The sequence below is a fragment of the Equus przewalskii genome, chromosome 4 (genome assembly GCF_037783145.1).
Source record: "Equus przewalskii isolate Varuska chromosome 4, EquPr2, whole genome shotgun sequence".
Lineage (NCBI taxonomy): Eukaryota > Metazoa > Chordata > Mammalia > Perissodactyla > Equidae > Equus > Equus przewalskii.
The window spans coordinates 84,947,861-85,236,218 of NC_091834.1; the positions used below are offsets into that span (position 1 = coordinate 84,947,861).

Here is a 288,358-nt window from a genome sequence, read left to right on the forward strand (position 1 = left end):
TAGAGAAAGATCTGAAAAGACATTAATAGGGTACTAGCAATAGTGTGTATCTTTTTTTATTGAGATATAATTCACATACCATAAAATTAATCCTTTTAGAATATACAGTTCAGAGGATTTTAGTATATTCACAAGGTGTGTCACTATCATCACTATATAGTTCCCAAACATTTTTATGACCCCACAAAGAAGCCCCATACCCATTTTTAATTACTCCCCATATCCCTTTTTCCCTACCTCTGGCAAGCAATGATCTACCTTCTGTCTCTATGGATTTGCCTATTGTGAATATTGCATATGCATGGAATCACACAATATGTGGCCCTTTGTGTCTGGCTTCATTCACTTAGCATAATGTTTTCAATGTTCATCCATACTGTAGCATGTATTAATACTTCATTCCTTTTTATGGCTGAATAATATTCAATTGTATGGGTATATCACATTTTGCTTATCCATTCATCAGTTGATGGACACTTGGGTTGTTTTAACCTTCTGGCTATTATGAATAATGCTGCTATGAACAATTGTGTACAAGTTTCTGTGTGAACATATGTTTTCAATTCTTTTGGATATATACCTAGGAATAGAATTGTTGGTCATATGGTAACTTTATGTTTAACTTTTTGAGAAAATGCCAAATTGCTTTCCAAAAGGGCTGTACCATTTTACGTTCCTACCAGCAATGTACTGGGGTTCCAATTTCTCCACATCCTTGCCAACAGTAGTTAGTATCTATCTTTTTTATTGAAGCCATCCTACTGTGTGTGAAGTGGTATCTCATTGTGGTTTTGATTTTCATTTCCCTAATAGCTAATGCAGTTGAGCATCTTTTCACGTCTTTATTGGCCATTGTATATCTTGTTATCATTGTATATCTTCTTTGTAGAAATGTGTATTGAAGTTCTTTGTGGGTTTAAAAATCATGTTGTCTATTGTTGAGCTCTAAGTGTTCTTTTATATATTCTGGATATTAGGCTCTTGTCATACATGTGATTTTCAAATATTTTCTCCTGTTCTGTGAATTGTTTTCTCACGTTCTTTTTTAATTTTTTAATTTTTAGATTTTATTTTTCCTTTTTCTCCCCAAAGCCCCCCTGGTACATAGTTGTGTAGTTTTAGTTGTGGGTCCTTCTAGTTGTGGCATGTGACGCCTCCTCAGCATGGCCTCATGAGCAGTGCCATGTCCGCCCCCAGGATTTGAACCAGTGAAACCCTGGGTCGCTGAAGCGGAGCGCGTGAACTTAACCACTCGGCCACGGGGCCGGCCCCTTTTCATGTTCTTAATGGTATGCTTTGAAGCACAAAAGTTTTTAATTTTTATAAAGTTCAACTTAATCTATTTTCTGTTGTTACTTATGCCTTTGGTGTCATGTCTTAAAAACCATGCCTAATCCAGATTCATGAAGATTTACTCCTATATTTCCTCCTAAAAGAGTTTTATAGTTTTAGCTCTTACATTTAGGTCTTTGATTCATTTTGAGTTAATTTTTGTATATAGTATGAGGTAGGTGTCCAATTTCATTCTTTTGCACGTGAGTATCCAGTTGCCCCAGAAACTTTTGTTGAGAGGACAATTCTTTCCCACTGCATTGTCTTGGGGACGATTTGTCAAAAATCAGTGAACTCTCGATTCTATTCATCTATGTGTTTATTTATCTATGTGTCTATTCATTCTCTATGACATCATGAATACTATAACATTGTAGTGAGTTTTGAAATTGGGAAATGTGAGTCTCCCAAATTTGTTCTTTTTCAAGATTGTTTGGATTTTCTGAGTCTCTTGCATTTCCACTTGAATTTTAGGATGATTTTGTCAATTTGTGCAAAAAAGGCATTTGGGATTTTGGTAGGGATTGCATTGAATCTGTAGATCAATTTGGGGAGTATTGCCATCTTAACAAAAATAAATCTTTCAACCACGAGCACAGTATGCCTTTCCATTTATTTAGGTCTTCTTTAATTTATTTCAACAATGTTTTTGTAGTTTTCATTGTGCAACTCTTGCACTTCTTTTGTTAAATTCGTTGCCAAGTATTTTTTGATGTTATTGTAAATGGAATTATTTCCTTAATTTTATTTTTGAATTGTTCATTGCTAGTGTGTAGAAATACAACTAATTTTTAAATCATGTATCCTGTAATCTTGCTAAACTCGTTTATTAGTACTGATAGTTTGTGTGTGTGTGTGTGTATTCTTAAGGATTTGCTATATACAAGATCATGTTATCTACAGAGAGTATTTTTACTTTTTCCTTTCCAATCTGGATGTCTTTTATTTCTTTTCCTTGCTTATTTGCCCTACCTAGAACTTGCAGTACAATGTTGAATAGAGGTGTCAAGAGCAGACACCCTTGTCTTGTTCCTGATCTTAGGGAGAAAAGCCTTTAGTCTTTTACCATTAAGTGTGATGTCAGCTGCGCCTTTTTTGTTGATGCCCTTTTTCAGGTTGAGGAAATTCCTTCTATTTATGGCTTGTCGAGTGTTTTTATCATGAAAGGGTGTTGAAGTTTGTCAAATGCTTGTCTACATCTATTGATATGATTGTGTTGTATTGTGCTTTATTCTATTAGTATAATGTATTAAATTGATTTTCATATATTGAACCAAACTTACATTCTGTCATCCTTCTTATCTGCTGCTAGATTCAGTTTTCTGGTATCTTATTGAGGATTTTTGCATCTAAATTCATAAGGGATATTGGTCTTTAGTTTTCTTTTCTTGTAATATCTTTGTCTAGTTTTGATATCAGAGTAATAATGACCTCACAGAATGAGTTGGGAAGTGTGCCTTCCTCCCCTGTTTTTTGCAACAGTTTGTGAAGGATTGGCGTTAATTCTTCAAACATTTGTAGAATTCTGGTTTGGGGCTTTTCTTTGTGCGAAGTTTTTGATTACTAATTCAGTCTCTTTACTTGTTATAGGTCTATTCAAAATTTTTATTTCTTCTTGAGTCAGTTTTCATAGTTTGTGTCTTTCTAGGAATTTGTGCATTTCACCTAGGTTATCTAATTTGTTGGCATGCAACTGTTCATAGAATTTCCTTATAATCCTTTTTATTTCTGTAAGGTAACTAGTATTGTCCCCTCTTTCATTCTTGATTTTAGTAATTTGATCTTCTCTCTTTCCTTGATCAGCCTTGCTAACGTTTTGTCAATTTTGTTGATCTTTTCAAAGAACCAACTTTCAGTTTCATTGATTTTCTCTGTTGTTTTTCTAGTCTCTATTTCATTTATTTCATCTCTAATCTTTACTATTTCGGTCTTTCCATTTGCAGTGGGTTTAGATTGCTCTTTTTTGTTAGTTTCTTAGCATGGGAGGTTTGATTATTGACAGGAAAATGTTCTTCTTTTTGAGTATAGCTATTTACAGCTATATATGTCCATGTAAGCACTGCTTTCACTGCATCCCATAAGGTTTGGTATGTTCTGTTTTCATTTCATTCATCTCAAAGTATTTTCTAATTTCTCTCATGATATTTTCTTTGACCTGGTGGTTAATTCAGAGTGTGTTGTTTTTCCAAACATTTGTGAATCCCCCAAATTTTCTTCTTTTTTATTTCTAATTTCAGTCCATTTTGGTCAGGGAGCATACTTTGGATGATTTCAATGCTTTTAAATTTATTAAGACTTATTTTATAGTCTAACATATAGTCTAACCTGGTGAACGTTCCATGTGCGTTTGGGAAGGATGTGTATGCTGATGTTGGAGTGTTCTATAGATGTCTGTCAGATCTAGTTGGTTTAGAGCGTTGTTTAAGTCTTCTGTTTCCTTGCTAATCTGTCAAGTTGTTTTACCCATTATTGAAAGTGGGTTATTGAAATTTCCAACTTTTGTTGAATTGCTGATGGTGTCCCACAGATCTCTGAGATTCCTTTCATTTTTCTTTGTTCTTTTTTCTTTCTATTCCTTAGACTAGATAAACTCAACTGAACCATTTTCAAGTTTGCAAATTATTTCTTCTGCCTGTTCAGATCTGTTTTAGACCCCCTCTAGTGACTTTTTCATTGCCATTATAGTAGTTTTCAACTATAGAACTTTTATTTGGTTCGTTTGTTTTTTGATATAATGCCTACCTCTTTATCAATATTTTCTATTTGGTGAGACATTGTTCTCATAGTTTCCTTTAGTTTTTTTAGACATGATTTCTTTTCATTCTTTGAAAATATTTATAATAGTTTATTTAAATCTTTGTCCTTTCAATCCAACATCTGGTCTTCCTCTGGGAGTTTTTATTAGTTGCTTTTTCCCTCTGTGTATTGACCATATGTTCTTAGTTATTTTCATGTCTCATAATTTTTTACTGAAAATTGGATGTTTTAAATAATATAATATGGTAATCTGGAATTCAGATTGGCAATCTGGAATACAATCTGTAAATCAGATTCTCTACCCTCCCAGGTTTGTCATTGCTGTTGCTGTTTGTTATTGTTTGTTTGTTTAGTGGCTTTTTCTGAACACATTTTGTAAAGCCTGTTTTCTTTTTGTCTGTGACCACTTAAGTCTCGCCTTTGGTAACCAAGTGGTCAACTAGTAATAGAACAGAAATCTCCTTGGAGCCAATAAGTCTCCCAGTCTTTGCAGAGGAGCTCAATGTGTATACTGGGGCATGCCTTCAACACTCAGGCAGTTGAAAATTCTTCCTTAGCCTTCACTTCTTGCTTGCACAGAGCCTCAAGGTCAGTAAAAGTGAGCTCTTAAGGTCTTTGTTGATCATGTGCACAGCCCTGGCCATGAGCACAGCCCTGTGTTTGCATGTGGCCTTCTGGATTCCCAGGAATATGCAGATCTTTTTACAGCCCCTATAGATATTTCATTCTGGAAAATGAGATTTTGCACTGGATGAAACCTGAGTCAGTCAAATAAAGACAGCTTTGCAAATGGGATCCCCCACGGAACCATCAGATAGGTCAAATAATGACAATTCTTTATGAATAAGGCTTTGAAGGAGCTCCAACTGCATTCTGCCTCTCTGATGGCTGCCGTGCTGCTGGTTTTCACTGTAATGATGGGCTATTGGTTTTCAAGGCTCCTATGGCGCTTGAAAGAGGTGCATGGGATCAGAGCAAGTTAAATTATCACAAAACTCATAGTTCTTACTGAGATTCATCTGTTTTTCTTGAATAACGCTTTTTGAGTTGCCATAAGACTTTGTTTAAATTTCAGAGTTCTGGAAAAGTTGATTCTGATTATTTTGCTAGTTTTTTCAGTGCTTTTATAGAGGAGAGGATTTGGAGGTTCTTAGTCCTCTATTTTTTTTTTTTTTTTGAGGAAGATCAGCTCTGAGCTAACATCTACTGCCAATCCTCCTTTTTTGCTGAGGAAGACTGGCCCTGAGCTAACATCCGTGCCCATCTTCCTCTACTTTATATGTGGGACACCTGCCACAGCATGGCTTGCCAAGCGGTGCCATGTCCACACCCGGGATCCCAAATGGCAAACCCCGGGCCGCCGAAGCGGAACGTATGCACTTAACTGCTGTGCCACTGGGCCGGCCCCAGTCCTCTATTTTTGCTAACATCACTCAGTAGCAGTAATCTCTTGGTGATGGGCATGTAGCATTTTATTTTGTAGTTTTGGTTTGTCTATATTTTCTAGTGTTCCACAATACACATGTGACGTGTCTGCAATAAGTAGCCATTTACATAAAAAATAAAATCTAAAACTAATGTTCATGGAATTTTAGTTGCCATCTCAGTGAATTTTGCTCTTCAGACCAGGGACCATAAGTTAGGCACTTCTTTAATTTTCCCTTATTGTTTTTCTCAGTTATCATTGTCTATTTACCTCTTACAACTAGAAGTAAAGCCTTTAAAATAAAAAGTCTGTCTGCATTTTTGTGGGGGCAACAAAGAGAGTGCTGTGGTGACCATGAGTCTCTAGTTAGTTTTGAGAGAGAGAACTCCCTGGGGTGGGGAGGTTATTGTTAGAGTGACCATATGTCCTGATTTTCCTGGGACAATCTCAGTTTATATCTGTTGCCACAGTGTAATAATTAACAGCACCCACTTTACACTCTCAAAAGTGTTTCAGTTTGGATGATAAATTTTATGACCACCCTAGTTAATGACAGCCAGCCGTAGTGGTCTAGTGGTTAAGATTCAGCACTCTCACCACTGCATCCTGGGTTCATTTCCCAGTTGGGAACCACACCACCCGTCTGTCGGTTGTCATACTGTGGTGGCTGTGTGTTGTGATGATGCTGAAAGCTATGCACTGGTTTTTCAAATACCAGTAGGGTCACCCATGGTGGACAGGTTTCAGTGGAGCTTCCAGAATAAGACAGACTAGGAAGAAGGACCTGACCACCCACTTCTGAAAAAATTGACCATGAAAACCCTATGAATAGCAGCAGAGCATTGTCTGATATAGCACTGAAAGGTGAGAATGGGGCAAAGATGCTGGGCAGGGTTCAGCTCTGCTGTACACAGCATCGCTAGGAGTCAGAATCAACGGCACTAACAACAACAACAACAAAGTTATTGACAGCAGGAGGTGAGGAAGTCAGCAGATAACTCAGGGACTGCTGCAAGAACAGAAAACATGAGGAACCAGTCTAGTGGCAAGAATGGAGCTGGTGATGAACAGTTGAAAGGCTGAGCATGGCTCTCCAATAAAGGCATCAATGTTTCCACCACAGTTTCTCAAGTCTCTCTTGAACCCCCATCTTGAGTGAGTTCGTTCAAGCTGATTCCTCCCGACTTGCTACAAAGCCGTCACTAGATCCTTCTCCCACCTGCTTTGGCCAGCAGGGGAAATCAGGCCCGCCTCTAAACTCATGCAGATGTTTCCCATTTATTGCTGGTGAGAACAGCCACATGGTAATCTTTCTATGGGCTCCTTGAGCCAGGGTGTAGCTTGGGATTTGTGATGCTGAATTATCTAGTAAAGGAAATCCTGCTATAAATGGTCTTCCTGGTGTCAGTGGCTTGGCTGAAGTGCAGGGAGAGAGGCTCACGTTGGCTGCAAGGACCTAGGTAAGCAATCAGGTTTAGAAGCATGGAAGCTGCGTCCTGCTGCCTAGAGATTAGTGAGAACAGGTTCCCAGGATTCAGGATGGCTCTTAAATGCAAAATGGGGCCCTGGTGAAAAGCCTCCTTTGGATGCCTCTGGTTCGAGGGCAGGCAGCACCTTTCACTAGTTTCCTGTTTTTGGAGGAGGGGAATTCTCCTGGTCTGGGGCAAATATCTGGATGTTGCTCCCTGGGAAAATAAAATACAACAAATCCCAGAATCCACTGTGATTGCCACAGCAATGTAAACCCTTTCTACGAAAGAAATCTTTCAACAGAGTGGTCAGGAAGCAAGGGTGACATCATCATCTGAATGCCTGTTCTGACCCTCACATGCAATCATGCAGGCATGGACCTGGGGTGTTGAAAATGCAAGGCTCTTTCAAAAAGAGCTGGTGATTAAGTGTGGAGCAAATTGGCAGGTGAGTTGAAGTCACTCACATAATATTAACCCATATTTGACAAGATTCAGCTGGAGGGAGAATTGTTTAAAAGGTATTCTTTTTTTTTTTGAGGAAGATTAGCCCTGAGCAAACTACTGCCAATCCTCCTCTTTTTGCTGAGGAAGACTGGCCCTGAGCTAACATCCATGCCCATCTTCCTCTACTTTATACGTGGGATGCCTACCACAGCATGGTGTGCCAAGCAGTGCCACGTCCGCACCCGGGATCAGAACCAACAAACCCCAGCCGCTGAGAAGTGGAACGTGCGCACTTAACCACTGCACCACCGGCTGGCACCTAAAAGGTATTCTTAAAGTATCTACAAAATTGTCTGCCTTATTTATGTTTTTTTCTCTTTTATTCAGTTAATCTATTGAATTATATCAGTTGATTTTCAAATGTTAAGCCAGTCTTCCGTTCTTGGGATAAACTCCCCTTGGTCATGATGTATTATCATTTTTATATATTGCTGCATTTAATTTATTAATATTTTATCTATGTTTATGTAGATACATACAGATTATGTATCTATGTTCAGGAGGGATATTGGCCTGGATTTTATTTCCTTGTAATGTGTTAGGTTTCAGTATCAGGGTATTGCTGGTCTCATAAAATGAGTTGAAAAGTGTTCCCTCCTCTATTTTCTGAAAGCGTTTGTGTAAGACTGGTGTGCTTTCTTCCTTAAATGTTTAATAAAAACCAGTGAAACCACCTGGGCCTGGAGTTTTCCTTGTGGGGAGATATTTTACACTCACATTTATTGAGTTATAATTTACATGCAATAAAATGCACCGATTTTAAGCATACAATCCAGTGAATATTGACAAATGTATAGATCCATGTAACCACACCTGCAATCAATCCTATTACCCTTAAAAGTTCCCCAATGCCCCTGTCCAGGCAATACACGTTTCCCCTCTCCTATCCTACCGCTGATCTGCTTTCTGTCACTATAGATTAGATTTGCATTTTCCAGTATTTCATTTAGATGGAATCATATGGCATGATGCTTCTCATTGCTCATCATACTGTTTTTTGAGATGTTGCTGTAGGTTTTTGAGAGGTTGCTGTAGGTCCGCTATAGGGATACCACAATTTGTGTATCCATTCACCTGTTAATTGATATTTGGGTTGTTTTCAGATTTTAGCCATTATGAATAAAGCTGCTATGAATATTCATGTACAACCCTTTGTGTGGGCATATATTTTTATTTCTCTTGGGTAAAGAGGAGTAGAATTGCTGAATTGTATGGTAAGTGTATGTTTAAATTTATAAGGAATTACCACTGTTTTCTAAAGTGGTTGTACCATTTTGTATTCCCACCAACAATATATGAGAGTTCCAATTTCTCCACATCTTCTTCAACACTAAGAATGACCCCTTTTAAAATTATAATCGTTCTAGTGGGGTTAGTGGTAATTTATTGTAGTTTTAGTTTGCATTTCCCTGATGACTAATTATACTGGATTTTTTTATATGCTGATTAACTAATTATATACCTTATTTTGTGAAGACCTCTTCAAATCCTTTGCCCATTTTTAAATTGGGTAGTTTGTTTTCTTGTTAATGAGTTGTAAGAGATAAATATATATATTCTGGATACAGGTTCTTTGTCTGATATAGGTGTTGTGAATATTGCTTTTTTAGGTTATCAATTATTATTATAAATTGTATTTTTCAAGGTTTTTCTCCATTTCATCTAGGTTGTCAAATTTATTCAAAATATTATTTTGCTATTTTAATGTTTATAGGATTGTCGTGATAACACTTTTTTCTATCCCTAATATTGGTGATTTGTGTTCTTTATTCCTAGATCAGTCTAGCTAAGGGTTTGTTAGTTTTGTTGATCCTTTTAAAGAAGCACTTTTTTACTTTGTTAATTTTTCCATTAACTAAGTCTTTTCTCTTTTGTTAATTTCTGCTCTTATCTTTATTATTTCTTTCCTCTTATGGATTATGGGGTTACTTTGCTCTTCTTGTTCTAGTTTCTTAAGGTGGAAACTTAGGGCATTGATTTCAGATCTTTCTCTTTTTGATAAGGTTTAAGTTTCTCTATAAGCATTGCCTTAGCTGCATCCCAGAAATTTTAATATGTTGTATTTTCATTGTCATTCAGTTAAAAATATTTACTCATTTTCCTTGTGATTTCATCTTTGATCCAGAAATTATTATATTTATCATTTAATTTCCTTCTATTTGGGGTTATCTTGGCCATATGAAAGAAACTTAAACTCCCATTGACATTTGATTTACATCTAGACACCTTTAATTCTTATTGCCTACCTGTGTTTGTTGCCTCCTGTGGCATCTGCTAAAGCTTACCCACGCCCAGGCCCCACAAGCACATGTGCCCTGTTGTTGCCTCCTTGAAGGTTCAGGCTTGGTGGGAACTCTTTCAAATCTTACACTGGCAGCATTTTCCCTTATAAAATGTTGTGCATTCACTATTCACTCTATTCTGGACTTTCTCTCTGAGAGATCAATCCACTCCATCACCCACCTTGGGACTTCTACTTCTTTGAGTAATTAATGTTTATTTGATCATACTAAACAATGACTGTCATATTGACATCCAGACATAAAGTTGGGGCATCTCCATGTTACGGTAGAATTGCTATAACAGGGGTTTTATTGAGTTCTAATTTAATGACTTTGTGGTCAGAGAATATACTGTATGATTTCCCTCCTTTTACATTTGTTGAAACTTGTTTTATGGCCCAACATATAATTTATAGCGGTGACTGTACCATGTGAATTTGAAAAGGATGGCCATTCTAGAATCACAGGGAGTAGTACTCTACAAACGTCAATTAGGTCAATTTGGTTAATAGTGTTGTTCAAGTCTTCTATGTCTTAACTAATTTTCTGTCTATTTGTTCTGTTACTGAGAAGGGAAGGCTGAAATCTCCAACTATAATTGAGAATTTATATAATTCTTCTTTTAGTTCCATTGGTTTGCCTCATATATTTTAAAGCTCTGTTATTAGATGCAAACACATTTAGTTTTACTACATCTAAATGAATTGAGTATTTTATCATTATGAAATATCCTTATGGCAGGGAGAATTCTAAGATGACCCACAAAATTTCTTTCCCCTCTGGTATATGACCTGAATAATCTCTGGGACTGTTAGTGTGATGGATTTTACTCCTAGGATTAGATTATCTTATATTGGCACTATTGACTTTAAAATGGGGAGATTATCTTGGATAGGCCTGACCTAATCTCATGAAAGGAGAGAGTTTTCTCCAGATGGTCACAGAAGAGGAGTCAGATATTTGAAGCATGAGAAGGATTCAATGCCCTGTTGCTGGTTTGAAGATGGAAGGTACCATGTGTCAAGGAATGAGGGTAACCTCTAGGAACTGAGAGTGACCCCTGGCTGACAGCAAGCAAAGAAAGAGGGAACTCAGTTATACAATCACAAGGAATTGAATTCTTCCAAGAGTGGGCTTGAAAGCAGATTTTTTTCCCCAAAGCTTCCAGATGAAAACTCAACCTGACTGATGTCAGCCTTGTGATACTCTGACTTGAGAAAGTAGTTATGCCATGTCAGACTTCTAAGATACAGATGTGAACTAATACGTGGGTGTTTTAAGCAGCTATGGTTGTGGTAATGCATCATGCAGCAATAGAAAAACCAATGTAGTCCTTTCTCTGGCAATATGCCTTATTCTAAAGTTGCTTTCTCTGATTATTTTATGGTTCCTCTAGATTTCTTGTGATTAGTGTTTGTGTGTTATATGTCTTTCCGTCTTTTTATTTTAGTCTAAATGTTATTTTATATATCAAATGTGTTTCTTGTGGTCATCATATAGTTGGGTTTTGTTTTGTTATTCACTCTGACAATCTCTGCCTTTTAATTGAGTATTTTTACTTACTTCCACTTAATTTAATTACATATCTGATCTTTCTTATGTCTACCATCTTGCCGTTGCTTTTCTATTTGTTTCATCTGATTTTTGTTCTCTTTTTCTGCCTTGTTTTGCTGTAGTTATGTATTTTTTAGTGTTTCATTTTGTTTCCTCTCTTGCGTTAGTAATTATGGCTCTTTGTTTTATTTTTCTGTGGTTGTTCTATATCTTATAATATCCGTCTTTAATTTATTACACTGTACCTTCAAATAATGTTATATTTAATAGTAAGTATGCAACTGTAAACTTCTATATACCCTTCCTGTCATTTGTGTTCTTGTTGTTATACATTTTACTGCTACATATATAAATCTCACAGTACATTGTTAATATTTTAAACGGTCAAGTATACTTTAAAGAAATTATAAAAATGAGAAGATTTATTTATTTTAACCCACACACTGGCCATTTCTGATGACTTTGTGTCTGTGTAGATCTGAGGTTCCTTCCCTCAAGAAGGAATTATTTTCCTTCAGATTAAAACATTTCATCAACATTTTTTGTACTACAGCAGTGCTAGAGACAAGACTAGACTTACAGAATAGTTGAAAAGGTAACATAGAGAATTCTAATAAACTCCTATTTCCTCTATTATTAACATCTTGCTTTACCATGGTTCATTTGTCAAAACTAAGAACCCAACATTAGTACATTTCTATTAACTAAACTCCAGAGCTTTATTTAGATTTCAGGAGTTTTTCCACTAATGTCCTCTTTCTGTTCCAGGATCCTATCCAGGGTACCACATTACATTTAGTGATCACGTATCCTTAGACTCCTCTGGTCTGTGATAATTTCTGAGTCTTTCCTTGTTTTCATGACCTTGACAATTTTGAAGAGTACTGGTCAGGTATTTTACACAATGTTCTTCAATTTTCTGATGTTTTTCTCATTGATAGATTTAAGTCTGGGTTTTTGGAAGGAAGACCAAAGAGGTGAGGTGCCCTTCTCATCACTTCCTGTTTGGAGGTTCATGATGTCCACATCATACCACTGGTGATGTTAACCTTGATCACTTGGTTAAGGTGGTATTTGTTAGGTTTCTCCATGGTATAGTTAATATTTCTCCCGTTCCATACTTTATTCTTTAGAAATGAATTGCTAAGTCAAGGGAGGAAGTAACTAAATTTCACCTGCTGGAGTAGGAAAAAAATATATATATGAATTTGTATCTGGAGAAGATTTGTCTCTTCACTTTCATTTTATTTACTTATTTATTCATTCATCAATCACTTATTTATATCAGCGTGGAGTCATGTATATTTACTTTGTATTTTGAGCTATAATCCAATACTGTTATTTATTTTGTTGCTCAAATTGTTCCAAATTTTGGCAGTTGGGAACTCTTTCAGGTTGGTTATGTCCCTTTGACATGTCCCATCCTTTTGTTTTTTGAGCATTTTCTTGCTTTCTGGTGTTACAAGATGCTCCTTTCTTGTATTTTCCCCATCACAATCCTAGAATCAGCCATTTTTCTATTATGCCTGTTTTGTCATATTTTAATTTGAAAATGGTATATAGGAACCAATATATGGGCACTGGGTTGTTCATTACTACTGGGATGTTATTACTTTTAGTCCCTTTCAGCAGACAGAGCTAGGTAACATACGTGTGTATACTAACTCATAGACACAAGTATATCTATAATTATTTCTTCATGTATGTGTGTGTATGTGTATATAAAACACAGACATGATTTCATATGTAATACATATATGAGTTCATATTGATGCCTTTGATGCCAAATCAGTATTACAGGGTTAATTGTAGTCTTCTTTTCTGTTACTTCCCTCTCCAACAGTGAGAAACCTGGCTCCTGCCTTTCACTATCCATTTACTTAATTATCTGCCATATACATATGAAGCAATTTCAGAATTATGAACCTTTATTCCAAATGGCAAACAAATTTACCAACTAGAATATAGTTTTAATGTATAGTTTCTTTTGTCTTTAGCCTTAAAACTTCCAGTCAAAATGCAGTTTCTAAAGATACTAAGGTCAGCTCCTTTTCTCCCACACCCTTAAGTGTGGTTACATCATACATTTGTAATACAGTTAGATGTATTTTTCACAGTTTACATTCCATCCTGGGATTCCCCCAACCTCTGGTTAATCTACATCTATAAGCATTGTCATGATTACTGTAGTGTTACAGTAACAGTAAGTCTTGAAATCAGGTAATGTGTTCGTATCCAAAATTGTTTGGATATTCTAATTCCTTTCCCTTTCCATGTGAACCTTAGAATAAGCTTATAAAAATCTACAAAAAATGTTGGCTGGGATTTTGATTGGAACTACATTGAATCTATAGACCATATTTGGTAGAATTAACATCTTAACAATATTGAGTCTTCCAATCTATGAGCATGGTATATCTCTCCATTTATTTAGATCTTCTTTTATTTCTTTCATCAATGTTTTTTAGTTTTCCACATATAGATCTTGCACATATTTTGTTAGATTTATACCTAAGTCCTTTTTTGGGGTGGTGCTATTTTGAATGGTATTGTTTTTGTTTTGTTTTAATTCAGGTTCCAATTGTTCATTGCTTGTATATAGGAATACAATTAACTTCTGTATGTTAACCTTGTATTGCGTAACATTGCTAAGCTCACTTATGGGTTCTAGGAGATTATTTTGTGTAGATTCCATGGGATTTTTTACATGTACAATCATGTTGTCTGTGACTAAAGACAGTTTTATTTATTCCTTTCTAATCTGTATACTTTTTATTTCTTTTTCTCGCCTTATTGCACTATCTAGGAATTCAAGTACAATGTTGAATAGAAGTGATAAAGAGTACATCCTTGCCCTGTTCCAGATCTCAGAAGGAAAGCATTCAATTTCTTGCCAGTAACTATGTTAGCTGTAGGAGTTTTTGTAGATGCCGTTTACTAGGTTAAAGTTCATCTTTTATTCCTAGTTTCCTGAGCCCATGAACCCTGTGCTGCCAAAGAGGAGTATGTGAACTTAATCTCTACACCACCAGGCTGGCCCCAATTGACTTTTGAATGTTGATCCAGGCTTGCATTCCTATTGTGAACCCCAGTTAGTCATATGTATTATCCTTTTTATATACTGAAGGATTCAATTTGCTAATATTTTGTTAAGGATTCATGTGTAATTCATGACAGATATCAGTCTGTAGTTTTTTTTTTCTTGTAATATTTTTGTCTTATTTTTGTATTTGGGGCAATGCTGGCCTCATAAAATAAGTTGGGAAGTGTTCCTTCCCTTTGTTTTTTGAAGAAGAGAGTGTGCAGATTTAGTGTTATTTCTTCCTTAAATATTTAGTAGAATTCATGGTGAAAACATCTTGTCATGGAGTTTTTTGGGGGGTTTAACTACACATTTAATGTCTTTAATAGATATAGGGTTATCAGAACTTTCTTATCTATTCCTTCTGTCATGAGTTTTGGTAATTTGTGTCTTTCAAAGAATTGGTCTATTTTATCAAAACTTTTGAGTTTGGGAGCATAGAGTTGTTTGTAACATTGTCTTATTATCCTTTTAATATAGATGAGATCTCTCTTCTTTTATTCCTAATATTGGTAATTTTAATCTTCTCTTTTTTCTTAGTTAGCCATGCTGATCTTTGGTTCTTAACAGAGAGACTGGCATTCAGGGAGCACAAACATGCCTAGAAAATTATGGTATGCAGTGAACTCAAGCATTGGGCTAAGAAAACCTGTAGATTTTTTACTTTCAATGAAAAATTGGATTTCCTTGTATCAGGAAGGCTAGCCCTATTGGTCCTGCTGGGGACCCCTGTATCCAGACGGATGGTGAATTTATGTTCAAGCATAATTCCTTGGCAACCTGAGTTACTGTAATTGCACCAGTAGGTGAGTCCCTTTAGACACAGGTCTGGAATGCCCTCATAGTAAGGGGTTAATTAATGGTTCAAAGTCCTAGAAACTTGCATAAGAGCTCATTCTTTGACAGAGTTAAAAGCTGCTTCTTTGGGAATATCAATGAAGTAAATAAATCTGTAGCCATACTGATCAGGAAGAAAAGAGAGAAGACACAAATTATCAATATTAGAAATGAATGAGGAGATATCACTACAGCCCCTTAGACCTTAAAAGGATAACAGCTTTTCTGAAAAAATATACACCAATAAATTTGATGATGATACAACTACCAAAGCTCACTTAAGAAGAAATAGATAACCTGAATATTCCTATATCTACTAAAGAAATCAAATTTGTAGATTAAAAATCTCCATCTCCTGTAAAATAAACTAACCAATCAAAAAAACCTCCAGGCCAAGATAGCTTCACTAATGACTTCTGCCAGCAATTTAAGAGAAAGAAATACTTACTCTATACAAATTTTTCCAGAAAACAGAAGAGGAAGGAACATTTTCCAACTCATCTTGTTAGGCCAGCATTACCTGGATATCAGAACTAGACAAAGACATTACAAAAAAAGAAAACTGGATGCCAATATCTTTCATGAACATAGTCACAAAAAGTCTTAATAAAAGTTTAGCAAATGAAACCCAAATCAAATAATACATCATCAGCATTTACTTAAGGGAAATATGTCGACACAAAGCCTTGCATATAAATGTTCATAATAACTTTACTTTTAAAACCCCAAAATGGAAACAACCCAAATGTCCATCCACAGTTGACTAGATAAAGGAACAAATGAATAGATAGTTGATTTCACATAAAGGAATACTATCCATCAAGAAAAATGAACAAAGTGTCAATACACGCAATGACATGGATGAATCTTAAAATTTTTATGTTGAGTGAAAGACTTCCTCCAAAAAAGAGTATGGACTGCACAGTTCCATTTATATAAAATTCTAGAAAAGTTTAACTAAACTACAGTGACAGAAATTGGATCAGTGATTGCTTAGGAATTGGGGAGTGGTGGATAGGAGTTGGGGGAAGGGAAAGAAATGGATTACAAAGGGGAGGAGAAAATTTGGGGGTGATGGATATTTTCTTAATCATTATCTGGACTATGGTGATAATGTCAAGGATATATTTCAAATTCATGAAATTATATACTTTAAATATTTGTGGTTTATTGTACATCAGCTATATCTCACTAAAACTGTTAAAAACTCACTTTCTAGTCATCGCCGCCCCCCACCCCCCGCCTCCACCCAAAAAAACAGAAAAACAGGAGAGAGGGCTGAGGAAAGCTTTGAAATAGACTTGGTCTCCGGCAGTCCTGCATCTCTGGCTCACCCACTTGCCTAGTTTTCTCTCTTGGATTTCCTAGTGCCTTAATCCTCCCTCATTTTGGCTCTCTCTCAGCTTTGTTTTCTATTGCCGTGTCAGCAGTTTACCGGGTTAGAACTTGGAGAGGGCACTGGGTCTTTTCACTCTTTCCCTTAAGAGCCTGTTAGTTTGCCCCTAGTTTGCCTTCTGTCATTTCCAAAGCTAAGACCATTTCCAGAGCAATGGTTTTTGTTCTCTCTATACATCCTGTATATAGTTGCTGACCCCATAGGCTGAGGCCTTTCCACTGCCTCTCTGTTAAACCAAAAGTTTAATGGTAGCAAGAATTGGCAGTCTGTTTTTTTAGTACCCTTGAATTTTTAGCCGTAAAACCCCATCCTTGAATGGCAGAAACAGGAAGAGAGTTTCACCCCTGAAGATGGTCCAGGCCCCTATATCCAGGGCTTTGGGCCCCATCTCTTTTGAGGGGGTGGAAGAAAACCTCTTATCCTTCATATTCAATTTTCTGTTTTTCCGGGAAGCATTTTAACCAATTCCACAGCCTCCAGCTGCTTCATCTTGAGAGCAGAGAGTGCCACACTAATAGCAGGCGGTCCTCCCAGTGCAATTTATGGCTTCGCAGCTCTGAAAATTACAGTCATTTACCGTCCTCTCCATTAGTGCCCTGACCCCATCCAGTTATGTCTGCATGTTTTTGGTTCCCAATGTCTAAAGCTTCTTGTTTTACTACCTGATCCCTGCAAGCTGAAAATTTTCCTTTTCCATTTCCTGGGGGCCTTCTGATCTGTAGACCTGCTCAGTAGAAAGATCATAGGGTCACCTGTGTTTGTTTGTTTTCTGTATTGGGTTCACTAATTTTTCTATTACAAACTTGTAGTTTTCCAGCGTTAGTTCTCTGATAGGGAGAGATTATCAGTGAATTCTTATTCTTCCCAAAGTCCTGTTGCTTAAACTAGTCCTGTCTATCTCTCTTCTTTGAGCTGAGTAATTTTGCTTATAATCTCTCCCACCATCAGTCCAACGCCAATGTCAAACTCAGACGCGCCTTCTCGTGGCTCCTCTCTGGTGAGTCTCACCATTTGTCTGCCTGCCTAGGTTGACCTGGAGGTTTAAGGGACCCCCTGCTCCCTAGCAAGCTTGTACTCAGGAGCCATTAAAGACAAGTCAGGGATGCTTTTGTAGGGTTGTTCTCAAACTCTAGTGTGCATCCTTATCACTTGGAGGGTTTGTTGAAATGTAGATTGCTGGGCTCCAACTCCAGAGTTGCTGTTCAGGGGGACCAAGCATTTACATTTTGGCAAATCCCAGGTGATGCTGATGCCGCTGGTCAGGGGGCTATATTCTGAGAACCACTGCTTTCATCCATTCTCAGCAACTGCCCAGGTCCCTCCTTCATATAATATCCAATTGCCCCTATTCCTCTTTCTTTTGTTACTGGCTACTGTTTTGAGCTCCACATCTGTCCTTTGTGCTCATTCCAGGCTTGGTTCCCCAGTTGTCCCTTATTGTAAGCCCTTTGACCTATCTCACTGGCTCCGCCTGATTCAGGAAGCCCCTTCTCTAGCCCCAGCCTCTCAGGATTCCGAATTCAGTACCAAAACCCTTCGCCACCTTGCAGGTTATGTCCAACCACACTTTTACCAAGTCCTAATTCTGAAACCTCGTGGTCATAGTTGCCCAAACCATTTCTCGTCAATCATCTCCTTGCCTCGAAACTAGCCGATTAGTATCTGTGGATTTCATGCCAATAGCTCTGGTCTTCCCTCTCTCAAGAAGGCCACCTCAAGTTATCACGGGCACCAAGGCGGCTCCTTGAATTTATTTTTATTATTATTTCTCTATCAATGACTCTCCAAGAGCACATTTCCATAATACTCTCTGGGACAGAGGGAGACAGATGAGAGTATCCTAATTTCTGCTCCTGACAAATTTCCTGTTTCTTCTCTTAAATCTCTTGAATGTCTGATCAACCATCCTAACCTAGAAACAACTAAAATAGCTTCCTTTTTCCTATCTTCATTTTTCAAAGCAATTAAATCTGCATTTGTCCTTTTAAGTACATTTCTTTCATGTAGTCTAGTCTGGTTTCTAAGATTTCAGCCATCCTGTGTAGTGCCTTTTTTTGTTCTACTTCTCTTAAGCCTCTGTTATTTTCCTATTTGCCATTTCTAAGCTAAGACTGTCTCCAGGGCAACGATCCTCTGCTCGCTAGCGAGTCCTCAGCTTCTGCCCACCCTCAGCGAAGGCCCCTCCACTCTCTATGTGGAAATTGAATTTCCAGAACCTAATGCTCCAGGTGCAGGCTGATTGTTTTTCTTTCTTTCTTTCTTTTGGCCTTTAGGTTTGTAATTATTTAATTTCTTCATCCCCCTCAGTCTAAGAATCTATATTTCCAATTTAATTCTCCCCTTCCACTCCATCCCTCCTTGTTTCCTGGCCTCTAAAATCCACCGTGATAGTCAAGACTTATTAAGATTTCCAGAGGGCCTCCATCCAGGAGAGACAGAAACAAAGGTGTCCTTGGCTATCCTCTGGTCAGGCTGTAGTTGTCCAGCCGATTGCCATGAACTGGTCTTTCCCTTTTTTTAAATTGAGATATAATTGACAGATTGTGTAAGATTAAAGTGTAAAACATGTAGGTTTGATATATTTATATATTGTAATATGATAACTACTGTAACGTTAGCCAATCCCTCTGTCTTTTAATAAAGTCCTTCTGGGGGTAATTTTCATGTCATCCCAGAATGCATGAAAGGAAGGACTCATCCTGTCCTTCACTCGTTCCCAGTTCCTCAGCATGATGTGATCTCTGATAAACATTTTTTCTGCCTTGTGATAAAAGAAAAAAAAAATAGACTAGGTGCCAGCTAATGGTCCTGTTCTGGGGGAAGTTCTGTCATTTCCATTTTGTCCTTCTTACTGTTCTAGTGTTAAAACGACCCTTTGCTGATGTCTTATATTTTATTAAACCTGTGAACTCAAAACCTCTGGACTCTATCTCTCTCCTCCACCAATTCTGAAGCTAAAAGCTGGCTCACTGGTGCTCGTTGTTTGGAGATGAACTTCCCCTGACCCCAGAAATGAATCTGCCTCTCCAAGAACACTAGATTCCTATTCCTACCAAGAGACACTAATGCAGACTCCCAGCCAGGGCAGGACCCCATACTTTCCACATGAGATGTTACCAAGGAATGCAGCTGCTTTAGAGTTTGTTTGAGCAGCCCCGGACCTCAGTCCCCGATGCATATACTTACTTCAGTTCTGCCAACCCCTCCAGATGTTAGCCCTGTCCTCAAAATCCCAAATCGTTCAATTCTGAATCCTGGCCTGGTTTCCTCTTCTGGCAAGGTGTCTAGACATGGTAGAAACCTCAAGAACATCCCTAGCCCTAGCCCTTATTCCTTAAAGAAGTACTTCTCAAAATTTTCCACCAAAGCATGCTAACAGCAGAAAAGATTGAATTCACAGGAAGGAGAGAACGAGAGGCAGCCTGAAGGGCTTATTGCAAGCCAGAAATTCATATTTTATCTTAAAAATTCATGTAATTCTTGCATTCCGCCTCATAATGCATTCCTATTTGTATTACTATAAAAGTGGTTAAGATTATTTACCATCAGGCAAAATTGGCCTGATGCTGCTGAAGTGCAATGTCTTCAACCCGGAGCTCCAGGGCAGGTGGTGCACAGAAACGACCCCACGGGGGTTTCAGCCATCCCCATATCCCAGAAGGGTCACACGATGCAATCTAGCCTGCCCTCAGCTTGACTCAGAAATCCTTTTTTCATCCGTAGTCAATTTCCTATGCCATGTCCCCCGAGGGACTACGTCAATCCTCTCCAAACCCAATCTTACCTCTACCTCTTTCTACAAATTATCTTCTGGCTTTGGCAAGAAAAGGGTTCCCCTTGGATGGCATCTTCCTTCGCTCCAATCCAATCCACCCACATACCCACCCTGATGTGTGGGTGTCTTCGCCAGCTTAGAGTGCTACAACCAATACCATAGGCTGGGTGGCTTAAACAACAGACACTTATTTCTCACAGTTCTGGAGGCCAGGAAGTCTAAGATCAAGGTGCTGGCAGAGTCAGTGTCTGGTGAGTGCCCACTCCTTGGCTTGTAGATGGCCGCCTTCTCACTGTATCTTCACATGGTGGAGAGAGACAGAGCTCAAGTCTCTCCCTCTTCTTATAAGGAAACTAACCCCATCATGGAGGGTCTACCCTCATGACCTCATCTAAACCTAATTACCACCCAAAGGCCCTACCTCCTAATATCATCATATTGTGGATTAGGCTTTCAACATGTGAATTCGAGGGGAACACAAACATTCAGTTCCTAACAGTGGACCAAGGGATGTCTCTTTCCTCCTTTATGCTATGCTCTGTTAGAAGAGCACTGAAGGATATTGCCTTGGGCTCAATTATTCTAAAGATTAAAAACAAATAACTTTTTTTCTAGTTCCAAAAGCAGTACATTGTAGTGGTCATCTGCTGCTTTTGCCTCCCAAGCTGCCTTTATTCTGATATCAGACCTCTTTCTTTTTTTCTCCTTTTGGGAACCACCCTGCCCTGGCTCAGTTCTGTGCATGGTCCTATGACCCAGGCTTGGCCATCCCAGTCCCAGTGCTCAGGGAAGGACATGTGTCCCAAGATGGGTCATTAAGGGTTGGCCCAGGACTTTTCCTGGTGTGTCTTTTCCTCTGGAGTTGCTAAGATGGTAGGCTGTGTTGTCATCATCACAGGGAGATAGGCAGTCTGAGAAAGAAGACAACACAGAGGAAGGAAGAGCCAATAGTTGGGGAAAGCCTCATTCCCCACAAATTCATTGGAGCACCTGGGTTCAGCTATGCTTGAATCTACCCCCAGACTATACAGGCGTGTGAACTGATAAATTCCTCCTTTTAAGTTAGTTCGAGTTGGGTTTCTATCACTAACAATCACAAAAATCCTCACAAATCCTCTTTGTAAAAAGAGGAACATAGAAATATATAACAAAGTGAAATAGAAAGTAGAAGTCTTTTGTGATCTCATCCCCATTATTAAGAATTTAAGGTACATTCTTCCAGACTTTTTCTAAACTTATACTAAATTTTTTTTACATCATTTTAAAAATCAGCTTTATTGAGGTATAATTTACATACAATAAAATTTAATAGGTTGAAGTGTATATTGTACACAACCATTTTATCACCATCACAATCATGATATAGAATATTTCCACCATTGCCAAAAAGTTCCCTGGACCACCTCTGCAATTAATTCCCTCCCACCCCTGCCCGCTGGCCACCACTGATCTGCTTTCTATCTACAGATACTATAGTTTTCCCCGTTTTAGAATTTTATATAAATGGAATCATCTAGTTTGTAGTCTTTTGTTTCTGACTTCTTTCACTTAGCATAATCTTTTAAGAAACATCCACATTGTTGCATATACCAGTAATTTGTTCCTTTTTATTGCTGAGTATTATTCAATTGAATGGATATTCCATAATTTATCCATTTACAAGTTGAAGGATATTTGGGTTCCTTCTAGATTTGACTGTCACAAGTAAAACTACTCTGAATATTCAACAAGTCTTTGTGTGAACATACATTTCCATTTCTCTTGGGTGAATATCCAGGATCATATAGCAATTGAATCATATAGTAATTGTATCATACAGTAAGTACGTGTTTAACTTTACAAGAAACAGCCTGTTTCCCATAGTCGTTACATCATTTTGCATTTATGCATCAGCAATGTAGAAGAGTTTCAGTCATTGCACATCCTTGTCAACGCTTGATATTGTCAGTCTTTTTCATTTTAGTCACTTTACTGGGTCTGAGGTAGTATTTCATTGTGATTTTAGTTTGAGTTTCCCTAGTGATGAATGTTGTGAGGCATCTTTTCATGTGCTTATTTGTCATTCACATATCTTCTTTGGTGAAGTGTCTATTTAAATCTTTTGCTAATTTTAAAATTGGGTTGTTTGTCTTCTTATCGAGTTACGGGATTCTTTAGATACGTTAGGTAAAAGTCCTTTATAAGTTAAATGTATTGTGAATACTTTCAGTCTGTGGCTTTGCTTTTCATTTTTGTCACAGTGTCTTTTGAGAATAAAAGTGGGCCACCAAAGTGGAAAGTGCAAACTTAACTTCTGCGCCACCAGGCCGGCCCCAAGAACAAAAGTTTTTAATTTTGTTAAAGGCCAACTTATCATTTTTCCTGTTATATTTTATTTTTTATTTATTTATTTTTTTAAAGTTCTTCAACAGCTTTAGAGATTTTATTTTTCTTTTTTCTCCCCAAAGCCCCCTAGTACACAGTTGTATATTTTTAGTTGTGGGTCCTTCTAGCTGTGGCATGTGGGACACTGCCCAGCATGACCAGATGAGCAATGCCATATCCGCACCCAGGATCTGAACCGATGAAAACCCGGGCCACCAAAGCAGAGCGTGTGAACCGAACCACTCAGCCATGGGGCCAGGTGTATATATTTTATATTTTTATGTCCTAGTTAAGAAATATTTGCCCTGGGGTTTGGATTCTGGGTGCGGACATGGCATTGCTCATTGGCCCATGCTGGGGTGGTGTCCCACGTGCCATGGCTAGAAGGACCACAACCAAAAATATACAACTATGTACCAGGGGGCTTTGGGGAGAGAAAGGAAAAATAAAATCTTTTTTTTTTTTAAAAAAGAAAGAACTATTTGCCTAACCAAAGCCCACTAAGAGTTTTCTCCAATGTTTTCTTCTATAACTATTACAGTTCTTATAATATTTAAATCTGTGATCTATTTTGAACATATTAATGTAGACCACTTCATTTTGGATGAAATTTTATAAATGATGTGCGGTAAGCATCCAGATTTTTTTTCATTTGTATATATGTGCGTGTGTGCATGTGTGTGTGTTGATATGGATATCCAATAGCACTGTGTTCCAGTACTATTTTCTGAAAAATATTATCCTTTCATTACTGAATTGCCCTAGCAGTTTTGTTGAAAATCAGATGATCATACGTACGTGGGTCTATTTCTAGACTCTCTATTCTGCTACATTGCTGTATTTGTCTATTTTTACACCTACATCACTTTGTTTTGATTATTATAGCTTTATAGTTAAGTCTTGAAATAAGATGGTATAAATCCTCTAACTTGTTCTTTATTTTAGAAATTGTTGTAGGGGCCAGCCCCGTGGCCGAGTGGTTAGAGTTCTGCATGCTCTGCTTTGGCGGCCCAGGTTCACGGGTTTGGATCCTGGGCACAGACCTTCTCCACTCATCAGCCATGATGTGGAGGTGTCCCATATGCAAAGTGGAAGAGGACTGGTGCAGATGTTAGCTCAGGGCTGATTTTTCTCAAGCGAAAAAAAAAGAGAGAGAGAGAGGAGGATTGGCAATGGATGTTAGCTCAGGGCAAATCTTCCTCACCAGAAAAAAAAAAATTGTTTTGGCTATTCTAGGTCCTTTACATTTCCACATAAACTTTAAAATCAGCTTGTTATTTTCCACCAAAAAAGTGTGCTAGGATTTTTATTGTGATTATGTCAAATCTATAGGTCAATTTGGGGAGAATTGATATTTTAACAATGTTGAGTCTTCTAATCCATGAACCTGACGTAACTCTTCATTGATTTCGATCTTCCTTAATTTTCCCTGGTAATGTTTTCAGTGTACAGATCTTGTAATATTTTATTTAATTTATCTCCAAGTATTACTGTAAATGATATTGCTTAAAAATTCAATTTCTAATTGTTTGTTGATAGTAAATAGACACACAATTGAGTCTGTGTATTAATATTGTATTCTACAATCTTACTAAACTCACTTCTTGGTTCTCAGCTTTTTTGTAGGTTTTTTAAGATTTTCGACATACACGATCACATTGTATATAAAATAGAGACAGTTTTACTTATTCTTTTTCAACATGTATGATTTTACTTCTTTTTATTGCATCATTCCATGGGCTAAGGCCTCCAGTACACTGCTGAACAGTAATGTGGAGAGTAGACATCCTCACCTTGTTCTCTGTATTAGGAGGGAAGGCATTAAGAATGTTAGTTGTAGGGGCTGGCCCAGTGGCGCAGTAGTTGGGTTCGCACGTTTCGCTTCTCGGTGGCCCGGGGTTCGCCAGTTCAGATCCCAGGTGCGGACATGGCACCGCTTGGCAAAAGCCATACTGTGGTAGGCATCCCACGTATAAAGTAGAGGAAGATGGGCACGGATGTTAGCTCAGGGCCAGTCTTCCTCAACAAGAAGAGGAGGATTGGCAGTATTAGCTCAGTATAGATTAGCTCAGGGCTAATCTTCCTTAAAAAAACAAAAAACAAAAAACCCAAAACAAAACAAAACAGAATGTTAATTGTAGGTTTCTCATAGATCCTCTTTGTTCGAGTTGAGGAAGTTCCCTTCTATTCCTAGTTTGCTGAGAGTTTTTATCAAGAATGGGGTTTGAATTTTGTCCAATGTTTTCTGCATCTATTGAGATGGTTTTTCTTTTTGGTCTGTTAATGTGGTGAATTACACTGATTGATTTTTGAATGTTAAAGCAATTTCACGTTCCTGGGATAAACCCCACTTAGTCATGATATGTCATTCATTTTATATATAGCGGACTCAATTTGCCAAAAATTTGTCAAGAATTTCTGTATCTATGTTCATGAGGATATTGGTGTGTAGTTTTCTTTTCTTGTAATACCTCTGTCTGGTTTTGGCATAGAATAATGCTGGCCTCATAAAATGAATTGGAAGACGAGAAGACCATGTAAAATTGGGATTATTTCTTCCTGAAATGTTTCTTAGAATTCACCAATGAAGTCAACTAGGCTTGAAGGTTTCTAACCAAGAGTCTAATTTATTTGGTAGATACATGGATATTCAGTCTCTCCCTTTCTTCTTGAATGAGCTTTGGTAGTTTCTTCTTGAATGAGCTTTGGTAGTTTGTATTTTTCAAGGAAATTGTCTGTTTCATTGAAGTTGTTGGGTTTATTGGCATAAAGTTGTCCATAATATTCCTTTTTTATCCTTTTAATGTCTGAGGATCTGTATTCTCTCCTCTTTTATTTCTGATATTGGCAGTTTTGTCTCCTTTTTCTTTTCCCTGATTAGTCTGGCTAGCGTTTTATTAATTTTACTGATCTTTTCAAAGAATTAGCTCTTATTTTCATTGATTTTCTCTATTGTTTTTCTGTTTTCTATTTCATCGATCCTGCTCTTTATTATTTCCTTCTTTCTATTTACTGTGGGTTTACTTTGTTCTTTCTATAGTTCTTAAGGTGGAAGATTAGATTTTTGATTTGAAACATTTCTTCTTGTTGAATATAATCTTTCATTGCTATAAATTTCCTTCTTAGCACAGCTTTAGCTGGATCCCACAAATTTTCATATGTTGTGTTTTTATTTCTATTCATTTCAAATATTTAATCATTTCTCCTGTGATTTATTATTTGGCTCATGGATTATGTAGAATTCTATGATTTAATTTCCAAATATTTGGGGATTTCCATATATTTTTCTGTTATTGATTTATGCTTTAATTCCATTGTGGTTAGAAAACATATGTCATATGAATTCAATTCTTTTAAATTTATTGAGACTGTTTTATGATCCAGAATATGATCTATCTTGGTGAATATTCCATGTTCAGTTGAAAAGACTGTGTGTCCTACTTTTGCTGTGTGGAGTTTTCTTTAAATGGCAATTAGTTCAAGTTGATTAATAGTGCTGTTCAAGTGTTCTATATTCTCATTTTCTGTCTATTTCCTCTATAAATTATTGAGAGAGGAGTATTAAAATCCCCAGTTATAATTGTAGATTTGTTTACTTCTCCTCTAAGTTCATCAGGTTTTGCCTCAGTTATTTTGAAGCTCTATTATCATATGAATACACATTTAGGACTTTCTTTTTATGAATTGATCCCTTTTCATTGTGAAATCTTTCTTTATCTATGGTAATATTCCTTCTTCCAAAATCTTTTTGAAAACTATGATAAGCCACTCCAGCTTTTTAAATTAATGTTTTCTTGGTACACATCTTTTCTTCCTTTTATTTTTTACTAACAACTTTATTAAGGTATAATTTACATAACATATATATTGCCTACTTAAAATATACAATTCAATAGTTTTTAGTTCATTCAGAGTTGTGTAACCATTACCACTATTAATTTTAGAATATATTCACCACCTCTCAAAAAACCCTATACCCAATAGCAATCACTCCTCTTTTCCCATCCTCCCCCAGCCCTAGGCAACCACTAATCTACTTTTGGTCTCTATACATTTGCCTATTCTGGACGTGTTGTAGAAATGGAATCATACAATATGTGGTCTTTTGTGTCTGGCTTCTTTCACCTAACACCATGTTTTCAAAGTTCATCCATGTTGTAGCATGTATCAGTACTTCAATCTTTTTTATTGCTAAATAATACTCTATTGTATGCATATACCACATTTTATCTATCCCTCCATCACTTGGTGGACATCTCAGATACTTGTGTGAACTCAGTGGATTTGCATTGAAGAACTTGAGCTTCTCTGACAGGCATAATGCTGGGAGACGGAGATAGTGGGAAAGGGGTTAGAGTGGGTTGCTTACAGATGGGAAGTAATCCCTTCCATGGTTGTAGAACCTCTGTTTTTCTCTCTCTCTCTCTCTCTCCTTTTTTTTTTTTTTTTTTTTTGAGCAATTAACCAGCCAAAGAGATGAGTAAATCATGGATCTGACTTTATTCATGGCCCAGTCTTCCCAGTTTAATACTATATTGCATTCCCCACTGTCCAGACCACAGAAGAGAAAGTCTTTGAAATTCCAGCCTAAATTCAATGAAACATTTTCAAATAAATAATTTCATTCAACTGACGAATTTCCAGCAGATGAAAGAGCATAGTATGGCATCCAGGACTCTCACACCAGACTGTCTTTTAGCTGCTGCCAGAAACAAGGGCATGTTTTATTTGGAAGTTCTCCTTGTTCTTATTTTAAGGTAAAGCTTTACTCTTATTTGCAGACTGTACAGTTTCTAATATTATCTTGAACTTTAACTGTGGAAACCACTGATCCTACAAGGTAGACAACAAGGGCCAGACAGTACTACCTGGTAGACTGTGTCCAGGGACATCCGAGTTTGATTTCTGCTGTACGTTTGGTGCTTTCTATACAGCTGGTTGCCAACACAGTGAAGAGAAAGAAATTAACTCACAGGCACAAGAGAATGAGACTCTCCGGGAGCACTATGAGCAGAGATGGATTCCCACAGAGCACAACAGAGCCCTGCCCAGAGGCTCATGGGATAAACTATAGGCTGCAATTTTTCATGATGGGGATAGAAGGAAGAAGAAAGAAGAACCTGTGCATTCTTTTAACTGCAGTGGCTGATAAGGGATTTTTGAAAAGTTTCACATCTGGGTTTCACAATTTATCCTTGATATTACTGGCTAGTTCAGACTCTCCTTGCTCCTTATCTGGACTATTGCGGTAACTTCCAAATGCGTGCCTCTTCTTTCAGGATCCTTATTTTCCTCCAGTCCTTCTCTCCGACACATCAGTCCCTACCCCACCCTCCCTTAAGTCATAAAAGTCATGTTTGCTTATAGCATAGAAGTGGAAAGCAAAAACCAAAGCACCCCTCCAGTTATCCCCACACGTGGCCATTTGTCGCCTTACCTGCATTTAGGGGCCAGGCAGGTAACAACTGAGGGTGTAAGATACTAGAGTAAAGAGGACTGTATGAGAGCCCTTCCTAAAGGCATTCAAATTTAAATTTAAAACAATAAAAACCCATAAGAAACAAATCTCTCTGCAGACTACATTTGTCCCTAAACTGCCAATCTGCCACAAAGGGATCTTTCCAGGCATTTCTAATACATATACAAATACACCAATATTGTAATATAAATATAGAGATTTAGATATAGGATATATATATATATATATATGTTTTTACACAAGTAGGATTATAATATACATACTGTTTTAAAGCTTGCTTTTTCATGTATATTGTGAAGCTTTGCATGCTAGACAGCCTTATAACCAGAAGCCTATAGATGGAAATTTATGTTTATTTTCAGTTAAAATTTTTTTTTTCCAAATAATGCAGCATTGTTCATCCCTAGACATGTGTCAGGGAATATACACATAAGATAAATTTGGCAAAGTGGAATTGCCAGGTCAATTTTGATAGCTATTGCCAAAACGCCCTCCAAAAAAGTTGTATCTATTTAACTCTATCAACAGTGTTCCTCTGTTTAATGTTGAACTTTTTTTCTGTACGTCTCTCATTAGTTATTCCCATCAGAATAGCAGCCCTCATTTCACTGGTCCAGAGTGAACTACCCACAGAAAAGTTTCTTTACTCTGTTTATTGAAGAACAGGAGGAACATAAATATGTTTTGCCTACATGTAAAGTTAATGGCCTGTGGTAAAGAATGTAGACTTTTGAGCAGCCTTCCATCTTGTTTGGCTTGGGAAACACTGGGTTAGTGTGCTAGGCACCTGGCATGGGTTTGAAGGGAAAAGGTGGGCCTTCTTGGGCAGCGCTCGCCAAGTTGGATGACGGCCTCCGCTGCCTACCCCTTGCCTCTTGCTTGATGCGCATATCACCAGGGCTGTGCCCAACTGTTTCTCCTCTGCTAGGAAGGGCCTGGAGCCTGGGGGATGGGAAGGTGCTTTCTTCTCCTGGAGTCTTGATTATCCCAGTTTGGCTTCTGGTGGGTCTGGAACTTCCTGCAAGTCTGGGGCCATACCATCATAAGCTTTGGTCACCTCTTCTTCCCTCCTTCATATTCCTATGTCATCTTGGTGAAAGTCTTGCTCTTTTACCCAGTGGCCAAGGCCCCATCGCTGTGCCAGAGGCAAAAGAATGTTTGGAATAGTGAGGAAACTTTAAACATTAGAGGTATTAAGAAATAGAGCCTTCAGCAGTAAAGAGTTGCCAACAAATAAAATGTTTCTGCAGAAGATAGATGGTGTTGCTCTGGTTCTAGCAACTCCATCCTCAGTCACGTGACTTCTGGGTGCTGTCTTGTTCCCTGCCCCTCTCCCTATTCCCTGGCAGATATTTGCCCCTCCCTTTCTGGGAACTCCCATAGACCTTGGTTGATAGCTGTATTATTCATTCATCACATTGCCTTTTATTAGCTTATGTGTTTATCTCTACCCCTGGATTGGGAGCTATTGAAGTTTTTAACAACAATAACAATAATAATGGCAACAGCAATAATATAATGCTTCCTATGTGCCAGGCATTATTCTAAGTGCTTTACACATATTAACTCATCTAGACCTCACACATCCCGCCCAATATCTTGGTATCCCCATCTCTGGTAACTTCTTGAACATTCCTATGGTGAATCAGTGTAGATCTCTCTTCCCCCACTTACTCAGAAGGAGGTTTGAAAAAATCTACTTATTATCATCAGTCCCTTAGCAAAAATATTCATAACATTTATATACTACGAAGAGATTATACAGAGTAATAGCAGGATTGTTTTCTCATTTAGCCTGACATCAAGGGTATTTATCTGGCCTTCTATGCCATTAATTTAAATTAGAACACTCTATTTCCATCCACGACAATAGAAGAGCTATGAGTTTTCCCTTTAGAAATATATGAACCCTGTAAGCATTAGTACTTTTAAAAAATGATCTGTGATTTTTCAAATATCATTTTAATTCTACAAACCTTTTTGAAGAACAGATAAACACAAGCAGACACATCTGGGTTCAAATCCTGGCTCCACGACTTAGCAGCTCTGCAACCTTGGGCAAGCTCCTGCATCTTTCAAAGCCTCAGTTTTCTCACTGGTAAGATTAGGATAATAATAGTTCTTCTTTGATAGAGTGATCCTCACAATGAAATAATATAACCTAGACAAGGAGTTTAGTACAGAGTCTGGCGCGTAGTGATCAACAAATGTTGATCATTCTTATCATCATTATTCATTCTTATCATCATTATTGTAAAATGCTTGGTTGGCACAAGAGGCTCAGAAATCAATAAGATGTTGTCCCTGTTTTCCAGGAGCTCAGCAATGTAGTAGGAGAAACAAGACAAATATGCAAATATCATCACAATACAGTGTGGTCCATGCAACTGTTGAAGTGTGTACAAGGGACAGAGATAGCACAGAGGAGGGAGTGATTATTTCTGTAGGAAGATTGCAGGGAAGGCTTGTAAGAAGATGTGACAACTAAGTTGAGTTTTGAGGAATGAATTTTTTAGGTAGCCAAAGTGAAGAAGAATGTATTTGGTACAGGAAAAGAACATGTGTGTAAAGGCATGGAGAAAGGAAACCACACAGTATTTTGGAAGGAACTACAGTTAGTAACATTTGGTCAGATTATGAAGTTCTTGGGGGTGGGCAAGAGAGAAGATTCTAGAGAAAGGCATGGACCAGATTTTGAAGCATTTTGCATGCCAAGCTCAAGAGCTTGAATTCTGCATTGGAAACAGGGGTTAGTAAAGAGTTTTAAGAAGAAAAGAGATGTCATCTGATTTGCAGTTTAGAAAAATCACTTTGGCAGGTGTGTGAATGATGGATTAGAAAAGTGTGATGATGGAGACCTGGAAACCAATTAGGAGGCAGTAGTCCAGGTGAGAGATAATGAGGCCTGAACAAGGGCAAATGGTAGGGTGAATGGAGGGAAGCAAGACGAACTCAAGAGATCCTTGGGAGGTAAGATGAAAAGGAGGGGGAAGAAGGGAACTTGTTGGGATATGTACCCAAGGCTGCCTGGCACTTCAGCCTCATTTCATTATGTGAAAGATGTTGGTGATTGTGTGGGAGCCTGGAGTGGATAGTGATATCATTAACCAAGATAGAGACTATAGAAGGAAGCACAGACTCTGAAGAGGGGTCAGTTGGTAGTATGGGGAGGAGGAGAGAGAGAAAAGGTAGTGAGTTTAACTTAGCCTTTGTTGGGTATGAGATGTGTGCGGGCCATTCATGTGAAGACGAACAGAAGGCAGGCAAATACGTGGATGTAGAGCTTGGGGTAAGCCTGGATTCATAGATTTAGGAGTCTTAGGGTAACTATGAAGTTAGGGAATGGCTGAGATAGGGAAGGCTCACCAAAGATCTCTACATAGTTAATAACTACCAAAATCTCACTTCTTTGGCCTTCAGTTTTATCACGTAAAGGTACTCATATTAGACCATATAAAAATTTATTCTCGCTTATCCAATCCCTTAGATTCTTTACCAAGGCACGGCCTGCCATTTCATACCCTTTGCAATAGGTGGCGCTGACGCCTGGCAGGTAGAAGGCGGCAGCACATGTTGGGCTGGGGGGCGATGGGCCGGTGCGCGGAGTTGGCGACGCTCTAGCCCAGAGCCGCGTATTCGGTGGCCTGGCCGGGTCTTCCCTGGGGACTAGGGTAAGGCCGGGCACCTCTGACCGCAGGAAGCGCATGCGCAACCGGTTCCCCCAAACATGGAGTCTTGTAGCCCAAGTCTTACCTGAATCAGGTAAGAGACGGGCGGGGAAGGAGTGACCCTCCCCCATCCCCTCCCTGCCCACCCGAAGAGTAGGTATGGCCACACTTGGGGTATTTGGATAGTGTGCTTGCACCACACCAGTCCTGGGGACCAAGCTTGGAGTGAGAGTGGCCCAGGAGGGCGTCAGGATGTGTGGGGCTTGCAGGACTCCTCTGGGGTTCGTGGGTGGCTGCACGAGGTGTGCCGCGTGGGCGAGGTCCTCGGTGGTCATCTCCCAGAACCTCGGGGTCGGACGAGAACACAAAAATCCCTTAGCCCTCGCCGACGCTCGACTCCCCTACCACGTTTAGTCATTCTGTTAGTCGGCTTGACCGCCCCTCCAGGGAACCAGGACCCGAGTTCCCGGGGGCTGGGCCGGCCGGGGTAGTTAGGGCGGTGCAGCCCGGGCCTGGGCGGCCGGTGGGCGTGGTTCACCGCAAGGGAGAGCCGCGAGTGTGGCGGGAAGGGGACCCGGGAGAAGCCCGGGGTCGGAGCGGGGTGGGGGCCCGGAGGGCACGGTGGGTAGGGCCGCTGACGAGGGTGGGAGGTGATGATAGCTGTGGAGGAAAAGCGGAACACCTGCTTCTGGGTCGGTTCATCCAGGCTGGAAGATAATCTCATGTGAAAAGTAGTTTTCTCTTTTTTTTAAAAAAAAAAAAAAGAGAGAGAGAAAGAGAGTCGTATACTATAGCCCTTTCTTCCCCAGGCAGCTAGGAAATTGCTTGTCTGTCTGAAAGAAAGTAGCTGTTTTCCTTAGAGGACTGTGGTGAGCGTCAGATGAGATAATATATGTGAAAGGGTAGAAAGCTGTAAAAATGCAAGAGACTATTTTATTTTGCATCCTTCAACCTATTTATCTGTGTGAGTGTATAAGATATGCTTTAGCTGTGGGATTATGGGATGTGCCCAGTAATGCAGAGCATGTGTAAAGTTACTGTAGGGGTGCCCAGTAATACTGTAGTCTCTAGAAACTGCTGTTTCACTTAGATTCATGGGATCTGGTTCATGCAGTCTTCTGCTCCCTTGCTTTCTCTCCTCTACCGCTCATCTTATGAACGTTTTGCAGCCAAAGACTTTTACCCAAAAATGAGCCTGAAGGGGAAGGAAGACACTAGTCACTTTTGGGATATATTGGTTAAACTTGGTTGAGGGAGGTTGATGTGATTCTATTGATAATTTCTTCAGTTTGTCTTGCCCTCCGCATGAAACAGCATGTGGTACAAAGAGCTCTGGGCTGAGGGACCCCAGGGAAGACCTGTTGTGGATTTGAGAGGTCACCTTGGCCAAGTTCCAATACCTTTCTGAACCTTAAGTTTCTTTCAGATGGAAAAAGACTTTAAAGGTCATTCATGTATGCATACATCCAGAGCTTGCATGCGTGCCACAGGGTTACTCAGCCCCTAGTGACAGGGAAGTTGTCAGGTCTCAAAATGGCTGAGCCACTCAGTTTCTAGACAGCTCCGACTGTTGGAAAATTCTTTATGTTGAATCGACATCTGTTTCTCTACAATTTGCACTCATTGGAGCCATACAGAATGAAATGTCTAATGCTGCTTCCACAAATATTTGAGGACTGCTAACACATTTCCTTCTTCCACTCACTCCACAAGGCTTCTTTTCTTCCAACGAAACATGCCCAGTTATTTTAAACAGGGAGGCAGTGTGGGGTGGTGGAAAGAACGCCAGCTTTGGAGCCAGACACATTTACGTTCAGTTCCCAGTTCCTTCACATACTAACACTTAGTGCTCTGAGCTGCTCCATCTTCCTCTGAAAAAGGTGGATGAAAACACTCATCTAGCTGGGTTATTGTGAGGATTAGGGATAAACTGGGTGAAGATCCATGCTGTAGTAGGAGCTTAACATATGAGAGCTGTTATACCTTTAGTGACATAATTTGCAATGCATTTTAGTTGATCTTTGAACAAATTCCTGTTTGTCTATGTGTCTCTTAATATCTGCTCTGTAGAACAGAATAAAATACTTTCTGTGAGGTCTAACTATCAGAATAGAGTAGGATTAGCTTATTCTGGGTACTTCTGTAATTATAGCCTACAATCTACAATGGCTTTTTTGGAGTCATATCCCATGGACTCACTGTCAACTAAACTCTGAAGTCTCTTTGACTGGACTGCTGTTGAACCACTTTTCTCCCATCTTGAACTTTTTTAGTTTATTTGAATCAATAATGATGGCTCTTGAAAGTGGCAGTCCCAGTTCTGTCCTGTTGTCTCTGTAAATATCCTTGTGTTTGTCATATTACGGGTCTCAAACTGGGGTTAGAAAAATATGATTAGTGAAGCCATGGTACCAGCCCTGCTGATCTCATCCTGCTGTTGGACATCAGTGAGCTAATAAATGCTGAGCTTTCTACGCTAATTTTTGCACAAATCAGAGGTCTTCTTCTGAGGGACTGTCTTAGAATTGGACTGTGACAGGAATGCATGATAAGCTACTGGCTGAGGGACCCTGCTGCCTGTGGTGCCGGTTAGGTATGATGTCTATGTGCAAGACCTGAAGGGGTACACTGCCAGCAAGCCAGAGGCAGATTTTGGATTTATGTATGGTTACATGTTTTCTCAGGCGCTCCAAGTGTTTTATACCTTGGTCCAGATTCTCCCCCGGTGGAGGAAGCTCCTCTCTGGAAGTAAGTCAGGCACATTTAGAAAACTCATTAACTCCCTGGCTCCTGGGGCATTATCACAAGCGTTTCTGTCTTGACTTTCCAAAGCAAATTCCCGGCTTTAGCCAGGTTGATCTCTCATAGTATCCTCTGTGTTTTTCAGCCTCCTTGCCTCTGTGCTAGAGGTTGTTCCAAGCAGGAACGCCTTCTCCACCTAACCACATTCCAGGTTCGAGATCCTTCTTAACCTCGATGCCTCGTTCTCCAAGGAAATTTTCCCTAGTCACTCTGTTCAGGAGGGTTTCTTTTGAGTATCCAAGTTAGAATTTCTGTTTGTCTTCAAGAGCTTCCCTTGGTCCCCTCCCCAGTCCCCCAAAGGGTCTCTCCTCCTGTCTGCCCACTTGTTCGATGTGGGTGGACGTGTTCCATGGCTTTCAGAATAAGATCCTTTGTGTGCACTCAATCCATTAAATCCACAATTGCCTTCATCTTGTGGCTGATCCTTCTGGCTGTTGAGAAGGAAAGTTTGGAATTGTTTGTAGGACTAACAGGTTGCATTGACAATAGATAGGAAACAAAATATCATGCAAAGGCGATTATTGTCGTTAGTTGATATCAGAAAGCCCTTTAGTCTCTTGAAAGGAAGGATTTAAATTTTGCTAAGTAATTAATTCAGTATTTAAAGGATGGTGGTGGTTAGCTAAAATAGGTAATCTACTTGTAAAGGGACTAATTTAAATTTTGTTAAGTAACCAATTAAGGCCATAAGGGGTTTAAATCCGTCTGTGGCTTCTCATTTTCTTTAGGACAAAGTCCAAACTCCTTAGAATGAAATACTCTTTCTAGCCTAATTTTTCGCCTGTCGGCGCCTCAGCCCAGTGGGCTTGCAGTTTTCCCGGAAGGGCGCGCGGTCCTGCGCTGCTCCGGGGCTTCGCGAATGCCGACCCCTCTGGTTGGAATGCTCTTTGTCTGTCGGGCAAATATCTATTCATCATCCGAGACAACCCTTCCCCCTCCCCTTAATTACTTCCTCCCCTCTGCTCCCTCAAATTCTTGTCCTTATTCATGCAGTATTTATTAGGGGCCTGCTTTGTGGCCGGCGCTGTGGCGGGCTCTGGGATACAAAAGGGGAATAATACTCGGGCTTGCCCTTTGAGGGCCTTACCCGTTAGGAGGAGGGGGGCAGCCCGTCACAAAATGTTGCCAGGAAATTAAAGGGAACACTTAAGCCGGGTCACTTCTTATGTGTCTTCCCCATGGTGGTCAGCATCTCGCTCGGGGACAGGGGCCGTTTCTCGTTCATCTCTGTATCCCCGCTCTTAGCGCACCGTAGGTACCCCAAGTGTTTGTTTCACTACCCTCTTAATCGGACACCAGTAGAAGTGTACACTAGATTGCGCCACCCGTTTTGATGACATGCTCATGGAAGGTGGTTTGCCGTGTATCTGGTTGGTGGCCCTCGGCTCCGTGGCGCACAGTGAGGTGCTGTGGCCTCGGCGGGACCGGCTCCTGCGCCGCCGTTCGGAGTCGCGCTCTGGCGAAGCGGCCGGGCGGGCGCGGGGTGGAGAGGCCTGCAGCGCCCCCGCTGGAGGGAGCCGGCACTGCCCGGGCCGCCTGGCTCGCTCGCGGCCCGCGCGTTCGTCAGAATGTCTCGTCTACAGCCAGAAAATGAACACAGCCGTTTTGTGATTCTCTACACTTTTCAAAGGCGTAATAGATGCCTTTTAAAGGATTACAGATGAAGGAAAAAATCCTTCCCTCTTTCCTGTACCACTGGGGCCCTTGCATTGTGATTCAGCCTCACACGGATAAAGGGGAGCTTTCGGCTCCTGATGGCGAGGATCGTTCTCGCGGCGCGGACGGCCCTTTGTTGGGAGCGGGTGCGGGAGGGCTGCGGTGGGGCTCTGGCATGCGGACCACGTCGCGCTGCTGCAGAGCAAACGTGCCCCGCGCCGCGGTGCCGGCGGAGCAGTGAGAGAACCCAGGCCTCGCTCAGATTTTGCCCTTTTTGCTCCGTAGCGGTCGTCCCTTGAATCAGCCGATTAGCTCGGGGTAGGTCCAGCCTAGTTAGGGACCTAGAAGGTGTCGGTCGCCCGTGGTCTACTGCTTTAGGCCGGGCACTCGCGCAGTTCGGAACCCATGCCTCGAGCGGCTGCGGGGCGGGAGAAGGCGCCACAGCTGGCATCCTGAGCCCGCCGCGCCTGAGGTCGAGTGCCCACCTCTGGGGTTGGGGGGCTTGTGGGTGGTCTAAGGGGGGTGTTGGGGTCTCAGGGGTCTGTCGTCTGTTCCTGTGGCATTAGGTAGCTGGAGGAGGATTTCTGCGCAGGACCTGGAGCTCAGGGTTCGGGGCCCCGTGAGAGAGCAGCAGGGTGCTGGCGGGGGTCGACACCCCTGAAGGTGCCCCCCTCAGAGGAGCTGCTGTGAGGGGGGCACCCCATCCCTGCTGCAGCAGCGGGGCTAGGAGGAGGGGTGGCGGGGCGGCGGGAGGGGCACTGCGGCGCGGTGGGCGGGCCAGGGGCGGGGCGCGGGTGGGCTCTAAAAGTCGGCGCCCACTCGCTCGGTGCTGCCGCGGCAACCAGCACGTCCCGCGCCTCCCGGCGGGCGGCGCCTCCTCTGCGGCAGCCGCCTAGCGCAGTGCCGCAGCGCGCGCCCGCGTGGCTGCTCGCCGCTTGCCGCGGCCGCCGCTGCTCTTGCGGGCTGTGGGCTGCGCCTCGCTGCCGGCCGGCCCTGCGCGGCTGCGGGCGCCACGGCGCGCCCTGTGCTCCGGAGGGGTGTGCCGGACGGCATGGGATAAGACGCGGCCATGGTGCGCCGAGATCGCCTCCGCAGGTGGGTGTGCGCGGCAGGCGCCAGGGGGTGTGGCTGGCTTGGAGCCGCTGTCCCCGGCTGGGGTGCGGGCTAGCGCGTGGGGACTTTGTGTGTCCGAGCTGCCGGACCCCGACTTCCGCAGTGGAGGGAAAACCCCACCGGGGGCAGGGGGCGCGCATTCCGGTCCTCTGAGCCTGCTCAGCCTACCAAGGAGGGAATGTCACTCTTGCACGAACGCCGAATCTCCCTGACTTAGGATTTCTAGACCCTGGTATCACTCTGATGCGATTTAGGATTTTTAGACCCCGGTGTCGCCCTGGCGCGATTTAGAATTTTTAGACCCTGGTGTCACCCTGGCGTGATTTAGGATTTCTAGACTCCAGCATCGTCCTCGCGTGACTTAAGATTTCTAGACCCTAGTATTGCTCTGATGCGATTTAGGATTTTTAGACTCAGGCATCGCCCTCGCGCGATTTAGGATTTTTAGACCCTGGTTTCACCTTGGTGCGATTTAGGACTTTAACGCCCGGATATTACGCTGGCACGATTTAGGATTTCTAGACCTCTGCAAAGCCTTGGTGCGATTTAGAATTTCGAGACCCTGGTATTGCCGTGGTACAATTTAGGATTTCAAGACCCGAGAGTTGCTGTGGCGCAATTTAGGATTTCTAGATCTCGGCATCGCCCTGCAGGATATAGAATTTCGAGGCCCTGGTCTTGCCTTGGTGCATTTTAAGATTTCAAGACCCAGTATTGCTGTGGCGCAATTTAGGATTTCGAGACCCTGGTGTCGTGGTGAGAGTTACCGCATAGGTGTGACGAGAACTTTCACGGCCTTATCACGGAGACGTAAGTATTTTTGAGATTTCGGTAACAAGAAGCCAAGTGAGAATGGAGATGGGACCAAACTGTTATAATCTTACACGTGAATTGTTTGCATTGGTTTGCAAAGTACATAGGCTCACGGCGATGCTGTAAAGTGGGCAGGTTTGGTGGTACCAAATGAGTGTATTTTTCCTATTTACAAGATGAAGAAATAAAGACGTGGAAAGGTTGATAAATTTCCAGAAGGTTTGTTGGGGGGTTTGTTGAATTTATACTCTTGACTCATGGATCATCAAATAATGGAGATTTTGGTAAAAAAATGTTTAATTCATTTTTGCTATTGACTACCAGATTGCTTCCCTACGGAAAATTGTAAAATGTCGTTGGGGCATTTTTCCTGAGATAATTAAGACAGAAAACGGCTTCCTGAGGGATTGCCTCTTTGCTTTCTTGGAGTAAAAGAGAAGGAAAGTGTGGAGGGTGGGGTGTCCAGGAGCAGAGTGTGTGTGTGTGTGTCGTTCCCCTGCCCCCTCCCTGCGCCCGTGGGGGGGCTCCTTCCGCTTGCTTCTCTAGTAGCCCCTCCCTGGCTCTCTGCTGAGTCATTGCAGATATTCGGCTGCTGGCAGCCCTGAATGAGTGAGACGAGGAGCATGGGGATAAGGAGTGATGAAATGCGAACGTGAAAATGTGTGAGCTGAAGTATAGGACAGATAGCTCTGAGAAATGATCATCTAAACCTAATGCTTGTCATCTCATCTCAAGGAGATATTGGGATGTAGCCTGCTACTATGGTGGGGTGAAAATTATGATAGAATGGGCATGTTCTAGACATTTTTTGAATCATTTCTAATATTACCTTGAAAGGCAGAACCAAATCACTGGGTCTGCTTATGGACAGGTACTCTGGAAGGAAGAAAAGAAAAAAAGGACTGCCCTAGTGATGCCTAAAAATAAGCAAAGGAGCTGAGATTCTTTAATAACAGGTGTGATGATTTTACCACTGTCGAACCACAGGCTTATTTATTTATTTTAGAGTTAAAAAAAATTATTTTGTGAGTTGGATTAGTTTGTGATGGGCAGCAATTGTGGCCAGATTACAGGTAATATGTTGGGAGGGTGTGTGTACAGACACAAGGCCATTTCCCCCAGGGCTTTCGACAATTAATTTCCCTTATTGCCAGCTCTGTTTTCTTGACAACTCTTATTTTAGTTTTGAAAGATATTTCCATTCTGGCTGTTTTGAGGTAACTTCCATTCTACTGAAAGTTTTTTCCCTGGTGACCACCAGGAATCATAAGCTAGGAGCAGAGGAAGCTGTTTCTGATTCCTCTTTGGCACTCTTTGTCATTGTGGATAAACTGCCCTGGACCTTTGGAGTCCTGGGCATGGGAAGGTGGGGAGTGCAAACCAGTGCTCTCCTTCCATCGACAGAATCCACTCCCAGATATTAGGTATGAGCTCTGTCTTATTGTTATTATTATTATTTGGAGGTGGGGGGGGGGCGGCGGGGAGAGCCCTAAGAAATTAAATACATGGGAGCTTCCTCAAGAGTCTGCTAAGAAAAGCAGAAATATAATCTGCTTCCCTGACCTCTCAAGAGATCAGATATTAAGGGTCATGACAAAGCTGCTTATGTTGGAATAGACCAGGGACAGCTCTCCTTAACTTTCAGACTCTTTACCCTGGCAGTTTCTCAGCACAAATCCAGAAACTAGTACCAAAAGGGGCCTCACTAGGGTCAGAGGGTTGATAAATATTAAAAAATTAAGAGCAGCTCTCTGCTTAAGGACATATGATGTTACTACATATATATATTTTAAACATTAGTTAAAAAAAATTTTAGTTAACTAAAATTAGTTAAAAAATAAAAGTTTACTGGTGGGGGCTAGTAGGTAGGTGGTAGAGCTTTTAGAGTAAATATGAAGGATTTTATTACTTTTTTCCTGGGAAGCCTTGATAAAAGCCCATGAAAATATGTACAATACTTAAGTAACCTTCCTTTTACTTTACATAAATCCTCTTGAGCAGGTTTTGGGAAGAGCACAGGGGGAGGGGCTGAGCGATTAAAGAGGGCTGAAGGAGAGGGGGAAGATTACATATTACAATAATTTATTTTTTCCTTAAAATTAGAATGGGGAGCAAATATGGTGATTGCCGCAGCTGGCAGAGATGTGCTTACATTCTTCTTGGTAAACTTTCTGCTGTGTTCACGTGGAGGGCAAGGTAGTCACCGTGTAGTACAGAGATTTCCCATCCCATCTTACCAGTTGGGGCTTGCAGAAGTGTGGGCGATATCACCTGACTGCTTACCTGGGTCTCTGATTTTCCGACAGGATGAGGGAGTGGTGGGTCCAGGTGGGGCTGCTGGCTGTGCCCCTGCTTGCGGCCTATCTGCACATTCCGCCCCCCCAGCTCTCCCCTGCTCTTCACTCATGGAAGTCATCAGGCAAATTTTTCACCTACAAGGGGCTGCGCATCTTCTACCAAGGTAAGAACAGGACTGCTGGGACGCTTGGCCTGCATAGGTCCTGTAGGTCCCACTGAGGTACTTATTTTGTGTCCATTGGTCTCTGTTACCCCTCAGTGATCAAGGAGGGAAAAATCCTTTTTCTGTGTAGTGTGCTTTAAGGAATAGACTAATTCTTCCCGTTAACCTGATAGCAGGGAAACTCAAAGAAACTGCTTGCAGGGGTGGTGGGGGAGGTAGAATTGAAATTCTAATCTCTATAGAACTGACTTTTTAGTATAATTTTTCTTTGAAGCCTGACTTGTATTTATAAATACTGGTTTTCTCTTTTGAGCTCCCCCCGTGTCAGGTAATATAAACAGTATTCGTCGATATAGTTACCATTGGTTTTGTTCCTCCCCGAATTCCTGATTTGATTTTATTGTTTTCTATAAAGATTATTTGTTATATGCATAACTAAATGTGATTTAAGTCTTTTACATTTGTATGAATTAATATGCTAATGATAATTATTGTTATGACTGCTACTTATCAAGTAATTACCATATGCTAGGCATTGACTTATGTTTTCAACCTTCATTATTTCATCTAATCTTCACAACAGTACTTGGAGATAGATGCCATTCATCTCATCTCATAGGTTAAAGAAAATGAGAAGCGAGATTGGGAAAGATTTCTTTTGAGCGGGGGTCAAGAGCAATAACGAAAAATGTTTGTCATAAACCGTTTTTCATTATTGCTCCTGACCTCCTCTCATTTGCTATATCCAATTAAGTAAGTATATAATTTTCTTTATATTGGTAATTTAGGTTGTTTCCAGTTTTTCAGTGTTTTCAATTGTTAATGTTTATTTTTTCCTTATATTTTCAAACTATACTAGTGTAAATGGAATGACTTTATTTGCATAGATTCTCACGAATAAGACTCCTAGGCTAAAGTATATAAAATTTTTAATTGCTTCTAATTTATTTTTGCAAATCTTAATCAAATTTTCATGGCACTGGCAGTGTATGAATGTGTTGGTTTTAATCTCTTAGCAAGGTATTTTACTGTTTAAATGTTTGGCTGATTTGAAAGATGTCTGTGCTTTAAAAAATGAAAAAATGTTCATGTCTGTATTGACTAACCCTTTTTTAGAGTTGTTAGCATTTTGCAATAGTTTGAGGATTATGCTTTTGGTAGTGGATTGAGTCTCCTATGCGGGAAACAAAAGTGCAGGACAAGCAGCATACACTCAGGTGCTTGGCGGGCTGAGGAAGGGTTGCTATAATTTAGAGAATTTTTGTGAGACCATTAATGATAAGGTATGAAGAATTTGTAGTTTATGTATTGTGACTGTATACTTTTAACTATGAAAGTGTACTTTTTACTGTGAAAAACAATTTGCATATTAATAATACAGAATAAAGGGAGAAATGGGGAAATACTTTAAAAAAATCTAGGTGAAAGTAAGCAGACTGCCTTCAAGTGTTTTCATATAAAGCATGCGATTTACAACTTTTTAATGTACAGATTAAAAAAATCATCAAATGCCTGTTTTTTACCTTAAGCAATCAGCTTGCATTTTAAAAAGAAATCTGTTACTTTAGTTTCATTAATTTGGGCAGGTTTCTTGTCCATTATACCTGATTACTTAGATTTAATATCTTCAAGGTTATTTGTACAAGGAGTCAGCCTAACCGGTCTCTCCCCTTCTTCCTAGACTCTGTGGGTGTCGTTGGAAGTCCGGAGATAGTCGTGCTTTTACATGGCTTCCCAACATCCAGCTACGATTGGTACAAGGTAATGAAATCAGACTTCTAGGTCCTACTATGTCTCTGAATATCCAAAATCAAGGATTTCGTTGTCGGCACTGGAAGGCTCTTGCATATTTGAATTGCTTAATAAAACAGAATTAAATTAGAACTGTTTCTCATTTACTGTAAGGGAGTAAAACGCTCTGGCAATCTGGGAAGGATCATTGCCAAGTTAAAAATGCTAGAGTTCCTCCCTCAAGAGAGATTAATTGTTAGGAATAAAGCACTCTCCAAGAGGCTCATCTGTGGGCCTATGGTGGCTTCATGAGGTCTTCCCTTTATCCAAGTCTGCTTGCTGCACTGAGGTGGAGATGGAACTCCCATGCTGCTGTAGGTGGCAGAAGAGGAGGGGCAGGGGCAGAAAGTCCGAGTCATCTCTTTCTTTCTGACAGATTTGGGAAGGTCTGACCCTGAGGTTCCATCGAGTGATTGCCCTTGATTTCTTAGGCTTTGGCTTCAGTGACAAACCGGTGAGCAGCATCTCGACGGGACCAGAGTTGAGGGTGGGGGTAGGTGAGCACGGAGGGGTCAGGCTGGCAGACAGACCTGCATTCATGACTTTATCCTGTCTCTCTGGGCTCTCCCTTCCTTAGAGACCACACCACTACTCCATATTTGAGCAGGCCAGCATCGTGGAGGCGCTGTTGCGGCACCTGGGGCTCCAGAACCGCAGGATCAACCTTTTGTCTCATGATTATGGAGACACCGTTGCTCAGGAGCTGCTCTATAGGTCGGTGAAGCCATCGACTTCTGTACTATTCACAAGGTTCACTTGTTTAAGATGCTGGGGAAAGTAAATTGTTCCTGGATTCTTTCTAGCCCTTTTCCCTCTTGGGAGTTTGTCTTTAGGTGCTGCATTGGTCTAAGTCCACTCAGATGTGTGTTTCCTTCCCCTCTTTTAGGTTCAAGCAGAATCGATCTGGTCGGCTTACAATCAAGAGTCTCTGTCTGTCAAATGGAGGTAACTGCCTTGGTGGTCAGTGGAAAGTGAGGTGTAGCCTACAAGGGCCAGGGTTAGACCTCACAGTGATGTCTAAATGGTAATCCAATGATGTTGCAAGCAGACACAATTAAACTAGGAGATCTTTACCTTTTTTGTGCCATGAACTCCTTTGGTGGTCTGATGAGATTTATTGACCCTTTCTCAGAATAATGTTTTTAAATATAGGAAATAAAATTAATAGGATTACAAAGGAAACTGATTATATTGACATATAGTTAAGAAAAAGCTGTATTGTAGGAACATGCTTTTTTTTTAATGCATTACATAGCAAAATCTAGTGGTGGGTCTGGTAACCACTCTAATGAGAAGTAGTGAGATGTGTCAGTATTTCACCGTGTCTGCAGTGAAATATTTGAGATGGGGATGCAGTTATGCCGACATTTGAGATGAAGCCAGAGGTACTTCTAATACTACTGTGGTTTGTTTCAGAAACTCTAGTTGATGGCAGTGCTGACTTTCAGTTAGAAATTAGTTAACTCTTTTTTATATATATATATTTTTTTCTTTTTTTTGAAGATTGGCACCTGAGCTAACATCTGTTGCCAATCATCTTCTTTCTCTGCTGCTTCTCCCCAAAGCCCCCCAGTACATAGCTGTATATTCTAGTTGTGGGTCCTTCTGACTATGCTATGTGAGATGCCACCTCAGCATGGCTTAATGAGCAGTGCTAGGTCCACGCCCAGGATCTGTACCCGCAAAACAGGCCGCCGAAGCAGAGAGCATGAACTTAACCACTTGGCCATGGGCCCCAGAAATTAGTGAACTCTTGATTAGACCTTTTGGAGATGTTTCTTTTTCTTTGCACGCTATTGAGCCTGGCTTGTAAATCCATGAATATCCAGATATCCCCTGAATACCTTAAGGGCAGACTGGGAAAGGAGTCTGTCTGTCCCTTCATCACCTGGCTTTCTCCCACTGACTAGAGAAAAATGGAGAAGGAAAAAGTCTAGGTTTTTTTTTTTTTAAAGACCTACACTTCCTGAAAAATCTCTGGTTTCTTTTGCTGCCCAAACCATAAACAACACTCTGTGTTCTGAGGAATGGGAGGAAACACTGAGGGGAGTCAGAGCCTAGTCATCAGTAGTATGGTGACCAGGTATATTACTTTTCCCGTTTCTCTGGTTTTCCAATGGGGAACGTAATCCCAGTGGGGTACAGTTTTACCTGTTAAACACAGAATTCCCTGGAGAAGTAATTAGATGACAGTTCTGAGTTTTTATTTGTAATTCTGTTTTTGGCAGCAAAGGCCCCAAAGGTGACAGTAAATAGGGTGGATAGTCTCCAAAAATGGGCCTGTGTTTGGCCTGAAGTTGTTGGTAAATGACTTACATAAGTCTCTTTTCCTACAGGTATATTTCCTGAGACTCACCGTCCTCTCCTTCTCCAAAAGGTTGGCTACTCCACTGAATAGATCTTTAGTTTTTCAGACTTTCACTAAGTAAGGCTGGGACCTTTATAAGGGCCATAGTTAAAATCCTTCTCTTCATGAATTTACATTAATGAAGTTTGTTTTTACCTTAGGCAAATAAAGCAGTGGAAGTGGCCCCTACATAAAGCCTAAAACTATTTCTGAGAAGAAGAGATCAACAAATATTTGGAGAAATATGGCTATCTAAAGATTTGTGTTATCAGCATGATGTTTGAACAAATTGGGATCCTAGTCTAAAGTTGAATATATCAATTAAAAGTCTTAGGGATCTAGTGAAGTGTAGAAGTGTAATCTTACAGGGAATGAGAAATAAGTTTGTCTTCCGTGAGAGAAGAATGTGGGTAGGCAAAACAAAAAACTGAAAGCTAACGACCAAACTTTTCAGTAGAAGGAGATTTGGCTAAAGTCCTTTTTTAGTTCCTGCTATAAAACCTTTTGTTCTGGTTACTTGTCTTCTTCCTCTCGAGTCTTGATTTTTCACTTTTACTTATTTACCTCCAGCTTCTCAAAGATGGAGGTGTGCTGTCCCCTATCCTCACACGATTGATGAACTTCTTTGTGTTCTCTCGTGGGTAAGTCATTGTCAAAGACTGATTCACTACAGCCTAGGAACAATGTAGTGAAAAGTTGCTGCCATTAAAATTCTGGGCCAAATCCTGGGGTTTGATATTTTAAAGCAAAGGTGTTGGCCACTTGCCAGGGGAGCAGTAGAAGGAATTCGTAAATCAGTTAAGGGTCGGACTACATGACCCCTGAGGTTCCAGTCATATTTGACATTCTGGGTTCTTCTTACACTTAATTTTTCTGCTTTTTTGGACTCTTTTCAGTCTCACCCCAGTCTTTGGGCCATACACGCGACCCTCTGAGAGTGAGCTGTGGGACATGTGGGCAGGGATACGCAACAATGATGGCAACTTAGTTATCGACAGGTAAGAAATAACCTTTTGCTTTGGTTTCCAGAGAGGGTTTTTTTGGGAAAGTGGGGAAAGATGTGGGATTGCTTCTTCTGTTCCTTGCTGGCTCGTTCCCTCTCACAAAAAGGTTGGTTATGACCTACGAGGTGAACCAAAAAAAGTCATGCTCTGTACCTTCTAAGAAGAAAGAAATTGAGAATAGAGTGAGCTCTGAGCCTAAACCACGTGGCACAAAAAGTTTGGATAAACAGCTGCAAATTCTAATGCTAATTCAGTTTGTAACTGGCTGACTGACTTTGGCAAATCCTTTTTTGGACTTTTTGTTAATATTAAATGCTTCAAAGTGTCTAATCATAGTTGTGAAAGGCACTTAGTACCTCTCTTAAAGTACAAGTCTCTTCTTTTTTTCCTATCTTTTCTATAGCAACAGGGACTGAGAGGGTAGATTTCTCCATCTGAACAAAGGATTCCCATGCACTGGTTCAAATGAGAATGTAGCTGCTTTTGCAGGGGACCCTAGAGATGGTGATCTCCATAACTATGTGAGATAAGGCTCCATCCTTCTGCCAGCTTGGTCAGCGTCGCTTCCAGAGTTTTAACTGATGGCTTTGCTGGAAATTGTGAGGCAGAGGAAGCCATTCCTCCCTCCCTCTCCAACCTCCATGGGGTCCCTGAATTGTAATATAAAAAATTGAAAACAAAATCCTCCTTTAAAATTCTCTTATACTCTCCTTTCCAAAAAGTAAATACCATTTCTAAGAGGTAATATTTGCGTTCCTAACTCCTGGAGTTGCCAGGCAGAATAATTAGAATACATGAGTTTGAGTTCTAAAATGTGGCAATGATCCTAACACTGTAGGAAGGGAAATTCTCTTTCATTTTGTCTGTGGTCAGATGAAATGCAGAGAACGAAGCTTTGTGCTCGTGAACTTCCACACTTAGAATTTTAGAAGTAAATGTCAATTTAGAGATCATGTAGTTCAGTCCTCTTATTTTGAAGGCAAGGAAATGGAGGTTGAAAGGTATGTGTTACACCTTTGAGGCACAGAGCTAGTTAGTGGTAGAGCCACAATCGGAACCTTAGACCCAGGCTTTAGTCACATGTAACCCAAACTAACTTCCAGGCTTCCCAGATCTCATTCCCTGATTAATAAACACAAAGAAACCTTAATTCTTACATTGATAGTAGGCATTATCAGTGCCATGGCTACATGGTGGTTAACTCTAAAAGTTAACTGAAATGGGCATATTAAGTAGGCCATTCCCAGGAATGCCAAGTTGCTTCTGGATTAAGAAAACATATATTATGTTCCTTGTGGCTCATATCAGGCCTCTGGATTCCTGTAACAATAAAAGTTTCTTGTTCTACTCTTGCCGACTTACCTGTCCTATAGTCTCTTACAGTACATCAATCAGCGGAAAAAGTTTAGAAGACGCTGGGTGGGAGCACTTGCCTCTGTAACTATTCCCAGTGAGTATTTCTATATTTCATCTTGATAGGAAAACTGAGGGACAATGGGGTTAAAATAATTGCCATACTTTGCAAATAAAAATATAAGACACCCAGCTAAACTTGAATTTTAGATAAACAGCAAATACTTTTTTAGGATAAGTATGTGCTATGCAATACTTGGTACATATACCTAAAAAAAAAATCACTATATCTGAAATTCAAATTTAACTGGTCACCCTTTATGTGATCTGCCAACCCTACTCCCAACATCTGGAACACCAGTGACATGTGTTGTAGAGTGAAGTATATAAAACATTGAGATACTCTTGCAAAGGTAGTTGGTGTCACTGCCAGGAGTGGAGTTAGACTGGTTTCTGTGCTGTGCATTGTCAGTGGCTGCCACATTAAATACTGAATTGCTGAGATGGAAGTCTGTTTACATTACTAATCAAGAGGCTATAGGTAGTTTCTGCTCATTTGTCTCTTCATTCTTACAGGTTTAAAAAGAAAAAGTCGGTGCAGTGTCACACACATGGTAGTTAGCACTCAAGAAATTAATGGTTGATTTCAACTGTCAAGGGTCAATTATAACTGAAGAGAGAGACTTAAAGAATGACAGGATCCTGGATTTGTAGAAAGACCACGTTGAAAGTGGGACTTACTCCTTTTGGTCCAGGGTACAGAAGAAGGGACTAAATGGCTGTATACAGGAGACTGTGTCCCAAATGGATTAAGTTTTAGGCTTATTCCCAAAAGTTTCTTATAACCTACTTATCGAAAGAAGCTAGGTTTTCTATCATAAAGAAAAATTCATTTAAAGAAAATCTTTCTTTTGGAGGGATAATTTTAGTGTCGGGGTAGGAGAATGAATGTGAGAGCTATTAGTAATTCACTCCTCTTCTCTTTCCTAGTTCATTTTATCTATGGGCCTTTGGATCCTGTGAATCCCTATCCAGAGTTTTTGGAGCTGTACAGGTGAGTCTCCCTCAGGGGTCTTTGTTTGTCAGTTCCTCATCCTGACAGTGGTGAGCAGGATTGTCTGTTCAGGGTTGTTGCTCTAGCCACTGACCTCATTGGCTGTTCATCCAGGAAACATAGAATAAAAGGATGAGTTGGGGAAACTTACTCTCATATAAATGTAAAGATCAAGAAAGTCAGTTATATGTTCTCTTGATTTATTCAGCCTATTTTCACTGTCAGTGCTTCTACATATTCCTAGCTGTACAGGTAAGAAAAAGCTATCATGCGAACCAAGGAATGGAAGTGGGTAAAAGTGTATGAGAAATGTTTGCTTTAGTGTGATTGTAAAGCCAACTTACCGACCTCAGCTGAGCAGACTACAAGGCGAGATTAAGAGCTCACTGTGGAAAAGTGCCTTCTCACTGGTTGGTATTTTCACTAGGTGCTTAGTCAGAAGGTGTCGGAATATGAAATCTTGACTTTGTCACATAAGAATGTTCCATACCTTCATATGGCCTAGTAGAAACACCTAGTAGTAAACAGCCTGCATTTAATTTTAAACAAAATACCCTCTCTCATCTCCTTCCAGGGTTAAGGAAGGTCTTTTGTTACCTTTACTTGGATAATGAGTTGCTGAGTGGCCCACTTGTTTGATGCCTCATGCTTCTCTAAGGAGCTGGATGTTATCCTGCTTCTACATGTGTTAGAAAAGTATTATATTTTCTACTTGTCTGTTGGATTTTGAAAATATAAAAACTAGTCTGTATATGTCATAAATGGAACTGGCAAGTTTATCTGCCTAAGATAATTCCAAAGTAGAAGGTGAATAAGCTCTTTGTTGGTTCCTTCCAGTATGTTGTGTCCACAGGGGCATTTACTGGGGCTGCCCACTGGCTTACATCCCTCTCCCTCCCTCCAGCCTCAAGTTCACCTACATGCTGTTCTCTTCCACTAGGAAAACGCTGCCGCGGTCCACAGTGTCGATTCTGGATGACCACATTAGCCACTATCCACAGCTAGAGGATCCCATGGGCTTCTTGAATGCATATATGGGCTTCATCAACTCCTTCTGAGCTGGAAAGAGTAGCTTCCCTGTATTACCTCCCCTACTCCCTTATCTATTGTGTATTTCACTTAGGAAGAAATGCCCAAAAGAGGTCCTGGCCACCAAACCTATTCTCACAAAAGTCCACCTGACTCACATTGGTGAAGAGTATATAGTAAAAAGCCAGCAGAGGCTCTGACTAAGGGTGACCTGATAGTCCACCTTCCGTTCCTCTGACATCTGATCCAGTGTATGGACTTGCCTTTGTTTTTGTGTTATTAGGAAATTCTGATGAGCATGATTACTCACTGATGCAGAAAGACAAACAGACAGACATTCTTTTGCATAAAAGTCTAACATTTCTATGGACTTTTCTGAAATATTTAGAAATGCTAATTTCTGGCCCAACCCCAATTGGAATCATATAACAAAGAGTGAGGAAATGGTGTGTCCTCACCTCTCCTTTGAATGGCTTTAAGGGCACATGCTTTTTTAAGTTCTCTAAGCAGTAGACATTTTGTTAAAATAGGTTTTGGTTTAAATAATGCAGTATTCTAAGTTTACTTTAAGACTATGATTTAGCTACATGTATTATATATATTTTATAAGGAGACTAAACCAGCAGACACTTATTCTGGCAGAGTAGTGAACCTTATTAAACATGTTTAATTTCTGAATAAATTGAACTAAATCCAAACTATTTACAGAATTTCCTAAAATCACAGGACATTAAGGACCAATAACATCTGTGCCAGAGATTTACTGTTATTAGCTGGAAAGAGAAATTCAAACAGCAAATAACAGTCTAGCTCTTCATACTTCAGTGCTTAGAAGCGTGTCCCTCTTGAGATAAAGTGGAGGGGAGGGGATCGTTGTGCAGTCCAAGTGACCTGCCGAATGTACAGTGATTCCTTTTATGATGACTGCTTAACTTCTCATTGGTTGTCCCAGAGAGGCTTCCTCATGTAGCTTAGCAATTCCTGTACTTCACAGACAGGAAAGTTCCAGAAACTTTAAGAACAAATTCTGAAAGGCCTATGAGCAAATGGTGCTGAATACTTTTTTTTTAAGCCACAGTTTCATTGTTTTAGTCAAAACAGGATTAAGTGATTATTTTAAATTCTTTTTTTTTATTAGCAACTTCAAGTATAACTGAAACTGGAATAAGTGTTTATTTTCTATTAATAAAAATGAATTTTGACAAAAGTGGACTCTGGCTTCCCCTCCCCCACCACCCCTCTGGGATAAGAGCTTTCCAACATTGCCAGGAGCTTTCAGACACACATTAAATTAAAGAATATAATGAAGTTAAGCAGCTGGGGTATAGGATAGTATTTGATTTTCAAGATCACCCAAAGCTGTACTATCAGACCAAAGTTGACCAAGTGTAATAAAAAGAAAAAGGGGGGAAAAAAAAGACATGCACAACGACAGACATTTGCTTGATCTGTTGGCTCAGGGCCAAACAGCTAATTTGCTTCTCCAAAATCATTAATCTTTATGATTCTGGGAAATTCATGCCACTAGCCTAAAAGCCCACTGACAGTGAAGTGTACATCAATTTCATCTTGCCCAGTGAAAACTTATCCAACAGAAGCCAAGATAACATCTACAGGTGTTCCGTCTTTGCTTCTGACAGTCACCTGCATGGTCACTCCATCTGCCAAGGCCAGCCTGGACCTCACCAATAGATCATAGCCACCTCTGTATACACCTGAGAGGAAAGGTGAGGAGAACCAGATTAAAAACTCAAGAAAAGCTCTGAATAATGAAAGTTATCATGCTCTGCCTGCATTTCCTTTCTATTATTTTAGTTTTGCTTTTCTAGAGATTTGTGTTTATAGTAGGAATTGAATCCTACATACAAAATCTAAATAATCTTTTATATTCCCATAATACCAGGTACATAGAAGGTATTCAGTAATACTGATTTGGAGTACTCAAAGTGGGGGTCATGGTGGCACTGGTATCTCTGGGCGAGATTTAAGTAAGTGTTTTAGGCCAAATGTACATCTTAAAAAGAACAAGTTAAGAAGAACATGCAAAAATTAAACATCTAAAACAAATTATTCCTTTTGATGGGGCTTCAAATTGTAACTCATATAATGGGATAATGGGACAATAGCAGGGCATGAGGTGTCCATGCACATCCCTTGCTATTAAACTTTGCAACAAAATTCTGATGGAAGTTTCTTACCTGCCAGATAGAGGGAATGGGAATTCTTGTTCTCAGGAACTTTGTCTGACCTCTCACATGGCTGCATGCCCAGAAAAGTGATGATGTTGTTGACAGCTTCTGTGTTGAGAAGATTGATGCAACAGTATCAGGAAAGGTCAGCACAGGGATCTGCCTCTACATGAGTATGTGCTGGGAGCTGGGGGGTAAAAGGGGTGGGTAGTAGTGTGTGGAGGGAGGCTTCTGGACTAGAAACTGGTTGACTCAGATCATGCAGACAGGGTCCTGGCCTTATAAGTGAAATAGTTTATGAAGTATTTAAAGAAAAGTTAGTTCTTCTGAAATAACAAATATGCCTATCAGGTTTTATACTGCTGTTAGGCAATATATTGATAGCAAAATTATTCTCACCTTCAAGAGTTTTGGTGGAACTGAGGGCAAAGGTCTCCTCTTTCTCAAAGGTATCTCCCACCTCTTCCCAGGCAGCAGCAAAGTTAGGCTTCACTACCTTCTGAATGTGGTCAGACACGGTCACTTCAAGATCCTCCAGCTAGTGAGTGACAAGCAAGCAGGAGTAAGTAAATGAAAGTCCCCTCAGTAGAGAACAAAGATGGAAGGGACTATCATTCTGTGTCTTATCTTCTGAGGGAGCCTAGGGAAAACTTTACTACCAAACTAGTTTAAGTTCTATAGTCTGGGTAAATTTAATGATGTAGGTCTTAGCAAAGGAAAGCAAGAAAATAGGACCTCTGGCAAGAGCCATCTTCAGATCAACATCTGCAGGCCTGGGATACAAACCAGTCATGTTGTCACACCTTACCACTGAGTTCAGACCATGCAAGGCCTTCTGAACTCAGCAGTCACTAACAGGGGCATGCTTTTAAAACTTTTCCCTGCATTCTGTGAAGGCTTTCAGTCCATGATGTGGCTACAGTCTAAGCAAACTAAAAGCTGATTTAAAAAAAACCCCAATACTTTAAATAAAACCGATTTCAATGAAAATCATGTAATTATTTTCATCTCTTAATTATCTCTGTTATTAATAGACATAAAAAAGGTTGAGTTTGTTTCAATCAGTCATGAAGTGATAAATCTCAATTCTCTTAGGTATGATACACTCCCATTACAGAGGAGGATTAGTCTACATCCTCCTCAGTTGTAATCTGTTTGAGAAGAATAAAATTCCCTAAGTGCATGTCAGATGTTCCTAGAAAAATGTTCTCTCCAGGCTGAAGTCACTTAGTGGTGCAAGGGTGTCAAAGTGAGTCTGTGCAGGGGAGACTCACCACGTACTCATCATCATACCCCTCCTCAGCTGGAACCCCAGTGTCAGGGTCGCAGTCCCGGACAGTAAACTTCATGGTGCAGCTGAAGGTGCCTGCAACTGGAGGAGAAAGAGCAGGCAAGCCTGGGTTAGTGGATAGCACAAGCACGAAGTCTCCATCAGTGCTTAGGAAGCAGCATCTGCACTTGGCACTGGGTTCTATATTATGAAGTGAAACAAGCAGACTCTCTTTTCTAGGGTGGTAGTTCTCAAAAGCAGCCTGTAGGCTAGTCAAAAAGGAAGTCTCACGAAGTATGATTTTAAAAATCTGTCCCCCACTTTGGGTTAGAATAGTATGGGGAAAGATGACAAAGGCAAAATTCTATTTTTATTTTGGGATAAAGAAAGCAACAGGGGAGATGTTTTTAGGGGCTTTTTGCCGTTACTGTCAAAAGGGTCTACATGTTGAAAAGTCTAAGAGCACAACTACTTTAGGAGCTGACAAAGCATAAAATACCAGTGGTAAAAAGCACACAGATCATTAAATTAACACTGACTCAAGTACATCAGAGTCTCAATGTTATCTTTAGATTGTGGACTGACATTGAGTCCACAGATCACCAGAATGAACTTGGTTTATGTCAACTTTCAACCTGCAGTGAGTGGGTCAGTAATGAAGTTCTAGTATGGGTAAAGTCAGTGTCTCAAAATGGAAAAGCAAGTGGGCAATTAGATGATGTGAGATGACTGGTAGAAGTAATGAGAAATACAGGGGGGGCACATTTTTGGAAAGTGAAGTCTTCATGAAAAAGACAGGATTTTCTGAACCGTCTGAAGGAGGGGATTCATTAAGCATGGATGAAGAAAATGCATTGAGGCTCTAATCAATGGTCTGGAAAAGGCTTATAGGTAGAAAAAGTATTAGAAATTGGGGAGTTAGAAAGTTATTTGGGGAGTAGGCAAGGACGGGAAAAAAGACTCAGATATAAAGACCAGTTATGACAGGTTGGGTAGTAAGACTTTCATCTGCTCAGTCGTGTCTTTAAACTCCCTCCCTCCATTCCATCCAAACATGTAGTAACTATCAGTACATGTTGACATTACATGTAAAAGTGTAAACTAATGTGCTTAGACCCTTAGATAAAAAGATGGCTGAGACATGACCTCTTTCTCCAAGAGCTGACTGTTGAGGAGTTAAGAGTGTGTGTGTGTATGTGTGATCTATCTGTGTACCTATGACATTGCAACTCAATGCCATAGGTTCTTTAATAAAAGTTTTAATAGAGGGCTGTGTGTGAGTGCAGGATTAACAGCCTGGGAAAAATCTTAAAAAATTTGAAAGGATATAACTTTTTAATTGGATCTCAAAAGATGTCAAAGAGCTTTGGGAAGCAGAGGAAGGTATATGAGCAGAAGGAAAGAGGCCAGAAAGGCCATGGGGTAGTTGGAAACAATAAGAGATATGCTAATACACAGGTTCTGAGAAGAGAATTTGTTTAGGAATAAAATTGAAATACATACTTCAAATGAAGGGGACTAGATATTTTCCATCAGGGTCTGGTGAGCTGAGGCAGTCAAGAGATTGAAAGGTTAGAGATACTTAAAGCCAGTGCTGGGAATCCTATGAAGACTATGTTTGAATTCAGAGAGCAAATACATTGAATAGAGTCTGTTGAAAATAGAGCATGGTAGTGGGGCGACCCGTATAGGAAAGAGTATATCATCAAGACTACAGAATCTATTTCCAGTACATTAGGGGGTTGATGAAAGAATGATTGTGGTTAAATTAAGCTAGAGTTTTTGGCTGGAGGAAGGGAGAGGAAGAAAGAAAAAAAGCAGAAGTTAACACAAACTCAGAATGGGTCAGTTGAGGTATTAAAAAAAAAAAAGAAAAACACCAAGAGATAAGGGATTATAGTAGAGACAAGGTCATGATCAAATAAGAATGGAGAGACAGGATAGACACTAAGTTAAAGAAGATTATATGAACCCCAGCTTGGTTCTCATTAAGCAGGGAGGCTACAGGCAAATGAGGAAGAGGAGTAAGGAGAGATAGGAACAGTGGTAGAGCACAGATTGGGGCAAACTGGTTGAATTTTATGTATAAGTAAAGACAGAAGACACTTATTTACGTAGAAGTAAGTGATACAGAGAAATGGATTAAGGAAGCAAATAGCAAGGGTATTAGTAGAGACAATGTTCCTGAAATTTGGCAAATTTTAAATTAAATGGTTTCGTTGATACAGTGAGAGGTTACAAGGAATCCAAGGTGAACTCCAGTAAAAACCACTGGCAGCAGTCCGTGAGTGTTGCTAGAGTGGATGACTAAAACTGAGTGATGAGGAGAGGAGGTGAGAGGGGGCCTTTCCATGGCAAGAGAACAATACTGAATCCATTGCCATAATAAGAAGATGAGAGCTTCTTGAACAAAGCAAGGCAGATAACCAAAGGGAATAAGAGAAGAAGGCCTGTTCTCAGAAATGAGTCTCATCTTGTGAGGACTGACTGAAAATGAGAGAGAAAACACAAAATTAGAGAAAAGATGGATGTTGGAAGCTAAGTAAGGAGAGATGTTTGAGTTAGGTTAGGGTACAGGGCGTGCAGCATGGCTAACAGCGAGTGGGAAATTTGGTGGGGACTTGCCAGGTCCCAACCACTGGAGGGGAGACTGTGACTAAATAAGAAACGGGGAAGCTTTGTTGGAATAATAATTTTTAAAAAAGAATGTTAGTGGGGCAAAAGTTAGAAAGGAGGTAAAAGGGACCTGAAACAGGTTAATTGCAGCAACCCATCAGGTCTGGACTGAACTGAGAAGGAATGGATGAGGTATAGTGTGTAGGAAATCAAGGAAGATGAAAGTGAGTAGAGCAGTGAGTGCCTAAAATGAGGAGTATATACCAGGAAAGAATGTTGACTCCATGGGAATGCTGTACACATGGCAAGGAGGGATGCTGAAGGTAAGGTTTTTCCCTAGGACAAATAGGAGCAAAGAAGGAAAGGTACAGAAAAATGCAACATTAAGGTTGCCCTCAGATGCAAAAGAGTCACTAAGGAATGACAGACATCAACTGGAAGGATAAGACAGCATTCTTGGGCCAAAAGTCATGACACAACAAGAAAGAAAAGAAAGCCTGGAGGCAAAGAAAAGGAAATACTATATAGTGGAGGGCCTACAAGGCAGAGTAGGTGTGGAATAAAGATCCAGGATGGGGGATCCTGTGAGAGCTCAAAACAAGGTCCACTTGGTCACATTTGGGGTGCAAGACCACACTGCAATGAGAAGTGTAAAGAAAGTGTGAGGAGCAAGGACTTGAGTAGGAGGCAGTAGTAGACCAGCCCTTGAAGCACCAATTTGGAGGGAAATTGTTAATTAAAGGACTTGGGTGATAAGAAAGTTTATAAGGAAGCTGATTAAGATGAATGCTGATAAAAAGCTATTGCTGGCAACTTTAGAGATACTAGGCTTGACTTGGTAGGGGGTGTGAATAGGTGGTTTGTCCAGAGAATAGATTATTGTATTAGATGGGGAATGGGGAAAGATGATGAGGGAAGTACATATGAAGAGAAGTTTCTGCATTCATTCCTCCTGAAGAGAGATGGTAAGTGAAAGGATGACTGCTAGTTAAGACATCGTAGACTACTGCATAGTGTGCAGGAAAGTTGGCTGCCACGTACCTTGCCATGTGAGGATTGGTGATAGACATTTCCTAGGGAGATGTGTATGAAAATATCATGGAGGAGAGAGAGAAGATGGAGGGTAGAAGCTAAGAACACAGAGAAGACAGAGGATTTAAGCTGCGGTGCAGAATATAAGGTGAGTAGGGAAGGGCATTAAACAGGGCCAGAATACGGAACACTGGAAAATGGCAGAGTTGCATATTAAGTAGAGAAATGTGAATTAAGCTAGATTACAACCAAAGGAGAGAGAATGTGAAGAGTAAGTGGTTAAATAAGAATTGGTGTTATGAGGAAGTGCCCTCTGGGAGTCTTATTTGAAGCAACAAATATGACCATGAGAGTGAAAAGTTAAAGAGTCTGCATGGGGTGGATCTGAGTCATAGACAATGGCAGGAATCCTATGAAGGTCTGGATTGAACTTAGAGTGCAGTTGTACTTAGAATAGTGTGGAGGAAACAAGGAAGATGAAAGAAAAGACTACTGAATCCATGAGAAATAATGTAAAGATGGTAGCTAAAAAACAAGTGACTGTGTAGGTAACCCGGTGTTTATCTATGGTCAATCCAGGAAAAGAGTTGGAAGAGCCTGATGAAGAGATGGGGTTACTTGAAGATTGGCAGGTATTGACAGGAAAGATATGGCACCATACTTGTACCAAAGATCATGATTAAATAAGAAAGAAGATACTGGAAACTACGTAAAGGGAGTACTATATAAAGAATAGTTGAGAGTAGGTGGAGTGGCATGGGTGGAGAGGATGAGGAATAGTTTCCCAGAATGGGAAATCCTGTGAGATCTTATAATGGGTCTATCTGGCCAAATGTTGGGCCTTACTACCAGACTTTGAAAAGCAGTATATTTAAGGGGAGAAGAACAGGGTCTGAAAAGTAATGGGTAATTTTGGTGGGAAGTTTTAATTAGGAGGATTAGAAGGAGATGGATTAAGATGAACCCTGATATAAAGCCAGGGCAGCAACCTTAAAGATGCCAGAATAGATCTCTGAGTAGTTTGTCTGTAGCATGGATGACTAATACTGGGAGATGAGTGGCCAGAGATCATGTTGGGAACCCAACTCAAGAGTTAAACTTCATTTGTTATTTCCATGTGTAGATGGTAGATGAAAATTATACTATATGTAGTTGAGATATGGGAGGGCAAACCACCAAAGGGAGATACAAATGAATACCATGTAAGTACGACATTAAAGTTAGTCTTAGAATTTACTCCATCATGTGAAGATTTTCTGAGAGACAGCTATTGGGGAGAGAACCTAGCTAAGGAGAGCTGTTCAGGAGGAGACTGAGTCCATGTGAATGAAATATAGATGGTAGATAAACGAAGAAGGGAGGCTGGAGATAAGGTAGCATATTTCTTTAGGGCAAAATAGGTAATAAGAGGAGAAGGAATGGGAGAGCAATGTTACAGTTGCCCTAGACTGGAAGGTCATTTGAAGAATGGCAGGTACTGACTGAAGGAGAAGGCCCCATACTTGAGCCAAAAGGCACGAAAGGAGAGAGTTAAGGCCAAGAGGTGCACTGAATAGAGAGCGATTCTGAGTGGGTGGCATGGTGATAAGAAAACCCACATGCACCATAAAGGTGCCCAGAATGAGGAACCCTGTCAGATATGAGAATGGGCCTTATTGCTCAAATATTAGCCAGATTTCAATGACTAGTATATATAATGGGAGATAAATAAAGGCCTGAAAAGGAACGATAGTCAGTAGCAGACTCACTCTTGATGCCTTGAGGGGACATTTTTAATTAAAGGGCTTGGTTGAGGGGGAAGTTTAGAACAGTGCTTCATAAAATGTGTTCTATCACTGCTACCTAGGGATTAGTTAGAAATACAAATTCTTGGGCCCCACCAGACCTACTGAATCAGAAACTTGGGGCGGGCCCAGCAGTTTGTGTTTTAACAAGCTGAAGTTTTAGAACCACTGCTTTAGACAAAGGCAGATTAAGAGTAATTCTGATAAAAAGTCTTTGCTAGCAACCAGTCGTTTTGGGATTAGCTGAAAATTAGAGAAGCAACTGAGGAGACTTGTATGAGAGGAGAGCAGATAAGGAGAGACTGGAGGCTGAAAAGGAAAGGGGCATATGAATTAGGCCGGGGTGGGGACTTGTAGGACAGTAACATGGCCAAAGGGTAAAGGTGTTAAGGAGTGCTAGAATGAGGAAGACTGGACAGGGGAGAGTAAAACTTGGATAGAGTGAGTTTATGTTAATCCAGAGAGAAGAAGTAGGGAATGTGGCTAAATAAGAATTGAGGTTATAGGAGGGAACTGTTCAGGAAACTTCATGGAAGAGGGAGGGTGGAGAGAGGCTATGTGGGACCTATAATCCAGCCTGGAGAGTCTGAACAGTGCGTGCTGAATATGAGGTGTTTGTTTATCCAGAAGAGACCACTGAATTTATGGGAAGGATATGCACATAGTCTCTGAATGAAGGAGGGATGCTGAATATAAGGTAGAGTTTTTATAAGGCAAAATAAAGAAAAGAGTAAAATAGCAAAGTTAAATCTGCACCAGATGAGAAGGTATCACTTAATATTGATGTAGAAATTGTCCTTGATTCTATACTTGGGCCAAAGGTCATGATGGAAAAGGAAGAAGACAGGTTAGAAGCTATCTAAGGGAAAGTCTTGTCTAAAGAGTAGAAAATTGGTTTTGAGAGGCGAGAGTAGGGATCAGGAGTGGAGGAAACCTCAAAAAGAACATGCGTTCATCACTATGAAAGGTTAAGCTATATAGGGAAATCTCCAAAGGGGAATTGGAAAGAATGTCCTATAAGAGGGATGTTAAAGATATACTCAGAAATTACGGAAACATATTAGGATTTGCAGAAAGTGAGAGAAGCAACTGGGGAGACTTGTATGAAAAATAGCAAAGAAGGAGAGTGCAAAAGATGGAGGCTAGAAGCTAAATAAGGAGAGGGGATGTGAATTAGGCTAGGGTGCAGAACATGCAGTGTAGAAAAATAAATATGGAAGGGCATTTAAAGGGGGCTAAATGAGAACATAGGAAATGGGAGTTGGAAATTTGTCAGAGTTCTGTATTAATAAGGAGAGAGAGTGAGGTAAAAATGTAGCAAAGTAAGAATTGGAGTGTGAGTTTTTGCTGACCAGGATCCTTTGTTGGAAAAATACTGCAAGTAATGGGTATGGTCAATATGGTGAAGGTCAGAAATAGGCTAAGTGGGATGGGCATAAAAGGCAGGCCAGCGGAAGGAATCCTATTGAAGTTTATGCTGAACTGAGAGTACAAACGAATGCAGTAAGGAACACAGGACATGAGGGGAGATGGCGGTGGGTGGAGCAGTGAGTACCCAACATGAGGGGAATATCTATCCTGAAGAGACAACTGGATCTGTAAGAATGATGTGTATGTAGGTGGTAGCTGACAGAAGAAGGGACAAAGAAGATAGGCAGCATGTTTCTCTGGGGCAAAACAGGGAATAAGGAGGAAAGAAATGGAAGAGCAAAGGGAAGATTCCTGCAGATGTGAGGGGATGATTTTAAGAATGGCAGATATTGACTGGTGGGTTATGGCACCATACTTAGACCAACGTTATGATGGAATAAGAAGGAAGAGAGAGTCTGATGGTTGAGAGAAGAACCATGGTATGAATCAGAGAAGAGTTAAGAATAAATGGAGAGGCAACAGTGCAGAGCAAGTGTATAACAAAGACACCTACAGTGGAGATCTTGAAATGGGCCTAGTTGGTCAAAATGTTTGGGAAAGCCCAATGGTAACAAGTGATCTATCTAATAGAGTTTCAAGGACCTGGATAAGGAAGGGGAATGAGAAAGTAGACTAGCTGTTAAGGCTGTGGGTAGAAATTTTTAATTAAAAATTTGGTTAAGAGGAAAGTTTAAAGGAGTTTTATTAAGATAAATTCTTCTAAAAAGACATTGCTAGCAACCTTAAAATACATCAGGATTGACCAGTTAGGGAGCATGAGTAAGTGGTTTGTCTATAGAGAAGATTATTTGACTTTCTTGAGAAGTGGTTGGGAATCATGAGGGAAGTAAACTTCAGGAGAAGAATACTGTATCTATTGCCCTGATATAGTGATAGTAGCTGAAATGATATGGTATGAAAGCATAGAGCATAAAAGAATAAGAAAGAAGAAGAGGGTTTTAATCTAAGTGATGGGAGCATTGCATGAATTAGAGCGGGTATCTCAATAGTCACAGTGGCAAAAAGGCAAATAAGATGTGGATTAAAGTCACCCAGAATGTAGCAATCTGTAGATCTCAGAAGGGGTCTAAATGGTTACAGTGTTTGGTGTTGAAGAGTGGTGTATATAATGAGAGACATCAAGGCCTGCATATGAATAGGAGTCAGAAAGTAGATTAGCTCTTGAAGTCTTGATGGGAAAAAATTTAAAAAATATACACAATTTATATATATGTTTAAAACCCTCAAAGATAGCACTACATATTATTTATGGATATGTAAATATTTATTAAAATTATAAAAATATCTGTGAGGATAGGTATCAAATTATGTAGTGATTCTTCTTTTCAGGGTGAGGTAAATGATTCCGGAGTAGTACAGAGGAGGTGGTACAGAAGAAGACTCAATTATATGTGCAATATTTTATTTCTTTAAAAAAATCTCAAATACTACATAAAGTTAAGATATGAAGTGGGATAGTGCGTGTATGAATTTTGGGGGGATGGAACATTTTAATTAAAGGGCTTGGTTAAAAAGAAAGGTTAGGGTGGAAGATTAGGATGAATCAGATGAATTTTGATAAAAAGCCATTGATAGCAACCTGAAAGACAATGGTTTGACCAACTAGAGAGTGCGGGTGGGTGGTTTATCAGGGGAGAGGGTAATGTGTATTTTGTAAGAAGTGGGTGGGTATTGTTATGGGGGTATACCTCAAGAGGACATCTCAAGAGAAGAATAATGTATCTATCACTATTATAGAGATGGAAGCTGAAAATATTATAGATGTTAATGTATATGTAAGAGCAAATAAAAGAAATCAGGCAGAACTTGTATGATGTTAAAGTCTGCTCAGAAATTAAAGTATTATGTTAGAATTGGCTGTAAGTAAGAAAAACTATTGAGACATTTATTTAAAAAAAGAGAAGGAAAAAGGTAGAGAAAAATTGGGGCTGAACTCTAAGTAAGGAGAGGGAGTGTAGGACCTAGCTGTGGTGCAGACAATGCAGTTTTGTAAAATGTTAAACAAGAAGGGCATTATACAGGGCCAGGGTGAGGAACACTGAGAGATAGGAGAACTGGAAGTTCAGAGAAAAATTCTGTGTTAAGCCAGATACCTACCAGTGGAGGAAAGAGAGAGGTGAGAATGTGGCTGAATAAGAATTGGAGTATGATATGTTGCTGCCCAGAAAGCTTTATTGGAAAAAGATTTGAAGCCATCAGTATAGTCAATGGAATGGCAGATTAGAGAGCCGTTAAATGTGATGGACTTAAAATGGGCCAGAGCAGGAATCCTAGGAAAGTCCAGACTGAATGGATGGCAGAAAAAGACTCAGTAAAGAGTGTAGGAAATAAGGAAGATGGAAGAAGGTTGAATTGTGAGTGATGAATATCAAAAGTATACATATCCAGAAGAGATGATTAGATTCACTGAAATGGTAAAATGGAAAGAAGAAGGAATGTTGGAGGAAATGTAGGGAGTTTGGAGCAAAAAAATAGGAATAGAAGAGCAATATTCAAATTGCCTTCAGATGGAAAGATATTATTTGAATAGTCATAGACATTGATGGGAGAAATGGCTATTGCTACATACTTAGGCCAAAGGACATGATAGAAAACAGAGGATGGCAAGTAAATAAAGGGGCATTGTATGAATTTGAGAGCAATTTTGAGTAGATGTAATGGCAACAAGACACATCAGGTGTGAATGAAAGTAATACACAGCTGTCAGATCTCAGAACTGTGCATAAAACAGGAGAGGATCCAGGACCTGAAAGAGAAGAGGAATTGGGTAGGCTGGCTCTTGAAGTCTTAGTGGGAAATTTATGACTGGGGTGATAGTGCGCTAGGAAAGGTTAGAGGGAGATGGATTAAGATAAACCCCAATAAGAAGCCATTGGTGGAAACTTTAAAAACATCACCACTGATCTTTTAGAAGGTGTGGATTGGATGCTTTTGCTGTAGAACAAATGAATGCTATTGGTTGAAGAATGGTTGAGGATCATAATGAGGTAAACCTCAAGAGAATAATCGTGCATTCATTGATACGATATAGAGTCAGTGGGTAAAAGATATGTAGAATGTTTAAGATCTGGCAGGGCAAATACTCAAAAGGAGTATGGAAGACCTGCCTATTACTATGATGTTAAATTTATCAAGAAGTTAAGGAATTATACTAGGACTGGCTGAAAGTGTGAGAGAAGCAACTGAAAAGACTTGTATAAAATAAAAAAAAAAAAGAGGAAAGGGGAAAGGAGAGAGTATGCTGGTTGGAGAGGGGATGTATGAATCAGGCTGGGTTTGGAATATGCAAGATGCAAAATGGCAAATATTGCTGAGACCAGAATGAGGACTGCAGGTATCACCAGCTATCTACTCATTTAATCAAAATACTTGTTAACATGAAAAGTTTTTCTCCATATACCTCCATGTGTTTGGGAAGCTTGGTACAGTGAGTTAACATTCTTGTGCTAGCAAAAACTTTTACTTTCCAACAAGTCTGTTTGGGATTGTATATGTTTGCTGTGGTCATACTTCTTCTGCTGATAGGCTTCCTACCTAAGCTCAAGGTGTTTAAAAGTGTTGTGCGTTATTCCCACCACCTTCCCTGCAATGTGTGTGGAACGGCTCAAGCAATTCAACAATTGGTAAGTAAATGTTTCTAAAAAGTTTCTTATTTATATATTTCATTTAAAAAAATGTATATGCATTTGTTATTTATCTTGAAAACTTTTCATTATTCCTTGCAGTGTAGCGGGAGAATGCAGTTATAGTCTTATATCATAGTATGGGATCATTTTGTACTACGTATAAACATGTACACTAATGAATGAATTCTGTGTTAAATATATAGTTGTCCTTTAAAATGTTTATATAAAAGAAATGCTTCAAAGTTTTTATAATAGTATTTTTGTGATGGGTGAGAAAATATGTTGGATTTTTTTAAAGGGAGATGGTTGAAGGCCTTTTCAAATTTAAGATATTGTAGTATAAGTATTTACTAACAAAAATTGTTATTCAGCATATTTTAAACAAAGGATAATGAAAATTGCTTGTACTTATAAAGCAGTTGGGTCAGGAAGAGAACTGGGTGGTGAGGCATTTCTTAAAGGAAGACGGGGCAGGGAAGATAAAGAGATAAGTGAAAATAAGACATATGAGGGACAGTCTCCAGGAAAATGTGTTTGCATAAAAAGTGGGGTTGATAGAAAGGTTAGAGACAGGTTCAGTGAAGCGGACGTGAAGCAAGGCAAGTTTCAGGGATCCTATCAAGGAATAAATAGAAAACCAAAGCAGTTCAGCAAAATATGTGGGAAAGAAGAAATATGGAAATGGATTGAGCAATGAATGTAGAAGAAAAAGAGGAACCAAAGAGGAAGGTATTAGTGAGTGTAATGAGAATGATACATACTTGGTATATGGATGGTTAAAAAAAAGCAGAATAGGAAAAAAAGGGCAAACAAGAAGATGGGTGGAAAAGAAAAGTTTACCTTTAGATTGTAAAGGTCATGTAAGGAATGACATATTGAAAAACAAGATTGGGCAGTATAATTGTATCTAATGGAACAAGGAAGACTATGGATGACAGAAACAAAGAGAAAAGAGCCCTATGAGGATTAGACAACATTTCAGGGTAACTACAGTAAATATAAGGTAAAACAACTTCACAGTAAGGAGACCCAGAAACCTGAGGGCCACAGAAGTAGTGCATAAATCAAGGACATGGATATAGGATTAAAGACTGGCCAAAGGTATTGAACAAAGTGAAGGCAGGACAGAAATAAGTCAGAAAGCAACTATATGCATTAGAATGGAATATTAGATAAAGACAAAGTGGAAAAGATAGATTGAGTTCTATATTTAATCAAATTACAGACAAAGGAGTGGAAAAAGTTCAGAAATGGATAGAGGAATTGAGGTGACATGGGGCAATGGGTGACAAGGAATGGAAGTGAGAAGTGCACATCTGTAACTGGAAAAGATTTCTAACTTTGTCAGAAAAAATGTATTAGACAAATTATGAAATGGGGAAATGATGGGGCGAAGGGGCTTAAATATGGTAGAGAAGAAAAAGAGAGGTACAGAATAGATATGCAAAACTAGAGTTACACACAGGAATAAGAGAGTCCTTGAGAAAAAACAAAAATCAGACAAAAATGTCCTCAATAATAATGGAAATAACAGAGGGAAAGAGGACAGGAAAATTGCATGCATTGTACCATATACACAGACAATGAAAAATCAGAGTGCAGCAGGGCAATGCATGAGGGGGATGACAGCAAACAGTGTATAAATTAAGGTGGTGAGACAGAGGGTCTTGCCAAATTTGTCAGAGTATGTAAATGTGAAAGATAGAAAATATTAATGAGAAAATAGAAAATATTGAATGGGGATGAGAGGGAAATCAGATGATAAGATTAAGAGTATATGTACTTTTCCAGAGGTGAGTTCAGGAAGGTGCCAAGTTTTCGACAAGATCTACAAGCGATGACAATTAAGACTCTTGAACTGAAAGGAGTAGAGGAATAAGTGATGAGAGTAAAAGGTTAGAGTGTGTCCTGTGTAATATTGAATATGGAAAAGATTGAGTGCTTCAGTGAATAGATTTGAAAAATTCTAATCAAGCAAAGTAAACACTAAGAACGTGGGAAGGAAGTAAAATGAAACAGTGGAATGAGGGATGCATGGAAGAAACACATAACTAAAAAAAAAGAATATAACAGCAAGAGTACTGATTCGGGATAAAGAGGCAAGATAAAGAAAAGAAAGGAAAGTATACTCTAGAAGTAAACTGGGGATTCAGTCATGTGGGGTGTGAGTAAGTGATTATGGAAAGGCAGGTGGTGGTGCCAAGAGGACAGCGCCGGGCTGATGGCAGCGTGGGGGCAATGCTGGGGTCTTTGAGGCACAAGCAAGCGTCAGTGGCAACCGACGGAAGGCTAGAGGCGCCCACGGGGAGAGTGCAGCCCAGGGAGGCAGGTGGGGCTTCCACAACAGTGATTCTTCTCGGGGGTGGGGGGGGTGGATTTCACCCGAGGCGGGGGGCTGCGGGCATGGCCCCCAAGGGAGGCCTATCAGAACATCTGAGGGGGAGCAGTGCTCTGCTCGAACAAAAACAAAACCAAAAACAAAGGAAAAAGAAAACACAAAAACACGCCCGAAAGATGCTGCTGATAGGCTGCCTTGGGGGCCATGCATCCTCGGGTGAGAATCACTGGGTGGAAGGGGCAGAGAGTGGAGAGCTGGGCAGAGAGGTGGAGCACGAGCATGAGCACATGGGCCCCTGAGTCGGGGTGGACGGAGGCCTCAGAGTCAGGAACGTCAGCCGTGGGTGTGGGTCGAGGACCCAGGACGAGGCAGACAGCGAGCAAATGGATGTAGCCGACTAGGCCCCTGGAAGGATGGGGGTGGTTGGGATTCACCGGCGGTGGGTAGGGAGCGCAGGGCCAAGGTGGCGGTCCCGGAGGCGAGGACGCATGCGACAGGAGGGTGAGAGAGACGGGAGTGCTGGCCGAAAGGAAGCTGGCTTGTGGGGATGTGAGCAGAGCGCACCGGGTGGGAGGTCCACAGGAAAGGAAGGGGCAGGCGGTAGGGGAGACAGCAGACAGCACTAGGGGGGACATGTGGGAGAGCGAAGCCTGCTAGGGAGGGAGGAAGGAAGGAGGCAAGGACGGACGGACGATGGCAGAACCCAGGGCACTGTGCAGCTGGAGACTGAGCGCAGTGGTGTGAGGTTGGGGTTCACAGGCGTGAGGGCGGAGGGAGGGCAGAAAGAAGGCAGGAGCGCTGCGGGGAAAGGAAAACGGAGAGTCACGGGAAGGGGCTCCCCGAGAGGTGTGCCAGAAGAGTGTGCAACAGGGGGTCTGAAGGGAAAGGTGAAAGGTTACAGGCGGGGCCGTTCGCGCAGGTCCAGGAGGACAGCCCAGCCTGGGTCCGCGGAGACGTGCGCACGGCTTGGTGGGTGGAGCGTGCTCACTCAGTACGTTGTGTGCGAGGCGAAGACGACCGGCCGAAGCGGGTTGAGCCGGGGGCGAGGGACTAAGCATGGAGCACACGGCAGCGCCAAGTCCTGAGGCCCGCTGGAAGAGTCACAGAGGGTAGCTGAAAGAACGTTCGCGGGCTCCGGTAGGACAGTCCCGTTGCTCTGTAGGCAGGGGAGGAGCAGAGAGGAGAGGCAAGGAAATGGGGCCCTGGAGGCAGGAGGTGAGGGGAGCAGCGTGCAAGACGCGGGAGAGTAGGGTCGAGGAGAGGCGGTCCAGCCGGCCGGAAGCGTGAGAGAGGCAGGCCGTGGCGCCTGACCGCTGGGGACAGGAGAGGCTTGCACAGAGGACCAGGGACGTGGCGGGCCACGAGGGCCGGCGAAGGGCCCGAAGGAAGGGCTGGACGTGGAGAATCAAGGAAGTGTGTTCCCGTGAGTGGACCAGGGCCCTGAGGAAGCGCACCCGGGAGCAGAGCACAGCGTGGGCGAGGAATCAAGGAACGCAGGAGAGGCGGGAGGGAGGAGAACGGAGGAGGATGAGGTGGTGGTGGTAGTGGCCTGGAAGGTGCTGGAGACAGCCCTGTCAGTGTGGGGCACGGGGAGACGGGAAAGGTCAGAGAGACGCCCAGAGGAGGAGTGACCGTCTCAAAAATGGTGGCAGCTAAAAGGGTAGGGGCCTTGGGAGCGAACTGGGAGAGCAGATGGATTCGGCACAGCACGTTGGCGATGAAGATGGCAAGGAGGGGAGCATGAGGGCAGGGCGTCCAGGGCACAAGTTGCTGGGAAAAGACGGTGGCTGCCTCACGTGCCCGACAGCTACGAGGGCGAGGAGGACGGGAGCTGAAGATGACGCGAGGGTCTCTCAGAGACGACAGTGGGAGAAAAAGAGGAGGATGGGCCAAGAAGGGTTGAAATCCGCACAGCAGGGACGTGCGCAGAGGGCGATAGTGGAGTCTCGGGCAGCCGTGAGCAGGTGGTCTGCGGGCTGTGGGTGGGGTCAGGATAGCCGATGGGAAGAGACAGGGGCAGGCGGGACTGAAGAGGGGAGGGAACCTCGTGAACGTGCGGGGGGACTCCGGGTGGGAAAGGGGAAGCCAGCCTGAAGAGCGTGCGGTGTTGGGACACGGGCCCGATGTCTGGGCAAGGGGCTTGGCAGGGGAGGAATGGAGGCCACGTGGCAGGAGCAGGGCGGGAGCGCGGAGGCGGGACTCACGGCCCGGGGGGGTGTGAAGAGCCGGAGCCCTGGGGAACAGGTGCGGAAAGGGGATACAGTGGCTGTAGTGACACAGAGGAAACGGGGCAGGCTGGCAGTTATGAGGCACCCCGCTCAGGAAGCACGTCAGGGCCTTCGGGATGGACTCACGAGCAGGGAGTCCAGGGTGTGGATGGCAGGCACGCTTAGGAATGGCAGAGGAGCAGGTAGGAAGCAAGGCGGAGGTGAGGGTTCGCAAAGATCACCAAATGCCTGCTTCTGCTATTTCAGGGGACCCGGAGAGGAATGGAGGTAGTCTAGCACGTGGCGGGAGGAGCCCGCAGAGGCAAGCACGGATAGACGGGGACCTTCAGACCAGCGCGGGGTCACAGGTCGGGTCGGAGAAGATGACGTTGCCAGCCAAGGGGCGCGGAGGGAGAGAGCGAGGGGTGGGACAGTGGGGGCTGGGAGGTGGGGGCTCTTGCCCTGCGGGCTGGAGCCGAGGGACAACAGAGAGAGGGCAAGGCAGAAAGGGCTGGAGACCGAGAGGAGCGTCTCAAAGTCTGCATGTGGGTGTTGTGAGGGGACCGTGCCCAAGAGGGCAAGAGGGCAGAGCGGGGTGGATCCCGACCTGGTCCACTGGGAGCAGGAGAGCAAGGGCGATGGGCAGGGGCGCAGCATGGGTCCCGAAGAAAGAAGAGAGAAGGAAGGCGTGGGGGCAAAGGAAGGAAGCAGAGGACTGAGTGGCGGGACCGCGTAGAGGCCAGTAGACAGTGGCTTGATGCAAGGGAAGACGGAAGAGGCAGGAAGGTGAGACGGGCCAAGGCTAGGGAAGAGGGAGCCTCAAGGGAAGGCGGTGGTGGGAGCCAGCGGAAGGACGAGACGAGAGACAGCAGATGGCTTCTGGAGTGAACGCGGCCCGCTGAGGGGATGGAAAGAGCGTGAGCAGTGAGGGCCCTACACGGGAGGGAGCACAGCCCCAAGGAGAAGGGATGACTGAATACAACTAAATGCCAGGCGTTAGGGAGCTCTGAGAGGAGAGGCGTGAGCCGTAGGGAAGAGGCTGGGCGCTCTGCTGGGCCGACTAGGGGAAGGGCAGCCATGCGTCCCGTCCCGTCCCGTCCCGTCCCGTCCCGTCCCGTGAGGAGAGGTCGCAAGGGAGAAGCTTGAACGTGAGAGGCTACTGCAGCGGGAGCGTCACCTCCCCGAGACAGACAGGCTTCAGAGGGCCCCGCAGGAGAGGATGGAGAGTGGAGTGGGTGGAAGGAAGACAGGCTGGACACCAACAGGAGGGTTTTGCGAAAATGAGAGGCAGGTGGCAGATGTGGATGTCCACATCCAGAGAGGTGGCGGAGGTGCCAGCGGGCTGGAAGTGAGGCGCGTCGGGGGCCCGCCAACGGGGGCAGAGGCATGGGGAAGGAGGAGCGGAGAAGGGGTGGCTAGCGGTGGGCGGAGAGCAGTGGCTGCTCCTGCAGCCTTGAATGTGGTGGCAAGGGTGGAACTCTTCGGCCAGGCTCTTTACTACGGATCCGGCAGGGATGGGGTGGGCGTTGGGGACGGGGTTCAGGCTGGGGGGTGGGTCGAGTTGACAGGGTGGGACAGGAGGGGAGGCGGGGCGATGGACAGGCAGCCAGCTGGGGGGGAGGCGGGGAGCTGGCGGGGACGTGAGCGGAGCTCTAGGTACGAAGGGAACCATCTTCTTTAACGGAGCTTGAGGAGTCGTTACCCACGCAGGGCTGGGGGTGAGGAAGACGAGAGAACGGCCCCCGAGAGGACCAAGGAGAGTAGCTGCAGGAAAGACGCAAGGGGAAGGTCTGGTTGGCAGGAAACGAGGAGAGACGAGAGGACCACAGGGCCGGTGCTCTGCAGGGGGACCGTGTCGCGGGTCTGACCTGAGGAGGGACAACCTAGGGAGAGGGCCAGCGGCAAGGGCCGGGAAGGGGCAGATTGGGACCAAGGAAAGAGACTGTCACAGTGCCTGAGAGTCCTAGAGGCTGGGGGCTAGAGCGGTGTTGATGGGGGGCGGGGCGGGGCGGGGCGGGGCGTGACAAGAAGAGAGCTCTACCGGAGACTGGGGTTCGGGCGTGTCGGGTGTCGGTGAGCGTTCAGGCGAGGGCCTGCGCTGGTGCCAAGAGGACAGCGCCGGGCTGATGGCAGCGTGGGGGCAATGCTGGGGTCTTTGAGGCACAAGCAAGCGTCAGTGGCAACCGACGGAAGGCTAGAGGCGCCCACGGGGAGAGTGCAGCCCAGGGAGGCAGGTGGGGCTTCCACAACAGTGATTCTTCTCGGGGGTGGGGGGGGTGGATTTCACCCGAGGCGGGGGGCTGCGGGCATGGCCCCCAAGGGAGGCCTATCAGAACATCTGAGGGGGAGCAGTGCTCTGCTCGAACAAAAACAAAACCAAAAACAAAGGAAAAAGAAAACACAAAAACACGCCCGAAAGATGCTGCTGATAGGCTGCCTTGGGGGCCATGCATCCTCGGGTGAGAATCACTGGGTGGAAGGGGCAGAGAGTGGAGAGCTGGGCAGAGAGGTGGAGCACGAGCATGAGCACATGGGCCCCTGAGTCGGGGTGGACGGAGGCCTCAGAGTCAGGAACGTCAGCCGTGGGTGTGGGTCGAGGACCCAGGACGAGGCAGACAGCGAGCAAATGGATGTAGCCGACTAGGCCCCTGGAAGGATGGGGGTGGTTGGGATTCACCGGCGGTGGGTAGGGAGCGCAGGGCCAAGGTGGCGGTCCCGGAGGCGAGGACGCATGCGACAGGAGGGTGAGAGAGACGGGAGTGCTGGCCGAAAGGAAGCTGGCTTGTGGGGATGTGAGCAGAGCGCACCGGGTGGGAGGTCCACAGGAAAGGAAGGGGCAGGCGGTAGGGGAGACAGCAGACAGCACTAGGGGGGACATGTGGGAGAGCGAAGCCTGCTAGGGAGGGAGGAAGGAAGGAGGCAAGGACGGACGGACGATGGCAGAACCCAGGGCACTGTGCAGCTGGAGACTGAGCGCAGTGGTGTGAGGTTGGGGTTCACAGGCGTGAGGGCGGAGGGAGGGCAGAAAGAAGGCAGGAGCGCTGCGGGGAAAGGAAAACGGAGAGTCACGGGAAGGGGCTCCCCGAGAGGTGTGCCAGAAGAGTGTGCAACAGGGGGTCTGAAGGGAAAGGTGAAAGGTTACAGGCGGGGCCGTTCGCGCAGGTCCAGGAGGACAGCCCAGCCTGGGTCCGCGGAGACGTGCGCACGGCTTGGTGGGTGGAGCGTGCTCACTCAGTACGTTGTGTGCGAGGCGAAGACGACCGGCCGAAGCGGGTTGAGCCGGGGGCGAGGGACTAAGCATGGAGCACACGGCAGCGCCAAGTCCTGAGGCCCGCTGGAAGAGTCACAGAGGGTAGCTGAAAGAACGTTCGCGGGCTCCGGTAGGACAGTCCCGTTGCTCTGTAGGCAGGGGAGGAGCAGAGAGGAGAGGCAAGGAAATGGGGCCCTGGAGGCAGGAGGTGAGGGGAGCAGCGTGCAAGACGCGGGAGAGTAGGGTCGAGGAGAGGCGGTCCAGCCGGCCGGAAGCGTGAGAGAGGCAGGCCGTGGCGCCTGACCGCTGGGGACAGGAGAGGCTTGCACAGAGGACCAGGGACGTGGCGGGCCACGAGGGCCGGCGAAGGGCCCGAAGGAAGGGCTGGACGTGGAGAATCAAGGAAGTGTGTTCCCGTGAGTGGACCAGGGCCCTGAGGAAGCGCACCCGGGAGCAGAGCACAGCGTGGGCGAGGAATCAAGGAACGCAGGAGAGGCGGGAGGGAGGAGAACGGAGGAGGATGAGGTGGTGGTGGTAGTGGCCTGGAAGGTGCTGGAGACAGCCCTGTCAGTGTGGGGCACGGGGAGACGGGAAAGGTCAGAGAGACGCCCAGAGGAGGAGTGACCGTCTCAAAAATGGTGGCAGCTAAAAGGGTAGGGGCCTTGGGAGCGAACTGGGAGAGCAGATGGATTCGGCACAGCACGTTGGCGATGAAGATGGCAAGGAGGGGAGCATGAGGGCAGGGCGTCCAGGGCACAAGTTGCTGGGAAAAGACGGTGGCTGCCTCACGTGCCCGACAGCTACGAGGGCGAGGAGGACGGGAGCTGAAGATGACGCGAGGGTCTCTCAGAGACGACAGTGGGAGAAAAAGAGGAGGATGGGCCAAGAAGGGTTGAAATCCGCACAGCAGGGACGTGCGCAGAGGGCGATAGTGGAGTCTCGGGCAGCCGTGAGCAGGTGGTCTGCGGGCTGTGGGTGGGGTCAGGATAGCCGATGGGAAGAGACAGGGGCAGGCGGGACTGAAGAGGGGAGGGAACCTCGTGAACGTGCGGGGGGACTCCGGGTGGGAAAAGGGGAAGCCAGCCTGAAGAGCGTGCGGTGTTGGGACACGGGCCCGATGTCTGGGCAAGGGGCTTGGCAGGGGAGGAATGGAGGCCACGTGGCAGGAGCAGGGCGGGAGCGCGGAGGCGGGACTCACGGCCCGGGGGGGTGTGAAGAGCCGGAGCCCTGGGGAACAGGTGCGGAAAGGGGATACAGTGGCTGTAGTGACACAGAGGAAACGGGGCAGGCTGGCAGTTATGAGGCACCCCGCTCAGGAAGCACGTCAGGGCCTTCGGGATGGACTCACGAGCAGGGAGTCCAGGGTGTGGATGGCAGGCACGCTTAGGAATGGCAGAGGAGCAGGTAGGAAGCAAGGCGGAGGTGAGGGTTCGCAAAGATCACCAAATGCCTGCTTCTGCTATTTCAGGGGACCCGGAGAGGAATGGAGGTAGTCTAGCACGTGGCGGGAGGAGCCCGCAGAGGCAAGCACGGATAGACGGGGACCTTCAGACCAGCGCGGGGTCACAGGTCGGGTCGGAGAAGATGACGTTGCCAGCCAAGGGGCGCGGAGGGAGAGAGCGAGGGGTGGGACAGTGGGGGCTGGGAGGTGGGGGCTCTTGCCCTGCGGGCTGGAGCCGAGGGACAACAGAGAGAGGGCAAGGCAGAAAGGGCTGGAGACCGAGAGGAGCGTCTCAAAGTCTGCATGTGGGTGTTGTGAGGGGACCGTGCCCAAGAGGGCAAGAGGGCAGAGCGGGGTGGATCCCGACCTGGTCCACTGGGAGCAGGAGAGCAAGGGCGATGGGCAGGGGCGCAGCATGGGTCCCGAAGAAAGAAGAGAGAAGGAAGGCGTGGGGGCAAAGGAAGGAAGCAGAGGACTGAGTGGCGGGACCGCGTAGAGGCCAGTAGACAGTGGCTTGATGCAAGGGAAGACGGAAGAGGCAGGAAGGTGAGACGGGCCAAGGCTAGGGAAGAGGGAGCCTCAAGGGAAGGCGGTGGTGGGAGCCAGCGGAAGGACGAGACGAGAGACAGCAGATGGCTTCTGGAGTGAACGCGGCCCGCTGAGGGGATGGAAAGAGCGTGAGCAGTGAGGGCCCTACACGGGAGGGAGCACAGCCCCAAGGAGAAGGGATGACTGAATACAACTAAATGCCAGGCGTTAGGGAGCTCTGAGAGGAGAGGCGTGAGCCGTAGGGAAGAGGCTGGGCGCTCTGCTGGGCCGACTAGGGGAAGGGCAGCCATGCGTCCCGTCCCGTCCCGTCCCGTCCCGTCCCGTGAGGAGAGGTCGCAAGGGAGAAGCTTGAACGTGAGAGGCTACTGCAGCGGGAGCGTCACCTCCCCGAGACAGACAGGCTTCAGAGGGCCCCGCAGGAGAGGATGGAGAGTGGAGTGGGTGGAAGGAAGACAGGCTGGACACCAACAGGAGGGTTTTGCGAAAATGAGAGGCAGGTGGCAGATGTGGATGTCCACATCCAGAGAGGTGGCGGAGGTGCCAGCGGGCTGGAAGTGAGGCGCGTCGGGGGCCCGCCAACGGGGGCAGAGGCATGGGGAAGGAGGAGCGGAGAAGGGGTGGCTAGCGGTGGGCGGAGAGCAGTGGCTGCTCCTGCAGCCTTGAATGTGGTGGCAAGGGTGGAACTCTTCGGCCAGGCTCTTTACTACGGATCCGGCAGGGATGGGGTGGGCGTTGGGGACGGGGTTCAGGCTGGGGGGTGGGTCGAGTTGACAGGGTGGGACAGGAGGGGAGGCGGGGCGATGGACAGGCAGCCAGCTGGGGGGGAGGCGGGGAGCTGGCGGGGACGTGAGCGGAGCTCTAGGTACGAAGGGAACCATCTTCTTTAACGGAGCTTGAGGAGTCGTTACCCACGCAGGGCTGGGGGTGAGGAAGACGAGAGAACGGCCCCCGAGAGGACCAAGGAGAGTAGCTGCAGGAAAGACGCAAGGGGAAGGTCTGGTTGGCAGGAAACGAGGAGAGACGAGAGGACCACAGGGCCGGTGCTCTGCAGGGGGACCGTGTCGCGGGTCTGACCTGAGGAGGGACAACCTAGGGAGAGGGCCAGCGGCAAGGGCCGGGAAGGGGCAGATTGGGACCAAGGAAAGAGACTGTCACAGTGCCTGAGAGTCCTAGAGGCTGGGGGCTAGAGCGGTGTTGATGGGGGGCGGGGCGGGGCGGGGCGGGGCGTGACAAGAAGAGAGCTCTACCGGAGACTGGGGTTCGGGCGTGTCGGGTGTCGGTGAGCGTTCAGGCGAGGGCCTGCGCTGGTGCCAAGAGGACAGCGCCGGGCTGATGGCAGCGTGGGGGCAATGCTGGGGTCTTTGAGGCACAAGCAAGCGTCAGTGGCAACCGACGGAAGGCTAGAGGCGCCCACGGGGAGAGTGCAGCCCAGGGAGGCAGGTGGGGCTTCCACAACAGTGATTCTTCTCGGGGGTGGGGGGGGTGGATTTCACCCGAGGCGGGGGGCTGCGGGCATGGCCCCCAAGGGAGGCCTATCAGAACATCTGAGGGGGAGCAGTGCTCTGCTCGAACAAAAACAAAACCAAAAACAAAGGAAAAAGAAAACACAAAAACACGCCCGAAAGATGCTGCTGATAGGCTGCCTTGGGGGCCATGCATCCTCGGGTGAGAATCACTGGGTGGAAGGGGCAGAGAGTGGAGAGCTGGGCAGAGAGGTGGAGCACGAGCATGAGCACATGGGCCCCTGAGTCGGGGTGGACGGAGGCCTCAGAGTCAGGAACGTCAGCCGTGGGTGTGGGTCGAGGACCCAGGACGAGGCAGACAGCGAGCAAATGGATGTAGCCGACTAGGCCCCTGGAAGGATGGGGGTGGTTGGGATTCACCGGCGGTGGGTAGGGAGCGCAGGGCCAAGGTGGCGGTCCCGGAGGCGAGGACGCATGCGACAGGAGGGTGAGAGAGACGGGAGTGCTGGCCGAAAGGAAGCTGGCTTGTGGGGATGTGAGCAGAGCGCACCGGGTGGGAGGTCCACAGGAAAGGAAGGGGCAGGCGGTAGGGGAGACAGCAGACAGCACTAGGGGGGACATGTGGGAGAGCGAAGCCTGCTAGGGAGGGAGGAAGGAAGGAGGCAAGGACGGACGGACGATGGCAGAACCCAGGGCACTGTGCAGCTGGAGACTGAGCGCAGTGGTGTGAGGTTGGGGTTCACAGGCGTGAGGGCGGAGGGAGGGCAGAAAGAAGGCAGGAGCGCTGCGGGGAAAGGAAAACGGAGAGTCACGGGAAGGGGCTCCCCGAGAGGTGTGCCAGAAGAGTGTGCAACAGGGGGTCTGAAGGGAAAGGTGAAAGGTTACAGGCGGGGCCGTTCGCGCAGGTCCAGGAGGACAGCCCAGCCTGGGTCCGCGGAGACGTGCGCACGGCTTGGTGGGTGGAGCGTGCTCACTCAGTACGTTGTGTGCGAGGCGAAGACGACCGGCCGAAGCGGGTTGAGCCGGGGGCGAGGGACTAAGCATGGAGCACACGGCAGCGCCAAGTCCTGAGGCCCGCTGGAAGAGTCACAGAGGGTAGCTGAAAGAACGTTCGCGGGCTCCGGTAGGACAGTCCCGTTGCTCTGTAGGCAGGGGAGGAGCAGAGAGGAGAGGCAAGGAAATGGGGCCCTGGAGGCAGGAGGTGAGGGGAGCAGCGTGCAAGACGCGGGAGAGTAGGGTCGAGGAGAGGCGGTCCAGCCGGCCGGAAGCGTGAGAGAGGCAGGCCGTGGCGCCTGACCGCTGGGGACAGGAGAGGCTTGCACAGAGGATCAGGGACGTGGCGGGCCACGAGGGCCGGCGAAGGGCCCGAAGGAAGGGCTGGACGTGGAGAATCAAGGAAGTGTGTTCCCGTGAGTGGACCAGGGCCCTGAGGAAGCGCACCCGGGAGCAGAGCACAGCGTGGGCGAGGAATCAAGGAACGCAGGAGAGGCGGGAGGGAGGAGAACGGAGGAGGATGAGGTGGTGGTGGTAGTGGCCTGGAAGGTGCTGGAGACAGCCCTGTCAGTGTGGGGCACGGGGAGACGGGAAAGGTCAGAGAGACGCCCAGAGGAGGAGTGACCGTCTCAAAAATGGTGGCAGCTAAAAGGGTAGGGGCCTTGGGAGCGAACTGGGAGAGCAGATGGATTCGGCACAGCACGTTGGCGATGAAGATGGCAAGGAGGGGAGCATGAGGGCAGGGCGTCCAGGGCACAAGTTGCTGGGAAAAGACGGTGGCTGCCTCACGTGCCCGACAGCTACGAGGGCGAGGAGGACGGGAGCTGAAGATGACGCGAGGGTCTCTCAGAGACGACAGTGGGAGAAAAAGAGGAGGATGGGCCAAGAAGGGTTGAAATCCGCACAGCAGGGACGTGCGCAGAGGGCGATAGTGGAGTCTCGGGCAGCCGTGAGCAGGTGGTCTGCGGGCTGTGGGTGGGGTCAGGATAGCCGATGGGAAGAGACAGGGGCAGGCGGGACTGAAGAGGGGAGGGAACCTCGTGAACGTGCGGGGGGACTCCGGGTGGGAAAAGGGGAAGCCAGCCTGAAGAGCGTGCGGTGTTGGGACACGGGCCCGATGTCTGGGCAAGGGGCTTGGCAGGGGAGGAATGGAGGCCACGTGGCAGGAGCAGGGCGGGAGCGCGGAGGCGGGACTCACGGCCCGGGGGGGTGTGAAGAGCCGGAGCCCTGGGGAACAGGTGCGGAAAGGGGATACAGTGGCTGTAGTGACACAGAGGAAACGGGGCAGGCTGGCAGTTATGAGGCGCCCCGCTCAGGAAGCACGTCAGGGCCTTCGGGATGGACTCACGAGCAGGGAGTCCAGGGTGTGGATGGCAGGCACGCTTAGGAATGGCAGAGGAGCAGGTAGGAAGCAAGGCGGAGGTGAGGGTTCGCAAAGATCACCAAATGCCTGCTTCTGCTATTTCAGGGGACCCGGAGAGGAATGGAGGTAGTCTAGCACGTGGCGGGAGGAGCCCGCAGAGGCAAGCACGGATAGACGGGGACCTTCAGACCAGCGCGGGGTCACAGGTCGGGTCGGAGAAGATGACGTTGCCAGCCAAGGGGCGCGGAGGGAGAGAGCGAGGGGTGGGACAGTGGGGGCTGGGAGGTGGGGGCTCTTGCCCTGCGGGCTGGAGCCGAGGGACAACAGAGAGAGGGCAAGGCAGAAAGGGCTGGAGACCGAGAGGAGCGTCTCAAAGTCTGCATGTGGGTGTTGTGAGGGGACCGTGCCCAAGAGGGCAAGAGGGCAGAGCGGGGTGGATCCCGACCTGGTCCACTGGGAGCAGGAGAGCAAGGGCGATGGGCAGGGGCGCAGCATGGGTCCCGAAGAAAGAAGAGAGAAGGAAGGCGTGGGGGCAAAGGAAGGAAGCAGAGGACTGAGTGGCGGGACCGCGTAGAGGCCAGTAGACAGTGGCTTGATGCAAGGGAAGACGGAAGAGGCAGGAAGGTGAGACGGGCCAAGGCTAGGGAAGAGGGAGCCTCAAGGGAAGGCGGTGGTGGGAGCCAGCGGAAGGACGAGACGAGAGACAGCAGATGGCTTCTGGAGTGAACGCGGCCCGCTGAGGGGATGGAAAGAGCGTGAGCAGTGAGGGCCCTACACGGGAGGGAGCACAGCCCCAAGGAGAAGGGATGACTGAATACAACTAAATGCCAGGCGTTAGGGAGCTCTGAGAGGAGAGGCGTGAGCCGTAGGGAAGAGGCTGGGCGCTCTGCTGGGCCGACTAGGGGAAGGGCAGCCATGCGTCCCGTCCCGTCCCGTCCCGTCCCGTCCCGTGAGGAGAGGTCGCAAGGGAGAAGCTTGAACGTGAGAGGCTACTGCAGCGGGAGCGTCACCTCCCCGAGACAGACAGGCTTCAGAGGGCCCCGCAGGAGAGGATGGAGAGTGGAGTGGGTGGAAGGAAGACAGGCTGGACACCAACAGGAGGGTTTTGCGAAAATGAGAGGCAGGTGGCAGATGTGGATGTCCACATCCAGAGAGGTGGCGGAGGTGCCAGCGGGCTGGAAGTGAGGCGCGTCGGGGGCCCGCCAACGGGGGCAGAGGCATGGGGAAGGAGGAGCGGAGAAGGGGTGGCTAGCGGTGGGCGGAGAGCAGTGGCTGCTCCTGCAGCCTTGAATGTGGTGGCAAGGGTGGAACTCTTCGGCCAGGCTCTTTACTACGGATCCGGCAGGGATGGGGTGGGCGTTGGGGACGGGGTTCAGGCTGGGGGGTGGGTCGAGTTGACAGGGTGGGACAGGAGGGGAGGCGGGGCGATGGACAGGCAGCCAGCTGGGGGGGAGGCGGGGAGCTGGCGGGGACGTGAGCGGAGCTCTAGGTACGAAGGGAACCATCTTCTTTAACGGAGCTTGAGGAGTCGTTACCCACGCAGGGCTGGGGGTGAGGAAGACGAGAGAACGGCCCCCGAGAGGACCAAGGAGAGTAGCTGCAGGAAAGACGCAAGGGGAAGGTCTGGTTGGCAGGAAACGAGGAGAGACGAGAGGACCACAGGGCCGGTGCTCTGCAGGGGGACCGTGTCGCGGGTCTGACCTGAGGAGGGACAACCTAGGGAGAGGGCCAGCGGCAAGGGCCGGGAAGGGGCAGATTGGGACCAAGGAAAGAGACTGTCACAGTGCCTGAGAGTCCTAGAGGCTGGGGGCTAGAGCGGTGTTGATGGGGGGCGGGGCGGGGCGGGGCGGGGCGTGACAAGAAGAGAGCTCTACCGGAGACTGGGGTTCGGGCGTGTCGGGTGTCGGTGAGCGTTCAGGCGAGGGCCTGCGCTGGTGCCAAGAGGACAGCGCCGGGCTGATGGCAGCGTGGGGGCAATGCTGGGGTCTTTGAGGCACAAGCAAGCGTCAGTGGCAACCGACGGAAGGCTAGAGGCGCCCACGGGGAGAGTGCAGCCCAGGGAGGCAGGTGGGGCTTCCACAACAGTGATTCTTCTCGGGGGTGGGGGGGGTGGATTCACCCGAGGCGGGGGGCTGCGGGCATGGCCCCCAAGGGAGGCCTATCAGAACATCTGAGGGGGAGCAGTGCTCTGCTCGAACAAAAACAAAACCAAAAACAAAGGAAAAAGAAAACACAAAAACACGCCCGAAAGATGCTGCTGATAGGCTGCCTTGGGGGCCATGCATCCTCGGGTGAGAATCACTGGGTGGAAGGGGCAGAGAGTGGAGAGCTGGGCAGAGAGGTGGAGCACGAGCATGAGCACATGGGCCCCTGAGTCCGGGTGGACGGAGGCCTAGAGAGTCAGGAACGTCAGCCGTGGGTGTGGGTCGAGGACCCAGGACGAGGCAGACAGCGAGCAAATGGATGTAGCCGACTAGGCCCCTGGAAGGATGGGGGTGGTTGGGATTCACCGGCGGTGGGTAGGGAGCGCAGGGCCAAGGTGGCGGTCCCGGAGGCGAGGACGCATGCGACAGGAGGGTGAGAGAGACGGGAGTGCTGGCCGGAAAGGAAGCTGGCTTGTGGGGATGTCAGCAGAGCGCACCGGGTGGGAGGTCCACAGGAAAGGAAGGGGCAGGCGGTAGGGGAGACAGCAGACAGCACTAGGGGGGACATGTGGGAGAGCGAAGCCTGCTAGGGAGGGAGGAAGGAAGGAGGCAAGGACGGACGGACGATGGCAGAACCCAGGGCACTGTGCAGCTGGAGACTGAGCGCAGTGGTGTGAGGTTGGGGTTCACAGGCGTGAGGGCGGAGGGAGGGCAGAAAGAAGGCAGGAGCGCTGCGGGGAAAGGAAAACGGAGAGTCACGGGAAGGGGCTCCCCGAGAGAGGTGTGCCAGAAGAGTGTGCAACAGGGGGTCTGAAGGGAAAGGTGAAAGGTTACAGGCGGGGCCGTTCGCGCAGGTCCAGGAGGACAGCCCAGCCTGGGTCCGCGGGAGCGTGCGCACGGCTTGGTGGGTGGAGCGTGCTCACTCAGTACGTTGTGTGCGAGGCGAAGACGACCGGCCGAAGCGGGTTGAGCCGGGGGCGAGGGACTAAGCATGGAGCACACAGCAGCGCCAAGTCCTGAGGCCCGCTGGAAGAGTCACAGAGGGTAGCTGAAGAAGCGTCGCGGGCTCCGGTAGGACAGTCCCGTTGCTCTGTAGGCAGGGGAGGAGCAGAGAGGAGAGGCAAGGAAATGGGGCCCTGGAGGCAGGAGGTGAGGGGAGCAGCATCCCAGAGCGCGGGAGAGTAGGGTCGAGGAGAGGCGGTCCAGCCGGCCGGAAGCGTGAGAGAGGCAGGCCGTGGCGCCTGACCGCTGGGGACAGAGAAGGCTTGCACAGAGGACCAGGGACGTGCCGGGCCACGAGGGCCGGCGCTGACCACGAAGGAGGGAGTGCTGGTGCAGAATCTGGTTTGTGTAGAATCTCGGTACTTTGTTACCCATGAGTGGACTAAGGTTTCAGGCATTCATCCAGGAGCAAAAGCTCAGAATTGTTATGGCCACTGAGGAAGCCATGTGAGGTGGGAAGAGAACCCAGCAGATGAGGTGGAGAGGTAGTGGTCCATTTGAAATATTACTTACGGTGAAGTCATTGAAGGGCATGGTGAGATGGTGAATGTCAGAGGGTAGGTTTTGTATGCAACCACTGTCTCCCACCGATAAAAGTAAAGGGTTTAGAGGTGAATTGGGACAGCAGGTGTTTTCAGAGGTAGGGACAAAAATGCTCGGAATGTGGTGAGCATGACGTCTCGTCACAAAGGGAGTAGATGTCAAGGAATAGACGGAATCTGTCGCATCACAGGCAGGTAGTACAGGAAGTAGGATGGGATATTGAAGATGATGCTGAGAGTCTCTCGAAGACAACAGTTGGAGAAATGCAGAGCATGGGCTAAGCAAGATTCATTCAGCACCCAGTGTGGAAAGAGAGAGAAAGTGCAAGTCAGCCATGAGAAGTTGGTCCATGTGATGTGAGTTGGGTTACGTTAGAAGGGAAAAGAAGGCGCAGCATGGAAGGGGGGGAGAGAACTTTAAGAACATGCAAGGGACTCAGGTTTGGTAAAGGGGGCACCATGGAAGAGGGGAAAGCAGCCTAAAAAGCTCCCAGTGTGGGGATGTCAGCAGCTGTCAGAGGACAAGAGGATCGGCACGTGCAGTGTAGAGGCCAGATGGTAGGAGCAGAGCATAGCGGAACTGAGACCCCATAGTCCAGGCAGGTGAATACCTGGGGCTCTCAGAACAAGTGTGGAAAGGCACCACAATGACTGTGGTGATAAAGAGGAAACGGGACATCATGGCACGTTAAGGCGTAGCCTGTACAGAAACCACTGGCAGGTAACCTTAGGGAATTCAGGATGTGGATGGAGTCCAGTGTGTGGGTGGCAGATACAGTTAGAAATGGCAGAGGAGTGAATCAAGGTGGGAAGTGACATTTTGCAGTGATCACCAAATCCATGCTTCTGCTATTGCAAGTGGCTGGAAAGGGTGGAGGTCTAGCAAGCAGGGGACAGAGACTCCAGACAGAGAAGTAAGGTAGGAGGGGTGACCTTCAAACCAATGCGGTGTCATACATCTAGTCCAAGAAGATAATTTGGGCAGCAAAGTGGCACAGAGGGAGAGAGCAAGGTGTGGGATGGTGGGGCTTCGGGGGTGGGGCTCTTGTTTAGGAGGCTTGATCCATGGAAAACAGGGCAAGGCAGAATGAAATGAACTCGAGAGGAAAGATCGAGGGAAGGATTGTCAAAATTGGACCTCGAAGCAGCTGGAAGGGAGAGTCCCTCCTAGAGAGACAAGGTAAAGATAACTATGCAGGGGAGGATGGAGGGTGGATTGTGTGGTGGAGGGAGACAAGCTGGACACCAACAGGGGGAGTGAGGTGAAGAGGAAGTCGGCAGAGTCTGCATCCAGACAGATATCAGAGATGCCAACAAGATGGAAGTTAAGAACATCAGGGGCCAGCCAAGGGGAGCAGAGGCATAGAGAAGGAGGAGCAGAGAAGGGGTGGCTAGCAGTGCGAGGGGAGCAGTGGCTGCTCTTGCAGCCTTTGAATGTTGTGGCAAGAGTAGAACTTTTTTGGCCAGGCTCTTTACTACGGATCCGGCGGGGATGGGGTGGGAGGTGGGGAAGGGGTGGGGGGTGGGGATGGGGTTGGGGGATGGGGACGGGGTGGGGGGTGGGGGACCAGGGTGGGGGTGGGAGGTGGGGCAGGGTGGGAAGCGGGGATGGGGTGGGAACAGGGTTCTGGTTGGGGTGTGGGTCAAGTTGACAGGGTAGGACAGGAGGGGAGGCGGGGCGATCGATAGGTAGCGAGCAGGGTGAGCTGGCAGGGACATGAGCGGAGCTCTAGGTACGAAGGGAACCATCTTCTTTAACGGAGCTTGTGGAGTCATTGCCCACGCAGGGCTGGGGGTGAGGAAGACGAGAGAATGGCCCCCGAGAGGACCAAGGAGAGTAGCTGCAGGAAAGACGCAAGGGGAAGGTCTGGTTGGCAGGAAACAAGGAGAGACGTGAGGACCACAGGGCCGGTGCTCTGCAGGGGGACCGTGTCGCGGGTCTGACCTGAGGAGGGACAACCTAGGGAGAGGGCCAGCGGCAAGGGCCGGGAAGGGGCAGATTGGGACCAAGGAAAGAGACTGTCACAGTGCCTGAGAGTCCTAGAGGCTGGGGGCTAGAGCGGTGTTGATGGGGGGCGGGGCGTGACAAGAAGAGAGCTCTACCGGAGACTGGGGTTCGGGCGTGTCGGGTGTCGGTGAGCGTTCAGGCGAGGGCCTGCGCTGGTGCCAAGAGGACAGCGCCGGGCTGATGGCAGCGTGGGGGCAATGCTGGGGTCTTTGAGGCACAAGCAAGCGTCAGTGGCAACCGACAGAAGGCTAGAGGCGCCCACGGGGAGAGTGCAGCCCAGGGAGGCAGGTGGGGCTTCCACAACAGCGATTCTTCTCGGGGGTGGGGGGGGTGGATTTCACCCGAGGCGGGGGGCTGCGGGCATGGCCCCCAAGGGAGGCCTATCAGAACATCTGAGGGGGAGCAGTGCTCTGCTCGAACAAAAACAAAACCAAAAACAAAGGAAAAAGAAAACACAAAAACACGCCCGAAAGATGCTGCTGATAGGCTGCCTTGGGGGCCATGCATCCTCGGGTGAGAATCACTGGGTGGAAGGGGCAGAGAGTGGAGAGCTGGGCAGAGGTGGAGCACGAGCATGAGCACATGGGCCCCTGAGTCGGGGTGGACGGAGGCCTCAGAGTCAGGAACGTCAGCCGTGGGTGTGGGTCGAGGACCCAGGACGAGGCAGACAGCGAGCAAATGGATGTAGCCGACTAGGCCCCTGGAAGGATGGGGGTGGTTGGGATTCACTGGCGGTGGGTAGGGAGCGCATGGCCAAGGTGACGGTCCCGGAAGCGAGGATGCATGCGACAGGAGGGTGAGAGAGACGGGAGTGCTGGCCCAAAGGAAGCTGGGTTGTGGGGCCGTGAGCAGAGCGCACCGGGTGGGAGGTCCACAGGAAAGGAAGGGCAGACGGTATGGGTGACAACATTCAAGGAAAAACACCTGGGAGAGAGATGATTGCGAGGGAGGAAGCAAGGAGAGGAGGGACAACAGCAGTAGCCAGGACATTGTGCTGGTTGAGACTGAGTGCGGTGGGGTTGGCCTTGGGGTTCCCAGGTGTGAGGCTAGAACAAAGGCTGAAGGCGAAAGTGTTGTGGTGAAAGGAAAGAGATACAAGAATCACAGGAAGAGGCTCCCCAAGTGGTGTGTCAGAAGTTTGTACAACATGGGATCTGAAGGGAAACATGAAGGGATACAAGGGGCAATGCTGAGAGATGCCCAAGAGGAAAGCACAGCCTGGGTCCTCAGGGATATGAGCATAGGTTGGTGGGTGGAGCTTGCAGTCAGTACAGTATATATGTAGCAAAGCCGACTGATTGGCCTGAGCTGTGGGTGGGGTTTAAGAAGGGAACACTTCAGAGAAGACTACTGAATCCAGTTGGAAGAATCACGGATGGTAGCTGAAAGAATGCCACATAGCTCAGGTAAGACAGTTTCTTTGCTATGTATGCGGTAGAGAAGTAAAGTGGCAGAAGCCATGAACCTGACCCAGGAGGTAGGAGGTCAGGTGAGCAGTGTCCTAGACGTGGGAGAGTACAGTAGAGGAGAGGTGGTCCAGCTGGCTAGAAGAATGAGAGAGGGCAGGTGATGGCCTCTAACAGCTAGGAATAGGAGAGGCTTGTAGACAGCATCAAGGAATGCACTGCACAAAGAAGGATGGCAAAGATCTCTAAGGAGGGAGTTGATGTGGAGAATCTAGGAACTTTCCCCCAAAGTGGACCATGGGCCTGAGGAAGCCCATGCAGGGGGAGAGCGCAGAGTGGCTCAGGAATTCTAAGAAGGCAGGAGAGGTGGGAGGAGAATAGAGAAGGATGAGGAGGTGGTGGTAGTGGCCCATGGAAAACACTAGAGACATCCCTGTCATTGTGTGACCTGGTGAGATGTGAAAGGTCAGAGAGAAGCCCAGAGAAGCAATAACTCTCTCCACAATGGTAGAACCAAAAAAGTATTGGGCTTGGGGGTAAATCAGAACAGTAGATGGATTTAGGTACAGCATGTTGGGGACAAAATAACTGGCGTCAGGGTGAGCATGAGGGCAGATCATGATGGGAGTAGATGTCGAAGAAAAGACAGTGAATCTGTGTCATCACTGGCAGGTGGTAGGGGAAGTAGGACAGGATGCTGAAGATGAACCAGAGGGTCTTTCGAAGATGAGAGTTCATCAGATGGCAGAGCACGGACCCAGCAAGGTTATTTCCACATCTAGCATGGATAGCAAGATACAGTGGACATCAGGCAGCCATGAGAAGGCAGTCAACAGAATACGAGTTGTGTCAGGGGATTCAATGGGACAAGAAAGGGACAGGTGGCATGGAGGAGAGGAGAGAACCTTATGGTCATGAGAGGGGCTCAGGGTCAGTAAAGCAGTATTGCAGAGAACGGGAAAGCTCCTGAAGAGCTCACGGTCTGGGGATGTCGGCCACCTTGGGGCTAGAGGGGTGGCATGTGTGGTATTGATGCCAGTTGGTAGGAGCATACTAGTCAACATAAGAAGGTGTAGATGCTATCTCTTATATCTGTGGGCAAGTACTGTTCTACGGGAAGAAAGACAATGTAGAATATTTAAAGAGGGAGAGGCTATAGGATAGTCAAGTATAAAGCAAAGGCAGTACAGTGCAATCAATTGGACTTTGAAAGAACTATATTTAGCACTTTAAAATATGAATCCTACAGACGGACATAGTATTCAGATGTTTAATATTCTTCCAATGAAAAGGAGCAGAGGAAAAATGGAAAGGAAGAAGTTCTTAAAGTAAAATTGGAATTAAATCAACAGTATACATATTAAATCATTCTCAGACATATTGAGGAACATTATAATGGTTACAGTCCATAGTGTTGCCTGTTAAACTTGATCACAATTAATGGAATCAAGGAAAATGGGAGAAATATATAGAAAGAAATTGTCGTCGGGAAACTGGCGGCTGCCTGAAAACTCTTTCAGATAATCATGTCGAGGCGGGTTGATTCAGAAGAATAAATGGTCATATAGAGATAAATTCCTGAAGTGAAATCTGAACGGAGAGCATCAGCAGCAATCCTTACAACATTAATACTTCTGATATCCAAACCTGAAGGTGCATGTAATAGGGTGGGATTGTTTTGAGTAATAAAAGTAGGTCAAGGAGGAAGTTCACACATGTTCACATACTGAATCCATTTTAAGGCCGGACAGATGTGAACCAAGCCTGGGCGGTACAAACAAGCAGAGGGTTTTTTCCCTAAGGCCAAAAGAGGGAAAAGAGGAAATGAGTGGATATGCATGTTTATGCTGCATTCTGGAGAGATGTTATCATCTAAGAAAGGCAGCAATAAAGACTATGGATATTGAGGATGATGCTGTGAAAAGGGAACATGAAATAGGATAGAAAGACAGGTTGAAAGTAAGTACAGAGGCAGTGTTAGAAATTTCAGTGTGTGTGAGGAAAGGCAGACTGGTTACAAGACGAATGAGCAGGTGAATAAGGAGGTCTCAAACTGGGAATCTTACCCAATCTCACACTGGGTCAAATTGGAGGTAGATTGATTTTAAGGCTAGACTGATACAAACTCTAGTGATAAAGGCAGGGGAAATGGTGGTTGAATAGTAATGTTCTACCTATCCTGCTTTTGTAGTATTGAGTAAAAATTCAGACTATGTGCTTATCCTGGAAGAATGCAAAGTTTCATCAAGGGTCATTAATATGGATCCCAGTGAGAGGCTGGAGGTGAGTCAAAGTAAAAAACTCTGAGATAACTTTTACTTAATTGAAGTTGCAGATTTAATACAGAATGTCAGGACTTAATATAGTTAAAACTGAACAACACATAATGGAATGGAGAAGATTCAGAAACAAGTTCAGAGTCCATCAGAATCCTATGGTAGCTCAAGTTAAGAGGGAGGTTTAAGCAAACGTATTCAGAAAGTCAAGAACTGAAGTATATATGAAAGAGTTATGAATTATCATAGGGAAGGTAGCATCCCTAAGGAAAAACAGAGAAAAGAAACTTATATACGTGTACTGTTAACACTGATCTGGGTGTGGACATATTCTATTGAAGATTTTTTAAATGAGTGACTTAAATTTGTTGAAATGGTTTGAGAAGAGAAATATGATGCAATAAGGCCCAACAGTCCAATAATAAAAACAATATAAGGATTAGAATGGTTCTGAATAAGTAATGAAACAAAAACTTAAGTAGGTAGTGGCATTACAGAGGTCCAAAGTGGGGGAAAATTTGTCCAATGTTGCATACATAATATATGGTGTTACTGGTGCAGAAAATATTCAGAGGAAAGAAAGGTGCTGAATGAGAAAGGACGCTGAGAAAGAATGCTGCCTTGAAGGCTTTTCTGAAAATTTTTGAGTAAAGGAGTAGCTGTTGGAGGATAGACGATAATAAGTAGGACTAACTGAATTGAGACTTAGGACGTTGATTACTCTCACCACCAATTGCCCATGATTTGAAGGAAGGAGTTATGGTAACATCTTGAATGCTGGGTTGAAGTAAGTTTTTCAGGTGCAGTGGGGTTTTTGTATAAAGTCAGGAGGAGTGGGAACGTGTGAAGACACAGCAAAGACAAGAATAGCCGATGGAACACTTTCTGGAGGAGACTGGAGGGCATGTGTCTTTTGAACTGTGGAAGACTTGATTTTAAAGAGGATAAAGGGAGAAAGTAGAGAGAGTTCCAGAACTGAAACAATAGTAGCTTCTATTCATGCCAATTACCTTACTTATTTAATTTCATTTTATCCTTACAACAATCCTAAAAGGCTTACAGAGATCAAATAACTTCTCTAAGATTACACAGTCAGTATGTAGCAGAGTCAGAATTCAAATCCCAATTTATCTATCTCCCAAACCTATATTCCTTCTATTATGCTATACAATTTTCAAGTAAAAGGAAATCACGATCTATATAATTTCTATTTCTTTCTGTGATTATAAGGAAGATGTATTTTCTGAGATGAGACAAGTAGAGTGATGTGTAGATCTTTAGGTGATTGGTAAATTTGGAATATTTTGATGGGAAAATGCAAGAGAGAAGGAATGGGTAAAAGACTCCTTTATTACCATCTATGCCCTGGTATTTCACTTCTGTTCATTGCACAGCAAAGACTTTGGATTGGCCATGGATTAAAAATTTTAGAATTTCTGACAAAGACAAAAAGAATAGAAAGGAGTTTGTTTTTAAGCAGGTAGATGATGTGTCAAATAAAAATCAACGACTAACAAAGTTTTAAAAGTCCAAGTGTTGAGACAAAATTCCATTTCTTTTCTCCAAGATACAATGACAAGAGTTTATAATTGACTTTCGGCACCAATCAGCAAACCCTTTGAGTTTAACAGAAAAGAAAGAAAATTCTTTAAATGCCAAATTTTTATAAACAAAATACTAACAAACCATCAAGCAAAAGAATCCATAGCCAGCAGACCACAGGTTGAAACCTCTGGGCTAATTTGTAATATCTATGTTTTAAAAAGAAATTAACCCCTTATTAAAGAGGGGTGAGAGAACCTCCCCAATACTTCATCTCTTGGTAGAAATGTTTTCTCTTGTTGGTGTTGTTTTCTCCTGTATTGTATGTAATGTCTGTAGTTTCAATACTCTTGCTTTATGTGGTTTGATATTGTAAAATTGTATTTATTGTATTCTGTTAAGACCACTCCCTGGGGTGTGAGGCACCTGAGTTATCAGTTATCCAAATGAACCTGGGGAAATGGGAAGAGCTAGTATTGTCAATAGGGAAGAGCTTGATTCTTCAATGGGTTCAGCATTTCGCTTCCCTCAAAAATTAAGAGGTGAAGTAATGATCCCTTAAAAAACAGAAACTTAGTGAGAAGTACAATAGGGACAGGAATTTTGAAACAAGGAGAGGTGGCTACTGGAAAAAACTGACGAAGTGCAGAATATCCCAGGATGATGGCAGAAGCTACAAGGCTACCTTAAGACTGGGCCCAGATAGTGGTTTGGAATAAGAGTAGGTACAGCTAGCTTCATTACTGACTGGTGGATGTACTTTACACAAATATAACTAGAGGGAAGAAGACCAGGAGAGAAAGTGAAGCTGAAAGACAATGGACCTAGAGGAACCTCAGAAAGGGATAAAGGAGGTAATTAAAGGTTAAAGTCAGACAGCCTTAATGCTTGAAGGAGAAATATTGCAAACCAGATAAGAAAGTGCCTTCCTACCCAGGGGGTTATTGATCCAGGGTGGCTGCAGAAGAGAAGTGCAGGTCCATCCAGGGCTAGAGGGAACAACCTGGGATTCAGACCCAGCAACGGTGCCAACTTGAATCTACCTCGTGCTAGAGTGAGTAGCCTGGTCTATCATCCAACACAGATAAGATTGGGCAGAGGCTCCCAGAACCGACATCTGAAAAGGGAGGTGGGAGAGGGGCTAAGAGAAGGCAGGTTAAGCCCCAAATGTAACTGAACGATGACCAGGGATAACTATTTACTAATACTTCTACGATTTCTTGTAATTCTGTAACTTCCCCAATATTTGTTAATTTTGTTAACTTCAATCTGTTTTTTCCTGTACTAGTAGTAAAAATTGTTTTTTCCTGTACTAGTAGTAAAAATTGTTTTTTCCTGTACTAGTAATAAAAATTGTTCAAAATATAAATGTGATGTGTGTGCTTATTTCTGTGAAAACTGGATAACAGTTGTGAATACTTCTGCAGTGAATATGGGAAGAGAACTCAGGTAGGAAAATGGGGAAAAGAAATCAAGTACCACAAATACTTGACTTTCACAAGAGATAGGTCAAAAGACCTCAAATCCCCAAATTTGTAAATGCCATTGGCACCAGCAGGTGGCTCTCCTTCAAGGGCCTCCCCCAACCCCCTCAAAGACTGGATAATGAGTCAAGTAGAGAATTACAACATCTTTCTCAGATGTGGATACACAAATGTTGGCTAAGCCACTCAGGCCAAGACATGCTCTCACGTGCCACCCTTGTTCTATAAGACCCACAAAACTGCTATGTTTTAAAATGCCATGGATCTACTAAATTAAAAGTCCTTAGGATGCCCTGGAAAGAAACATCAGGGAGAAGTAGGCCCTAATCTTTCACAAGAGACGTCAGGTATATGAACCCTCACTAGTGTTTACACTGTTCCAACAGAAAGCCTAAGTTTCTTTATGTGCTACCACTGTATACGTCGTTTCTTTTTTAAGATTAAATGTCCAGCAAATTATACTCAGACTTAATTATAACATTAGTATTTCTATGGCAGTAACTAATTTTATCAATATAAATATACCATCACTATCTTCTTGAACCCTGAACATTTGTCCAGATTTTTAACAGCTCAAGTAGTAATGCATTCTTAATCAGACAAGTATTTCTTTCCTTCTGTGGGTTAGTACCTGCTGTAGAGTCATCATCAGGCAAACGAACAAGAGTGTAACATATTCCTGGTTGATTATAAGTGAGGTTGGGGGCTGGGATACAACACAGCACTTCATAGGAATCTGATGGTTCCACCTGCACTGTCACTTTTTCCAGTAGCTGGTCATTGAGAGTATTGGTACAATCAAACTGAAAAGTTAGCAAATAGAAAAGTTATGAAAGATAAGAACTGTTTTCAAGCAAGTTGTTCCTTCCCACCCACAACCCACAACTCAGTTCTGGAACCCACTATTCCTTCTCTCTCTGAACAGCACTGTACGTCTTCTCCTAAGATTTTTCTTTAGGCAACAGGGACAGCCTTATTCTTGAGGTCTTTTTGTTTATATTATTCATCAGTGTTTTCTCTTTCCTGAGACTGAGTTCTACCAAACAGGCTGATAGAAGTCAGATAGCTGTCTGAGAACCAAATTTGAAATCCAAGTTCTTGGAACAACTCACTTAATTTACTCTGATGTTAAACGATGGTTATTTTTTATAGGTTATACTTTATGGTGTCCAACTTTTTCAGACATTTTGGTTTTATGTCCTAAGTTTTAACCATCAAAAGCTACCTATCATATGAAGGCATCTTTACAGTTACAGAGCTAGGAAAGAAAACCAGAAATGCTATCAACTTTCTTCTCTATAAAAGGAACTAGAATCATAGACTAAAGGGGAATTAATACTTGTCTCCAAGCAGACCAAGCCCCTACAGGAGCCAGTTACGGCATTTATCTCACCTGGAACACAATGTGATTGGTAAACATGTGCTTGATACAACGAACAAAATATTCTGTCTCTGCTTCTGTAAGCTGAACAGGCTCAGAAGACTTGAACAAGGGTCCTAGATTCATAAACTCAGGAATAGCAGCCAATTGTTCTATCAAAAAAAAGAAAGATAAGAAGACAGGAAAAGATATTATTCTACATGCCTAAAATATTTTGTTTCCATAGCCTTACTAATAATAGTTGAATACTCAACTAATATGTCCCCAAGCTTTAGTGAAATAATCTTTTAAATAAGAGAATTACTAAAAGTAAAAAAAAAGAAACTAAATTTCTAATTTTGTAGAATGAGAGTTCCCTATTAACCAAGATACAGAGGAAGAACAACATTCCCAGTCAGTAAGTTAGCAGCTGGAAAGCCCATGGACTCCAGGTAGCCCCAGCAACTGTAACCCACAACAATAAACATTCAGGCGTACGAAGACTTCCCCCATCAAGAATCACACTGAATAAAAGTGGAGGATTTCATTATATTTACACAATGCCCTAGGGTGCAAGACTATCACTTCTACACATCAAATCATCATACCTTGGAAAATGTCTTGCCTGGAAGGTGCCAACTTCTCTGGCTTAGTAGCCACAAGGGTGATTTCTACAAAGACAGATATGAGCAATCAATGGAGCTTCCCTCCTACTATCAAGCCAACAATGCAGACAGACAGAGATGAGGCAGAAACTTGCAGCAGATGTACACAGAGCTATTGCTAAATCATACCCGTAGGTTCTCTGTCTCCTTTTTTGGAGGGAGGCTCAAATTATAATGTATTTAGTGAACATATTTTGTGAAATAATAAAGTAAGCCCTAAAAAATAAAAAATTTGCTTTAGACGGACCAGGAGATATATATATATATAAATACTACTGTTAAAAGGAGGAACAATTTATAAAACAAAATCTTATGATTCAAGTAGGAAAAATTACTTGTATAGTACCAACAGGAAAACTGAAAATGTTGCAAGTTGAGCATGAGATCTTTCATGCTCAGTTCTAACCACTTAAACACTTTGTTCCTTTTTGTTTGTTTGTTTTAAAGTTACATATTTTTTTATGATCTTGTCCCATACATTCTTTCAAGACAAACCTCCGATATAGCAAAATTAAGAAATTACCAACTTCAGAAAATAAAAATAGGAGAGAGAACAATGACTGCTCTGAGACACACAGTGACAAGTAACTACAAAGAATATAACACTTAGTATTAAAAAAAAAAAAAGCTTCAATCTGAGTCATGTTTCATATTCTTGCTTTTGTGTGAAAACCAGGAAATTTTTTAAAAACCTAATAAAATATCATCCATCTTAGTTGTATAAGATTTAGAATAAGGAGTGAAAATTAAACAAACGAAGTATTAGAGACAATATGCTAAGAGCATATTTTACTGGTATAAAACTACCTATATACAAAGAAAAACTAACAGAGTTAAGTATTCCCATTACCTGCTTTCTGTTCAAAGACAGGAGCCATGGCAAGAGGAACAGATTTCATGTCAAAGGGTTTTTCTGAAGGCTCCAGCGTGTACTGGTGTAAGGCTTTTTCCATCCCTGGTATGGAGACTGTTAGACCTATGAAACAGAGAAATCTCAGCATTATAACTTCTCGCCAATCCTGGGATGTACATAGGCCCAGATCTGTAATATTTATCTCAGCTTTCTGAAGGAAGACAAAAATATAACCACAGACTCTATGACCTAAATAATTAAAAATGAAGGCTATTATATAAAACTGCCTTATAATTTCATCCAAGGAAGCATGGAGCAGAGCATAAAAATTTTCAACAAAATAGAAGTACCTTCCAGAAAAGACAGCAACTTAGCTATGTGGGCTCAATGACAGCAAAAGAAAAGAGAAAAAAGGTAAACCCATCCAAGAGGGAGCTCAAGGAGAACCAGAAACAAGCAATATTCTTTGGGCCCTTACATACTTCAGGTTTCCCTAGAAATGGAAGTGCAATGGAAGACAAAAACCAAGCATTTTGCCTAGTGAAGTCAGCTCATATGTAAATCTTCATGAAATATGCTTCCAAGACACCATTTGGGAGAAAAGTCTATCTGTCTCCATTCTTGGCTCTCACTGACCATTGAAGATATACGTAGCATTCAGTGCCATCTGCCTCTGCTGTAGCACATTCAGATAGAAGGTCGCTCTGTCCCGTACCTCATCATCAGTATCCATCATACACCTGTCCAGGGATAGAGAATAGGCATGTCACAGCACCCTAAAGATTTCCAATAGCTTTACCACCACACCTAAAGGACACAATTCAGGCCATCTGATAGTACCTTTATAAAAGAGCTCAACAATAGCCAACAGTGGATCCTGAAATCTCCACAAATCTTAGGTACTGTTCTGAATTGGTGAAGAAATAGTGTCATTATGGATCAAAAGCACTATATAAGTAGGCATTAAAATAATCAGGAAAAACGTAATAACACAAGATAGCAGTTTGGAGTCTACTCTTGGATCTGCAACCACAGGACCCTGGTAAAGACTCAGACTTTTTTATAATTAAGAAATGGGAATATGATGCTTTCCAAAGATACTAAAAAGCATTCAGAATCCAGGCATTGTTACTACTCAAACGGCAATTTGTTTTATTTAAACCAGCAAGCCTTTGGCTTGTAATTTTTCTGCTTCAATTCAAGATGTATTCATAGAGTGTTTGCTAAAGCAAGTCTTTTCATCATCCAGTAGGGAGTCATGGAGACCATGAAAAGCTGGTATTTTCAACTCTGCATAGTGAATCACTTTGAAGTTGGCCCCTATTATATGAATTGAGGTGCATGTATTTAAGTCACTTTCTCAAAATCATACAAGAGAAATTCAAAGTCAAATTTTACATGTACTTAGCACATGCAAAATTACTAGAAAGATAAGAAAAATGCCATTTGCCCCTGACTTACTCCATCAGCTCTACTCTTTGGCCCTGCAATGCATCTGATAAAGTACAAGGTGGATTTCTCTATTTAGTCATGCGGCATATATTTTTTAAAAAAAATTATTTTACTTACCTTTGTAAGAGTACAAGGATGCTTGGGAGAAGATTCTCATTCTGAGCCCCAAATTTAGCCAAAGCACTCACAGCAGCTATAATGAAGCATAAAATGAAACAACATAAAGGAAACTCTCACAGTTTCTGAGAAATTCTGGTTTCTCAGAGTTAAGCAATCAGTAATTATTCAAATAAAATTAGAGCAGCTTCCCCACGTTCAGTGGGAGTAAACTCTCTTATTGTCTTAGTGCATTTCTTGATCTTATTCCTTTGATCTATTTAAGCATAAACAGAAATCTGCAGGCCCAAAAGAGCTCTGAATAGGAAAATCCTCCATGCACTGAGGGAAAAGAATCATATCTATTTCCTATATGAGCCGTCCTCCACTCCAACCACAACCACACTGACACAAGGTCTAATCTCAAACAGCCAACTCCAAGCATAAAAAGAAATTCTATTATTAAGATTCACTTCTTTGACAAAGATTTATTGCTTGCCTAACTTTTGTCAGGAATTGTGCTAGGTGCTGAGGGTAAAATGATAAAAGACATAGTTTCTGACCTCAAGGAGTTGTACTCTAGTGGAAAAGACAGGTAAGTAAAGAGATAATTACAACATAGCACAGTAGGTCCCTGATAGAAACTATAGCCAGGATGCTATGTGAGTACAGAGAAAGAACTTAAATCAGAATTGGTGGAGAACTAAGACGAGGAGTTGACCCTTATTACTGAGCTGAAATCTGAAGAACAAGTAGAGTCAGCAAGAGGGAGAAGGCAGGAGGAGCATGAGAGGCAGAAAGAGATACAAGTCCAAAGGCCCCGAGCCCAGAGAAGAAAGCGTGGTACAGTACTGGAGTGGACACAGCCGAGTCAGGCCACAGCACAGGACCTCTGTGGGACGGGAGGAGGAGACAAGTGAGAGACTAGAGATAAGCAAAAACAGGTTGTGGTTTAACCTCAAACTTATTATTAACAGATGTTAAATACAGGATAAATTTGTGTATTTGTAGCAGAGTAAGCAACACCAAATTTGTAAGCAGATTTTGTAGGCAAAGGCCATTTCTGTGGCAGAGTATGGTGAACAGACAGGACCTGTGTGAGACTCACACTACCAGCAGTCAGACTAGCTGGGCATCTGAATTGGACGAGAGCCTAAAGCAGCAGCCACATAAACAGAGGAAAAAGAGAATGAAGAAATATTAAGGAGACAGAATCGACAGAACTTTGCCACAGAACACATGGGGGTTGTAAAGCAGTGGAGTGAGTTTCCATCTTCGCAACTGAGTAGATGATAAAGGTGAGGATTTCAGTTTATGTTAGTCTGAACTTCCAGCTGAATTTGAAGTGCCTTAGATAACTGGACATACAACTTCAGGAGACAGACATGACTGCAGTGTCACAGGGTATCAGCAGAGCTCTGAAATGATCTCCAGGAAAAATGTGTATGTTGAGAAGACAAACCCCTACAGAAAACTAATACTTTAAGGAATGGAAGAGAGGCTCTCTAAATAAGACCGAGGAGTGATGGAAAGCTGCGGGCTATTGTGGAAATCAAGGGAAGAGAGACTCAGGAAGCATTTAGTCAACAGCACATCAGACTGACTGAGAGGGGAACAAAGAACACTAAATAGCTTCAGAAGATTTTTAAGGGAGAGAGCTAGATTATAGTGAGTTGAAGAGAAAATGGAAAATACGTTCATGGTGGCAGCTAGTAATGGTGACTTCAAGTTTATCTGACAGGGAAGTATACAGTTAGCAGCTTGTAAGAGACAACGGATCAAAGGAGGTTTTATATTTTTAACTGGAGGGACAGGGACCTGTTCATATGCTAAGGGGAAGGAAGGATTAGAGAGGAGGAAGCATAAAATTCCTAAGACCTCTTTAAAAAGTCACCTTAAAAATATATAGACACACAAATTCCACATACATTCAGACTACGACTCTGAAAAAATAGATGCCATCATAGTATTCCTATCTACTGACAGTCAAGGGTTGTCTCTAATATAAGGCAGAAATCAGGATGCAAACTGGAGTCCAGAGAAAGAGCTGCATATCTGGGGCCTAGGTATGCTCCAAGATCCCACCATCAAATAGACCTTGCAACTTCATTTTCCAATGTCATTACCACCCCCTTGAGTTAAGCATTTTAAAAGATCAGCAGTTATATCATTATTAGTGTTCCAGAGACTCACCAGCTCTGACGGCCTCGTTCTCCAGTACGACCCTATTAAAAATAAAGCGGATGTACTTGGAGGGGACAGGCGTTCTGGGGCCCTCTTTGCCCAACAAGTGTAGAATCTTAGTAGCCAGAACAGTGTGCTCACAGTCCTCAATGAATTCACAAAGGTGGGCTAGCCCTGCTTCTTTACTCTCGGGGTTCTCTTCCACAATGCTGATTATGCAGTCCACAATGGCCCGCTTATATTCAAAGCCTCCCTGGCAAAAGAGAAAACTGCCATTCACTCTGAGGACGCTTTCCGGAGAAATGCTTATACTCCAAGACTCATGCGTATAACATTCAAATTTCATTTCCCTTCCCCTATGAAAGAAACAAAAGTCTTTTTCTCCAAGTGGGAAAGCCAAAGCAATAACATGTTTAGTAATGATGAGACAACAACTAGAATCCAGTGTACCATTTGAGAGGCATGCTGAGATGGTAAAGAAAGCTGCTTTAAATACTATGGTATTTAACGGGAATCATAAGAATTTAAGATAGCAACTTCCTATGATTAAAACATAATCTACCTACATCATCTCGGAGCATGTTGGAGAGGAAGGTCATCATGACGCTGTGCTTTCGAGGGTACTTCTGACAAAGGGCACTAATCGCCTGCACAACCACCACCTAGAGAAAACAAACAGAAAGGACATTCACCTTTATAGTGACCGTACAACCACCACCTATAGAAAAACAAATACAGAAATCTTTATGACTTTAGCTACTAGCATACTTTCTCCCTTATTTACCGCAAGCTAAGAGGGTACTGTAGTTACCTAAAATGACAATGATGGTTCTTCATGAAAGATAAGCAAGAAGACCTCAAAGGAAAATAAAGAGCAATGTAAAAATACAGTTCATTTAAGAGACCCCATCCCTGTGCTCCAAGCAAATGAGCACATAAAAATTTTAAAGTGAACAGTAAAGATAAAAAGCTTAAACAGACTTATTTCCATAGAAGAAATAGAGAAAGTTACCAAGGAACTACTTCACAAAAGGATTCTAGGAGAATTTTACCACAACTTCAAAGACCAGTGTCAAGAAGTGAGAAGGGTGTGAGCTTTACCCTACTTGCAAGCTGACAAGTTAGCCTGCCCCAATTTCATGGATGCTGGCAGAAAAGACAAGACTCCTGGATCAGAGATGAAAGACAATTACAGCAATAGCAGTGGCTAGAGTATCAGCATTTTAGGGCCAGTTTCCTGAGCCCTAGTTCCCACAGGGCAATGCAAAAAGGGCCAGAAAGTACGTGTACCCACAGTAGGATGAATTATAGGAGCGGAACCCTGAGGCAAGGAACTTGAATATTTTATAGCAGGCAATAAGCACGCCAGTCCCTTGTTCTGAAGGGAAACATTATCCTTATTACACAGACAGTGTGCATGTTTGCTTTTTGCTCCCTGGGGACTACTAGCTATATCTTCCAGGGCTGTATGGAAACCCATCCTTTACTTTTGGAGAGAGATCTTCTAAGCCTGCAAAATACCTGGAAAATACAGAGCATGGAAAATGAAGGAAAACATCCACAGTCTTTTTATGAAGCAATGTACCTAAACCTAATAAAGATGGGATACATGCAAAAGGAAAAATTATAGCTGGAAATCATTTATGAATATTGATGCAAAAATTCTAAGTGATATATTAGCTAACAGACTCCAACACTACTGTAAGAAAATAATACATCATGATGAAATGGGATTTATACCAAGAATGTAAGAATGGTTCAACATTAGAAAATTGATAATATAATTCATCATACTAATGAGTCTATGGAGAAAAATCATATGATTATATCCATAGATGCTGAAAAGCTTTTTATAAAATCCAACACTCATTCGTAATAAAAATTCTTGAAAAAATAAAATAGGAATGGATGGATACTTCCACTATACACACACAGATACCTCGATTGATCCTAATGCCAGCATATTACTTAATAGGGAACCCCAAGAGTCATTCCCATTAAGGTCAGAAACAATATAAGGATGTCACTATCTCAACTATTATTTAACATCATTCTAGAGACATTAGCCAATGCAATTAGATGAGAAAATAATTAGAGGAATAAGAATTGGAAAATAAAAGACAAAACTATATTTATACATGACATGATAGTATATCAGGAAACCCTAAAGAAGCAATGATAAAACTAACTCAATAAAATAATTCAGGGGGCCAGCCCAGTGGCATAGTGGTTAAGTTCACATGCTCCACTTTGACGGCCCAGGGTTCACAGGTTTGGATCCTGGGTGTGGACCTAGCACCACTCATCACGCCATGCTGTGGCAGCCTCCCACATACAAAATAGAGGAAGACTGCCACAGATGTTAGCTCAGCAACAATCTTCCTCAAGCAAAAAGAGGAAGATTGGCAATAGATGTTAGCTCAGGGCCAATCCTCCTCACCAAAAAATAAATAAATAAATTAATTAATTAATTAATTAATTCAGCAAGGTAGCAGGATAAAGAATATGCAAAAAATACTATTCATATACATGAATAATAACTAGTAAGAAGATATAATGGGTAAAAAGGTATTTATAATAGCAACAACAAAAAAGATAAAATACTTAGGAAAAGCATTGAAAAAACATTCAAAGCTGAAAATACCATAAAATATTCTTGAAGGCACAAAAGTAGACTTGAACAAATTAAAAGACATCCTTCGTTCTTGGTTAGGACATCTCAACATCATCAAGATATCTGTTCTCCCTTAAGTTAATTTATAAATTTAACATGATCCAAATAAAAGATGCCAATGAGATTTTTTAGGAAGCTAGACAAGTTAATACTAAGTTCATAAGGAAAAATAAACACGTAAGAATAGCTAGGGGAAACAATGAAAATAAAGAGCTATGAGAGGGGACTAATGGATACTAATACATCTGACAAAGCTTCTATATTTAAAATAGTGTGTGGTACTGATGTATGACTAGATAAAGAGCACAAGAGAACAGAATAGAAAGCCCAGAAATAGACCCGAGTACATATGGCACTTTGGTACATGATAAAGATGATATCTCAAATCACTGGGGCAAAGACAGTCTTTTAAATAAACATTTGGGGGGGGTGGGCAACTGGATAGTCATTGGAAAAGGATAATATTGGAACCTTTTCTCATACCATATATAATAATAAAATCCAAAGGATCAGAGATCTAAATATAAAACATGAAACTGTACACATATTAGAAGAAAACTTTGGTGAATTCTTTTTTTTTTAAAGATTTTATTTTTCCTTTTTCTCCTCAAATCCCCCCAGTACATAGTTGTGTATTTTAGTTGTGGGTCCTTCTAGTTGTGGCATGTGGGATGCTGCCTCAGCATGGCTTGATAAATGGTGCTATGTCCGCGCCCAGGATTTGAACCTGCGAACCCTGGGCTGCCAAAGCAGAGTGCATGAACTTAACCACGAGGCCACGAGGCCAGCCCAAGGTGAATTCTTATTCACTCATTCAGATTCTATTATCTGATGGGAAAGGCTTTCTAACTGTTACTCAAAAGTCAAATGCAATAAAAAAAAAAGATTGACAAATTTAACTACATAAAAATAAAAAGCCTTTGCATGACAAAAGATGACATAAGAAAAGTCAAATGATAAACTGGGAAAAATATCATTCCATATTTCACAGATAAAGAACTAATATCCTTAATATACAAAAATCTTTAAATAATTGAGGAAATGAAAGACCAAAAATCCTATAGAAAATTGGAAAAGGACATGAGCAGACAACATTCAAAAAAAGATATTAAATGATCCTTAAAAATATGAAAAGATGTTTAACTTCCCTCATAATAAGAGAAATTCAAATTAAAACTACATAGAGATACTCTTTCTCACCCATCAGACTGGCAAAACTTCTAAATACCATACACTCTATTGGTGAGGCTACAGGAAAACTGGCACTCTTATACATTGCTGATAGAATTTAGCATTCTCTACAAAACTACATATTCATTTATGCTTCAATCTAGCATATGGTCTTCCAAGAATTTACCCTGAGGATACACCTGCAACATTTCAAAAAAACATAAGCACAAGGTTGTCCACTGCAGCATTATCTGTAGTTGCAAAATATTGCAAACTATCTAAATGCCCAAGCATAGGAGATTTGTTCAATAAACTATACTACAAAAAGACCTTCATAACCTCCCAAGGTTCCCTAAGGATTCAGAACGTCTGCTTGTATATACAGGCTAAGTTTGTTTTTTAAAAGTTTAAGTAGAGAGTAAATAGGGTTGGTCAGTTATACATCTTGACTGATAATTAAGTAAGCATGAAAAAGTAAAATCTTTCTGCTTTAATTCTTCCAACAGAAATTTATTCTTCTTTTGATTATCTCTAACACATTCTCATTAGTTCTATTCAGCATTGTACTTGAAGTCCTAGTCATTTTAATAAGGCAAGAAAAAGAAAGGAAAGGCATTTGGACTGGAAATGAAGAGGTAAAAGTGTCTCTATTCACAGATGACATGATTATACAGACAATCCTAAGGAATGTATATAACAACTACTAGAACTAATAAGAGTACTCAGCAAGGTCACAGGATACCACGTTACGGGAAAGTGAAAAAAAGTATTTTTTATATTCTAGCAGCAAACAATGAAATAGAAATTTTAATAAAATAGAATCAAAAAGCATAAAATATTTAGAAACAAATTTAGCAAAAGATATTGCAAGACCTCTAGAGTAAATGCTATAAAACACTGAAGACCTAAATAAAGGAAGAGTTATACCATATTCATGAACTGGAAGAATTAATATTGTTAAGATGTCCATTCTCCCTAAATTGATTTATAGATTCAACATAATCCCAATCATAATCCTAGTGGGTTTTGTTTTACAGAAATTGATAAGCTGGTTCTAAATTTTATATGGAAATGCAAAGGAATTTGAATATGAAAAAAGAAGGACAATGTTGGAAAACCACACTACTTGACATTTAAGGGGCACTATAAAAGCTACATTAATCTACACAATGTGGTACTGGCATAGGTTTGACAAAACAGATCAACAGACCGACAATTACATGGTTATCTGCTTTTCAGACAAAGATGTCAAAGCACTCCAAGGGGAAGGGGAAGTCTTTTCAACTAATCACTCTGGAATAACTGGATATCAGTATGGGAAAAAAACTGAACTTACCACACACAATACACAAATATTAATTCAAGTTGGATCACAGAACAAAATGTAAAAGCTAAAACCATAAAAGATTTAGAATTAAACATAAGAAAACATGTTTATAACTTGGAAGTAGACAAAGGTTTCTTAGGACACAGAAGGCAATAACTGTGAAAGGAAAAAATGGATAAATTAGACTTCCTAAAAATTAAAAATTTCTGCTCCTCAAAAGACACTGTTAAGAAAAGAAAGGGGCAAGCCAGAGACTGGAAGAAACCCAGTTTAAACATGGTCATATTTAAACTCTTACCTTGAACTCATCTGAGATTTCAGACACAAAAGAAGAGATCTGCTTCATGAGCCTGTCCACGCTGCTCTCGCTTCCTGTCTTGAGGAGCGTGGTGATGGCCAGGGTGGCAATGCTTCTGTTCGAGTCTGTGATCAAGTTCTCCAGGTCCAGATTGCAGGCAGTGACAGCAGAGGGGTGCTTCATTGCCACCTTGTGGAAGGGCAAGAAAAAAATTAAGCAAATTGCTATTGATAAAGGCTAGAACTTTAACAAAACAACAGAAGAGAAAAATAAATTTTAATTAAGGTAAGTGGCTTTTTAAAATCTAAATTGAACAATATAGGTTAAAAGTAATTGTTTCAAGAAGAGTACTTCCAACTGATAAGGTATGACAAATCATTTTATAAATGATTAACTGCCATAGTTATAGTATAGCAGAGCACTTTCTCTTCCTCGGTTTCTATACTCGTATGACAATATTATAGTCTGTCTTATATTATAGTTGGCCTGTTTTCCCTTATAGCACATGTGTAGATGGAGACCTACTCTACTAGATGTTAGGATCTCTGAGAATAGACCTAGCATGGTAAACACTGCTCAACAAAGACTGTTAATAGCTTATCACTTAGAAAACACTTCTGTATTTAAGCACGCAAACTTCAGCTAAACTGGATTGCTCATTATCTCTAAAATATGTCTGTCATGCTCCTGCTCCTTCACTTTTGTCAACAGTGTTCACTTCTCTGCCTATCCCAACATTATCCACAAGTAAAAAAATTTGAAAATTCAGCAAAGTATTAGCATCAAAGTTCATTTAACAGCAAAACATGATTCAAACTGATGTAAAACTATTTAAGTCTTAATTTCTCCCACTTAAAGGATATCACATGTATAGTGTAGAATTATTAATGTCTAGCAGTGGGGTGCTGCTCCAGACCTACTGGGGTTAATATATAATATAAAAGATAGCACCATATTACCTTTCTAAAATTCACAGAAACTGAATTCTGAATACATCTGGCCTCAAGAATACAGACAAAGGAATGTGCACCCACATCAACTCTAAAACACAGCTCAAATTGTTGTTCTAGAAAGGCTTCTTCCATGGCTGCTCTAAACTTCTCTCTCCTCCAATTGTTCATACAATTAATTTATAATCGATTATGTACTGACATATGTCTTCTACTACATTACACTTTTATTTAAAATTTTTATGGTTATTTAATGTATTCTGGTTTCTATATTGTATCCTCTAGACATATGCTGTCCAATACAACAGGCAATAGCCACATGTGACTACTAAGCATCTGAAACTGTGGCTAGTCCAGATGAGATATGCTGTGAATATATACACTGGATGTCAAAGACTTTATATGAAAAAATAGAAGGCAAAATATATCCTTAATAATTTTATACAGATTACATGTGGATATGATATTTATATATATATTAAGGTAAATAAAATAAATTACTTAAAATTAATTTCACCTTAAAAATGTTTTCAGTGTGGTTACTACAAAATTTAAAATTATATGTGACTCACATTGTGCTTCTATTGGACATCGCTGCTGGAGACCAGCACTGCCCAAGAGAATTTTCTGCTATGATAGGAATGTTCTATAGATGCACTGTCCAAGAAGGTAGTCACTAACCACATGTAGCTGTTGAGCACACGAAGTGTGACTAGAGTGACTGAGGAACTGAATTTTTAATTTTTTTAATTTAATTAATTTAAATGGAAATTATGGTTAATGGCCATCATACTGGACAGTGTAGCTCTTGACTATAAAGTCCTTAGCAGTCAGAAATGAATTATAATCTTTAGGTAAATAATAGTAGAAATGACCAGACCTAAGTCCACACATACAAGTGAGGTGCTGCAGAAGTGAAGCGCACAAATCACATCGACTAACCCTGGCGAGAAAGCCAAAGGCTTCACATTCAATGTTTCTCAATCAGACACTGATACAAGTCAATAGTTAGCAAAGGGACACCTACTTTGTTCAAGGTCCTCACAGCTGCATATCTCAAAGCTGGCTTAGGAGAGCTACAGAAAAGTTGAAGAACTAGGAAAGAAAAAAACCCAACACTGTGAATATAGTTCATTTCACTATATAGCATCTATGTGAAAATACAGTACATAAAGAATATTTAAAATATGCATGAGGAAATTAGATCCCAGCATCAAAAATTCACATGAAAAATGTATCATCAAAAAAAGAAAAAGCACTTTTTGTTGAGCTTTAAAAACTTTAAATATAGGAAACAAAGTTTGTTCTTTTCTCTAAAAAAATTAATACACCCATTTATAGTTGAATTTAAATGGTAAAAATATTTATAGTAATAAGAGCAAATGGGCTTTTTAAACATTAAGGACAACTTAAGGCATTAAAGTAACTTCTAAGTAAAAATTTTTTAATGTTCTATATGGGGAAATGGTAACTTCAGAAAAAGAAGTAAAGAACAACTAAAATAAATCATCTACATATCAGAATGTAAAGACTATATTTACAGAGCTAGGGGTCAAAAATCATCTTAATACCTATCCTACAGATCTGTGAAATTTAAAAATATAAAATATAAACAAGAGCCAGCTATCAAGTATACAACTAACCTGAAACAGCAGGTGCCAACTCCCTTGCAGTACAGTTAGGAAGATGGATGATTGCTGACGCAGCTTCATAAATAACCATTTCATGTTTATTTCGCAAGCAGCTCTCAATGAAATCAAAGAGTGGACTTTCATGGCTGCCAATAAATATACATAAGCCATCATTTAGATATCAACAAGGACAGAAGCGATACGCATGGTGGTTAAAAGCACAGATTGAGAAGCACTTGTGGAATTATGGATGAAGGACCTCTGAAAATCCACTCCTCGATAAAAGCAATGAGACTTTGCACTGTAAAACACTGTCAAATCAAGTTTTTCAGCACTCCAGAAATTAGCCAAAGGCTTACAACAATACTAGGAAGGGAACATTTATTCAAGAAAAACTCCTGAATCTTTGTAAGAACAGTAAGCTTTCTGGTGTTTTTAACGTGCTCTATTTCCATCCCCTTTTCCCAGTTTCATGGCAGCCTTGGACAACAGCAGCCTCAGAACCACAGTGACTGTGAAAGCCAGCAGCCTAGCAGCCATTGGAGGAGCAAGATGGGTTTGGAGCTCCCTCAAAAGCCCTGTCCCCAGACAACTGTCATTATTTGACCTGACTGGTGTTTCCTAGAAAAGCCCCATTCACGGAGCTAACCTTTAGTTCATCTGACCCAGAGCTCACTCAGTGAGGAAAGCCCTATCCTCAGGGAGTTTGTCCCAAAAACAATCAGTGGCAATTGTTTATCATTGCTGTTGCCAGAGGCAGCAATTCCAGTTGGGCCAAACAACAGGCTGGCCAAAAGCTTAAAAGGAAAATCTGAGGAATGAGATGTCCATAGGGAGCTTTGACAATTTCTGACACATTCCTGGGGATCTAGAAGACTATGTGCACATAGAAAGCTGTGCAAATGCCCAGGAAAGACCTGACAGAGCCCTAATCTCTCTATGCTTGACTTTCAGGTTCTACTCAAGTGGGAAGTGAAGACAAAGGCAGAGTCGCAAACACCAGAGTATGGAAGGCATACCCAACACTAAAGTGCCCATTGGAAAAAGAGCAGGAGACATGCATGTTCATTTAAAGCATTTAAGAAAATCTGTCAAATCATTATCTGATGACCCAGCTAACCAAGCAGAGACTTCAGTGCCTGCACGTGAAAAAGAATAAAGACTGTGGAATTAGCCCAAGAAAGTAACTAAACAAACAGCAACAATAACAAACTCTGAGGATGAGGAGGGGGACATCTGATTACCAGAGTTACCATATATATTATTTAAAATATCCACTTTTTGATAAAAAGTTAATGACACACACAAAGAAACAGTGAAATATGGCCCATATATAGGAGAAAAAAAGCAGTCAATAGGAATTATTCCTGAGGAAGCCCAGATGTTGGATTTACTAGGCAAAGATTTTAAGTCAACTAATAAAAATATGTTCAAAGAGCTAAAGGAAACCATGTCTACTGAATTAAAGGCATGACAATCATGCTTCACCAAAGAGAAAATATCAATAAAGAGAGAGAAATGAGATTTGTTGTTGTTGTTGTTTTTTAAGGAACTAAATAGAAATTCCGGATTTGGAAAGTGTAATAACTGAAATGAAAAATTCAAATCTGCAATTCAGCAGTGGACTTACACTGGCAATAGAAAGAAGCACTAAACTTGAAGTAGGTAAATTGAGCTAATTGAGCTTAGGAAAATAAAGAAAAAAGAATGAGGAAAAAATAACAGAGCCTTGGAGACCTGTGGAATATGACCAAGTGTGCCAGCATTTGCATAATAGGAGCCCCAGAAGGAAAGGAGAGGGGCAAAGGGGCAAAAGGAATATTTGAAGAAATAATGGCCAAAAACCTCCCAAATTTGATGAAAAATAAGCACTTGAGAAGCCCAACAGATGCCAAGTAGGATAAATATAAAAAGACTCACACAGATACACCATAGTCAAACTGCTAAAAGCATAAGACAAAGAGAAAATCCTGACAGCAGCAAGATGACAACTACTCACCACATTGTTCAGGGGTTCAGGGCACTAACAGGGTTAATGGCTGACTTTTTACCTGAAACAATGGAAGCAAAAGGGCAGTAGAATGCTATATTCAAAGTGTGGAAATAAAGACAAGAATTCTCTAACTGCAAAACTACCCTCCAAAAATGAAGGCTAAAAAAGGACATTCCCTGGGGGCTGGCCAGGTGGCATAGTGGGTAAGTTTGCACACTCTATTTCGGCGGCCCGGGGTTCACAGGTTCGGATCCTGGGTGTGGACCTACACACTGCTCATCAACCCATGCTGTGGCAGTGTCCCACATACAAAATAGAGGAAGACTGACACAGATGTTAGCTCAGGGCCAGTCTTCCTCAAGCTAAAAAGAGGAAGACTGGCAACAGATGTTAGCTCAGGGCCAATCTTTCTCACCAATATTAAAAAAAAGGGACATTCCCAGATAAATGATGACTTAGAGAATGTATTGCTAACAGACCTGATTTACAAAGAATGCTAAAGGAATTCCTTTAGACTGAAAGATTGATTCCAATCAGTGATGTGAATAATCAAGGAGAAACAAAGAACACTAGAAATGGTAAATACATGAGATGATATAAAAGATTCTATAGATAAGTTCTTTTCACTTCTCTTCTTAACTACTTTAAAGGACGTAAAATTGTATAAAGCAATAATCATAACACTACATTGTTGGATTGATAACACATGTACATGTAATATATGTGACAATAATACCAAAAGGAGCAGGGAGAGAATGAAACTATATTGGAGCAAAGATTCTATATTTTACTAAAATTAAGTTAGTATTAATCTGAAGTAGATTGTGGTAAATTAAAATGAATATTCTAATCTCTAGAGTAACAACTAGGAAAAAACTGAAAAAAAAAAGTAAATATATTGACAGAGACATTAAGGTGATACACTAAAAATACGTATTTAACACAAAAGAAGGCAGTCAAAGAGGAATAGAGGAACAAAAAGACAGGAGACATAACAAATAGCAAAATGGAAAAGATAAATCTAACTGTATCAATAATTATATTAAATATGAATGGTCTAAACTTCCTAAACAAAAGATAGAGATTGCCAGATAGGATCAAAAAGCAAGACCCCACCATAGACTATCTATAAGAGACACACATTAGATTCAAAGATACAAATAGGATGAAAGTAAAAAGATGGGAAAGATATGCCATGCAAACAGTAACCATAAGAGATCAGGAGTGGCTATATTAATATCAGACAAAATGGAATTTAAGAATATTACAAGAGACAAAAAGAAATTTCATAATGAGAAAGAGGGGAATACGTCAGGATCACTTAACAACGATAAACATATACACACTTAACAACAGAGTCTCAAAATACATGAAGCAAAACTTGACAAAACAAAAGGAGAAATAGATCATTTAACAGTAATAGTTGGAGATGTCTATACTCACCCAATAATTGATAGAAGAACTAGACAGAAGATCATCAAGGATATAGAAGACTTGAACAACATAATCACCCAACTCAACTTAGAAGATTTAACCCAATGACTATGAAATATGCATTATTTCCATGTGTATGTGGACAGTTATCAAGGATGGATTAAATGCCAGTCATGAAACAAGTCGCAACAGATTTAAAAGGATGGAAATCATCAAAGCATGTTTCCCAACCACAATTGAATTAAATTATAAATCAACAATGGAAAATAAATCAGGGAAATCCTCAAATATTTGGAAATTAAACAACATATTTCTAAGTAACCCATGGATCAAGAATAAATCAAATGAAAAATGAGAAAATATTTGAAAGCGAATGAAAATGAAAACACAGCAAATCAAAATTTATGAGATGCAGCTAAAGCAATGCTTGGAGGGAAATTTATAGATTTAAACACCTATACCAGAAAAGAAGAAAGGTCTCAAATCAATAACCTAAGCTTCCACAATTAAGAAATTAGAAAAAGCAGAGTGAACCAAGCCCACAGCAAGCAGAATAAGGAAACAAAGAGATCAGAGCAGCAATCAATGGACTAGAATACAGAAAAATAATAATAATAAATCAAGGAAACCCAAAGTTAGTTTTTGAAAAGATCGATAAAATTGACAAACCTTCAGCTAGACTAAGAAGAAAAGAGAAAAAAACACAAATTAACAAAATCAGGGATGAAGGAGAAGACAACACTGCTGACCCTAAAGAAATTAAAATGATTATAAGAGAACATCACAAACAATTTTTTGTTTGGTGTTAGTACCACTGCATCAATTCTAACTCCTAGTGACCCTGTGTACAGCACAGCAGAACCCTGCCTGGTCTTTTGCACCATCTTCTCACCTTCCAGCACTGTATCAGACAATTCTCTACTGCTGTTCATAGGATTTTCATGGCCAATTTTTTCAGAAGTGATTGATCAGGTCCTTCTTCCTAATGTGTCTAGTCTGGAAGCTCCACTGAAACCCGTCCACCATGGGTGACCCTACTAGTTGAAATACCGGTGGCATAGCTTCCAGCATCACAGCAACATGCAGCTGCCACAGTATGACAATCGAATCTTGACCACTAGACCATCAGGGCTGGCTGTGAACAACTATACGCCAACTAATTAGATAACTTGGATTAATTTCTAGAAATACCAGACTACCAAAACTGACTCACAAAGAAATACGCAATCTAAACAGACCTATGAGTTAGTTATTTAAAATCTTCCCTCAAAAAAAAAGCGTAAGTCCTGCTGGCTTCATTGGTTAATGCTATCAAATATTTAAAGAAGTAATACCAATCCTTCATAAATTCTTTCAGAAAATAAATGAGGAGGGCACACTACTTCTCCCCCAATGCCGTGATGCCAGTATTACCCAGGTAACAAAGCCTGACAAATTACCACAGAAAAGCTACAGACTAATATCCCTCCTGACATAGACACAAAACTCCCTGACAAAATACCAGCAAACTGAGTCCAGCAATATAAAAAGAATTACACACCATAATCAAGTAGTATTTATCCCAGGAACGCAAAATTGGTTTAACAACAGAAAATCAATTCATGTTATATACCAAATTAATAATAAAAGGACAGAAACCAAATCATCATCTTAATAGATGCAGAAAAAGTAATTAACAAAATCTAATATCCATGCATGATAAATACTCTCAAAAAACTAGAGGTTGAAGGGAATGTCCTCAACCTGATAAAGGACAACTTCATAAAATTCACAGTTAACGTCAGGCTTAATGCTTTCCCCTTAAGATCACGGACAAGGCAAGGATGCCTGCTTTCACCACCTCTACTGTACATTGTACTAAAGGTTCAAGACAGTATAGTTAGGCAAAAAAAAGAAATTAAAGACATCCGGTTTGGAAAGGAAGAAGTAAAACTGTCTTTGTTTACAGATGACATGAGCCTGGACAAAGAAAATCCCAAGGAATACACACACATAAATGGAACTAATAAATGACCATAGCAAGGCTACAGGATACAAGATTAACATGCAAAATCAATTGTATCTCTATATATTGGCAATAATTAATCCAAAGCAAAATTAATAAAACAATCCCATTCATAATAGCATCAGAAAGAAAATAGAAATAAATTTAATAAAAGAAATGCAAGACTTTACACTGAAAACAACAAAACCCTGCTGAGAAATCTAAATAAATGGAGAAGTCTCTGTTCATGGACTGAAAGACTCAATACTGTCAAGATGGCAACTCTCCCAAATTGATTTATTCAAAATAGATCTCTTGTTCTATTCAATACAATCCCTATCAAAACGCGGGCAGAGTTGTTGTAGAAATTCAAAGCTGATCCTAAAATTTATATGAAAATGCAAAGGACCTAGAATAGTCGAAAACAATTCTCAAAAAACTAAATATATAAAGCAAACACTGACAGATCTGAAGAGAAAAATAGATGGCAATACAATAATAGTAGGAGACTTCAACACCCCACTTTGAATAACGGATAGAACATCCAGATAGAAGATCAGTAAGGAAAAAGTGGACTGAAACAACATTATAGACCAAATGGACCTAACAGACGTATACAGAACAGTCCAGCCAACAGCAGCAGAGCACACATTCTTCTCAACTGCACACACAATGTGATCTATTCTCCAGCATAGATCACATATTAGGTCACAAAATATATCTTAACAAATTTAAAAGGATTAAAATCATACCAAGTATCTTTTTTGACCACAATGGAGTGAAACTAGAAATCAACAACAGAAGGAAAACTGGAAAATTCACAAATATGTGGAAATTAACAGACTCTTGAACTACCAATAAGTCAAGGAATAAATCAAAAGGGAAATTAGAAAATATCTTGAGACAAAAACATGACATTGGGATGCAGTAAGTGCAGTATTAAGAGGGAAGTTTACAGTGAGAAACCAACTTTTTGAAACTCCATCTATGATAATGTACATACAAAATCAAAAAGAACTGCCAGAGAAATTCTGAGAATTAACAAGTGAGGGGCGAGCGTCATTTTGTCCAAAACTGATCTGCTGGCCACCCAGGAAAAAAGCTGGATTCCTATGGACCTCCATTACAACTGGACTCAGCCAAATGTGTAAGGCAATCAATTCTGGTCAAGCACAAAGCTTGGACTCAAGCTCCTTCCCATCATGCCAAGGGAGGGGCTGGTACTTCCCCAACCGTGAAGGCGGACATAGGGATTCCCACGACTAGTGTGTCGTATCATACAACTGCAAGCTTTGGATCCCAGCCCCTGATTATGCCAGGGAAAGGCTGCTTCTCCTCAAAATTTATGCTAAGTTGTCAAAATAGGTTCTAGTTTATCCAGTTGGTTGGCATATAATTGTTCGTAGTAGTCTCTTATGATCTTTTTTATTTCTGTGGCATCAGATATAATGCCTGCCACACTACATTACTTCTGCCACCCATCCCTGATCACAACAGTGAGTGGTTGATGCTTCTGTACTTAATGCAGTTTAAAAGCCTCAAAGCCCAAGGGTTATAATTCCTCTCTCATGATGTAAAAACTGCCCTGATAGACCTCTGTACACTGACCTAGAATGAATGGGCAATGGGGGGCCAATAATGGCTAATAAACATAGGAAAAGGTTCTCAAACTTATTAGTAATCAAGGAATTACAAATTAAAACCACAATGATTTGACAAGGATGGCAAGACAATTCAATGAAGAAAGAATAATCTTTCACCAAATGGTGCTGAGACAATAGCAAACTCACATTGCAACTGGATATCCACAGGCAAAAGAATGAAATGGGACCCCTACCTCACACCATTAAAAAATCTATCTCAAAACGTATCAAGGACCTAAAGGTAAAAGATGAAACTATAAAACTCTTAGAGGAAGAAAGCACAGGTGTAAATCCTTGTGACCCTGGATTAGACGATGGTTTCCTAGGTATAATACCAAAAGCACAAGCAATCAAAGAAAAAAACAGACAAACTGGACTTCATAAAAATTTAAAACTTCAATACTTCAAAGGACACTATAAAGAAAATGAGAAGACAACCCACCTAATAGAAGGAAATATTTGCAAATTATCTATCTAATAAAATCTAGTATCCAAAATATACTTAACTACTACAATTCAACAATAAAAGACAACTCGATTTTTTAAATGAGCAAAGGATTTGAATAGACCTTTCTCCAAAGAAGACATACAAATGCCCAATGAGCACATGAGAAGATGTACGACATCATCAGCCATCAGGGAAATGCAGCCTTTGTTACTGTCAAACCAACAACTAACTTGTACAATTTTTTTTCAATCAGACTTTTCCAATGGGAAAAAACCATCCACAGTGAGATATGTCTTCACACCTACTATGGTGTGTATAATAAAAAAGACAGACAATACTAAGTGTTAGTGAGGATGTGGTGAAACTGGAACCTTCACACACTGCTGGCAAGAATGTAAAATGGGACAGCCACTTTGGAAAACAGTTTAAAGTTAAACATAGAGTTACATAATGACTCAGCAATCTACTCCTAGATAGACGCTTAGGAGACTTGCAAACATGTTCACATAAAAAATTATGCACAGGGGCCTGCCTGGCGGCATAGCGGTTAAGTTCAAGTGCTCTGCTTTGGCGGCCCGGGGTTCACCAGTTCGGATCCTGGGCACAGACCTACCACCGCTTATCAAGCCATGCTGTGGCAGGCATCCGACATATAAAATAAAGGAAGATTGGCACAGATGTTAGCTCAGGGCCGACCTTCCTCAGCAAAAAGAGGAGGATTGGCGGCCGATGTTAGCTCAGGACTAATCTTCCTCAAAAAACAAATTATGCACAACTGATAATAGTGGCATTATTCATAATAGCCAAAAAGCAGAAAGTACCCAAATGTCTATCAACAGACAAATGGATAAATAAAATATGGTATAGCCACCCAGTGGGATACTATTCAGCTATAAAAAGAATGAAGTACTGATATTTCTACAATACATATGAACCTTGAAAACACTGTAAGTGAAAGAAACCAGAAATAAAAGACCACATATTGTATGATTTCATTAATATGAAATGTCCAGAACAGGAAAATCCATAAGAGACAGGAAGCAGATTAATGTTTTCCAGGGGCTGTGGGGAGAGGAGAATAGGGAGTGGGGTTAACGGGTTAGGGGTTTCTTTTTGGGGTGATAAAAATGTTCTGGAATAAATGGTGGTAGTTATACAACTTTGTGAATATACTAAAGACCACTGAATTATATATTTTAAAAAGGTGAATTTTGGGGTCAGCCCGGTGGTGTAGTGGTTAAGTTTGCACACTCTGCTTCGGTGGCCTGGGGTTCACTGGTTTATATCCCAGGCATGGATGGATCTACATACTGCACATCAAGCCATGTTGTGGTGGCATCCTACATACAAAAGAGAGGCACAGATGTTAGCTCAGTGACACTCTTCCTCAAGCAAAAAGAGGAAGATTGGCAATAGATGTTAGCTCAGGGCCAATCTTACTCACCAAAAAAAACCAGGTGAATTTTATGGTATGTGAGTTATATCTCAATAAAAAAATATATTATCTCAGATTAGTAAAATTTTTAAAGTCTGACAGCATCAAGTCTTGGCTCAGGTAATCTCACACCACTGGCTGGAATATAAATTGGTACAATCACTGAAAAAAAAGTCTAACATTACCTAGTAAAGAGATGTATACCCAATGATCTAGCAATTCCACTCGTAGATATATACCCTGTAGAAATGCATGCTTACATACAAAGAAAGAAATCTTTGGTCATGAGGCAGTGTGGTATAGGCACAGGGATGCTGTTTATAGTGATTTCATTAATAAGTGCTCAAAACAGAAAGCCATTCAAATGCCCATTAACAGAAGAATGAATATAAATGAACTAGGAAGTATTCAATCAAGGAGATATACATATAATTAAAATGAACTAGAACTACAGCAAAAAACAAAGGTGAATCTTAAACCAAAATATTGAGTGAAAAAAACAAGCAGCACAATATAGCATGATTCTGTGGATAGAGTGTGCAAAACAAGGCAAAACTAAACCATACTGTTTGGGGATGTTTACACAAGGGGTAAAAATCTAAAGAAAAGCAAAGAAATGACTACCATAAAAGTCAGAATAGTGGTTTCTGCCGGGGGTAGTTATGATCAAGAAAGATACATAAAGCACTTCTGGGATACCAGAAATGTACTACTACCTAATGCATGGTCATTATCTGAGTGTTCCCCAGCAACTAGATACAATGTACATACAACTATAAATTTTATGCATTTTTTCAATATGTACATTATGTTGCTCAAGTAAAAAATTTTAAAGAATTAATATTGTATATTCTCTCTTGGACACAGGGTTCTAAATATGAGGTCAATTTTGTTACCAGTGATACACAGATCAACTACAGTCTTAGGTTTTTATACTTGATTTGTCAGTTTCTGAGACAGGTGTGTTTAAATTTTCCCAAGAACTTAATTTCTTATATTTCTTTAAGATTTTGCTTTACATATTTTGAAATAATGCTATTAAGTATATACAAGTTCATTTCTGTTATATCATTTTTTAGATCGTTACTTTTCTCAAAGTACAAAATCCCATTTTGTCTTTTTTTTTTTTTTTTTTAAGGAAGATTAGCCCTGAGCTAACATCCTCCTCTTTTTGCTGAAGAAGACTGGCCCTGAGCTAACATCAGTGCCCATCTTCCTCTACTTTATATGTGGGATGGCTGCCACCATGGCTTGCCAAGTTGATGCCATGTCCACACCTTGGATCCAAACCTGCAAACCCCAGGCCGCCAAAGCAGAGCATGTGAACTTTACCACTACGCCACCAGGCCAGCCCGTTCCATTTTTATTTCAACATAAAGCTTTACATTCCATTTATAGTCTTAGTTACTAACCCAATTCTTTACCTAACAAAGTTTAATATTAACCATTAACGAGATCTTCCTCCCAAACAAGCCCCCCCCCCCCCGCCCCCAAAAAAGCTTAGCATGCTTTTACTTCCATCTAATACCACCTTCTACACCATAATTTATCATGCCGCTGTCCTCTGGAATGTTTGAGCTTGCTATTAAATTTTAAAAAGTTACAATGTCATCTATTTAGAATGATCAATTGTTATACTATTACTTCTTAAATCCACGACTGCCTTCTGAGCCTCTATTTGTTCCTGGGGGAGTAAATCGATGGACGATTCTCACAAAGTGACTGGTAAACTATTTGCAGTAAACCCTTATGTCTGAGAGCACCTTTCTTCCACCCCCAGTGTGACGGTCTGGCTGGGTACGGAATTCCAGCTGACAGTTATCTTCCCACAACCCTGGGCACACACGCCCCACTGCTGCCTTGGCTGCAATGCAGCTGAGAGAAATCTGAAGTAAAACTATGGGTCAAATATCTTCACTTTCATAGAACTTTTAGAATTTTCTCTTTATCCTTGATGTTAAAAAAAGTTCAGTTAGAATGTGCTTGCTTGTTTATCTTTGTCCTTCATTCTACTCAGCATTTGGTGCTTTTTTGTTTTTCTTCACTCTGCAGATGGTATCTTTCTTTCTACAGGTCTGAGAAATTATCAGCCAATTTTGGAAATTAATTTTGTATTAAATTATAAGAAAAATATAGAAAAGTACGTGATGTAACTTTTATGGATGGCATGTTTGTGTGCCCCACCCCCCACCACCTAAATTCGTATATTGAAGCCCTAACCCACAGTGTGACTCTATTTGGAGCCTATTTGGAGCCGGGGCCTGTAAGGAAGGAAGTAAGGTTAAAGGGGGTCATGTGGGTGGGGTCCTGATCTGCCAGGATTAATGTCCTTATAGAGGAGACGACAGAGAGCTCCTCCTCCTCTCCGTACACAGGTGCTGAGGGAAGATCACGGGAGCTCACGGTGAGAGGGCGGCCATCTGCAGCCTGAGAGAAAGCTCTCACTGAATGAACAACAACCCTGCTGGCAGCCTGATCTCGGGCTTCTGGCCTCCCCAACTGTGGGAAAATGTATCTCTGTTGTTTAAGCCACCCAGTCTGTGGCATTTTGTTATGACAGCGCTAGCAGACCAGTACAGTAGCCAACCTTGAAAACACCCCCAAGAATTCTTGTTTCCCTTTATTTACTCCCTTGTGTAATCCCCATCCACACTGAACCTTTTATCCAACAGAACTCTGCAGAGATGGAATGTGTTTTCAAACACTAGATCATAAAAATGATTGTGACTCCCACTTTGCACTCTCTGGTATCACTCGCTCTGGGGTAAGTCAGCCAAAATGGTATGAGGTCACTCAAGCAGCCCTGTGGAGAGATCCACACGGCAAGGAACTGAGGTGTCCTACCAACAGCCTGCATCGAGGCACGAGTGGCATGCGTGAGCTACCGTGGAACCAGATTCTCCAGCCTCCATCAAACCTTCAGGTGATGCAACCCTGGCCGACATCTTGGTTGCAACCTCATGAAAGACCTCAAGCAGGAACCATCCAGCTAAGATACTCCCAAATCCCTGACCCACAGAAATTGTGTGGGAAAATAAATATTTATTGTCCTTTTAATCTGGTTAAGTTTTGCAGTAATTTGATATGCAACAATAGACAACTAAATCATAACTGAATTATTACAAACCTACCATGATTAAGAAAATAAGTATTTCAAACACTCCAGAAGCCCCCTACATGCCACCTTCCAAGTACTACTGTGCTGCTGCCCTAAAGATAAATACTATCCTAACTTTTAATACTATACATTAGTTGTGCCTAAGTCTGAAATTAACTTACATGGAACTATACAGAATGTATGTGTGTGACTTCTTAGTGAGATTTATCCATGTGGCTGCATTTAACAGTAATTTGTTCATTTCCATTGTTGTATGCTACTGACTGCATACACCACAATTTATTTTTTGATTCTAGCATTGATGGACATTTGGACTATTTCCATTTCAGAGCTATTATGAATAATAGCACTAAAGGTATCTTTAGTATGTCTTTTGACACACAAATGTATGCATTTCTGGTTGGTATTTAAAGGAACCCAAATGAGATTCTGATTGGGGGTTCACTGAATCCATAGATCAAAAGAAGAAGATGTAACATCTTTCCAGTATTAAATATTCCACTCTAAGAACATGACATATCCCTCCAATTATTCAAGTCATACTTTAAATGACACTTCATAATTTTCTGTGTAGAGATTTATACAATTTTTGGTAGATTTATTCCTAAGCATTTGATTTTAGTACAAACAGTACCATCTTTTCAAAATTGTATCTTATCTGTTGGTTGCTTATATATAGAAATAAAATTGATTTTGGATATTGACCTATCCAGTACCCTTGGTGAATTCAAGTATCAATTCTAATAGATAATGTGTAGATTATTTTGCATTTTCTATATACACAATCATGTTGTCTGCAAAGACAGTTTTATGTCCTCTTTCAAATCTTTAGATATTTTATTTTCTTGACTTACTGCACCAAGTAGGACCTCCAGTAAAATGCTATTCAAAAAATTAGCAGGCATCCTTGTCTCACTCACAATCTCAAGGGGAGAGCCTTTAATAATTTGGCAACAAGCATAAAGTTTACTGGAGATTTTTTGGTACTCTTATCAGAATAATGATGTTCCCTTCTATTCTTTGCCTTGAAAAGAGATTTTTAATCACAAATTGCCATTGAATTGCTTTCTTTGCATCCATTAAGATTTTTCTCCTTTATTCTTTAAATGAGAAATATTATGTTGATTTTTGACTGTTAGATCATCCTTGCCCTGCTAGAATAAATGCTTATTGGGAAGTCTTTATTTATTATTTCTTCATTTCTCTTTTTTGCTCCATTCTCTCACATCTCCCTCTGGAATTTCAATTACATATCAAGTGGTAGGCCACTTGATATTACCCCACAGTTTTCCGAAGCTCTGTTTATTTTTCTTTAATCTGTTTGCTCTCTGTTCTTCAGATTAGTTACTTTCTATTGCTCTATCTGCAAATTCACTAACTCTAACCCTTTCACTCTTTCATCAGCCATCTCTAATCTGGTGTTAGGCCCATCCAGCAAATTATCCATTTCAGTTATTGTACCTGTAGCAGGCAGAATGGCCCCCAAAGATGTCCATGCCTTCCTCCATGGAACCTGTGAATATACGACCTTACACGGCACAGACCAACCCCTGGCTGACAGCTAGAAAGGAAACAGGGACCTACAATCTATGACTGCAAAGAAATAAGATTGGAAGTAGATTTTCCCCCAAAGCCTCCAGAAGCAACAGCACCGTGCCAACATCTTGACCTTAGCCCATGAGACCTACGTCTAACTTACAGAACTGTGAGGTGATAAATGGATGTGGTGACAGGCTGTTACATTTGTGGTAATTTGTTATGGCAGCAATAAAAAACTAATACCAATTCTGGTACCTGGAAGTGAGGTACTGCTATAACAAATACCTAAAATTGTGGAAACATCTTTGGAATCAGGAAGTGGGTGGAGCCTGGAAAAACGTTGAGTAGAATGATGAAGAAAGCCTAAACTGCCTTGAAAGATTTATCAGACATCTGGTCTTTAATGTCACTGCCAGTGAGGGCTCACAGACTGCTTAGAGAAAGCTGGTCTAGGAGGAGCAGCAGGAAGTGAGGAAGTTACTATAAACTGGAAGTAGGTAAATCCTTGTAAGACATCGGCAGGGAGCTTGGTGTAACTGTGTCCTGCAGTCATGTGGAAAGCAGAACTTGTATGTGATGAACTTGCATATTTACTTGAGGGACTTTCCAGGGAAAGTGTTGAAGGTGTGACCTGGTTTCTTGCTGTTTATAGTAAAATGTGCAATGGCAAAGAGTACCAGTGGACAGCAGCTTTGGCCCATGCCCATGAGTTCCAGCCTGCCTGTGATCTTGCCTTTCTGACAGCCTGCCCTATGGATTTTGGACTTGCTTAGCAAGCCCCAAAACTGCATATGCCAATTCCTTGTAATAAATCTCGTTATATATTTATCTCCTATGGATTCTGCTTCTCTGGTCGAATTCTGACTGATACAGTATTTTAAGCTCTAGATTTCATTTTAGCTCCTTTTTATAGTTTCCATTTCCCCTTTTCATTCATTATAACTATTTCCCATTAAAGTCTTTAACAAATTTACAATAGATGCTTTAAAGTTTTTATCTGCTAATTCTAATATCTGAGTCATATCAGGGTCAGTTTCTATTGATTGCTTTTCCTCTTAATTACTGGTCACATTTTCCAAATTCTTTGCACTTCTCGCTATTTTTTACTGTATATAGACATTGTGATTAATATGATGCAAAGACAGAATTTATAATGTTTCTCTAGCAGGCAGTGAACTAGGCTGGAATCAAACTCCAAACTTGATGTCTTCCACAGTAAGTTGCAGCTGAATTCTCCATTCTGTTCTTTCAGCTTCAGCTTCAGCTGACAGCTTCTGCTTTTTGCCAGGTTTCCTAGAGTCTTTCCCTGTATATGCATAATTCAGTGGTCAACAATTTTTACAGTTTAAAATTGATTTTGAGTTTCACCCCATTCGTGGCTCCCTCCTATCCAGGATTTACACTCTAAGTTTTCATTACTCTTCCGATTTCACACTGTGTTCTGACCCCCCCACCCCCACCCCGTCCAGTAAATACGGTGTTTTCCTCTGATCCCACACCCAGGAACTGTGGAGTGCCCTCAGGAGACCAGCCAGAGATACACAAATCTTCACCCAGGATAGCTTCTGTCTTTCAGGCATCAGCTTCCCTGCAGTTTTTGCCTGCTTTTCACCACTCACCAGTTCTTTCAGACAGTTGTGGGTTTTCTTGTTCTGGGGAGACAGAGTTTTGTACTAATAATAAAATCATTATTTGCAGGAGGGCTAACATCAAGCTACTCCACCATTACTGGAAGCAGGAAGTTCAACCGAAGATTTTTTAATATTCCATTTTACCTTCTCTGTTGACATTTACGTTATATCTCCTAGTCTTTTTTAGTGATTACACAGGAGATTATAATATTCATCCTTATGTTATCACAGTCTACCATCAAATAAAATAACACTACTACATGAATAATACAAACCTTACAAACGTGTAGTTCTGTTTGTCTCCCTCATGCCCTTTAAATAAATTGATCATTTAAACAAATAAATCATTAAACGCAGTATTTCAACACTCTTTTTTAGAAAAATAAAAGGAATAAACAAGATGATTCGTTTTTTGTGTTTTTTTTTAAGACTGGCCCTGAATTAACATCTTTTGCCAATCTCTTTTTTTTCCTTCTTCTCTCCAAGTCCCCTCGAGTACACAGTTGTATTTTCTAGTTGTGGGTCCTTCTAGTTGTGCTATGTGGGATGCTGCCTCAGTATGCTTTGATGACAGGTGCTAGGTCCATGCCCAGGATCTGAACTGGAGAAACCCTGGGCCGCCAAAGCAGAGCGCGAGAACTTAACCACTGGGCCACAGGGCCGGCCCCACAAGATGATTCTTAACATCACTTCCAGCTTTCACATTTAATTATTGTATACTCCATGATCTATAAGTATTTTTTGTTTAATATCAGTTTGTCATTGTATTATCAGCAATCATAATCTATTAAGTACATATACCAAAAAACACATTAAGAAAAAAAGAAGGTGTGTTACTTGGAATTCTATGATTTTTTTTTTCAATTTGGAAAACATCAAATCCCTGTGTAAAGTTGGCACTGCCTAAAAAACATTCATAAAGGAGGTAAACTCTTTGGCATATTAACCAGCAAATGGTTTAAGTGAAGACACTTACCCTTCCTCATTTTCTTTTAGTAAGCGACTGGCAATTCGGATCAGCATGCAGTAAGCAAACTGTGATTTGAGACCGCATTTAGTGAATTTATTCAACATCTTAGAAACAGCAAGGCGATCGTTCTTCTTAAGGTGATACAGGACTCCCAATGCATGGTACTAAAGAACAAGAAAAAGAATGTAATATACAGGAAGCTGAGTGGGAAGAGGATAAAACTTACATGAAAATAGAATCATATGGAACTAGATTTTTAATAAAAAGATACCCAAGTATAATGTATACAACTAGAATATCTTTTTTATACTGAATCAAACAGGCAAGACTGAGGGATGAGTTTCTAATTCACCCCCAGAAGTAGTGAACTCAGACCGGGCAGTATTAAAGAGGTGACACAATCTGAAGAGGCTCCAGCAGGCTCAGCACTACCCATATGTCCCTAGTACAAAGGCTCTCAGGTCCAAAGCCTCAGCAGTCTTACAGGTCTCTTTTAGTGGCTTTAAATCATCTGTGGCCATGTTAGTAGTTAAAGGATTAATCTCCTAAAGTAGGCATAAGAAGTGTAATTATCGTGGCACTTTGTGTGAAAACATAACGATCACAGTTAGGAGAGTGAGAATGTTTCCCAAGGGAAAAATTACTGTTCTATTTCCTTGTAACTGAATATGCTAACATGAGAAGTTGTAAACATTGAAAGGGGATAAATAAGTACCCTCTCAAATACAAATGGGGTACTTTACATAAAATTGCCAGTTAAGAATTTACTCTTGTTCCTTTTAATTAGGAATAGCCTATGAATATGAAAAGGAGATCTTTCCAACAAAACGGTTTTAAAGCTTTACAAACTAAAAATTACCCTTTAATGTTTTTATAATGTCTACTAAAATCAAGGCCTAAAATGCTTGGAAGTGAACATCCTCTTCACAAATTATTTTTCAAATAAAGGGCTGAAATGCATTGTGACCTTTGGAATGAACATTTCAAACTACTACTGAATATAAGAACCTTTCTCGAACGTCCTTACAGTTTCTCCTAAACACTAGCAGGGCCCATGGCAGTAGTCATAATTAGTAGGATACCTACTTGAGAATATGCACTAATAGGCTAGTTAACAGTAAGCTGCTTAGTATTAGACTTTAGCTAATACTCATCTGCGGAATCAATAAATTACCCCTACAATATGTGGTTAAAGAAGGTTGATCTTAAGACATAAGCTAAGGTGATTTAATGACAGTACCTGAACCATAATATTATCACTTGAAGCAGCTTCTTGGGCTTCATTGACCCAGCGCTTAACAACATCATAGCTGATCTTCATCATGTGCTAAATATGGAAAAAATTAAGAACAGACAATGCATGGTCACCAGAAGTTTAGAAACATGAGTTCATTTTCTTGGAAAATCACTAAGAGAAATTTCTAACAGAAAGAAACAACTTTGTAACTTTGTAAGTATTTCAAGTCTCTATTCCTGAGGCAACTGATAAACCAGAAACACTTTCTCCAAGACCTCTTTGCAAAGGTGACTATGTTTGTGGGTTGGGCGAAGTGTGAATAAGGAAGCAATTAGAGGGGAAGGACAGGAAGGGAATGGACAGTCAATAGAATAGTACTTAAATAATGTTCACATTACAGGTTTCACTTCCAGGAAACTCACCTAGAAGAAAGAACCAGAGTCCTGATATATCACCTGCTGTGAAACTTGACCAATTATATTCCAGAATCAGGAACTTCTCTGATTCAGATGATCTAATCCATTCAGACATCAGTTACCAATTTTAATCAAATGCAATGTGATAGGTTGTAAGGAATAAATTTTGTTTTGATAAAAGAAAGCAAGAAAAGCTGTGACTAAAACAAAGATCACTTCCTGGGAGGAAATTTAGAAGTGGGCTAGGAGACTTGGAGCAAAGGACACTGCAGACACAGGGCCCCAAGGAAAGCAGAGGACAAAGAAGCAAAAGGTAAGAGTGCAGGTCACTTCCAAAGGAAGATTTAAAGAGAGAGATGGACCCTCAGTTTCTTCCCTGTCCCTCACCTCCCCTTCACCTACCATCTTTATTATGTGTACAACATAACTTTCTAATTACCAAAACCTTTCAAATATATGAAAATTTCACGTTTTTAACTGCCCTTTTTTTTTTTTTTTGAGGAAGATTAGCCCTGAGCTAACTGCTGCCAATCCTCCTCTTTTTGCTAAGGAAGACTGGCCCTGAGCTCACATCCGTGCCCATCTTCCTCTACTTTATATGTGAGACGCCAACCACAGCATGGCTTGCCAAGCGGTGCCATGTCTGCACCCGGGATCCGAACCAGCAAACCCCAGGCCGCCAAAGTGGAACGTGCACACTTACGGGCTAAGCCACCAGGCCGGCCCCCTTAACTGCCCATTTTAATTGCTAAATGCTCCCCCGGCAGAGAAAACATTCTTGGATAAAGTAATAGAGATGTATGCACATTTTTTAAACGTTTCATTTGTGAGAGAATCTTAGTGCTACTTTGTTTTAGCAACTAGAAACTGTACCTTGCATAAGAAGCAGGGGGCTACTTGTTTACTTACTAAGGAAGATACCAACGCTGAACTGGATACGCTGGAGACTTTATCCACAATGGCCTGCTTCATGTATCTTTCAATGGCTTGCAACATTGTTCCCTATTAACATTCAGTAAAGAAAAAGCTGTTAAAGCAGACATTTTCACGCAAAATTACCACTTCAAAATAATTTACAAACACCAGTCATATATTTGTTTCTGTGCAAATATTTAGAATGCATTCAAAGGAACACATAATAATCATATCTCAGAGGGTGGAATCCAGACAACGGAGTGGAAGCTTCAAGGAGGAACACTTAAGAGTATATGTAAGGAAGAAGGACTGTTCAACAATGAAGTAAACTGTCTCAAAGTGGAGCATCCCAATTTGAGGAATTAGAGGCTCAACTTATCAGGGGTGATATAAAACTAACTCCCAGATGGGGATGGAAGCTGCTTTTGAAGTCCTGAAGATACCTCTATGTGAAGGGGATATAGAGTCCTATAAATCAAATGTGATCCCTGATTATTTTAGATACGTAAGAAATTAAGTGTTTAATATACTACCATAGTGAGCCCTCAATATGAGATCCTCTGAAAACAAAGTTCTTTTTCAATTTCACTGGAAGAAAGCTTAGCACCAGGAAGGCGCTGACATATGAAGATGCGTAAACAGACTGAGATCAATATTCAGATAATGAGTCTGATCGCTAGTACTGGCGTCAGCAAGTCTTATGCTACCAATTTAATGCTAAAAACAAAAACAACCACAACAAAACAGCTGAGCAGAAAAAAATACTAAACTGTTTCTATTTCTCCTTCTAGGATCCAGATTTACCATTTGATCCTGCTCAACCTTTAAAACTTGAGAAGATACATATAAAATATACCCAAGCAGGAATAAAGCTGAAATAGTATTCAATCTGCGTGGCAATGCCCAGCCCGCCATTCATTTTAACCTTTCCTACTCAGAGGTCCTAGGAAGGGACAGCCTAACATAACTATATAATTTCATCCCTCCAGAGACAACAGACAGAGTCAAGGTTACACCTGACTCAGACCCAAGTAGATACAAGCAACTGGCTGGGTGATGGCTAACCAGGCCTCTAATCAGATCTCTTAAATAGCTGATGAGGAGGCTCGAGCCTGGTAAATGATGGATCATACTAGTAAATATCTGAGAAATCTTGCTGCTGAGTTCCTTAGAGCTGCCCTATTTCTTGCTCTGGCATCTGGCTGTAAGGTTTACCTCAAATTCTAAGAGATACATATCCTGTAATAAAGCTTAAAGAAAAAAAAAAAACTAAATTTGAATGGTTTTTGTTTCCTGCAAGAATGTGCCCTGACAATAACAAAAGTCGATGAAGGCAAATAGAGAGAGAAATAGACTATCTAAATAAACAAAAGGAAAAAACAATCGAAAAGAAAAAAAGCCTGGAGCCACGAAAGCCTTTCTGGTGGTCATGTTTCTCTTACACTGAAGATTCACAAAGTCAGACTAGAGAATCCCACTAAATTTACATGGCCACCTGCAGACAAACACGGTGTACCCTTCGATGACTGAGTAAAACAAAGAGAACTTACATCAGTGATTCTGCAGAGAGCCCTGATGGCCGGGCCTCGGTACACATCTTCCTTTCCGGTCATGTCCTTAGTCAGACTGAGAAAAATCAAATAATTTATCACGAGATCAACTGGAGTAGAGTCTTCTCTCCTGTGGAGTCCACCCCTAGCTAATTCCAGCTGTCCCCAAAGTTATCTTAATGCAGCTACTGATTCAACAAATACTTATTGAGTGTCTTCTTTGGATAAATATTGAAACTACTGTGTAAGAAGACTGTTGTAAATCTTAAGAACAGAGCAGTGAGCAAAACAGTCTTTGCTTTCATGGAGCTTACATTCTAGTGGGAAGAGAGAGATAATAGTCACATAAATACGCTAAATGCATTATTTTAGATACTGATAGTTGGCATAAAAAATAAGACAACGGGGTAGAGATACCCAGGCTGAAATCCTCAAAAATCCTAAAAATCCCTCAGACTAGACATTAATTCTTTAAAAGAAAATGACTAAAATGATTAACTCCTGAGGTCTCTCTCAGACATGGCGTTCTAAAATGACAACTGTCAATGGCTTCAAGCCTTTCTGCTGAGCTTTAAAAACATGCAGAGAAGTGTGGACTGCTGTACAAAATTCTGTGTCCAACTTTGAAGAGGTTCTTCGCCTTTATATTATATTATTCACTCTTTTGTCCTCCCTTCCCCTGTCCTCCGCGCATTTATACTACCCCAGACTGACTATTCACATCTCCTCCCTCGCTCAGCTTCATTCACATAATCCACAATGGCCTACAGCTCCAACTCACGCCATTACGACACCAAGACGAGAAAGTTGTGAATAACTGATAGTCCTTCCACGTCTTTTTTCAATTATAAAAGTATTTCATTCATATAACAATACATTTTCAAAATATTCAGAAAGGCATAAAATATAAAGTCAAAGTCTAAGTCTCCCCTCACTCACCCTAGCTTGTAGTGCCACTCAACTAGAGACAACCACTGTGAACGGTTGCCTACGTTTTCTCAAGGAAGTTTATAAAAATACATACAACCACAGAGACTTAGAAAAATGCATGCCAATGGATCTCCACTCTTCTGGCACCTTCCTTTTTTACTTAATAATATAACTTGAGAATCTTCCCATATTGGCAGATTTTTTTGAATATCTCAACATATCTAAAATATGTTTTTAATGCTAGCACAGATTTCATTGTTTGGATATAAATAATTTATTAACCAGTGTTTTTCACAAATATTTGCATTTTTCCAATTAGATTAAAAACCTCATGGTTGGCAAGTTTGGTTTCTTCTCCTTGGCTTGTAGATGGCATGAAAGTTGCCATACACAATATGTAAACAAATAGGCATGCACGGCTGTGTTTCAATAAAACTATGTTTACAAAACGAGGGCGCAGTTTTGGCCATGAGCCACAGTTTGCCAACCCCTGTTCCATATGTCTCTCTTAGCTTGGGCTGCCCTGACAGATAAGCTTACATACAGGTAGTTTATTTGGGAATGTGTTCTGAGGGAGGAGAAGCAAAGGACAGGGAATTAAACAGAGAAGGAGGGAAACTCACTCTCAAGAAGTTCTCTCCACTATGTCACTGCGACAGGCAACTTGTTATCCACTGAGCAATCTTCTGAGGAGCCTTGTGAAATACATCTCAGAACCACATATCCAAGTGATGAAAAGGAAAGAATCTATCCACTAGTTCTTAGCCCCTGGCTGACACTTAACCCCAGAGTGTTAACTCACACATGTGAGTTCCAAGTGAGTGCCCAAACTGGAGTGCCAGAGAAACTACAGGGCAGGAAGCGAAACACACAGCGCATGCTTGAAGTAAGGCACTATCGATGCAAGTGAACACAGAACTGTTGATGACAGCCACAGCTGGAATCAAGATAAAGCCTGAGAAAATGTGAAGTGGCTCAAAAGTGGCACCCAATACCGTCCAGCCTTTGCACCCCTCAAATCTGAACATGTCTTCCATTAAATCTAATCTGTCATGAGTCTTCAAGATGGTAACTATCCACTATTTCTACAAGAGACAGGAAGGTGAGTGTAACATGGTACAATCCTTGCTGCTACACCTCATTCCAAAGCAATAACTGATACTCACCACCTCTTTCCTCTAACGACTCATCCTACATTTCCCCCACTCTTAGCCCTCGCTTCATCGTATCTTGGTTATGTGTCTGGCAGGTGTCTCAAACCCTTATCCCAAAGGATCTGAGCCTTTTGTTGGATTTACCCTGGGTGGACCATTGGTTGTTCCCTATTCACCACAGTCTCAAGCATGAATGCACCAAAATATACTCAAGCGAATTCTAGATAACAGTGCTCTTTGCCACCTTTATATAGAAACAACTCTAGCTCCTGATAGGGATCAAAGTCAATTATCTCTATGAGTACAGCAGCTCCTTTCTTTACCCGCTGGTCCACTAGCACGAAGAATCCAAAGTGGTCATCATTTTAAATATGCAAACTGGCTCAACTCCTGCCCCAGGATTTCTCTGACACTGGAATGTGAGATGTCTGTGGTTGCCAACTTGTCACTCAGACATGTGTGATCCAACAGTGTGGGATATTTCTGTGCTGGAGACAATACTCAGCCAGTAAGAACTAGGAATCAATGGGTTAAATGCTTCCCCTTCCTGTCCCTTGAAAACATTGTCCCCTGGGAACCAGGGCCTCAAATTCACATTCAGGGTGGGGATGGGAAGCATAAATTCTACAAGTGGGTCACAGGGAATCAGGGTGAGAGGGGCCAGTCCTACCTACTTCTTGATTCCTGGACCCACATATTCTATTTATTGGTGACAGTACCATACACTAACCATTAATTCAATGCATATACTGTATCTTGGAGGAGAATTCCCCAACCTCACAGGGTCCTAGCTCCAACCAAGTACCTCAGCTGAGCATTCAACAGGCCATCCCATCAGTGCATTGGGCCATCTGCTCTTAGGTGAAGCAGAATATGATAAAACTCTTGGATCTCCTTGTCATGAGCCCACTGTCACACCACTTCTGCCATAAAATGAGTGGCAATGTCATGCAGGATACCATGAAAATAAATTAAGAATAACTGCTTGTACCACAACTCGGACCTACTGCAAACCCCTGGTTCACCTTATATTTCATGGTGGTTTTGCCATGTAATTTAAAAAAAAATACGTATATAAACTTATCAATCTTTTCTTTTATTGCCTCAGAATTTTAGTCATAATTAACAAAGCTTTTCCCTGCATCAAGGTTAAAGAGAAATACACTCACGTTTTCTTCTAGTACTTGTATGGTTTTGCATTTTAAATTTATATTCCTTATCCATTTAGAGTTCATCCATGTGTATGATGTGAAACAGGGATCTAATTTTATCTTTTTCCAAGTGGCTATTCAGTTGTCCTAGCACCAAGTATTAAAAAGTACATGTTCGGACGTCACCAAGATGGCAGAGTGAGTAGTCTTCTTTGTCTCTCCCCCTTCGAATCTACAACTAATTGAACATTCATCAGTTAACAAAGGACACCCATACAGCATCTCAGGACACCTGAGAGACCCGTGCTGCTATACATCAGAAGGCGGATGGACTTCCCCCTGGGAGGAGGTGGAGATAGGTGAAAACTCTCCGACCCCTGACCCCCGGACAGCCTAGTACCTGCAAGCGGCTTTCTTCCAGCAGATTCCCCCATAGCATCTCCATGCACCAAGGGTAGGAGTGTGCACACACCGGCGGAGCGATGGTGGAAACAGGTGACTACAGCCCTTCCTAAGCCCCCCGCAATTACACGTAAGCCCAGAGGGAAACTCCAGGGTCCCACACCGGCAGCAGGGAAAGCCTCTACTCACCATTAGCAGAGAGGCCCCACCCAGCATTCAGAATGCTGAGAGGCACCAGAAGAGGAGGATCCCGGGAAGGGCAGCGGCCTGCCAGCCACCGCCAGACTCACAGACTCCGGCTGTGCTCCAGATGGGGAAAGGGGCTCCCAGAGATCCCATAGGAGTGGACTGGGGCTGGGTGGAGTTCCAGCGGCCCGGCTCCACAGCCCAGGGGGAAAATCCAGGGTCCCACACCAGTGGCAGGGAAAGCCTCTACTTGCCATTAGTGGAGAGGCCCCGCCCAGCATTCAGAACTCCGGGAGGCTCCCGAAGAGGAGGATCCTGGGCAGGGCAGCAGCCCGCCAACCACCGCCAGACACACGGACTCTGGCTGTGTTGAAGAGGGGAGAAGGGGCTCCCGGAGTTCCTGTGGGGGTGGTCGGAGGCTGGGTGGAGTTCCAGCAGCCTGGCTCTGTGGCCCAAGGGGAAAACTCTACAGTCCCACAGCAGCCTCAGCGAAAGCCTCTGCACAGCACTAGTGGAGAGGCACCGTCCAGCAATCACAAGGCTGGAAGGCCCTGGGGCAAAAGCAGCATAGCTAGGTGAGCTAACCACAGACTGCAGAAGATACCCATAGCTCTGCTGTGACCTATAGAGGACAAGTGAGATTTTGTGGGCTCTGACAGTGACAGAGCTGCAAATATAGGTGTCCCTGCTCCCAGCTGCTGGGAAAGCCCATGACACCGTTGCAGAACCCAAGGAGGGAGCATGTCTAGGTGGTCTGCAACAGTAGGCACCAGCAGCCTGAAGCCCCCTTGCGATTGCCCCCACAGCTGATGATGGACCCCACAAGACCACTGTGACTACGAGGAGGGGCCCAGGTCCAGTTAGCAACAGCTGACAAGGTTCCTGGTCGGTGCAGTCTAAACAGCTGCACCCCTACACACACACCAGTAGAAACAAGTGGAAGCAGTAACTAAACTATCTCTATGCGGAGGCACAAATCCACGCCATCAAGCAGTATGAAAAAATATATTAAATCTCCAGAACAGAAGGAAAATGACAAGTACCCAGAAAACAATCCCAAAGACAATGAAGCCTATAACCTAAATGATGATGACTTCAAAACAGCCATTATTAAAAAACTCAACGAGTTAAAAGAGAATACAGATAGACAACTCAACGAGTTCAAGAGCTATGTCACAAAAGAGCTTGATACTATAAAGAAGAACCAATCAGAAATACTGGAGATGAAGAACACAATGGAGGAAATTAAGAAAAACCTGGACTCTCTGAACAGTAGGGTCGATAATATGGAGGACAGAATTAGCAATTTTGAGGACAGGAATATAGAAATGCTGCAGATGGAGGAGGCGAGAGAATTAAGACTAAAAAGAAAAGAAGAAACTCTCTGAGAATTATCTGACTCAATTAGGAGATGCAACATAAGGATTATAGGTATACCATAGGGAGAAGAGAAGCAGAAGTGGGCAGAAAGCCTGTTCAAAGAAATAATGGCTGAGAACTTTCAAAACCAGGGGAGAGAAATGGAACTTCATGTGACAGAAGCCAATAGATCTCCAAACTTTATCAATGTAAGAAGACCAACCCCAAGGCATATAGTAGTGAAGCTGGCAAAAATCAACGACAAAGAGAAAATACTAAGGGCAGCAAGGCAGAAGAAAATAACCTACAAAGGAACCCCCATAAGGCTATCAGCAGATTTCTCAGCAGATACCTTACAGGCTAGAAGAGAGTGGAATGATATATTCAAAACTCTGAAGGACAAAAACCTGCAGCCAAGAATACTCTACCCAGTGAAAATACCCTTCAAATATGATGGAGAAATAAAAACTTTCCCAGATAAACAAAAGTTAAGGCAGTTCATTGCCACAAGACCTCCTCGGAAAGAAATGCTCAGGAAGACCCACATACCTGAAAAATCAAAAAAAGGAAAGGGGTTACAAAACCCAGAGCAAAGGAGATAAGTAGAAGGACAATAACAGAAAGTAGCAGCTCTCCATCAGAAGAGGTTAGCAAAAGTGAAATAAAACATAAAAGATAGAAGGAAGAGAAACACCAAGAATAAATATATTCCTGTCATTTTAACCACAAACTCACAACACAAGAAGGAAGAAGGAAAAAAAAAATCTGATAATAACAACCTAGAAGGGGAAGAGAAAACAATGGGACGTTTTAATTCAAGGAAATAAGAGGCTATCAGAAAATGAACTATCTCATTTATGAGATGTTTTATACAAACCACCTGGTAACCCTTAAACAAATAACAAGAATAAAGACACAAATTACAAATAAGAAGAAAGCCAATACAGAAATTTACCTACCTGAATTAGTAATCCAAAAATCATGGGAAGAGAAACAAAGGAAATGCAAGAGAACTGGAAAACAAGTGATAAAATGGCAGCAGTAGGCCCCCACATTTCAATAATCACTCTAGATGTAAATGGCTTGAACTCTCCAATCAAAAGACACAGAGTGGCAGGATGGATCAAAGAACAAGACCCAACAATATGCTGCCTCCAGGAAACACACCTCAGCCCCAAAGACAAACACAGACTCAGAGTGAAGGGATGGAAGACAATACTCCAAGCTAATAATGAACAAAAGAAAGCAGGTGCCGCCATACTTATATCAGACAAAGTAGACTTCAAAGCAAAACAGATAAAGAAAGACAAAGAGGGGCAGTATATAATGATAAAAGGGACATTCCACCAAGATGACATAACACTTATAAATATATACGCACCCAACACAGGAGCACCAAAATCTGTAAAGCAACTCTTAACAAAACTAAAAGGAGACATCAACAACACTACAATAATAGTAGGGGACCTCAACAACCCATTAACACCAATGGACAGATCATCTAGAGAGAAAATCAACAAGGAAATTATACAATTAAATGAAAAATTAGACCAGATGGACTTAATAGATATATATAGAACACTTCATCCAAAAACAGCAGGTTACACATTCTTCTCAAGTGCACATGGAACATTCTCAAGGATAGACCATATCTTGGGAAATAAAGCAAGCATCAATAAATTCAAGAGGGTTGAAATAATATCCATCATCTTTTCTGATCATAATGCTATGAAACTAGAAATCAACTACAAGAATAAAGCTGGGAAAGGGGCAAAAACGTGGTGACTAAACAACATACTACTGAACAAACAATGGATTATTGAAGAAACTAAAGAAGAAATCAAATATTATCTGGAGACAAATGAAAATGAAAACACACCATACCAACTAACTTGGGACGCAGCAAAAGCAGTCCTAAGAGGGAAATTCATTGCAATTCAGGCCCACCTCAATAAACAAGAAAAATCTCACATAAGCAACATCAAATGACACCTAACAGAATTAGAAAAAGAAGAACAAACAAAGCGCAAAGTCAGCAGGAGGAGGGAAATAATAAAAATTAGAGCAGAAATAAACGATATTGAAAGGAAAAAGACAGTAGAACGGATCAATGAAACAAAGAGTTGATTCTTCAAAAAAAATTAACAAAATCGACAAACCCTTAACCAGACTCACTAAGAAAAAAAGAGAGAAGTCTCAAATAAATAAAATTAGAAATGAGAGAGGAGAAATCACAACGGATACCAAAGAAATACAAGGGATCATAAGAGAATACTATGAAAAACTATATGCCAACAAATTGAACAACCTAGAAGAAATAGATAAATTCCTAGACTCTTACAACCTCCCCAAACTGAATCAGGAAGAAATAGAGAATTGGAATAGACCAATCACAAGTAAAGAAATAGAAATAGTAATCAAAAACCTCCCCAAAAATAATAGTCCAGGACCAGACAGCTTTTCTGGAGAATTCTACCAAACATTCCAAGAAGATTTATTACCTATCCTTCTCAAACTATTCCAGAAAATTGAGGAAGATGGAGCACTACCTAACACATGCTATGAAGCCAACATCACACTGATCCTTAAACCTGACAAGGACAACACAAAGAAGGAAAACTACAGGCCAATATCACTGATGAACATAGATGCAAAAATCCTCAACAAAATTCTGGCAAACTGAATACAGCAATATATCAAAAAGATTACATACCATGATCAAGTGGGATTTATACCAGGGACACAGGGATGGTTCAACATCCGCAAGTCAATCAACGTAATACACTACATTAACAAAATGAGAAACAAAAACCAAATGATCATCTCAATAGATGCAGATGTTGACAAGATCCAACATCCATTTATGATAAAAACTCTCAATAAAATGGGTATAGAAGGAAAGTACCTCAACATAATAAAGGCCATGTATGACAAACCCACAGCCAACATCATACTCAACAGACAAAAACTGAAAGCCATCCCTCTGAGAACAGGAACAAGACAAGGGTGCCCAGTTTCACCACTCCTATTCAACACAGTACTGGAGGTGTTGGCCAGAGCAATTCGGCAGGAAAAAGAAATAAAAGGAATCCAAATAGGCAACGAAGAAGTAAAACTCTTGCTGTTTGCAGATGACATGATCTTATACATAGAAAACCCCAAAGAATCCATAGGGAAACTATTAGAAACAATCAACAGCTACAGCAAAGTTGGAGGGTATAAAATCAACATACATAAATCAGTAGCATTTCTATACGCTAACAATGAACTAACAGAAAAAGAACTCAAGAACACAATACCATTCACAATCGCAACAAAAAGAATACAATAGCTTGGGATAAATTTAACCAAGGAAGTGAAAGATCTATACAACAAAAACTACAAGACTTTTTTGAAAGAAACTGATGATGACAGAAAGAGATGGAAAGACATTCCATGTACATGGATTGGAAGAATAAACATAGTTAAAATGTCCATTCTACCTAAAGCAATCTACAGATTCAATGCCATCCCAATCAGAATCCCAAGGACATTCTTTACAGAAATTGAACAAAGAATCCTAAAATTCATATGGGGCAACAAAAGACCTCAAATTGCTAAAGCAATGCTGAGAAAGAGGAACAGAGCTGGAGGCATCACAATCCCTGACTTCAAAACATACTACAAAGCTACAGTAACCAAAACACCATGGTACTGGTACAAAAACAGGTGCACAGATCAATGGAACAGAATTGAAAGCCCAGAAATAAAACCACACATCTGTGGACAGCTAATCTTTGACAAAGGAGCTGAGGGCCTACAATGCAGGAAAGAAAGTCTCTTCAAGAAATGGTGCTGGGAAAACTGGACAGCCACACGTAAAAGAATGAAAATTGACCATTCTTTCTCACCATTCACCAAAATAAACTCAAAATGAATCAAAGACCTAAAGATTAGGCCTGAAACAATAAGTCTTCTAGAAGAGAATATAGGCAGTACACTCTTTGATATCAGTTTCAAAAGAATCTTTTCGGACACCATAACTCCTCAGACAAGGGAAACAATAGAAAGAATAAACAAATGGGACTTCATCAGACTAAAGAGGTTCTTCAAGGCAAGGGAAAACAGGATTGAAACGAAAAACCAGCCCACTAATTGGGAAAAAATGTTTACAAGTTATTTATCTGACAAAGGGTTAATCTCCATAATATATAAAGAACTCACACAGCTCACCAACAAAAAAATCAAACAACCCGAGCAAAAAATGGGCAAGGGACATGAACAGACATTTCTCCAAAGAAGATATACGGATGGCCAATAGACACATGAAAAGATGCTCATCATCACTAATCATCAGGGAAATGCAAATCAAAACTACACTAAGACATCACCTTACACCTGTTAGAATGGCAAAAATATCCAAAACCAAGAGTGACAAATGTTGGAGAGGTTGTGGAGAAAACGGAACCCTCATACACTGTTGGTGGGAATGCAAACTGGTGCAGCCACTGTGGAAAACAGTATGGAGATTTCTCAAGAAGTTAAAAATAGAAATACCTTATGACCCAGCCATCCCACTACTGGGTATCCTAAGAACCTGAAATCAGCAATTCCAAGAGTCCCATGCACCCTTATGTTCATTGCAGCATTATTTACAACAGCCAAGACATGGAACCAACCTAAGTGCCCAGCAACTGATGATTGGATAAAGAAGATATGGTATATATACACAATGGAATACTACTCAGCCATAAAAAAGGACAAAATCGTCCCATTCACAACAACATGGATGGACCTTGAGGGTATTATGTTAAGTGAAATGAGCCAGACAGAGAAAGACGAACTCTATATGACTCCACTCATAGGTGGAAGTTAACATATAGACAAAGAGAACTGATTGGTGGTTACCAGGGGAAGTGGGGGGGGGGGGGAACAAAGGGTGAAGTGGTGTACCTATAACGTGACTAACAATAATGTACAAGTGAAATTTTACAAGGTTGTAAACTATCATAATCTTAATAAAAAAAGAAAAAGTACATGTTCACCCCAGTGATTAGAGATGCCACCTTTGTCACATACTAAATTTCCATGAGTCTTTGGGTCTAATTCCATACTTTCCACTTGCAACAGAAAATTCTGAAAAATGTAGATCAGCATGGCCAAAGTGATACATTACAAAGTCATCACACAATTTTATTCCATTGGCATATTTGTCTATTCATGTGTCAGAACCACACTGTTTTAATGTACAGTCCTTAATATTTTACTGCTTGGTAGAGCCAGTCCTCCCTCATGGTTTTCCTTTTTCATTTATTTCCTGGCTATTCTTACATGTTTATTTTTCCACATGAACTTTAGCATCAACTTTTCTAACTCTATACTATAAAGCTTGTTGGTTTTTTTGTTGGGATTGCATTATTCCTAAGTAGTTAATCTTATTTGTTGTTGTAATGGGGTTCTACGTGGATTGTTTGTTTATATGAAGGCTATTGATCTGTATATGTTAATTTTATATCCTTCTAACACACTGAATTCTTTTATTGTTTGAGTTCATTTTATCACTGATTATCTGGGGTTTCCAGTTATTCTATCACATCATCTAAAACCAAAGACAGTTTATTTCTTTGTTAATTCATTCTTATGTTCAAATTGGTTTTTCCTGTCTAATTGCATTGTTTAATACTTCTAATACAATGTTGAACAGTAGTGACTGCTTCTGACAAGTGCTTTGTCTCTTGAGAGTATTCTCTTTTTGTTAGTTTTTTTCTTATGCTTCCTAATTTTTTGTTGAAAGCCAAACATCTTGTGTGTGACAGTAGAGGCTGAAGTAAATTGTTTTCATGCCTTGAAATAGGGGCATGTTTCCTTCTGCTAAGCCTTTAGCTCAGGGGTTTAAGTTAACCACCTTGGAAGTTGGACTGAGTTTGGCTTCTTGTTGCTCGGGTAACCCATAGGCTCCACAGGCTTGCCTGCAAACTCCTCTATTGATACCTTATGTTTAGGCTGAGGGCTGGGTGTACCAGAGGATTTTCTTTTTCAATGTCCACACTAAGCTTTTGGTCTTTTCTTCACCTAGCCCCTCAGAGAAGGTTGGTCTCTTGCAAGTTACTTGTCACTCAACACAGTAGTGGGGTGGGGATGGCAGGGTGTTCCTTGTTGTCTAATTAAGCCTGTCTTAGGCAGGCACCATGTTCCTGGATCTTAGGGATGTGGCCTTCTCAGTACTTCTGCCCCTTCCAGAACTGTAGTTATCAACACAGTGCATATTCTAGTTGCTTCTCCAGCGGTAGAAAGTTTTTCCCCTGTCCCCTTCCCACAGGTGCAATGAGTCTTCACCAGCATCTAAGGATGAATGTTTGTTGCCATTCCCCCTACACATTAAGGCTTTTCTTCCAGAGGGAAACAGAGGACAAGGCTCCAAGGGGAGTTCAGTATCCCTGCCAGGGTAGCTGCTGTTTCCTGCCCCCAGTTCTACACCACCAGGAAGACATCCTCAGGACTCTCTCAAATATTCTATAAGCATTCAGTGGGTGCTTGGAGAAAAATCAACAAGCCTATAGAGGTTCAGACTCCCTTACATTTGCAGCACCCAAGGGCTTCACCCTCTCTTGATATTGTACACCCTGTCACCCCAGCTGAACTCTTCTTACTGGTATTGACCACATCTTGTCCAGTAAGTTAGTGCTCACATCTCATCTATCCCTGCAGGCTCTGGTCTCTCTTTAGGTTTTGAGCGAGCTGGTTACTCTGAGACATCAGTACTCTGAAGGACTCAGATAAATTGGTGAACTTGCAGTCTGTTCAGCCCCTTTTTTACTGAAAACTTGGAAGCAATGCTCTTTCAAACTCTCTATATCCCAGAGCAGAAACTGAAAGCTTCCATTTAATTTTTGCTTCATTTCACTTGGGTAAATATCTAGAAGTGGAATAACTGGATCTTATGGTAGGTTCATGTCTAACTTTTTAATATACTGCAAAAATGTTTTCCAACATGACTTCACTGTTTTACATTCCCAACAGAAGTGTAGAAGAGATCTAGTTCCTCCACACTCTTGCCAATATTTGGTAAAGTCAGGCTTCTTAATTTTTAGTTGATTCAACAGATGTGTAGTGGTATCTTATTGTGGTTTTAAATTATACTTCCCTAATGACTAATAATGTTGAGCATCTTTTCATGTGCATTACCTGCCACAGATATATCTTAGTTAGTGGTGTCTATTCAACATAGTTTGCATGTTTTTTATTTTATTGTTTCTCATTATTGAATTTTAAAAGTTCTTTATATGTGCTAGATACAAGTCCTTTATCATATATGATTTACAAATATTTTCTTCCAGTCTGTGGTTTATCTTTTTATTGTCTTTCTGGAACTTGCTTTTGGTGTTATATCTAAAAAGATCTTTGCACAATTCAAGGTCTACAAGATTTTTTCATATTTTTTTAAGAAGTTTTATAATTTTAGATTTTACATTTAGGTCTACAGATGTATGGTCCATTTTATTTAAGTTTTGTATATGGTATGAGGTATGAATCAAAGTTTGTTCGTTTACCTTATGGATATCTAATTATCCCAGTAACATTTATCAAACAGTCTATTCTATCATCACTAAACTGCCTTTTGCATCATGGCTGAAAATAAGTTCTTCATGTATGTGTCTATTTCTGAACTTTGCTCTGTTCCATTGATCTGTGTATCATTCTGCCAATAAAACACCGCCTAATTTATTATAAGTTTATCATGTTTTGAAATCTGGTATTCTCAGTCCTCCAACTTGTTCTTTTATACCTTGCATTTCCACATGAATTTTAAAATCAGCTTATCAATTTCTACAAAAAAGTCTGCTGAGATTTTAACTGGGTTTGCACTGACTCTAAAGATGAATTTGGAGAAAATAGGCATCTGAACAATACTGAATCTTTCACACTATAAACACAGTGAATCTCTCCATTTATTTAGACCTTATTTAATTTCTATCAGCAATGCTTTTTGTAGTTTTCAGTGTACGTCTTACACATCTTTCATCAGATTTACCCCAAAGTATTTCGTATTTTGATGCTACTGTAAATACTATTAATTTAATTGTAATTGTTCTTTGCCAGTACATAAAAACTTAATAATTTTTTGCATATTGGTCTTGTATGTTGCAGGTTTGCTAAACTCACTTATTAGTTCTAGTAGCTTTTGCTGGATTCCACAGATTCTCCACATAGATCATGTCATCAGCAAACAAAGACAGTCTAGCTTTATTGTTCAAGTTGTTCATATTCTTAATAATCTTTCTGTGTACTTGCTCTCTTTTTGAGAGTGGGATATTGAAATTTCCAACTATAATTGTGGATTTGTCTATGTCTCCTTGCAATTCTATCAACTTTTGCTTTGAGCATTGTGAAACTCTTTTTATGTGCATAAACAATTAGAATTATGTCTTCTTGATGGGTTGACCCCTTTATCTGTAGTAATATTTACTCTGAAATCTATATTATCTGATATTAATATGAAGAGTACAGCTTTTAAAGTTAGCATGGTATATCTTTTTTCATCCTTTTATTTTCAACTTATTTGTGTCTTTATATTTAAAACACGTTTCTTGTGAGCAGCATATAGTTGGATCTGGATTTTTTAAAAAAATTCAATCTGGCAATCTTTGTCTTTTAAAATCAGAGAGTTCAGAATATTTATCTTTAGTGGTGATTATTGATATGGCTAGGTTTGAGTTTTTTAGTCTGCTACTTTTCTTCTATTATCTCAGTTGTTTTTCATTCTATTTTCTTTTTCTTTTCTTTTTTCTTCTGTCTGATTGGGTATTTTTTAAATGAAGCCAGCCCTGGTTGTCCAGTGGTTGAGATTTGGTGCTCTCACTGCTAAAGCCCAGGTTCATTTCCCAGTCAGGGAACCACACCATCCATCTGTCAGTTGTATACTGTGGCAGCTGTGTGTTGCGGTGATGCTGAAAGCTATGCCACCAGTATTTCAGATACCAGCAGGGTCACCCACGGTGGACAGGGTTCAGCAGAGCTCCCAGACTAGACAGACTAGGAAGAAGGACCTGGCCACTCACTTCTGAAAAAAATCAGCCACACAAACCCAGTGCATAGCAGCAGAACATTTGTCTGATATAGCACTGGAAGATGAGAGGATGGCACAAAAAGGGTTCAACTCTGCTGTACACAGTGTGGCCAGGAGTCAAAATTGACTCGATGGCACTAAGAACAAATTTTTTATGATTCTGATTATCTCCTTTGTTGGCTTATCAGCTATAACTCTGCACTGTTATTTTAGTAGCTGCTTTAGAGTTTATAATGTACATTTTTAACTTATCACAGATTGTCTTCAAGTGATATGATAAACTTCATACACAGAGTAAGAGCTTTACAGTAGTATAGTTCCATTTCCCCTCTTGGCCTTTATGCTATTGTTGTCATACACTTTACTTTTACATATGTTATAAATCCCACGCTATATTTTGATTTTCGTTTAAACAGTCAATTATGTTTTAAAGAGATTTAAAAATGTCTTATATATCTACCCATGCTGTTAACATTTCCAGAACTCATTTTTCTGTACAGATCGATATTTTCCCTCAGTATCACTTTACTTCTGCCTAAAAAACTTCCTTTTCCATTTACCTGTGAACCTGCTAGAGATTAATTCTTTCAGCTTTTGTATGTCTGAAATTGCTTTTATTCCAGCTGTTTTTGAAAGCTGTTTCAGGAGGCACAGAGTTCTGGGTGGACAGTTGTGCTTCCTGTCTTCTTTTGTTATATGAAGATGCTGTTGCAGTGGCTGCACTGGGGATCCTTCTAGTATCACGTCTCTTCAGCCTGAAACACTTCATTTAATATTTCTGTTAGAGTACACCTTGTTTACCTTCACATGAGGACATCTTTATTTCACTTTCACTCCCAAAAGGTATTTTTAGTGGATGTAGAACTCTGGGTTGTCAGTTCCTTTCCTTTCAGCACTTTAAACATGGTGTTCCATTGTCTTCCAACATCTGTGTTTTCTGATGAGAAATCCACGGTCTGCTAAATTGAAGTTTCTCTACATGTAACACATCATTTTTCTCTAACTGCTTTCAAGAGTTTGCCTTTATCTTTGGTTTTCAGCAGTTTTGTTATATATCTGGGTGTGGATTCCTTTGAGTTTATCTTGTATAACTTTCACTGAGCTTCTTGAATCTGTAAAGTTATATCTTCCTTGAAATTTGGAAGTTTTCAGCCATTATTTCTTCAAATTTTTTTTGCACCCATCCCTTTCTCCTCTTCTTCAGGGGCTCCAATGATACGAACGTTAGGCCCTTTGATATAGTCCCACAGGTCAGTGGGGCTGTTTATTTTTGTTTTCAATCTTTTTTCTCTATATTCTCAGTCGGGATTATTTCTATTGAATTGTCTTCAAGTTCACTGACCCTTTCCTCTGACACCTCCATTCTGCTATTGAGGTCAGCCAATGAATCTTTTATTTTGCTTGTTGTACTTTGTCATTTCTAAAATTTTCAACTGGTTCTCTTTTTATATAAATTCTCTGCTGAAAATTTCTATTTTTTCTACTCATTTCAAGAGTGTTCACCTTTATGGAGCATGGTTCCATTAGCTGCTTCAAAGTCTTCAATAATCCCAACATCTAGATAATTTAGGGGTTTGCGTCTATTGATTATCTTTTCCCTTGAGAATTGGTCAGACTTTCCTGATTGACTAATTTTGGATTATATCTGGACATTCTGAATATTATGTCATGAGATTCTGGGTCCTGTTAAAAGTCTCTGTGGAATGTTGACTTTTTGTTTTAGTAAGCAATCACCGCAGTTAGTTTCAAATCGAAGTTCTGCCTGGCCTTTAGTGCATGTCATCTCTCCCACACTCTTTGGCTCTCAAGGACCTCTTTTCCCAGTCTTTCTAGCCAGAAATATGGGATTTTCCCAGAGTTTCAGCTCCCTGTGCTACCGCACAATTCTGAGGAAGTGGGCCCTCAGTACAAAGTAAGAGAAGACAGAAAAAAATAATAACAAGGATTTCCCTCCACTCTTCATACAACAAGGGCCCCTTTTCTCAGGGATCATTTTATCTCAGGGTTTTAGGTGTCTGAAACACTGCTGTCACACCATAGTAATGTTCTTCTACAACTGGGGCTGGCCTCAAGGCAGGACCAGCAAGTAAACAGAAAAACAAAAACAAACAAAAAAGATTGCTCTCCAGGTTGGAGGGGTCTTTTCTTTAACCTGTGCTCAGGTCAGGGAGATAGGCTTCTCTCTGAGTCTTTACTGACCCTGCCCACTATACAGTTCCCTGATTCAGCCTATCCTTGGTTCAAACCTAGGGGATAAAGAGGAAAAGTAACCATGAAATTCACTGTTACCATATTGATTATTCATTAATTACTGTTTTCTCTCTCAAAATTTACCTGCTATGATTCACTTTTCAGAGTCCTCAGGTAGTTGCTTTTTGTACTTTTGTCCAGAGGCTTTGTTGTAATCATTGGGAGAGATGGCCCGTAGTGGCCTCACTCCACCTTGGCTAGAATCAGAAGTCCCCCGGCTTTCCCTTTTATTCACTGTTGCTCATTTCATTAGGCTGTGGAGAAGGACGTTTTATGACCGGGCATGATTTTCACCATCTTTCATCAAAGTCTTCCACAATTTCATTTTAAGAAAGAATAAGTATTAATCCAAATAAATCACAGCAGTCTGCTTATCAACTGGGGAGGAGAAAGGGAAGGAAAGCAGAATACAGAAAGGTTTCTCAACATCCATTAAGCCCACTGTGACAGTTAATTTTATGTATCAACTTGCCTGGGCTAAGGGACACCCAGATAGCTGGTAAACCATTATTTCTGGGGGGCCAGCCCAGTGGCATAGTGGTTAAGTTCACACATTCTGCTTCAGCGGCCCAGGTTTCACAAGTTCGGATCCTGGGTACAGACCTACACACTGCTCACCAAGCCATGCTGTGGTGGCATCCCACATGCAAAATAGAGGAAGATTGGCACAGATGTTAGCTCAGGACCAATCTTCCTCACCAAAACAAACAAAAAACACATTATTTCTGGGTGTGTCCATGAGAGTATTTCCAGAAGAGATTAGCATTTGAATCAATACGCTGAGTAAGGAAAATTGCCCTCTCCCATGGGGATGGGCATCATCCAATCCATTGAGAGCCTAAACAGAACAAAAAGGCAGAGGAAGGGAGACTTTGCTCTCTCCTTGAGCTAGGACATCCATCTTCTCCTGCCCTTGGACGGGAGACATTAGTGCTCCTGGTTCTCAGGCCTTCAGGTTTGGACTGGAACTACACCACCAACTTTCCTGGACCTCCAGTTTGCAAAACAGCAGATCATGGGATTTAGTGTCCATAACTGCATGAGCCAATCCTTCATAGTAAATCTCTTTCTATACATCTATATATTGCCTATTAGTTATGTTCTCTGGAGAAACACAATACACCCACATTTCTCCACCTCTTCCTATGTGTGAGTGCTTTCTTGAGACAGGGAGAAAGAAAAATAATCCCTCTCATTATGGCCCCTTTGACTGAAGGAGAAAGTGGACTATCCTTTATTTAATTCATGCAACGAAGTTTTAATGCGTGTCTAACACAAACAAGGCACTTTTCCAGGAATTAATGATACAAAGTTATATGAGATGTGGTTCTTGTTCTCAAGGAACTAACAGTACAGAGGGCAGAAAAACATGTAAACTAATAATTACAGTACAATGTATTAAATACTAGAATAGAAGTAAAAACAAATTGTTAAAAGAACAGAGGAGACAATGGCTAACCTATCAATAATAGGGAAATCAATATGTATAATGATGTTTGAGCTTTGTGGAAAAGGAAACAGAATAACTGCAGGCACAGGGAGACACATGGACAAAGATATAGGGTATCATACAGCATGAGGAGTTTGGGAAATGGCCACAGCATTTATATAAACCCCAGGGAATGCCAATATTTAGGTGACAGGCAGAAGAAAAGCAACCACTTGTATGAAAGAAATGAAATGGAGTCATGGGAGATGGGAGGAAATTCAGGAATACAGTTCTGAAAGCCAAAGATGGTAGAACTTCAGGCAGCATTTAACCATGTTAAAATGGAGAGGGGGGTCAGGTAAAATACGGGCTGAAAACTGGCTTTTGGATTTTTCAATTAAGAGGTTACCAGAGATCTCTGAGAGGAGTTTCACCATAATGCTGGCTAAGTCAGATTATAAGAGTATTCCACTTTCTTTCTTGTTCTAAACCACATCCTGCCAGTAAAACCTCAGATGTAATACTCAGGACAGCAGTGGCATCCAAGAAGAAAAGTTGTTTCAGGCTTGAATATTTCTTACCAAGTAAGTGGATGGTCTTAGCTTCTTAGTTCCCTCAGGAACCTCAAAGTATTGTCCTCCCCCTACCCAAATGCTCACATTATCCCCACAGTTGATTTAAAAGCTGCCTGCTAGATAACAGTTTATACAACCCATTTATTTCTTCCTAAATCACAGTCTATGAACTGTTCATTTGATTTCCTGTGACCAGGGGTATAACCTATCACATACTGATACCCCCGACCCCCAATGCTCCTCCCTCATGTTAATGATGGATCATTCCTTATGACTCAATTCCAGAATTCTAAGCAATCTTCAGATGCATACTTTCACCGGGTGAGTCTCATCAGACAGGGGTAGAAGAGTATGACCATATTGTCAATATACTTGACTATCCGTAAGCCACTAACTAAATCTTATCACGTTGTTTCTTTTTTAAAACTGAGTTGTAATTTATATAGAATAAAAATGCACAGCTTATGTGTTCAGTTAGATAAGTTTTGGTGGATTGTGATCACCCATGTAACCTCCACTCAAAATAAAATACAGAACACTTCCATCAACCTCAGGAATGTCCCTCATGCCTACTTCCAGTCAATTTCTTCCTACCTACCAGACTTATGGTTTTTATCACCACAGCGGAATTCCGGCTGGTCTTAAGAATTTATATAACTAGAATCACCCAGCATGTATTCTTTTGTGTCTCTTTTCTTTTGTTCCAACATAATGTTTTAGAAATGTACCTGTGTTCTTGCTTGAATCAGCAATTTTTTCCTTTTTATTGTTGAGTAGTAGTCACTATATTAATACACCACAATTTCTTACTCCATTCTCCTGCTGATGAACGTTTGGGTTGTTTCTAGTTTAGAGCCATCATAAATTTCATCATAGCTGCTATGAAATTCTTGTACAGTCTTTTTTGTGGTCATATATTTTCATTTTTTCTAGAGTAAATACCTAGTAATGGAATTTCTCATCACAGGGTAGCTATATGTTTAACTTTATAAGAAACTGTCACGCTTTTTCTAAGGCCATTATACCATTCTGAATTCTCACCTACAATGTATGAGAGTTTCAACTGCTCTATATACTTGGTATTGGACCCAGCTTTTTGATTTTGGTATTGTCAGGCTTTGTTATTTTAACCATTATAGTGGTTATGGAATGTTACCTCATTGAGGTTTTACTTTGCATTTCCCTGATGACTAATAACATGGAGAACATTTCCATGTGCTTATTGGCCATTCATATATATTTTCGTGAAGTGTCTGCCTTCAGGGTCTCAATCACCATGGTTTCTTACCAAGCTAACATAATTGTGTACATATGTAGAACGGTCATCTACTAGCTTAGTTTTATACTCCTGCTGTAACAAATGACAATTAGTGGTTTAAAACAACAAAAATGTGTTATCTTACAGTTCTTTGGGTTAGAAGTCCAGCATGGGTCTCACTGAGCTAAAATCATTGTGTCAGCAGGGCTACATCCAACTCATAGGCAAAATACATTCACCGCATCCCCAAGTCCCCTAAATCTCAACACACTACAGCATCAACTCACAGTCCAAAATCTCATCTAAACCTCACCCCACTCGAAAGTCCCAATCTTATCCTCAAAATCATCTCAATGAGGTATGCGTGAGACTCTGGGTGTAACCTATCCTGAGGCAAAATTCCTCTCCACCTGCAGACCTGTGAAACTAGAAAACAAATTCTCTGCTCTCAAATACACGGGAGGGACTGCCATAGGATAAGTTACAGATACTCCTGTTCAAAAAGGGAGAAAATGGAAGGAAAAAGAGTCACCGGTCCCAAGCAATTCTGAAATCCAGCCAGGCAAACCGGAAAAGGCAGAATTCTCTCTAGCTCCCAGCTCCACCCTGCAGGCCTGCGCCTCTGCCCTCAGGACCATCCTTCCTTTTCATAAAGGGCAGTATGTGTTTAAAGCTGAGTAGTCTTATCAGCATGCTTCCCGCCTGTAGAATTTGGGGGCTCTCACAGCCTTCTTTCACTCTCTGTGTCCCTTTCAGTCCAAGCCAGCAGTGTTTCTGCTGCTATAAGATTCTCAGGAGCCTTGTGGGACTCCCGTATACTATACGTACAGAGACTCGCGCATTAGACAAGAGGCTCCACCACAGAGCTTGCCTAGATAATCTCAGCTCTATTTTGAGCTTCTGCTTAGATGCTGAAGGAATCTATGAGTCACATCCTTGATCTCTTCAGGGTGTTTTGTGTGAGTGAATACTCTGACCTTTTAATCTCTCCGAGGTTTTAGCAAAAGGCTCTAGAGCAACTCCTGTGACGTGTTCTCTAGAGCATGAATCTCTTGATTTTAGCTTCCTTTGCCATTTTGGTAGGCTGAGAATTTCCAAAACCAAGAACTTCTGTTTTAGGGGTTTTTTTTGAGGTATACTTGGCATATAACATATTAGTCTCAGGTGTACAACATAATGATTTGATATTTGTAAAGAACTCCTGGTTCTTATTTAACGGGTCTCTCTTCAATTTATTTCTCTACTCTCAACTTTTACTATAAGTGGCAAAAAGAAACCAGGCTGCACCTCAACACTCTGCTTGCAAATCTCAGTTAAATATCCAAGTTCGTTGCCTACAAGTTCCGCTTTCCACACAGCTGATGGACACAATGCTACCAAGCTCCCTGCCACTCTATAACCAAGATCCCCTTTCCTCCGGTTTCTAACATCTTCCTCATTTTCTGCTGAGCCCTCACCAGCAGGGCATTTAACGTCCATATTTCTACCAGGAGTCTGTTCACAATGATTTGAGTATTCTCTAAGGTGACAAATGTTTCCTCCTTCCTGGTCCTCACTTCCTTCTGAGTCCAGCAGAGTCATTAACATCCATAGTTCTACTAACAGTCTGTTCGAGGCAATGTAGACTTTTTCTATTATGCTCCTCAAAATTCTTCCAGCATTTGCTCATTGCCCAATTCCAAAGCCACTTCCACGTTTTTAGGTATTTGTTACAGCAGCATCCCACTTCCAGGTACCAAAATCTCTATTAGTTTTATTTTTTTCCCCAGCTTTGAGATATAATCGACACATAACATTCTGTAAGTTTAAGGTGTACATGTTGATTTGATACATTTATCTATTAGTTTTCTATTGCTGCCGTAACAAATTACCAAAAACTTAGAGGCTCAAGACATCATCCACTTCTTTATCTTATAGGTGTGTAAGTTAGAAGCCCAACACAGGACTCACCGGGCTAAAATCAAGGTGTCAGCAGGGCTGCATTCCTTTCTGGAGGCTGTAGGGATGAATCCACTTCTTTGCCTTTCCAATTTCTAGAGCCCACCCACATTCCTTGGCTCAAAGCCCCCTTCCTCTATCTCCAAATCCAGCAACACTGCATCTCTCTGACCCTGCTTCCATCACGGCATCTCTTTACTGACAATTTTCTTCTGCCTCCCTCTTCTACTTTTAAGAACCCCTGTCCTTATATTGGGCCGACCTGGTTAATCCAAGATACTGTCCCTATCTGCTGATTAGCAACTTTAATTCCCTTTGCTGTGTAATGTAACACAGTCACAGGTCCTGGGAATTAGGACAGGGATATCTTTGGGGGCCATTATTCTGCCTCCTACATGTACTAATCACAAAATGAACTCGAAGCAAACCATTACTCAAGGTGGCATAACGGGACTCAGAGGGAAGTATTAACAGCTAAACAAACAAAAAGCCCTCAATCAATAATTGACTACTCTATTTTTAATTTTTCCAATATTTAGAGAATCTATCAATCTAAGTGAAGATTTTCTGTTTCTTACTTCTGGTAGACACTGCTAGCTGACTAATCCAATACCCATTCTCAACCCCTTCTTCCGAGCCTGCCCCTTAGACTATAAAAGCTAAGTATTCACTTTCCTGGCCTCCCAAGGATAGTCATATAACACAGCTGTGCCAAATGAAATCAAAAAATTACCTTGGGAAAAGCTATTGCATCCCTGATAAAAGAGGCAGATGGTGGCGGCTCTCTCTGGCCCCTTCCCAGGACCCCTCCCCCCTTGAATGGTGCACGGCCAGTAATTCAGGCATCTACTATGCAATAATGTGAGAATGTCTAAAAGAATTCTCGAGACACCAGCTCTGACACTGTTGAACTACTGAACTAAGACCAGCTACGCTGTGCCTAACTTCAGTCACTATTTACATCTGGCTTTCTGTCATTTTCAGCTGTAAGTTCTACTAATTGAAACCACATTCCACACAACTGCTGACTAAACGTAAGCACCATCCCCCAAAATTCATTTTGTTGTACAAAAGCCAGATTCACTTAAATGAGTTATAATTAATAACTAAGAAGGCAATTATTTTTTAAATAACATTTGTTGTATATTTTAGAACTCTATACATACTCATTCTAGGATACTTGGAAATTATCCCAAAAGCTTAAAGAAAATAAACAGCCACAATGCCAAACACCCAGAGACAACCCACTGGTAATAGATCAGTGTACTGCCATCCATATATTTTTATATACATACACAAACCATTTTTAAAAGTGGGACTATATAGAATACAGACTTGAAATAAAATCTCACTCGGCACTTTACTGAGGACTTTCCCATATCATTATCAATGTGTCAAAAATATTTTCAAAGAATTAAAATACTTCATAATATGATTATAACACAGCTAATTAAATAATTTTTAACAATGGCAGACATTTAAGTTGTTTTATTCTTTTTGGTAGTGTAAACAGTGTTGCAACAAATATCACGGCATCTAAGTCTTTCTGCGCTCTCTCTGATTATTTTCTGAGGATTGTTCCAGAGAGGGAACATAGACGTGGTATGACTGGGTCAAAAGGATAAACCCTTTCAAACATTCAACAAACGCTGCCAAACCGTTTTCCAGGAAAAATAAATCAAGTTATTATTCCACCTCTTGTACACAAGAATATCTCCCTTACAAGTCCCCCTTACAAGTACCAACTGCCTTTTTCCTTTTTCACCAATTTGATGGGTAAAAATACTAACTCATTCTTAAATTTGTAATTTACATTTTTTGGTTACTAGTGAGAATGACTATTTAAAGATATTTAGATCCTTTGTATTGGTTATTTTATGAATTATCACTTGGAATTTTTTTGAAGTATAAGGGTCCCCTACATATTACAGATGCTGGCCTTTTGATGTACTTGTAAATATTTTATTTCAGTCTATCATTTACTTTTTAATTTGTTCATATATTTTCACAAACATTTATAAATGTAAGCAAATCTATTAGCATTATCCTTTGTGACTTCTTTCTTTGCTTTATCAGACAAGGATGGTTTTCACATGATGACAACCACATTTTAGAAAAGAATGTTTTAAGATAACATAGTCTTAAATTCCTATTGGCCTTCTTACAGTCAAAAAATAAAATTAATAGAAAGAGAACAATAAATATTTCACAAAATACACAAGTATCCCATCCTAGGTTTTGACTATTCACATACCTGCTTGTGACAATTATCACATCCTCAGAGATGGTAGCCATTTCTTTGATGGTAAGGTAGCACATTCTTCTCAATGTTTGCTGAAAAATTGTTTATAAAAGACAACAGGTTATTCATAAGGAAATGGTTTTTTAAACTATTTGAATTAAGGACCCCAAGTAGATATATTTAGAAAGTTATTCTTAAAAAGATTCTCATCTACCTAAAAAATTCTTTTAAAAATATCTGGATGAAAAAATATTCAGAATACTACTATTCCCTAAACACAAGTGTTGATGCACTGACACAATGGAAAACATCTAGAAGAAAACTCAAAATTCAGTTAATTACATGGGTCTTTATTCAGAGAGACCCAAAACTGGACTCTGACAGTGTGAGTCCAAAGACACAGGTTTTCAAAGTGTTAAAGACTGGTCTGGAAAACATATTTTTAAAATTCTTTAAAAATATGTATGGAGAGATTTGCAGACTCTGCAGTTTCCTCAGTTCAGCATTTACAGATATTTTCCTTAAAGTATTCATGGTTGCATAATCAACTTCCATTTTCAATTACCAAAGATTTCTAGATGGATACCTAGACCCAAAACAATGTTAAGCTAACAATAATAAAGTTTTGTCTACCCTTCCTCCTCACCTGGATCTCTGATTTATTCATACACTAAGGGCATTGGTTCCTCTAACCTGTCTAGCCTCATTCTCTACCAAGGAACTTCAAATTTCTTATAAGTAGTGAAGCTCAAATACATCAGACCCAGCTCCATTCATAGTCCAAACTATAGAAAGAATCCAGTGGAGACTAGTGAGCTCATTAAGGAAAGGGAACAAGGGAGGGAGGGTTATCATGGTGATTAAACACAGAAAAAATCACTCCCAGAAAGAAAAAGCCAGAATGGGGCAGATGACACCCATATAAAGCTACTATGAGAAGAAAACACAGAATAAGAATCAAAAGTTCAGAGCTGAAGAAAATTTGTTCCCCACAAATAAAAATCTACCATGAAGCAGAATAAAACCAGAAATACAAAAAAATTAGCTACAACACAAAAAATGGGGGCTCAACATTGTTATTCATCAGGGAAATATGACTTAAGACCACATTTCAGGGTAGAGGTGACGTCAGCAACATGGCGGCATGAGCTCACCCAGGACTCTCTCCCCTCCAAATTACAACCAAAAAGAGCAACTGCTTTCCAACCAGAAAAAAAAAATCCTAATAACAGAAATCGTCAGAGACCCACAGCAGCCTAACGATGGAAGGTGGAGAGGCTGGAGCCGCCCTCGGAGGAGCTGGAACAGCATAGGAGAGCTCTTCGCTCTCTCCCTTAGAGACTGGGATCACTGCCATGGGTGCAGGAAGGAGCAGGGGAGGGTCCACGCATCCGGGGATCATCCTGGACTCCCACCGTCTGTGCAGCGAAACCCTCTAACAGGGGAAAGCTTTTGCGTGGGGGAACCCCAGCAAGCCAGGGCCCCGGGAGACTGGAGAGTGAGAGCTGATCCAATCCAGGTCCGCATGAGTGAAAGTGCCCCTCCTCCCTCAACCCACTGCGCGCCACCATCGCGGCTGAAGGCTGAGGGCTCAGAACACAAGGCTCTCGACCTCCATCTAGTGGTGACAGGTTGTAACTGCAACCAAATAATAGCATCATGCGCAAAAACCACTCCTCTACCATCCAGCAATTTATAAAAGCTCCAGTCCAAAAGGAAAACAATAAAAATAGAGAAGTAGGTCCTGAGGGCTTGGAAATGGGTAAACTAAGTGAAGATGAGTTCAAAATAGCTATCATCAAAATATTCAATGAGGTAAAGGGAAATATAGAGAAACAAGTCAACGAGTTCTGGAGTTACTTCACAAAAGAGATTGAAATTATAAAGAAGAATCAATTAGAAATACTAGAGGTGAAAAACACAATGGATCAGATAAAACAGAATACGGATTCCCTGAATGCCTGTGTAGACACCATAGAGGAGCAAATTAGCATAATCAAAGATAGACAGGCTGAATGGCTCCAGACAGATGAAGAAAGAGAACTAAGAATTTAAAAAACTGAAGAAAATCTCAGAGAAATAGCTGACTCAATGAGAAAATGCAACTTAAGAATCATCAGAATTCCAGAGGGCGTGGAAAAGGAAAATGGAGCAGAAAGTGTGCTCAACAAAATAATAGAAGAGAACTTCCCAAATCTAGGGATTGAGAGAGAAATGTGTGTGGAGGAAGCTTTCAGATCTCCTAGATTTGTTAATGTAAAAAGACCTACTGCAAGGCATATGGTAGCAAAAATGGCAAAAACGAATGACAAAGAGAGAATACTCAGGGCAGCAAAGCAAAAGAAAATAACCTACAAAGGAACCCCCATGAGACTTTCAGCGGATTTCTCTACAGAAGCCTTACAAGCTAGGAGAGATTGGAGTGACATATTCAAAACTTTAAAGGATAAAAATCTTCAGCCAAGAATACTCTATCGAGCAAAAATATCCTTCAGATATGAGGGAGAAATTCAATCTTTTCCAGACAAACAAAAGCTAAGGGACTTTGTAGTCACAAGACCTCCACTACAAGAAATCCTCAAGAAGGCTCTCATACCTGAAAAAAGAAAAAAAGGGAGTAAGGGGTCACAAAACACAGAGTAGGGAGACAGAATTGGAATAGGATAGCAAATATTCAACTATAGCATTAGGATAAAGGGAAGGAAATCACCAAAGCAAAGACAATCTTATCACTCTAACCACAAACTCACAACATAAGTTGGAATAAGAGATGAAAATAATAATTTAGGAGGCAGGAGGAAAGGGACTGAAACAGTCTAGGCTAAGGAAATAAGAGACCACCAGAAAATGGACTATGTTATACACAAGATTCTGAGTACAAACTTCAGGGTAGCCACTAAACTAAAAAACAGAACAGAGACAAAAAATATAAATAAGGAAAAGTCTAAGAAACCCAGCATAAGAAATTGCAGAAGTCAATGGGTAGGCTAAAACACAGGACGAGAAACAAAGGAATCACAGGAAAACCAGAAAACGAGCAAGAGAATGACAGCATTAAGCCCTCATGCATCAATAATCACCCTCAATGTAAATGGACTGAACTCTCCAATAAAAAAACACAGAGTGGCAAAATGGATTAAAGAACAAGATCCAACAATTTCTTGCCTCCAGCACACACACCTCAGCTCCAAAGACAAACACAGGCTCAGAGTGAAGGGGTGGAAGACAATACTCCAAGCTAATAGCAAACAAAAGAAAGCAGGTGTTGCAATACTTATATCAGACAAAACAGACTTCAAGATAAAGCAAGTAAAGAGAAACATAGAGGGCCAAGATATAATGATCACAGGGACACTTCATCAAGAAGAAATAACACTTATAAATATCTATGCATCCAACACAGGAGCACCAAAGTTCATAAAGCAACTATTAACAAACCTAAAAGAAGATATTAAAAGTAACACAATAATAGTAAGGGACCTCAACACCCCACTCACATCAATGGACAGATTATCCAGAGAGAAAATCAACAAAGAAACACTGGAGCTAAATGAAAAGCTAAAACAGTTGGACTTAATAGACATATATAGAACACTCCATCCAAAAACAGCAGAATACACATTCTTCTCAAGCACGCATGGAACATTCTCAAGGATAGACCATATGTTGGGAAACAAGGCAAGCCTCTACAAATTTTAAAAAATTGAAATAATAACAAGCATCTTCTCCAATCATAATGCTATAAAGCTAGAAATTAATTACAAGAAAAAAGCTGAGAAAGGCACAAGGATGTGGAGACTAAACAACTGAACAAGCAATGGATCATTGAAGAAATTAAAGAAGAAATCAAAAAATACCTGGAGACAAATGAAAATGATAACATACCATACCAACTCATATGGAATGCAGCAAAAGCTGTATCAAGAGGAAAATTCATCGCAATTCAGGCACATCTTAACAAACAAGAAAAATCCCAAATCAGCAATCTTAAACCACACCTAACTGAATTAGAGAAAGAACAACAAACAAAGCCCAAAGTCAGCATAAGGAGAGAAATAATAAAAATCAGAGCAGAAATAAATGCTACTGAAACAAAAAAGGCAGTAGAAAGGATCAATGAAACAAAGAGCTGGTTCTTTGAGAAGATAAATAAAATTGACAAACCCCAGCCAGACTTACAAAATAAAAGAGAAAGCTCAAATAAACAAAATCAGAAATGAAAGAGGAGAAATAACAACAGACTCCACAGAAATACAACGGATTATAAGAGAATACTACGAAAAACTATATGACAGGAAAATGGATAACCTAGAGGAAATGGATAAATTATTGGACTTCTACAATATCCCAAAGCTCACTCAAGAAGAAGCAGACAATTTGAACAGACCAATCACAAGGAAAGAGATTGAAACATCAATCAAAAGCATCCCAAAGAATAAAACCCCAGGACCAGATGGTTTCTTGGGGAATTCTACCAAACTTTCAGAGAGGATTTAATACCTATCCTTTTCAAGCTATTCCAAAAAATTAGGGAGGATGGAACACTTCCTAACACATTCTACGAGGCCAACATCACACTGATACCAAAGCCTGACGAGGACAGCATGAAAAAGGAGAACTACAGGCCAATATCGCTGATGAACATAGATGCAAAAATTCTAAACAAAATTTTGGCAACCCGAATACAGCAATTCATCAAAAGGATCATATATCACGATCAAGTGGGATTCATACCAGGGACACAGGGATGGTTCAACATCTGCAAATCAATCAATGTGATACACCACATCAACAAACTGAGGAATAAAAACCATATAATCATCTCAATAGATGCAGAGAAAGCATTCAACAAGATCCAACAGCCATTTATGATAAAATCTCTGAACAAAATGGGCACGGAAGGGAACTACCTCAACATAATAAAGGCCATATATGACAAACCCACAGCCAACATTATTACTCAATGGGCAAAAACTGAGCGCCATCCCCCTGAAAACAGGAACGAAACAAGGATGCCCTCTATGACCACTCTTATTTAACATAGTACTGGAGGTTTTGGCCAGAGCAATTAGGCAAGAAAACGGAATCCAAATAGGGAGCGAAGAAGTGAAACTCTCGCTGTTTGCAGATGACATAATCTTATATATAGAAAACCCCAAAGAATCCACTCGAAAACTTTTAGAAGTAATCAACAACTACAGCAAAGTTGCAGGGTATAAAATCAATTTACATAAATCAGTAGCATTTTTATACTCTAATAACGAACTAACAGAAAAAGAACTCAAGAACACAATACCATTCACAATCGCAACAAAAAGAATACAATACCTCGGGGTGAATTTAACTAAGGAAGTGAAAGACCTATACAATGAAAATTATAAGGCTTTTCTGAAAGAAATGGATGACGACATAAAGAGATGAAAAGACATTCCATGTACATGGATTGGAAGAATAAACATAGTTAAAATGTCCATTCTACCTAAAGCAATCTATAGATTCAACACCATCCCAATCAGAATCTCAGTGACATTCTTTACAGAAATAGATCAAAGAATCCTAAAATTCATATGAGGCAACAAAAGACCCCAAATTGCTAAAGCAATCCTGAGAAAGAGGAACAGAGCTGGAGGCATCACAATCCCTGACTTCAAAACATACTACAAAGCTACAGTAACCAAAACAGCATGGTACTGGTACAAAAACAGGTGCACAGATCAATGGAACAGAATTGTAAGCCCAGAAATAAAACCACCCATCTATGGACAGCTAATCTTTGACAAAGGAGCTGAGGGCATACAATGGAGAAAAGAAAGTCTTTTCAACAAACGGTGCTGGGAAAACTGGAAAGCTACATGTAAAAGAATGAAAATTGACCATTCTTTTTCACCATTCACCAAAATAAACTCAAAATGGATCAAAGACCTAAAGCTGAGACCTGAAACCACAAGGCTTCTAGAAGAAAATGTCGGCAGTACACTCTTTAACATCAGTATTAAAAGGATCTTTTCAGACACCATGTATTCTCAGAGAAGGGAAACAATAGAAAGAATAAACAAATGGGACTTCATCAGACTAAAGAGCTTCTTCAAGGCAAGGGAAAACAGGGTTGAAACAAAAAAACAACCCACTAACTGGGAAAAAATATTTGCAAGTAATACATCCAACAAAGGCTTAATATCCATGACATATAAAGAACTCAACAACAAAAAATTAAACAACCCAATCAAAAAATTGGCAGGAGACATGAACAGACACTTCTACAAAGAAGATATACGGATGGCCAATAGGCACATGAAAAGATGCTCATCATCGCTGATCATCAGGGAAAGGCAAATCAAAACTACACTAAGATATCACCTTACGCCCATTAGAATGACAAAAATAACTAAAACAAATAGTAACAAATGTTGGAGAGGTTGTGGAGAAAAAGGAACCCTCATATACCGCTGGTGGGAATGCAAACTGGTGAAGCCACTATGGAAAACAGTATGGAGATTCCTCAAAAATTAAAAATAGAACTACCATACGATGCAGCTATCCCACTACTGGGTAGCTATCCAAAGAGCTTGAAGTCAGCAATTCCAAAAGTCCCATGCACCCCAACATTCACTGCAGCATTATTTACAACAGCCAAGACGTGAAAGCAACCAAAGTGCCCATCAACAGATGATTGGATAAAAAAGATGCGGTATATATATATACAAGGGAATACTACGTAGCTATAAAAAAGAACAAAACTGTCCCATTTGCAACAACATGGATGGACCTTGAGGGAATTATATTAAGTGAAATAAGCCAGACAGAGAAGGACAATCTCTGTATGACTCCACTCATATGAGGAATTTAAACATGTGGACAAAGAGAACAGATTAGTGGCTACCAGGGGAAAGACAGGGTGGGGGGTGGGCACAAAGGGTGAAAGGTTGCACCTACAACACAAGTGACAGACAATAATGTACAAGTGAAATTTCACAAGATTGTAACCTATCGTTAACTCAATAAAATTTTTTTTTTAAAAAAGACCACATTTCAGATACCACCTCCCACCCACCAAAATGGCTAAAATTAAAGAGTGACAACACAAAGTGTTGGCAAAGATGTGCTTGTAACCACTAAAACATACGGCCTAAATAAATACACAAAGATGCTGAATAAAATAGGAACAAAAAATTTAAATAGATAGCCAAGGGCAAAATGAAGGGAAGTTCATAAATGGAAAAATAAACAACTCATAGCCACAGAAGAATAAACCCAGGATCTTACTGGCATAGGATAAAGTATCTAAAGTCTAGTAAGAGCAAGATTCTAAATGGTATATTGTTCAAGCACAGGGAAAATTATTCTAGCTAATAACTCAGAAACATAGCAAGGAATGAAGAAGACAGTGTGGTATTGGTGAAAGAACAGACAAATATATCAATGCAACAGAAGACACAACCCAGAAATAGACCACATAAATAAAGTCAACTGATCTTTGACAAAGCAGCAAAGGCATACAATGTGGCGAAGACAGTCTCTTCAATAAATGGTGCTGGGACAAATGGACATCCACATGCAAAAAAATGAACCTAGACAGACCTTACACCCTTCACAAAAATTAACTCAAAGTGGATCACAGACCTAAATGTAAAATACAAAACTGTAAAACTCCTTGAAGACAATACAGAAGATAACCTAGATGACCTTAGGCATGTGATGACTTTTCAGATACAACACCAAAGGCACGATCATAAAAGAAATAATGGGTAAGCTAGCCTTTATTAAAATTAAAAACTTCTGCTCTGCAAAAGACAATGTCAAGAGGCTGAGAAGACAAGCCATAGACAGGCAGAAAATATTTGCAGAACACATATCTGAGAAAGGACTTTACTCAAAATATACAAAAGACTCTTAAAAGTCAAAAATAAGAAAAACAACTTGATTAAAAAATGGGCCAAATATCTTAACAGACACCTCACTTCAGAAGATAAACAGATGGCAAACAAGTATATGAAAAGATGCTCCACATCATAATGTCATCAGGGAAAGGCAAATTAAAACAATGAGATACCACTACACTCCTAATAGAATGGCCAAAATCTGGAAGTGACAACACCAAATGTTGATGGGGATGTGGAACAACAGAGACTCTCACTCGCTGTTGGTGGGAATGAAAACAGTACAGCCCCTTTGGTAGGTGGTTTGGCAGTTTCTTACAAAACTAAACATACTCTTACTATTTGATCCAGCAATCATGCTCCTGGGATCAGTGTTCCACTTTTGAGGGTTGCTTTTAAGCTTTTTTAAGCTTTAGTCTAAGGCTAATATATTCCCACTACTGAATGATACCTTTCTGAGAACTATACCAGACGACAAGGCCTTTCCACTCTCACTGGTGGGAATATGAACTATTCTCAGCCCTGTGTTCTGGTGATTCTTTCTTTGGCCTTGGGTAGTTCCCTTTTACGCATGCACAGATCAGTTCTTATCCCAAGATTCAAGGGGAGCCCCTCAGCAGATCACTGGAACTATCTCCTTCCTTTCTTCCCTCTCTCCTTCTCCCCTCACCTCTTTCCTCACTTGTACTCTGCCCTACAAATTAGGGCTCTCTTGGCTTCCCCAAACCCCATCTGTGCTCTCAACTCAGAGGGAAAGCTATGCTCTTTTTCCGCATGCCCCCCCTGACATAAGGCCTGTAATCTGCCTCTGGTCAACGAGCTGGTGCAATCCTAGGGCTCATCTTGTTTTTTTTTTTTCTTCAGATCACAGTCCTGGAAGGCCTGTTAATCTAATCTCTAAAAACTACCATGTAATATATTTTGTTTGATTTTCTAGGTATCTATGGTAGCAGGGTAAATCTAGCCCCTTTATTCCATCAAGGCTGGAAACAACAGAAATGTGTTATTAATATCAAAACATATGGTGAATTATCTAGTTATTCTCCTATTATTAATTTCCGACATTAATCCATTGTATTTAGAGAACCCAGTCCATAAGATTTGAAATTTGTTGAGTCTTCCTTTATGGCCCAGTATATAGTCAATTTTGTAAATGTTCTTTGCGTTCATTTACATTTAATGTAGATAATGATACATTTGGGTCTATATCTACATATTATATGATTTATATTTGTCTTGCTTTTTTTTTTTGCAGGGAAAAATTCATCCTGAGCTAACATCTGCTGTCAATCTTCCTCTTTGTCTTTTCCTTCCCAAAGCCCCAGTACATAGTTGTATTTCCTAGTTGTAAGTCATTCTAATTCTTCTATGTGAGCCACAACCACAGCATGGCTACTGACAGATGAGTGGTGTGGTTCTGCGACCAGGAAGAGAACCCAGGCTGCTGAAGCGGAGTGCGCCGAACTTTAACCACTAGGCCATCAGGGGTGGCTCTCCTGCTTTTTGATCTATGCTTCCTTCTTTTCTTTTTTTTTTTTTCCTTCTTCTGGCTTTTTTTTTTTTTTTTTTTTGGAAGATTAGCCCTGAGCTAACATCTGCTGCCAATCTTCCTCTTTTTGCTGAGGAAGACTGGCCCTAAGCTAACATCCACGCCCACCTTCCTCCACTTTATATGTGGGACGCCTACCACAGCATGGCTTGCCAAGCGGTGCCATGTCCACACCCAGGATCCCACCCAGTGAACCCCAGGCTGCCGAAGAAGAATATATGAACTTAACCGCTGTACCACTAGGCCGGCCCTTGCCTTGATTTTTCAGCATTCTGGTTTTTTTGCACAATGTTTGGAAGAGAAAAACAATTAATAGAGAAAAATCACCAGAATAAACATCTGGTTCTATGAAGAGATCAATAAAGTTTACAAATCTCTAGACAAACCTCCCAGGAACGAAAGAGAGAAGATACAAATTACCAATATCAGAATGAAAGAAGAGACATCACTACAGATCCTACAAACAATAAAAGAATAGGGGACTATTATGAATAGTTTTATGCCAATAGAGTTCAACTATTTAGATGAAATGGACAAATTCCTTGAAAGACATAAACTACCAGAGCCCACTCAAGAAGACAAATAATCTGAATAGCACCATATCTATTTCTTTTTAATGGAGTTAATTATTAAAAATTTTCCCACAAAGAAAATGACTTCAATAGTGAACCCCATCAAATGTTTTAGGAAAAATTAATAATGATTGTACAAAAAACTCTTCCAGAAAGCAGAATGGGAAGAAACACTTCCCAATTCATTTTATGAGGCTAGTATTATTCAAATACAAAACCCAGACAAAAACATCATGAGAAAAAACTACAGATCAATATATTTCAAGACCACAGACTCAAAATTCCTTAACCAATTTTAACAAACAGAAACCAAAGATTTTATATGTTCCAAGAAAATAAATAAACGCACCTCACCATACTAATATACTAAAAAGATAAAATATGATAATCTAATGGATATCTTTAAAAAACATTTGACAAAATTCACTGCTCCTTCATGAAAAAAATCTCTCCACAAACTGGGAATAGAAAAGAACTCCCTCAATCTGATAAAGGTCACCTATGAAAAACTTAGAGCTAACATCCTACTTAATGGTGAAAGACTAAACATCTTCCCCTTAAGATCAGGAACAAAGCAAGGATGTCCCCTGCCATCACTTCTATTCACACTGTATAATAGTGCAAGATAAGAAGATAAGATAAACAAATAAAAGGCATACAGATTAAAAAGGAAAAAGTAAATCCTAAGGAATCTCCCAAAATACTCCTAGAACTAATAAATGAATTTAACAAGATCACAGGAAACAGAGGCTGGCCAGTGGCAGAGAAGCTAAGTTCCACTTTGGCAGCCCAGGGTTCACTGGTTCAGATCCCAGGTGTGGACCTACACACTGTTTACCAAGCCATGCTGTGGCAGGCGTCCACATATAAAGTAGAGGAAGATGGGCACAGATGTTAGCTCTGGGTCAATCTTCCTCAGCAAAAAGATTGGTGGCAGATGTTAGCTCAGGGCTAATCTTCCGCAAAAAAGAAAAAAAAAGATCACAGGAAACAAGTCAATACACAAAAATCAATTTAATTTCTATAGACTACCTACAAACAATACAGATTCAATACAGTGAGTCCCCTCTATCTGCAATTTCACTTTCCACAGTTTCAACTCCCTGCAGTCAAACCATGGTGTGGGAGCAGAGGATCCTCCTTCTGACTTACTGTCAGAAGGTCAGCAGTAGCCTAATGCTACATCAGAACGCCTGCATCATTCACCTCAATTCATCTCATCATGTAGGCATTTTATTATCTCACATCAGCACAAGAAGAAGGGTCACTAAGTACAGTACAATTTTGAGAAAGACCACATTCACATAACTTTTATTACAGTATATTGTTATAACTATTCTATTATTAGTTATTGTTGTTAATCTCTTATTGTGCCTAATTTATAAACTAAACTTTATCAAAGGTATAGATGTATAGGAAAAAACATAGTACATATAAGATTTGGTTCTCCACAGTTTCAGGCATCCACCGGGGGGTCTTAGAACATATCCCCTGCAGAAAACGGGGTCTACTGTGGTATAAAAAATTATTAACTACTTTAGGGGTAAATTTCACAAAATATGTATAAGACTTGCATGCTGAAAGCTATAATACTGCTGACAGAAATTGGAGACCTGAATAAAGGGAGATATATACCATGTATGTGGATCAGAAAACTCAATAATGTTATGTCAATTTCCTCAAATTGATCACTAGATTCAATGCAATCCCCATTAAAGTTCCAGCATGCATTTTTTTAGTAGAAATGGACAAGCTGATTCTAAAATTCATATGGAAATACAAAGAACCTAGAAGAGCCAAAAAAATTTTGAAAAAGAAAAAAAATAGGAAAATATGCTCTATCTGATTTAAAACTTACTCTAAAGCTACAGTAATCAAGACAATATGATACTAGCATAAGAACAGACATATAGATCAATGAAACAAAACAGAATGTTCCAATGTGTCAATGTAACTCAATCACCGTTTCCTCCACCTCCTCTTCCTTCCATATTGATATGCAACTATTCCAGGACCATTTGCTGAGAAAAGAAAGTAGAAGCAAAAGGAAGAGATAATGGAGGGAGGAAGAGCAAGGAGATGAAAAGAAATCTAACCCTTAGTTTATATCATATACAAAATTTAATTCAAAACGGATCTTAAAATAATAATAATTGTAAGATATAAAAACTACAAAATGCCTAGAAAAATTACATAGAAGAAAATCTCTGTGACCTTGAGTTAGGCAAAGATTTCTACAATACACATCAAAAGAACAATCCACAACAAAAAAATTGATAAACTGAACTTGATCAAAATTAAAAACTTCTGCTCTTTGAAAGACTAGGAAAGTGAAAAAACACGCCACAGACTGGGAGAAAATATCTGGGAAACATATCTGATAAAGGACTTGTATCCAGAATATATAATAACCTCCCAAAATTCAATAATAAGAAAATACAGGGGCTGGCCCAGTGGCGCAGTGATTAAGTTCACGTGCTCTCCTTTGGCAGCCTGGGGTTCACAGGCTCAGATCCCAGGTGTGGACCTAGCACAGCTCATCAAGCCAAGCTGTGGCGGCATACCACATAGAATAGAAGAAGAATGGCACAGATGTTAGCTCAGTGACGATCTTCCTCAAGCAAAAAGAGGAAGATTGGCAACAGATGTTAGCTCAGGGCCAATCTTCCTCTTCCAAAAAAGAAAGAAAATATACAACCAAATTATTAAAAACAGGTAAAAGATATGACCAGATGCTTTACCATGGAAGATACATGGAAGGCAAAAAAAGCACATGAAAAGATGTTTGAGATCACTGGTCACCAGGAAAATGCAAATTAAAACTACAAAGAGATACCACTACACACCTATTAGAAAGGCTAAAATTAAAGACAATACCAAGTGCTGACCAGAACGCAGAACAACTAGAACTCTCCTACAGTGGTGGTGGGAATGGTACAGTCACTTTGGAAAATGGGTTGGCAGTTTCTTACAAAATTAAACATACATACACCTACTGTAAGACCCAGCAATCCCACTCCAGATATTTACCCAAGAGAAATAAAAACTTACGTTCAAAAACTTTACCATGAATATTTATAGCAACTTTATTCATAACCACCAAAAACTGGTAACAACCCAAATATCCTTCAACTGGTGAACAGATAAACAAACTGAGGTACATCCACACAATGGAATATTACCATGAAAATAAAAGGGAGTAAACTACTGATACCAACAACAGCATGGACAAATCTCAAATGCACCATGCTAAGTGACTGAAAAGAAGACTCCTAAGGCTTTACCCAGTATGTCATTCTTAGGACTTCCTGGAAGGCAAAAGTATAAGGAAAGAAAAGAGATTAGCGGTTGCTGGGGGCTGAGGACAGGAGGAATAGACCTTACAATGAGGCATGAGGGAACTTGTTGGAGCGATCAAATCTTCTCAGTCTTGATTGCAGAGGGGTGATAATACTACTGTATGCATTTGTCAAAACTCATACAACTATACCCTAAAAAGGGTGAATTTTGTTGTCTGTAAATTATACTTAAAAAGAAGAAGCAGGGGCCGCCCCGTGGCTGAATGGTTAAGTTCGCGCGGTCTGCTTTGGCGGCCCGGGGTTTCGCCAGTTCGGATCCTGGGCATGGACATGGCACCGCTCATCAGGCCATGCAGAGGCAGTGTCCCACACAGCACAACCTGAGGCACTCACGACTAGAATACACAACTATGTACTGGGGGGCTTTGGGGAGAAGAAGAAGAAAAACAAATAAGTAAGACTGGCAACCCATGTTAGCTCAGGTGCCAATCTTTAGGGGAAAAAAAAGAAGAAGATGACAGCGGTAAGTGAAGAAAAGGCAAGCCACAGACTGGGAGGAAATATTTACAAAACATCTATCTGATAAAGGTCTTGTAACCCGAAAATATAAAGAACACTTACAACTCAATAAGAAGACAATCAGATTAAAAAACAAAAAAACAAGTAAAAGATTCGAACAGACACTTCAGCAAAGAAAATACATAGATGGCAAATAAGCATATGTTTCCTTAATACAGTCATCGTTAAGGAAATGCAAACTCAACAATGCCACCTCCAGATATGAACAAAGAAAATGAAAACATAGGTCCACACAGACTTGCACTTGAGTATTTTTAGCAGCTTTCTTCACAATAACCATAAACTGTAAATAACTCAAATATCCACTAAGTTGTGAATCAATGAATAAATTAAACTACCTCCAATAAAAATGAACAAACTACTGATACACACAACACTTGGATCAATCTCAAAAGCTATAAGATAAGTGAAAGAAATAAGACATAAAAGTCATAAAAGACTATATGCTGTATGATTAAATCTAAATGGAATTCTAGGAAATGCAAAACTATGTGTCAGAATGTAGATCAGGGGCTGGCCAGGTGGCGCAGCAGTTAAGTTGGCACGTTCCACTTCGGCGGCCCAGGGTTTGCCGGTTCAGATCCTGGGTGCGGACATGGCACCGCTTGGCAAGCCATGCTGTGGCAGGTGTCCCACACATAAAGTAGAGGAAGACGGGCACGGATGTGAGCTCAGGGCCAGTCTTCCTCAGCAAAAAGAGGAGGATTGGCAGCAGATGTTAGCTCAGGGCTAATCTTCCTCAAAAAAAAAAAAAGAAAGTAGATCAGTGGTTGCCAGGTGCTAGAGGTTGAGGGAGGAGACGGACAACAAAGGAACATGGGGACACATTCTGGGCTGATGAAAAGTTTCTATATCACGACTGTGGGGATGGTTCCATGACACCATATGTTGGTCAAAACTCACTGAATTGTACACTTAAAAGTGGTGAATTTTATTTGATATAAATTATATTCAATAAAGCTGATTTTTTAAAAAGATTAAAATTAAAAAATTTTAAACCTACAAACCCGTAGGAGGAATATAAATAAGCAAAGAATATGAACAATTCACAGAGGAGGAAAGTAAAATGGTCACTAAACATACGAAAAGTTTCAGTTTCAGCAGTGATAATGAAAATGCAAATTAAAACCACAAAGAAATGCCATTTTACAAATAATTAGTTCTGATGATAAGAAATTATTATCAGGAGCCAGGTGAGGATTTGGAGTAGCATCTGTGTAAATTAGTACAACCTTTTAAGATCAATTTAACAAGATCGAATAACTAGCATTACCTAGAAATTCCACTCGTAGGTACTTACCCCAGAAAAATTCTCACTATGTGCACAAGAAGACATGTACATAAACATTACGTGTAACACCAAAAAAGTGAGAGCAACTCATTTATCTGCCCATGGGAGAATGGATAAATAAATAGGAAGACCGTATATTCACACACTGCAATTCCATTCAGTAATGAAACTGTATAAAGTAGTATATGTAGTAAGTGGGTAGACCTCAAAAATATATTAATTTTTAAAACCGCAAAATAATACGAAAATGACATCATTTACAACATTATATTTTAAAACACACAAAAACACGAAGTATAGATTATGCATACAAACACATGTAACAAACACGGATAGGAGGACACCAATCTCAAGACAGTAATTACCCTCTAGTAAAGGAAGGCTGGGATGGGAAGGAGCTCCACATGCTGCTGGTAAAGGCCCCACCTCTCCTTCCCCTCCAAAAATCACACTCTCAACTCCATGTTCTGCCTAAGGGACCACTGAAATGAATCACATCATGCTGTGCACGGTTACCCACCTCAGTCACTACAAAAAAACTCAAACAGCCTGGTCAGCACTCGTCACGTGGACACACACCGCCATGCAGCCAGGTGCAGCACCTAATCTGACTCCATCTGCCATCCTTCCCCAAATCCCAAACCCCTCCATCATGTTCTCTGGCTCTTTCATCAGCAAAACCCCTTATAGCCTTTTCTCTCCTCTGAATGTTCCCATCTTTTCTCTAACTAAAACCTGGCTCTCCCCTGAGGATTCCCCTGCAGCCCTCTCAGACGGTGGCTGTTTTCTCTCCTACCTTCATCTACCAGACCTATAAGTGGTGAAGCTGTCCAAGTTGATCCTCATTGTCTTTTCAAAATCACTACACTGGCTTCTTTCACTGTATCTCCTTCCTCCCTAAAAAACTCTGGCTTTAACACTTCTGCCGCTAGACTGCATCACCTGCCACTGTTCCTAGTTGCATATATAGACCCCAGGTTACTTCCCTTATTTTTTTTAAATATTAGTCCCTGTTCTCACTTGCCTCCTAACCAAACAGAGATTCCATAGTGAATATTTCAATCGCTCAACTTCCTTGCTTCTCCCTCTGTTTACTAACCTGGCAAAACCCCAACCCCGATTAAACCCAATCTCTTTAACTGTTCCATGCCTTAACCTGAAGGCTGTAGATGGAGAAAAACATTCACCATGCTACCTGGTAATACTTTAAATTCATGACCACTAACTTCAAGGGAAAGTTCATCCTGTCCGACAATCCCACATTTGCCCAATCCATTTCCTAGAAAACTATTTCATGCCTTCTTTTCTTAATACAATCTCTGTGCTAGAGGCTTCCAGTTTGTCCTTACTCTTTCTTCCCTGCTCTGCATCCTCTTCTTTGCCCCATGTCCAGCTCTTCTTCCCCACTGCCAGCCCTCTGAGCAACAGCAACCTCAAGCCCACTACCAGACGCTTGGGCTACAAATTCAGAGTCACAAAGAGGCAACAGCCTTCCATACTTTTATAATAGTTCCTCTCTGTGGCCCTACTCCAGCAGCTTGAAATGCCTAGTTTTCTAGTCCAATTTCACTAACAATTAATTCTATAATAATCATAGTAGTTCTGCTTCCTTGATTAAACCCTGAATTTTTGGTACAGGGAGTAGTTAAAGGGAAACAGGACCTTAAGGATAGGAATCTGAAATTGCTTCTCTGATTTGATAAAAGGCATTAATGACCCTGTTTCCACTGGTAAAGGGGACACTAGTAGTCTATGGCATGCAGTGGTAAAACACTTAAGTTATCACCTGTAGACAAGTATAATCAAGAACCTATAGAAGACAAGTCTTTGCGTAACCCAGTAGTTGCTGCCATAGAACATTTTTGTAAAAATTAGTTGTATAATGGGTTAGTTGCTTCTAAGTACACTGGAGAACTTGGTAAAAGAAAATGATGAGCTCAGTTTTAAATTCATAGTTCAAGATCTGGATAAGGGACTAGAAACTTTCTCTAATGCCTTAATAGAAAGCCCTATGTCATGTGAACACAGGGCTGAGATTTCTGAAAAGCACATCCTACAGGAGGTTGAATTACGATGCAAATGCAATTCACACCCTTGTGAGATATCTTATGTTAAAGTTAGGACCTTAATTGGGACGGAGTGGGGCCCTAAAAATTGGGATGGGGACATATGGGCAGACTCTGATGAAGCTGAGTACCCTGAACTCCTAAATTCCTCCAAGCCTCCTTCGCAAGTTGAGGCCGATCTTCACCCACTGTCTGAGGAAATTAGTCTCCCTTTGCCCAAAGAATGTGTAACGGCTTATCCTGAGATGGTTGCCTTACAAGGGACTGCTCATGTTCCTGAGGACCTACTCTCAAAACCTCTCACTCTCTAGACATAAAACCAGACTCAAACCCCAGAAGGTCCTAGGGCCCGGGCACAAAATGTGGCCTGTGATGATACGCGATACATACCAAAAGTACTGCTAGATTTGCGCAAATTTGTCAACAAAAAGCTAGGAGAGAGATATATATATATATCCTGGAATCCCCTTCACTGTATGGTTCTGAACTAGAGCTGAGCAAAAGAGAAATATGTGCCACATTTAGAAGACAGAAGTAAAGCACAGCCGTTGCGTTCTGAAAGTCAAGGTGGTCTAAGGCAATGAGAGAGAGATACAGAGGTGCTGACAGTTTCAGTCTGTTCTCACTCTTCTCTTTTCCTACTCCATGTCCTCTTGGCCACTCAGTTCTTCTCAATTGCCAGGCCAGCTGACCAACAGCAACACCGGGTCTCCCAGAAACTTGACTAAGAACTTGAAGGTGTGGCAGCTATGTCCACTGACTTCTACACTACTCCATCTTTGCAGTGTCATGCCAGAAGCTGGGTATTGAAAGCTTTTACGACTGCATGGTAGATCTGTGGGTGAAGAGCTTTATACCATACACGTTCATTCTTTCAAATGTTCTTTAATGAACATTTATAAGTTCTATGAATACAAACACCTTTTAAGTAATTTTAAACATTTCAAACAACCTTCCCTAATTTGGAACACTCTAAGTTCTCCAAGGAAAACAAATAAAAGGAGGTTTTTCAGCCCAGAAGAATAAAAAAACAAGACTTACATCATTAGATTGAAACAATCGAGTCATTGCAAAGAAGGCTTCCGTGGCTTCCGTAGTTCCAAAGTGCTCACCCTAAGTAAAATGCAAAACAACCCCTTAAACTTCACAAAAAGTATATTAAGGATTTTCTCTTTATTTATGCAAAAATCTTTCAGAGCTCAGGAAAAAACCACTTTGTAAATATTCTGCCTTTTGCTATTTTTCTGGCTTTCAATTTATAAATGTGCATAACCATTTATCCGCTTCTTATTTAAAACAATTCAGTATCACACACCATGCTATAAAAGTTCTGGAATAGTGGTCTCTAACTTTTTGGCAAGAACTATTTTAATTTCCCAGAAGAACGGTGATTTATAAGGAGGTAGAAAATGACAGCAAGTTGAGTTCCTAATCAGAATAAGATGTTACTGTTACCTGCCTCTGAGCAGAGAGCGTACCTTATATGTTTCTATAATCCAACGCCCAGCACAAAGCCTGACACATCAAAGGAGCACAATAATATTAAACCATAAAGAACTGTCTGTTAGGAATCCCAGAAAACATGGCTAAAAAGGACCAACCAAAGGAGCAGGAACGAGATTAGTCATATAAAAGTTGGCTTAAGGGGCTGCCAACAGATCTCAAGACACTCGCGCAAGCCCCTTTGGATCATAACTTTAATGTGCTTAATCAATCACGAGGATCTTGCCAAAATGCAGATTCTAATTCAGCAGCTCTGTGATAAAGCCTGAAACTTTGCATTTCTAACTAGCTCCCAGTGATGCAAATGCTGCTGATCTGGGAACCATTTTTTTTAAGTAGCAAGGTGTCTGATAACCTATTTCACTAACAGTCAAAGCACTGTGGATCACAGACCACCTGAAATATTACCATCTCAACGTTCAATTTCTTCATTAAAAGCAATCCTATAATATGTTAGGCTTAATCACTTTCATATTTCACACAGAATATAACTAGTCTTCAATCTATTTGTCATAGGTAGAAGAATAAACAAATTTTTATGAAAAACTTTGAAATTTTAGGATGAAAGAAAAAGCATAATAAGAGTTTACAATTACTTAAATCAGAAGACCCAAGTTGCTCATAATCAGATTTCCCTCTTTCTTTCATAAATATTTAGTGAACACATAGAAATCCATGTACTTTTCAAGTCACATTAGTAAGTCCTAAGTCCCTACTTTTTGACTTGAAACTCAGAGAATATATGGATATGTCAACTCTGGTAGAAATTTACAACTATTTTTTTCCATAAAGCACTACCAAGAACTAGGCAAAAGATAAAACTAAAGTTCCCAAACCTGTTTATGTGCCAGACTGTCCTTGGTAATTTCCCTATCAAGATAACTAAATGTTTCAACATAAGTTGCCCATCAAAGAGATTGTGGCCAATATAAAAGTATATGCTACTCTGAACCAACTTCAACTACTCAAAACTCTGTTTATATAATGGATTTAGCCAACTTCGACACAAATGTGTGCTATGAAAAGTTAAACTGACTTTGCCTTAAGTGTTTCTAATACACTACAGAGAGGGATATGACATTTGTAAATACATCTATTTTATTCAAATGTATGTACTTGTTGCTCAGTCTCCATTTGCAAACTAGAAAACTTTATGATGTCTCTGGATGAGGTCTTCAGTCATGAAACATAGTAAAGATAAAATATTCTCATGGAATTCAAATTGGAAACCATAGTCGTCTTAGCACCATATGTAAACCGCCTTAAGTATATATGTATGTGTATGTTTACATGTGCTTGTGTGTGTGTATGTGTGTGGGTGTGTGTCTATGTATATATATGAATCTAAGAAATGAAATCAAATTTTCTAAGAACCTAGACATTTCATGAGATTTTTAGTCTGAAGCAAAAAAAGCGAAAAAAAAAAAAATTTAACAATAATAACAGCAAATAGAATCTACATTCCATTAAAGCAAATATTTTTGTTGGTTTTTGTCTGCTATATGCCCAGTGCTTAAAACAGTGCATAGGACATAGCAGGTATGTAATAACTATCTGCTGAATGACTGAATGAAGGCTAGTACCAAATGCTTACTGTGTGTCCAGGACTATGCTCAATGCGTTACGTTTATTACCTCATTTAATCACAACATCTTTATAAAACAAGTACTATCATAATCCCCATTTACAGAAAAGGACATTAAGGTATAAAACAGTTAAGCCCAGAATCATATCGTTTTTAACAGTAGAGGAGGCATCACAAATATAAAATCTAAATATTAAAATCAAAGCTTTAAAACATCACTATTATTACCCTCCCAACAAAAAAAGGGTAAAATATCTATCTGGAATTTGTGTAGGATTTTGTACTATATTTTTGGAGGGATATAAAGACATCTAAACAACATGTCGTAACATCAACTTGTTAAATATTTCTTAATCCTTGTTAAATTCATATCAGTGTTAAGAATCTACAACGTGTTTAACTGGTTCAGGACCTCATGACTAAAAAAGAAGTATATATCATAATCCTTGTCCTCAAGAAGTTTGATATATTATTACCTTAAACATTGTAGATTTTAAGATTAAGTGAATTTTTTAAAAATAAATAATAATACTTTCCAGAAAGCATTTCACTGCATGTCATATATTCTATTCCAGGACACAAATCTGAGGAAAATCAAAATAGTTTACCTGGTTCAGTAAGTAAAGAATCTTTGTAAGAATATGCAAACATCTTCTTGGATTGATGGGTGTTTCATTGAATAGACGAGCCTATGGAAATAAAAACCACTGCTATACACAGTGTATCTTCTACCAAAGACGACAGAAAACCAACTTTAATAAAGACCATTATCTATTTTAATCACTACATCCAAATAATGTTAGCTGCTTACAGTTTTCAATTTATTATTAATTCAATTTATTGAATTACTAATATTATTCAATTAATATTATTGAATTAATAATATTAATTCAATTTAATAACTTATAAGACATGGCCTTGATTTTCCATTCCACACTCTAACTCATTCCCTTAGGCCTGCTGCTTCAACTCTGTGGGCTTCATCTGTTAAGTTAGAATCACAAAATCTATTTACATCGTTTGAATACGATGAGCTTAATATCTATAACTTCCTTCGATAACCTTGCACTAAACACCTCTTCTAGTGTTTTATTTACAATTCTCAACATGTGGCAGAGTCTGCATGTTTTTGCCTTTCTATAAACTCTAGACTCTTCTATAACAAGGAAGCCCTCTTCCCTCTCCCTCAAGTCTATATACTCTGAACTCTGTTACACTCCTTAATTCTTATTTTGGATCGCAACATTTCAGGGCCTCTCTGCCCACCATTCTAAAATGGAATAGAAAAGAAAGAACACAATATATTTCCAAGCCATACCTCCTGTAAGACAGCACTCTTCTCCAGATGCCGAAAAGGATTGGAGCCACTACCTACATTACAAAACAAAAAATGTCTTTAACAGCTGTCCTACACAAACTTATATTCCAAAAAAGGGTATTGAATGCTTGGGATATCTCACCTAAGTGAGGTGACCACTTGGATATCAGTGGTGATCATTATTAATATGCATATAAATCGAATAAGATCATTTTGATGCTGGTACTAGTTCGGTCATTGCCATCCTGTAAGAACTTACACTTCTCTTTTGCAGGAGCCCTGCGGGAAATGTGTCGTCTTTCCCTGTCCTCTTTTTATATGAATGTTACAAATACCTGTCATGTCCACACGCCTAAGATTAACGAGATTGTGGTAGGGTCCTTTAGATTTCCCTAAAGGCAAGCACTATTTTATGTGTTTCTAACATTTACTGCGAGGCAGAAAAAAGGAGTTTAGGAGAAAATCATATAAACTTAAAGCTGAAAGGGGCCATGGAGGTTTACTAACCCAACCCTGGATCACACTCTGTGAGGGCACCTATCAAACACTGAGTGTGTTTGTTTGTTTTAAGGTAGCCTGGCATCTTCCCTATTTGCTCTGGACCAAAGACGGGTATTCAGACGCGACTCACTTTTGGACGCCTGAGCGTTAAATGATCTACGTACCATGGGACAGTTTTGCCCCCGGGAAGTGGACAGAGCAAAGGTCCCCAGAAAGACTGTAAGGTACCAGGCCCCTCAAAGTTCATTTACACACACACACACACTGTCTCGTCGATCTCAGAGCCGCTCTGGGCCTAAAACGAGCAGCATCCCCCGCCTCTCACACGCGCACACCCACTCCCTCCGCCACCTGCCAAGGGCCCGCCCCTCCGCCGGCAGCCCACGCCCGGTGAGCGGGGCGGGGGCGGCTCCGAGGGGCTGCGCCTGAGTTGGGCGGAGGGGACGACACGCAGACCCTGTGCAGCCCAATGCGGAGCGCGGGCGCCGGGGGGCGGGAGCGCGCGACCCGAGGGGTGGCCCGGGCGGCCGGGGGAGGGGCGAGGGGCAGGCCCCCGGCGGGAGCGGAGCGGGGCGGAGGGAGGGGCCGGGCTCCAGCTCCGGCCCCCTGGCACAGCGGCGCCCACGCCCCCGGGTCCGCAGTCCCGGAGAGCAGGTGGCGGCCGGCGGGGGAAGGGGCCCCCGCGGCTGAGGGTGGGCGTCAGAAGCCCAGCGCGTACCAGACTCCTCGTCCTTCTTGTCGAATTTTTTAATCATCTTGGACGACTTCCCAGCGCCCAGACCCACCGCAACCGTCCCAGGCGCCGCAGCCGGTGAGCGGAAGAGGCTGCAGGAAGGCCGGCCTCGTGCTCTGGCGCCGGTTGGGCCGGCGTCCCGTCACTCGGGGACAAGGCCCGCCCTCCTCGGCTTTGCCGGCCGCCCTCGCCCCCAGGGGACGCGGCCACGCCCTCTGCTCCTCCCCCAGCCGGGCGGAGGCGGGGCCAGGCGCTGGGCCCCGGGGGCCGCATCCTGGCCCCTGCTACGACAAGTTAGGAGTTAGGGGCTCTGCTCGGCCCACCCTGCCAGCGACCGGGCAGCTCACGTCCTAAGCGGGCAGAATGCAACTTTATTTGGTCGGCACGCCTTGGATGGCGACTTCTGCAGGCCCCTCAGTCTCTGGAGACCGAGGCGAGAGGCCTGAAGGGTTTGTTGTCACTCAACGACAATGGTATTTTTTATAATCCACTGCTGGGCCCTTCCATTGCGGAAGGCGTTCTCTCCTGGCGCCGTTCTGGTGGGCTTCTCTTCCAGGAGCGATGAAAGGGTTAGTGGTTCCCACATCATCTTGGAAGTCCGCATGTCACTCCCTGACGTCTTGGAGACTGCAACAAAGCACAGGGCACTTTGGTGAATGTGGATTTCCAGAACGTCTAGAAGGACACTTAATGTGAGACAGGAAAGAGACCCTCTTGGAGGGACGAGAAAGCGGGTCTTTAGTCTTAGCAAGAGGGTAGATTTTTGGACCATGGACTACCACTCCTAACCTTCTTTATAATTCTGGATTCCTTCCCTTCATCAAAACCCAGTTTAAAACACTACCAATTTAGAGTCTTTTCTGTTTAATCCTACCCCTTTCAAATGATTTCATCTGCAACCACATTGACATGTAACTCTTACTAAGTCAAGGCGCATTCACTTGTATATTCCTAAAATGTGCGTTGGTTTTCAGTTTTCCTGTCTGAGAGTGTAACTAAGAAATTGTTTCTACCTTTGGCTTCAGTGTCATCACTTTATCCAGATTCTCTTTCAGCCTTTCCCTGTTCTTGGAAGCTTCCATTGTGGGCTTTTTCTGCTCCCATCCCTGCCCACTTTTTTGACGCATTATGCCTTGTAAATATCCCTTGCATCTGTTTCAGGTCCTATCATCCCTAACCAGCCTTCATAGCCCCCATCCAAACCATCCTCCATGTCAGTAATCCTTCTTTATGCCGATGCCTGGTAACCCGGGAGCATTATTGGTGGAAGGAGGCGTTGCTAGCAGTGTTTACTTGAGTGGAGACATTGTTTCAACTTCACAGCAGATTGTCTTTGTTTAGGAAAAGCACTATATTGGGTCCTTTAGATGCATAAATAAGTATCCACTCATATTTCTTGAGGGAAACTGTAAAGTCATCATAAACCTAATAAATGCTGCAGACTGAGATATTACATATTCTGTTTAGAAATGTAAACTGAGTTATCCTTAACAAGATCACACCCTTGAAAAATTAGAGAAATTCTAATCTAGGTTAGGTTCTAGATTCTGGAGAAATTCTTTCCCCTGATACAAATTTAAGCTGAACTGCTGATCTCCTACATATGGTATCATTTAACATTTAACTCTGACTTTACTAAATGTACTGTTAACTGTTCCGCTTACCTTATCTGGCATATAAAGCTCAAACCTTGTTTTCCAGGTGGAGTTTCTCTTGAAGGAAATAGATGTTCCCACTTACTTATTCTGGGGCTGAAAATAAAAAGGCTTTGGGAAGGAACAACCTTCTTCCCCTTCCTTGGGCCAAGGGTATTGGGAGACTAGGCAGAGAGAGTGTAGATAAGCCAGAAGACTCCCAAGAATGGGTAGGGTGCTGGCAGCCTGCTGGGAAGCATGAAGGAACTGAGGCAGGTTTGAGGCTGAGCCTGAGAGTAGCCCTTCTTCAAGGTAAATGACTCTCTGCTGTTCTTTAACTTCTCTCCACATCTGTGCAGTGTTGTTCACTATCACAGCTTGGTTTTAGCTGTATGAAGGGACTTAAGAGAGGCAGCAAGTGGGTGTGGGGTAGGGTGGCAAATAGGTACAAGAGGAGCAGAGAAGTCTGAAGAAACTAGTTAAGGAAGGGTACAGTATGACCTCACACCTCTGGAACCAAGACTTTGGACTGAGGATGGCTGGCAGAGGTGTGAAGCACTCACTAAGATGGCCTTGTAGAACTGATAAGCATACCTTAGGGAGTTTCAGAAATTGCTTGAGGAGAGAAACCCCACAGGAGAAACAAACCCTATCTTGAAGCCATAAGTTGGTGACGTCTGGGGACCCATCAATTAAACTTCTAATACACAAATGTCTATTGAGTGCTCTGAAATCCTCCAGTTGGTCCCAGCTGCCTGCTGGATAAAACCCAAGCCCTTAGCTGTATAATATACAAAGCCCTTTCATTGCCTGGTCCATTTATCTATCTTGCTTATTGAAAGTGCTATTATTGATGCTTGATAAGTGTCCAACACTAACTAGGTGCCCCATAAATGTTAAATGAACGATAATTTGTGAGAAGCATTCTTATTGCACCCTCTTCCATACAAATTTATCCTAGACCCCTTCCACCCCTTCCACCTCATGCCTCATTCACACTCCATTCTTAACCCCGAAGACACTCATGGATCTCTGAGACTCACAGACTTATCCTTTGGCCCTTCTAGAACAATTGTCCTCAAAGTGTGATATGCATAGGACTGGGTAGTTTTGGGTGATACACAAACATTTTAAAATTTAATTATTATGAATGTTATCAAATGTATATCAGGAAAAAAATATGTAATTAGTATATCAAACCCATAATGTCAATGATATAGTACTAATTAGGACAAGAACCAAAAGAAAAAGTCTTTTTAAAGAAAAGCATTAAGTAAATAATAGGACAAATAACACATTGACATGGCCAAAACTATAAAAGTGGTGGGTGATATAATCAGGAAACACTATGGTAGAGCTTCCTTGAAATTTGAGGGTTTAAGCGGGGTCCAAAGCCTAGCGCCACTAGGGCCTCTCAGTTCTTAGCTTCCACACTACAAGGAAAAGTAGTCTCAGGAACCATCATGAGAAATGTCAATTTTCCCTTATCTCTAGTCCCCATAGGTTGTCCCTCCTGCCCACATCTGAATTCCGTAAGCCATTGCTTTGAAAGAGAGGATCTTACCATCTTTCTTCAGATCCCTTTTACTGACTGAAGTGAAGTTGAGCTGAGGGTACATTTTTTTCTGCTTCCTCAAAGCATAGACCTTCGAATATTTCCCTTCACTCTTGAAATCATTGTTGGTGGAAAACCTTAACAAAGAAAGTTCATTTAGTAGATCCTAGGGCAGGGGGTTAATGGAAACAGTCACTACATTCTCAGATTCTGGGGGAGAAGAAAGGACAATGACTAGAGGGTGTTCACTGGTACAGAGTGGGAGTATTGTCCAGTGGAAGGGATGCTTCTAGAACCTAGGCATTGGAAACCTCTGCAGGAACCCCAGAGTCTCCTCTCTCCTCTCCCAACTAGATATAGGCTGCTTCTATAACTAGTTTCAAATAAAATCTCATAGCACATTATACCTATGCTACAGCACTTGACATGCGCTGAGGGAAAATTTTTCTTTTGTTTTCTCAAAGCATAGATCTTTGAATACTTCACTCTTGAAAATCATTCTCAGTGAAAACAGTTTTGCATTAGGGTTTCTCTGTCATTAGGGTGTAAGATTTGGAGTCATGTAGGGAAGCTGTCTTATTATTATACAGTTGCACATATTCCTTACAACGAAAAAGCATGAAGTCTTATTGAAAAGAGATAGTAATGTGAACAAGGAAAAGGTAGCAAAGGAAACGAGTACAAGAAGAGCCAGTGCTTCACCTAAACCATTGTTCTCGCTTGGATGTAGGATCCTCCAACAGTGTCACGGGAAAGACTGGTTTTAGCCCAAGTCTTAACTTTTTTTTCTGAGACATCAGGGGTAGGCACAAGTTTTCAGTGGGTCTGTGATGATGGTAACTTTCCTGCAGCAGAGGGAAGAAGAGTAAGTGAGGGAGTAAGCTGAGTCCCTTGGGACTTAAAGGCTGAACTGAGTTCTTGGGCTAAGCTCCAATTCCCCTAAAATGATGCAACAAAAACTGTCAGAAAGGGAAATGGGGACTCAGAAACCAAAAGAAGAGGAAGCAGTTCCCTGAGTGGGCTAATACCTGTTTGTTTCATTGCCAGATGAGTTATCTGAAGCTTGGTCAGTTTCCTAAGTAATTGATTGGACTTGCCCACTGACCCTTTGAAGTGAATGGCAGAGGAATTTGTTTGGTGTGGGGAAGGATTCAATTAGTGAATTGCTTAGGAAACCAAACATTTGCTAATTGGGAAATAGATCCATAGGACTCTATTTTCCTTTCTCCTCAGTGGCTGCCCCATTCACACTCCATTCTCTGTCTGCAGTGAAAAGGCCACAGAATGGGAGTGCGAGTGTTTGCTTGCTTATTTTCTGTCTCCCTCACTAAAATTAAACTTCATTCGGGCAGAATTTGGCTTAGTCACTGATATATTCCCACCCCCCGTAACAGTGCCTGACTCACAGTAGGTGCTCAATAAATATTTGTTGAATGAATGAAAGAATAAATGAATGACTAATTAATTGACACATATTGAACTTTTTCTTTCAAAATTTTAAAAGCCTCTTTTTTTTTTTAATACTTGCTGGTGAACCATGGCTTTTTAATCCTGTATTCATTCTCTTTAAGCTCTGTCAGCTTTGAGGAACAGGAATCCATTTAAGTTACCTCAACTAATAGGGCCTTTACTGTAGGAGTCCTTGTGCCTAGGCACTAAGACATAGCTAACAATCTGACCACAAAAAGAACAGAAACCTAAGCAGAACTAGACCTCATAGCAGAAAAACAGGAACAGAAAGGTTATTTGGAGTCCAGGACAGTACTTGCTAAAGACCACCACCGCACGTGTCTCGTGTCACATCATCAACACATCTCCTACTTTCTTCCTGTCCGCTTCCTTCTCTCTCTACCATGTTCACTCCGTACCTTTACTGTCTATATCTTTTTTCCTACCTGCGGCTTCTGCTTATTCATTTCTGCTTCCCTACAACTTCAACCTGCCCCCACTCTGCTTCCACGGTCCCCACACTACCTTCCTCCTCATGGTTTGATTCTTTTATGGCCTATGTCTAGATGTCCTTTCAGCTTTCCCTCCCACTGCCTAAATCTTTTCCTTTCCCAATTCAGATGCCTGGCAGCAAGAATCTGATTAGCTCAGGGATTTTGGTTGTTGGCAGGTTGGTTGGTTTTGGTTATGGTTTGGTTTTTGGTTTTTAGTTTTTGGTTTGTTTTGGTTTAGGAGTACCAGTCTACACCACAGGTCACTAACCAGCCCATGAATTTTGCTTCACTGGATCTGGGGTCCTCCTCTGCTCTGGGACTAGAGGACTAAGTCTAGTTGTACAAAATAGGACCTCTTAGGGCATCGTTTTCTTCAGGTCAGTTTCACTTATAAGGGAGTGTGAGTGTAATAATCACTGTGATAGACATGTCTGGTCCATTCTACTACTTACTTGCTGGAACCCACACTCTTCTTATACACATGCCTGGGCATAGCAAAAGAATTCTTCTTTTGTATGTGATCTTAGGCTCACAAAAGCTTGTCACATTTGTCAAGCAAAAGGAGGAGGAGATGCAACATAAATATTAAAGAAGCATTCTAGATATTGGGCAATTCCATCTTCTTGGATTTGTTCCAGATAGCCCCATAAAATTACCATGGTGCCAGTCTTTGACAATCAAAGTCTTAACTCTTTCTATTAACACAATTTGGCTCATACTACAATTTGCTCATGACTGTGATCAGGTCCTGCATGTGATCTGGAAGGTTCACAAAGTGCCAGCCGTTGGAAGAAAGCTCTTCTTGTACCAAGGTTACGTGATAGTCTTGTATTTCCTTCTCTACCTTGAACAGGGCAATCCTGGCCTGGATTTGTCCCTCTTTCAGTGTATTTTACTCACTACTATGAGAAACAACTGTTGAGTTTACATTCAAATGGCACAAATTCTGAGACCCAATAGACTATAGGCAATGAGTTAATTGACTCCTTTGTCAGCATATACCATTAGATATTAGCATTTTGTCTTCCATTTGGAGAGGAATCTCTCACTGCCATCCAGCTAGCAACTAAGGAAATAACAATTCCAAATTCACCACATTTCATTATAAAGGTCTGTCTTGGGTAATTCCATTCCCAGCATCAAATTTCTGTTATAATTAGATTCTCTTGTTTGCACTTTAACTTATTTAATTTCTTCTTGTTATATTAGGCACTCTCTCAAGGATCAAAACATCTTTTTTAGCTCTTGCTTCCTAAAAATCTCTCAAGTTGATTTTCTTCATTTTCTCTGCTATTGATTTAGCTCAATTCTTCAGCATCTCTCACCTTGCCTACTGTAGTAACATCGTAACTAATCTTTCTGAATTTTGTCTCTTTCGCAAATAATGCGTCTTTCTCCCAATCTCCAAAAAAGATCTTTCTCAATTGCAAATTTGATTATATCCTTTTATTTCCTGCCATTTACTGTCTTACATTTCCCTAAATGCACCTCACTTTCTCATGTCTCCATGCCTTTGCCCTTCCCTCTGACTGGAATATTTTCCTATTCTTTTGTCAGGAGTCACCTCCTCTGTAAAACCTTCCTGATTACTCTCTTTCCCCCAACAGAGATATTAATCTCTACTCCATTTTAGTTTCGTATCTTGTATATTCTTTTATTATTCACATATCCTGGTATATTATAATTACTTTTATATATCTCATTTATTGACCTGTCTCTCTTATCAGACTCTAGGTTCCTTCAAGACGAAACTGTCCTATAACCATCTTTATATTTTAGCTCTAGGTTAGTGTATGCTCAGCAATTGTTTATCAAATGAATTTGAATTCCTTTCATGTAAAACAGAGTCCCAAATGTCTGGCTGCTGTGATAGTAAATTCTCTGCTCTGTTCCTCTTCCCTTCTCCTGACACCCAAAAGCAATGAGTATAAGGCATAACCCTTTGCTCCTTTCCCATGTAAACATTCATTTCTGTTCCTTATTCCTCATTTCCTGATTTATCCTTTGCTACTTCATCAACTAGAAAGCCAGTGGCTTAGTTTACCCTTTGTTAATTACAAACTATCTTAGACCAGAGAGGAGTAGTTTCTAATTAAGACCATCTTTTCTCCCTGCAATGAAGTTTCATGACTCCAGCTTGTACAACTCTGATTCTGAGTTTTCCCAGGCTCTCCAGATTTTGTTTTGTAAAGCATATAGCAAAGAAGAAGAAAGAGGTTTGCTCCTGAATACCATCCTCCATGCTAAGTTAGCAACCTTCTTCCAGCTAACTCCTAATTCTTCAGGGTCCTTCAGGGGGCCAGGAAACTTCCCCAGGTGCCATTACCTTGAGCAGTAATTCCTTGGAAAAGTACTTTGGCGTGATGTCCTTTCCTTGTTGGTTGATGGGGCAGGGAAGAGGGTTGTTGGTCATAATCAATAAGGTCTTATCCTGATCGTACTGTGTTACTTTTAACGTGAAGCTTTGGATTTTCCTGTTTCGAGCTAGGAATTTCTGCAGTGCAGTGGGCTTCAAAGGCTCATAGTACTGGGCCTGAGCGGACAGAAACATTTCCAGAGAGACAAAGGGATTAGATCAGGAGGAGAATAACAGATCAGTTGGCTAATCTTTTGCCTCTGTGGGGCAGGGACAGAAGCTGGACAGGGGCTAGACAAATCTGTTCTGAAATGTATTTAACAGAAAGTGTCTAAAGCTCTCTGTCCCCTTCTTCCTTGAGAGCATTCCCCGCAAATAGACTAAGGGGCTGGGGAAGTAAGATGGAAAAGTTTTCACAATAAAAGGAGTAAGGTGACTTAATTCTTCTAAAACAGTGTACCATAATGCCCAGCATAATGGGGCAACCAGAGAGGTTTCTATGTTGAACCTAAATGGCCTTCTCCACAACTGTCTCTGCAGCAGAAGGGAGAAGCCACCAGGGACCAAATCTCCTTGCTCAGGGAATTCTGAGGGTGCAACAACACAGCTCTTAGCCCTATCTTCCCACTCACCAATGTTTCTCCACAGGCGCAACCACGTTAACATGCATAATAAGCACAACATTAAAAAGGAATAGCAGTCACAAAAGACAGCCTGTCACTTAAGATGTGGGTGAGGGAAGGGGTAGTCCCACTAAGTTTGCTTTTCTGTCAATAGGAGGAAGGTAGAGGATTGGGGACGGAGGAAGGGAGAGGGAGAGAATGAAATACCTCCTGATTATAAATATGCTTTCTCAACTTAAGAAAAAAAATCAGCTGCAGGGACCACCGCGTTCCCAGTTCCTCCCTCCTCCCTCACCACCACCATTCCCAGCACTGCCTCTGGCATGGTACCCTAGGACAGCTCTGCCTCTCTGTCCTACGAACATGCACAGTCACAGAAGCAGGCTGCACTTGGAGGCACGGAGGGTACTCTGCAAGGGGCCTCTGCACCACTGCTGAAACTTGCCCTTAGGGATCTTGGGGGAATGTTTCTTCCACCTACCAAATTTGGATGGACTGTGTAATGCCGAAGGTTCCGCAGAACAAATTTTGATTGCCCGACTGCATCATAAATCTGGAGACAATAGTCGAAATTAGTGGTTTCAGATTGCACCCCTCCTAAAGTGTATTCCATTCCTTACCTCTCCTTCGTCTGGCTAAAAACTGGTCTCTAATTTAAATTAAGTGAGGAGAACACTGTGCTTTGTGTTTTGCACGCTGGGTTTCTGGAATGCGGGCCACAGCAAAGAGAGCTAGATTCTGAGACATTCTGACAGGGACGCTATACACAGAAATGTGGATCAGCTTTATCAGTCAGGTAAAGCTGTTAGGAGGTAAAGTGGACAAGGGCAGCATCAAAGTTCACATGGGGACAAATCACTCCAAGGGATCACATCTCTTTCTTCTGTCTCTTCCGTTTCTACAGGAGTAAAATCAGGCAAAAATCAACATGGAGGACAATTTTTAAGGAGAAAGGAAGTTACAAAAGGGCAAGAACCTCCGATTGTGAGTGGAAGGGAGTCCTGGGGATAACTGCCCACTGAGCTGCAAGCAGATACACTCACAGAGGCAGGGGAAACCACGGTGCATTTTGCATTTTTGAATATTTCTGTAGTACATATGTGATTCTTCTGAAAAGTTGCAAAAATAATTGAATTTTAGTAACACTTCCATCTACCACTTTGCATTTTTTCTGCTGGTGGTAGTGCTCGTGGTTGGTGGGTTGTTTGAGTGTCACATCTGGTGGTAGAGGAGCTGGGCTTCTTCCATCTCCTTCTTCTGACCCCAGCAATGTTGTCTCGCCTCTAGCTTAGACCTGGGTTATCAAAGGATGAATCAAAGGGATGAGAACACAAGGAGAGAAAAGCTCTGAGTTACCTCCCTTGGGCTTGGCATAATCAGAAATCAGAATAAGAGGAGGGGAGCACAACCTGTATTTGGATGATTGGATGATGGGAAGATTGGTGTGCCCCCAGGGAGGTGATATGGCACGATGGGGTACAGAGAGAAAGGGGAACATGCACTGAAAAGGTGAATAAAGCAAGAAGGTGAATGGAGAAGAGGGAAGTAGTAAGAATGGGTCAGAACTGTGCGATGAGGGGAGGCATTATTATGCTACAGGAGGAAAATGCCCGGAGTTGGCAATTCCTGGGGATTGGAGGAGGACCGGGAGGAAGAGTGGCAGAGCCATGCCCCACATTCCTTTAGGGACGGTGGGATGAAACATGGGACAAATCCAAGGACGCAGTGATTTAACTTTTATTACCTTTTGGAAAACTGAAGTACCTTTGTTCAAAACAAGAATGTATTATGAAAAACCTGCTTCATAGATATGATATATACATTTAGAATCATAGAAGTCTCGGAAAAATTTATTTGAGAGAAAGATGTGAAGACTTTTATGAGATTTTCAAAAAATTAATTATGGGGGGAATGTCTCTAGGTAAAATGTTTTTACTCCTGAATTTTTCCAAGGTATCGCATCTCCGTTCTGAATTAGTCTCCAGCAACTGACTAAACCCGCAAGAGTGTCCAAATTGGAATATGTTTTTAGTTTTATGTTGGATTGCACTATCTCTGGCTAATAAAATGAAAGTTGGCCTGGAAAATTCACTCAAATATGCTAAACCCAGGGAAGCAACCAAGATACCCAATGGAGTTTTGTTGCAAGAGATGGCTACAAAGTCTGGGTAAGTCAGAGTCTAACCACTCACTTACACCCTAATATAGGTTTCTAGTCCCTGGGTTTTGAGTCCTGATTTATTGCTGATGTGTCCCTGTCTCTTTTCTTTTCTGTGTCTCTGTTTCCCTTGAATAAAATTAGATAAATTAACCTTTCTCTCTATATAAATCTTGACCCATTTCTACTTTGTAACCGGAAGTTTGTGGGACCCAGTTTATAAAGTACTCTAAGCAACTCCAAAGAAAGATTACAAATGAACATTCGCTAATGTTCTTCCTTACCTCATCATTATCGACAACGATTCCTTTCTCAAGTTTAACTATGTTAACTCTTGGAGTCTTTGATTTAGCACATTGCAACCTGAAAAAGAGAGAAAACATCCAGTTGTATTTTCTTACTCAGAGGCCTGGTCTTCTGCATGTTCTCAATCTCCCACAGCAAAGTTGGGGGGCCTCACTTAGAAGAGCTCTATTTAGGGGATCACTAATTGAATAAGAATGAGTAATAAAGAATAGGATTCATTATCCAGACTGCATCCTGGGGAAAAAACCAAACCTCAGTTTGAAGAGTTAAGCAAGTAGGACCTCTTGGAGATGTGATGACATCTGATGTGTTGATTTCTTCTAAAATAAGGGTTTTACACCATTCAAGGAAGTGCTCTAGTAGACTGCTTAAGAAAATTCCTTTCGATAGCTGGACCCTCATGACACCCTTAAAGACCACCTGCTGTTTGGATGCCTACCTGCCTACTCTTCTCCACGTAGAAATGGCTCTGTCTTCACCAATGATTAGCCAATGATTCCATGAGAAGGAGTATAGTTAGCGGAACTTCACAACTAAATTTCCAATTCTAATGAGCCGGCTTGGATTACTGGCTCCCTCATGTTCCTAACCACATCTAAGTTTCTCCTCCTAGAACTAGGGTAGTAAAAATAATCATCAATGGCAAATCTTCTCATACTCTGCTCCTTCACTTACTTTCCCATCTCCCACCCAGATACTAGTTCCTGTTAGAGAAAAGAGGGCAAGGGGCAGAAGTTGCAATATTTAGTAATAAAGTATTTTGGATTCCTTGATTGATTCTTGCTAAACTTATTTACTTCCTGAACAGAGTGAAAGATGCTCTTCAGTAAGATTGGGTTAATGATTAAAATTCCTGCTTCCTCCATGGAAATAGTTCCATTTGGGGGGTTAAACTAGCTCAAATTAAGTAGGATCCTGCAACTACCTCAATTTGACCTCTCTCCTTTGAAAATGAGGGTGGCACAGTAAGGACCAAAAGAAGGAAAGAAGAAATTGCCAAGTTATGTAGTTGGTAGGTCAACTGGCTATAGCATGGCACAAATAATCCAAAATCCAGGATCAAATCCCAACCAAGGGTGAATAGCTTCCATCTCACAACAGAAGTCTTAAAAATAGTCCCAAGGGGAGCAGGTGACACATTGTGGGTAGACCAGAATAAATTCAGCCCCACTTAACATCTTAAAATGTATGCCCTCTTAATATGTGCTATTACCTTAAGTTATCTAATAATAATATATTATAATCTTTATTGTAGCACTTTTCAAAATGATTCTTTGGTATCTAAAAGGCAGTACAGGATCCCAGATACTCTTCTTCAGGCCAATTTAAGGTGTAGAGCTGCATGAAAAATGCTTCTTCAGCCCAGCAGTGTCCATTTTGGACAGTCTGGTGCTTTCCTTTTGGCAAAGCTACTCTAGTTGCTACATGAAACACAGACAAAGATCTGGTTTTTGATCAGAGGACAGTTAGTCAATTAAAACATTTTACTTTATTTATTTATTTAAAGATTGGCACCTGAGCTAACAACTGTTGCCAATCTTTTTTTTTCCTGCTCTTTCTCCCCAAATCCCCCGAGTGCATAGTTGTATATTTTAGCTGTGGGTCCTTCTGGTTGTGGCATGTGGGATGCTGCCTCTACATGGCCTGATGAGCGGTGCCACGTCCGTGCCTAGGATCTGAACTGGCTAAACCCTGGGCTGCCAAAGTAGAGCATGTGAACTTAACCACTCGGCCACGGGGCCAGCCTCAATGAAAACATTTTAAATGAGGTTCTACTCTGTGACTATTACTGTTCAAAGCATGGTGGGTTACAAAATAAGTTTGTATAAGATGATGTTTATAACTTAGTTGGGCAAACAAGACTACACACTTGGCATGTCTCCTTTGGCCCATTGCTGATCACTGCTAAGTGGGCCAACCCGAGGCAAGTATTCACCCAGAGGCCAAACTCGGTGCCTCTAAATAGTCCACGTTCTGCAGGGATTCACTTCAGTCCAAACATTCTCTCCTTAGCACACACTGTGTGTCTAGCCCCATTCTTGATCCTGTATGGGAAACAAGAGAAGACTGATAGGTGCTGCTGTGAATGCAGAAAATGCACAAGACATGATGATCCTTGCCCTCAAGAACTTAAGTTTAGTTGGTAAATGAGGAGAGGGAAGAGGAAGTGATTGTTAAATGTGAAACAATAATGACAATACATGCTAATATATTAGGGAGGTCAATTCATCCTTTGGGGCCTCAATTTCCTCATCTGTGAACATGGAGTTAGCCAAATGATTTAAAGGTGACGTTCTAATTCCATGATAGTGGTGAGATTTACCAACTAAAGACCTGAAATGAAATTAATTCCCATGTCAGTTGTGGGAGAAAGTTGGAGGAGCAGACATCCTTTAATTTACTTCCCCTCTCAATACAACCATGTTTGTCTGTAGATTAGGCCTGAGAAGCTTGGAAAAGTACGTGTAGATATTGGTGTGTGTGTCAGGGGGCGGCAGGGAGTTGCCACACTTTTTGATATAGTCAGTTAAAAATGGAGGATAAAAGTTGATGATGTAGGACCCGCCGTTTAGAGAAAAGAGTGGTCAGTGAAGCTTGGGGGTATGTTTCCTAAAGATTGTGAAGCTTGAGCCAGGCCTTGCAGGATAGTGTGTGAAGTAGCCTAACTGGAAGGTTATTTGTTATTGTTTTTGTTGCCATTGCTGTTGTTACTCTAAGTAGCAAAAAATAAAAGGGGATAGGTAGGACTGGGTCAAATTAAGGGGGCCTTAACACTTAAGGAGAACACTGATAAGGGCTATCAGCCCAAGCCTCTACAAACCCCATGGATTTGGAGGAATGATCTGTGTTAGTGTTAATAGTGTTACCATTTAGGTTACCAATAGGTGACCATTTAGGGTTATTGTCTAACTTCATATCTAATCATAAACCCTAAAGATGATTGTCTAGAGTTTCTGACTAGACCGAGCTAAACTCTGCAAGTTCCCTTGGAAGGAAATAGACTAATGAGCTTTTCACCTTTTTCTCGCCTTTAGTTTTTCTGGAATTGTGAGTCCAGTTTATGTATATATTGAAACTAAAATAAATAGGAGCCATCAGATTGGGAGGTACAAGTCTTGTGCTGCTTGTCAGCAACCCAGGATGGAAAAAAAAATCATATGAACACAAAAATTATATTCAAAGCAGGAATGGGAAGATCTGGTGTACGATACCTTGAAGGACATCAGGAAATCTTAGTTCAGGGAGGAAGGAGAAATTCCTTGGCATGGAAACTTTCCATTGTGAAAATATCTTAATATTCCTTTCTTGATTCTGGAGGAGACACAGGGAATTTGTGATGATCAGGCAATCTAGAATGCGGAAGTGTTCTATGCTGGAACCAGAGAATGAAAAGCACAAAGGCATACAAAATCTGCTACAGTCTGCTCAATTTATTTCTCTAACCTACGACTTCCCTCCACACACACACTGACCTTTTCACCATATCTTAATCAACCTCGACAGTAGCCAGTGTTTTCACCCTATTCCTCAAACACAGTGAGCATTTCTCTCTTATTCCCCATACTTAAGACACTCTCCCCAACCTTTTCAAACCATTTGAATCTTCTTCTTTTTTTGTGTTACTACTCAGGTCTTTCCTCTTCAGAGAAGACTTTTCAGATCAACCCAATCCAAAACTCTAGCCTACAGGCATTGTTTTTTGTGCAAGTAATTTTATAGTATCTTGTAGCTCTACCCGTACTTTTCTTACATGCGGGTCTTGTCTGCCTCCTAGGCAGTAAGCTTCTTGAAAGTGGAAATTTGAATTTATATATATTTGTTCCCCTTACAATACTTTGTATATTAGGCATTCAAAATCAACATTTGTTTATGTCAATATATTTACTGAACTTTTATGACATTGTTAGGCACCATCCTAAGTAACGGGAACCAAACATGAGTCAGACGTAGTCCTCGACCTCATAGAGCTTGTAAGTTGGCCAGGAAGAGAAACAAGGAGAACTGAGTACAATACCTATATTAGACAAAAGTTCAGAATGCTGTCAGAGCAAAGAGGAAGAGCACTTAAACCAGAGAGAAGAGATGGGAAGAGATTTGGAGCTAACACCTAAGCTGAATCTGGAAAGATGAGTGTGAGTTAACCAGGTGAAGAGAAGCGAAAATAGGCATTTGAGAAAGGGGGAGCAACACAAGCAAAAACATGAGAATAGAACAAAATATGACTTGTTCAGAGGAATTACAAATAACTGCAGTGTGCCTGGAACATAAGCCTCAACAGAAAGGTAGCAAGAGAGGAGCCTGAGAGTAAGCCAAGGTCCAAATCCTAGAGTCGAAGTCCTTGATAGAAGCTTGTATGTTATTCCATGAGTAATGAAGAGCTATTGAGGGATTTTGACTAAGGAGACACATTGGGCTATTATATATATTTAGAAATATGAAAATGGTGGCAGTGTGAACTGTGGGGAAGAGGTGGAGGCCTTTGAGAAGGCTATAGCAGTAGTGAGGAAGGGTTGAGAAATTATAAGGGTCTGTAATGGTCACAAATTTGTGCCACTCACCCCTGTCTCTTAGTCCTGGATGACTTATTCAAAGATGACCAACCAGATCTCTCTGCTAGGAATTTGAATTTGAAAGTTTGATAAAGACACACAGATATGAAAGATGATTGTAGCTAAGTTACTTAATGCAGTGTCCCAGACAAAAAGACTGAACTCCACTTGTGGAGGTCCTCAGAGGCGCCCCAGATCTAGTCCCCCTGGAGCATGGTTATTCAGTTTTCCCTTCAATTCTATAAGCTTTCCCAGTATCCTTTCAAACAAATCCCCTTTTCTTCTGAAATTAGTCAGAATTCATTTCTGTCATTTGCAACCCAAAAAACCTAAACTGACATAGGCTCTAAAGCAAAGTAGCAGCAGTGAAGGGGATAAAGGAAGGATATCCGACAGATGTTATGAAGGTAGAGTTAGTAGACTGGTAGCCAACTGAGTCCACAGGCTAATGGATGCAGTCACATTTTTAGCTTGGTTACTTGAGTGGATGGAGGTGCAATTTGCCAAGTTAGAGAATAAAGGAGATAGACCAAGTTTGGGAGATAAAGGACAAATTTTGATTTTGGTTGGTTGAATATGAGCTACAGACGGGGACATCGTCTAATAAATGGCTTAAAACATGGGTCTGGAGCTCAAGAGAGAGAGATTTAGGATAGAATTACCGATTGAGGGTTAGCCTCAAGTATACTTGCTAGTTGAAGCCATTGAAGTAGATGAAATCAAGCAGGAGAAACAGCGGGCTGAGAGGAGGCTAGGAAGGCATAGGGCAGAGCCTGGACCATATAAACACCGAGAGAAGAGCATCGCGAGTGGCTGGCATAAAGAACGCTGAGAAGGAGTGGCTGGGGGTTGGAGGAGAACCAGGAGCAAGGTCATGGGAAGAAACAATAGCATGAAAAAGGGAGGAGAGCTTCTACCTTAAAGTATCTCAACTGCAACCTTTGAAGGTATAGAAAAAGATTTAAAAACTTCACAAAAATTACCAAAGCTTAATAAACAACCCAGTGCTACCAATTATAAGGCAGATAAATCTAGACTGAAAAACCCGACTAGTCTTGAGTTCACGGCAGAGCCAGGATTTGCTAGAATAAACAGAGACTATCTCAGAGAAGATAATGTGAATGCATCACACATTCCCCACTGATTATCTTCCTTTTCAGACATAGGGGCTACCGCAGCCAAAACTCAGCTTGATCATCCGTTTCTACTACTCGTTGGGGGTTGATCTATGGTAGGACCTACAAATTGTTCTTCCTCATCCCTGTACCTCTACACCTTTCTGCATCCAGATGGAGATCTCACACCCTAGGTAACAGCTGGGCAATAAAGATGGGGAGCAGGGGTGGCACAGTGCATTCTGGGTGATATGACCTTAGGAGCAAAGAGCAGTAAGGGAGGGTATAAGGCAGAACTCTTTGTGGAACTTTCTTCATCTCCTCCTACTTTTGACTGCTTATAAAATAGAAACTTCCACCCTTTTGAAAGTATTGGTATCCACCCTTTTTTCCTTCTGCTATGAAAAAGCAGTGGCATATAGTTCTAGCAAGAGTAGCATTTTCGGCTCTCTCTTTCTCCAACAGCCTGCCAGCAACATGTGGTAAGTTATCTGGGGAGACTCTTCCTTTATCTGGGAGGGGCCTATTGTTTATCAGTGACTAAGGGGATGTATTAGGAACCCAAATTTACATTCAGGCCCCAGTCACAGTCTCCAAACTAGCTTCCAGCAAAAGCTAGTTTTGAACTGATATTTCGAACTTACCTGATTCTTTCATGTTTTTATTAATTGCTTCAGAACCTGTAGGGGGAGGAGATATGTTTGGCTACTTCAAATGCTTCAACATCCTGGCTGCAGTGCACGCTGCAACTGTAGTTTTAACATTCTATATTGATTCAGATGCCAGAGAACCAGGAAATAGGGATTTCACAAAGTTATGTCCTTACAAAAACGAAAGCCTGCTAGAAACTGGAGGCTGGGCAGGCAGCTTTGCCTAGCAACCTGCCTTCCATCCGTGGGCAGAGTGGGGCCAGGGTTAATAAATTCATTCATCTCATCTGTTGACCAACATCAAATCTGAACAGAACTAGCATTATTCAGAGATGAGTGAATAGAAATGATTTTCAAAGCTAATGAATTTTATGAGGAGGAAAATGTAGCAGCCATAATAGCCACTCTGACATAAATAGGGAGCTAATAAAGACTGCCAGAAACAGAGAAATACAAAGAAGAGCAGGACATTGGGAATCTGGGAAATTCAAGGCCATGAAATTTGTTTGTATAATCTGTCTATTAAAAACATGGGCATGTTTACTTCCAAGAGAGAGTGGAAGCTGTCTCTCCATACAGAACTTCCATTCACTTTAGCACCAGAGTGTCAGGGATATGAGGACCAAAGGAGAAACAAAAAGGAAAAAGAAATGAGGTTTTTAAATGTGCAAGATGGACAGTAAGAGATAGGAGGTGGTCTCAGGAAAAACCTTGGGACAAGAGCTGCCCACCGTGGCAAATTTCTAAAAATTTCAAGTATGGGGGGATGATATACAAAGGGGCAGAGGATATTCTCTCCTATTCATAGCTCCTTCCAACCCCACAGATAAGTTTCATTCCTGTGTCTCCCTAGAGCCTTTCTCCTGATCTAGCTTAATAGAAGGAGATCAGAGAACCAGGTCGCAGTCTTAGCTTTAAGTCCAACCATCAAAGACCCAATTGTAAGAAAGAATGATTTAGGAAGTAGATGTGATCAATTTAGACACCTCTCTCCAAGACAGAAGAATATTTGTAAATGTTACAGAATTCTACCCTGATATGGGAAGCATAGTGTCACAAATGAGAGTCATAATTGAGTCCACCCACAAAAGGTGGACCTAGGCAACTAACACCAATTTATCGGCATTTCAGCAAAGCTGAATCCAAGAAGCTTCCTCCCACCCTCTTACTTTTTTTTATTTTCTTGCTCTTTCCAGTTCTTCCAAATAACACCAGACTTGGCATGGTGCCATAGCCAGCAACAGTGATGTAGGATGATACATAATCGTACCAAACTGTATATATCTTCCTATACATTTCATTTTCATACCAAGCCATATATTGAATTTCAATACTGGCAAAAGCTTTCAAACACTGATGTTCTGAGACTTAGCTGATGAGCATTGGGAGTGCGAAGGGAGTTCTCGAGGAAGTCTCTTCTTTCTCACTTCTCCCCTTTGCTTTCCCTCAAGAAGGAAATCCCTATCACTATTCAGCCTTCTTTCATTCTTTGGGAAGATCTTATATATTAAAAGATCACATAAGTAGTATGGCGCACTTCTTTGTTCAGGCTCCGGCCCCCAATTCTCTTTGTTCTTCTCTCCTCTATGTGGCAGGCCATTCCAGAAATTTGAGTTTGAGATCCAATAGAGGGAAGAGACCCCTTGGACCCTGCTTTCTCTCACTATTCTAGGTATTAATAAGTGGTGCTTGTTGCCACAGTTTGTTTTCTATCATTCTGATCAGCAAGGGCTGCAGGCTAGGACTTCAAATGACAAAAGCCTCAGACTCACATTTATTCATTTATTTATTCATTCATTCAGCAAAAACTTGTTAAACACTGCTATGTGCCAGGGCCTCATCCAGGTTCCGAGGATACAGTGTGAACAAAACAGACGAAAGCCCCCGTCTTCTTGGAGCTTACATTCTGGTTGGGGACTGTATGCAGTTGTGGTTTATATCAGCTCTTGGATGTCTAACTGGCATCTCAGACTTGACAGGTCCAAATAATTCTTGATTCTCCCTCCCCTTCAAACCCGTTCCTCCCTCCATCTTTCCCATCTCAGGAAGGGGTATTGCCATTCATTCTGTGGTTTAGGCAAAAAACTTTGGAGTTATCCTTGATCCCTCTCGTTCCCTAAACTATACATCCAATCTATCCATTTTCAAGTCCTATGGATTCCATTTTCCAGATATATTCCAAATCTGACTGCTCTTCAACCACCCTGGTCCAAGTCAAATCTCCCTTTCACTCTGGGCTGCCTAAACACAATTGTAGCTTTTTTTGAGATGACTCTCCTTGGTAGGAGAGGGGGAAAATAGGGAAGTAATATTAGGAAGTGAACAATCTGTCAGGTAGAGATTAGACTGCATTTTGGCATTTCTTATCAGCTCTATTTCCCTTAAGAAACCATAGACAATTTATAAGAAAGAATTCTAAATGATCTTTCTCAGGCCCTTAGGAAAAGTCTGTGAAACATGGCCTAAATATGTTATTTCCTTGAGTTTGCAAGCTGGGCCTGCTTCCCTATGTCCTCATGAACACCTAGTTAAGCCAAGAGACAGTGAAAAAGACATACAGGAGAAGGAGAAAGAAAGAAGCAAATGTATTTTTGTAAATAGATCTTTTTTAATGTGAAAAAAGATCACAGAATTTTCTTGCTTAAAACCTGTCAATAACTTCTTATCACATTTAAATAAAATGCAAACTCTTTACCATATTTACAAGACCCTATGATCCTCCTCGCCCCCTCCCTACTTCATCTCCTGCTAGTCTCTCCATCATGTCAGCGACTCTTGCCATCTTGGACTTCTTGCTCTTCCTTGAATATGCTAAGATCATTCCCTTTCAGGATTTTTGTTAATTCCATCCTCTGGAACACTCTTCACCAAGAACTTCCTATGGCTTACTCCCTCACTTCATTCATTTTTCTGGGCAAGTGTCACCTTATAAGAGAGGCCTTCCTTAGCCATCCCAAGTAGGTACTCTCTCCCAGTAACATTCTATCCCTTTAACATGCATTATTATTCTTCAAAACCCTTAGATTTACCTAAAGTTACAAATTTGTAAATATATAAATTTATATTTTTTATTTATATATAAATATAATGTACATTATATTATATTATATTTGTATATATTCATTTATCCATCTCCTTCATGAGAATGTATGCCCCAATGTGACAAGGATTTTGCATGCTTGGTTCACTATTATATCCTCAGTACCTGGGACAGCAGTACGTGGCACACAGTAGACACTGAGCAAATATTTGTTGATTGAATGACTAACTGAAAACTCAACTGAAAAGTTTCACGTAGACTATGAGAGATTTTTGGGTTTGATTTATTAGTGCTAGGCATTGTTGGTGGTATTAGATAGCCATCCTATACTTTCTTCCTTTTTATCTTGTTCTTAAAGATGAAATACTAGGTGCCAGGAAAAATCAGAGTGGAACAAATATCAAGGGATTTGTATGGCTTATCCACAGCCTCTCTGAGGCAGTTCCCTACCTATCCACCCTCTGCTCTGTGCTCTCAGTTTGGCCCTGATATGTCCATTAGTTATGATCCAATCATGTTTGTGAATACCATAGCAGTATAGCAATGACTAGATGAAGAGAAAGAGGCTTCTGCTTATAAGAAGAATGTAACAATACCATTTCAGAGGCTGAAAATTCACTATAAGGAGCCTGCATCTGGTTAGTCTTCATTCATGGAGTCAGGCTGGCCCAGAAACTGAGCAGGCCCTGATGAGCAGGTAGCGCCAACCTACTGGGTGTTTCAAATGAAGAGAGAACTATGACCTGAGAAGGTTAGCTTTAGAAATGACAGACAGAAGGCAAACTAGGGACATGTCAGCAGATGAGCGAAGAGAGATTGATATTTAGGGAAGGCATGAGATCTGAAACGTCAAACTAGTCTTCTATAAAAGAATAGAAGGATGTTCCACTGATTTTATATCTGGACCAAACTGCTTTTACACTTGGGACTAGGCTAGAAAAGGGTTGGGGAGATATTTTTGATGATAGTAGGTCGGGGAAAATGACTGGGTGCCATTAAATCTCCAGAGAGATTTAATGGAAGAAGAAACGAATGATGATAGAGAGCAATTTGAAATTATACCCCCAGAGGGAGCCTGGAACCAGGAAATTATTGAAAGTCGCCCTCTGATGGTAACAGCTGGGAAGTCCTTAGTAAGAACAATTGCGGGACTTCTCTTTGATGATTCCTGGGAGGAAAAGCTTGGGAAAAGGATGATTCAGGAATCCATAAGCAGATACAGAGGAATTTTAAGTTTCAGGGCCAGTTTAAATATGAGCCAAGGAAAAAAAGATATTGATTGGGCTTTGAGGGGATCAATATAGCTAAATAGGTCTTGGAAAGCTGATCAAATTAATAGTTATTATATTATACATGCATTCTGGGTGTTCAGATTCATAATTTGGGATGTGAAAAATAGCCTGTAAATAGTGACTAAAACAAGATTTGAGCTTTACATAATTAGAGCTGCGAGGAGTCCAATCTATTTCCCCAACACCTGTCCTCTTTCCCTCTTATGTCCCGACATCTTTGAGTGGTTACGAATATGCTGGAGGTTGGGGTAGGGCGTAGTCCTCTTTCTTCTTTCTTACCATATAGCCTTAGGCAGCTCCTCAAGATGCACAGACTTTAACCTTTACCTGAGACTTTGTCCTCTGGGGAAAGAGTCCATTGGACAAGTTGCTAGAGTCGGCCCACAGATACCCCTCAGGGGATCTATGAGGTTCTATGTTGGTCCGTGAGCATTTTTGTAAATTCTCCTGGGAAGCTTCATAACCCAATTTATAAAAAGAAAAAATATATAGATATGCACTATATCAGATTAAAATCTTAACCTAATCAAAACCTCTACTAATATAGGGGAAAACATCCACACATGGAAGAGAAATACATCATCCTATTCAAAAACTCTTTGGTCAGATACTTTATTTCACACAATTAAAACATTCCATGACATTACTTTTTTAATGTTTGGAAAACTTTGTATGCCTTTTTATGACCTAATTTAGTGAGTCTAACATATTCCATAGAAAAACATAAAATATCTAATTTCACTGAAGGGCTTAATAGCAGATTAGACATTGAAGAAGAAAATATCACTAAATCTGATGACATAATAAAAGAAACTATCCAAACTGAAGCATATAGAGAGAATGAATAAAGCCTCAGTGACATGTAGGACAATATCAAATGGTCTAACCCATGTGTAATTAGAGGTCCTTATAAGGGGGGGATATTTGAAGAGATAACAGCAAAAGCTTTCCAAATTTGAAGAAAAATATCAATTGACAGATTCAAGAGGCTCGACAAACCCAAAGCACAATAAACAAAAAGAAAACTGCACTGAGATGTATTATGCTCAAATTTCTGAAAACCAATGATAAAGCAAATGGGGCAAAATGTACACAATTCTTCAGTCTACATTAAGGGTAGCTACTATTCTTGCAACTTTTCTCTAAATTTTAAATGCTTTTAAAATGAATAGTTACCAAGAAAACAAGATGAAACCAAAATTGCGGTCAACCTTAGGGAAGGTGGAAGGGGAGAGTTCCCAGGTAAAGTCTTCCTTTTTAACTCCATCTGTTCAGGAGGATGATACATTTCTTAACTTTGTAAAAATTGCATGTTGAAATGTTAAGGGTAGTTGCTAAAAGAATATACAGATATAGTCACAAAACATCTTACTTGTTAGTCCTGTGAATGTGTCCTTGCTTTTAAATACCAATTTTATAGAAGTACCTCTCTCAATACAAATGTTTTCTATCCATTGTTTATCTAAGAAAACTTTGTATTCATGTCCATAAAACTCAATACAACTTTAGAAATATGCATTTTAAAAATTTCAAGTAGTAATTTGATTTACATTCCAAATACAATTAGCAGAATGTCAAAATCATATGTAGTCATTTTACAAAGCACAAGTATTGACAAATGAATACACATTTCAGATGTTGCTCGTGTTGAGAGACCAATTATTGCATCAAATCAACTGTTTAACAATTATATTAATTTCTTCTGATCAGAAAGAAATTTTAAAGCATTTTTCTTCCTAAAATGATGATTTGTTAGTGATAGACAGGTGTTTTATTTATGTTTTAAGAACTTTACTGGGAGAATTTTGTTGATATATAACGCATTACAATATTTCCATTTAAAATTATAGGAAATACACTCCTGCTTAGCATTTTTATACACAACATTTGGTTTTCAGGAAAGGATTATTGACTTAAGTAGGAGATGCCTGAAAATAAATTTATAATTTTCAAATAAATAGAAGGGAATGAAGAAAAATTGACACAATATAAGTCAAGAAAGGAAAAGGAAGAAAACATGGTAAATTGAAAGCACAAAATAAGATAGTAGAAATTAAGTTCAAATAAACCAATATTCACAATAAACATAAATGGAATAAGGTCACCCATAAGATAGACATTCTCAGGTTGGATTTTAAAAAGCCAGCCATATACTGTTTATCTAGGCACATCTAAAATATAATAAGACAGAATGACTGAAAACAGAGGAATGGAGTTCATAGAGAGAGCGTTCTGCTCACTCTCTTTTTCCTGTTATTAAATCTCTTCTTCATCTCTCTACTTTGCCTCCTATGCCATCACATTTCTATGTTATAGGTGAGGTCCAAGAGTCTCCCCAACAAAATACAGCCACTAACAGCAGCTTAGTGATGTCCAGGTGAATCTAGGCAGGTACAGGATTTTCTTGGCTAGGATAAAAAATACTAGAAGTTGTTTACTTGCATCTGGCAGAGCCAGCAAGACAACTTCACCACTAAGTGTGTCAGACATTTACCTATGATGCTGGAACTGGCCTCTACAAACTTCATTTTTCAGATTCCCTTGCTAGCCAGCTTCTGGTTAGGTTCTTTCAATTGGAGGAACTTTCAGAAACTGGAAAGTTTAGGAAGGAAGAAGTCTCTTTCAGTTTCCCGTCTGAGTCTGCATACCCTCCAGCTCCAGACTCCAGCCTCCAGCTTCTTCAAGAATTCTTAGCAATAACCTCACCATGCTCCCTCAGGATACAAGTAGTAACCACGCCCACTATACTCTTACCCATTTGGCCATGTCCCCTTAAGAGATCTGGGCTACACTACCTCAGCAGTTTACCCACTAGCAGTAAAGTGTCCTTTTCTCTAGGTTCTGCTAATATCATGTCTTCCATTTTGTTCCCCCAGCTCTAGGAATGGTAGCTTCTTTCTAAAGATATTACTCTCGGAGTTAACTCAACCTCTCTTTTTGCTTGTTCAGTGTTCCAACAACTGTGTAACCAATTCCCTTTATTAAATACTCTTCATTTGAAATTAGACCTCAGTCTGGTTTCCACTTTTCTGACTGGACCCTCACTGATACAAGGACCTTGATCCTGTCACCATCCCAAAGGAAATTATACTTGTCCAAGAAGTATCCTAAAAGCCTTAGTAGAACACATGTATGCCAGGAAGGGAAAAATATGAGGGCTTTTACATCAATGTATCTTCTAAGGGGTCCAGTTTTGGAGTATATGAGGATATCTCCTCCCAGGTAAAGGACTGACCTGCCTTACACTAAGAAAAAGGCACAATACTTGGAGGCAACAAATGACACTTTTGGGTATGTTGCATTGACAAATTCAATAGGTGATTCTTGAAAAACTATCAAATTTGAGTGGAGCCGAAAGCAAGAAAAGTTTCTTCAGCTGGTTCAGTCTGCAAACAAGCTGTTATGTCATTTGGCTCTTACAATTCAGTAGATCCAATGATGCTAAAAGGTCAGGATGATGAAAGGAGTCTGTGTGAAGCCTTGATAATAGGATCATATCAGTGACTCCTAGGGTTTTGGGGAAAAAAGCCATGTCCTTGCGGACATGTCCAAGTAATTATTCTTCTTATGAACCCATGTTATAATTTCTTTGGGACAATACCCCAAAATAAAAATGCTCAGTCATATGATATGCATATGTCTGTCTAATATAATTTACCTAAGAAATGCTAGATTGCTCTCAACAATGGCTTCCTCAGTCCATTTTCCCACCAGTAGTCCTGGGGCTTCCTGTATTCTCACGTCTTGCAGATATTATTCTTGCTATGCCCAGAAACTCATTGATCCCTTTGTTTGTTTGTTTTTTTACCTCTGTGGGCTCATCTCCCAGTTTCTGTGTGATTTGCTTCTAGCCTGTCCTAAAAACTTCTTTAGAGGATTGCCCTTGGGCTGTTGGAGCCACTTAGCCCAGAGAATATGATGTGCCTGGGGGTCATCCCAGGGCATCCTGTAGGCAATGGGTGACTTCAGGATTAGGTATTAAAGCTCAGCTCTTTTGCCTCAAAATGGTTTTGACTGAGGTGTGATTTCCTCTCTAGAACTTCTGCACAGGATCAGGTTGAGGCTAGGACTCCGTCTGAAATACTCCTTGTTTGGTTTCTTCTGTTTTTCTGTCCTGCATCCCCTACTCCCTTACGTTTATCCTGAGATGATTTCCTTACTAAATCACTTGCAAATGAAGCTACATCTCAAGATCTGCTTCTGGGGAACATGATCTAAGATACATCCCCCCATCCACAATTGGCATCATTCAACTTTCCAATTTTTTCCTATCTAATAGATGTAAATTAATATATCGCTGTTGTTTTAATTTGCATTTCTCTGATTATGAATGTGAGCATTTCTTCGTATCTTTATCAACTTCTGCAAATGCTGATTTATATCTTTTGCAAGATTTCTTTTGTATATTCTAGATATTAATTCGTTGTCAGTTTTAAAGAATATTTAAAGAATATTTAAAGAATATCTTCTTTAATTCTTTTTTCTTCTTCTTCTTCTTCTCCCCAAAGCCCCCCAACACATAGTTGTATATTCTAGTTGTGAGTGCCTCTGGTTGTGCTGTGTGGGATGCTGCCTCAGCATGGCCTGACGAGTGGTGCCAAGTCCATGCCCAGGATCTGAACTGGCGAAACCCTGGGCCACCGAAGCAGAGTGCACAAACTTAACCATTCGGCCGTGGGGTCAGCCCTTCTTCTTTAATTCTGTTATCTGCCTATTAGTTTTTTCCCTGGATAGAAAGCGTCTTTTTTTAGTACCTTCACCAAGACTTTTTTGTTAACCACTCTAAAGTGAAGAATTCAGAGACATGTAGTTAATTTACAATGTCATGCAACCACCACCTTTATCTAGTTCCAAAACATTTCCATCACTCCAAAGTAAAACACCCTGGGCGTTGAGCAATTTCTCTCCATCCTCCCTATCCTCCAGCCTGTGGCAACCACCAATCTGTTCTATCTCTATAGATTTTTCTATTCTGGATATTTCATATAAATGGAATCATACAACATGTGACCTATTATGTCTGGCTTCTTCCATTTAGCATAATGTTTTGGAGGTTCATCCATGTTATAGTACATGTCATTATTCTTTTTTTGGCTGAATAATATTCCATTGCACGGTTTGTTTATCCATTCTTCCTTTGATCGATTTGTGCTGTTTCCACATTTTGGCTATTGTGAATAGTGCTGCTATGAACATGTGTGTACATGCACTTGTCTGAGCCCCTGTTTATAATTCTTAGGGGGTATATACCTAAGAGTAGAATTGTGGGATCATAAGGTAATTCTATGGTTAACTTTTGAAGAACCACCATACTATTTTCTACAATGGCTGAACCATTTTACATTCCCACCAGCAATGTACAAGGGTTCCAGTTTCTCCATATCCTTGCCAATACTTACTATTTTCCATCGTTTTAAATTGTAGCCATTCTAGTGGGTGTGATGTGGTACTTCACTGCGGTTTAGAAAGCTTTAATTTTAATGTAACCAAGTTCAGCAACATTTTGCCTTATGGTTTGTGTTTTCCAACTTTTATTTAAAAGTCCGTCCCTGCTTCTAGGACATAAAGATATTTTCTGAATTTTTCCCCTATGACTTTTTTCCCCACATTTAAGTCTTTAAACGCATCTAGAATCCTCCTTTGTATTTGATGTTAGATAAGGATCCAGTTTATATTTCTCAATATAGTGATGATGTTAGATAATAATTCGGCTTATATTGTTCCACACAGTGAGCCAGTTTCCTCAACATCATCTACTATCAATCAATTAATCTTCATTTCTCAATGGATTTTTGGTACCTTCTTTAGTACAAGTTAAATTCTGATACTTAAAGGGTTGTCTCTAAATTCTCTGTTCTATTCCATTGATCTATTTGTTTGCTCTTGAGCCAAAACTTGTTCATCTCAGGTGTTAAGAGCCAATATTCTGTTAATATCAAGTAGGGCAAATTCCACCTCTATAATCTTATTTCTTTAAGGCTTAATGCTTTTAAAGTTGAATTTTATTCATATTTAAGGCTAAGGTTATCATCTTCCTCAAAATATCCAACTGGAATTTTGAGTTAGATTATTTAAAATTATAGATGAATTTAGGGAAACATTGTTACAATATAAAGTTGTACCATACAAAAGCATGAAATTTTCTATTTAAATCCTCTTTATATCCTTTAGTAGTTTTTTTTCAAAAAATAAGTTGTTACACTATCAAGTTGTCCCATTTAAGAGGATAAATTTCCTTTTATTTAGATTTTCTTAGTATCCTTTATTAGAGTTTTAAAGTTTTCTTCATAGATATCTTATGCATATTGGATTAAATTTAATCCTAGTTATTTCATAGTTTTCTTGTTACTACTGTGAATAGTGTTTTATTTTTATTACATTTTCTAGTTGGTTATTATTGGTTTAGAGAAATTTTTTACAATGGTTTGTTGATTCTGTTGGTTTATCTGGATCAATGATCATATCATTTGCAAGTAATGGCAGTTTCGTCTCTTTCCTTCCAATCCTTTCAGCCACTTGTCTTTTTCTTTCTTATAAAATTGGCCAAGACCTTGAGTATAAACAATAGGAGAGAGAGGGCATCTTAATCTTGCTCCTGATCTAAAGTTTCTCCATTAATTATGTTTGCTGATAGATTTTGACATACAAACTTTATCAAGGTGAAGGATTTCCTTCTATTCCTAGTTTTCTGAAAGGTATTTTTTCCATCATAAATACGTGTTTATCAAAAATCAAATGTTTTCGCTGCCTTATAGTGTCAGGGGTTTTTTTCTGCATTTTTCCCTTTAGTCTGTTGATGTTGTGAATTTTGTTGATAGATTTTCTTAAATAGACTCATACCTCAATTTCTGAGATAAATTTTAATTGATCAAGATTGGAGGACTGGTGACAATGAGGTTTGAGAGAAAAGGTTTTTAATTTCTTCTGTCTTTAAAAACCTTATGTTGACCCCACTTCCCTCTCCTTCCCTTTATAGCAAAGTTCCTTGCAAGGTTTGTCTGTACTTACTATCTCCAATGTGTCTCCTTCCATTTTTCTTGATCTCGCTTCAAACCACCTCACATCCCTCCCCTTTACTAAAACTGCTCTCCTCAATGTCACCTGCATTGCTTCTTCCAATGGTGATTTTAGGTCAAATCTTATTTAAACTATCAGCAGCACTTGTCATAGAAGATCACCTCTCCTTGGTTTCCAGGGCACCACCCTGTCAAATGCGTATTTAAATCTCCTCCTCTCTCCTAAGATCTAGACTCAAATATCCATCCATCACCTTCACGTCTCCACGTGGATGTCAAACATGTCCAAAACTGAGCTCCTAATATCCACTCAGTGCAATAAACACCAAACTGACTTCTTGCAATCCTTCCTGTCTCAGTAAATAGCAATTACTTTTTCCCAGTAGCCAATAAACCTTGGAGTCAACCTTTGCCCTTTCTCTCACATCCACATTCAATCCTTCAGTAAATCCTGTCAACTTTACCATCCAATATCCCTGCTACCCCCATGGTCTAAGCCAAGACTGTCTCTTGACTGGGTTCTTGCAATATCCTCCTAACTGATCTCCTTCTCTTAACCTTGATCCTCCTTTCCATGTCAGTCTATCTCAACACAGCTGCCAGAATGATGACGCATGCACATATCAGATCATACTGCTCCTCTGTTCAAAAGCCTCCAAAGGTTTCCCATCTCACTCAGAGGAAAGGCCAAATTTCTGTCAATGTCCTGTAGAGTTTTACAAGTTATATCCTCCACCCTGCCTCCCCAACTCCTTCACCTCTATGATATTCTCTCTTAATACTGTCTCTCTTGCTCAGTCCACCTCACTCACTAACATTCTCATGGTCCTCAAATACACCAGGTGTACTCACATCTCAGAGCCTTTCCACTTGCTATGTCCTATGTTTGGTTTAATCTTCCCCAATATCTACAGGCTCGCTTCCTGACCTCCTTCAGGTTTTCCATGCAGCCCTCTCTGTCATCTTATTTAAGATTATGATAGTCTTCCTCAGCCAACATTTTCTCATATCCCTTCCCTGCTTTATTTTCTCATTATGACTTGTGAATATCTAATACACTATATTTTATGCATGTACTTTATTTATTTTATGAGCTCCATGAGGTTAAGCATTTTTGTCTGTTTTATTTTTTTTATTTTTATTTTTTTTACTGTTCTGTCCCCAACATCTGGAATAGTGTTTGGCACATAGTAGGTGAATTTGATAAATAATTTTTGAAGAAATGTCTGCTGGGTATCTCCTGTGTGCCTCTCTAGATCTACTTGTCACTTGTTTCTACCTCTCTGCCCATTTCCTGCTGTCTGCTCTAGAAGGCGGACCTGTTTGATCTGCATCATTTGTCCTCTGGTTTCTGGAACGGTTTGGTAAATAGGCTCCCCAACAGGAGATGAGAGGGAAGAAGGAGATTGAAGTTAAATTATATATTCCCCTGACACTTTGCCTGCTGGGTTATCTCAAATGAGTGTCACAGCTTTCTTCTAGGTGGCCCTCTCTGCATGACTTTATATTTCTGGGTCTTCTTTTTTCCCTCTGCTTTTTGGGTCTAAGCGTGGCAACAACATTATGTACTATGCTTTCCTTTGTGTTACATGCTCAGAGTGAACCCAGAGTGTAAGGATATCTGTGTATCCTGTGGCTGCTCACCAAAAGGCTCCTACTACAGAGAAGGCTAAATTATCAGGTAGATAAAATGACCTGTCCTGTAGATGTCACTTGGTCTCTTTCCCAGCACTGAGAACTTGTTTCATGGTGTCATGAACAAAGTGAAATAGTGGCAGATAGGAGTTTATACTCCATATCTAACATGGATTATAACACAGATTTTATTTTTCCTCTTCAGGTTATCAACCTGTGATCAGCAATGACCTCTGAGCCCTCACAGTCAGGTGAATGGTGGCAGATGAGTTACACTAAATCTCTTCATTCATGAATGGGACTTTTTCCTTACAGTGGAAAAAACACTTATTCTGGATATGAATTTTTTTCTTTGTCTACTCTTCTTCTCCCATTAGCGTCATTTTTGGTCTTAGAGTTGATTTACTAACACAATATTTTGTGTAACTGTTTTGGACCAAGAAATTCACTCTTTCATAAAAGAAGCAGAGCAAAATGTTAATTATATCCGATGGGACTCACTGGTTTTACCATGTACCGTGTCATCCAGATGTCACTGGGTAGAAAGGCTTTTGAGGATTCAGTTTTGTTGTCAGCTGAGATACAACACTTGCAGGATCAGGATGCTTGATGGGGCATGTGTCTGACCCAGGACTATATAGGGGGCTGTTTCTCCCAAAGCCAGAATACATGCGTCAGGGTAAATGTTGGAATGGGATTCTCCTGTCACTTGCAAAGTAGTTTTTCTCCTTCTCCACTGCTTTGGATTTTGCTTGTTTAAAGCTCTTAATACCAAGAAAGGAATGTTTCCACCGGGAGATCCACAATGGTCTCATTGAATTAGAAGCCGAGACCACCTCTTGACCATTTGGGGCTCCTGGTGCCACTGGGAAAATAGATTAAAAAGGAGGTTATGATGTTGGTTGGTGTGCATTTGATCCTTGTAAGGTTGCTGCTGTACTAAGAGGGCAAAAGTGGAGAGAGGAGTATGGATGGAATCTCGAGGTCTTAAGAGGGGGAGGACATAAATGTCTGGATGTCTAACGGTTAACTGTCAGGGAAGAGTCTCAACTATTGTGTATCACATGAAATTTTTTCCCTAGTGACTGCTATTATTTGCTCTTTTGAAACTTACTTTCCTATTGGTTCCTAATGATTCATCTATTAGAACGGTCGTTTTCAGTTCTTATGACTCCTTGCTGTTCATTCTACAACTTAAATCTTATATGTATGACTTTAAGCTCTCCCCTAACCTCCTTATTCACCCTAGTTCCTAGTGGCTTAGATTGGAGGGAGGCAGTCTGGCTCTCACCCCTCTCTCGCTGTCACATGACCCTCTGATAAGAGAGTGGGGAGGACAGATAGCAAAGATAGAAACCTTCTTTTGGGTTGCCCATGAAGAAATTGTCTATGTCTCTCTTTGGTTCGTCTATGGGCACGGTGTAGGCAAGGTGGTAGTTTCAACAGGCTCCACTGAGAGCAGACTAACTCTCGAGCTCTCCCCCTGGCTACCTTCCGACTGGGGTCCTCACATCACATTCTTTTCATGTGTGTACATCTTTGCCTTGCTGTGGCAGTCCCAACAAGACTGTAACCCCTAAACCCATCCACCCTCTGCAGCTAACTCCTGGGCAAACAGGCATTTGGAGGGTCCCACGCAGTTCTTTCCAGGAAGTGGGAACTTGGTGAGGGAGTAGTCCTGGCTTCCTCTCTTCCTTGTTAGCCATCCCATACCATCTCTTCTCCATTTTTTCCTCTTGATCTTAAAGCACAGGGTCAATCGCTTGGCTAAGAAGTCATTCAGCTGGAGTACCAACTGCCAGCTTCCCGGACAGGACATTGGTAGGTATCCTCAGGAAAATCACTCTGTGAGGAATTACTATGCTAAAATGAGTCTTTCTCGTTTTGGTCAACAGACAGTCTCCTAAATTAATTAAAACGTGTGTCAGTTTATAAGGAAAATAATGCAATTTCTCTTTTAAAATAGGGCCAAGTCTGGGATCAGATAAGCATCAACCGCTCCTCGATAACCCTGAGTTGGACACTCTTGGCTTCTGTCTACTGATGTCCAGCTGCAGTGCTTTGACCCTGTGGGTAAGCCTCTTGCCATTTGGCTTTTAGAAGCATGGATAATCTGATATCCTTAACTATACATCTGAGAGGAACTGGTCTAGCCTTGGAAAACAATATAGGAAGGCATTTTAGCATCTGGCTCTATTTTATGCCAATTCTCAAGGTCATGTGCTATGTTGGAAAAAAAATTATTTAACCCAGTCCCAACACATTATTCTGCTTAAATCAGCACCTGACAGATAACAGAAGGCCTTACTTTCTCTGCTTTCCATACTGATTCCACTGGGGGGGAGATTATATCCTGGTAGGAATGACGGATTTCTTTATCTTCTATACCAAGCATTTACAGTTGGACACCTGGAATTGACTTTTCCACAATGATATACTACACTCTAAATGAGATGGGATGCCAAGCAGCAATATCTTTGGAGTGGAGCATCACTTGTCTGGCTGCTCAATGCCTTCAGACATCCACTCACAGGTGGCTCTCTTAGGTCCCTCTCTGAGCCCTCTAATGGCTACCTGATATCTCTCAGGCTAGCCCAGTTTAAAAGTCTCATTCCCATAAATAGGAGCATGGCTGGGCACTTGTCACCCAGGACCCTCCACAGCCTCTCTCAGGATTGCAATAAGACCCCAGGGTATTTACAAAGGTCTAAGGGTGTTCAATTTCTTGATAAGTCTGCTCTGATCTGATGGAAATTCCTTGATACCGGCTCTGTTATCATTATTATTCTCTCATTCTTAATTCTGAGGATTTCTTATTACACTTGGGGATATTGATGGTTTAGAGGTTATTGGCATACCTTGCCTCTTAAAATTTTAAAATTGATTACTATCAAATGATTCAGGAAAAAATATATGTGTGGGATGTGTATAAATTATATTTGTGTATGTATATATGAGCGTGTGTATACACACAGAGTGAGAAAAATATGAATAAAGCAAATGTGGTGAAAGGTTTAACATTTGAACGATTATTGTGAAGGAAATATGGCAATTTTGTGTATACTATTGCAACTTTGCCTAAAATTATGTCAAAATAAGAAGTTAAAAATATACAAATACATATGTAAGGTATGATTAAGAAACTTAAAATATATATCCCATAATATCAGCAGTAATTATTGCTGGAATGTGGGATTACAAGACAGTTTTATTTTCTCCTTTTGGTTTATCTATCTTTCTAAATGTTCTACAATGGAAATATATTGCCCTTGCTCTGTAATAGGGATAAAAGAACATTAAAATTATAAATTGGTAAACGGTAATGTTTTTCAAAATTGATCTTATTGGCCATGCTAACTGTATGGTGGTTATTGCTCTTCTTGGGGAATGCAGCTTAGAGGTGGAGTTCCATAATGTGTGGTCTAGATCTCCTGTTCTTAGTGAACAGATATTTTGTTCTGTCATCTAAACAAGTTAAACTAAAAAAAAAAAAAAAAAAAAAAAAAAAGACCACTGGTATTCCTCTAGTCCTCCAAAATTACTGATATTTTACTGAATATCTTTTGATATCCCTCCATATCTACTCTCTACATTTCTCATCCTCAGAAATCTGACCCAGTCAAGATACTCTCTTGTTCTCTGGCTTCCAGTTGGGTTTGGCCAATGGTGAACAAGTGAAAACAGACCCATGGGAGGGAGGAGAGTGAGATCTTGGTAATTTTTTCTAGGTCTCTTCCTGGAAGACTTGTTGCAAGCTGGCTTCGTCCCTTAACTGAAGAACATTGCACCTGTCAGGTGAACCTTTCCACGCAGCTCTCTCTCTTTAGGTTCTGGTAACCTGTTGCTAAGCCCCTCTCCTTGCTCCTTCAAGTCTAGGAATGGTAATGGCACCCTAAGTTAATAGCTGCAGGATACCGAACTATCCCTTGCTTAACCTCTACTCATGCCATTGAGAATAGCGCTTTTATTAAACTCTTCTATTGACCCAATTTGAATGTGCTATATATTTTTTGCTGGGACTCTAAATGACATGGGACAGTCTGGTGCCTTGTGGCTTTTAAGGCCTTTATGGAAAATTCAACAACTATGCCTAATAGCCTTCAGTAGAGGTCATTTTCCTACCACTTAACTCTTTAATTCTCCCATAGGGTCCCTTAAAAAGATTGGCCACAGATGACTCATAAAACTTGTTGTGTGGGTCTTTAACTTGGCTCAGATATAACATCTACTACAATTATTTGCTGCCATTGATACAGTCAATGCTTGCCTTTAGATCTCTGTCCACTCCAACTAGCAGCATCCCCTTCACTTGTGATGCTCAGCAGCACACTCTCAGCATACTTCACTACGGTAGTTCGAATTCTCCTGACTTGTACCACTTTGTGGTGTGGCAAGACCTTTTTCTTGGTGTCCTGTTCTCCTCCAGAATTTTCTTGTAGGATTGTATCAATGATGTCCTTATCTAGAGCCCATTCAGGGGTGTTTTGCACATACCCAAGCTCCAAAGTCTCAACGCCTTTTCTGACTTCTGAGCATTAAGTGTCTGCTGTCACAAGGATTTTCCCCTGAAGGTGATTTTTTCCAAGAAGGAGACTCAGTGCCTTGCCAACTTGTCTAGTTACCAGCATCTTATTCCAGTTTATCTACTTAGTCACCCATCAGTCTTCTACCTTGGGGCTCCCTTGAGTGGGAAGCCTAAGAAGCAGGAGGGACTCAAGTCAGTACACAAGAGTTCTATCATTCTTCTTTGAGGTCTCGCCCCTGCCCCTTGAAGTCTCCTTGTTAGATAATGTGTCTCCTAGAGCTCTGGCAGAACATTGAGTGTTAACAAAAAAAAAAGTGGTCTCTGAACCTCTGGATATGCATATTGCCACCACCAGCTCCTAATTACAGCCCTGGAGAAAAGCAACTTTCAGCTCTTGTTGAACTGAATTTGGCATTCTGGGAAATATCAGGAAGGTTGACCTACCACTTCCTAGTCAACAAAGTGCCTTCTGTCTCCACCAAAGTATAAAGAGTGGATGCTAAGACCCTTTAATCCTAGACCTAAAACACCCACGATGAGGGGCTAAGGAAGAGTCTCACAAATATCCCAGGGGACCATCACTGTGACATTGTCTATGAACCAGAACTTGTTAAGCTGATGGTTGTCTGAGAAAAGTGTTTTGCACTAGCTATACAAATACTTGGGAAGATGGGAAGGTAGGTCTTTCTAGGACACCAGAATAAAAGCTACCTCTGTATAACAGGAACTACATCAGGATGGGCCAGACTCTGAATGCAGTCACAGTGGTCCTCTAACTAGGACTGAATACATGTTCGAGGGCTCCTGGGTAACAAGGTAAGGTTGCCTGTTGCAAGGACATTACTGTAGCTAATGGCCAACAAGTCATCAAATGTATCAGAAGACCCCATCTGCCTCAGTCATTCTGGTTACAAAGGAGATAAAAATTCCCAACTCAGCTTTAAAAATGGTGCTGGGAAGAGAAATTAAGAGAGATTAGCAACCCAAGGAAAAATATATCTATGATTTAAAACTCAGAATTTAACACCTCAGAATTCTTAGATGTTTTCCCTTTACTGTGCAACCCGGAAATTCATCAGGGAAGTAAATGCCTCATCATAGATTTTGTATTAGTAATTGAGTAACTGAGGGACCACTATAACAGGGAGCAGGCCTTAATGGAGAAGAGATCTGAATCTCCTACTGCTTCACAGATGAAACATCCATGCTCCCAGCTAAGATCAATCCCTCCTCTTGTGCACTAGATATCATTGCCTTTGCCTCCTCACAGATATCAGTCCTGCAATTTTCCTCCCTTTCTCTCTTTCATTAGTAACTTTTTGTTTCCTCTTGGATCATTTTCATTAGCATTAGCATATAAACAGGCTGTTTCTCCCCAACCCCTTCTACTTCCCTATCTTAAAAAAAAAGAATCACTTCTCTTGACCCCATTGTCTCCAACCAATTTCCACTCAATTTCTTGCTCCCATTTGCAGAAAAATGTCTCAAAATAGTGCCCTATAACCATGGTCTCCACTTTCTTCCTGTTCTTTTCTAAATCCATTGCAATCTGGCATTGACTCCCACCACTCCACGACAGCTGCTTTTATCAAAGGTTGCCAATGACCACTGAGGGCTAGAGTCAATGGCCAGCTCTCCATCCTTCATCCTACTTGTCTTAGCATGAGCCTCTGACAAAGTGGACCACTCTCTTTTTGGATACACTTTCTTTACTAGGCTTCTAGGACATCACATTCTTGGCTTTCTTCCTATCTCACTGGTCACATCTTCTGAGTCTCCTTTGCTGGTCCCTCCTCACCTCCCTCAGTTCTTCATGTTGGAATGACCCAGGCATCAGTCTTAGCCTTTCTTCTCTCCTCCCCCTACACTCACTCTCTTGTTGATCTAATTCAGACTTAGAGCTTTAAATTGCTGTTAACTCCAAACTTTTATCTCTAGCCCAGACCTTTCTTCCAAACTCCAGACACGACATTTCATTGCCTATTCAAATTTTCCACTGGGATGTCTAACATACATTTCAAACTCCATATCTCCAAAATGGAACACTTGCTCTTCCCCTACAAACCTGCCCCCTCTTCTAGCCTTCTCCATCTCAGTTGATGGCAATTCCATCCTCCCAGCTGCTCAGGTCAAAGAACTTTGAGTCATTCTGACTTTTCTCATTCTCTCACTCCCCATAGCCAATCCTTTAGGAAAGCCTATTGGCATTTCCTTTAAAATATATCAGAGTCTGACCACTTCTCTCAACCTCCCCTATCATCACTCTGGTCCAAGCCACCATCATCTCTTATCTAGATTAATGAAATAGCCTCCTAACATGTCTCCTTGTTTAAACTCCTCAAACATAGCAGTCAGAATTATCCTTTTAAAGATAAGGTAGATCATATCATGCTTCTGCTCAGAATCTCACTGACTCTCCACTCTACCCAGAGGAAAAGCCAAAGTCATTACAATGGCCTATAAGGTCCATATGATCTGGCATTCTCCCTTCCTTCTTATCATAATTCTGCTGCAGCCATCCTGGTCTCCTTTCTGTTTCTTGATCTCATCCCCTAGGGTTGTTTCTTTAGCTGTTCCCTCTGCCTGGAGAGTTTTCCCCCAGATATCTCCTGCCCTTCAAGTCTTTGTTCATATCTTATTTGTGCAATGAAGCCTATCCAGATCACTCTATTTATTACTTCAATCTAACCCCTACTCCCACCCAGCACTCCTGATCCCACTTAACCTGCTCTACTTTTTATTAAATTCATACCTTTTATTACCTTACGTACTATATAATTTACTTATTGTTTATTTTTATATCCCTTCTGCTAGAATATAAGATCACGAGGGCATGGATCTTTGTTTTATTCACCTGTGTATTCTACGTGCCTATGACAGTGCCTGACACAATGTGAACACTCAATAAATATTTGTTGAAATGTATGTCCTGGCCCATGAAAGCCTGGTTTTTTTAGGTAAAAGCCATGAGTACACACAGCCCCAGAAGGAAAGGCTCTAGCACTGCCTCTGGGGCTGCTAGATGCACTCCAGTCCGATCCATTGCTGACCCCTGCTGGAACCCACTGACCAAGTAGCTGGCCCTCCCTCAACTAGATGAGTGGACCTAGAACTCCTTGGGGACAGCAGGATGATAGGATGCTGCTGGTACCCTCTCTGCCATCTACTTGTACCATACACATCCTCCTGGAGCAGCAATAACTGTGCTCTTGCCTTTCCCCGGGGCTTTTTCTGATTCTAGGGGTCTGCAGACAACAGACTAAAGCTTCCTTTGGTTTTATTCGTATTTGATAAATGTGTCCTTTTGTAAGGACCCAATTAGTCAGGGGGGGAAAACCCTGCTCTTAGTTCCACCTTCAGAACTAATAATTTCATCTTTAACTAGATTAAAAATTGGTATGAGGGAGATATATTTTGAAAAATATTAATGCGATTTTTTTTCTTATTTTTTTCCATGTGACCATTCCGTTTTTAACCAGAGGCATCCATCTGTCTCAGAGAACATCGTGATTGTTCATTCTCTGAGGAATGTAAAGGTAAATAATGACTCCAGTTCAGCTTTTGAACTATAACTATAACTCAACAATAGTCTTGAAAGCTTTGTTGGGAAAGTAAATGAAGCTCCAAATTCCAAACACCCAAATATTAACAGTGAAGCATGTAGCCTAGACATGCTACCTACAAGCAATAGGCATGCCTACAATCAATAGGCAGAGCCAACTCAGAGTATGATGGTGGGAAGTTGTCATCTCCTGAGGGAGGAAGTGAAGTGTTCTTCCAATTGGAAGAGCCAAGGAGGTGGGAAGGTCAGAGGGGTTGAGAGTAGACTTACCTGGAGTTAGGGTCCCTGAGAAGGAACCCATTAGCCCCGTCGTTCCTTGGGTCTTGTTCCAGAATAGGGAAGATGGACACGACATCAGGAACCCCAGATAAGTTGAGGTAGAATCTGGAACTTCTGGGATGGTCCCTCACTTCCACTCCATGTTCAGCGTGGTGCTTGGGCAATATGGTGCCATTCAAGAAGTAATTCTGAAATGGCTGAAAGGTGTCTAGGCAGATGGACCTGTGTTTGCACCCCAGTTCCCTGTGGCCTTGGTGTGGTATGGAGGGGAACCAGAATATCTTTCATGCCTTGATGAGAGGGTGCAGAAATGCTGAGAAAACCCAAAGTCCAGAAGAGGTCTGTGTTTGGAATGAGAAAGTTGCATCCAGCAAAGAAACCTCATGAGAGGCTACAGCAGGACCACAGGCTCCAGCAGCAAGCGTCAGAAAAGCAGCTAAAAGAACCAGCCAGGACCTGTTGCAACTCATCGGGCACAAGCACTATGTGTCCAGAGACCCACAGAAAAGCAACACAGCATGGAAAATGAGTGAGGACTCACAGAACAGCACAGTACACAGCCCTGAGACTGCTTCCCTTTCTCCCATAACGAGGATACATAAACTCCTGGATTCAGAAACCATGGTGGGAAGGAGCAGGGAGACCCTTGGAAGGAGGCAGCCCTGAGAGAGAGTTTGACAAATTAAAATTTTTCCTCTGTCATTAACAGGAGTGGGAACTTGTTAATAAGTTGTGATTAGCTATAGATAATACAGGATGCTACCATCTTGTAAACGTTCGTATGTTTTTGACTACTTTTCTTTTCTTCCCTTTTACTAAACCAGAATATTTTGAAAGGGGAACTAGCATTCGGGGTCAAACTTTGGGTCATCAAAAGCTATTGTGGAAAATGAGAGGGATAAAGAATATTCCAGAGAAAAAAAAAAGTGGGTGTAGGATTTTCCTGAGGGAATTTAGATTGGGCTTAATTCCTGTGTGATTTAACCTTTTTTGGCACCCTCTCACTCCTGCAATGAGCTTAGAAAATGGGAATGGGTCTCTGAATTCCCAGTGAGGGATGGGGGAAGAAACCCCTCTCTAAGTCCTGGAGTAGGCACGAGAGCTCCTGAGCTGACACCCCTAATATATTGGCAAAATGGTGCTTGGTTGCTTTAGATTCTTAGTGTACTGTACTTTTTCTCCATATAAAATAATCTCTCTTTGCTCCACTAATGTTTGGTACTTTGAATTTTATTTTGACTCTGATATTAATCTTATCACCCTGCTAGCTTTTATTAATATTTGCCTGGTATATCATTTCCTACTCCATTATCTGCTTTTGTTTTTTAACCAATAGTATTTTCCTTTCAAAACATTTTTAAAAAATGTTTTAACTTATGCAAGCAATACGTAAAGATATTCTCCTTTTAAAAGAGCAAATGCATTATATGTATAAGGCTAAAGATCCACTGATTGTCTGTCAATTCTGATTCTTTCTTTAAATTGCCGGTTACTGTGCTTTCACCACCTTTTTTGGGTCCTTGTCTCTTGAATTTTTGCTTCTTTATATATTCTGGATATTACTCCTGTACCCATTAAATATACTCTTCAGAGTGTAGCTTGATATTTAGTTTTGTTTAGGTTTTCAGACATAAAACATTTTAGAATTTTAATGCAGTCAAATCTGTCTTTTCCCTCTTTAAATTTTTATTTTAAAATTTCTTGCGTCCTAAACAAGAAGGCCTTCCTCACCCAATGATGATATATTTTCCAGTATTTTTGATTAGTACCTTTTATAGCTTAAAAATGTTTAGGTCTTTACCACCTGGAATTTTTTTTTTCTGAAAGATTTGAGATAGAAAGTAACATTAAGTTTAATTTTTCTTGTCTCATGAAGAGCCCAAGAGCATGTTTGTTTTCAATTTTTTATTTTGGGGGGGCACTGGTGAGGAAGATTTGCCATAAGCTAACACCTGTGCCAATCTTCCTCTGTTTTGTATGTGGGTTGCTGCCACAGCATGGCTGATGAATGGTGTAGGTTCGTGCCTGGGATCCAAACCCACGAACCCTGGGACGCCGGAGTGGAGAGTGCAAACTTAACCACTATTTCAGGGGGCTGGACCCCAAGAGCCCAATAGCATCTATTGACTAGTTTGTCTTTTCCTCACTGATGTGAACTGCCATCTCTCTTACATGCCAAATTTTTCTATATTCTCAGGCCTGTTTCAGAGTTCTTTATTCAATTCCACTTACCTATTTGCCTATTCCTGTACTATACCACACTGTTTTAATGACCATAATTTTGTAATATTTTGATGTCTGGTAAAGCACTTCTCTCTCCCTCTCTCCCTGTCCCCCATGATCTTCTGTAATATCTCCTTGAAAAAGTTTCATGAAAAACCTTTTTTGGGGGCTGGCCCCATGGCCTAATGGTTAATTTCTGTGCCTTCTGCTTTGGCGGCCCAGGTTCAGTTCCTGGGCTCAGACCTACACTACTTGTCAGCAGCCATGCTGAGGCAGTGACCCACATACAAAGTAGATTGGCACAGATCTTAGCTAGTTCAAAGCAAATCTTCCTCAAGCAAAAAAAGGAAGATTGGCAACAGATGTTAGCTCAAGGCAAGTCTTCCTCTGCAAGAAAAAAAAAATCTTTTGGGGGTTTTTGATTGGAATTGCATTAAATACGTAAATTTGAGAAAAGGACTGACATCTTTATAGCATTGAGTTTTACCTTCCACAGACACATTATTTCTCTCCACTTAGTCACATTTTCTTTTATGTCACTCAGTAAAAGTTTCATAGTTTTGTCTATAAAGGTTCTTTATGTTATTCTTTGCTACTCTATATGGAATCACTTAGTCTATTACATTTTCTGATTGATGATTGCTGGCATATAAGAAAGTCATTGATTTTTCTCCTTTCTTTGATTAACATAGTGAATTACATTGATAGATCTCTATTATGGAATTAATCTGGTATTCCTGAGATAAACTTCACATGATCATAATGCAGTATTCTTTCCATTTGCTGCTGAATTAGAATTCCTAATATTTTACTTAGGATTATTGCGCACAACTTCATAGATAAAAGCAGATTCTCCCCCACCCCTCCTTTTACTTGTTTTGGTATTAGGGTTAGCTTAACTACATAATATAGAGTAAATTGGATAATTTTATATATTTTCCTATGATTTGGAACAATTTATAAAGGATGGAAGCTATCTGTTTCTTGAAAGTTTGGAGAATTTGCCTATACAACCACCTAGACCTAGTGCCTTTTTGGGGACCTAGTTATTTTTTGCTAGCCTTTGACTAACATTTCAGTTTCAGATTTTCTATACCATCTTAGACCATTTTGAAATTTTATATTTTCCTATAAAATTATCCATATTATTTTTCAACTCTACTGATATAAAGTTGGTTGTATTATTCTCTTACAATGTAAAAAATCTGCTCATGGGTTATTATAATTTCATGCCTTTTTAAATTCCTGATACCTGTTTTTGTGCCTTCTGTCTTTTTTAAAATCATATTTGGCAAAGAAATCTATTTTTATTAGGCTTTTAAAAAGAGTTTTGTTCAACTCTACTTATTTTTTTCTTTTGTTTCATTAATTTCTGCTTTTATCTATGACAGTGTTTTTCAACTTTTTTTCATATCACCCCTCTAGGAGCCTTTATAGACATTTTTCTTAATCATGACCCCTTTCTCCTCAAAACCCTAAACTACCCCTATAGTGTATATGTTTATGTAGTATGGCCTTTTGGAGGGGCACAACCATAGTAATAGCTAACAATTTTTTCACCCCTCAAGAACCAATTTTTGCTCCCTTGGGGGCAATATCTTCCCTTTTGAGAATGCATGTTCCATGGTAATGTCTCTTTCTATCTCTTTGGATTTGTTTTCTTTTTCTCTTGGGGTTGACAGCTTAGTTCATTCACTTTCAGTCTCCTTTTTAAATAAAAGTTTAAGGCTATAAACTACATTCCTTCCCCAGTACCGTTTGCTTGCATCAAAGAAGTTTTGCTATATAGTGTTTGAGGTTTTCATTCAGTTCTAAATTTTTATAATTGCCTCTTTTCCGAGGTAGGTAATGGTTTGCTTTTATATCTTTCAGTGCATGGGGTTTTGTCATACTTTTGTCGTATTTTTATGTGATTACCTGCCTGGAGTTTGTTGAGACTTTTTTTCTGTTTTAGCATATGGTGAACAGAAATGCCTGCAATCTTTCAATATTAACTTTGATGTTTACTGTAGGCTTTTGGTGGATGCTCTTCATCGGTTTAAGAAATTACCTTTTTTTTTTTTTTACCAGTTTGCTGAGGTGTTTTAAAATTAAACCATGAATTGGTGTTGAGTTTTAACAAACGCTTATTTTGGAACCAATTGGGATGATCATGCTTTTTTCCCCCTAATTTCTATTAATTTGATTAATTACTTTGACATATTTCATGTCTCATCTACCTTATGCATTCCCTTAGAGATTTAACTCTGTACATTCTCCAAGCCATTTTTGTCTTCCCATTTACAATGGTAATATCACTGAGACTAAGCAAAAAATGTTGGAAGTACTGTCTGTATTTTCTACAACCTTCTATACACTTATCTCAGAGGCAAAGGGATGATTTCTCATTGCTTTCTCTGCAGATTCAGGTAGGTGCCTCTCAATATTACCTTGGGCCTGAGATCCCTGGCGGTTGTGGGCATTTCTGTTTTCTGAGAGCTTGCTTCCATCCTTCTGTTATATCTCTTTGGGTTTCGATCACCTCCTCTAACCTAGTAATGACTAAACCACCACCCTCTTTTATAATCCCATCTTTAAGATCAGTTGGCTCCTGGTCTTTCTTATTTTCCCATTTGTATTGTCAATTCTATCCTTTAAGAACACAACCTTTCTTCTAAAGAAATCCTTCTCTTCCTCCAGCTCAATCAGCCTGTCTTTATTCATTTTTCACTCTCCCATTCCTTCCAATTTGACTTCAAGATCTAAATTTATATTTGAATATGGCTCCTAATTGATTTCCTGAATAGACCTGATTCCTAAGGAGAGAAGAATCCAGGCACAACTCTTTTTAATACTCTTCCTCACCTTTGGGATTATAATAGCATTGTTTTTCTCTACCTCAAACCCCTATATAACAAACATTTGCATTTCTCTTTTTTTTATTTATGATTAAAATCCACCATTCTTCTATGATTGAACACACATCTTGAGTCCCTGAAATTCCACTGTCAGGGTTTATATAGTCAACACATCTGGCAACAACTTGGAACATAAATAGAAGATGACTCTGGATAGCCCATATTAAAGAACTTGGCCCCTCCCATAAGTCTCTCCTTGGCCCTATAAATGGGTGCAATTCAAATCAAGATAAAAGAGAACAAAACAGGGTGAAACTGATCTAATGTCACCTGCCAATCTCTAACACAATTAGGGGCTAGAATCTCCTAAATTTGTGTTTTGAAGTACATGTGGAACTTACACCATTGCACCTTAAAGTCCTCATCAGCAATTCTGGCTGAGAATAAAGGCAGCACAAATCATTCCATTCCATAGCGCCTTTCCCTTCTGCAGCAAGCCTGTCTGAACTATATCTGTGTGAATCAAGATGATCCACAGTGGCCTATGCAGCCTACTTTTGCAAAGCCCTATGTCCAGGACCTCTAAAAAAGTAGTGACTTGTCTGTGGACACTAGCTACCATAAGCTGCTACGACTTGAAAAAGCCAAAGAACTGAAAGGCCCAAGATCACGAAAGCACTAAAGCCCTGTGCCCTGGCACACCAAACATCCCATCTCCACACACCTTACTTTGGTGCCCTAATTCCAGTCATACTGCCTATTTCTCAAGATTTAACAGCCAATGCATATTTACATATGTTGGGGCTTCAGAGAGAAAATTAATCATAAACTTTTTCCCTCTAAATTCTCAGCCAACTGAGTAATAGATACAAGAATCAGACTAATGAGGATCAAAATATCAGTATTTTGTTGATGAAGCTGTACCTATGGCCAAAATTGGGCTTTCTAATACCATCCTTCCACTGCCTCTCCCGCTCCTCCCAATTCCTGGTACTGGGATTACCCACCCAAAGCAGAATATACAAAAAAGCCACTTACCTGGAGAGCTGCAAGGGGCGTGGCTACCCCAAAAGTGGAGACAGAGGGAAGTGCTCTTCAGACCTTAATCACGAGGTCTGGGCCTAAACAGGTGTGCTTACCATATAAAAGCAGCATCTGAGGGGAGTGCATACACTTTGCAGGCAAAGAGGTGCAAAAGAGAGAAGAGAGCTTAGAGCATGCACGTGTGTGAGTATGTGTGTATGTGTGTGTACAATGATCCTTTACTCTATGTTTCCATCAGAGAACACCGTCTTTCTTTGGGGAGAAGTGAGTAAGAGGTAGAGACAGGGGCCAAGACTAACATTCTAATATGGTTCCCTACTTGGAGAAGAACAGGGAAATAGGGACAAATGACAGATTCTTGTCCCCACTGGTGGGGGGCAAGGCCTGTACCCTTCACCACCCTCACCTCCCCCCCCCCCCCCCCCACCAAGAGGGGCAGAGGATCCAAATCCCTCATTCCCAAGGTCTGGAATTCATTCCCAGTTTCCAACCTAGATTTCAGGAATAATTCTATTAATAGATTCTGTTACTGGGTCATTTCTACATCAGAACTCAGGAGGGCAGAGGTGGGGAAAGGGTCCAGAGGTTCAGCTTGACCCCAACCAATCCCCAGACACATTCACTCACTGAGCTCCACTTGATTAACAAAAAGAAGCAAAAGAAACACCAATAAAACCAGGAAGCCCCTTCCAAAGCATTTCACTACTAACTCCTCAAGAGTTGTCTGGCTGCTGGAGTGAAAAGGGTAACAATACTCAGACGGAAAGACCAGCCTAAAAATCTTGCTTCCATTATCTGGCTACTCTGCTGTTCTGGGTGTCTCCCTCCCCACCACCCCAAGACCTAGGAGGAGTCATTGAAAGACATGCTGCAGTTAGACTGTCAGAGGCCATGCTCAGACAAAAGTCCCCTAGGTAGAAGAACCCAGATAAGGATACTACTTGGGAGGTTGAGAATCAAAAGTTATTTATCAAAGGGTGATTGGAAAAGCCAAGCTCCCTTAAGCCCAATTCCAGAATGGTCAGTGGGAGTCTCTTTCCTGTTAGCTTCATTGGGTCATCTACCCAATGGCAGATTTTCTACTGAAGGGAACAAAGGGGAAATCTAGTCCTCAACAAGGTCCATAGTGCCCTTCCTATCCAGTCCCAGCTGAGAAGACAAATAGGGCAAAGGGAGGACTCTTCCCACCACCAAAACCTACTTCCACAACTGGGGACCTCCTTTTCACACATGTAACTCAAGTAGAGCCCCACCTGCCCTGCTTAGTCCACATTAGGAAACACTGAACCTCTTCAGGATCACAGGCCACACTCTTTGGGTCCTTCCTAAGAATCTTTCTCTCACTTAGCATAGGAGTACTTAGTAGAATCCAGATGCCAGGTTCCTATTCCTCACTCTCTAGGGGAAGCTGGAACGCCCAGGACCAGAAGGAGAGTAGAATTAGCACTGAAAATTAATCTAGCAGGTCAAAAGATAAAGTCTCTTCCAAGATGCCAAAGAGTCATTCCCACTTCAAGACCACATAATGTGGCAGGAGGGAATGGACTCAACCTGCTAAGAAAAGGGCTTCCAGGTTAAACACAACAGGCAAAGGGTTCAGCTAGGACCGGACAACTGAAGGAACACAGAAGTGACAGGGAATAGGAAGGGAGGGGATCCTGGCGGCAGGAAGGGAGAGTAGTGTCCTTTGACTAAGGGCCCAGAGAGAGAAGAGGTGGGGTAACCAAGTGTGAGGGAAAGAGTCACTTAGAAGGCCAGATACTTAAGTTGCAGTCATCGTTTTTGCCAGTAACTCAGGCTGTGACTTTGAGCTTATCTAGGTTTCCATGTTTTCATCTGTAAAATAGGGGAAAGCAGTTTGTTTAACTAGACAACTTTTATGGTTGTATAAGATTATGGCATCCTCCACAAATGTGATAGACTATTACAAGATATTCAGGAGAGGGCCAACGGGGACCTTACCAAACCAGGAAATGTCTTTCAGCACCATCTCTAATGAAATGGTCACATGTACATACATTCACACATACATAAGCGGAGTGAGAGACTATTTCATCCATAGCTGCAGAGACACTTATAGAAAAAAAAACTACTGTTGATGCTTGACTTCTGTATGGGGTGAAAGGGATTCTGAGGGTGTAAGCTTGAGGGACTCCAAGGTCAGGGGAGAAGGGTTCTCCTATTTGATAATAACTTTCATCTTGCTGTTCCTTCCCCAAATCCAGCGCAGCCAGCTCTTTAGAATAAGCCACTCTCACTTTCCCCTCCTACAACTACCAACTCACCTGTCACAGAGACAAAAACACACATACCCCAGGGGAAATAAACCCCTGGATAGCCACTAAGAAATGAACAGAGTCTACCGCTCCTGAGACTACTTGTAGTGGGCAGCCGGGACCACATGTCCCTATTTCCCTGAATGTTAACAACGGTTCTGAAAGGTCTTGTTTTGGACCTATCTCATCCAAAGTCACTTGAGTTTATCCTCCAGGTGAAGAGGGAACTAGCCTGGACCACTCTTCTATTCTTGGTGCTTTTATGATTGCTTCCAAATTTTTAAACCAATCTCATTGTGAGAGTGAGCCAGGAAGTTACCCTCCCAAAGTAGAAATCCAAATGGAAAGAAAGGCTACAGACGCAAGTGCAGGGTTCCAAACCATGCAACAGGACCTCCAAACAGACTCACACCACTCCCCAGCCACCGAGAAGCATCTCCCAGCCATACAACCACATGGACTCTTACATGGCCTCTCCTAGCAGAGGTAGCTGGGGCAACTGGGGAGTGGAGGACATCAACCTCCCATCAACCTGGGATCCCTCTGTAAAAGATACTAAAATAAATTAGTAAACATTCCTGTTTACAGAAATAGAAAGCATTTCTGTTTCCAAAGGCCTCTCACCATCCCAGTCCTGGACATTTCCAAGACTGCCACCCCTGACACCATCTCCAAGGTCCGCCCTGATGGGTGGGTAAGACACCAGAGTCTTTTGAGACTGGGAGCTCCTCAGGCACCTGAGAATTCCAGTTTCACATTTCTGGTTCCAGGGAAGGGAGAATCTTCAGGACTCTGGAGAGTACCAGGGTTCATCCCTTCTCACCAGTTCCTGGGGGCTGTCTTGAGGCAGCCCCCCCTTTTAGGATGATATACGTGTCCTAAGAATTCTTGCTATTTTCTGGCTCCCAGTCCCTCCCCAGGGTCCAACACGCCTGCCTGGACCCACCCTCAGAGCGGAGAAACCAGTCTGTGCCTTGGTCTAATGACTCTGGGAAAGAGGGTTGGGCAGAGGGAAGGCAGGGAAAACCGCCTGGGGGATCGTCCTTGAGGGGACGACTAACAGCAATGACTCTCAGACACGCTGGTGGTGCCGCTGGGTGCCTGGCCGGGGACGGAGCCGGAGCTGTCCACCAGGCTGGCAGGTTGCGAGTCGACGCGGGGAGTGCGACGGCGCCCCCGGTACTCGATCATGTCGGGATGATAGGCTGGGTGGCGGCGAGCATGCTTGGTCAGGTGGTCGCTCCTGGAGAACTGCTTGGGGCAGAGGGGGCAGGAGAAGCGCTTCTCGCCCGTGTGCGTCCTGTAGTGGCGGGCCAGCTCGTCGGAGCGCGTAAACTTCTTGTCGCAGTCGAGCCAGTCGCAGGAGAACGGGCGCTCACCCGTGTGGGTGCGCTGGTGGGACTTCAGATGCGACGACTTGTAATAGGCTTTGTTGCAGCCGGGAAAGGGGCAGCGGTGGCGCTTGGCAGCAGGCGTGACAGGCCTCCGACGGGGGACCGGACCCGTGGCGGGGGCGGGGGCCACGCCAGGGGCCCCGCCAGAGCCCGCACCAGGGTCGGCAGGCGCTCCGGGGCCGGCAGGCGCGCGGGGGACCGCGGGCGCGCCGGAGGAGTGCGCGGGCCCGGAGACCTCGGCCGCGCTGGAGGCCGGGCCCGGCTCTGAGCCCAGGGTCGGGCCAGAGCACCGGGTCGGGTCGGAGGGTCCGGCCGAGGCGCGCAGAGCTTCCCCCGAGGTCTCCCCGAAGCCCTCCCCGAAGCCGCCGCGCAAGTCAGCCAAGACGCTTGCAGCCAGCAGGTGGGGCGCGGCGCCGCCCGCGCCGGGGCTGGGGGCGGCGACCTGGGGGAGCGGGGGGACCGACGCGGGCCCCTGTGGCCCCGGACCCGGCAGAGCGGACTCCGGCGGCGCCGCACCCACCTCCGAGCCTGCGGCTCCGCCCGCGCCCTCGGGGTCCGGCGGGCGGCGGTGAACCACGGCGCCCGCGGACATGGACACCAGGCACTCGGCGGCGAAGTAGTCCAGGCACGCCACCGCGGCCGACATGCTGGCCCCGCCGGGCCGCCGGCGAGCGCCGTCCGAGCGCGGCCGGCCGCGGGCGGGAGAGTTCTCGGGAGCGTCCGTCCCGCAGCCTCGGAGCGAGAAGCGGGAGGCCCGGTGCGCGCCGCCCGCCGCCCGCCGCCCGCTGCCGCCGCCGCCGCCGCCGCTGCCGCCGCCGCCGCCGCCGCCCGCGCGGAGCCCGCCCCGCCTGACGCGCCCCTGACGCACCGGAGCCGCGGGGGCGGCGGGACCCGCCCCGGGCCGCAGGAGCCCCTCGGAACGCGCGGCCCGCCGGGCTAGGTCATTTTTAACAGCCTCCGAAATTATCTTGTCTTCGCGTTCTTGCCTCTGCTGGCGAGCCAGGTAATTTTCATAAAGAGAAACTCCCCGATCGTAACTTCTGGGCAGCCTGCCGGCTGCGCTCCCCCCTCGCCCGCTGGTCCTGCGCCAGCTGGGTGTCCGGCGGAGTCCGAGAAACTTTTTTTTTTTTTTTCTGGGGGGAAAAAAAATGCGAATACCTGACCTGTCTTTCGATTCATAATTACGATTGTTAGTTGAGCGGGCTGGAATTACATTTCACTTCTGCCCGCCGCTCTCCGACCAAATTTGCAATATCCCCGAGTTTGCATCAAAAAAAAAAAAGTTTTCTCATTTAACAGTGCCACTGTTAATCCCGCGTCGGTACCAATTCCCTAAACGGAGCCACTGCGTAGCCGTTAATTAATAGCATTTTGAACCAGAAACGTTTCTAACCTTGCAAAAGCAAAGAATCCTCTCATGGTTGAAATTGAAACTTAAAATCCTTTGAGTAACGATTTAACAATTCAACCAAGGCAAGAAAAACGCATGTTTAAACTGCGTTAACCTGTCACAGGCATACAAACAAATTTCCACGCTGAAATAGAAATTATAGACTAGCAGCGAGATAAACACATTAAAATGGACTCCCACAATTTTAATAATAGAAAATCACGTTTGCAATTAGGCAACGTCTTTTATTTTTCTTTTGACAAAAATTAGAAAGAAGAAAATGCAACAAATGGTATAGCGTTGCTCATATGGTGTTTCGTGGTTGTGGAGGTTTTTCTTTTTGTATAATCAGATATATGTGTATGTTTTTCTGCATTTCTTCATTGCTTTCATTTTTTTTCCTCTTTTGATTTTTAAGAAATTAAAAAGACATAGAAAAGCAAACAGGATAATTTCTAAAAATAGTCACAGCACGGTTTTTGATGTACATAAGCTTTACTTATATATTATTGAGTTATATGCGTTTTATTTGTAATTCTTCAGTACTTTTGTTTTTTTGAAAATTAAAAATATACATCAAGAATAAATACATTCATGTATTTATTTCCTAGAATAATGAAATGTGAAGCATCTGTCATTTTTTCTTCAGGTTTTTAAAGATTACAGATAGAGTTGAATGTCACTTTATTTCCCTCCCCAGTCCCATTCACCTTTCTCCCTCCTTACCTCCCTAGGTAATCAGCATTATAAAGTGTGTATTCTTCCAGCATTTGTTATTATGCCTTTATTACCCAATTACCTGTATATTTACATGTAAATATATATGTCTGTGTTTATGTATTTTAAATTTTCTTTATAAATGGTACAATAGTGTACATATCATCTTGCAACTTGCTTTTTCCCCTCCATATGATTTTGAGAACTATCCATGTGGATACCTATAGAATATACTTTATTCATTTCAGTAGTTTTATGATATTTTCAGCTTTATTATTTTTATGGAGATTTCATTCTAAAACAGATAATTATTATAAAGTTCCTTGCCTCAAAATTTTAGATAGTTAACTCTCAATCTACACGTTAAAATTCTGTCAGGGAGAGAATTCTTTACTAGCTGTTTTTCTTTTAATTTTATTATTTAGAAAAAATGTGAAGATATTTTTAAATGCAGAGAGAATAGCACAAGCACCCATCTCATATAGTTGGTACCTATTTCATATAATTGGTAAATGTTAACATTTCGCTATATCAGCTTCAGGTCTATTTTTTTTTAATTGAACTATTCAACATTTCTGATAAAATTGAAGTCCATTTGTACTCCTCCCCGACACCATTCTCCACCTTTTTCTCCAAAGGCAAACACTATCATGAATTTGGTATGTAACTTTCCAATCTAGGTTTTATACTTTTATTACATATGAACCCATAAAACTACAGAATACTGCTTTGATTTTTTAAATGTCTATGTGTGGTGTTAGACTGCATTTATTCTGTGTCTTGTTTTCTTTCATGGTATGTTTTTGTTTTCTCTCCATGTTGATAAATATAAATCCAGTTCATTCTATTTTAATTGCTATATTATAGATCCATGCATATGAATGTGCTGTGTTTAATCATTTCTCTATCGATGGATATTTAAGCCACTGCCAATATTTTGGTATTACTGACAACGCTAATAAGAACATGTGTGTACATGTGTCCCTCGCACATATGTGAGAAAGATACACATAATTCTCTGAGTATCTACCTAGATAGGGAATTGCTAGGCTACATACACATTTTCAGTTTTATTAGAGACTGCCAAATGGTTCTCCAATTTACACACCCATCAGCAGTGTATGAGAGTTCTTGTTTCCCTCGCATGAACTTCAACACTTTGTAGATTCAGACTTTTCTTATTTCTGACAATTTATTTTTTAGAAACCCAGTGTCTCATTGTTTTATTTGAAGTTCCCTCACTGCTGGTGAGGTTGAGCATTTCTTCATACATTTATTCGCTATTAAGATTTCCAAGTGTGATTTGTTTTTCCTAGTCCTCATCCTTTTCTGCAATGGGCTTGTATGTTTTCACGTTTTTTCCTCTTGATTTCTAGGAATTCATGTGTATACACATTATATTGCCTCAGTCTGTGGCTCTTCTTTTAACTGCTTTTGATGTCTTTTGTATTATAGAAAATGTTAAATGTAGTTATATCCATTGATCTCTTTCTTTAGAGTTTGTGTCGTCTCTTGTTAAAGAAATCTCTCCATATCTGATGCCTTGAAGATAGCCTCCTACTTTTTTTTCTTTAATGTTTTAAAGTTTTGCTTTCTACTGTTGTCAAATTGATCCATTTGGGACTTATTCTTTTGAATGGTGTAAAGTAGGAATTTAATTTACTCACCCCCCTCCCATTCCCCCATATGGAACACGTGTTGTGCTGATCTGATTTACTGGACAGTCTTTCATTCCCCCATTAATGGGTAATGCCACAATAACTGTAAATTACATTTCCATATATTCATGAGTCTGTTCCTACTTTGTCCATTTCCACTCATCAAACCAATTCTGAGCCAGTACCACACTGTTTTAATTATTATGGCTTTATAATGAGTCTTCATGTCTAGAAGGGTATTTCCCACCTTTGTTCATTTTAGAAATTGTACTGGCTATTTTGGACTTCTACTCTTCCATACTAACTTTAGCATCAGTCTGTCAATTTCCATTGAAGAACCTTTTTGGTATTTTGTTGAGTTAAATGTATAAGTTGAATTTGGGGAGATAGGACATCTTTATAAAACTGAGCCATCCAATACATTAATATTTTTCTGATTTGTTCATATCCTTCAATCACATTTTATAATTTGTTTATAAAACTCCTGTACCTCTTTGTTAGATTTATTCCTAGGTACCTTACAGCTTTTGTTGCTGTGATAAGAGGGATCCTTTTTAAATCTTTTAATTGGTTATTGCTGTTGTTTGGAAATGTTATTGATTTTGGAATAGTCTTATTTTAGCAAACATGCTGAACTTTCTTATTAGTTAAATAGTTGATTTGTAAATTCTCTTGTATTTTCATGCAGATTATCATATTATCTGTAAATAACACTCTTGAAACGTTTCCCCATTCTTATCTCATTGAATGGGCTGGGACCTCCCATATAACATCTACTAGTCGGGTGACAGCAAGCGTTGTTCTCCTATTTCTGTCTGGTTGGGAATGTTTCTAATGTATCATCATTATTTACGACATTTGTTGTAAGTTTTTGGTAGAAACGCTTTATCAGGTTGAGTTCCCTTCTATCCCAGTTGAGTTTAAAGTGGGAATATTTTAAAACCATGAAATGAATATTAGATTTAAGTACTTTTTACTTAGATGATTATAGGTTTTGTTTTTGGTATGTTAATGTAATGGATCACTTTGACACATTTTTCTAATGTGGACTTATCCTTTCATTCTTTGAGATAAGCCTCATTTTGCCATAATTTACCATTGTTTTTTAATACACTGCTTCATGCAATTTGTGAATGCTTTTTTATTTTAGCATCTATGTTCATAAGTGATATTGGCTTATAATTTTCTTTTCTCGTACTGCCTTTGTCCATGTTTGGTATCAGGGGTATACTACCCTCATAAAATGCTTTTGAAAATGTCCCTGTTTCTATTTTCTGTAACAGTTTGTATGAGATAGGTATTATTTGTTCCTTGAATGTTTGGTAAATTTCATGTGAAGCCATCGTATTTTGAAAATTCAGTTCAATTGCTTTAATGGTTATTAATTTATTTGGGTTTTCTATTTCTTCTTGAGTCAATTTTGGTAATACACATTTTTCTTTAGAAATTTAGATGTTAGGCTTAAGCCTTCAAAATTTTGGTATATGGTTCATAGCATTCTTTGTTACTTAAAATTTTTCTGCAGTATTTGTAGTTATATCCTACTTTTCATTCCTGATACTATATAGTTGTGAATTCTCTATTTTTTCTTTTTTGTCCTAACAGAGATTGGTCTATAGTTTTAGACAATCCTATAGAGGTTTGTCTATGGTCTTTTCAAATAGCCAGCTTTTGTTGATCATTATTTGTTTCTTTTTAAATATATATATTTATTTAATTTCTGTATTTATTTTTATTAATCTCTCACTTTCACTTTTGTTGAGTTTAACATTATTCTTTTTTTTAAAAAAAAAAAGCTGTTAAAGTTAAATACTCAATACATTAATTTCCAATCTTTCTTATTTTCTAAAATATAATTCAGGGCTATAAATTCCCCTTGCAGAGAAATTTCCCATGCTTTAAATGTATCCCACAAGTTTTCAAAATAGTGCTTTCATTATCATTCAGTTCTAAATACTTCACAATTCCACTGTGATTTCTTAAATACTAAATTTTCAGAAGGGTGGTTTCCCCTGATGACAGGATCCTTCCTACCAACAGTGCAGAAAAGGTAATATTATTGACTTTTGTGTAGGTCACCTAAGGGAAGCTCTTTCTGGAAAAAAGGGGGTGCCACTGTGTTTAAGGTAGGTGGCACCAGAAACACAAGCAACGTTGCTAGGATCTGGAAACATTATGTTGCTAGTGTGTGTTCTGCCATAGTGTTGGCATATGGCTCTAGATATTTCATTCCTTCAGCTGGTTCACATTGGTGGCCTTCTAAATGCCAAGCATTCTTCTAGGCTCCAGAAGTTGCATTAGTGAACAAAAAAATCAAAACTTCCTGCCCTTGTGGCGTTTACATTGCAGTGTATGTATTTGCTTATGTTTTTCTTGACTTGTGGATGTGGTGCTGATATCGCAAATTATCTGGATGATCCTCTTGAATTTTGGAGAAGCAATGCAAATGAGGGTCTTGGGGTTGGAACGCTAATACTGGTTTGGAGGTTGCTGAAGGAGCTGTTCCAGTTCCAGTGGGAGACACCCAGTCTCTAACTGCTGAGAAGGGTCTGAGAGATTTTTCTGGCTGAGAAGCAGCAGAATTGGAGGAAATTGCAGAGAGGAGATGCCTTGTACACGGGTAGTTTCTCTGGAAGGGGAGAGGAATTTTCTTGTTGTTTCTAGGGATCAAGGGATTCACTGGATAATGGACAGCGTGTCAGTTGTTCAAGTTGATGAGAAAACTTTGGGATCTCTATACAGCTCGTATTCTATCACTTGAGCTATTCTGGGACCAGTGCACATTGTGTAAACTCTCAGGAATTGGGTCTGGAAGTATAATGGGGTATCATTTGAAATAGAAAATAGAATAAGTGTAATTTCTCAATATGGTGTATATTGTGGCCTTGAAGTATATGTTACAAAAATAACATCTCTCCCACGCCCCATGCAAAAGCTTCCAGGAGTAACATCAATGAGATGTTTCTGAATGCCTTAAGAGGCTGACCTGTCCATCCCTTTGGTTACTAGTGTTTCAAAGGAGGCACATAGTAGGCATTCTATAAATATAGAGAGAGAATAAATGAATAGGAATATATAAACTGACAGATTAGTAGCACTGTTCATTCATGATTACCAACCTCAAATAGACATTCAACATTCCCAGAAATACTGCACACCTGTTTGCATCTGTGCCAGGCTTCTTCCCCCCTTTTGGCAAAGACCAGTCTGTTCTCATGAGCTCTAGCCCCATTACTTCTTGTTTTCTTAGAGTCCACAATCCGTAATATGTCTCCTCTCTCTCCAACACGTTCTGTCTCCTTCTCTACAGAATATTCTGAATCAACATTCAATAATGGACTAATACCTCCAATTAAAAAAAAATTGCGCTCTCTCTCTCAACTCTCCATTCTACTCTAGCTACTGCCACGTAGCCGTATTCCCCTTCAAAGCCAAATTCCTCAAGAGCTGGCTATATTCTCTGTCACTACTTTCTTACTCTCATGTATTATTAAAATTGCTCCAATATTTAGCCCTGACTTTGCTACAAAATTCTTCTTGTTAAGACAACACTGATGCACAACAATGTGAATGTACTTAATGCCACTGAACTGTACATCTAAAAATGGTTAAAATGGTAAATTTTGTGATGTATATTTTACCACAATAAAAAAATCTCTTTTCTCAAAAAGGAAATAAAAAGATCAACATTGACCACCATGTTGCTAAATCTAATCCTTAAATTACTAGAACTCACAGAGCAGTTGAGGAATCCTTGAAACATTCTCTTTTTGTGGCTTCCATGATGTTACATTCTTTTGGGCTTTCTTCTGTCTTTCTAACTGTTCCTTCTCAGTCTTAGTTGCTCAGTTCTTCTACTTTCCCTAATCTTTAAAATGTAAAGTTCTACAGAATTCTGTACAGTGTCCTCTTCTCTCAATTTTAGCTACTCTCTCTCTCGGTAATTTTTAACATTTTCCATGACTTAGGTACCCTTGTATACCAACAACTTACAAAATTATAATCTTTACACCAGATCTATTTCCCAGTGATGTCAGGTAGTCTTATATCCCTCTGACTACTTGACAATTCCCCATCCCTCCTGAGATGTTTCATAGATACCTCAAACTTAATATATTCAAAAGCTGAATTGGTGATTGTTCCCTCCAAATCTACTCTTCCTACATTCTTCCCTGTCTCAGTAAATAGCCCTTTAATATGTCCTCTTCTTCAAGCCAGGAAACTGGGGGTCATTTCTGACACCTCTCTCTCCATCAGCCCGCACATTTAATTCATCTTCATGTTTGGCTAATTCTACCTTCACAATATATCTCATTCACCTCAAGTGATCATTCACTATTCTCATTTTCCTTGCTAATACCTCAGTCCAAACCACCATCATCTTTGGTCAAACTACTGTAGTAATGTAGCATCTTCATGGCTTCTGGGTATTAGGATGTGGACATCTTTGGGGAGCCATTATTCTGTCAACACTATGCAGAAGCAGATTAAGCGAAGGGAAAGAGATGGTAAGAGATGAATGAGTTCAAGTATCTGGGCAGGTGGGAGGCAGGTCATGTAGGGCCTTGTAAACCAAGGTAGAGTGAGATAGGAAGTGTAACGGAGGATTTAAGCAGTGACATGATCTGAATTTCTTTTTTAGAGGTTCCCCCCGCTCGCTGTATAATGAATAGACTAGTGCTCTGGCAAGAGTGGAAACAGGAGACCAGTTAATTAGCCACTGCAGAAATCCAACAAAAGGTGACGGTGCATTAGACCAGCATGGTAGAAGTGAAAGTGGTGAGACGGGTCCGAGTCTGGTTGTCTTTTGCAGTGAGAGTGAGGGATATCTGCTTGCTGATGTGTTGGACAGAGGGCAGAAGAGAAGGTGAGGACTAACGGATGACTCCAAGAATTTTAGCCCAGCAGCTGGAAGAATAGACTTTTTATTTTGAGATGAGGAAGACTATAGAAGAAGAAGGCTAAGGGAGGTGGAAAGTGGGAGTTTGGTTTTGGAGACTTGGAGGTGTCTTTTAGACATCGAAGTGGAGATGCTGAATAGGCAGTTGGATCTATGAGTCTAAAGCTCTTGTAGTGTAAAGTTTGGCCTGCATCCCTGGCTGAGCCGCAGGATAAAAGGATTGAAAAAAAAAGCAGCTATATATTTTTATATGTATGTTCCTGGAGGACAGGAATTCTAACTCTTGGTAGTTTCTCAAAATGCCGTATATAATTGTTTTCTTAATAATCTTTTAGTATAATGATAATAAGACATTGTCTAGGTATTTTTAAAATGAATAGTTGATATAAAACTATAAAGATTGAACATTTTCTGTTTTACATAATCTAATGATTTAAATCTCAAGTTTTTGATTCGATTTCAATTTTTGATAAAACCCCTACGTTCTTAGCTGTCAGGTTTCTTTTAGATCCAGCTGAACTTCTTTCATATTACATTGAATCTCATGTTCATTTACAAGTCTGCGTTAGGCGTACATGACCTTACAAAAAACAGGCGAGCCTTCCTTTGACTAATTTCAAATACTTTTCAGTGCCTATTGTGTCATGGCTTTGAAAAATAACCGTCAACAGGAAGAGTTAGTACCTAATAAATAATCAGTAAATATTTTTACGTAATGAGACAGTGAGAGCACAGGTGCAGCTGAGGTATCTATATTGAGACAGAAAAAAAAAAGTGGGTGATAGAAGGTTGTGCAGTATAACGGCCTGATCGTTCAGCAGTTTGTGTGGAGTCCAGCAAGCTGGATTCAAATCCCAGCACAAGGCAGCGGGCTCTCTCCTTTCACGTGGAGGGAATGTAAGTTGGTGCCACAATTTGGCAGTAACTTGTAAAGATGACAATGTGCATGCCCTGTGACTTAGAAATTTCACGGCTTGGTAGATACCTTAGAGAAACTCTTGTCCTTGGCCCTAGGAGACAGCAACAAATATGTTCAGTGCAACATTTGCTGCATATTTTTGAAGCAATCTAAATATTCATAAAAATGCAAAGCAATACTATACAGTGGTAAAAATAAAGGATGAACCAAAACTTGCGAGGTAATAGGCAATGTTTTCTATTCCATAAATAGAGAAGAAAACCCCCCAAGATTTTAGAAGAATGTGTCTGGTATGATACCATTGACACAAAATTTAGATACATGGGAATTATTACTAAATTAGCATGTTATAGATGTTCATAGCACAAACTCTGTAGCCAGGCTGCCAGTTTCTGGTGCTATCACTTCACTGCTCACCAGCTATGGGACCTTGATTATATTACTTCTTCTCATTTATAAAAAGGGGATAATAATAGTGCCTACTTCCTTTGGTTGTAGTGAGAACTAACTAGTTAATATATGTAATGTGATTAGACCACATGTAGGCATGTAGTAAGCACTATATTAGTTATTATATATTGTTTATCCATACATGATCCATCCATATATATCCATAATATAGCCATATATTTAAAATATAGTCCATTAATGGGTATGATAAACACCAAATTTTGGGTGGTAGTTATCTCTGGTGTGGGAAGAAAGGGAAAGGGATGTCAACAGATGTTTTTGGTTTCATTTATATTTTAAAAACCTGGAGCAAATAAGGCAAAATGATAACGTTGTCAATATGGGTGGTGGGTACACTCCTGTTTGCTATATTATTCTCTATACTTTTCTGTGTGGATGAAATATTTTAATTTTTAAAAATCTGAGCACAGAGCCTGGAACATTCCACGTACAAAAAATATTTGCTAAATGCATGAGTGATTAAGGGGAGCACGGATTGGGGAAGCAGCTCCAGGAACGTCCGGGTCGACTTCCCTTTTATTCTGCTTTCGGGTCCCTGAGGAGGAGAGCAGTGGGGTATGTGGCCATTAGGAGGGAAAGCTTCTCTTCAGCAACAGTGGGTTCAAGGAGACAATGCAGCAAGGCTTTCAAGGTTCTGAGGAAAAATTATTTTGAACTTAGAATTCTATACCCAGGTGAACCCATCATTCAAGTGTGAGAGCAAAATAAAAACATTTTCAGAAATGTAAGGCTTCAGAAAATATACCACTCGAGCACCCTCTCTGGAAGAATAACTAAATGTATTTCGGGAAAATGAAAAATGAATCAAAGGAAGAGGCATGAGGGACACAAAATCTGGTGACAAAACACAGCAAAACTTGTGGTGAAATTTAAAATCAGTATTAGTTGAAGAGAGTGGAGAAGGAGAGAGAGAGGGAACAATCCTGGAATTAATGTCCCTAATGAGCTGTACTTGAGAGGTAGCAGGGCAAAGGAGAAACGTGAGAGCCTGAAAAGGTTCTTGACTTGTTCAGAGAGACGCTAGTTATAGTCATTAATTGAAGACATTGATTTAATACGACAAGTTCAAGTGTGTGCTTAGAAAATAGAGTAACCACTGGATACACTGAAATAGGATAGATAACTTCCTAACCATTAAAAGAAAAACAGTTAAATAGAAAAACGTCATTACCTCAACAAAAGGGGAAAGGGGAAACGATAACAAAGTAAGGTAAACAGAATACACAAAATGAGATGCAAGAATTTGTGTCGGTAATCACAATCTGAATGGATGTATTAACCCTGTGAAAAATACAGAGCCCCTCAGATTGGAGATGAAAGATCCCAAATCCTGTGCTGTCTGCCTAAAGCACCTAAAACGAAATGACCCAGGAATTTAAAATTAAATAATAGAAACAGATGCAACAAAAAAAAAACAAACTAACATTTCAAGTAGAAAAAAATGATATGGAAGATTCTATTAACATTGTTAAGAACTTTTATACTCAAGAAATAATGGATATATATATCCATTATATATATAATATATAACTTACATGGAATATTTGCAAAGAAAATTTCAATAGATTCTGTAAGGTAGAAATTACATAACTTATATTCAGTGACCACATGCGTAAAATTATTTAACAACAAAAAAATAGTAAAAATGACAAACAGACAGCTCTATCCTCTTGAAAATGAGAAAGCACACTTCTAATTAACTTGGATTAAAGAGGAATTAAAATTGAAATTACAAACTACTTAGAAATGAACAAATGAGCACACTACATTTCAAGATCTGTGAGTGCTGCTGGAGTGGTACAAATGGGAAGATTTGCAGCTTTAATTACTTGTAGAAAACAGAAATTGTGAAAATAAACAAACTAAGCATTTGATTCAAGAGGTAGGAAGTGAATAGGAAAAATAAACCCAAAGAAATAAAAGGAAAGAGAATAAGAATAAAAATAGAAATTAATGAAATTTTACAAAGTGAGCTACTTTACTAAAACCAATTACTACTTCTTTGTCAAGACCAATAAAATAGATGAATTCTTGGTGAATCAGATTAATAAAAAAAGAAGAAATAAATAGTGTAAGGAACAAGAAATGTGGAAAAAACTTAGTGATTGCTACATACAACTTCAAATAAATGCAATTAAAATTTAAGATAAAATGTTTGATCCATAAAAGTACAAATAACCAAAACTGGTTCAATGAGAAGGAGAAAACTTATGGACTATCACCTTTAGACAAAAGGAAAAATAATTTAAAATCTACTAAAAAAAAAAAAAAGGCACCAGACCCAAGTAGTTTCGCAATCTGGATAAACTAAACAAAGGAACAGATATTTCCCCTGTTATATGGTTATATGGTTCTAGCCCATAAAATAGATCGGAAGCTTTTCAGTTCATCTAAATGGTAGGTATTACCCTAGTTCTGAAATCAGATGAACATAGGACTCAGAAAAAGGTTAATCTCACTTATGATCATAAATACAAAATTTCTAAATAAATTATTAGTATATCAAATCTAACAGGGGATTAAAAGAATACTGCACCACGCCAAATTGAGCTTGTCCCAGGAAAGGAAGAGAAGTTGGAAAGTAGAAAATATATTAATAGAATTCATTGTATTCTCTGAAGAGAAAAAAGATGATTATCTCAATAGGTACCCAAAAGAAGTAGTTGATAAAATGCAACACACATTCCTAGTTTAAAAAGGAAATCTTAGAAAATAGGTCATAGAAGAAAGTGTCCTACATTTGAAAAGGTGTCTTGACCAAAAATCTACAACAAACATAATGCTTAATCATGAAATACTTGAAGCATTCCCATTAAAATGAGGAATAATATTTACAGCCCCTACCACTACCATTTAGTATTGAACTGGATGTCCTTTTCAATGCAATAATGAAAAAAAAAAAAAGAAAGAAAGAAAGAAAGAAAAAAGGTGAGAAATGAGATATATAAATATTGGAAAGAAAAATACAAAACTTTCACTTTGGGCAGGTGGTACTTTTATCTATCTGGAAAAATTCAAGAAAAGTGAGAAACTTTAGAACTAGGAAGATATTGGTAAGGTGACAATATAAAGATTTTCATGAAGGAAAGTATACAAAGTGATTGAAATTCACAAATAAAGGCCTGATTACATGTAGAAATACATACTATTTCCTAACAGAAAAGCTCAGTGCTGTAAAATAACAATTATTCCTCCAAATTTATAAATTTAACGCTATCCCGAATAATATATCAACAGGTTTCTGTAAGGAATTTAGCAAGCAGATTTAAATTCATCTGGAAGAGAAAAATGGCAGGAAAAACATTTTTCTAGCAGATACTAAAACATATCGTCAAGCTTTAGTAATTGATTCATGGTAGATTGGCAAAGGATTAGACCAATAAATTGATGGAACAGAAGAGAAGGTCCAGAGACAGAACCACTTATTTCTGAGAGTTCAATATATGGTACAAGTGACATTGCAAATGAGTAAGGAAATGACAGACAATTTATTAAAGGGTTTCAACAATTAGTTAATCATTTGGGGGAAAATAAAGTTCAGTCACTTCCACATATCATATAAAAAATAAATTCTAGGTGGATCTAAGCATACAAATAAAATTGAAAGTACTGGGCTAATAATCTCAATAGATGGAGAATAAGTATTTGACAAAATTTAAGATCCATTCATGATTAAAACCTCTTAGAAAATTAGCAATAGAAAGGAATGTCCTTAATTTGATAATGGGCATGTACAAAAAAACTTACATTGTACTTAATGATGAAAGACCAAATGATTTTCCTGAGACTGGAAACAAGTCAAAGATGCTCACTCTCCCTCTGCTAGTCAGCCTTTACATGAGGTTTTAGCTGGGGCAATAAGGTAAGAAAAAGCACAAAGCTTGGAAAGGAAGAAATAGAACTGTCTATTCTCAGACGTGATTGTCTGCTTAGAAAATCCCAAGGAATCTACCAAACAGTTACTAAACTAATGAGTAATTTTAGTAAGCTTGCAGAATACAAAGTCAATATGCAAAACCAATAGTATTTCTATATACTAACAATGAGCAAAAAATAAAAATTTAAAAACAGTATTATTTACCACCAAAATAGTACCACTTTAATACCTCCAAAACATGAAATATTTCGTATACATTTAACAAAATATGCATTTTTTGTGTACTTAAAACTATAAAACTCTCATGAAAAACAGCAAATATCTAAATAAATGGAGAGAGAGAATGTCTCCATGGACTTGAAAACTCAATATTGTGAAGATGTTCATTCTCCCCAAACTCATGTATAGACTCAATGCATTCCTAATCAAAATCCCAGTAGGATTATTTTTTTAGATATCATATCTAAAGTTGATATACAAAGACAAAAGCAGCCAAAATAACCAAACAATTTTGGAAAAGAAAAGCGAAGTTGGAGGACTCGTACTATCTGATTTCAAGAGTTGTTATCAAACTGTAGTGATGAGCACAGTGCAATACGGGGGGAAAGATGGATGTAGGATTAGTGGAATAGGAGAGAGCCTTAAGAGGTAGAACAAATTGACCAATTGCTTTTTGACAAAGGCCAAGCACAATTCAATGGAGAAAGGATAATATTTTCAATGGATGGTGCTCAAGACTTGGATGGTCATATGCAAAAACTGAACCTCCATTCAAACCTTTCACCTTACACAGAATTAACTCAAACTTGATCATAGGCCTAAATGTAAAATCCAAAATTATAAAATTTATTTAAAAAAAATCTTTGCGAACTTGGGTTAGGCAAAGATTTCTTAGATATGATATCAAAGGCACAATCCATGACAGAAAAAAAATTTTAAATTGGACTTCGTCAAAATTAAAATTTTCTCTACAAAAGATACTGTTTAAAAAATGAGCAAACAAGCCACAGACTGTGACAAATATTTGCATTACATATCTGACAAAGGACTTGTATTGAAAAAATGTAAAGTGCTTTTAAAATTCAATAATGAAAAATAACCCGATTTTTAAAATGGACAAAAGATTTAAACAGACACTTCAGCAAAGACATATGAATGGCAAATAAGTACACCAAAAGATGTTCAGCATCATTAGTTGCTAGAGAAATGCAAACTAAAACGACAAGTTACCACTATACACTTATTAGAATATTTTGGTTTTTGGGGGGTTTTTTTGAGGAAGATTAGCCCTGAGCTAACTACTGCCAGTCCTCCTCTTTTTGCTGAGGAAGCCTGGCCCTGAGCTAACATCAGTGCCCATCTTCCTTTACTTTATGCGTGGGACGCCTACCACAGCATGGCGTGCCAAGCAGTGCCATGTCCGCACCCGGGATCCGAACCGGCGAACCCCTGGCCGCCGAGAAGCAGAACATGCGAACTTAACCACTGCACCACCAGGCCAGCCCCTAGAATGTTTTTTAAACACCTGACAATACGAAGTGCAGAGCAACTGGAACTCGCGTACATTGCAGGTGGGAATGCAAAATAGCACCGTCACTTTGGAAGACAGTCTGATAGCTTATAAAGTTAAACACACACTTGTCATAAGATCCAGCAATCCCTCGTCTAGGTATTTAACCAAGAGAGAGGAAAATTTATATTCACCCAAAAACCTTTATGTGAATGTTCATAATGGTTTTATTCACAGCCAAAACCCAGAAACAACCGCATGCCCTTCGGTTAGTGAATGGATCAACAAACTATGGTACTTCCATAAATGGAATACTATTCAGCAATAAAAAGGATAAACTGCTAATGCACACACAATATGGATGAATCCCATATGCATTGTGCTATGTGAAAGAAGTCAGATAAAAGGCTACATATTTTGTGATTGCATTTATATGAGAAATCCTTGAAAACAGATCAGTGGTTGTCACAAGTTGGGTGTGGGAATAAAGGCATGAATAAATTTGGGGGTATAGAACTGTATCTTATTTGTGGTGGTGGTTACGTGGCTGTATGAATTTGTTAAAATTCATAGGGTGGTACACTACAAAGAGAATTTTGCTTTATGCAAATTTCAAAATGCAAATTAAAAAATACTCTATTTTTATAATTGTGCAATAGGGAAGAAAGACATAAAACCCAGAAGCTGTGAAGGAAAGACTCACAGATATGATTACCACAAAGTAGCAAACTTTTTGTAGGACAAAAGTCACTCTAAATACATTTTTAAAAATCAGGCCACAGACTCAGTGAAAATATGTTTTCAGCATATGTAACAGACCAAGGATTAAGACCCATCCTACAAATGAATATGAAAAAGATAAATAACAGACAAATGAGCAAAGTACATGACGTACAAGGTAAAGCACAGGAAATTCACAGAAAGAACAAAATGGCCAAACGGATGTGAAAAGATCATGTTCTCACTGTCACTCAGTGAGCTATGAATTAAAGCAAAACTATAATATCATTTTCAGTCATCAGATAGGCCAAACTTTTAAAGCTTGTTAAAACCCAACGTGAATAAGAATGTGAAGCTACAGGTACTCCCATTGAGTTTTTAGGAGTGTATAACTGGTACAACTTTTTGAAGGATAATTTGGTCATAGCTATCAAAAACTTAAACGTGTGTCTTTTTGACTTAGTAATTTCACTTCTAGGTTAATACCATAGAAATACCTGCACAGGTTTACAAAGATGTATATAAAGGAATTTTTCATTAGAGCATTGTTGGTAGTAGTGAAAAACAGAAACCAATTTACACATCTGTAAGCAGAGGACTGGTTAGATAAATTAGGTAAGTCCCTATCATGGACTGCTGTGACAAATGGCACGTACACACAGCCGTAAGTACTGATGTAATACTGTATCTATTTACAAAGAAATGCATTGCTAAATGAAAAAGCAAGTAGTAATTAATGCATATTGATCCTGTTTGTGTTTTTAAAAAATCTACAAATCTGTTCTCTCTCACACACACACACGTACGCATGTGCTCACACACAGAAAAAGGTCTGGATGAAAACACATCCAAGTTAGGGCAGTGGTTCTCTGTGGAGAGGGCAACGAGATTGGGAAAACTCACTTCTCACTTTACATACTTTGGTCTTATTTGAACTTTTAAAGATTTTTTTAAATTTTTCCTTTTTCTCCCAAAGCCTCCTGGTACATAGTTGTGTATTTTTAGTTGTGGGTCCTTCTAGTTGTGGCATGTGGGACGCTCCTCAGTGTGGCCTAATGAGCGGTGCCATGTCCGTGCCCAGGATCCCAACCAGTGAAACCCTGGGCCACCGAAGCAGAGCCCGCGAACTCAACCACTCGACCATGGGGCCGGCCCCCTTATTTGAACTTTTAAAATGCAAATGTATTTATATTTTACTTGTATAGTTTTTTAGAATTAATGAAATAAGGAGGTATAATTCAAATATATCTATACATTTTAAATTAAGTAAGCCCAAGTAGAAAACACAAAGGTATGTAATTTCCAAATCATGAATGGAAGAGTAAACTTGATTACTATAGTAAGAAAAAAAAGAAAGAAAGAACCAGAAAGCATTAAAAATAGAAACCATAAAATAAATTGACAGAACAAAGGCCAGGTATAACTTTTGTCACAATAGAAGTGAATGGCTTTAAAATCTCTATCAAAAGACAAAAGAATCTGTATATGTGTTATATATACATATATACATATATATATACATATATATATAACACAAAATGGAACACAGAGAAGACTGAAAAGTAAAGGGATGGGGAAAAAATCAGAGGCAAGTGCAACCACAAGGAACTGTCCATATGGCCTAACATTAAAATCATACAAAATAGGATTCAAGACCAGAATATTAAATGGAACCAATATAATTATTTGTGTATCAATAAATGATAGAATGCACTACGAAGGCCATACAGTCAAGAACATAAATGCCTCCGAATAGGGAACTGGTTGGTTAGGTATGGCACCTATTTATTTACAGTGAAACTCTACATGGGCAACAAATTGCTAATGTAGAAAAATATACAATGACATGAAAATATAGACAAATTATAAAAGGAAAAACATATATACTGTAAATACTATACAATCTGAATTTTGTTTTAAAATTTTATGAAGAAGAGAAAAAGGACCAGAAGGATCACAGTGTCAGGGATGTCCCCTGTGGGTGTGGCGTGGAGGAAGGACACACTTGCTGACCAGTCCTAAAACAGGACACTCAACCACATGCGCGGACGTAATGTTGGACGTTCAGCCTGGGGGTTGGACAATTCTGCCTTTAAACCAGCTTTGGATGGTGTTTCTCTTCCCTTCATTTTTCATCCTTCTAGAGGTCTAGATTTCTTGATTCCCTTCACAGGGCTGCCTGGTGATAGCTCGTAATCACTTTTCCTGAGACTAGTACCTGCCATAGTGAGCCATCACTTTCCCTCTGTGACTCATGTGATTTTGGTGTTTGGCTCCATTGTTGATGCTGTGGGATATCCTATGAGGGGTGCCAAGGTATTAGGAGGGTCCAGAGTGACCTAGAAGCATTTAGGCAATCATGGGAAAGTGCTATATGTCGCAAGGTGGTCAAATCCAACGAGAAGAAAAAGATGACTGTGGATTCCTTTGAGGACAAATACCTGCATTGGTCTTGGAGGTCCCATTGGAAGGCTCACTCTTCCTATCTTTCCTATAACATCTTCAGAGCTTCTCATGGGGATTGGGTTGTTATGGTGCTGGGAAGGGAATAAACTAGGAGAAAACTGAGAAAATGTTGCAATGGAGGAAGCGACTCAATTTATATAAGCCAAGGTCAACTCCTGTGGACTAAGGTTGAAGTGGTACAGTGGCTCTTCCATAATGCTGGGCAGCATCATGAGGGCAGATAATGTCCCCAGGCCTTTCTCTGAATGACCCTGAAGCACCGGAATTTAAGAGATGTCCTCGAACTGGTACCAGTAGGGACAAGAATCGAAGTTACTGGCAAAACAGTGGTTGAGGAAGAAATTGGACACTGACTGATTGATGCCCCCTGCATAACCCCAGACGAAATAATTGGGAGAGGCTAGTGCCAAAACTACAGTCAGGGCTGACTTTGTAGAAACAAGGAAAAATACATCTTTGCAACAGTAGCATAGTTCTAGGGGCAGAGTGTAGGAATCTACTACTCTGGGGCACAGATGCAGGGTTTATTGGAATAAAATATTACTACTTAGTGCATAAATGACCAAATTTCAGCAGAGAGATTTGAATGAGACATACAAGATACATAGACTGAAAATCTTCTCTTGGCTCTTGCACTAACCATCTGTGATTTTGGGCAAATCCCAAAGAATGGGAAAAGTTGAGCTTGCACCAGTAGCTCATGGAGACCCTGTTAAAATACTGATTGCTTGCTCCCCCACCACCAAATTTCTGATTCCATGGGTTGGGGGCAGGGGCTTAAAATTAGCGTTTTTAATAAGTTCCCAGGTTGATGCTGATGCTACGGTCTGGGGACCACAATTTGAGACCCTGTGGCTTAGAACCCCAACGGGCAGGTAAAGTAAGTGAACAGAGGCTCTCAGAAGACCCTTTCTTGATTCCAAAACCCTAGGATCTGTGTATTGGAGGACTTCCTGAAGTAAAGGTGTTAGATAATGGAGCCCTTTGTATATTTAAGTTGGAGAAGCTAGCTGGTTGCTCAGGCAGCCACCTCAGAGGTTCTGTCCCTGTCCCTCTCCTACGTATCAGGTCTGATCCTTAATCTCACAGCCTCAGTACAGTCACAGGTTAAGGGATGGAGTGAGGGAAATAATATACAATCTAGACTTTTCATAAAGTTGGCTCAAGCCCCCTCCAGCATCCTTGGGAAATTCCGGTAACCTCCCTAGGATTCACATGCATTTCTCAGGGCTCATTTCTCAGCGTCACCTTTGATTCTGAGCTCTTGTCTCCAATGAGCTCTCACTTTCTGTGCCTGTTCCCTTCTTTCTACTGTAAATGACCAAAACGTGGGTCTCTGCCCCGTTTCCTCATGCCCCAAAGACCCCTCACAGGAGATACTGGTGTGCAGCTGACGCAGTGGATGTCTGTTGTTTCACCTGTCCAAAGTCCCCATTTTCCTGGTCATAGTACCCCGATCTGCTTTGTGGAGCTCCCCCTCCCCTCACAGACACAGATGCAGTGGAGTTGTTTAGACATCCTACCATGCCTAGGCCGCAGCGTGGACATGTGGCCATGCCAGGCCAGTCAGAAGTTGGCTTCCTGGACTTCACTTCTGGAGCGGAGCAGCTGCCTGCTGACCTCAGGAGTGGCAGGCTAGCTAGATCACCAGCACTGCTTTCCAAGCCTAGATCTTCAACATTTCCTTGAATTCTGGGCTCTGCTCCATATCTTCCAATAAATCCTGCTGTTTGGGATTTAGCCACATTCTTGCTTGTAAAGGAAAAAGAAAAATGCCACAAACTGGAGGTTTGGGAGCTGAAGGGGTTTATAGTACAGCAATACAGACACTTAAAATGGAATATTAGACAGCCTTGTTGATTAAAAAAACAGTCTTTGGGCCACTCGGCCACAGGACTGCGTCTCTGTCCACATTTCCCTAGGGCTTCAGTCACCTCACATGTTGTCCTGCCTCCATTTCCCCCTCCACTCTTCCTCCCATCTACTCTTTTCTCCAGTGTTCATCTGCTCAATAACGTCTCCTGCAGAGCGGTGCGATTCTCTCTCTGCATCACCGTCTCCCTCCCACCTTCCACATCCAGGGCCATCCATCAAGATCTGCTCACGGAAGACAGTTCCCTCCTGAAGAGGAACCACTGTGTCTGCTGTTCAAAGAACACATCTTTTTTTCACCTGTAGCAAATTGAATGCCTACTATGTATCAGGTCTTACAAATGATACATTATCTGTTGCAGCAGATAATTGTATCCTATTCATGCTAAATGAACCAACAAAAACCAACAAATGACTGATTTATACACCATGAGAACCATTTTTTTAATTTTAATGTGGCAACTGACAAATGGATTGGACCAGGGATTGCCAAAGTATAACCTGTGGCTTTTTTTTGTACAGCTCACGAGCAAGGAACATTTTAAAAAGATTTTTAATGGGTTGTAAAACAAAACAAAACAAAACAAAAGAATGTGGGACAGAAACCCATGTGGCTTACAAACGTAAAATATTTACTAACTGGCCCTTTATAGAAAAAGTTGGCTGACCTGTGGATCAGAATCCTCTCGTAAGAAGGTGCATGTGGCTGAGATGGAATACCCCAGACCTTAGGAATTAGATCAGTGTTGGCCTCTTCTATTTGGGGATTATCTTTTTGGGCCATGAAGACCTTTCTGCCTGTCATCTTAGGAGGTGGCTAATTCTGTGGCTGAAAACAAGATAGGGAGAGACATTCTGTGATCACTGGGCCCAACCCAGATGTATGGGGAGGCCAGAGAGGTGTGGGCTGGGGGATGAGCAGCTCCTCCGGTGATGAGGATGTGGAAGACGGGTCCACTGGCCTCCATCATCTTTCTCAGGGGCAACAGTAGCTGGGGATGCAGGGTTTGTGGACTTCCAGGATTAAGAGAATGCCTCTGCCTGTGGGACAGGTGGTCCTGGCAGTGGTGGGGTGTCCCTGATGCCTGTGAGTTCAGCAGAAGTGGCCTGGGGTGAGCATTTGTGGAGATTAAACCAGATTTGGGAACATTTGAATCCCTGAAAGTCACAGCGGATGAGTCACAAGGTTAACTGGCCCTTGGACCAATTGATGCCACCCTCATCTCCTTTAGATCTGACTTCCCTGGCTTCTCTATCTAAAAGTACATCACCCCCCTCCTTCCCTCCTCATAAATCCCTCTCGCTTGCGTTATTTTTCTCCTTAGTACTTATCACTATCCAGCTATGATATTATTTAACTCACCCTTAAATTATCATTTGTCTTCCCCACTAGAATGTAAGCCCCATGAAAGCAGGGATTTGGAGGGGCTGTTTTGTTCACCACTTTAACTACAATGCCTTGAACAGTGCCTGGCACACAGCAGGTACTTAATAAATACTTGTTGACTGAGTAGAATGAACCCTTTTTCTTTAGGAATATTTATGGGGAGAGACCCCTGGAAAGTCTTAATTCCTATTAATTTTGTCAGGAAGGGGCTTAAAGTCTCTCCAAATTGAACATTAAAGGAAATGTGACCTTATTTTGTATCTTAAACTAATAATAATAAACTTAAGTAAAACTAATAAACATTTGTATCTTAAACTAATAAAGTGTGGCATATTAGTCATATTAATACCAGTTTGCCAGTACCTTTTCTCCTTAGCAAAATGTTTATGTAGAATGCTAACTTACCATCAGAAGGTTACTTACGTATTGAAAGGAATCAGAATAGAGGAACCAGAGCAATCATCAGGGCTGGTGCTATCCAGCTATAGGGCAGTCCCATGACCACACACGTGTGATGGGAACACACCTTGCATGGGGATCAAAAACATGTGGACCAGCCAGAACTCTTCTCTTCCATAATAATAACAGCCTATCTTTATACAGATCTTCCTCAACATACGATAGGGTTGCCTCCTGATAAACCCATCATAAGCTGAAAATATCACGGGTAGAAAATGCATTTAATACATCTAACCTACGGAACATGATAGCTTAGCCTAGCCTACCTTAAACATGCTCAGAACACTTACATTAGCCTACACTTGGAAAAATCCTCTAACACAAAGCCTGTTTTATAGTAAAGAATATCTCATGTAATTTATTGAATACTATACTGAAAGTGAAAAACAGCATGGTTGTCTGGGTACAGAATGGTTGTAAGTGTATTGCTTGTTTACCCTCAAGATCTAGTGGCTGACTGGGAGCTGTGTGTCCCTGCGGCTGCCCAGCGTCCCGAGACAGTGTTACACACATATTGCTAGCCCGGGGAAAAGATCAACACTCAAAATTTGAAGTACAGCTTCTACTGAATGTGTGTCGCTTTCACAGCATTGTAAGGTCAAAAAATGGTAAGTCGAGCCATCATAAGTTGGGGACTGTCTGTATAATGCCTACTCTGTGCCAGGCATAATTTATTGAAATTTTTCTGTGTAATTTTTTGAATGAGTTTATGCTTAATAGTAACTGTTTTGCGCATTTACTGTGTACCAAGTGCTATTCCAAGCACTTTTCATACATATTATCTCATTTAACCCTAAGAATCCTATGCTGTGGGTTCTAATTGTCATCTCCATTTTGCATTTGGAGTAACAGAAGCATTGAGAGGCTGGTCACTCATTCAAGGTCACACAAATCAGCAAGTGGTGGAGCTGGGATTTGGCCTCTAGCGGCCACCATACCTCTTAGGGACACGGCTGGAAACCGACTGAGAAACTGCTGCCCGCTCCTGTCTCTCTTTCTACTGTGTTCCTATCACAGCCCCGATAAGACAGCAGCTCTGCAACTTAACGGATCTCCACCTGTTTGGGTTTTTTTGTTTTTTTTAACATCAAACACATTCCAGTCACGCCTTCCTCTGGAAGCACCTCTGCCCACCTTGAATGGGCTTGTCTGCGCCTCAAGTCTCATCAGCCACAGTCTGTCACTGTTTAAATCATAATTGTCCCCTGTAAAAGTGGCGCCTGCTTGAATTCTAAAAACAAGGTCATAGCTTAAGTGTACCAGGAAAGGCTTTCTTTTGTAATTTTGCCTTGACACCTTCCACAAATCTCAGAATGTTCTTAGAAACATCACGTAATTTTTATGTTTTGTACGTTTGCAATTTTGCATATTAAATTTTCTTAGAGTGACACCTGATTCAAGGGAGAATGTTAACCTTTTAATTCAATAAATGAGTATTTTTGCACACCTTTACTGGTTAGAACTGAGCTTGCTAGTGAGAGAGAAATGAGCTTAAACATGAGCTTACTCTCTTGTTGTGGAGGCAAGACACACAGGATACAATCTGATAAAGCAATAAAACTGCTTTTGGTCGGTGCCAGACCCAACAGAGCAGGTATTAAGTACAATGAGTTTGGATAAGGTGGGATATCTTGGGATTATCTAATCATAGAAAGATATCTCACTGTTACGAATGGCTTACATTCAGTGCACACAGGTGCGATCGATAATGCCTTCTGGAAGGTTTCTCAGATTTGAACAGCCTTGTTTAAAAAAAAAAAAAACTATACGCGCCAAGAATCATCTTAGTGGGAATATGGTTCCCTCTAGTGGATATACAAGGAGTTGCAAATTTTCTTTTTTGTATGCTGTATTTTTCTTTTTTTTTTTTTCTTGTTTATTGATTCAGTCAACAAATACTTAGTGAGGACCTGCTGTATATTAGACTCCGTATTAGGGATTCAGAGATAAAAGACTCAATTTCATTTATAAAAAGCTCACAAGGCTAGAAGAGAGAAAGCCAAAGAATTACAATATACTATATCTGCAATAATAAAAATAAAGTGAAGGCTCCTAGCCCAGATCAGGAAGGATGGGATTAAATCAGAGAAGACTTCATGAGGAGTAAAGATGTGATCTGAGCTTCTATACAATGAACATTGTATTTACCTCTTTATAATATCAATATATGTTCATTGTAGAAAATTTAGGAAATGCAAGTGAGCTGAAAGTGTTTACCCCTATTCCATCAGTCAGAGACAACCACTTATAATATTTTGCTATATCTACTCCAAGCACCTTTTTGTGCATAATCTATTTTCTAACAGAGATTATACTCGTAACATTTTGTAATCTGCCACATTGAAAATGTAATTGCCATTTGCAATCTGCCATTAAACAAGTTAATATATTTTGAAATTTGTCTTACTAAATATACTAATGCAATATTATTACTCTTTTTCAAAATAGTATTGGTTATTTTCCCACTTTCATTTTTTTTCAGGTAAACTTTAGAATAATTTTGTTCAGTTTTGAAAAATCTCACTGGTATTTAGATTGTGGGAGATATAGAGATTTGGGGAGTGTTTATATTTTTGTAATATTAAATCGTCTTTCCATCTAGAAATATTATAGGTCTCTCCATTTGTTTGGATCTTCTTTTATGTTATAAAATGTTATAATTTTCATCATTAAGATCCAGCACTTTAATATAAATGTTCATTTCCAGGTATTTTCTATTTTAATTGCATTGGCATTTGGATTTTTCTCAACTCATTATTTTTCTAGCTAATAATTGTGGGCGTAAGCATAGGAATGAAACTGATTTTTAAATATTTTGCAACCTTACAGATGTCTGAATTTTAATCTGTTTTTTCAGCTGATTCCTTTGAGTTTCCATATGGAAAATCACACCTAAAGTAATGACCGTTTTACCACCACCTTCCCAATAACTAATCTTCTTCCGTTATTTACCCGTTTCATCCTTAAATGTAGCATTGTCTGTTTTCTTCTGTTTTGTTTCAAAGTATCTGATGGCGCACTTCATTTCTTGGATCCTCCTTAGACCAACTTGTGGGCCTTTTGCTAGTTGAATGATTTGGTTCTTTGGTTTTTGTTTTCCATTTTTTTTATTGTGGTGAAATGCAAATAACATAAAATTTACCTTAGAGAGTGACATCAGCATCATGGCAGAGTGAGCTGTCCCAGTAATCTCTCCCCTCCAACATACAACAAAAAAGACATTCGTACTCCAACAGAGGACATCGAAACACAACACAGAAAACGTCAGAGAGATCCACGCAGCCATATGATGGAGTGGGGAGAGGCTGGAGCCCCCCTTGGAGGAAGTGGAACAGGGTAGGAGAAAACTTCACTCCCTCCCCTAAAGACCGTGACCCAGGAAAATGGGCAGCCTCTGAGAGGGAAGGAATAGGGGAGGGGACATTCATTCATGGGAACGTCAAGGATCACTGAGGGCCATTGCAGCATAGAGGGAAGCCCTCTACCAAAGTGAAAGCTTTCACAGGGGTGACCTTATCAAGCCAACACCCCAGGAGAGAAGGTAGTGAGAGCAGAGGGAGAAAACCCTGAGAGCATGGAGGAGAAAGTGCACCTCCCCCCACCCACCCAGAACCGGCTCCAGTGCCTAGGATCTTGACTGAAGGCAGAGGACTCAGAATACGCAGCTCTTGATGCCCACCCAGTGGTGATAGGTGGTAATTGTGACCAAATAACACCAGGATACAAAAAACCAGAGCCACTCCCTCTAGCAACATCAAACATTATATTAGATCTCCAGAACAGAGAGAAAATGACAAGTACCCAGAAATCAGTCCTGAGGACACAGAAATATGTAATCTAAATGACAAAGAAATCAAAACAGCTATCATCAAAAAATTCAACGAGTTAAAAGAGAATGTAGAGAAACAATTCAACAAGTTCAGGAGGTACTTTACAAAAGAGATTGAAACTATAAAGAAGAATCTCAGAATATTGGAGATGAAAGACACAATCGATGAGATAAAACAAAATATGGGTTCCCTGAATGCTCAAGCAGACATCATATAGGAGCATATCAGCATACTTGAAGATAGACATGTTGAAATGCTCCAGATAGAGGAGGAAAGAGAACTGAGACTAAAAATAAATGATGAAAGTCTCCGAGAAATATCTGACAATTAGGAAATGCAAAATAAGAATTATAGGTATTCCAGAAAGAGAAGTCTCCAGAAAGTCTCCGAGAAATATCTGACTCAATTAGGAAATGCAAAATAAGAATTATAGGTATTCCAGAAAGAGAAGAAAAGGAGAATGGAGCAGAAAGCTTGTTCAAAGAAATAATAGCAGAGAACTTCCCAAACCTAGGGAAGGAGATGGAAATCTATGTGGAAGACACTGTCAGATCTCCTAAATATATCAGTGTAAAAAGACCTACTGCAAGGCATATAGTAGTGAAACTAGCAAAAGTGAATGACAAAGGCAGAATACTAAGGGAAGTAAGGCAGAAAAAAATAACCTACAAAGGAACCCCTATCAGGCTTTCAGCAGATTTCTCTGCAGAAAACTTACAGGCTAGGGGAGACTGGAATGACATATTCAAATCTTTGAAGGACAAAAACTTTCAGCCAAGAATACTCTATCCAGTGAAAATATCCTTCAGATATGATGGAGAAATAAAAACTTTCCCAGACAAACATAAGCTAAGGGAGTTCGTAGCTGTGAGACCAGCCCCCTACAAGAAATCCTCAAGAAGGCTCTCAGACCTGAAAAAAAAAAGGTAGAAAGGGGTTACAAAGTATGGAGTAAGGAGATAAGTAGGTAGACAGAATCAGAGCAGGATAGCAAATACTCAAGTATAGCATTAAAGACAAAGGGAAGGAAAACACCAAAAACAAAGATAATCTTGTCATTTTAACCACAAACTCACAGCACAAGATGGAATAAGATGTGAGACAACTTAGGAGGGGAAGAGGAAAGAGACTGAATCGGTTTAGTCTAAGAGAATAAGAGGCCATCAGAAAATGGACTATGTTATTCACGAGATTTTGAATACAAACCTCATGGTAACCACTAAATAAAAAAGCAGAACAGAGAGACAAATAATAAATAAGGAGAAAACAAAGAAATGCAACATAAAAAAGTACATAATTCAATTCGTAGACCAAAATACACAGGATGATAAACAAAGGAAATGCAAGAGAACTGGAAAATGAATGATAAAATGGCAGCATTAAGCCCTCATATATCGATAATCACCCTAAAGGTAAATGGATTGAATTCTGCAATAAAAAGACACAGAGTGGCAAGATGGATGAAAGAAGACCCAACAATATGCCACCTCCAAGAAACACATCTCAGCTCCAATGACAAACACAGGCTCAGAGTGAAGGGATGGAAGACAACACTCCAAGCTAATGGCAAACAAAAGAAAGCAGGTGTCACGATACTTATATCAGACAAAGTAGACTTCAAGATTAGACAGGTAAATAGAGACAAAGAGGGGCAGTATATAATGATCAAAGGGACACCCCATCAAGAAGAAATAACACTTATAAGTATCTATGCACCCAACACAGGAGCACCAAAGTATATAAAGCAACTATTAACAAACCTAAAAGAAGATATTAATAACAACACAATAATAGTAGGGGACCTCAACACTCCACTCACATCAATGGATAGATCATCCAGACAGAAAATCAACAAGGAAACAGTGGAATTAAATGAAAAGCTAGACCAGTGGACTTAATAGACATATATAGAACTCTCCATCCAAAAACAGCAGAATACACATTCTTCTCAAGTGCGTATGGAACTTTCTCAAAGATAGACCATATGTTGGGGAACAAGGCAAGCCTCAATAAGTTTAAGAAGATTGAAATAATAACAAGCATCTTTTCAGATCACAATGGATAAAGCTAGAAATTAATTACAAGAAAAAAGCTGAGAAAGGGACAAAGATGTGGAGACTAAACAACATGCTACTGAACAAGCAATGGATCATTGAAGAAATTAAAGGAGAAATGAAAAAAATATCTGGAGACAAATGAAATTGAAAACATACCATACCAACTCATATGGGATGCAGAAAAGCTGTATTAAGAGGGAAATTTATCGCAATACAGGCACATCTTAACAGACAAGAAAAATCCAAATAAGCAATCTCAAACTATACCTAATTGAATTAGAAAAAGAAAAACAAACAAAGCCCAAAGTCAACAGGAGACAAATAATAAAAATCAGAGCCGAAATAAATGCTATTGAAACAAAAAAGGCAGTAGAAAGGATCAATGAAACAAAGAGCTGGTTCTTTGAGAAGATAAACAAAATTGACAAACTCCTAGCCAGACTTACAAAGAAAAAAAGAGAGAAAGCTCAGATAAGTAAATTTAGAAATGAAAGAGGAGAAATAACAATGGATACCACAGAAATACAATGGATTATAAGAGAATACTATGAAAAACTATATGCCAACAAAATGGACAATCTAGAGGAAATGGATAAATTTTTAGACTCTTACAACCTCCCAAAGCTGAATTAAGAGGAAACAGATAATCTGAATAGACCAATCACAAGTAAAGAGATTGAAACAGTAATCAAAAGCATCCCAAAGAATAAAAGCCCAGGACCAGATGGCTTCCCTGGGGAATTCTACCAAACTTTCAGAGAGGATTTAATACCTATCCTTCTCAAGCTATTCCAAAAAATTAGGGAAGATGGAACGCTTCCTAACACGTTCTATGAGGCCAACATCACTCTGATACCAAAGCCTGACAAGGACAACACAAAAAAGGAAAACTACAGGCCTATATCACTGATGAACATAGGTGCAAAAATCCTCAACAAGATATTTGCAACCCAAATACAGCAATACATCAAAAATATCATACATCACAATCAAGTGGGATTTAAACCAGGGACACAGGGATGGTTCAACATCCACAAATCAATCAATGGGATACAACACATTAACAAAATGAGGAATAAAAACCACATGATCATCTCAACAGATGCAGAGAAAGCATTTGACAAGATCCAACATCCATTTATGATAAAAACTCTTAATAAAATGGGGATACAAGGAAATTACTTCAACATAATAAAGGCCATATATGACAAACTCACAGCTAACGTCATACTCAATGGAGAAAAACTGAATGCTATCCCTCTGAGAACAGGAACAAGACAAGGATGCCCACTATCACCACTCTTATTCAACATAGTACTGGAGGTTTTGGCCAAAGCAATTAGGCAAGAGAAAGGAAGAAAAGGAATCCAAATAGAGAGTGAAGAAGTGAAACTCTCACTGTTTGCAGATGACATGATCTTACATATAGAAAACCCTAAAGAATCCATTGGAAAACTATTAGAAATAATTAACAACTACAGTATCAGCTTACAAAAATCAGTTGCATTTCTGTACTATGATAACGAACTTATAGACAGAGAACTCAAGAATACAATTACATTTACTATTGCAACAAAAAGAAGAAAGTATCTAGGAATAAATTTACCTAAGCCGGTGAAGGACTTATACAATGAAATCTATAAGACTTTATTGAAATAAATAGATGATGACATAAAGAGATGGAAAGAGATTCCATGCACATGGATTGGAAGAATAAATATAGTTAAAATGTCCATACCACCCAAAGCAATCTACAGATTCAGTGCAATCCCAATCAGAATCCCAGTGACATTCTTCATAGAAATAGAACAAAGAATCCTAAAATTCATGTGGGGCAACCAAAGACCCTGAATTGCTAAAGCAATACTGAGGAAAAAGAACAAAGCTGGAAGCATCACAATTCCTGACTTCAAAATGTACTACAAAGTCATAGTGATCAAAACAGCATGGTACTGGTACAAAAACAGGCACACAGATGAATGGAACAGAACTGAAAGCCCAGAAATAACACTGCACATTTACAGACAGCTAATCTTCAACAAAGGTTCCAAGAACATATGATGGAGAAAAGATAGTCTCTTCAATAAATGGTGTTGGGAAAAGTGGACAGCCACATGCAAAAGGATGAAAGTAGACCATTCTCTCACACCACACACAAAAATAAACTCAAAATGGATCAAAGACTTGAAGATAAGTCCTGAAAGCATAAAAAGTCCTGAAAGATAATATAGGTAGTACACTCTTTGGCATCGAACTTAAAAGGATCTTTTCAAATACCATGTCTTCTCAGACAAGGGAAACAAAAGAAAAACAAACAAGTGGGACTTCATCAGACTAAAAGCTTCTGCAAGGCAAAAGAAAGTAGGATCAAAACAAAAAGACAACCCACCAACTGGGAGAAAATATTTGCAAATCATATATCCTATAAGGGGTTAATCTCCGTAATATGTAAGGAACTCACACAACTGAACAATAAGAAAACAAACAGCCCAATCAAAAAATGGGCAGAAGATACGAACAGACATTTTTCTAAAGAAGATATACAGATGGCCAATATAGACATGAAAAATGTTCAATATCACTAATTATCAGGGAAATGCAAATCAAAACTACACTAAGATACCACCTTATGCCTGTTAAATGGCTATAATCACTAAGACTAAAAAGAACAAATGTTGGAGAGGGTGTGGAGAAAAGGGAACCCTCATACACTGCTGGTGGGAATGCAAACTTGTGCAGCCACTATGGAAAACAGTATGGAGATTCCTCAAAAAACTAAAAATAGAAATACCATATGACCCAGCCATCCTGCTACTGGGTATCTACCCAAACAACTTGAAATCAACAATCCAAAGTAACATATGCACCTCTATGTTCATTGCAGCACTATTCACAATAGCTAAGACATGGAAACAATCCAGGTGGCCATCGACTGATGACTGGATAAAGAAGATGTGGTGTATATATATACAATGGAATACTACTCAGCTATAAAAAAGACAAAATCATCCCATTTGCAACAACATGGATGGACCTGGAGGGAATTATGCTAAGGGAAATAAGCCAGACCGAGAAAGACAAACACCAGATGATTTCACTCATATGTGGAATATAAACAAACACATGGAAAAAAAACCAGTTCAGTGGGTACCAGGGGAAGGGGAGTAGGGGTTGGGCCCAAGGGGTGCAGGGGAGTACTTATGTGGTGACAGACAAGAAATAATGTACAACTGAAATTCACAATGATGTAAACTATTATGAACTCAAATTAAAAAAAAATAGAAGCAATCATAAAATAATATATATAGACAGATGTTATATATATAAATAGCATGCATTAAAAAAACTTACCGTCTTAACCAATTTTAAGTGTTCAGTTCAATGGTATTAAATACGTTCGTAATGTTTTGCAACCGTCGCTACCATTCATCTCCATAACGCTTCATTCATCTTATAAAACTGAAACTCTGTACCCATTAAACAATAATTCCCCATTCCTCCTTTCCCCCAGCTCCTGGCAACCACTATTCTACTTTCTGTTTCTATGAATTTGACTACTCTAGGTACTTCTTATAAGTGGAATCGTACAGTATTTGTCTTTTGTGACTGGCTTATTTCACTTAGCATAATGTCCTCAAGGTTCATCCACACTGTAGCATATTGCAGAATTTCCTTCCTTTTTAAGGCTGAGCAATGTTCTATTGTATGTATATAAGCACATTTTGTTTATCTGTTCATCAGTCGATGAACATACCACATACCACAATAGCTATATCACATTTTAGCTATTGTGAATAACGCTGCTATAAAAATGGGTGTACAAATACTTCCTCAAGACTCTGCTTTCAGTTCTTTTGGTTATTTACCCAGAAGTGGAATTGCTGGATCATATGGTAATTCTAATTTTAATTTTTTGTGGAACCACCGTATTGTTTTCTACAGCAGTTGTACCATTTTACATTACCACCAATAGTGCACAAGGGTTCCAATTTCTCCACATCCTTGCAGACACTTGTTTTCTGGGGGACTTTTTGGTGGTTGTTGTTTTTTTTTTTTTTGATAGAAGCCATCCTAATGGGTGTGAGGTGATATCTCAATGTGGTTTTGATTTGCATTTCCCTGATGGTTAGTGGTGTTGAGCATCTTTTCAAGTGCTTATTGGCCATTTGTATGTCTTCTTTGGAGAAATGTCTATTCAAGTCATTTGCCCAGTTTTGAATTGGGTTGTTTGGCTTTTTATTGTCGAGTTTTAGTTCTCTATATATTCTGGATATTAATCCCTTATCAGATATATGATGTGCAAACATTTTCTCCCACTCTGTGGGTTGCATTTTTACTCTGTTGATAGTATCTTTTGATGCACAAATTTTTTAAATTTTCATGAAGTCCAACTTGTCTATTTTTTTTGTTACTTTCCAGGTTTCTTTTTAAAAGGTGTATAGTTTTATGTTTTATAGTTAAATCTGTGATCCATTTTGAGCTCATTTTTCTTTAAATTGTGAGATTTAGTTCAAGGTTTTGGGGGTTTTTTTGTCTGCGGAAGTCCAATTGCTCTTGCATTATTTGTTGAAAAGACTATCCTTTCTCCACTGAATTGGTTTTGCACCTTTGTCAAAAATCTGTTGTCTGTACTTCTCTGGTTCTTTATTCCATTCCATTCATTTATCTATATCTCTCTGCCAGTAATAAACAGTCTGGATTACTGTAGCTATGTCATGGGTGTTGAACAGATTACCTTGCACCAGTTACCAATCCAAGGGGAGGACTCCAACTACATAGAGGATAGCAAAGATCATCACAATGCCAGCCACCATGGATAGAAGTCCAGGCACTTCTGCCCACTGCATCTTGGTATTGGTGTTGCCAAGAAGAACACGATACAGTCAAGCACCAGCTGGAATAATGCTTTATTTGCAGAGAAAGAGACCAAGCAAGATCAGCTTCAGTAGTGGGCATTGGTCCCTCATGGCTAGTAGGTCTCTCCCAGTGGCCGATGCAGGGCAATTTGCCTACATGCCCCTCTCTTGTGCTGCAGTGGAGGGACCCTGTCTCCTCCCATGGAGGACAGATGTAACAGTGGGGTTGGCCAGGTGCCATGTGATGCACACGCTTCAAGCAAAGACAAAAGAGTGTTCACTGAGCCTGAGACAGAAAAACATATTCCCACTCATGGTGGTCAGCCCAGCACAGGCTGTGAGTTCTTTATGTCTTGGTAAGAAAGTGTTCTAAGCCCATGGCAGATTCTTATGAGGCCTGTCGGGGCAGAAAGACTGCATGTGAGAGACTGCCTTTCCCCACAGTGTCTTAAAATGGAGTAGATTAATTCCTCTTATTTTATTCTTTTTCAAAATTGTTTTAGCTATTCTACTTCCTTTGACTTTCCATGTAGATTTTCGAATAATTTTGTCTATCTTATAAAAAATATTTCTGGGATTTTGGTAGAAACTGCATTAGACCTGTACATCAATTTGGGGAGAATTGACATCTTCATTTTGTTGAGTTTTTCACTCAATGAAATCTACAAAAGGTACAAATAAGGGCTGGCTTCTGACAAGAGATTTTCACATACTGAGGTATATGGGATAAGTATTCGGGTTCAAAACTGATTTGGCTTGAACTAAAGAAGCCCGACTTATGGCCTATCAAACATACATTGCACATCTGCTTTAGCCATTAAAGAATGCACTCTCTTAAGACAAGAATGCGTACTCCCCCTCCTACTCCCTATTGGTAACGCCCGCATTCGTCCCTTTTCTGCTGTCAGGCTCCTGTTGACCTGCTAATTTGAAACTTTGATGACTGTGTATCCCGGGCATGTTTAATCTATGTTCTTTGTTCTAAGAAGGTATAAGACTGTACTGAAAACCATACTTCCCTGGAATGCTTTCTTCCTTTCTAGAAAGGTCTCCCCGGGTTATAATCCTCACCTTGGCTCAAGTAAAACTGACCCATTTCTCTTATCTATAGAATGGTTATTGGTTATTTTGCATCGACACATACTTAATACTGAAAGACTGAATGCTTTCCCACTAAGTCAGGAATAAGGTAAGGAAGTCCACTCCCACCACTACCACTCAACAGAGTCCTGGAAGTCCTTGCCAGTGCAATGGAGCTGGAAAAGGAAGTAAAAGGGATATGGGTTGGAAAGGAAGAAATAAAGGGCCAGCCTGGTGGCATAGTGGTTGAGTTCGCGCACTCCACTTTGGTGGCCTGGGGTTCGCAGGTTCAGATCCTGGGTGTGGACCTAGCACCACTTGTCAGGCCATGCTGTGGCAGCATCTCCCATAAAACAGAGGAAGATTGACACAGATGTTAGCTCAGCAACAATCTTCCTCAAGCAAAAAAAAAAAAAACGAGGAAGATTGGCAACAGATGTTAGCTCAGGGCCAATCTTCCTCACAAAGCCAAAAAAAGGAAGAAATAAAACTGTTCCTATTTGCAGATGACATAATGTTCTACATAGAAAATCCCAAGGAATCTATTAAAAAACCCTCCTAAAACTAATAAGTGAGTTAAGCAAGGTTGTAGGATACAAGATCAACATACAAAAATCAATTGTATTTTTACATTCTAGCAATGACCACATAGAAACCAAAATTTAAAATACAATACCATTTAAAATCCCTCAGAAAAATAGATGGAATCTCCATAACATATAAAGAACTCACACAACTCAACAACAAAAAATCAAACAACTTGATCAAAAAATGGGCAGGAGACATGAACAGACATTTCTCCAAAGAAGATATACAGATGGCCAATAGGCACATGAAAAGATGTTCATCATCACTGATCATCAGGGAAATGCAAATCAAAACTACACTAAGCTATCACCTTACACCTGTTAGAATGGCAAAAATATCCAAAACCAAGAGTGACAAATGTTGGAGAGGCTGTGGAGAAAAAGGAACCCTCATACACTGTGGGAATGCAAATTGGTGCAGCCACTATGGAAAACAGTATGGAGATTTCTCAAAAAATTAAAAATAGAAATACCATATGACCCAGCCATCCTACTACAGGGTATCTATCCAAAGAGCTTGAAGTCAGCAATTCCAAAAGTCCCATGCACCCCAGTGTTCATTGCAGCATTATTTACAATAGCCAAGACATGGAAGCAACCTAAGTGCCCATCAACTGAAGATTGGATAAAGAAGATGTGGTATATATATATATATATACAATGGAATACTACTCAGCCATAAAAAAGAATAAAATCGTCCCATTCACAACAACATGGATGGACCTTGAGGGAATTATGTTAAGTGAAATAAGCCAGATAGAGAAGGACAATCTCTGTATGACTCCACTCATATGAGGAATTTAAACATGTAGACAAAGAGAACAGATTAGTGGCTACCAGGGGAAAGGGGGGGCGGGGGGGTGGGCACAAAGGGTGAAGGGGTGCACCTACAACATGACTGACAAACAATAATGTACAGCTGAAATTTCACAAGATTGTAAACTATCATAAATTCAATAAAAGTTAATTTTAAAAAAAGAAAAATCAATGAGAAGTGACATTAGAAAATTTAAGTTGATTTCTTTTATATCTCATCCAATTTTGGCAGAAAATAAAAAAATCTGAGCCCCAATTGTACCTCATAACTCCAAAGTAATTAAATAAAAGATCCCTGAAGGACAAAAAAAAAAAAACCAAAACATAGAAATCTAACAAAACGTAACATTTTTATATAACACATTAACTTGTATGCTGAAAACTACAAAATGCTAATGAAAGACATCAAAGTAGAGCTAAATACATGGAGACACATACCATGTTCATTGAGTGAAAAACTCAACATAATGAAGATGTCAATTCTCCCCAAATTGATGTACAGGTCTGAAGCAGTTTCTACCAAAATCCCAGGGAAGTATGGTTTTCAGTACAGACTTATATCCTTTAGAACAAAAAACATACATTAAACACACCCAGGATACGTATTCGTCAAAGTTTCAAAGACGTATTCAGTTGCAAATTAGCAAGTCAACAGGACCCTGATGCTAGGAAAGGGAGGAATACTGGGCCTCATCTGTAGGGTGTGACCAATAAGGTGTAGGGGGGAAGTACACATTCTTTTTTTGAGAGTGCATTCTTTTCATTAAAGGTTAAAGCAGATGTATAACGTGTATTTGATAGGCCATAAGTTAGGTTTCTTTAGTTCAAGCCAAATCAGTTTTGAACCCAAATAGTTACCCCATATACCTCAGTATGTGAAAATCTCTTGTCATAGTATGCTATCTGTAGAGTTTTTTGTATAGGACCTTTATCAAATCAAGGAAGTTTCCTTCTATTTCTAACTTTCTGAGAGTTTTTTTCCATGGGTAGGTGTTGAATTTTGTCAAATGTTTTTTCTGCATCAATTGATACGATTATACAAATTTTCTTCTTTAGTATGTTAATATGGTAGATTACATTGATTTTCAATTATTGAACCACCCTTGCATCCTTGGAATAAACCTCACTTGGTCATGGTGTATAATTATTTTTGTGTATTATTGAATTCTATTTGTTAGTATTTTGTTTAAAATTTTGTGTCTATATTCCTGAGGGATATTAGTTTGTTGTTTCTTTTCTTTTTTGTGTGTACATTGTCTTTGTCAGGTTTTGATATCAGGGTAATATTAGCCTTGTAATTTGAGTTGAGAAGTATTTCCTCTTCTATATTTTCTGGGAGAGATTGTGTAGAATTAGTGTTAATTCTTCTTTAAACATTTGGTAGAATTCTATTACAAGTTCACTGATTCTTTCCTCTGTCCTCTCCATTCTGCTATTAAGCCCATGCACTGAGTTTTAAAATTTAAGTTGTTGTATCTTTGTCATAAAATATCCATTTAATTTTCCTTTATATAGTTTTTTATTCTGTGTTCATAATTGCTCACTGAAGCATTTTTATGATGGCTCAGTTGTTTTTTGTGTTAGGTATGAAGTAGGGATCTAATTTTTTTCATATAGAAATACCCAGATTTCCTGGTACCTTTTATTGAAAAGTCCATCTTTTCCCTATATTTTACAGTGCCAGTTCAGTCGTTAATCAGGGGTTCTTACATTTGGTTCCCCATCCCAGGTGCTCTGCTGTTCCAATGATCAATTTGCTTATTCTTGTGGCAACACCATAATTCCTTGTTAATTATTATTCCTTACTTTATAATCAATCTTCACGTGTGGTAGAACAAGATCTCTTCCTTTGTTCTTCTTCAAGAATGTTTTTGTGATTCTTGGTTCTTTGCATTTCCATATAAATTTTGGAACCACGTTGTCAAGTTAATTTTAAAAAAAGTTTTGAAATTGCATTGACTCTAGCCAATTTAGGGAGAACTGATATTATCAAATTGAATCTCCCAAAACATCAACATTTATTTTTTATTTCTTCATTTTTAACTTTTTATTTTGAAATAACTTTAGATTCACAAGAACTTGCAAAAATAATACAGGTGACCTGGACACCCTTCACCCAGCCTCCCCCAAAGGTAACATCTTATGTAACTATAGTACACTATCAAAACCAGGACACTGACATTGGTACAATCCACAGAACTTATTCAGATTTTACCAGTTTACATGCATTTAGTTGTGTGTGTATAGTTCTATGTAATTGTATCACATGTGTAGATTTTCTAATCACCACTACAATCAAGATAAAGCACTGTCCCAGCACCACAAAGATCCTTGGTGCTACTCTTTATAGTCACACGCATTCTTCTTTGATTTTTTGATAAAAATTTTAATTTCCAGGGGGTGATGTCAGCAACATGGCAGAGTGAGCTGTTCCCTTTGTCTCTCCTCCTTTGAACTACAACTAAATGGAGATTCATTGATCAGCAGAGGATACCTACACAGCACATGAGGACGCCTGGGAGACCAGTATGGCTATACATCTGAAGGTGGATGGACTACCCCCTGGGGAGGTGGTGCAGATAGGTGAGCACTCTCTGGCTCCCAGGCAGCCCAGTACACATGTGCCACTGCTCTCCTGGCAAGAGTGCTCATAGCACCGCTGTGGCCCCAAGGGTGGGAGCACGACTTGGTGTGACTGTGGAAACAGTCCTGAGCCCTCATGTGATCACTTCTCCACCCAATGGGGGAGCCCACAGTGCTGTGTGGTCCACAGGGAGTGGCTCAGGCATGGACCCAGTGGAAAGGCCCTGCCCACCAAGCACAACAGCTGGTGCAACCTAGGAGCAGACAGTGGTGGATCTGCACACCTGGGAGAACAAGCTTCTGGCTACTACAAATGCCCATAGTACTACTGCAGCCGTGAATGGGGCAGCACATCTTGGTGGGACTGTAGGAGCAGACAATGGCAGCCCTGAGCCCCACATGATTGCTTTCCCATTCAGTGGGAGAGCCCACAGGGCTGCTGCGGTCCCAAGAAGTGTCCCAGGCTCAGACAGACACAGCTGACAGGGATTGCAGTGGGCTCAGAATACACGGCTCCTGTCCCCTCTCCCCCTAAGTGGTGGCAGGTGGAACCTGCAACCAGATACTATCACTATGCACTGGCACAAATCCACTCCATCAAGTAGTATGAAGAAATATATTAATACTCCAGACCAAAATGAAAAAGACAAACACCCAGAAGTCAATCCTGAAGGCACAATTATCTATAATCTAAATAACAGAGAATTCAAAATAGCTATCATTAAAAAACTCAACAAGTTACAAGAGAACTCAGACAGTTCAATGAAATTAGGAACAAAATTAATGAACAGAGAATTCTTCACAAAAGAGATGGAAACTATAAAGAAAAACCAATCAGAAATGTTGGAGATGAAAAACACAATGGACAAGATAAAGAAAAATCTGGAGTCCTTAAATAACAGAGCTGATATTATGGAGGATAAAATTAGCAATCTAGAGGATAGGAACATAGAAATGCTTCAGATGGGGGAGGCAAGAGAACTAAGACTAAAAAGAAATGAGATTCTCTCAGAATATCCAACTCAATTAGGAAATGCAACCTAAGGATTATAGGTATTCCAGAGGGAGAAGAAAGGGAGAAAGGAGCAGAGAGCTTGTGCAAAGAAATAATAGCTGAGAACTTCCCAGACCTGGAGAAGGAGCTGAAATTACATGTAAGTGAAGTCAATAGAACTCCTAAGTATGTCAACGTAAAAAGACTTCATATGTGGAAGATAAACAAATACATGGACAAAGAGATCAGACTAGTGGTTACCAGAGAGAAACAGGATTGAGGGGTGGGCATAAAGGGTGAAGGGGCACATATGTATGGTACTGGTCAAATAACAAGGTACAACTGAAATTTCACAATTATAAACTATTACGATCTCAATAAAAATTAAAAAATTATAAAAATAAATAAATAAAAATTTTAATTTCCTCCACTCAACAGTATGTCTTGGAAATCCACCCATGTTAGTACATATACTTAATTCTGCTTAAGTGCTGAAGAATACTTCATAGTATAAATATACCTTGATATATTTCACCACCCCTCTACTGATGGACTTTTAAATTATCTCCATTTTTTCACTATTTTAGACTCCATTGCTGTGGACATCCTAATACATGCCTCCTCAGACACATGTGCAGACATTTTTCTAGGACAGAAACAGGGGAGTGTGATTACTGAGTTGTTGGACAAGCCCATCGACTATTTCAATATACAACACCAAATTGTCCCTCCAAGTAGCTACACCAACTTACAGTCCCACCAGCAGTTAGGGAAGGATCAGCACATTGTTGAGGATGAATACAAGATGTCCAGAATGGAGAAAGAGGGTGCAATTTTAAATAGGATTTTCAGGATGGATCTTACTGAGAAGATGGAATTTGAGCACAGAGCTAAGGAGAAGAGGATATATGTGGCCATCTTGGGGAGAGCATTCCAGGCAGATGGAACAGCCAGTGCAAAGGCTCCAAGGTGGCAATGTGAGTTTGCTGGCTTGTTTGGGGAACACTGGGGACACCACAGTGGTTGGAGTGGAGTGAGTGGTGATGATGGTGGTGGGAGATGAGATCAGATGGCTGCAGATTATGAAGGGCCTTGGAGGCCAGGGTCAGGCTTTTACTCTGAGTGAAAGGGAGATCGTGGCAAGGTCTTGAGCAGAGGAGTGATGTGATTTGATTTCTTTTTTATTTTTTCTTAATAAAATCAACTTTATAGAGACAGAATTTACCTATAATAAAAGGCACTCATTGTAACTGTGCAATTTGATGAGTTTTGACCAAGCTCAGTGGTTAAGCAATTTGCCCAAATTTAAATACCAAGGCCATGGCAGCACTGAGATTTGGACCTTGGCCCATTCACTGCCAAAGCCCAGGCTTGTTCCTCTGTGTCCTCAGAGGCCATTAGGTCTGGGCTCCAGACTATGGTTTCCTGTCCTAATGTAGCAGGAGGGAGTGGGGACTGGGCAGCAGGAGGCCCATCAAGGGAAGAGTATGGAGAGGCCATGAGGGCACAGGGTGGCCAAGATTCCCCTCCACCTGTGCTGGTACCCATGGGCGAGGCCGTCTGCAAAGCCAGGCATTCTACAGACACCCATGTGGTTTGTCTCTTACTCCTACTCTCCAGGGAAATTTTAGGGAGAAAAAAAAAGTCTTCTAGTTTCTAATTTAATTCCTTTTTGTCTACTCTTTACTGTTATTTTATTCTGATTATCGAAGAAATGCATTTCCATCATTCAAAACTCAGATATCACCACAGCTATAATAATAAACATCTCCTGTAGTTCCCCCTTCAAAGATAACCATCGTGAAGTTGAAGTCTTAGTTTTCCTATTTACTCATGTGCTAACATATATTAGAATTATTCATTTATTTTTTCAAAAATAAGATCATACATAGCATTGTAAACGTTTCCTTTACTTTTAATGTCCTTTGGAGCATTTCTGGTGTCCTTGTATGTAGATCTGACTTTATTCTTGTAGATGGATGCATACCGTAACATTGGGTGTTCCACGAATGATTTATCTGGTGCGAAATCTTATTTCTCTCTCTCCGGTCTCATGAGGGAATTTCCACTCCTAGGGTGTAACAATATGAATGATTCCCTCTCCTAGATAGGAGTGGGTTTATCTGGCTGATGAGACCAGGAGAAGAAATCGGGCATAAGTGGTCCCACCTTCTCTCGGTTTTGGTCAGAGTGGCTGGCCCTGGGGACACTGGCATTCAGCTGGCCTCCAGCAGTAAACATACCAGGGGCCTCTGCTCCTGCAGGCAGGAGACTGACATCCTGGATGGGCCACTCAGAGAGGGGAGGGAAGAAGACCCACCTGTGGCCTCACATTTCAGTCACATTCTCTGTGAAGCTCAATGTGGACTTTAAAGTAGGACTTTTCCTAAAAAGAAAAAAAGGAAAAAATTCCCATCTCGAGAGGCAAAGAGAGCAGTATCATTTCTTTGCCCCCCTCAAATCCCAACATTTCCCCATTCCCCATTGACAGCCATTTGTATTTTGTCACAGCCAATTTTGCCGTTGCCCTGTTTACTTTTTACACCTGTGCTAATGGGGCTGACAATGACAGGGATGACATCTTTTGAAACCAGCTCTCTTTGGAAGTCCTTGAAGCTAGGCCTAGGATCAGCTTCATGGAGAAGCTTGATTATCAACACCAACAATGCCAGGCTGGACTGAAGAGTCACGAGAGGCACAAAGAGAACTGCATTGCAGGAAGTTTTGTTCATCCACTCATTCGTTCCACATGAACAGTGCACCTGCAACGTGCCAGGCACAGAGTTAGGCAATGGGGACAGAGAGTTGGACAAGACACTCAAAGACCCAGCTATCTGCTGTGGAGCCCCCAGCACACAAAGAAACAAGCAACGAACACGGAAACGTCAGAGAGTAATAATCACTCTGCGGTAATAAACAAGGGAGATGAGTGTCAGTTAAAGTAACTTCTGAGAACATCTTGGAGCTGTTATAAGAGTATATTTTCTAGTATAAAAGCTTAAAAGTAGCCACAGGCTTTCTTTTAGAAATTTCTAGTTCTCAAGCCTCTGTTCCAGTAATTAGTGTTTTTGTAAGAGATTGGTTTTCCATGGTTCTTCCCATTTTGTGGCTAATTCGAGAAAGATGTATCTGAATTTCAGCCATGCATGCCCTCAGTTCTCTTCCCGCTGTCCTCTGCACGTCTTTTCAGGGCACTTTAGATGGATAGATAGATAGATAGATAGATAGATAGATAGATAGATAGATAGACAGACAGACAGCTAACTAGCTTGCTAGATATCAGTGTCTCAAGGGCACCCTTCAATTGGGCAGCATTAGAGTTTGGGTACAGTTTTAAAATATTCTCGTATTGTTAGATTTCCTGTGTGTGCTGAGATACTATTTTGAAAACCCAGAGAGGCCGTGAAGTCTTGGGAGGGAGGACATAGAAGGGTACCAGTTTGGATTAATGACCCAAGATAAGTATAAGTCTGGGTCCTTTTTGATTAAGCATATGGGCACTTGGTGGGCCCTTCCAATAGGAAGCCTGGCATCTTTCTGTCCTTCGAAATTGTTTCCTTTTTTTTTTTTTTTTTGTTTAGTGTTTTTTAAGGATTTCCTTCCTGCTATTTTCTCTGTTGCCTCTTTAGAATATGGTCAAATTTGAACCTCCCTAACTCATTTTGATGCTTTCTACTGGTTTTCTTTTCACATGTTCCAAGTCATTGGCTTTTGGCTTTATTTTGTTTAGAATTCCTTGACTGCATTTTCCAGGTTTTATACTGATTCCTTTTTTCCATTTTAACAATCACATTTTTATTTACTGAATGCTCTTTATGGTTCTCTGATGTCCCTTTTTGGGGGGATCCCCTTTTCATTTTATGGATTGAATATCCCCTAAATATCCCTGAAGATGCTATGTGCTTCTTTCCAGTTCTAGACTGTTCACTTTATTTGGGTCCTCTAGGGACCTTTTTCTTGTTAATGCTGGTCTTTCTCTTCCATGTTGTATATTTTCCTCAAAGAGGGTGATCCTTGTTTGATTCTCCATTTTTATCCTGAGTTTCCACAGCAGTAGTCTCTCTCTGTCTAAAAGTAAAAACTCTTAACATCTGCACTGATAGCCAAACACATTTGTATGAGTTCTTCACCCTCCAAGTATACTGTTCTTTCGTTGGCGATGTATTTACAGTAGTTTATACTGATAGCAATGTATTTAATAATTCTTTGGAATCCTCTCACTCAGGAGGGCCTTTTTTAGCTCTTGTAAATAACCCCAGATGATACACCTGCACGTCCCAGTGCAGTCTGTATTCTGCGACAGCTGGCAGTGTGGGGTGAGGAGTGGCTCATCTCACACTCGGTCAGCAGTTCAAAGCTCTGTTTGGGTCCACCTGCTGGAGGGAGTCGCCCTGCACCAGCATCCATGCAGCCCCTGCGATCCTGGTCGTTTTTAGTTTCTGGTAGTTTTTGTTCTAGCAGTTCCTGAAAAGCACACCTAGTTCATTTACATCCTGGAGAATAGTCCCCTCTGCTTCAAATGGGCCATTTCATTAGGAGTTTGGCAAGATGATCTTCATAGGCTGAAGATAGGTCCGTGTAAGTCCAAATCTCCAAAGAGAGACAGTGCTGCCGGGAGAACAAGAATTGTAATGTGGTGAGGTTGCAGTCCTGCCTTTAGGGTGAAGTGAGGAAGATGTTCCATAGCACGTCCTACACCTTTATATTCTAATTCTCCCTCAAGGTCAAGAATTATATTCTCAGTAGAGATTTATTTGGGGGGAAGAAAGATTAAGAAAAAAGGGGGGTGAATAGAGCCCTAAATATGAGACACCAGCACACTTACAACAGCAATTTACACTTGGCTAATTGGTATTTATTTATCCAGGATAATTCTAAATTATAATTCTCCTTACCTGGATTATTACCTTCAGGCAAAGCTGTTTATACCAGAAAGGCTTAGGGAGCACAAATCTTCGATTACTATGTAACTGAATGCATTACTTAACAATAAAAATATAGATGAACTTGTAATCTTTGTTTCAGTTTTAAAACAGGAAAAGGTCTAAAATGATTAAGAATCCTAATCTGGCAAGTGAAATTGGATGCATCTAAAACATCTGAGAAGATGGCAGTTTAGGTGAGAAACCCTCCAGGCTTTTATGATACAAATCTCTCTGTTGGAGTAAAAATATAAGGAAAATGCTAAATCGCAGTATGGACACTTTCCTGACCAGTGATAGTGTACATGGATGCATCTGTTTTGAAATTATTGTGTTGTTCTATATCTATTCTTAAAGGGCTTTAAAGCATTTACAAGAATCTGATATATTAGACTTGAAAAGTTTAAGTTGCAATCAACATTTAAATGTCTGGGAACTCATTATTTGTATTCCCTTGTTTTTTGTTTATTGTTAAGTGAATAAATACTTAGAGGAATTTTAAATGTTTTCAACGTTATACACTATATTTTGCAAGATAATAAAGTGGGTATTAGATAAAGTACTACTGATAAAGTGCATTCTTTGGTTAGAGAAACATCCCTCCCCGCTCCCGTCTGCGTATTCTGCTTTGAAAACTCTCTCTGATTACACCAAACCTTTTACATTATTTTGCTATAAGGAGGGAATTCAACAGAGGGAGGGCAAGTCCGGAGTCAGCGATAAATTTTGTCTCATTATGAAATCCTTTCTGTGGCTGTTTCTCTCTGTTCCACCTTAAGCCCATGAGACTTCTCCTTGTTCTCTCAGACGACAGTTTCTTCAGTATGTTCAGAATTCTATCTAGAAAAGCAGAGTGGATTGTGCCCAAAAACAACTTTTAATATTCATGCTAGGCCTTCATCAAACAGTAATAAGAAAAGAAATTTACTTTTAGTAAATTGTGTCATCACTTTGTATTCTCTCTCTTCACAAAAGTAAAACAAACAACAGAAAAACCCTCAAACTATTCTAGGTAAAATTTTTTTTTAAAGGAGGTTAATAATTGAGCTCTGTTTTGAACTCACAAAGATCCTATGTACTCAAAGTAAGTTAAAATTTAGATAAAAGGCGACATATGGACTTCCCTACTAGCGATAATCACGAAGATGGTGATTAATATGTTTGGACACTTTGCTCTGTGCAAGCTGTATATTGGGTCTTATCTGAGCCCAGCAGGTGGGAACCACTGTGGTTTCCATTTCGCAAATGGGGAAGCTAACCGGCAGAGACGGTGGGCAGTTGCTCATATTTACACAGACATAGACCTTCTATTAGTCAGGTGTACAGAAAGTAATTTATTCTCTAAACTTCTATTTGCCTCTTATCTGAGTCTGGTAAAACAGTATAATGTTTGGGTTAAATGTGAATAAGTATTGAATAGAAACACCATCATTATCGGGGTGCTCCATAGCCCCCAAGGATAGTACATTATAATGGCATAAATAAAATGTCACTAAAGTGTTCAAGAGCTGACTTTTCTATTTCAGGCACAATTTTATTTTGGTAATGATGGCCTTCATAGCCTGGGATAGAAAGCATCTGGCATTATGCCCAGAACTTGCCCAGGTTTCAAGTATTAGGAGAAAAATTATGGTTTAGGTCAATTTGGGTTCTTGGCTGGTTGCTTGGGCTTATATAGCTTCTGAACTTAGAAAGTGGGGAGGGGTGAGCTGGATTCTGCTCCACCTCCTTCCTTTAGCAAAAGGAGTGTGTGAGGAAAAGGTAAAGGAATAATATTAATCAAAGAAAAAGTCTATGTTATTAAAATGAGTCAAAATCAGGACTTCAGGCACCAGGATGCTGGAGCGGTCCAGGCAAGCTGCAGGGACACTGAGAGAGGCAGATGAAACAGGAGAAGGTTGGTGAGACGGAAACTGTGCCTGAGAGCAGAGGAGGATGCTGGGGATGCTCACGGGGAAGTGGCCAGGAGTTGGCTCAGCTCCACTCCTGGGCAGACTGGAGGGGAGGCAGTGTCCTCAGACAGGCCTCCTCTCCGTGAGATAGACAGTGAAACTAGGCCGAGGGTAGAGTAGCATGGAATGCCCCAGAGGGTGGTGTCTCCCTCACAGCAATGCAGGTACTAACTGGTTATATGAGATGAAAACTTCCAGTATTATCAGCACCAAACAAAGAGTTATTTGAAATAGTTAAATCCTGGGAATCATATGTGCAGGGGCCATTCCCAGCTAATTCAGACGGCAAAAATAAATTACGGGCCTCAACCAGGTCTAAGCGAGAAGCTGGATGCCTGGTGAGCCACTGTGTTTTCTCAAATAAACAGAGAAAGGAAGGAATAGAAGGTAGGAAGAGAAGGAAGGAGGAAGGAAGGGTAGAAAGGAAAGAAAGAAGGAAAGAAGGGAAGAAGGGAGGAAGGAAGGAGGGTTACTGAACAAAAATGGGCTTCTCCTCCCCACTGTGCATAAACAAGCCAATTAATGATGACATCAGCTTTTGGGAAAAGAAATCAGCTTTCTTCTGTGAGACTGAGCTGCAGGAAGACAGAGGCCATGTGCTCACAGATCTGTCTCCCTGATTCAGGATTTGGGACAAAATTTAAGAGATTAGGGAGAACAGGCTGGCGTGTGGAAATGCTGGTGGGACACGTTTTGTTTGGTGGGCTCAAGCATTTATGGGAAGGTTCTAAACATTTACGGTGAGGTGGCGAAGGCATTTAACACCAGACCTTCCTGAAGGATGGACCCCTCACTTCTGATATGAGTCTGACTTTTAAGTTCTGGTCATGTCCTGGTCAGTCCTTTTGTCACTGACTAATTGCCCCAAGGAACTTAAGGGTGTGTTCAGAAGTGTCTAACTGTTTGAGAGATGTAATCACCAGCCACCCTGAACCAGACCAAGCCCCACCACAAGAGCCACGCCTATGACCTTTGCCTTATTTTTAACGCTAAGCTCTCTCCAGGAGGCACTTAGGCCTCATTACCATAAACTGCAGTGTATGTGGGAGCATGTTTTCCAGCTGAGCCTGCGCAAGCGAATATCCACCTCCAATATCCACCTCTCCCTTTTTGAATGTTCATTCCTCATCCAAAATAAAAGGACCCTGCTTCCCTTTGTTCAGGGATGCCATGACTTTGGAAGTGATTCTGCATGGCCTCCTATTTGTTGCAAATATACCCTATTTTGTGTGACAGCTACTTCTGGTGGAGAGTCTGATTTAACTTGCCAGGAGGTGATCCCACTTTGATTTCAGCAACACTTTGGTTCCAAGGGGAGGAGGATCTTTGGTTCCACAGTCACTTCAGGTCAAGATTTCTTCTTCTGCAGATGCTCTGGCTACATGACTTTGCAAATTTTCTGAAAGACAATTTTTATTTTTTGCAGGGGAAGATTTGCCCTAAGCTAACATCTGTTGCCAATCTTCCTCCTTTTTGCTTCCTTCCCCCCTCCCGCCAAGCCCCAGTACATTGCTGTGTATAGTTGCAAATTCTTCTGGTTCTTCTGTGTGAGCCACCACCACAGCATAGCTACTGACAGACGAGTGATGTAGTTCCACGCCTAGGAACCAAACCCCAGCCACTGAAGCAGAGCACACTGAACTTTTAACCAGGAGGCCATCAGGGTGGGCTCTGAAAGACAATTTCTTAATCATTCTGTTGATAAGAGAGGGGGTCTGTTTGAACTGGCTCTAAATGGGCCCATGGTTACAGAAGGGAAGGTTGATGCAAAATAGCCAATAACCATTCTATAGATAAGAGAGATAAGGGGAGTTTTGCTTGAGCCAAACCGAAGATTACAACCTGGAGAGGCCTTTTCGAGAAAGGAAGGAAGTGTCCAGAGAAGCATGGTTTTCAGTACAGTCTTACACCTTTTTAGAACAAAGAACATAGATTAAACGTGCTGGGGATACACAGTCATCAAAGTTTCAAATTAGCAGGTCAACAGGACCCTGACATCAGGAAAGGGATGAATGTGGGCGTTACCAATAGGGCGTAGGAGGGAAAGTACACATTCTTGTCTTAAGAGAGCGCATTCTTTACTTTAATGCTTAAAGCAGGTGTGCAATGTATGTTTGACAGGCCATAAGTTAGGCTTCTTTATTCTTTAGTTCAAGCCAAATCAGTTTTGAACCTGAATAGTTACCCCATATACCTCAGTATGTGAAAATCTCTTGCCAGATGCCAGCCCTTATTTGTACCTTTTATAGGTTTCTATGGTGTAAATACTCCCATCATGGCAGGTTTCCAACTATCAATGTGAAGTCACTGCACATGGAGTTGAGAAGAGATAAACAGAATTGGCTCTTGTGGGTCAGTATAAGCCAGCCGCAGCACACCGCTGGGTCTGCCCTACATTTAGGAATCTGACTGGTCCTTATTCATAATGCCAAGACAACACAAGGTGACTCTGTGCCTCTCCTCCTTCGCTGACTACACATTCACCATAGGATCCAAAACTGGAGCTTGACGTGTTTTAGAAATTTGGGTGTTTACACAAAACTTTCTATAAATGTCGCTAAATTCTTTGGTTGTTTTATATCATATGAAACTCTCTGGGCAGGGTTTCAAATGTGTCTGAAAATTACTTGAAAAGCTAATAGGAGGATAACAAAATATAATTTTGCTACCAAAATATGTTAATTAAAATGTGCTAATGTCTTCTGAGTTGTTCTTGTGGAATATAAACAATGTTTTAAAGCTATTTACCTACATAAATTATTCCAATGACATCGCTGGATTGAAAGTTCTAAAACTCTCTGCTAATTCTGGTTATTAATTTGGTCATAGTTGCTGATATCTTTAGAATTAATTCAACATTGAGACAATAAATATTTATTTAAAGAACTTATAAAAATTAAAGTTCAACATTAAAGTTAACTATCATAAAAGAGAAATAATGCACCAATTCCCATAAAAATAGAGTTAAATGGGTGTCGATGCCTCAAAGTCCTAATTTGTCTGTTTTTCTCATTATTCTCTGTTACCTCACCCCACCCTTTTATTCTCACCCTCCTTGCTTGTTCCCCCTCGACCTGAGAGTTAGACCCCTGTGGACTGCATCACCACACTCCCTTCCCATTGGCTTCTGGTTGAGTTTGGCAAATGGGAGGCAAGAGATTGGAGGCCAGGAGAGACAATCCAGGATATTTCTTCCCCCTTCTTTCCTTACTTTGGAGTCATATCTGGGGCAGTAACTGGATCCTTCCATGAAAACAATTCCCACTGGGCAAACGTCTTCCCCAGTGACACTATTTTCTTCCTTGATCTCTTCCGTCCAAGGGATTCTAGTGGCTCTGCACAGTTGTAGTACCTGGGTCCCTGGCCCCACTTCATTTGTTCCCTTAACCCTGTCCACACATTTAAAATCTTCCCCGTACTACGGTCTTTTCATTTGAACCATCTGCAGTGACATTTTCCCTCTGATGGAATCCTGCCCTGATACATTCATATCGTATCTTTTTTTTTTCTTTAAAGATTGGCACCTGAGCTAACAACTGTTGCCAATCTTCTTTTTTTTTTCTGCTTTTTCTCCCCAAATCCCCACAGTACACAGTTGTGTATTTTAGTTGTGGGCATATTGTATCTTTCATTTGTATTATCTGTTAATTGAGAGTGAAATTCCAAGATAGCAGTGTCAAATAAAAATGGCAAGTAATAGGATATATTGGAATATATGAGGAAGCCATTTTGGTGTAAACCTAATTCGGCCTGACCTTGTCTTTTCAAAAGGGCCTGACCGAGGCCGTTGAGCATGCATTGTATATCTGCTTTAGAGATTCCCTATGGCAAGAGCAAAAGGCCCTTGAGATAAAGGTGCAACTTCCCTCCCCCTCCCAACATTGGCGTCTCCTTAAGGATTAAGCATCTTTCCTTAGGCTAGAAACTGATTGCTGCACTCACCTGTGACCGCCCAACCTGAGACAATAGACTTGCCTCCTGCTACGCCCACGAACATAGCAGACCCACTACCTGCTGTGTCCATCAAGCGCTGTGCAGACAGGGCAATCTTGTGACTATTGTGGGAGGGACATTTCAATCATATGTGAAACACCCTCTTTGAGGGTATATAACCGCCCTATGTACCCCCACTTCTTTCGAGTGCTCTGTTCCTTTGTGGAAAGACTCTCCCGGGTTATGATCCTAAAATTTAAGCTCAGAATAAACTCACCCAAATTTTCATTTATAGATTGGTTATGGATTATTTTTGTTGACAGCAGTTACTCTGTGTGTTTGTATTCTCTACCATGACCCGTTAGGAGATTTACTTAAATTCTTGTACAGCATGGGCACCAGCCAGTCAGACCAGATGCTGACTTATGTGCTGTTCTAGTGCATTCTGGGTGAATATTAGCCCTTTTTTGTACAGTGAAACCTAATTCTAAGATATTGGGATCCAAAGGAAAGAAAAAACAAATGATGACATCTAAAAGTAAAATGCATTTGCTGATTCTGCAGCCAAGGCAATAGCCTTCAATTCTTTATTTCTTCTGTTATTTCCTCTATTTGAAATGGGGTTTTTTTTTTTAATTAAACTGATTTTCCCGGTGTTCTTTTTGAGATGTGGCAAATTTACAAAACTAGGCCCCAGAATCAGAAAAAAAAGTACCATAGAGCAGGGCACCCAAACTTTAGTGTGCTTGAGGTCATCTAGAGAATTTGCTAGGACAGGCCCTGCTGGGTCCCATCCCCAGGGTTTCTGATTCAGTGTGTGGTATAATAAGAAACATATTTCGTCTTTGTTCCCAGTTCCCGGCACAGAGCTCCTGAAACCCTTGGTGGTAGGAGTGTCTTTTGTTATTCATAAGAAGCCTCTTTTGAGTACACGAGAGTTTATCCTAATGAGGTGACAGGGTGGGATGCTACATAGCCTCAGGATGGCGCTGGTCACCAGAAAGAGGAAGTGATGAGAAGGTCGAAACTTCAGGCCCACCCACCGGCCTCTGGGAAAGGGGGAGCTGGACAGGAGGCTTTATGAGAACTCTTGAACAGCAAGATTTCAAGAGCTTCCAGGTTGGTGAACACATTCACGTGCTGGGAGGGTGGTGCACCCCAACTCCTGAGCATGGGACCCTTCTGGACCTCACCCTATGTACCTCTTCATCTGGCTCTTCATCTGTATCTTTTATCATATCCTTTATAATAATCTGGTAAATGTACGTAAATGTTTCCCTGAGCTTTGTGAGCCATTCTAACAAACTCTCAAGCCCAAGGAGTGGGTTACAGGAGCCCCAATTTATAGCCAGTTGGTCAAAAGCACAGGTAACACCTGGACTTGTGATTAGTGTCTGACGTGGGGCCAGTCTTGTGGGATTGAGCCCTGAAGCTGTGGGATCTGACACTATTTCTAGGTAGACAGTGTCAGATTTGAGTTGAATTTATAGGACACAGTCAATGTCCACTGAGATTGGAACATTGTTTGGTGGTGCTGGAAAACACACCAGAAATAGGTCGGAGGTGGGGCCTGAGAATTTGCATTTCTAACAGGTTCCCAGGTGATGCTGCTGCTGGCCCAGGGGCACGCTTTGAGAACCACTGTAGTAACTTGGCTCACGTAACAAATGGTTGTCTGGTGGCCCTTCAGATTATTCTCCTCCATTTTACACGTTGTATTGGTGCTCTTAGCTGCTTATGAGAGAAGGAGAGATTATAAATCAACTGAAAAACAATTTGTTTACCTTAAATATTCAGCACCTTTCTCAAGACTTTTATCTCTCATGGCTTATTTTGTGTTCACAATGGAAACACTCCTGTGAGGACAGTTGTGGAAGTGTCTTGGGTCCTTTCCTAAATTTCCTAACGGGCTTTATTCAGTTCCCCAAAGTAGTGACTGTCTATATTTTCTGGATATTTAGAGGCAAATTCTGATGAAAGAGCAAATCCATTTGCAGCTAAAAAGACATATTTGAAGGATTTACTTCCTTATTGTAGATGGCCTGTTTCCATTGTTAGAAAGAATGGATCAGGCAGTAAATCAAATAAATAAATTTTAGTGTTTAACAATTTTTATACTTCCTTACCACCATCACAGTGCTGGAGGAACTAAGAAAAGACATAGTATTTCAAAGAAAACAGTGATTATACTGCTACACACTAGGTGGACTTGTATCGAAGTGAGATATCCATAAATCTAGGGGCTTCTTTTTATTGGGAAAAGAATCTACCATTCTAATATAATTGGGTTTAACCCCACATTATAGTTATTGTTGAACATACTAGGAAACTTAAGAAAACTGAGGCAAAGAAATAACTCATAAATTTTAACTAATTCATAAACCCTCCAGGCGTTTTCACATTTGGAGTCAGCTCACAGCCAGAGGAAATGAGGAAGGTAACCCGGTTGTCAGCCTGACCCAGATCCTGCCATCTTGCAAAGTGGGTCAAACGGCCATATCTGGGCCCATGGCCCAGCCTCCATGGATTAGCACATGTTTCTCAGTGGTGTTCCAGTCAGACTGCCTAGAGCTAGGTTTATTTGAGATACTTTAAAAATATTGCTTTAAACTGTCATCCTTCCTAAATTACTCATGGTAGCCACTGGCAGGTGGAAAGGCAGTCCTAAAGCTGAAGCCTCGCATTGTAAGCACAACAGTGGCTCACAGGTGAGCCGGGGATGGGATGCAACCTCAGCACTCATGAACCTTTGATACTCCAGGGCAGGTAACTAAGGCACTTCTGACTGGAAACGATACTCTTCCAAATTCCTTCCCCACAACTTGACTTGCGATCATGAGATCTCCCCCTTACCTGGTCTTTACACGTTCAATGCGGCCACTATGCTCACTCCGTCGGCACCTATCTACCCAAATTCTCCCCCTTGAGGTGATGATTAGCTAGTTCCCTGTCTATACATACAAAAACATCTGCCTGCATGTTTGAAATAAACTCACTTTGGTTGTGTGAGCTTCCCCTGCTGAGCAGAGCACTTGTAAATATGTGCCTGCAGGAAAAAAACAAACAAACAAAAACACCAAAAAATGCCTCTCACTGTAAATGGAACAAAAAGAAGAATATTGTGGAAACTTCACCACTGCCTGGTATTCTGTTTCTATCCAGGCAAGGCACATTTATGAAATATATAGAGCCAGATTCCAAGTTGGGTTTGAATTGGTATGATCTGAACGCAGGCACTTTGCTGGGGTCTAAAAGTCAAACCTGTATCACCTAGCTCTGATATTTGGAAACGTTTACATGAAGTTTTGAACGTTAGAGTACACTAGTATTACATGGCTGATGTCAATATTCAGAAAAAATAGGATTATGCATGAAACAGGTCTTTGGAATCTTTTCCCTAAAGGAAGGTATTCCTCAGAACTTCTAAGTAAATTCTGAATAATAATCTGTCAATCTGAGAGAAGTCCAGTTTCTGTTATAATCAGTGCCAGGCCAACACTTCAGCTGCCTAAAATTCTTCAGTTCTGTGGTCAAGAAGGTCTCTCCCACACAGATTTTGCTGGCAATATCGAGATAAAGAGAAGAGTTTTTGAAAGGGTCTATGTGGGTCTATCTGGTGGAAGAAATTACCTGCCATGATATCCATTTGAACTACAAGATCCTTTTATTTTTTTCAGTTTATTTTTTGGTGAGGAAGTTTGGCCCTGAGCTAACACCTTTTGCTAATCTTCCTCTTTTTAGTTGAGGAAGAGTGGCCCTGAGCTAATGCCCGTGCCCATCTTCCTCTATTTTTTGTACATGGGATGCCACTGCAGCATGGCTTGATGAGTGGTGTAGGTCTGCACTTGGGATCTAAACCCACAAACCCGGGCCGCCAAAGTGGAATGTGCCGAACTTAACCACTACACCACTGGGCCGGCCCCTCCTTTTATTTTTTTAAGTCATGCACTAGTTTTAAGTTTTAAGTAGTGTTGGTAGATTCTGGTAGTTCTGGAAGTTTCTAGCAAGCATGCTTGTTTCATTTGAGTACTGGATGTGAAAGTAACTCATTGAAGTGGTATGGTATAAGTGCCATATAAGTGGCATATATGTAAATGTGTGTGTGTGTGTATAGTCATGCATCACTGAATGATGGGGATACACTCTGAGAAACTCCTTGTTAGGCAATTTCATCATTGTGTGAACATCATAGAGTATACTTACACAAACCTAGATGGTATAGCCTACTACCTACTAATCTTATGGGATCACCATCGTATATGTGATCCATCATGGATGAAAATGTCGTTATGTGGCATATTTAGATAGAGAGAGAGAGACAGAGATTATTTATAATGAGGAATTGGCTTACTCAGTTATGGAGGCTGAGAAGTTCTACGGTCTGCCCTCTGCAAGCTGGAAGCCCAGGAAAGCCACTGTTATAATTCCAGTCTGATGAAGGCCTGAGAGCCCGCGGAGTTGACGGTATAAGTCTCAGTCCACAGGAAGAGAAGACCAGTGTCCCAGCTCAGCAGGCAGGCAGGAGGAGAAAGGAGCGAGTCCCTCCTTCCTCTGCTTTTTGTTCTATTCAGGCTCTCAATGGACTGGAAGATGCTCATCCACGTGAGGGAGGGCAATCGACTTTACTGAGTCCACTAATTCAAGAGTTAACTTCATCTGGAGACATCCTCACAGACAGATCCAGAAACGATGTTTAATCCGGGCACCCTATGGTGCAGCCAAGTTGACACATAAAATTAACCATTACACTGTTCTTCAAAAATGAAAATGAAATAAAGTGATTCCCTGATAAACGGAGCCTGAGAGAACTTATCTCAGACCTGCCTCACACTGCTAGAAGAAGTCCTTTAAGCTGCAGACAGAATTCAAATCCAAAGGAGTCATTTGATTAATTTGTAGATACATACAAATAATTGTATAAATTTTCTTTTTTTCTCTTTATTTAAAAGAGATGATTGTTTAAAGCAATAATTAACACTGTATTGTTGGATTTATAACATATAGATGTAATAGCACGTTTATATGCTGTATCTATATATATTATAAACCATATAAATACAAACACATTAAATTTAAATAGATAGCATCTATAGGTGTACAGATGTAAAGAGGGAGAAGGAAATGGAGCTATAGTGTAGTAAAGTTTCTGTGTTTTACCAGAATTACATGAATATTATTCTGAAGTATGTTGTGATTAATTAAAATGCATATTGTAATCCCTGTAGAAACCACTAAGAAGATAATTCAAATATATAGTTAAAAAATTTAGAGGAATTTCAATGGTGCACTTAAAATTTTGTTGAACATAAAAGAAGGCAATAAGGAGGAAAAGAGTAATGAAAAACATTTAGACATACAGAAAACAAATAGGAAAATACCAGGTATGAATTCAATCAAAGTGATAGTTACATTAAATGTGAATGAACTAAACACTTCAATCAAAAGGTAGATATTGTCAGAATGGATGAAAAAAACAAGATCCAACTGCATTCTGACTATGAAACCACATTTATGATTCAAAGACACAAATAGGTTGAAAGTAAAATAATGGAAAAAGATATACTATGCAAATAGTAATCATAAGAAACCTGGAATTTTAGCTACATTAATATCACATAAAATGGATGTTAAGATTTAAAATATTGCAAGAATCAAAAGAGACATTTCATAAGAATGAAAAAGGGCCAATACATCAGGAAGATAGAACAATTATAAAAGTATCTATATAAGAGGGAGCCCCAAAATACTGAGGCAAAGATTGACAGAATTGAAAGGCGAGATGGATGGTTCACCAATTATGGACAGAACTTCATTAATTGATAGCATGACTAGACAGAAAATCAGCAAGGGTACAGAAGACTTAAACAATACTATTAACCAACGTAACCTAACTAACACTTTATATAACATTCCATGCAACGGTAGCAGAAAACACATTCTTTTTTTTAGAGATTTCTTTTTTCCCTTTTTCTCCCCAAAGCCCGCTGGTACATAGTTGTATATTCTTAGTTGTGGGTCCTTCTAGTTGTGGCATGTGGGACGCCGCCTCAGCATGGCTTGACCAGCAGTACTATGTTCGTGCCCAGGATCTGAACCTGCAAAACCCGCTGGGCCGCTGCAGCAGAGTACATGAACTTAACCACTCAGCCACGGGGCCAGCCCCAGAAAACACATTCTTTCAAGCACACATGGAATATTCTCTTGTGCAGACCATATGCTAGTCCTAAAACAAGTCTCAATAAATTAAAAACATTAAAATCTTTCAAAGTGTACCTGACTACAATGTAACTAAATTAGAAATCAACAGAAAGAAATTTGGGAAGTCCCCAAATCTTTGGAAATTAAGCAGCACACATCTAAATAACCCATGTGTCAAAGGAGAACACACAATGGGAATTTTAAAATATTTTGAACTTAATAAAATGAAGACATAATATATCAAAACTTATGGGACACCAATTCTTGCCCCTGAACCAGCCCATATACTATCCTCCAAAATGGTGGACCAGCAATAATTTTCTTCACTCGAAGACGAGTAACAACTATAAAAAAAAAAAGAAAAAGCCTGAAGAACAAAACAAAAAACCCCATAACAGGACCTATGTAAAAATGCAAGAAAAAAAGAAGAAAAGAGACATGATAAATAAAAGATAGAAAAAATACACACACTGGAAAGATTACCTCATGATCTGGTAAGAATTGCAGTCAAAGAATTCTTCATGAAATTAAACAATTTAACAAGGAAATGATCTCCATGAAAAATAAGTTCAAATAAGAAATATAGTGTCTCAAGAAAGAAATTATAGGACAGTGGAAGAAAATAAAATTACATTAGTAGAGATCTGGAAAATGAAGAGAGGAGAAAAATAAAATGATCATGAAAAGGAAGATCACTATTGCAGTGGCAAAGAGAACAGATTCTGCTGACTCTACACCTGGGGTCACGAGGTAAGGCTTCAGAAAAAGGAACAATAGTAAGTGGAAATGAACAAAGAGTTCAAATGGATTGGATAGACTATGATGCATCTGAAAAATAGAGAGCAAATTTAGTAACCCTAGAAAAAAGGATCGAACATAAGAACAAGAAAAAAGCATTCAAAGATAAATTGCAAGGACTACGTCATGAAACAGACTTGAATCTACAGATTGGGAGTAGTTCACATTATATCCTAAGGAAATATTACATATGCTAGTGCACACTAAGACATAATCTGGTTAAGTTATAACAAAGGGAATGAAGAATGAAGAATGAATCTGATGGGTGTTGGGCAAAAAAAAATAAGACGGTTTTAAAGAAGAATCAGTTTGGCTTCACATTTCTACCTGGCAACACTCAGTATTTTTAGACAGTGAAAAAAGTGATGAATATTTTTACCAAATTTTTAGCCAAGTTTAAGGCAGGTATTTTCAAATATGGTTCCCTGGTGTATTTCTTGAACAGATTATTAGAAGTTGAACTTCTGAGAATCAACTGCTAAATGGGAAAGCTTTGGTTCAAAAGGCAACTGGTGGCATTGAATCCATTGCATGAGAAACTAAGGCTAACCAACTGAGGGAATAGTTAGAAAATCACAGATAAGTTTTAATCTCAAGGTAGAAAAATGATTCATTTGAAGGCAGAAGATGGAAAAGGAGAAAAAGTGGGAGATAGTTTAAATATGCCAATTTGCTCATCTTCCCTAATGAAGAGTTAGTAGATACTATTCAAAGTTGGTAAATTAACATGAGAAATATTAATATATCACTTAAAGTTATAACAATAATATTGGGTGGCCAAATTTGGGTGTGAAGGGGAGGATGGCGCAATGAGATGTAGAATTATACTTATTCCTCATTTTTCAAAGTGGGAATCCAATACAAATCTAATGGTAATGTAAAAGAAGACTTAGTGTATTGTATCAATATCCAAAACATGCGGGATTAATTTTGCTATTATAAGAAAACAATGCTTACATTGGATCAAAAAGCAGAACCATTTATAAAGGACACAACTAAAACAAAGTGACTTGAAAAGTTCAAAAATAAGGGGCTAGGAAGAGTCATGCAAGGTAAATTAAAGAGAAAGCAGAGATTTTAATATCAGACAATGACAAATGAAAGACAAATGAAAGAGCATAAAATGAGATACACATGCCATTCCACATTCATGACTTAACAGCCATGCACATTTACACATCAAATAAAATATAAAAACAAAGAAAATCTGGAAGAACCACAAAGAGAAATAGTAAGAGAAGACCTTAATTCACATTTTTTGCTACTCATGATAGATAAGTAGATTTAAAAAGGGAGTGTAGTGGGCATTGTGGACATCTCCTCAATAGTTCTTTTCCCCTCCTCCATTGAATAGCACAAGGTTCACTTGGAGGGAGAGTAGTAGTGATGCACAGAATCAAGCCCGTCTAGAATTCAGAATTAGTCCCTCATTGTGTTAACCTTGTCAGGACCATTTTGTCAGGCCTGCCAGTGATTGTTTCAGAAAACCAGGCCTGTGCAATCACTGCACAGTATGCCCTTTGCCTGTGATCACTTAAGAATGGATGGGGGCAAACAATGCAATCTAGGCCAAAGAGATGGAAAATTTGCTGGGGCCTCTGGGCAAAGTTTCCTTATTCTAAACAAAGAAGAGACATGGTCATCCGTCTTCAGAATGTTGTTGGGTGGGAATGTGAGCTCTGGAACTACTCAGGCATCTTACAAAATCCGGGGCGAACACTGACCAGCGAGAGAGTTTGACCCAAGAGAATCACAGGGAAACGATCTGGTGGTGAGCCTCTGGGTAAGTCAACTTGAGGCTCACCCTACTTCTGACTTTCAAATATGGCTCAGATACTTAATAAGATAAATAAGATAATTAATTAGGTATATCTAATTGAGATAGCCAGCCCTGGTGGTCTAGTGGTTAAGATTCGGTGCTCTCATGCCTTGGCCTGGTTTCTTTTCCCAGTCAGGGAATCACATCACTGGGATGTTGGTTGTCATGTTGTGGTGACCGTGTTGCTGTGATGCTGAAAGCTATGCCACCATGTTTCAAACACCGGCAGGGTCTCCCATGGTGGACAAGGTTCAGCGGAGCTTCTAGATTAAGATAGACTAGGAAGAAGGACCTGGCCACCCACTTCTGAAAAATTGGCTACGAAAACCCCATAAATAGCAGCAGAGCATTGGCTGACATAGCACCAGAAGGTGAGAGGATGCCGCAAAGAGACTGGGCAGGGCTCCACTCTACAGTACACAGGATCACTAGGAGTCAAAATTGACTGGATGGCACTAATGACAACAATCTAATGGAGACATACAAAACTCCACACCTGAAAACCAAGCATACATCTTGTTTTCAAGTGCCCATGAAAATTTCCCAAAGTTGACCATGTACCAAGCCACAAAGAAAACATCGATCCAAAGTAAAAATAGCAATATCACAGCTTTCAGTCATAGTAAATAAAGCTAGAAATGAATATCAAATCTAGAAAATTCACAGCCATAAATACTAACATAGATGAACAACAAAGAATAAAAATAAAGTTCACAGCAGCACTATTCATGTTAGCCAAAACGTAAAACTAACCCACATGTCTATCAACTGATGAATGGATAAACAGAATTTGGTATATCCACACAACAGAGAGAAAGTAAATCAGTGGTGCCAGTGACTGGGGGAGACCAGCGAATGGTAAGAGACTATTAATGGATATGGGTCTTCTTTTGGGGATGTTTTGGAATTAGATAGTGGTGATGGTTGCACAATTTTCTGAATATACTAAAAATCACTGAATCATATACTTTAAAAGGATGGCTTTCATATATGTGAATTATATCTTCATATAAAAAGTGACATACTTCTGCTATATTCTATTGGTCACGAAGACCAGCCCTAATACAATGTGCGAAGGGAGACAAGGCATGAAGATCAGGAAGCAGGGAGCATTTGGGGACTCTTGGAGGCTGGCTACCACCTACATCTTCAAAAATGTGTGACCTATGACACTCTATGTCTTCTTCCATGCTAACTCACCAACACTAGCATCTGTGCACTCATCTCCTTTCACCGGCCAGGCCAGGCCGCATTTCTCAGCTCCTTTGCCATCCTAAATGACGTCCCGTTTGAACAAGGGTGATGTGATTCAGAAACCATTTTCTAACGCACCGTTATTTCTTACTGAGCTGTCTGCTATCAAGCATAACAGTTTCCACTTTTAAGAATCTCAACTATATTAAGCCAATACATTATCTCCAATCCTAAAAAAAATCGTATAAAGTACAGTTGCATATTATTGATGAAGAAACTGAGACTTGGAAAAGTTACATAATTTGCCCAAGGTTTCACAGCTAGGAAGTGGCAGAACAAGGATTCTAAGCCATGGAACAACCACCACCACAACAGTTAACACATATTGAATATTTACTGTGTCAGACATTATTCCATATGCTTTCCATGGATTATCTCATTTAATCATTACAACCTGATGAGGTAGATACTATTATCAATATTTTACAAATGGGAAACTGAGGCTCAGAGAGATTAATTACCTTACCTAAAGTTACAAAGGTGGTGAGTGACAGAGCAGAGACTAGAACCCAGGTTTGTTTGACTTGGTGCATTTTTAATTATAGCACACTGCCTCTCAGAGCAGATTAGAGCTGAGCAGAACTGAGGGAGAGTTTCAGATTTGTGTTTATGTATCATTCATTAATATATGTACATATCCATTATATCTCGCACCAGAAAAAATTTGAAGTGGCCAGAGGGTCTAAATTCTCTTCCCTTGAGGATATAACTAACTTATCTTTCTCTTGGAGAAAATAACTGACTCCAGTTTTCCATGCAGATCTTTCACAGAAAGTGTGAGTGAATTTTTCTAGATTCTGTCCCTACATCCTTCTCTATACACCTTTTGAAGTTTCTGTCTAGTTATTTCCCCTTTTAACTCTCACCGTAATGGGAGATAGTGAACAAAACCTTTGAGACCTAACTCCACCAAAATGGTTTCCTCACAAACCACCTTGTCTCAAGAAAGTTTTCCAGGTCCTGAAGGGGGCGCTGTGGTTCGAGTTAGTGCATTTGCTACAGAGTTCCCACTAGGGCTTTCTCCTTTTGTGTCCTCTGAATGATGAATTGCAGTATAGATTTAGGATTGTCTTTTGCAGGAACTGGACAACTTCCTCGTGAAACACAAATCAAACACAAAAACCTGATTTTCTTGGAGGAAAAGGAACAGCTGAGGTTTCTGCATAATTAGAATGTGAAGAGAAAGCTCTCAAGAAGTATAAGTGTCACACTAGCAAAGAACGAGAGACAGAAAAGGATTTACGTAAACAAAGTCAAAGAAAACTAAGCTTCAGGACCACCCACTAGCACAGCCTCTTCCAAGGTCCCAGGAAGAGGTCCAGCACTATGTTCAAATGGTCATATGTGTCTGTAAAATTTGCAAAATGCGTTATTTATTTTAACCACAGTCAGTTAAGGTTGCTATTCCTTCTTCAACTTTCCCTTGGTCATATGCCTCTTTGGATTCCAGTCCTACTGGGTGGCCCTAGCATGACGTGGATCTGGCTAAGGCAAAGTGAAGCTGGGGAGACATTTATTTTGGGATTGATAGAATATCTTTATGGGATTTGCAGTCACTTCTGTGAGTTAAGTTATTGCTAGGCATCCTGGTGCTGGAATGGCTTTCAAAATACTGCTCTCACCCACAGAGCCAACTAACCTAACATTATGACATAGAAGGGTGGGCCGGTGGTCCTATTGCAATAGCAGTGTGTGCCCAGAGCCAAAACTATGTCGGTAGTGGCGGAAGAACAAGGTTTGGGATGTAGGGCAGCAGAAGCCAGTCCACAGGGAATTCTTGCAATTGTCAGGCGTGTAAGATTCCAAGCGCAAGATGTGGTTCTCATAGATGCCTGGTCAAAACAGAAGCACTCTTTTATCAGGAATATATTTGACAATACAACATATCCAATTATAAATATGTTATATATTTCTAGGAGGATCACACAAAAGAGTATTTTCAGAGTACGAACCTAAAACCTCAAACAGTAACTTCTGTGGATGAAGCTGCACCTTTTATGCAGCCCTACAAGCAATCATAAAATATATACTTATACATAATAAATATATGTAATACACATAGTATAAAATATATAAAACTATGCTAGAAGAGTGAAATATCTTTCTCTTCTCTCTATAGAAAATCGAGGGGCTGGCCCCGTGGCCGAGTGGTTAAGTTTGCGCGCTCCGCTGCAGGTGGCCCAGTGTTTCGTTGGTTCGAATCCTGGGCGCGGACATGGCACTGCTCATCAGACCACGCTGAGGCAGCGTCTCACATGCCACAACTAGAAGGACCCACAACGAAGAATATACAACTATGTACCGGGGGGCTTTGGGGAGAAAAAGGAAAAAATAAAATCTTTAAAAAAGAAAAAGAAAATTGATATTACAAAATCACTGTCACATAAACAGGTGATGAAAGAGTATGCAGCCAAGATACGAATGGAAAAATATCATAGAGGTTTGTCAGGCAATAAATTAATAAAAATATTGGATTAGATTTGTGATGTTTGTAGTATTGATCAGCTTTTTACAATTTTTTAATTTGCTATGAATATTTTATCATTTTAGATAAATATTTTCATCCCCATCTAATTTATATTTGTAAATTTGTATTCTCTTGCTCACAATAGACCTTCCAAATTACATATCTCTCAGACCCCACAAGACCTGGATCGGCCCCTGATTAGAGATGCTCTCTCTGATAACTAGAGCAGAAGGATGGCGGAAATAAAATATATTTAAAACTTTGGCTTACTTAATAATCCAAGATTTTATTTCTGAATTTGTTTTAATTCTATGAATGTCTTTTTTATTCAGTTTTATTGAGGTATAGTTTATATACAGTAATATGCGGGGATCTTAATTATACATTTCAATGACTTTTGACAAATGCATATATAACATAATAGGAAATATATATATTGGTCTCTGCCCTTGGTTCCTGGCACAGAGCTCCTAAACCCTATGAATTCCTAAGTGATAAGAGCACCGGCAGCATCTTTTCTTCTAACAAGGTGACTCTGGGTGGGCTCCTGGATGGGGGCTGGTCCCTAAAAAGACCAAGCCACGATTAGAAGCTTAGAATTTTCAGCCTCACCCTTCATCCTCCAGAGAGGGGAGAAGGGCTGGAAATGGAGTTAAGAATCGATGATGCCTACGTGAGGACGCCTCTGTAAAACCCTAATAACATGGCGTTTGGAGTGCTGTGAGGTTGGCGAACACGTCCCTGAATCAGTAGAGTGACACCCCCCAACTCCACAGGGAGAGAAGCTCCTGTGCCCAGGACCCTCCCAGCCCTCGCCCTAGGTACCTCTTCATCTGGCTGTTCTTCTCTATCCTTTATCATAGAATCTAAACAACTGATAAACGTAAGTAAGAGCTTCCTTGAGGCACTCTAGTAAATTAATTGAACCTGAGGAGGGGATCATGGGAACCCCCAATTTGTAGCCAAGTCGGACGGAACTTGTGGGGCCCTACCTACTCCTTGTGATTGGCATCTGAAGTGGGGTGGGAGCAGTCTTGCGGAACTGAGCCCTTAAACTGTAGTATCTGATAGTGTTAGAATTGAGTTAAATTGTAGGACACCCATGTGGTGTTGCAGAGAACTGCTTAGTGTGGGAAAAACTCCCACACGTGTGTTGACCAGAAGTGTCAGAGTGTTTTATGTGAAGGTGGTAGCAGTGTGAGATGCACAGGAGAAACTCCGGAGGGAAAGACTGGGTTTTTCCCTACACAGGAGGACTACAGGTTTTTCTAACTCAGTATGAACCCATGAAACTAACACCCTAATGAAGATACAAAACATTTTCATCGTCTCAAAAAATTCGCTTGTGCACTTTCCAGTAAATCCCGCCCCCACCAAAAGCAACTGATATTCTGATTTTTATCACCAGAGATGAGTTTGCTGTTTTTGCACTTCATGTAAGTGGAATAATGGAGTATACACTCCTTTGTGTATGGCTTCTTCCCTCAGTATATGTTTCTGAGACTCACCCATGTGCTGCGTAGGACAGCTATCTCTTTCTTTTTATGCTGAATAGTATCCCATCGTGCAGCTGTATCACAATTTATCCATTCTCCTGTTAAACATTTGGGTTATTTTCAGGCTTGGAGGATTATGAATAAAGCTACTATAAATATTGGCGTATAGGTTTTGTGAAGATAGATTTTTATTTCTCTTGGGAACGTACTTAGAAATGAGATGGCTGGGTCCTATGGTATGTGGATATTTAACTTTATCAGGAAATGCCAAAACTTTTTCCAAAAAGGTTGAACCATTTTACATTCCCATCAGTGATTAAAGAGAATACCAGTTGCTTGATATGCTCACAAATATTCTAATGGGTGTCAAGTGGTGTCTTGTTGTGGTTTTAATGTATATTTCTTTCTTTTTTTTAGGAAGATTATCCCTGAGCTAATATCTGCTGCCAATCTTCCTTCTTTTGCTGAGGAAGACTGGCCCTGAGCTAACATCTGTGCCCACCTTCCTCTACTTTATATGTGGGACACCTGCCACAGCATGGCTTGCCAAGTGGTACATAGGTCCACACCTGGGATGCGAACCAGTGAACCGCAGGCCACTGAAATAGAACATGCAAATTTAACTGCTGAGCCACCCGGCCAGCCTCTGATTTACATTTCTTGATTAATAATGATATTGAGTGCCTTTTCACGTGTTTACTAACCATTTCTATATCTTCCTTTGTGGAGTGTCTTTCCAAGTAATTTTTCCATTTTTATTTGGATTGTTTGTCTTTTATTATTGAGTTGTAAGAGTTCTTTATAAACTCTGGATGTAAGTCTTTTGATATACATATATAAGATTTTCTGCCAGTCTGTGGTCTGTCTTTCTCTTTTTTTACTTTTTATTTTGGAATAATTTTAGAATTACAAAAGAGTTGTAAAAATACTAGAGAGAGTTCCTATAAACCCTTTACTTGGCTTCCTCTAAAGTTAATATCTTAATTTTTCCACAAATTTGGAAGTTTTCTGGCTATCTTGATATTATTGATTGCTAATTTAATTCTATTGTGGTCAGAGAACATACTCTGTAAAATTTCAATCTTTTGACATTTTTATGACTTGCTTTTCGACCCAGCATATGATTTATCTTGTTTCCAGGCACGCATGAAAAGAATTTATTTTCTGCAGATATTGGGTGTAATACTTAATAAATATAAATTAGGTCAAATTGGTTAATAGCGTTGCTCAAATATTTTATATCCTTGTGAAATTTTGTCCATTTGTTCTTTCAGAGTGTTGAAATCATCAACTAAAATAGTGGAATTGTCTGCTTTTCCCTTTCAATTCTATTGGTTTTTGCTGCATATATTTGAAGCTCTGTTACTAGGTACATACATATTTAGCACTGTTATATCTTCCTGATTAAATGACTATTTTTCATTATGAAATGTGCCTCTTTATCCCTGATAATTCTCCTTATCTCGAGTCTACTTTGCTATTAATTATTCACTCCGGGTTTTTTTATGATTAGTATTTGCCTACTATTTTTCTACCCCTTTACTTTCAATGTATTCATATTAAAGTTCATCTTTTGTGAATAGAATGTAATTGGGTCTCTTTTCTATCTAGTCTGAAAATCGCTGCTTTTAATTGGAAGGTTTAGTCCACTTACATTTAATGTAATTATTGACATTGTTGAGTTTGGAAATATCATCTTATTATCTCTTTTTTGTCTGTCTCAACTATTCTTTCTCCCTTTGTTCTTTTTTACTGCTTTTTTTTAAGATTAATACTTTTTTTTTTAGTATTCCATTTTATCTCCTTTATTGATTTTTTAAGCTACACTTCTTCTATTAAGTGCTTACTCTAGGGTTACAGTGTGGATATTTACTTTATCACAGTCTCCTTTGAATTAATATAATACCTATTCACATATAAAATTCAAGAACATTACAACATAATATTTTCAATAACCTCCATCTTGGACTTTTGCTATTGTTATTTACAACTTATTTAGCCATAAAATTCTACATACATTGTAAACCACACAATACATTGTTATTTCTACTTTAGTCAATTTTCCTTTAAAGAAATAAATGATATATTACTGAAATAAATAAACAAAAAATATTTATACTCATATTACTATTTCTGGTACTCTTCATTTCTCCCTGTTTCCAATTGGTATCATTCCTTTTATCCTGAAGATCTTCCTTTTACATTTCTTGTAGTGCAGGTCTTCTGGCAACAAATTCTAACAGATTTCATTTATCTGTAAATATCCTTAGTTTGATTTTCTTTTTGAAGGGCTATGTTTGCTAGAATTCTAGCTGATTCTTTTTCCTTCAGCATTTTAAAGATGTCCCATTGTTTTTTGACTTCCATTGTTTCTAATAATGTTGCAGTCATAGTTCTTATTGTTCTATGTAACGTGTCTCTCACACCCTGAGGCTCTCCCTCAGCTGCTTTGGAGGTTTTCTTTTTATCTTTCTCTTTCAGCAGTTTGACTATTATGTGCCTAAGCAAAGTTTTCTTTCTTTCCCCATTTTCCTGAAGGTTTACTGAGGTTCTTGGTGCTCTGTATATGTTTACTATCAAATTTGGAAAATATTGGTCATTATTTTTTCAAATATTTTTTCTATTCTGTTCTCTCTGTCCTGTTCTTCAGAGACTTCAATTACATATATGTTAGATCATTTCAAGTAGTCCCACAGGTTACTGCTCCTCTATTCATTTTTATTTCAATATTTTTTCTCTCTATGCTTTAGTTGGCAAAACTTTTACTGGTCTGTGTTCAAATTTCACTGGTCTTTTCTGTTGTGGTGCCCAATGTGCTTTGAAGACTATTCAATGAATTTTACATTTCATCTATTATATTTCTCATGTCTTCATCCATTCTTTCCATCTTTCCCTATTAATTCCTAACCATATTTATAGTAATTGTTTTATGGTCATAGTCTGGTAATTCCTCTGTCTAGGTCACCTGTGGGTCTCTTACTGACTGTTTTTTCTCTTGATTATGAATCACATTTTCTTGCTTTTTCACATCTCATAATTTGTTATTATATGCCAGAAATTGTGTATATAAGAACAATAGAGACTGATGTATTATACTTTTTGCTTTGTTTTCCAGAACTTTGAAGTCCTTTCTTCCATCAGGTACCCAGGGTAATGGATTGTTCATCCAGGGTCCACTAAGATTTGAAAGGGGGGTTGGGTTATAGCTTTAACTAGGTTGAGTTCACCTCTGCTTTCAAATGGAATCAAGGAAATCTTATTTTGCTTTTAAGCCTAACCCCAAATTCCTGCACTGGTGATACTGAAGGACTCAACCCTCTGATACTGTCAGAATTTAATCTGGGAGGACATTAGTTGCCACTTGAGTTGGTTTGGGTTGACCTGTGGCTTCAACTCCAGTAGATTCACTGTAAGACTGCACAAACTCTAGTTTCCAGCCCCATCTCCACTGATGCTTCAGGCATCCCTTTTGCCACTTTCTTCAGCAAATTCCTTAGACAATGAAGGGGGAATTATTGGGCTGAATAAATGAGGCTCCTCCAAATTCCAGTCAATCTTTCTAGCCCACACTATTTTTAAGAACTCAGTGGATTTTTCTTTTCTCTTCAAATTCTATCTATATGTAGGCCATTCTCTACACCCCTATGCCAGAGTAGACACTGACTCCTGGGTATAAAAATATCCACAGCTCTTTACTCATCTGTGAAGGGCCCATCATACTCTGCTATTTAGTTTATTAAGACTATTAGTATCCACTTCTCCTTGATAACTTTGATGATAAATATGCTTTTTAAAATTGCATCTGTTTTTTCCTGTTATTCTGGAAGCAACAGTTTCTACATTCTATTCTGCTGTTGTTAGGTAGTGTTCTGTAGATCTGTTAGGTCCTGACAGTGTATAGTGCTTGCATGTCTTCTATTTTTTTCTTTCTGCCTAGTTATTCTGTCTGTTATTGCAAACGGGGTATTGAAGTCTCCAAATATTATTGTTGAATTGTATATTTCTCCCTTCAATTTTGTTTTTTTCTTTCTGTAATTTTTAATGTCACCCCACTGTCTCCATTGTTTGTGAGAAGTCAAGTGTTAATCTTGTTGGGATTTTCTTGTAAGTCATCAGTCACTTTCTTCTTGTTATTTTCACATTTTTCTCTTAATCTTTGGCTTTTAGTATTTATGTTTATTTTACTAAGAACTTGTTGAGCTTCTTGAATGGATAGATTATTGTTTTTCACCAAATTTGGGGAGTTTTCAGCCATTATTTCTCCTCCTCTCTCTCCTCTCCTCCCCACGATGTGCATGTTGGTGTGCTTAACAGTGTCCCACATTTCTCTGAGACTCTGTTCATTTTTTTCATTCTTTATTCTCTGTGTTCTTCAGATTACATAATCTCTATAAATTTATCTTCAAAATTTTGTTGACTTTCTTTGCCTGCTCAACTGTAATGTTGAACCTCTTTAGTGAATTTTTCATTTCTGTTATTGTACTTTTCCACTTCAGAATTTCCATTTTTTAATAATTTCTATTTCTTTATTGTATTACTTTCTATTTTATAAGACATTGTCATCATACTTTTCTTTACTTCTTTAAGAATGGTTTCTGTTAGCTCTTTCAACATTTTATAATGACTGCTTTGAAGTATTTGTCTGTCAAATTCAACAACTGGGCCCTTTCATAGGCAGCCTGTTGCCTGCCTTTTTCCTGTGTGTGGGTCATACTTTCCTTTCTTTCTTTTTTTAATTTTATTCTATTTTATCCTTTTTTTTTTTTGAGGAAGATCAGTCCTGAGCTAACATCTGCCAATCCTCCTCTTTTTGCTGAGGAAGACTGGCCCTGAGCTAACATCCATGCCCATCTTCCTCTACTTTGTGTGTGGGACACCTACCACAGCATGGCTTGATGAGCGGTGCTATGTCCACACCCAGGATCTGAACCAGCAGACCCCAGGCTGCCAAAGTGGAATGTGCACACTTAACCGCTGTGCCACCAGGCCAGTCCCTCCTTTCTTTCTGCATGTCTCATAATTATGTGTTGAAAACTGTACATTTTAGATAAAACATTGTAGCAACTCAGGATACTGATTTCCATTTCCTCCCACCCTGGTTGTTTTTATTTGCTCATTTTTTAGTGAGCACTTGCAATATTTTAGTAAAGTAAATTCCCTCACAGTGTGAAGTCTCTGATGTCATCTCTCAGAGGGTGCAGCCTTGGGCATGTGCACGGGTCATCCTGGTATGACTGTGGCTTTTGCATAACTCCCTTGGACTATTTCTTTCTCTAATCACACA

At 40.8% G+C, this 288,358-nt stretch overlaps 4 protein-coding genes and 1 long non-coding RNA gene across 8 annotated transcripts; 2 read left to right on the top strand and 3 right to left on the bottom strand.

The window, feature by feature from the left end:
* Positions 1–31,798: 31,798 nt before the first annotated feature.
* On the top strand, positions 31,799–50,558 carry MEST (mesoderm specific transcript). 4 transcript variants are annotated; one of them, XM_008512926.2, is made up of 12 exons: positions 31,799–32,022; positions 40,619–40,773; positions 42,455–42,534; positions 42,941–43,018; positions 43,142–43,278; positions 43,451–43,509; positions 44,901–44,941; positions 45,482–45,552; positions 45,808–45,909; positions 47,289–47,365; positions 48,259–48,322; positions 49,263–50,558. In XM_008512926.2, exons 2-12 carry the CDS (start codon positions 40,620–40,622, stop codon positions 49,378–49,380), a joined length of 981 nt encoding a protein of 326 aa, XP_008511148.1. In that variant the 5' UTR covers positions 31,799–32,022; position 40,619; the 3' UTR covers positions 49,381–50,558. The 4 variants fall into 4 exon arrangements, with proteins under 4 accessions (XP_008511148.1, XP_070472707.1, XP_008511139.1 ...); XM_070616606.1 differs by lacking the exon at positions 31,799–32,022 and adding an exon at positions 36,562–36,704; XM_008512917.2 differs by lacking the exon at positions 31,799–32,022 and adding an exon at positions 37,167–37,481.
* On the bottom strand, positions 50,463–171,287 carry COPG2 (COPI coat complex subunit gamma 2). Its single transcript, XM_008512905.2, has 24 exons — positions 171,059–171,287; positions 169,840–169,892; positions 169,130–169,210; positions 166,475–166,546; positions 148,213–148,292; positions 124,281–124,356; positions 122,725–122,817; positions 121,403–121,489; positions 120,169–120,326; positions 103,980–104,113; positions 103,364–103,431; positions 101,387–101,575; positions 96,484–96,579; positions 95,927–96,170; positions 93,755–93,830; positions 92,822–92,925; positions 92,183–92,308; positions 91,276–91,338; positions 90,701–90,840; positions 89,939–90,110; positions 52,815–52,912; positions 51,940–52,078; positions 51,550–51,648; positions 50,463–51,066 (listed from the first exon to the last, which is right to left on the bottom strand). The coding sequence occupies exons 1-24, from the start codon at positions 171,093–171,095 to the stop codon at positions 50,936–50,938; spliced, it is 2,616 nt and encodes an 871-aa protein (XP_008511127.1). The 5' UTR covers positions 171,096–171,287; the 3' UTR covers positions 50,463–50,935.
* A 137-nt stretch (positions 171,288–171,424) lies between these two features.
* TSGA13 (testis specific 13) lies at positions 171,425–185,013 on the bottom strand. The gene is made up of 8 exons (XM_008512939.2): positions 184,861–185,013; positions 183,519–183,693; positions 181,627–181,705; positions 179,666–179,737; positions 178,532–178,738; positions 174,965–175,107; positions 174,272–174,399; positions 171,425–171,700 (listed from the first exon to the last, which is right to left on the bottom strand). The coding sequence occupies exons 2-8, from the start codon at positions 183,539–183,541 to the stop codon at positions 171,531–171,533; spliced, it is 822 nt and encodes a 273-aa protein (XP_008511161.1). The 5' UTR covers positions 183,542–183,693; positions 184,861–185,013; the 3' UTR covers positions 171,425–171,530.
* A 2,345-nt stretch (positions 185,014–187,358) lies between these two features.
* On the top strand, positions 187,359–210,018 carry LOC139082912 (uncharacterized). The gene is made up of 8 exons (XR_011539268.1): positions 187,359–187,507; positions 201,152–201,197; positions 202,695–202,767; positions 202,913–203,019; positions 204,675–204,741; positions 206,196–206,287; positions 208,951–209,007; positions 209,552–210,018. It is a non-coding gene; the product is annotated as an uncharacterized lncRNA (long non-coding RNA).
* Positions 210,019–218,748: 8,730 nt separating this feature from the next.
* Positions 218,749–219,732, bottom strand: KLF14 (KLF transcription factor 14). Its single transcript, XM_070615348.1, has one exon. The coding sequence runs from the start codon at positions 219,730–219,732 to the stop codon at positions 218,749–218,751; it is 984 nt and encodes a 327-aa protein (XP_070471449.1).
* Between the last annotated feature and the right edge of the window lie 68,626 nt (positions 219,733–288,358).

Coding starts and splice junctions, on each gene's coding strand:
- MEST (XM_008512917.2), top strand. CDS start 37,456: ATGGTGCGCCGAGATCGCCTCCGCAG. Junction 40,774..42,454: donor GCTGCGCATCTTCTACCAAG/GTAAGAACAGGA, acceptor CCTTCTTCCTAG/ACTCTGTGGGTGTCGTTGGA. Junction 43,510..44,900: donor TCTCTGTCTGTCAAATGGAG/GTAACTGCCTTG, acceptor CTTTTCCTACAG/GTATATTTCCTGAGACTCAC.
- COPG2 (XM_008512905.2), bottom strand. CDS start 171,095: ATGATTAAAAAATTCGACAAGAAGGACGAGGAGTCTG. Junction 122,818..124,280: donor CTCTCTGCAGAATCACTGAT/GTAAGTTCTCTT, acceptor GAATGTTAATAG/GGAACAATGTTGCAAGCCAT. Junction 52,079..52,814: donor GGTATGATGATGAGTACGTG/GTGAGTCTCCCC, acceptor GTCACTCACTAG/CTGGAGGATCTTGAAGTGAC.
- TSGA13 (XM_008512939.2), bottom strand. CDS start 183,541: ATGGGCCAAAGGAGACATGCCAA. Junction 175,108..178,531: donor CCAAGGAATTACTGCTCAAG/GTAATGGCACCT, acceptor CCTCTGCTGCAG/GAAAGTTACCATCATCACAG. Junction 174,400..174,964: donor AAGCGAGAACAATGGTTTAG/GTGAAGCACTGG, acceptor TTCTTTGTTAAG/GTTTTCCACCAACAATGATT.
- KLF14 (XM_070615348.1), bottom strand. CDS start 219,732: ATGTCGGCCGCGGTGGCGTGCCTGGACTACTTCGCCGCCGAGTGCCTG.